The sequence below is a fragment of the Coregonus clupeaformis genome, chromosome 17 (genome assembly GCF_020615455.1).
Source record: "Coregonus clupeaformis isolate EN_2021a chromosome 17, ASM2061545v1, whole genome shotgun sequence".
Taxonomy (NCBI): domain Eukaryota; kingdom Metazoa; phylum Chordata; class Actinopteri; order Salmoniformes; family Salmonidae; genus Coregonus; species Coregonus clupeaformis.
The window spans coordinates 34346598-34570605 of record NC_059208.1 but is presented as its reverse complement, the minus strand read 5'-3'; the positions used below and the strand labels follow the sequence as shown (position 1 = coordinate 34570605).

Here is a 224008-nt window from a genome sequence, read left to right as displayed (position 1 = left end):
GTGACTGTGCTGGCCACTCCATTATAGACAGAATACCAGCTGACTGCTTCTTCCGTAAATAGTTATTGCATAGTTTGGAGCTGTGCTTTGGGTCATTGTCCTGTTGTAGGAGGAAATTGGCTCCAATCAAGCGCCGTCCACAGGGTATGGCGTTGCAAAATGGAGTGATAGCCTTCCTTCTTCAATATCCCTTTTACCCTGTACAAATCTCCCACTTTACCACCACCAAAGCACCCCCAGACCATCACATTGCCTCCACCATGCTTGACAGATGGCATCAAGCACTCCTCCAGCATCTTTTCATTTGGTCTGCGTCTCACAAATGTTCTTCTTTGTGATCCGAACACCTCAAACTTCGATTCGTCTGGCCATAACACTTTTTTCCAATCTTCCTCTGTCCAGTGTCTGTGTTCTTTTGCCCATCTTAATCTTTTATTTTTATTGGCCAGTCTGAGATATGGCTTTATCTTTGCAGCTCTGCCTAGAAGGTCAGTATCCCAGAGTCGCCTCTTCACTGTTGACGTTGAGACTGGTGTTTTGCGGGTACTATTTAATGAAGCTGCCAGTTGAGGACCTGTGAGGCGTCTGTTTCTCAAACTAGACATTCTAATGTATTTGTCCTCTTGCTCAGTTGTGCACCGGGGCCTCCCACTCTTTCTATTCTGGTTAGAGCCAGTTTGCGCTGTTCTGTGAAGGGAGAAGTACACAGAGTTGTACGAGATCTTCAGTTTCTTGGCAATTTCTCACATGGAATAGCCTTCATTTCTCAGAACAAGAATAGACTGACAAGTTTCAGAAGACAATTCTTTGTTTCTGGCCATTTTGAGCCTGTAATCGAACCCACAATTGCTGATGCTCCAGATACTCAACTAGTCTCAAGATGGTCAGTTTTATTGCTTCTTTAATCAACACAACAGTTTTCAGCTGTGCTAACATAATTGCAAAAGGGTTTTCTAATGTTCAATTAGCCTTTTTAAAACGATAAACTTGGATTAGCAAACACAACGTGCCATTGGAACATAGGACTGATTGTTGCTTATAATGGGCCTCTGTACGCCTATGTAGATATTCCATTTTAAAAAATCAGCTTTTTCCAGCTACAATAGCCATTTACAACATTAACAATGTCTACACTGTATTTCTGACCAATTTTATGTTATTTTAATGGACAAAAAAATTGCTTTTCTTTAGAAAACAAGGACATTTCTAAGTGACCCCAAACTTTTGAACGGTAGTGTATAGCCACCTCCTAGCGTTGATACCGATATCTGATACCGATATCTGTTGGTTCGTTGTGATTTGGTGCCTGACATACACTAGATAAACCCGATGGTAACAAAGCACTCTGGTTGCAGTGACAGTCCCAGTTCCATCATTACTTTATTGCTGGAGGCATAACCCCATTTGAGACTGTTTTATGTGTGCGTTATTATCTCTCTCAACTTTTCCCAAGCGGTATCTAGAATTGGGGATTTGGCCAATATATGGTATGACTTGATATAAGAAGGAGTGAGCTCATTTTCAAGTTGGCGCGCAAGTGGCACCTTTTAAAATAGTTGATGCCTGTATTTTCTAGTTCACCCTAGGAAGAGACAATGAAGACAAAGCAGGGCAGCTATGTTGTCACTCACACACACTGGGGGAGTTTTCAGCACCCAGTTCCATAGCCTGTTTAACCAGGATACCTCCGCTTCAGCGTCCATAGGTCACATTCCTGTGTTTGCAGTGCACCTTACACACAGAGGCATGCAGTTGGTTGTTAACATTAAGATGTCTCCGATTTAATCTACTTGTTTTTGTCTGAAATTAGATGGAGGTTGGGCCTTGATGGTATAATTTGTTATTTGTTCTGCTTTTTACGCCTTTTTCTCCCTAATTTCGTGATATCCAATTGGTAGTTAGTCTTGTCCCATTGCGGCAACTCCCGTACAGACTAGGGAGAGGCGAAAGTTGAGAGCCATCCGTCCTCCGAAACATGGCCCTGCCAAGCCGCCCTGCTTCTTGACACACTGCTCGCTTAACTCGGAAGCCAGCCACACCAATGTGTCAGAAGAAACACCGTACAACTGGTGACCGAAGTCAGCGTGCATGTGCCCGGCCCGCCACAGGAGTCGCTAGAGCGCAAACCCTCCCCTAACCCGGATGACGCTGGGCCAATTGTGCGCCGCCTCATGGGTCTCCCGGTGGTGGCTGGCTGCGACACAGCCTGGGATCAAACCCGGGTCTGTAGTGATGCCTCTACATTTTACATTTACATTTTAGTCATTTAGCAGACGCTCTTATCCAGAGCGACTTAGTTAGTGAGTGCATACATTTTTCATACTGGCCCCCCATGGGAAACGAACCCACAACCCTGGCGTTGCAAGCGCCATGCTCTACCAACTGAGCTACAGGGGGCTATGCAGTGCCTTAGACCGCCCCCATTGATGGTATAATTTTAAAGGAGCGTTTAAACGATCATTACACCCTGCATGCATATAACTACTGATGATTATGAGGTGTCCCCCAAATGGCACCCTATTCCCCCTTTGGGCCCTGGTCAAAAGTAGTGAACTATATAGGGAAGATGGTGCCATTTGGGACGCAACCATGTTGTGGTATTATCCTATACTGTTAAACCAGACAGCAAAATTGGTATTAAGAGCTCTTATTTTGTGAAACAATTGTTCTTTTTCTGTTACAGTTATGGGCCCTTTTACAAACCAAGCATATTTCATGTGAAAACTGTCCCTCTGTCTATTGTAGATATAAGTTGTGTAGTAGTTTTGTGCATGTAGTCCTTGCACTTTTATGTGTCTTTGTTTGTCAAAATAAAGCTTATTTAAAGTAGTTGAAAAAAAGTTGTTCCCTCTTTTTTTTCTGTCCCACATGTTAGATGAAGAGAGATCCAAAAATCATTATTATAATAAACACTTTTATGGAGGGTGATCAGTGCCAGTTCAAAAATGCTTAAATGCTCAATTGAAATGCAAAAATGATAAATGTGTTTATTTTCATATCAGTGCGCATGATTCATGCCACAATGAAATTGCAATGTTAAAATGAAAATCGAAAATGGCTATTTGAAAATTGGAAACAGTAAACAGAAATTCTAAATGAAAATGGTAAACAGAAAATGGCAAATGGTTAATAGTAAATTGTAAATGCAATGTGCAAAGTGAAATGGAGAGTAGCTGTTTTCATTTTCCAACTTAGCATTTTCTCTTCATTTTCAAAGTGTATGCAAATTCCTTCCTGGAGGTGTGAACCAGGAGAGCAACAAGATACCCCCATGCAGTGATACATCTTAGCCATGTGACACTCTCTGTGCATTGATTTTAGACTAGCGTAACTGACAGGGTTCGAACCTGGTGTCCTGTACACCAGAAGAACATCTTAGCCTGCTAAGCCAAAGCCTAAGCAATTTAGCTTGGGGAGCCAATGCAATTTTTCTGGTCTCAGGCAAAGTTACTTAACACTAGGCAAAGTTACTCATCACGTGTGTGGTCATTTTGCCATGGCTAATGCTGTTCTTTTCGCTAAAAGATAATAAAATCAATACTGCCAAATTAATTGTTTTTAGGAATTTTAAATTCTCCTTGACTGTCTAGCTTTTATTTTAGTGATTGTTGGTTCTCAAAGATTATATTATTATCATACCTACAGTGAGGGAAGAAAGTATTTGATCCCCTGCTGATTTTGTACGTTTGCCCACTGACAAAGAAATGATCAGTCTATAATTTTAATGGTAGGTTTATTTGAACAGTGAGAGACAGAATAACAACAAAAAAATCCAGAAAAACACATGTCAGAAATGTTATAAATTGATTTGCATTTTAATGACGGAAATAAGTGTTAGACCCCCTCTCAATCAGAAAGATTTCTGGCTCCCAGGTCTTTTATACAGATAACGAGCTGAGATTAGGAGCACACTCTTAAAGGGAGTGCTCCTAATCTCAGCTTGTTACCTGTATAAAAGACACCTGTCCACAGAAGCAATCAATCAATCAGATTCCAAACTCTCCACCATGGCCAAGACCAAAGAGCTCTCCAAGGATGTCAGGGACAAGATTGTAGACCTACACAAGGCTGGAATGGGCTACAAGACCATCGCCAAGCAGCTTGGTGAGAAGGTGACAACAGTTGGTGCGATTAGTTGCAAATGGAAGAAACACAAAAGAACTGTCAATCTCCCTCGGCCTGGGGCTCCATGCAAGATCTCACCTCGTGGAGTTGCAATGATCATGAGAATGGTGAGGAATCAGCCCAGAACTACACGGGAGGATCTTGTCAATGATCTCAAGGCAGCTGGGACCATAGTCACCAAGAAAACAATTGGTAACACACTACGCCCTTGAAGGACTGAAATCCTGCAGCCCCCGCAAGGGCCCCCCTGCTCAAGAAAGCACATATACAGGGCCGTCTGAAGTTTGCCAATGAACATCTGAATGATTCAGAGGAGAACTGGGTGAAAGTGTTGTGGTCAGATGAGACCAAAATCGAGCTCTTTGGCATCAACTCAACTCGCCGTGTTTGGAGGAGGAGGAATGCTGCCTATGACCCCAAAAACACCATCCCCACCGTCAAACATGGAGGTGGAAACATTATGCTTTGGGGGTGTTTTTCTGCTAAGGGGACAGGACAACTTCACCGCATCAAAGGGACAATGGACGGGGCCATGTACTGTCTAATCTTGGGTGAGAACCTCCTTCCCTCAGCCAGGGCATTGAAAATGGGTCGTGGATGGGTATTCCAGCATGACAATGACCCAAAACACACAGCCCAGGCAACAAAGGAGTGGCTCAAGAAGAAGCACATTAAGGTCCTGGAGTGGCCTAGTCAGTCTCCAGACCTTAATCCCATAGAAAATCTGTGGAGGGAGCTGAAGGTTCAAGTTGCCAAACGTCAGCCTCGAAACCTTAATGACTTGGAGAAGATCTGCAAAGAGGAGTGGAACAAAATCCCTCCTGAGATGTGTGCAAACCTGGTGGCCAACTACAAGAAACGTCTGACATCTGTGATTGCCAACAAGGGTTTTGCCACCAAGTACTAAGTCATGTTTTGCAGAGGGGTCAAATACTTATTTCCCTCATTAAAATGCAAATCAATTTATAACATTTTTGACATGCGTTTTTCTGGATTTTTTTGTTGTTATTCTGTCTCTCACTGTTCAAATAAACCTACCATTAAAATTATAGACTGATCATGTCTTTGTCAGTGGGCAAACGTACAAAATCAGCAGTGGATCAAATACTTTTTTCCCTCACTGTATAATATATACAGTTCGCACCCTTGCACTTTTCTTAAATAATTCCCTATTTTTTCTCAAATAATAACCAATTTTTTTTTGTCAACTTAAGTTTACAATTTTAATTTACACTCTTCAGCAGCAAACTGTTCTAATTCTTCAATGTTTGAGGCGTGCTGTCCACTATATATCTATTGCTTAATTTGGTCGTTGGTAAACATAGGAAGACCCCACTGCTGAAGGAGACTAGAAAACCTGAATGAACTTCTCAAAAACCCACCCAAACAAGCCTAAATCATGGGGGAAATGTTTTGTGGACCCATGTTAGAGCTCTTTGCCAATACAGATCAGTGCTGTGTTTACCGACAACTAAACGAAGCATTCAATGAAAAGAACACCATCCCTACAATAAAAAATGGGGGAGGTTTAAAAATGCTGTGGGGTTGCTTTGCTGCCTCTGGTACTGGTGGCCTTGAACATGTGCAGGGCATCATGAAATCAGCAGATTATCAGGTGTTTTGGAGTCCAATGTTCAACCCATGTTCCAAAAACTGGGTGTCCATCGAAAGGCTGTGGGTCTTCCATCAATACAACAACCCAAAACACACATAAAAAAGCACCCTGGAATGGTTCAAGAAGAAACACTGGACTGTTCTGGAGTGGCCAGCAAAGAGTCCAGGGCCCGTATCTCTAAAGAATTTTTGTGCAAAAAGTGGCTCCTAGCGGCCAAATTCTAAGAAAATTCTCAGAGGCATGACGTTTTCTTAGAATTTCCCCTAAAAGTGACACGAAAATCCCAGTTAATATAAAAGCTATTCCTCAAGAGTCCTAGCGCTTAAAAGGGCTCCTAAGGCGAGATCTGCTAAGAGCAGGGAAGAGGACTTTTAGTGGCTTAGGAGTTACCCTAAGCAGCTGCACAAAATGGCCAACAGAGGAGGCAGGAGAGATGTCCTGCAAACACTGGATGACAGGGGAATTATTGAGACGCTACAGATTGGATCGTGCAGGAATCATGTTTGTGGTGGATCTCCTTAGAGATGCAATTACTTCACCAACTCGACGCCACAACGCTATTACACCGGAGAAGAAAGTAATCACAACCCTGAGGTATTTGGCAACAGGGAAAATGCAACAATGCAGCAGTGATGACTTGGGTCTGTCCCAATCCTCCGTCAGCAGAGTCATCACCCAAACACTGACAGCTTTGTCACAACCTAATATTGTGACACAATTTGTTTCATTCCCGCTGGATGCCCGCACTTTACACACACATAAAAGGGCATTTATGGACATTGCAGGATTCCCTGGCGTTGTGGGTGTAATTGATGGAACACATGTGAGAATAATTGCGCCATCAGAGGACGAGGCTGTCTTTGTTAACAGGAAGAATTTCCACAGCATCAATGTGCAAATAGTGTTCAATGCGGCCTGGAAGATTTTGGACATTGTGGCTAAATGGCCAGGCTCCACACATGATGCGAGAATGCTCTCCGAGAGTGGCATCAGACAGCTTTTGAGAGACGCTATGTGCCAGCTAATTGCCACTTGTTAGGGGACAGTGGCTACCCATGCAAACCATGGCTCCTTACACCTTACCTCCAGCCACGCCAAGTGCCCCAACTAAACTATAACAGGTAAGCCAAACAATACAAAAATCATGGAAATGAAATGCAAGCAATATGTTAGAGCATCCAAGTAGTGCAATATTTCCATCAAATAATTAAAGGTCTGTATTCTATTGTAGGGCCCACAAGACAACAAGAGCGGTGGTGGAGCGTGGCATAGGCCAGCTTAAGAGGCGCTTTCATGTTCTCCACGGAGAGGTGCGGCTGAGGCCTGAAAAAGTCAGCAAACTCATCATAGCCTGTGCAATATTACACAATATTTGCAAGGTTAGACAGATTGCAGAACCTCTGGAGGATGGCGATGAGGATGAGGATGGAGACAACGATGAGGATGGTGGTGAAGAAGATATTCACATTCCACAGGGGAACCTAGCCCAGAGTGGACTGCCTTACAGGGCAAACTTCACAAATTTACATTTCAGGCAAGCTGTAGCCCCATGTCATTTGAGAACTTGTGATGGTATTAAGAACTACCACAGTTTTACTGCACATCACCTGCAACTGTTAAATGCAAGACACAGAACACAATCGCTAAATGGTTTATTTTTTAGGTGTTCAATTTTAAGGCGGTAGTACTCCTCCTGAAGGGAAAGGACTTTTTTTTGTTGTTCAAACACATCAATTGTGAGTTGCAATCTTCTCTCCTGCAGGGATGCTGACGGAGCAGGTGCTGCGGATGGGAATGGTGTTTGATCCGCCGGGCTATCCTGAGTAGCAGCTGCAGATGGTTCAGGCGGCAAACTTGATGGGCCCGGTTCTTGTGATGGCTCCATGCTACAGAAATACATAGGCCTAGTTTAATTATTGTTTTGATTAAATTAATTTAATACAATGAGCATGGATAACACATGAAATGGCTTCTGCAATGAATAAACACTGTTGATATGAATAACCCTGTGTCCTACCTTTGCTGCATTTCAAGGGCCTGCATCATTGACGTGTCAATGCCTGTTGGCAGCCCGGTGACACTGACCTCAGAGTGTCCCAGGACTTGAAAGACAGTGTCGGCCACCTGGGACAGCCGCTTTGCAGGTGGTCCACCCCTAGAAAGAAACAGTCAATGAACACAGTACTTAGGCATGTAAATTAACTTTGCCAGCAGGAGCAAATTGCCAGATTATGTGGTAGGCCATAGTATTTTGCTCACCTGTGAGTGAGGATTCCCGCTTGTGTGCTGCAATCTCATCTTTTGCCTTGGACTGCAGCACATACCACCTTTTCTCACAATCGTCGCCTGTCCGCACCACCAGTGGAAAAGAGGCATTGATTGTTTGGGATATTGTGTCCCAGGCGCGCCTCTTGCCTTGGCTAGTGACAGTTGGGCCAAATTTTCCTCGTAACATACCTTTATGTTCGTTCACCAACTGGGCCAGCAACAAACCTTGCTCCTCAGTCCAGTTCGGCTTGCGATTCCTTTTTTCTCCATTTTCTGTGTTTGTAGGATATTTGTTAACAAGCCTTCATAAATAGACCAGCCAGCAATCACAGACATTGTTAAAAGCTGAGCTGTGTTACCCTCGTTAAGTTCACACTGAGTTGTAACGTTGCAATTTCTACTTCATTAAGGACAGCCCCTTGAGATAGGCCATCTTGTTTTCAATGGGGTCCATATGGAAGTGAAAGTACAAAATATGCCAGCTAGGATATTAATATGAGCAAATGAGACACAAATCATTATTTGAACAGGGTGTAATGAGCTTAAGTTTTCACATATTTTAGATTCTAATGTTAGGCTATAACCCCTACAGCTTACTATTCATTTTCCAGATATTTTCTTGAATGTGAAATATTATTTACAATTATAGTCTGCATAAGATTAGAGTGTATAATTATGTTTATTGATTTGAGGGTACATCCTTTGCTCATTATCACCAAAAGTTCATTTTCATCAAACTTGTAGGATCAACCAATCACGGCTTTTGAAATGATGACTCATACCTAGCAACGGGGTCAACCACACCTCCTCACTAAGATAGGATTTTTCATCCATTCCTGGCTCAGAGTTCACTGAAAATGTTCTGGAATCACTTCTAAGCTAAAACTCCTGGCAAGGAATTTTTAGGTTAAGTTAGGAGCTCTCTGAGAGGATTCTCAGAATCTTTAAGGATACGGGCCCAGATCTGAATCACATCCATAACCTATGGCGAGAGATGAAAACAGCAATTGGTGGAGGGCACCACTCAAACAATGAAGAATTACAGAAGTTTGCTGCTGAAGAGTGGGCCAAATTCCCAGTAGAAAGGTGCAGCAACATGAAGCATTTGTTGGCAGTTATCTTGGCCAAAGGCTGTGCAACCAAGTAATAGCTCCAGGGTGCCTATAATTTTGTCCATGCCATTCGTCTTTCTTTTCTAAATAAAAATGGTGATCTTAAGTTTACAAAATAAAATTGGTTCTGCAATGTTGAAAATCCAATAACAATGTGTGGTGACCAATTTTATTTTTTATACTTCAACTTATTTTAGAAGAAATAGGGAATTATTTAAAGGAAAGGGTGACCATATAATTGGTCGGAACTGTAGGTACATTCTCTTTCCTACATACTTTATATCTGGTTTAGTTGTTTAAGTTTACACTTAACACCTTTTTCTATTCTGAAATTAATTTATACTTTTATTTTATTTATGCTTAGGTGGATTTCAATGGCAGAAAAATCCCTTGTCATATTTGTGCCGTGGCTCAGATGTGTCTCTGAGGAGGAAGAGGTCAAGGATGGTGAATTGGAACTCAGATGGTTTAGTTACCAGACATGCATGATGAGTAGGCCTAACCTTGCCTGAGATCTGAAGAGTTGCATTGGCTCCCTGAGTCAATGCCTAGGCTTCAGCTTACCAGGCCTATGCTTTTCTGGTGTGCAGGAGACCTGGGTACAGAGAGCCCACATGGGGGTGTGGTGTTGCTCTCCTGGTTCACGCCTCCAAGAAGCAATATGCATACACTTTGAAAAGAGAAAATGCTTAATTGGGTAGTTGGAAAATGAAAACAGCCACTTTCAATTTGCATTTACGATTTTCTGTTCAACATTTGGCTTTTTCTAGTAACCATTTTCGATTTATTTTAACTTTGGAATTTAATTGTGGCATGAATTATGCAATCTGATATGAACATAAAATGTTCATGTATCATTTTCACATTCCTATTTAGCATTTAAGCTTTGCATTTTCATACTGATCACCCTCCATACTTTGTAAGCACTGTTCCTTGAATAAATGCAGTGGACCAAGTTGCTCCCCAACTTGCTAATGCCATCTAGTGGAGAAATGAAAACACACCGATGGAGAGTTTAATTTGGCTCCATTCCATGTTTTAATCTCAACACACATCACATAACTACACAGTTCGGATTCTACATGTAAAAAAACAGTTGAAATAAATCATGAAATTCATATAAATATAATTTTCTTCATCTATACAAACAATCAATCAATACACATATATACACACACGTGAAGTTGACAATTCAAGTGTAGGGGAAATTAACAGTTTTAATGCATAACTGTTGTACAACAGTCTTTGTCACTAGTGTATGTGTCAGCACCAGTACATTGAAGTACCATAGACTCATAGTAGATTCCTGGGATAAAGACCCTGATATGACTTCATTCAAATGCTTTGTATTATGGGACAATTCTCCATATGTCCAATGGAAATAAAGTAAAACGTACATGCAATACGATCTTCCACAAGCTTTAGGGTATATACACTACATGCTTGCTCTGTTACTATGTTTTTGGTAGTCCCCATAGCAAAGCTGGGGTCAATTCCAATTATTGCTATCGAATACAGTTCCTATGGATTCAACAAGCAGGAATTGAAATGGAACTGACCCCAAAACTGCCCAACAGTCACCTCTCACATGGTGCTCTCCAGTGTGTTGTAGTTGTCTTTGAAGTTCTTGAGCTCTAGGAAGTGCTTTGGCCTCTTGCTGCGCTGGCTGGTGGAGGGCAGGTAGGTGACTTGGATGGTGGAGGGGGTGCTGCGGGCTGGGGAGCCCATCAGGTCCTTGGCTGCTGACTGGTGATGCTGGTCCAGACTGGTGGTGCTGGAGTAGGCTTTCACACTGTGGAGAGAAGAGAGAGGGTAGTGTCAAACTCAAATTAAATGGCATGATAGTGAAGATTTCTGTGACAGGAGTTGAGGACCAAAGGCATCTCTTCCTAATGATATATTTATTTGTTGAGCAAACACATTCATTTTTGTAATAATACCTACACATCAGCCAGTTCATTCAGAGCATCCTGGTATTTCATATATTCCGCTTCACCAAATACCTAAAACACAGAGAAAGTCACTTCCACTGACGAACACTGTCAACACGAAAACAGTCAATTCACAAAAACAAAAATCACACACACAAACACTTACCCCTGTGCCATGGCGTGCGCTGTCATATCCCTCCAACAGGTTGTCAATGAGGGTGCTACGGCTGCTCTTGATCAGGGAGTGGGAGTTACGCAGATCAAGCAGCCAGTTGCGGAAACTGCGTCCTGTGATGGCGTTCGGGTTGCGGCCCATCTCCTGCAGCGGGATCCCTGGGGTTGGAGAGAGAGGAGGGATAATTATAAGAAAGAGGAGAACATATGCCAATTGGAATGTACATCCATTCTTTAAACCATAGATTTTAAAATACCTCTCTACTATCGGCTCTTACCCGAGTCCCGAATGGCATCTAGAGCCTTCATCCTGTACAGGTAGTTGTAGCAACCTGAGAATATCATGGATGTCATTAATGCTACTATTACAGTACTATAAAAACACAACATCTCTTCCACTACAGAGAACACGTGTTGCATGTATGCATTTGAATGGTGACTTACTGAACTGTGTCCCGTGCCTCAGCCTATCATCCTCCTCAGAGAGGAGACGCGGCTCGAAGCGAATTTCCTGAACCTTGGACAGGCGCGCATCAATCTCTTCCCGCAAACCCTGCGGAAATACCAACAAGGCTCAAACCATCAACATACAAAGAGAACAAATACTATGGTATTAATTTCTGTTTGATTGATGGCAGCATAGAGTAGGATGATAGTAAATGAGAGAGATTATGGAGAGGATTGTCTCTATTGAAAGCTGAGGGTCTTGCCTTGGGTGCGTTGTGTCCAATAGGGGCATGGGGTCCTCTGCGGGACCTCATAGCGAAACGCATGATCTGCCTCTTGACGAAGATAAATAGCAATACAAACACCTGTGCAAAAAAACAGAGTCTGAATGTCAAGAATATTAATATAGGTTACATTTTTAAAGACACAATCCATACCAGTTTGTGCTAATTGTAAGTCATTTTAAGTAGTGAAATATACCCAGATTGTCTAAGGCAGGGCTCTCCAACCTTGTTCCTGGAGAGTTACCATCCTGTAGGTTTTCACTCCAACCCTAATGAATCTAATTTAGTACTAGCTAGTCGATAAATTGAACCAGGTTAGTTCCAACTGGGGTGGAGCGAAAACCTACAGGCGGGTAGCTCTCCAGGAACAGGGTTGGTCTAAGGCAGGACTGCCCAACCCTGTTCCTGGAGAGCTACCGTCCTGTAGGTTTTTGCTCCAACCCTAATCTAGCACATCTGATTCTAATAATTAGCAGGTTGATAAAATGAATCAGGTTAGTTACACCTGGGGTTGGAGCGAAAACCTACTGGAAGGTAGCGCTCCAGGAACAAGGTTGTGGCAACCCTGGTCTAAGGCATGTGACATGAAACAATATCTCCCAAAGAAGCTGTAACATTAACGTTAGATAGATAGCTAACTGTTAGCCTATTCATCAGGGGATATTTGTATGCATAGTTTAGCTGGCTAGCTAACGTTACATCTCTCACGGATTGCACCCAATGATGTGTATATATAGCTAAGTAATTGATTGCACCTAGTAATGCATTTAAAATATCACTTACCAGGCTGCCATATGCCATAACTAGTACTACATTCACACCCGACAAAGGTGACTCGGCCATTCTGGACTGCCGCTTGATGAAACGTTCTTCAGAGGTTTCTTGGGTTAGCTACATTAGCCAGAGATACTTTTGAGGAGATGGGGAAACTCCACAGGAATCGTATTACAGCTCATTGTGAACGTTGCCCAGGCGTTGTCAATAGGCCGCGCAGTGCATACCGGGCGATTCTGGGACAAGGAGCGCTCTCTTGCAAGGCGTGAATTGGAGCGCTAGCTCCAAAAACCAACAATAGCATACATTTCGTGAGTACAACATTACAAATATTTTCCGAAATGTGAGATAATTAACGTTCTCTGTAATATCGTATAGCTTTGGAATCATGATATTACGTACTTTCGAGGAAAATAGCAGGCTTATCAACCCATACCCTGACTTTGAGAAGGGATTGAGCGACGCAGCATGACAACGTGAACGCGAGTGGTCCACAGTCTGCTGGGTGGGGCGTTATACGTAACTCGATCATTGCACATTTGGATTCCTATCTCCTCCTTTCTCTAATATCTCTGCGTTAGCTACTAGATCTTGCTAAAGTAAAGGTTGGCTGGCTAGATCCCAGGAGATAGTGAATCAAACATTGAGCCCATGTGTGAGTGATATTCCAACGAAACAGTGTATTGATTTTGAGTCCAGCTAGCAATACATTCAATCAAATAACAATTGTGAAGACACATAGCTAGCTAACATTGTGTAAAAATAATGTTCTTCTTCGATGAGGTTTAATGGTGGTTGGCATCCAATAAATGTTGCATTACCGCCACCAACTAGACTGGAGTGTAACTCCCTCATACTTTGCTTGAAAATAATAAAATAAAAACCTACCATCTAACCCTACACTCATTAAAAACCCACCACCCTACTCCACTAAATCTAACTAGTCGTACCTCAGGCCAACAGCCTGAAAGGACGGGACAGTGGTCCTCTGTAGCTCAGCTGGTAGAGCACGGCGCTTGTAACGCCAAGGTAGTGGGTTCGATCCCCGGGACCACCCATACACAAAAATGTATGCACGCATGACTGTAAGTCGCTTTGGATAAAAGCGTCTGCTAAATGGCTTATTATTATACCACCACTCAACACACCCTGTAACACCTCTGACGTCAAATCTCATACACCGAAATAGTTATCTGCAGCTGCCACCACAACCTCAATTTTCTGCGACTTACGTTCCATCCCTGTAGTACAGTTTATAACCATTGCTATAAACGCAAAAAATGCAATCTTACTGAAGCATACAGTATATCACTTGTTGGCCCTCTGTACTGGTAAAGATCTACTACTCACACCACTCCTCTCAGGATCCCTCCCCCTTGACCCATCTTCCTCTACTTTCTTCACTGCCTCAGCATACGACATCTTCTGCACTACTTTAACCTGGATAACCTCAACCTGCCTCTCTCTCACCGGACATTTCGGATCCCCAGCCCCATGGGCACCCCTACAACTAACACATACCGCTTCTACCGGTACAAAAGCTTGTACGGGATAACTGATATATCCTACCATCACTTTGTCGGGCAAAGACTCAACATCAAAACTCTGTTTCTCCACTCACACCACACTGTCTGTGTCACACCAAACGACGAGCATCACAAACACTGGGAATCTTCCCCTTCAGTTGGTCCTCTTTCACATTTATTGCTACCCCAGAAATCACTCCTTTCAATGGCCCCCTTTTCTTGAGCACAAAACAATTCACATCTCTTGTCCCCAGTCGTTTAACACGGAGCGCCTGCTCCCTCTGACCAACAGAAACACAAACAATTATCACAAGACCACTTCGGGTCATAGCTGTGGGAAAGTAGTTTGGGGGTGGGGTGCTGCGAAATTTTTTTGTTCTACGCAGGGAGTTTTTGCTATATTCGTCCGCTAATACAGGACTATTAAAGGCCCAAAATACATACTTTTCTTTTATTCCGATTTTTCAGGGGGGTGCTGCAGCATCCTCCGCACCCCTACTTCCCACGGCTATGCTTCAGGTTACCATCACCGATTCCACAGCACCTAACTCCATTTTCACCCACCCTGAAACCACAAATGAATCAGCCAAAAGGCAAGGGTCCACTTCTTCCAAAAATGTCACTACCGTCACAGACTCATCTTTATCCTGACCCTCGGTGCAAGCCTCGGGCTCCGAGAACTTCACCACACCTACCACCTCTGATACTCGCCCTCATTCACTTCCATTTCTCCTCCTGTCTTCGATCCGGTGTACAGGTCACTCTGCTTACACTTTCTACCATTCTTCTTCAACAAACCATCTCCCTTTTTCCCTCCATTTTTAACCAATTCAAGCTCACCCTCTTCCTCCCTCTCTCTCTCTTCAACCTCCTCTGCCTCTCTTTTCCCCTTCATTCCTCTTCCGTAATAGAAGTATACGTCTCCTGATGATAATACAGCCCCTCCTCAGCGGCGCCACTTTGGTTTTAGAAGAGGAGAGGACATAACCTGGCGGGGGGTCTGGGTGTCCTCCCCCAGAATGTTTTGGGCCATCTAAAGCTCATTTCCTGCATTTTTACACAATCCAATATGCCATCTCTATTTAGAACAAAAAGTAAGCAAAATGCCCACAGTCATCAAGCTAGGTAAGAGATCATTATTAAATATGTTTAAGTGATTCATAAGACTGAACTATTTCAAAGGTAATTCAATAATAAATATTGTGTTGCACCTTTAACCAATAGCCTAACAAATTAACAACTCTTGAAAAAATACAAAACTTTTGATTGTCTTTTCTAAGACATCCTCTATATCAAATTTCAGCCAGACCGACCAGCCAGCCCGAGCTGCCTGCATGCCCAACCCCCACCAGTCTAGTCAATAACTAAACTCTCTCCCAACACATTTTCCTTCCCAGTTCACACCTTTAATTTGTTTTATTCCCAAGGGATAGATTTGGAAACTAAAAACCCCATTAAATATACATTAACACACAGAAACAGCTAATCCTCCATATAATTAATCTCATAGGACTAATAGTACTGTAGAGCTCTTTTTACTTGCACACAATATAGCTGGGTCTCCCCGTCCTGTCCCTAGGGGTCCACCACCCTTTAGTGCCCCAACCCAACACACCCCACTCAGCTTTAGGATCTTAGTGAAACATTCATTTATTGGTTTTGGGTGTGTTAGGCCAAGGCCAGAGAGACAACCCACAGGACAGCAGCCCCACAGGACCAGGACTGAGCAGCCCAGCAGCTAGGGATTGCCTAAATAGGTATCTCCCCTGACGTGGGCATGTTTTCAATACAGACTCCTTTAGTCGTACTGTATTCCATATAAGGCATCCAGACCTTATGAAAGTTGCCCAGTATACCCTTAATCTTGTAATAAATCAAATCTAGTGATACATAACTTGACATTGTGGGAGGATAACCAACCTTCCAATTAATGGCAATGCATTTCTTAGCCGCTATAAATGCTTGGTTACACAGTTTCTTAAAATAAGTCTCCAGTATCAACATTTCCAAGCAAACAAAAACAGGGAGAAGGGAGAATCTGTAGACATGCTGAGATAAAATAACATAATCTTTGCCAGAATTCAGCCATAATTCAGCCAGCCTTCACAAGACCATAACATATGCAAATATGTCCCCTTTTGTGTTTTACACCTCCAGCAGAGGAATGACATTTCTGAATGCATGTAATTCAGTTTTGCTGGCATATAGTACGTTCTATGGATGGTCTTAATCTGCAGTAATTTATGTCTGAAATTATATGAACATGACTGGGCATTCAAACATATCTGTATCCATTCATCATCATCAATAGCTTCTACCAGGTCTTCCTCACATTTTTGTTTTATGTGTTTTGTGTCATCGGGAAAAGCCTCTATCAACCCTTGATACAGTTTGGAAATCAACTTTGGAGGTTTGTCAGACTGCCTTAAAATAGCATCTGGCTTGTCCAGTGTTTGCTGCACAGAGGGAATAAAGTGTTGTATTTGCAGAAATTCACCTCAGCCCCGTCACAGACTAGTCTTCCCTGGCTGCCTGACCCTGCTGAGACCCCTGTCACCATCTGATCCTCCTAAGATGAGGCATGACAAAGAATTACCTTGGTGTACATTTATACATTATATTATCCAATAATAGAATCAATGGTTCAATAATTGAAATTACCATTATTTCCAGATCCCAGACTGTAGCTTTAAGCTTAAGCTGCTGTCCAGTAGCTACTGTAGGTCTACCCATCAATTCAAGATGGAACTTTGTATCATTCACTGATATTATTAATATACTGCAAAATTCCCCTGAGCTCCGTAGACTGGTCTTCCCTGGCTGTCTGACCCTGCTGGGACCCCTGTCACCAGCTGATCCTACTAAGAAATTATGATCATAGTGTTGTGTACTGACTGCACTAGAGGGCTGCATTCCCGCGGGATGCCTGCGGGACCTGCAGATCCCGACAGAGATCATTGCGGTGCGATCAGCATTTTTCATGCTGCGGGTGGTCAGACAGACGACTTTGAGATGAAAATATTTTTGTTGTCCCACAGATTATTTGGAAACTTTCTGCTTTGTATGCATTAGCCTTGTGACGTCCCTCCCACTCTGTCTGCTGGGATCTCCTGTTTGGTAGTCTGCTTTTTGCAGGAGGCCAGTGGGCAGAGCTGGGAGGATCGTCAGCTGATGTGGCGCACTTGGGCAGGCTTGGCCTGCAGGCTCTCTTCCCTGACTGGCAGGCTGGCTTCCACCACCTTTTGGTTTTTTGGTTTGTTTTCACCATACATCATCTCCACACACTGCATACACAACTGATCCTACAGACGTCCACGGCTTATGTCACATTTTTGTATTTATTATTATTTAGTATTTATTAATAAATGTATTCCTTTTTACATTTAAGTCCCTTTGTTGTTACGAACTATGAGTCAGGTCGTAACACTGTGGGCTTGTCCAATTGGAGACCGGTTATATGGTAGTTTTGTTAGTATGTTATTTGTACATTTGGCAAATTTTTTTGGGGTTGACATTTGGTTTGGACTCCCTGTTTTGAGCATGGTCAGTTTGGAGCACTGTGTAGGGATAGTAATTGGGGCCAAATTGGGTTCAGCTGTGTTACTGCAGTTCTTAGAATGCAATATGGTACTATTTGTTTGGCAGTCTTTGTTAAAACCTGCATTTTTTCTCTCAGGGTTTTTCCTTGATTGTGTAAGCTTTAGGGGGTTTGTTTTGGTGGATACTGGCAGGGAAGCAGCTTTTGTCCCCTGTGTGTTGGTCTACAAAGCCATTTGTTTGTGCCTATTTCCTAATCATTGGGGTTTTAGGTGCTGGTACGTGTTACATTGACTTGGTAAGGATAGCCACTTCAGTTGGTAGGAACCACATATCCCCTTGTAGGTTTCAGTGACTGATCTCCTTTTGAGATCAAGTCATTTTGTTTTCTCTTTAGTGTGGTGGAGACCGCGGGTAGAGCCTATTTGTAATAAATTGCCTATGGAGCACTTCCTTGGATTCAGATCAGTCACTGGATTTTCTGTTTCTGATGGAACCAGTGCGTAAATACCAACTGCCAGTATAGAAGTCTATGGTTGAGATTAGATAGTCAGTTAGATAGATTTATTAGTTAGAATAGGGCTGGGGAGGTTTCATTTTTGTGTTGGTTGTCCTTCACATTATCAGTGTACACTTTGTACCAACACTACTTGTGTAGGCTTTTGTCAGTCTAAATTGTTAATTTAGTTGAGTTTATCATGGCTAGTAATGTAGACAAGTTTATTGAGTGCCCGTCTGACGCACTTTTGGAGTAGTGCACTAAAGAGCAGATTGCACTACAATATTGAATTGGATCGTAAGCAATTTAAAAGACATGAAGGCCAGTCTAAAAGCCAAAGTAGTTTAGGAAGGAATCCTAACTGTTCAAGTGCCACAGTTTGTTACTCCAGTTGCGTCACCAGGTGTCTCTGGTTTTAAATTTTGAGCAACAGAAAGAGTTAATGCTACAACTAGAAAAATAGCAGATTAAAACTAACTCAGTTGGCAAAATTACAGATGGAACAGTATAAACTAGACCTAATCAGAGAGGGTTAGCTTAGACAAGTCACCAGTTTAGCCAGTAACAAACATCCAACTGAGGACATTGTAAGAAATGTGCGTTTACTTCTTAAGTTTAATGAAAAGGACCCAGAAACTATTTTCTTTGATTGAGTAGCAGAATCTAGAGATTGGTCTCATGCAGGTTGTACTTTACTGCTACAGTGTGTTAACTGGTAAAGCTCAAGAGGCCTAGTCAGCGTTAAGTTTAGCTGAGCGTCATGTCTATAAAACGGTGAAAACGGCAGTGTTAAAAGCCTACGAATTGGTCCCAGAGCCTTATAGGCAGCGTTTTCGCAATTGGAAAAGAGGTGACAAGCAAACCTATGTAAACTTTGCATGTAATTTAGTGTTTCAGTTTAATTGTTGGTGCTCTGCCTCAGAGGTAGATACATTTGAGGAATTGTCTGATCTGGTGGAAATGAGGGATTTAAGAATTCAGTACCAGTGTGATGAAAGCAACTCCTAGTGAGGCAGCAGTTCTATCAGATGTGTCTTGATCCGTAAAAGCTTTTTTATTATCCTAGTAGTCATACTGAAACTGCCCGTAAAGAGTACTTCTCCCCTTGCCAAAAGTTTAAGGTTGGGAGCAGATCAATGTTTTCCTAAGGTTGATCGTGGTGTACGAGGTAGAAGTGACCTAAACAGAGTTTGTAACTACTGTCAAGGTAAGGGACACTGGAAAAATGAATGTCCTGTCTTTAATGCAAAAGCTACAAATTCTGGTGGCAACTCAAAAGTACAGTTTTCTGGCCTAGCTATGTCACTTAGTCCAAGTACTGTATCTCCGCTTGAGAAGCATGCAGAACCTTTTGAAAAGGCCAGTGCTTCTGACTATGCGGCATACATTTCTGAGGGTTATATATCCCTGGTAGGACGTGATGAGAAAGTGCCAGTCAAAATATTGCGAGACACAGGCTCTGTGGAATAATTTGTTTGTGAATCCATATTGCCATTCTCTTCTGAGTCAGATAAAGGAGATTCTATACTAATTCATGGGATCGGGTGGCTTGTTTTTCCTGTTCCTGTGCATACATTGCAACCTGACTCAGATCTTGTGAAAGGTTTGTGTTGGTGTGCGTCCTCATCTACCAGTTGAGGGTATTGATCTTATTCTGGGTAACCAGTTAGCCGGTGTACAGGTCTGGGCTGGGGTGCCACTACCTTGTGGTTACACAGCAAACCCCTGTTCTCCCTGCTCCTGAGGAGTTAGAGAACTCTCCAGATAGTCCAGTTATCTATCCAGCTTGTGCAGTGACACATGCCATGAGCCGTGAGGTGTCAGTAACTGAACAAAATTCTGTGTAGGTTATAGAACCATTTGACTTGCCTTTGCCTGAGCATCTCGTCTGTTTCTCGTGATGATTTGGTGAAGGAACAGCAGGATGACCCCTCATTGAAGGAGCTGTTTTACTGTGTTGCCAGCTGATGGGATAGGAAGTTCTGCCTCATGTGGAAAACTTTTTAGGTGATCCTACCATTTAGATTGTAGTGACCTCTAGGTTTCACCAGACAGTGCTTCAAACCTCCCATGATAATGTTGCTGGACATTTGGGAGGAAAATGTATGACTGTATTTTGCGTTACTTTTTCTGGCCAAGGTTTAAACGTGACCTCTGCTTACATTAAAACATGTCACACATGCCAGTTGACTGGTAAGCCAAATCAGTCAATTAAACCTGCTCCTTTGTATTGTATTCCTGCCGTTGGTCAGCCTTTTGAACATTTGATAATTGACTGTGTTGGTCCTTTGCCCCGCTCTAAGTCTGGCAGTAGCTATTTGCTTAGTGATGTGTCAAGCAACCAGGTACCCTGCTGCTTATCCGCTACGCACAATAACTACTAAGGCTTTATCTCAGTTCATCTCTGTATTTTGCATTCCTAGGGTCATTCAGAGTGACAAAGGCTCTAATTTTACCTCTCACATGTTTGCACAAGTGCTACAGCAGCTTCGTGTCAAGCATAACCAGTCCTCTGCCTATCATGCACAGTCTCAGGGTGCGTTAGAGCATTTTCATTAAACCCTGAAGTCTCTCCTGCGTGCATACTGTACAGAGCTAGATGGTGATTGGGAAGAAGGTTTGCCAGGGTTACTGTTGGCAACTAGAGAAGTTGTCCAGGAGAGTATAGGATTTAGTCAGAATTATCTGGTGTTTGGACATGCAGTGCGTGGCCCTCTGGCTGTGTTGCAGGACAACTTTTTCATGTGAATTTGTTGAAACCTTACTACTCTCGTTCATCGGCATCGACTCCTGTTAAGTCAGGTGATTAGTTCACTTAGTTAGTTCTGCCCTTTCTGCATTCTCAGTTGCCCTAGACTCCTTTTCGCCTCATACGTTGTATGAGGAGAGTTCAGCTCCTGATGGTGTTATGCAAGGCCGTTGGGGAATTTGCATGCTCTGAGGCATTTGGATGACGGTAAACGTACTGAGTTGGTTGAACTCATTGAAAGTTATCCTGCACTGTTTTCTGATACGCCCTCTCATACTCTTTGACCATGATGTTGGAGATGCTCAGCCAATAAGGCAGCGCTTCTACCCTGTTTCTCCTGACAATCGCAAGCACTTAAACGCAGAAGTCATGTACATGTTGGATAACGATATTACTGAACATTCTTGTTCCAGTTGGGCTTCACCTTGTCTGATAGTCTGTGCATGGCCTAAAAGATGCATCAGGCTTCTTGACTATCGTAAAATGAACAACATTCCGAAGCCTGATTCCTTTCCTCGTATGGAGGATTGTGTTGATCAAGTTCGATCTTCTAAAAGGGTACTGGCAGGTCCCCTTGTCTCCTAGAGCAAGGGAGATGTATGCTTTCATCACAACCTCTGGACTGTATTCTTATACACTTATGCCTTTTGGTTTGCATAATGCAACTGCGACATTTCAGCGCCTCATGAACCGTGTTGTCTCTCGTCTGGACGGATGTGCGGTGTACTTGGATGATATGGTCATTTATAATGACATCTGGTCTAACGTATACAAGCACTGTTTGATAGTTAATCTGGCCAAATGTGTCACTTGTATGGGCAAAGTGGTCTGTCAGAATGTGGTTTGCCCAGTGCATGCCAAAGTTGAAGCTGTTGAGCAGTGTACCATCCCATGACTAAGAAGGAGCTTATGCGCTTTCTCTGTATGGTTGGTTATTATCAAAGCTTCTGTAAGAACTTCTCAATGGTAGCACCCCTGACCGACTTTCTTAAGGCTCAGGTGAAGTATATTTGGTTGGACAGATGTCAAGCTGCATTCGAGAATGTAGAGACACTTGTGTTCTGCCCCAGTGCTTGTTGCCCCTCGTTTGAATGATCCGTTCATACTCCATGTAGATGCTAGTAATGTAGGTGTTGGCGCTGTGCTGTTGCAGGCAGATGTCCAGGGGGTGGACCATCCAATTAGTTACTTCTCTAAGAAGTTTAACTCGTACCAGCTCAATTATTCTGTGGTAGAAGGAAGTGCTGGCGCTTATTTGGTCTCCAACATTTTGATGTGTACGTTGGTTCAGGTGGCACTTCTCGTGGTGTACCCAGAACATAATCCCCTGACGTTTCTGTGGTCCTTGCAGAACCCAAATCCGAGGCTAATGAGGTGGCCGCTGTTTATGCAGCCGTACAATTTGGACATTCGCCATATTAAGGGCAAAGAAAAGGTCCTTGCTGATGCCTTGTCCTGCGCCCCCATGATGTCGTTTTTTTGTAATTGTTTTGGAAACGTACATGTCCTCTCCTGTCTCCCTCTTGCTTCCCGGGTTCTGTCTCTTTCTCTCCCTCTTAAAGTGCTCCTTAGGATCTGAGGTTGCTGAGGTGGGAGAGGGAGGGGCAGCCTGGAGGGCAGATGTGGGTCAGGGGGTATAGGTGGATGTTTTTGTTTTGTGTTTAGTTTTTTTGTTTCAGGTTTGTGGTGGAACCCCATTCTTAGGGTGGGGGGGTTACGTCCCTCCCCTCCCACTCATTCTGCTGGGATCTCCTGTTTGGTAGTCTGGTTGTTGCAGGAGGCCAGTGGGCAGAGCTGGGAGGATCGTCAGCTGATGTGGCACACCTGGGCAGGCTTGGCCTGCAGGCTTTAAGAGGTGGCCACATCAGCCAACACTCTCTCTCTTCCCTGACTGGCAGGCTGGCTTCCACCACCTTTTGGTTTTTTGGTTTGTTTTCACCATACAACACCCTCTCCACTCATCCACACACTGCATACACTACTGATCCTACAGATGTCAAAGCTTGTTACATTTTTTTATTATTTAGTTTAATACATTTATTCCTTTTACATTTAAGTCATGCATGGTCTCCCTTTGTTACGAACTATGAGTCAGGTTTTAACCGCCTACCTATTGCATTAAAAGTGCATATTTTTTAGCATTTACACACTCAAATTTTGTTGCTTCAACTATAGCCTACTTCACCTAGTTAGGCGTGAGAGTTTCACTACACCCGCTATAACATCTGCTAAACACGTGTATGTGACAAATAAAATTTGATTTGAGTTCAAGTGCGCCTAGAATGTGTGGTCTCAATGAAATAGTGTAGGCTGCCTGGGAGGAGAATCACGTCGCAGTTAACTTGAATGTGAAATTAACTTAAATATGATTACACTAGTTTACTACAGTGTCTGTAAATAAATATTGATAATGGAAAAAAGTGGAGGGCGCTCAACCAATGTGAGGTTAGGCTACTATGGTGATCGAGCGTTGCTCCTTTTCAATAAGTATTGTCTCTGCCTGCAAATCGTCCTCATAAAAGGTAGGCTATATCCGATAGGCTTACGCAAACGTAGCAAGTGTCGCTGTCATCATTCTTGCTGCTTCCAGTTCAGTAGCCATACCTGCGAGATCAGGTGCGCGTGTGGTCTCAATTAAATAAAGTAGGCTATAGCCTATGCATGGGCGGTGAATCACGGCAGTTATCTTTCCAAGGAAATGTACTTCCTAAATAGGCCAATGATTAGGCTATAATTCACTATATTGCCTAGAAATAGGCCGAAATATGGATAACCCATATTTCTGTCTGTAAATCTTCCCACTCCTAAAAGGTAGGCTATAAAAATAGTCTCTCCAACTCTGCTCTCTTCAAACTGCATATTGGCTGATATAGCCCAATAATACAATATAAGGGCCATGTAAGAATCTCTGGTAATTTAACCTATTTCTCAAGTTATTTTTGCACACGCGAAATTGCTGGGACCATGGCTGGCAAGTGAGCTGCGTCACATACTCCTAAAATAACATTGTGGGGGTAGGGTTTGGGACTAGTTATTGCGAAAGCCAGTGGGTGGGAGCGGGATGAAGAAATCGCTCCCCGCAGACCTCTACTCTGCACCATGACAGTGACACCTGTAACGTTAGAGCTGTTTATTACTGTGTCAGTGTGAAAAGTATGGAATTAGCTAGGGAAACTGACAGATCAATAACGTTACATTGCCATACTGACTAAACTCACATTGCACTGATAAAACGTCAGAATATCAATCTTCAATCGTTTGGCCGATGGTTCTATCATTTGATTCAGGTCTAGAGCGATTGAGGTAAAAATAATAGCTAAAGTTAGCCAACCTTTGCCCAGCTCTCTTTAAATGGTACATCAACTGGCGAAAGCTAGCCAAGTTAATTTACTTCTGAAACGGGACAAAACAAAGGCTACAAAACATTTCCATACAAACAACAGCTGTTAGACGTAATAGCCACCTAATGTCGCTATCTGACGTAACTAGAGGCTAGAGCTGACCTGGCTGTGGTAGCTACTAGCTAGCGTAGCTTATTCATTGGTCGAGAGGGGATGAAACATTACATGTCAGTTACAATACTAGCTCAGCACTGCGAATAAACACTAATTTAGTTTTTTTTCTAGTAAGTTAAACAGCAGTTACCTTGCCAGTTACATCAGTCAACTAAAGAGTAGCCAGTTTCTGCTCTGCTTGCTTTTACAACTCGGTGAAAGATCGCAACACATGCAGTGAGGGAAAAAAGTATTTGATCCCCTGCTGATTTTGTACGTTTGCCCACTGACAAAGACATGATCAGTCTATAATTTTAATGGTAGGTTTATTTGAACAGTGAGAGACAGAATAACAACAACAAAATCCAGAAAAACGCATGTCAAAAATGTTATAAATTGATTTGCATTTGAATGAGGGAAATAAGTATTTGAACCCTCTGCAAAACATGACTTAGTACTTGGTGGCAAAACCCTTGTTGGCAATCACAGAGGTCAGACGTTTCTTGTAGTTGGCCACCAGGTTTGCACACATCTCAGGAGGGATTTTGTCCCACTCCTCTTTGCAGATCTTCTCCAAGTCATTAAGGTTTCAAGCCTGACGTTTGGCAACTCGAACCTTCAGCTCCCTCCACAGATTTTCTATGGGATTAAGGTCTGGAGACTGACTAGGCCACTCCAGGACCTTAATGTGCTTCTTCTTGAGCCACTCCTTTGTTGCCTTGGCCATGTGTTTTGGGTCATTGTCATGCTGGAATACCCATCCACGACCCATTTTCAATGCCCTGGCTGAGGGAAGGAGGTTCTCACCCAAGATTTGACGGTACAAGGCCCAGTCCATTGTCCTTTAGATGCAGTGAAGTTGTCCTGTCCCCTTAGCAGAAAAACACCCCCAAAGCATAATGTTTCCACCTCCATGTTTGACGGTGGGGATGGTGTTCTTGGGGTCATAGGCAGCATTCCTCCTCCTCCAAACACGGCGAGTTGAGTTGATGCCAAAGAGCTCGATTTTGGTCTCATCTGACCACAACACTTTCACCCCGTTCTCCTCTGAATCATTCAGATGTTCATTGGCAAACTTCAGATGGGCCTGTATATGTGCTTTCTTGAGCAGGGGGACCTTGCGGGCGCTGCAGGATTTCAGTTCTTCACGGCGTAGTGTGTTACCAATTGTTTTCTTGGCGACTATGGTCCCAGCTGCCTTGAGATCATTGACAAGATCCTCCCGTGTAGTTCTGGGCTGATTCCTCACCGTTCTCATGATCATTGCAACTCCACAAGGTGAGATCTTGCATGGAGCCCCAGGCCGAGGGAGACTGACAGTTATTTTGTGTTTCTTCCATTTGCGAATAATCGCACCAACTGTTGTCACCTTCTCACCAAGCTGCTTGGCGATGGTCTTGTAGCCCATTCCAGCCTTGTGTAGGTCTACAATCATGTCCCTGACATCCTTGGAGAGCTCTTTGGTCATGGCCATGGTGGAGAGTTTGGAATCTGATTGATTGATTGCTTCTGTGGACAGGTGTATTTTATACAGGTAACAAGCTGAGATTAGGAGCACTCCCTTTAAGAGTGTGCTCCTAATCTCAGCTCGTTACCTGTATAAAAGACAACTGGGAGCCAGAAATCTTTCTGATTGAGAGGGGGTCAAATACTTATTTCCCTCATTAAAATGCAAATCAATTCATAACACTTTTGACATGTGTTTTTCTGGATTTTTTTGTTATTATTCTGTCTCTCACTGTTCAAATAAACCTACCATTAAAATTATAGACTGATCATTTCTTTGTCAGTGGGCAAACGTACAAAATCTGCAAGGGATCAAATACTTTTTTCCCTCACTGTACACACTGAACTATGCTCAACTCTCCTGTGCTGGTCCAGCCAGACTTCCAGAAGCTTTGCCTTCACACAGCCTGTCAGCCCGCTCTGTGGTGTACGTGGTCCTAAATCCAACTAGCTGAACACTCCAAACAGCCTACCCGACCGTCGGAGGCGTCCACTTGGTCCTAAAGCACACAGTTGCAACTTTTTCTATCACATTTCAATGATAAAACTGGGGGGCACAAATGCAATTTAACCATGTGTTGGGGTCGGGGGCGACATAACCCACCCCAGTTCCCAGTGAAAGTTGCGCCCCTAATTCTCCAAACATACATCTCGTTCTTGCTCTCTCAAGGGATGCCATTCCCCGCTCGCTCCCACCACAACACTGCACTGTTCGCCTTCCAGCACTGCTTTTTCTCACTCGATCTTCACATTCTCTTGGTCGAGCTACCAAATGGCGAACTCTGCTGCTGGAAGTTCTTATTATACCCAGAGATACTTTCGGGGCTAAAAGAGATGTTGAGATGTTGTCTAAGACAGTATAATGAAGATGGGCAGAAACTTCCAATAGAAATCCCTGATCACACTTGTAGGAGATGTCATGGCGACGTTGGCTAGCTTACTAATGCTGCGTTCAAAACAACTGGGAACTCGGAAAGAAACAAGCTCCGACTGTGGGAAAATTGTTTTGGACGGTCTTTCAGCTCGGAATTCCAAGTCGGACATTTTTAGCAACGTTCCCGAAAGTTGCGCCTCTGGGTAATGGTGCTTTCAAGACAGCAGGGAATTTGGAAAAATACGAGGTCAAATCATGACATCAGTGATCTTCAGGTAGGAAAGTCAGAGCTCTACAAAGAGGCCCGAGTTCCCGAGTTGGATGACCTTTCAAAACTATTTTTCCCAGTCAGTGCTCATTTTTTCCCCAAGTTCCCAGATATCTTGAACGCACTGGTCGGAAGTCTGAGATTTCTGAGTTCCCAGCTGTTCTGAACAAGGCATTAGAAACTCTGATGTTGCCATGTTGTTTGCGACGCAGCTGTGGGCGTCTGCGAGTACAGTAAAGTAAACTACCGTAATAACTAATATGGGGACATCACTAGTTGCAAGTTGTAGCGACGTGTTAAGCGTGGGTCGAGGCAAGCAAATATTAAATGATAATATCCTAAAGTTTCAAAGGGGCCATGATCCAAGGCAGTGCTTGACTTGGACTGAAATAGGTGCCGGTACTGTTTTATATTTAGGTGCAGCAGCTCCACATTACTTCTGAGCTAACATTTTATAAGAGGAACATGACCTCAAGCACTAGAACATTTGAGGTGCTGGTACTCCGCTCCAATGAGCTCCTGCCCAAGTCAAGCACTGATCCAAGGGCATACACATTTCACCACAACTAGGCCAAACTAAGAGCCCATTTATGCTTGATCTGAAAATGTAATCGGAGACTCGCTATGGAGGGTGTGATGCAATTGCAGAGCCTCCGGAGGCACGCAGATGCCAAATTGAACTCCATACCGCATCACTTTGCGCCTCCCAAATGTTGTAATAATGCGGAGGGCTCCATATAGGTCCACATTGACATGATTGGTTGATGGTAGGTGGGGGCGGGAGGTCTTGTATAAACACACTCACTTCCTTGACAACTTCCTTCACAGAAGCTCTGCGCTTCTTCCACATAGCGCAAGAAGTATGAATGCCCTGACTTCTGAAAAGGCCGCATCACCGTAAATGCTGCACAGCCAAAGCAAATGTCACACTGACCATGTAGCGCCTTTAAGGATCCGTTGTAAATGTTTGAGAATATGCGCATTAAATCAAATTTTATTGGTCACATACAAATATTTAGCAGATGTTATTGCAGGTGTAGCAAAATACTTGTGTTCCTAGCTCCAACACTGCAGAAGTATCTAACAATTCACAACAATACACACACCTAAAAGTAAAAGAATGGAATTAAGAAATATATCAATATTAGGACGAGCAATGTCGGCGTGGTATTCACTAAAATACAGTAGAATAGAATACAGTATATACATATGAGATGAGTAAAGCAGTATTTAAACATTATTAAAGTGACTAGTGTTTCATTATTAAAGTGGCCAGTGATTCCATGTCTATGTATATAGGGCAGCAACCTCTAAGGTGCAGGGTTGAGTAACCAGGTGGTAGCCGGCTAGTGATGGCTATTTAACAGTCTGATGGCCTTGCGATAGAAGCTGTTTTTCAGTTTCTCGGTCCCAGCTTTGATGCACCTGTACTGACCCCGCCTTCTGGATGATAGCGGGGTGAACAGGCCGTGGCTCGGGTGGTTGATGTCCTAGATGATCTTTTTGGCCTTCCTGTGACATCAGGTGCTGTAGGTGTCCTGGAGGGCAGGCAGTGTGCCCCTGGTGATGCGTTGGGCAGACCGCACCACCCTCTGGAGAGCCCTGCGGTTGCGGGTGGTGCAGTTGCCGTACCAGGCGGTGATACAGCCCAACAGGATGCTCTCAATTGTGCATCTGTAAAACTTTGTGAGGGTGTTAGGGGCCAAGCCGAATTTCTTCAGCCTCCTGAGGTTGAAGAGGCGCTGTTGCGCATTTTTCACCACACTGTCTGTGTGGGTGGACCATTTCAGATTGTCAGTGATGTGTATGCCGAGGAACTTGAAGCATTTGACCTTCTCCACTGCGGTCCCGTTGATGTGGATAGGGGCGTGCTCCCTCTGCTGTTTCCTGAAGTCCACGATCAGCTCCTTCTCTTTGTTGAGGGAGAGGTTATTTTCCTGGCACCACTCTGCCAGGGCCCTCACCCCCTCCTGTAGGCTGTCTCGTCATTGTTGGTAATCAGGCCTTTCGTCTGCAAACTTGATGATTTGAGTTGGAGGCATGCGTGGCCATGCAGTCATGGGTGAACAGGGAGTACAGGAGGGGGCTGAGCACGTACCTTTGTGGGGCCCCTGTGTTGAGGATCAGCGAAGTGGAGGTGTTGTTTCCTACCTTCACCACCTGGGGGTGGCCCGTCAGGAAGTCCAGGACCCAGTTGCACAGGGCGGGGTTCAGACACAGGGCCCTATTGTGTTGAAGGCTGAGCTGTAGTCAATGAACAGCATTCTTACGTAGGTATTCCTCTTGTCCAGATGAGATAGGGCAGTGTGCAATGCGAAGGCGATTGCATTGTCTGTGGATCTATTGGGGCGGTAAGCATATTGAAGTGGGTCTAGGGTGTAAGGTAAGGTAGAGGTGATATGATCCTTAACTAGCCTCTCAAAGCACTTCATGATGACAGAAGTGAGTGCTACGGGGCGATAGTCATTTAGTTCAGTTACCTTTGCTTTCCTGGGTACAGGAACAATGGTGGACATCTTGAAGCAAGTGGGGACAGCAGACTGGGATAGGGAGAGATTGAATATGTCCGTAAACACTCCAGCGAGCTGGTCTGCGCGTGCTCTGAGGCCGCGGCTAGGGGTGCTGTCTGGGCCGGCAGCTTTGCGAGGGTTAACAGGCTTAAATGTCTTACCCATGTCGGCCATGGAGAACGAAAGCCCACAGTCCTTGTGAGCGGGCCACGTCGGTGGCATTGTGTTATCCTCAAAGCGGGCGAAGAAGGTGTTTAGCTTGTCCGGGAGCAAGACGTCGGTGTCCCCGACGTGGCTGGTTTTCCCTTTGTAATACGTGATTGTCTGTAGACCCTGCCACATACGTCTCGTGTCTGAGCCATTGAATTGCGACTCCACTTTGTCTCTCTACTGACGTTTTGCCTGTTTGATTGCCTTACGGAGGGAATAACTACACTGTTTTTATTCGACCATATTTCCAGTCACCTTGCCATGGTTAAATGCGATGGTTCCCGCTTTCAGTTTTGCGTGAATGCTGCCATCTATCCATGGTTTCTGGTTTGGGCAGGTTTTAATAGTCACAGTGGGAACAACATCCCCTATACACTTCCTGATGAACTCAGTCACCGTGCCCGTGTATACCTCAATGTTATTCTCAGAGGCTACCCGGAACATATCCTAGTCTGTGTGATCAAAACAATCTTGAAGCATGGATTGGTCAGACCAGCGGTGAATAGACCTTAGCACGGGTACTTCCTGTTTGAGTTTCTGCCTATAGGAATGGAGGAGCAAAATGGAGTCGTGATCTGATTTGCAGAAGGGAGGGCGGGGGAGGGCCTTGTAGGCATCTCGAAAGGGGGAGTAGCAGTGTTCGAGTGTTTTTACCAGAGCGAGTACTACAGTCAATGTGTTGATAGAACTTCGGTAGCGTTTTCCTCAAATTTGCTTTGTTAAAATCCCCAGCTACAATAAATGAGGCCTCAGGATATGTGGTATATGCACGGCTGTGACTATAACCGAAGATAATTCTCTTGGGAGGTAATACGGTCTGCATTTGATTTTGAGGTATTCTAGGTCAGATGAACAAAAGGACTTAAGTTTCTGTATGTTATCACAATCACACCATGAGTAGTTAATCACGAAACGTACACCACCGCCCTTCTTCTTCCTGGAGAGTTATTTATTCCTGTCTGCGCGATGTACTGAGAACCCAGCTGGCTGTACGGATGGGACAGTATATCCCGAGAGAGCCAAGCTTCCGTGAAACAGAATATGTTACTGTCCCTGATGTCTCTCTCGAAGGAGATCCTCGCCCTCAGCTCGTCTACTTTATTGTCCAGAGACTGAACATTAGCTAGTAATAAACTCGGAAGCGGTAGATGGTGTGCACGCCTCCTGAGTCGGACTAGAAATCCACTCCGAATACCTCTTCTCCGCCGGCGGTGTCTTGGAGCAGCCTCTGGGATAAGTTCAATTGCCCTGGGGGTATGAACAAAGGATCCAATTCGGGAAAGTCGTATTCCTGGTCGTAATGCTGGTGAGTTACTGCCGCTCTGATATCCAAAAGTTATTTCCGGCTGTATGTAATAACACATACTGTATGTAATAACACATCTAGCTCTTGAATGCTTATCAGAATTAGCATCTTCATTACCTTGCACAACATTCAAAGCATTAACACAACTCATCACATATTGTGAATTGGACAGTGGTCCCTTTTCAATGCAATAGGTTTTCAAGAGAATTGCCATCTAGTCTTAATAGCATTCAGGGCGACTGTTATGACAATAATGACTTTTTGATTAGATTATTTTAGGTCACCTGGCACCAGTGGCGGTCAGTGCCGTTTTAAGGGAGGACACTTTATTTTCATGAGCATGGCCTTATTTCTATTACAGCATATTGGATGACTCTCATTCATATTCCATTCACCCAGTTCAATGTAACAGCGATAGGTTTAGGCTACTACATGATACTCAAATTTTCCAAATACTCATTATGAGGTTTCTACAACCTAGCCTATGAATGAAAGTGTACAACATAGGTGCACACAGGTCGAGAGACAAATTTGAGGTGACAGACAGTGACACATGGACAGACAGTGACATTCAGTACCGCCTTGCACACTCTTGCCTGCATCTAGCTGAAATAGGGTGTAATCATTAGTCCAACAGTTGCAAACGAGAGTTTCTATTGGTCAAATTCAGGTATGTTTCCGTTTAAGAAACTTTTTCAACAGTATCAGTGGAATGAATACACCCCTGATCATGAATAAACAGTTCACTTTCATAGCAGCCACGTTGTATTCCTTCTCGCATTCATGCTCTCTCCTCCTCTCACCTCTTCCCTTCGCTTGTGGACTTCAATGCACAACACATCAGTTGTACAGTTGAAGTCGGAAGTTTACGTACACTTAGGTTGGAGTCATTAAAACTTGTTTTTCAACCACTCCACAAATTTCTTGTTAACTAACTAGTTTTGGCAAGTCGGTTAGGACATCTACTTTGTGCATGACACAAGTAATTTTTCCAACAATTGTTTATAGACATATTATTTCACTTATAATTCACTATCACAATTCCAGTGGGTCAGAAGTTTACATGCACTAAGTTGACTGTGCCTTTAAACAGCTTGGAAAATTCCAGAAAATGATGTCATGGCTTTAGAAGCTTCTGATAGGCTAATTGACATCATTTGATTCAATTGGAGGTGTGGATGTATTTCAAGGCCTACCTTCAAACTCAGTGCCTATTTGCTTGACATCATGGGAAAATCAAAATAAATCAGCCAAAAAAGATTGTAGACCTCCACAAGTCTGGTTCATCCTTGGGAGCAATTTCCAAATGCCTGAAGTTACCACATTCATCTGTACAAACAATAGTACGCAAGTATAAACACCATGGGACCACGCAGCTGTCATACTGCTCAGGAAGGAGACGCGTTCTGTCTCCTAGAGATTAACGTAGTTTGGTGCGCAAATCAATCCCAGAACAACAGCAAAGGACCTTGTGAAGATGCTGGAGGAAACGGGTACAAAAGTATCTATATCCACAGTAAAACAAGTCCTATATCGACATAACCTGAAAGGCCGCTCAGCAAGGAAGAAGCCACTGCTCCAAAACCGCCATAAAAAAGCCAGACTACGGTTTGCAACTGCACATGGGGACAAAGATTGTACTTTTTGGAGAAATGCCCTCTGGTCTGATGAAACAAAAATAGAACTGTTTGGCCATAATGACCATCGTTATGTTTGGAGGAAAAAGGGGAATGCTTGCAAGCCGAAGAACACCATCCCAACCGTGAAGCACGGGGGTGGCAGCATCATGCTGTGGGGGTGCTTTGCTGCAGGAGGGAATGGTGCACTTCACAAAATAGATGGCATCATGAGGAAGGAAAATTATGTGGATATATTGAAGCAACATCTCAAGACATCAGTCAGGAATTTAAAGCTTGGTCGCAAATGGGTCTTCCAAATGGACAATGACCCCAAGCATACTTTCAAAATTGTGGCAAAATGGCTTAAGGACAACAAAGTCAATGAATTGGAGTGGCCATCACAAAGCTCTGACCTCAATCCTATAGAACATTTGTGGGCAGAACTGAAAAAGCGTGTGCAAGCAAGGAGGCCTACAAACCTGACATAGTTACACCAGCTCTGTCAGGAGGAATGGTACAACATTCACCCAACTTATTGTGGGAAGCTTGTGGAAGGCTACCCAAAACGTTTGACCCAAGTTAAACAATTTAAAGGCAATGCTACCAAATACTAATTGAGTGTATGTAAACTTCTGACCCACTGGGAATGTGATGAAAGAAATAGAAGCTGAAATAAATCATTCTCTCTACTATTATTCTGACATTTCACATTCTTAAAATAAAGTGGTGATCCTAACTGACCTAAGACAGTGAAGTTTTACTAGGATTAAATGTCAGGAATTATGAAAAACTGAGTTTAAATGTATTTGGCTAAGGTGTATGTAAACTTCCGACTTCAACTGTATGTGACCAGGCGAAATAACCTTTCCAAACCAAACCGCTACACACAGCCTACATCGTTGTCACCATATTAGCTCAGCCTACATCGTTGTCACCATATTAGCTAAAGTAACGTCATAGTCAGCATAGCTAATAGAACTAACACGTTAGTAAACCCACTACAATCATGCAGTAACGTTAGTGTACAGTCAGTAAGCAGTTACACCGGCGGGCTCCTGTGGCAATAAATGAGTAATACCAAAATCTTACCTTTACTTGGAAGAGTTCCAGTGTTGTGTTGGAAAGTCATAGCCAGCTAGCTAACATAGCATACCTCTGTTTGAGCAGGGTGTTTCAGTAGGCTAAACTAGCTGGCTGCATTTGCTAGCTACGTAAGTGAAACTGAAAGTGATTTATTTTTTTGGAAATCTCTCTCTATTCCTCACTTGGTTCTCCTTCATTTTGGAAGAAATTAGTTTGTTCAAAACTGTTCAACTATTGTCTTTCTCTAGCTTTGAGTCAACTACTCACCACATTGTATTCACTGCAGTGCTAGGTAGCTGTAGTTTATGCTTTTAGTACTAGATTAATTATCTGATCATTTGATTGGGTGGACAACATGTCAGTTCATGCTGCAAGTTCTCTGATAGGCTGGAGGACATCCTATGGAAGTTGTCATGATTACTGTGTAAGTCTATGGAATGGGGTGAGAACCATGAGCCTCCTAGGTTTTGTATTGAAGTCAATGTACCCAGAAGAGAACGGAAGCTAGCTGTCCTCTGGCTACACCATGGTGCTACCCTACAGAGTGCTGTTGATGCTACTGTAGACCTTATTTGCATAATAGTGTGTTTTAATCAGTTATTTGGTGACGTGATTATATTTAGTATATTTTTATCTAAAAAGGATAACTTCTAAATGTTTTATAATTTAAATTTTTATGAAATTCACTGTAGAGGATGGTCCTCCCCTTCCTCCACTGCCTGGTACACTCCGGAGACACACCATTACTGTCACTGTAGTGCACCTTATAGCTAGGAACATGTATTCCTACCGTTATAGTGGTCCTGCTAAACACGCAGTCAATCAGACAAATCATACAATCTAGGATAGGAAATCACTAAATATTTAAAGTTTGTTTATTTATTTTATTGCAGTTTTTAGAGGTGGGTGATCACGTGTCGAGGGTCTAGTTTCCTTTAAGCGCCCTGTCAACCACATGACGGAGCTATATGTAGCGTCAGAGTGGAAAAGAAACAGGTAAATTCAAAGTCCCTCACTTATTGTCTGCGCGAGTCGGTTCGGCATAATTCCGCATATAGCTAACTATTATTCTAGGGTTTTCATATCGTCGAAATCCGACTTGGAGGTCGACAGAGAGACCGCTTGGTTGGTTGTGTTGCAGAATATCAGACATTCAATTGGGTTTCTGGTCAGTATATCGTTTATTTATTTTCATTATTTTGGGCCTACGGGCCTACCTAGAGCCTCGGTGTCGTGTGTGTGTATATACGAGAACACATCGGTAGCGTTTCCAAATGTGTGCGTTGGTTATGCATAGTGCAATTTGTAATGTGATTTGTGCGTTAGTTACCACGTGAATGTGCGGCCTATACGTTTGTGGGCTCAGTAACATGCGGTACGATGGAACATGTTGACCAGTTAGGCTAACGGTGATGATTTGAGTGGTTGAGAACAACAATTTAGTCAGCTAGCTGCAGTGCTGGCTGTTAGTAAGTCTTATCTTCGCCATGAGGTTGAGAACGGAATCTCATCGACAAAGCTAGCTGGATGTCTCCTAAAAATGACCTACCATCTTAGCTAGCTAAATGTTAGTAAATAATGTTTACTTAACAAATTATATTTATTGAAAGATCTGACGTTGGCTAGCTAGTGAAATCATATTCATGGAGTTTATGTAACGTTAGCTAGCATAGTGAAGCCAAAGACACTAATAGTTAGCTAGCTCGCTAACGTCAGCTAAATTAAAATGTTGAGAATGTCAAATCGAGTTGTATCGTTTGTGTGTGTTGTCGTTCGCTAGTAGACACCATTCAAATCTATGCTAAGTTAGCTAGCAAGGTACCTAGTAGTTATCTTGTTAGTTAGCTAGAATCCCAGCAAATGTGTGACAAACGTAATTTGCCTGATCTCAATTAGCTAGCGAACGTTAGCGAACTCCCATTTCATCAGACCATTATTTGCATATACTAAAGCTAGGTATTATTTAACGTTACCCAAGTAAAGTTAACTAGTTAGCAACCTAGCTAGGTAGATGCCGTTAATTGGTCAATTAGCTAACTTGGCTACAACCAAATTGTTTAAAATGAGTTAATGTTAGCTAGTTAACCATCTCTTTGGATGGGTCGTTACCACAGCCACAAAGTCATAAACCCCGTGAATTTCACTGATGAAAATTAGGGCTGGGAATTGCCAGGGACCTCATGATACATTATCACGATACTTAGGTGCCGATACGATATGTATTACTTTTCTCACGATTCTATACTGAACAAAAATATAAACGCAACATTCAACAATTTCAAAGATTTTACTGAGTTAGTTCATAGAAGGAAATCAGTCAATTGAAATAAATTCATTAGGCCCTAATTTATGGTTTTCACATGACTGGGCAGGGGCGCAGCCATGGGTGACCTGGGAAGGCATAGGCCCAGCCACTGGGGAGCCAGGCCCAGCCAATCAGAATGAGTTTTTCCCCACAAAAGGGCATTATACAGACATAAATACTCCTCATCACCCCACTCAGACTATCCCGCAGGTGAAGAAGCAGGATGTGGAGGTCCTGGGGTGGCGTGGTTACACGTGGTAGCACTTGTGTGGCTGGTTGGACATACTGCCAAAGTCTCTAAAATTACATTGTAGGCAGCTTATGGTAGAGAAATGAACATTCAATTTGCTGGCAAAAGCTCTGTTGGACATTCCTGCAGTCCACATGCCAATTGCACACTCCCTCAACTTGAGACATCTGTGGCGTTGTGTGACACAACTGCACATTTTAGAGAGGCCTTTTATTATCCCCAGCACAAGGTGCACCTGTGTAATGATCATGCCGTTTAATCAGTTTGTGGATATGCCACACCTGTCAGGTGGATGGATTATCTTGGCAAAGAAGAAATGCTCACTAAAAGAGTTGTAAACATTTGTGTACAACATTTGAGAGATACGCTTTTTGTGCATAGGAAACATTGGACCAACACTTTACATGTTGCATTTTATATTTTTGTTCAGTGTATATTTATGGCTGTTTGATGTCCTAAACATATTGCTCACCATATGCAGCAGAGGGACAAGAGAGCCATGAGAGTGGCGCAGTGGTCTAAGGCACTGCATCGCAGTGCTAACTGTGCCACTAGAGATCCTGGTTCGAATCCAGGCTCTGTCGCCGCCGGCCGCGACCGGGAGACTCATGGGCGGCGCACAATTGGCCCAGCGTCGTCCAGGGTAGGGGAGGGAATGGCCGGCAGGGATGTAGCTCAGTTGATAGAGCATGGCGTTTGCAACGCCAGGGTTGTGGGTTCGTTTCCCACGGGGGGCCAGTATAAAAAAATATGTATTCACTAACTGTAAGTCGCTCTGGATAAGAGCGTCTGCCAAATGACTAAAATGTAAATGTAAAATGAGAATGAGTTTTGATTTGTCATGAAAATAAAACTACGTCACAGCCACTGACAATGCACATGCCTGTAATCCTTACATCGTAGCACAGCAGGAGAGAGTGGTTTCATCACTATAGCACATTCAGAGATCGATTTTTATAGTCATTAATCCAAAATCATTCAAAGATTTTAAACAAAACACTTTCTGTTTGTCATAGATGGACAAGATTAATTGGAGATGAAAGTTGAGTTCCTAACGAGTTCAGGAAGCCAAGCTAGAGCTCTGTGTGAAGTTCACAGTGGTGGGGGCAGATGTTTTGATCGAGTTACATTTGAACGTAGTTACATTTAAAAGGTTAAATTAAGACCAAAAAGCAACAACAAAAAAATCTGAACTTTTTACAATTATAGCTAATTCTGACTTTGTGGCTGCCACCCTTTGGATGGGGTTTCTAGCTGCCACCTAAACATCTGTCAACTTCGACAATAAATGGTCGACATATCCAGGGCCTGGTTTCCCCATAGTGATGGATTTTAGGTTTATGAGTGTTTTAACAGTGCATCTTTCCTACAACGGCCGCAGATGTAATGTGTTTCCTAAAACACCACGCAGAGAGAATGGTCACTAAGTGCATCGTTGGAGCATGGCGATACTGATAGGATCGAAAGAAAGGGAGCGTTGCTCAGATCAGCTTTCTCCATTCAAATATTTTCTTTAACTTTATAATTATTTCATGATATTGACGACGGGTCAGCGCCTAGAGAGATTACCACCTACAGCTGCAAATATTGAGGCGGCTTATTCTAATGCTTACCCAATAAAAATGCACTAAATCACCAATTTGGCACATTGTGCATGTTAGGCTACACATCATTAAATATATTTTGACAAATTATAGATGGTAGCCTACATTTAGCAAATTGAATGTTAAATGTGTTTCAATGTGATTGAGAACACCTATCCTACTGTTTATTTTATTGCAGTCATCTTGGTTTTCGTTTGAAGCATTTTTATACGTCGCTTGTTTGTATCAATTACAAAGACAATGGCAACTTCGTATCTGTAGTCAACTTTTGTTCTGAAGTTATCGGCGGTCACAGAGAGACGACTCAACCATGTGTTTAGCGGACATCTGTGTCTTAAGTGACACGGGAGGGCAGAAAAGCATCTGACGATCCACTTAGCTGTTCTACGAGTGGTCTGAGGCAGGAGTTAGATTCAGTGTTTTCAAGTGCAACGTTAATAACGTTGGTTTTGGGAAAACGCTCAGATATTTAATGATGCTCCTACGAAGGTTTTAACGAGGAACTTAGCCTTAAGACATTTTTGGGAAACTAGGTCCAGGGCCTTTACTAAATTATTAGCTATGCATTATCCTAGTTCCCGGGTTAAATCCTGTGTTTTTTTTTGGATACTGATTAGCTAGCTAGCTAGCTAGCTAGTCTATTTGCTCCCCAACCATCGTGTAAAAGATGAGCATTAACAATTGCTATTGAAAATCAGAATTGTTATTTCAAGATTAGTACCAGGGCACATTAATTTATATGTTAATTAAGCCACTGATTCTCAAGAACTGCAATACTGCCATAAGCAGTCTTACCAAAGATTTTCATAAGTAACCCTGGTCTTACAAGTGTTTACGCTGCAGTCATTTAAGTGTGGCTCTGCGCCACAGAAAAATCATAGCCGCCACGCCAAAGAAATATAAAATATTTTGGTTAAGGCGCACTGAAGATGCTAGAACAGTCCACATTTACTTTTTCTCTACAAACAAAACGAGTTATGAACAGAAAAATCAGACAACCCCATAGTCAAATAGTTAATCTATTTACCTAATCTGCTTGTGTGTTCAGTGCGAGATAAATATTCCTCTCGAGGCGCATATGAGTGCCAAAGGGAGGGAAACCTGCATTCTGACAAGCAGTCAATGCACAACAATTCTTGCTAGCGCGGGGAAACGACAGTTTTAATGGCCTTTGTTAAAAAGAGGGCAATCCTAGTTTTATTTTCCTACTTTATTTATTTCTCAACTCCTAAATATGCGTAAACTGCACAATTTTAAAACCGGAGTTTTAAGCACCTTACCACTCTGCAAGTAGCTGTGAGTGCATAGGGGAGAGTGGGGCTAAATGCAACACGGGTAAATTGTAGGGTTACCCTACCTGAAAGGTGACTTAAATTGAGTGTGGAGTGACTTATTGTGATGAGACTAATTACATTTTTAGTGGCAACCAGGGAACGTTTTTTTTTGTTTTGTTTGTTTTTTTTGGGGGGGGTTGACATTAAGTGGTTTCTGTGAGAAGTATAGGCAGGATGTGTGTTACCCTGTGTGGTTGATTACCCCAAGTTACCCTAAGAGTTAGGCTTACATTATATTCACTGTTTATGCAAGTTTTTTGGGACATACAATTAATCAATAGGATGCTGACTAGTTAAAATATGTACTTTTGGGATCTAGCTAATGATTAGCCCAATGGGGTAAATGCAGATAGGCAACCCCATGCTTCAGCCTATTTATTTATAGCCACTATGCTGCATCATTTTGACTACATGTGATAATGTTTATTGCTAATGGCATACCTGATAATATAAGCTACAGTGGGGAGAACAAGTATTTGATACACTGCCGATTTTGCAGGTTTTCCTACTTACAAAGCATGTAGAGGTCTGTAATTTTTATCATAGGTACACTTCAACTGTGAGAGACGGAATCTAAAACAAAAATCCAGAAAATCACATTGTATGATTTTTAAGTAATTAATTTGCATTTTATTGCATGACATAAGTATTTGATACATCAGAAAAGCAGAACTTAATATTTGGTACAGAAACCTTTGTTTGCAATTACAGAGATCATACGTTTCCTGTAGGTCTTGACCAGGTTTGCACACACTGCAGCAGGGATTTTGGCCCACTCCTCCATACAGACCTTCTCCAGATCCTTCAGGTTTCGGGGCTGTCGCTGGGCAATACGGACTTTCAGCTCCCTCCAAAGATTTTCTATTGGGTTCAGGTCTGGAGACTGGCTAGGCCACTCCAGGACCTTGAGATGCTTCTTACGGAGCCACTCCTTAGTTGCCCTGGCTGTGTGTTTCCGGGTCGTTGTCATGCTGGAAGACCCAGCCACGACCCATCTTCAATGCTCTTACTGAGGGAAGGAGGTTGTTGGCCAAGATCTTGCGATACCTGGCCCCATCCATCCTCCCCTCAATACGGTGCAGTCGTCCTGTCCCCTTGGCAGAAAAGCATCCCCAAAGAATGATGTTTCCACCTCCATGCTTCACGGTTGGGATGGTGTTCTTGGGGTTGTACTCATCCTTCTTCTTCCTCCAAACACGGCGAGTGGAGTTTAGACCAAAAAGCTCTATTTTTGTCTCATCAGACCACATGACCTTCTCCCATTCCTCCTCTGGATCATCCAGATGGTCATTGGCAAACTTCAGACGGGCCTGGACATGCGCTGGCTTGAGCAGGGGGACCTTGCGTGCGCTGCAGGATTTTAATCCATGACGGCGTAGTGTGTTACTAATGGTTTTCTTTGAGACTGTGGTCCCAGCTCTCTTCAGGTCATTGACCAGGTCCTGCAGTGTAGTTCTGGGCTGATCCCTCACCTTCCTCATGATCATTGATGCCCCACGAGGTGAGATCTTGCATGGAGCCCCAGACAGAGGGTGATTGACCGTCATCTTGAACTTCTTCCATTTTCTAATAATTGCGCCAACAGTTGTTGCCTTCTCACCAAGCTGCTTGCCTATTGTCCTGTAGCCCATCCCAGCCTTGTGCAGGTCTACAATTTTATCCCTGATGTCCTTACACGGCTCTCTGGTCTTGGCCATTGTGGAGAGGTTGGAGTCTGTTTGATTGAGTGTGTGGACAGGTGTCTTTTATACAGGTAACGAGTTCAAACAGGTGCAGTTAATACAGGTAATGACTCGAGAACAGGAGGGCTTCTTAAAGAAAAACTAACAGGTCTGTGAGAGCTGGAATTCTTACTGGTTGGTAGGTGATCAAATACTTATGTCATGCAATAAAATGCAAATTAATTACTTAAAAATCATACAATGTGATTTTCTGGATTTTTGATTTAGATTCCGTCTCTCACAGTTGAAGTGTACCTATGATAAAAATTACAGACCTCTACATGCTTTGTAAGTAGGAAAACCTGCAAAATCGGCAGTGTATCAAATACTTGTTCTCCCCACTGTATATGCATGGTCCAATATATTAAGATAATTTTACCAATCTTATTGGGCTCATTTCTGGAGATGGAAATCATGTTTTAGATGGCGTCAGCATCATTTTATTTTAATTCATTTTGGAGTAGAATGTCTTTTTAAAAAGTCACCAGAACTGAGCTTCTTAGTCCTACATATATGTTAACTGGGGGGACCATGGACCCCCTTCTATTGCCACAGAACCTCACTCTCGCACTTTTCTTTTGCAGGTGTTATTCCTTTGTAAATACTGTTATTTGTATATACTGTAAATGATGACGTCGGTGGGCGGAAACCGAGCCCGAGGTAGCTGGGAGCAGCAGACGCAGACAGGCCAGACACAGAGCCAGACACAGCACAAGCAGAGGCCTCAGGTTGGTGCCCTGCTGCTCACACAGGATGTCATGCACTTAGTCACCACACACACTGACTCAACAGCTGATGCATTGGTTTTCATGGTGAAACAACTTGGAAGTGGTTCTGGAAGGTTTTACATTTGGGTGTGTCCCACATGGCACCCTATTTCCTGTAGTGCACTACTTTTGACCAGAGCCCTGTGGTCAAAAGTAGGGCCGGGACGAAACCAGTATTGCGATACGCATTAGTATCATGCAAGGAAACACAACACGAAGCAGATTTAACTTCTTTAGGAAAACAGCCCTAAAGTTGGAAACAAACATGTTGTCATCCAATCAATAGCACACAATATTTTACATACAGCATGTTTTTAAAGGACCAAAGAGACTGGTCTGCTTCGTGTTTTCATTTTTGCCATGGAAAAAACATTGCAATACAGCCCTAGTCAAAAGTAGTGCACCATTTTAGGGAATAGGGTGCCATTTCGGGTGCACCCACTGACCCAACAGCAGATGCTTTAATTTTCATGGTGCAACGCCTTAGTTGGAAGTAGTTCTCAGTGTTTTCCACAGGTACCTGGAGTAGCCAGCCAAATAGAAAAAGTAGCCAGCCAGGCCTCCCCTCGGTTAAACATTTATTTTGCCGCCCGACCTATATTTTGGTGGCCTCTGGTACATTCTAATGCCTTGGTTCCATCTGAAATACACAGCAAAATTATTGAATACTTTTTTAAATCTGGGAGGTAAATTTGATAAATGTGTTGTGATATTGTGTGTAGAAGGACATGACTTTACACTTTTTTATTACTGAAAATGTATGAATTCATTGTTTTGTTAGTAGTTTTGGATATCGCCTAGGCCTATATGATCAGTATACTGAACAAAAACGAAAAACACAACATGTAAAGTGTTGGTCCCATGTTTCATGAGCTAAAATAAAATATCCCAGAAATGTTCCATACTCACAAAAAGCTTATTTCTCTAATTTGTTTATATACCTGTTAGTGAGCATTTTTCCTTTGTCAAAATAATCCATCCACATGACAGCTTCATATCAAGAAGCTGAATAAACCGCATGATCATTACACAGGTGCTGGGGACAATAAAAGGCCACTCTAAAATGTGCAGTTTTGTCACACAACACAATGCCACAGCTGTCTCAAGTTTTGAGGGAGTGTGCAATTGGCATGCTGACCGCAGGAATGTCCACCAGAGTTGTTGCCAGAGAATGTAATGTTAATTTCTCTACCATAAGCCGCCTAGAACGTCGTTTAAGAGAATTTGGCAGTACATCCAACCGGCCTCACAACCGCAGACCACATATATACCCACGCCAGCCCAGGACCTTTACATCTGGCTTCTTCACCTGCGGGATCGTCTGAGACCAGCCAGCTGGACAGATGATGAAACTGTAGGTTTGCACAAGATGATAATTTCTGCACAAACTGTCAGAAACCGTCTCGGGGAAGCTTATCTGCGTGCTCATCGTTCTCATCAGGGTCTTGACCTGACTGCAGTTCGGCGTCGTAACCTTTTTCAGTGGGCAAATGCTCACCTTCGATGGCCACTGGCACACTGGAGAAGTGTGCTCTTCATGGATTAATCCCGGTTTCAACTGTACTGGGCAGATGGCACACAGCGTGTATGGCGTTGTGTGGGTGAGCGGTTTCCTGATGTCAACGTTGTGAACAGAGTGCCCCATGGTGGTGGCGGGGTTATGGTATGGGCAGGCATAAGCTACGGACAACGAACACAATTGCATTTAATCTATGGCAATTTGAATGCATAGAGATACCGTGACGAGATCCTGAGGCCCATTGTTGTGTCATTCATCCGCCGCCATCACCTCATGTTTCAGCATGATAATGCACGGCCCATGTCGCAAGGATCTGTACAAAATTCCTGGAAGCTGAAAATGTCAAAGTTCTTACATGGACTGCATACTCACCAGACGCGTCACCCATTGAGCATGTTTGGGAGGCTCTGGATTGACGTGTACGACAGCGTGTTCCAGTTCCAGCCTATATCCAGCAACTTCGCACAACCATTGAAGAGGAGTGGGGCAATATTCCACAGGCCACAATCAACAGCCAGATCAACTTTATGCAATGGAGATGTTGCGCTGCATGATGGTCACACCAGATACTGACCGGTTTTCTGATCCATGCCCCTACCTTTTATTTTAAGGTATCTGTGACCAACATATGCGTATCTTCATTCCCAGTCATGTGAAATCAATAGATTAAGGCCTAATTGATTTATTTCAATTGACTGATTTCCTTATATGAACTGTAACGCAGTAAAACCTTTGAAATTGTAGCATGTTGCGTTTTATTTTTGTTCAGTGTAAAATAACATTTTATTGACCCATATTTTACCAGGTAAGATGACTGAGAACATGTTCTCTTTTACAACAATGACCTGGGGAATAGTTAAAGTGGGAGGAGAGGGGATGAATGAGCCAATTGGAAGCTGGGATATATGCTCCTAAAAACCAATGACGAGATGGGAGAGGCGGAACTTGCAGCGCAACAAGTGTCAAAAATAGAACAGAGTTCTATTTTAGATCCTGGCTACGCAGACGCTCAAGAGCAGTTTGGATGAAATTATTGAATAACATGTATGTGTACATTTTATTTTGCAACGCTCATGAACGTAACGCGAGCGGTGGGGTCAGCATCTCAGTGGATTTTTGACTCATTGTTACCACTAAGGCTACATTACATGGGACATGCAAATTCGGGGCTATCCGCTGACCTTTTTTAATTTTTTTACAACGAGCACATTTAGGAGCAGACTTTTTTAAAAATATATATTAAGAAATTACAAAGTTAAAATTTTTTGGGGGGTGTTCAATAAAGTGCAATGTACCCTCATATTTGACTGCCTTGAGTGAGACACATGTTAAATTAAATTGTATTGGTCACATACACATATTTAGCAGATGTTATTGCGGGTGTAGGGAAATGCTTGTGTCCCTAGCTCCAACAGTGCAGTAATATCTAACAATTCCCAACAATGCACACCTCAAAGTAAAAGACTGGAATTAAGAAATATATAAATATTAGGACGAGCAATGTCGGAGTGGCTTTGACTAGAATACTGTGTGTGTGTGTGTGAGAGAGATATATATATATATATATATATATATATACATACATACATACATACATACATACAGCTCTGGAAAAAAATTAAGTGACCACTGCACAATTATCAGTTTCTCTGATTTTACTATTTATAGGTACAGTGGGGGAAAAAAGTATTTAGTTAGCCACCAATTGTGCTAGTTCTCCCACTTAAAAAGATGAGAGGCCTGTAATTTTCATCATAGGTACACGTCAACTTTGACAGACAAAATGAAAGAAATACTTTGTTATATACCCTTTGTTGGCAATGACACAAGTCATCACACACTGTTTCTGGTATTTTGGCCCATTCCTCCATGCAGATCTCCTCTAGAGCAGTGATGTTTTGGGGCTGTCGCTGGGCAACATGGACTTTCAACTCCCTCCAAAGATTTTCTATGGGGTTGAGATCTGGAGACTGGCTAGGCCACTCCAGGACCTTGAAATGCTTCTTACGAAGCCACTCCTTCGTTGCCCGGGCGGTGTGTTTGGGATCATTGTCATGCTGAAAGACCCAGCCACGTTTCATCTTCAATGCCCTTGCTGATGGAAGGAGGTTTTCACTCAAAATCTCACGATACATGGACCCATTCATTCTTTCCTTTACACGGATCAGTCGTCCTGGTCCCTTTGCAGAAAAACAGCCCCAAAGCATGATGTTTCCACCCCCATGCTTCACAGTAGGTATGGTGTTCTTTGGATGCAACTCAGCATTCTTTGTCCTCCAAACACAACGAGTTGAGTTTTTACCAAAAAGTTATATGTTGGTTTCATCTGACCATATGACATTCTCCCAATCCTCTTCTGGATCATCCAAATGCACTCTAGCAAACTTCAGACGGGCCTGGACATGTATTGGCTTAAGCAGGGGGAGACGTCTGGCACTGCAGGATTTGAGTCCCTGGCGGCGTAGTGTGTTACTGATGGTAGGCTTTGTTACTTTGGTCCCAGCTCTCTGCAGGTCATTCACTAGGTCCCCCCGTGTGGTTCTGGGATTTTTGCTCACCGTTCTTGTGACCATTTTGACCCCATGGGGTGAGAACTTGCGTGGAGCCCCAGATCGAGGGAGATTATCAGTGGTCTTGTATGTCTTCCATTTCCTAATAATTGCTCCCACAGTTGATTTCTTCAAACCAAGCTGCTTACCTATTGCAGATTCAGTCTTCCCAGCCTGGTGCAGGTCTACAATTTTGTTTCTGGTGTCCTTTGACAGCTCTTTGGTCTTGGCCATAGTGGAGTTTGGAGTGTGACTGTTTGAGGTTGTGGACAGGTGTCTTTTATACTGATAACAAGTTCAAACAGGTGCCATTAATACAGGTAACGAGTGGAGGACAGAGGAACCTCTTAAAGAAGAAGTTACAGGTCTGTGAGAGCCAGAAATCTTGCTTGTTTGTAGGTGACCAAATACTTATTTTCCACCATAATTTGCAAATAAATTCATAAAAAATCCTACAATGTGATTTTCAGGATTTTTTTTCTCAATTTGTCTGTCATAGTTGACGTATACCTATGATGAAAATTACAGGCCTCTCATCTTTTTAAGTGGGAGAACTTGCACAATTGGTGGCTGACTAAATACTTTTTTTTCCCCACTGTATGTGTTTGGGTAAAATTGTACTTTTTTTTTTTTATTCTAGAAACTACTGACAACAATTCTCCCAAATTCCAAATAAAGAATATTGTCGTTTAAATAAGTTACAAATAACGCTAAGAAACACACATGATAGCACAATTGGTTAGGAGCCCGTAAAACGGCAGCCATCTCCTACGGCGCCATTATAGATGTCTCTCTGGAAGGAGATTCTCACCCTGAGCTCATCTACTTTATTGTCCAGGGGCTGAACATTTAGTGAGTAATATACACTGCTCAAAAAAAATAAAGGGAACACTAAAATAACACATCCTAGATCTGAATGGATGAAATAATCTTATGAAATACTTTCTTCTTTACATAGTTGAATGTGCTGACAACAAAATCACACATGAATCAATGGAAATAAAATTTATCAACCCATGGAGGTCTGGATTTGGAGTCACCCTCAAAATTAAAGTGGAAAACCACACTACAGGCTGATCCAACTTTGATGTAATGTCCTTAAAACAAGTCAAAATGAGGCTCAGTAGTGTGTGTGGCCTCCACGTGCCTGTATGACCTCACTACAACGCCTGGGCAAGCTCCTGATGAGGTGACGGATGGTCTCCTGAGGGATCTCCTCCCAGACCTGGACTAAAGCGTCCGCCGACTCCTGGACAGTCTGTGGTGCAACGTGGCGTTGGTGGATGGAGCGAGACATGATGTCCCAGATGTGCTCAATTGGATTCAGGTCTGGAGAACGGGCGGGCCAGTCCATAGCATCAATGCCTTCCTCTTGCAGGAACTGCTGACACACTCCAGCCACATGAGGTCTAGCATTGTCTTGCATTAGGAGGAACCCAGGGCCAACCGCACCAGCATATGGTCTCACAAGGGGTCTGAGGATCTCATCTCGGTACCTAATGGCAGTCAGGCTACCTCTGGCGAGCACATGGAGGGCTGTGCGGCCCCCCAAAGAAATGCCACCCCACACCATGACTGACCCACCGCCAAACCGGTCATGCTGGAGGATGTTGCAGGCAGCAGAACGTTCTCCACGGCGTCTCCAGACTGTCACGTCTGTCACATGTGCTCAGTGTGAACCTGCTTTCATCTGTGAAGAGCACAGGGCGCCAGTGGCGAATTTGCCAATCTTGGTGTTCTCTGGCAAATGCCAAACGTCCTGCACGGTGTTGGGCTGTAAGCACAACCCCCCACCTGTGGACGTCGGGCCCTCATACCACCCTCATGGAGTCTGTTTCTGACCGTTTGAGCAGACACATGCACATTTGTGGCCTGCTGGAGGTCATTTTGCAGGGCTCTGGCAGTGCTCCTCCTGCTCCTCCTTGCACAAAGGCGGAGGTAGCGGTCCTGCTGCTGGGTTGTTGCCCTCCTACGGCCTCCTGATGTACTGGCCTGTCTCCTGGTAGCGCCTCCATGCTCTGGACACTACGCTGACAGACACAGCAAACCTTCTTGCCACAGCTCGCATTGATGTGCCATCCTGGATGAGCTGCACTACCTGAGCCACTTGTGTGGGTTGTAGACTCCGTCTCATGCTACCGCTAGAGTGAAAGCACCGCCAGCATTCAAAAGTGACCAAAACATCAGCCAGGAAGCATAGGAACTGAGAAGTGGTCTGTGGTCACCACCTGCAAAACCAGTCCTTTATTGGGGGTGTCTTGCTAATTGCCTATATTTTCCACCTGTTGTCTATTCCATTTGCACAACAGCATGTGAAATGTATTGTCAATCAGTGTTGCTTCCTAAGTGGACAGTTTGATTTCACAGAAGTGTGATTGACTTGGAGTTACATTGTGTTTAAGTGTTCCCTTCATTTTTTTTGAGCAGTGTACTTTGAAGCGGTGGATGGTGTGCACTCCTCCAGATTCGGACTAGAAGTCCACTCCGAATACCTCTGGGATAAGTTAAATTACCTTGGGGTGTATGAACAAAGGATCCAATTCTGGAAAGTAGTATTTCTGGTCTGAATGCTGGCGATTTACCGGCTCTCTGATATCCAGTAGTTATTTCATGCTGTATGTAATGACACAAACGTTCTGGGTTAATAATGTAAGAAATAACACAAAAAATACTGCGAAGTTGCTTAGGAGCTAGAACCAGAGCTGACATGTCATGTCTTTTGGCACCGTCTTAGACATGTCTGACAGAGATGAGTCTCTTACATCCCTTTTGCTAGTAGCGGTTGAGCAAGCTCAAACTAACAAGGACAGTCACACTTTAGTAGACTTTCGGGTAAATTCGACCAACTTCTATGCCTGTGCACTTCTAAAAATGAATCTTTCAGCACTTCACTGTTGCTGCATGCGAGTTGGTGTGTGTGTATATATAGGACTATAGTTCTTTGCACAGAAATAAATGGTTCTTTGTGTGATTAGCTACCAGCTATGAAAAAAAACGGCACAAATATTCTAAATAGCTACGGCAGAAATTTGTTTTGGCTAGAAATCATAACACTCATACTTGCTCATACTTTTTCAGTTCGCACACATTTTAAGGCATTCGGAAAGTATTCAGACCCCTTGACCTTTTCCACATTTTGTTACGTTACAGCCTTATTTAAAAATGGACTAAATAGTTGTTTTTTCAAATCAATCTACACACAATAGCCCATTATGACAAGGCAAAAACTGGGTTTTAAAAATGTTTGCAAATATATTAAAAATAAAAAAACTGACATTTACATAATTATTCAGACCCTTTACTCAGTACTTTGTTGAAGCACCTTTGGCAGCGATTACAGCCTGTAGTCTTCTTGGGTATGACGCTACAAGAGTGAGAGTCCTTTAGGTGCCTTTTGGCAAACTCCAAGCGGGCTGTCATGCCTTTTACTGAGGAGTGGCTTCCGTCTGGCTACTACCTTGATTGGTGGAGTGCTGCAGAGATGGTTGTCCTTCTGGAAGGTTCTCCCATCTCCACAGAGGAACTCTGTCAGAGTATCCATCGGGTTCTTGGTCACCTTCCTGACCAAGGCCCTTCTCCCCGGATTGGCCAGGTGGCAAGCTCTAGGAAGAGTCTTGGTGGTTTCAAACTGCTTCCATTTAAGAATGATGGAGGCCACGTTGTTCTTGGGGACCTTCAATGCTGCAGAATTTTTTTTGGTACCCTTCCCCAGATCTGTGCCTCGACACAATCCTGTCTTGGAGTTCTACAGACAATTCCTTCAACCTCATGGCATGGTTTTTGCTCTGACATGCTCTGTCAACTGTGGGACCTTATAGACAGGTGTGTGCCTTTCCAAATCATGTCCAATCAATTGAATATACCACAGGTGGACTCCAAGTTGTAGAAACATCTCAAGAATTATCAATGGAAACAGGATGCACATGAGCTCAATTTCGAGTCTCATAGCAAAGGGTCTGAGTACTTATGCAAGTATTTCTGTTTTTTATTTAGAATACATTTGTAAACCAGCAGTGTTTTGCTGTCATCACTAGGTTTGTGACTGACAGGGCGGCAGAGTTCTGGACGATTTTATGTTGTCAGGATCACCCACTTGTGGAATTGTATGACTTGGGGCTCTATCCAATCTGTGTCGCTGAACGTTAGATTGTGCGTTAGAAATGTAAAGGTCATTTCTGATTAAGCAGTCATGCAGCGTTTACCGTGAATGCGGTCTCCGCTAACGCAGGAATATTGCCTTTAAATTTCACTCACACGGTAACTCTAAACTACCGTGATACGGATTGAATAGAACCGTTATTGTTTGTTTGATAGTGAAAAGCTAAAGGTGGTACCGAATCAATACTTAATGGGTGGATAAGACTGTCATTGAGATTTACAGAAGAGCCACTTTTAAACGACTTTGGTGACTCAGAAGTTGATGTTCCACCCTTTTTCCACACAGGCCACTGCTGAGCAGATCCGACTCGCGCAGATGATTTCGGACCACAATGATGCTGACTTTGAGGAGAAAGTCAAGCAGGTGAGAACATGGCTCGCCCTTCATCACATGTAGCATCCCACTGCACTTTTAGACCTTTTTTGCTGCCTGAAGGGAGGTCCGTTACATTGGTGTACATTTCAAAGAGATCTAGTATTGTCTGAGGGTTTCCATTTGAGGAAAATGTGGCGCCAGACAACGTGTCCGGGAAGATTTTAATTTACCAACCATTTGAGAAATGTACTTGACCCATATGCATTTGGTGCATACCCATTAAGGCGTCCGCCCACTGTGCTCAGAATGATAAATCACATTTAGATTATGGTAATGCATCTTAACAGAACATGCAAGTCCAATTTGCGGTAGAGAAGAGCGCACCTGGGAAAACACCATTCTAAACAGCGCACCTGATAGCGGTTCCATATGTGACAGATGAAAATCTCTGTTAGAAACTTAGAGGGGGAATCTAAAGATGCAACAGCTAGGATGGGTTGCTAATATGACTAGGCTTGTGCCTTTGGCTTCTAGACAATGAAAAAAGTTGATAAGAACCAGTAGAACATGAGAGATGGCATAGTTATGGGTCCAATAGGGAACTAAATAGAAATACATTTGCCAATGTTATATAATTACTCCTGTCTATACAGAAATAAGTCATTCAGAATACTTCACCAGAAAGTATGTCTTAGCCAAAGAGGAATCGAGTATCATTAGCTTCTTTAAAAAAATAGCTGTGGATTGTTTAAAGTCACAAGCTCGTGGGCCTATGCCTGTTTGAGAAGCCCTCAATTTGGGCAGCGCACGTGGCAATAGGCCTAGCTCATTGAGTTGCGAATGTCAGTAAAAAGCATCTAAAACATGTGTGAAGATAATCTCTTGAGTATAATTTTAAAATGTTGAGACAAGAAGGGGAGTGGTGTGTGGCAGAATTGCTCAGCTCCCGCCAATTCTTGCGCTTTCATTGTTTCATTGTGCGAATTGTTTGCCCTTGATTTTTGTTTTGATCAATTCCCCATTACATATGTCACCAGGAGTAAATGTACCGTTAATCCCCGTAATTTGGTTACATTAATTTCTCGTAATGCATGTTAGCCAATTACCGTTCTCATTCTGAGGGGAAACGTTGTTTGCAGTATTCACAACCTGCTACACTTGTGATAAACCAGTTTTGGTTTATTTCAGAACCCTCATCTACGAGATTTGTAAAAAAAGAAAAATGCGCCTGAACACGCATAGAAGTACCTGGCCTGCTGCACGGAAATGTAGGGAATGTTTTATTATTTTTATTTTTATACATGCATTGCGAATGATATATTAAAACTATAGTTCCTCACAGTAAGCTATTTGAATAATCTTTACAGCAATCTCCCTCTCGATAATCACCAATCGGTGTGAAAGAGCAATGGAAGCCTACTGCTGCATTTCCATTCTCTCTTATCTTTAGCCGCCAATGGATCACAGGGACTCAATGTGTCCATATGGCAGAAGCTGGTGATCTCGCATTAGTTGACTTTTAGATTTGTATCATTTTGATTCAGATTTTTATGATTAACCACATGACAATACTTTTGAGAAACAAAAACAATATTATTGAAATGAAAATGTACATATGAAAATCATAACTGGCAATTGTGAGCTTCCCCAAACTTGAAACTCACGCGCGCCTATGAAGTCTTTATAAAAGAATTGCCTCCACATTTCCATGGTTGGATTTTACCTATAGGGTACTTTGAAGCAAGGGAAGACATACCTCATAATATGAAATAAAACATTCAGGTTTCAAACAATTTAAAGTGTTTTCAAAATGCATACTGCCTCCAGCTCACATTGTAAAGTGGTGGGTGATGAGCTGATAGCCTGTTGCCTGCACTTGAATTGTCAATATGCTTATAAAAGCACATGTTTTACGCTAGCAGCAACCAGCTGAAGAAATCCTGCTCAAAATAGGCTCTGTGTGCGTATGATAGTTGTTGGATAAATAAGATGCATGATGACTAACGAAATTACACAGGACAATTTTTAATTCCACTAAATTATGCAAATGAACCTATAGACCTATAAGCATGATGGTCAAATGTATTTCCATCGACTGGTATTTCCATCAATGAATAAAGCATTGCGATTTATTTTTTCTCGCAGACATTTTGGCCGCCAACTGTTTTATTTATCGACCTTTAATTTATTGGCCAAAAGCAGCCAAATGCCAGCTAACGGAAACCCTGTAGTGTCCTCACTTGTAGCGTCAAACCACCTTTAGCCTCTTTTGCTCTGGTCTGCTAACTAGAGCTTAGCTTTACTTCACTGCTTGAAGTATAAATGCATAAAAGAAGCGTTCCTTAACACTCTGGGGAATTGGCCTATGTGGATGTTGAAACGGAACAATTAGGAGATTATGGGAAATTATTAGACAAGTTGAGGACACAACAGGTTCACCTGACACAAGACTGAATCCAAACGTTGTATTTACATTTTTAGTCATTTAGCAGACGCTCTTATCCAGAGCGACTTACAGTTAGTAAATACATATTATTTTTTTATACTGGCCCCCCGTGGGAATCGAACCCACAACCCTGGCGTTGCAAACACCATGCTCTATCAACTGAGCTACATCCCTGCCGGCCATTCCCGGCAGGGTAATTTCAATGTACTTTTATTACTCAAAGAAGAGTCTTCAACTGTAAGGTGCTTTTTTTGAGCTGTCCTAGCTGTGCGGGTGAGGAACTAGAGCAAGCACACTTGTAGTTTTGTTTGGAACACAACCCTACATCCCTGGAATCACACCTATTACTTTTTACTCAATCCAAAAACGGACGATTTTAAATCGGGTCAGGTGGGCATGTTCTGTTGAAAGCTTGTTCTGTTGCCAATATGACTAAGTTATAAAATACAGTCTTACAGTGTTAGGCTTTCACAAAGCAATTCAGAGATACTGATTGTAATTTTGGTGCGCATAGGAGTCATGAGTGCATTCAGGTGTGCGTTCCGTGGCATTTTTTTCTTCACAATAGACAAACAGGCTCATTCTATTCAGAACAACCCAGGGTATGATGCCATGTCATCTTGTAACTGTACATCAGACATAGTAATGATAAATGTTGACAATGTGTATGGCATGAGTTTAATGATATGGAAATGTGAAGTGCACATTTGGACGGGTGTTTGGCTTGTTTGTATTACATCAAAGTGGTATTTGTTATAATAGTATTGTCTCTCAAAATACATAGAGTCCTCTTAATTTACAGCACTTCCCTCATTCGGACAACAAAAAAGTGCAAATGTTACCCAATTAGCAGGAGGGATGTGGGCAACTTCTTGTCGCATGTGTTGTTCAAGTTCAGAACTTCTGTCAGTCAAAATCCATATAGCACTGTGAAGCATAGAGCCTGAGCTCTGACGTAATTTATAGCATGTTACTGTACAGCCACTGCGTTCCAATTTAGGTGCTTATCAGTGCCCAAATCTGCCATTTTCAACCCGTATATCGGTACGAGTGTAAAGGGTTACATTGCAATATACTCACTGAAGATTTTCATCCGTTTCCCCCGTCCAGCTGATTGACATCACAGGCAAGGACCAGGATGAGTCCATGATCGCGCTGCACGACTGCAACGGAGATGTCAACAGAGCCATCAACGTGTTGCTGGAGGGTAGCCCAGATACTGTGAGTTTTTCCTGTGTCAAGGCTTAGTAGTTGGGCCAAAGGGAGAGAGTAAACACGGTTACCCATCTAGCTCACTACAGGGCGAATCCTAACTTCCACTTAAGTCTAATTTTAATTTAGTCATGCATTCATGTCAGTGGGAGACTAAGTAAAAATTTGACTTAAGTGGAAGTTAGGATTCGCCCCTAACATAATCAAACTGAACCCTCTCGGTCACCTCACCTGTCTTCTCAGGATTCTTGGGAGATGGTGGGGAAGAAGAAAGGAGTGTCTGGTCAGAAGGAGCCTGGCCAGGCCGAGACCGGAGAGGAAGGAAAGGAGAACAGGGAGAGGGGAACAGAGAGGGACGTGGCACGTCGTCGAGGTGGGGCCCCACGCAGGGGCCGAGGGGCCAGCAGGGGACGAGAGTGTGAGTAGAGATCACATGCCTTTGCATTAGGGTCATGGGAAGTGACACTGGCACACCAGTGTAGACCCTTTGTAGCTCCTGCCCTTGTCAAACCTAATTTCTTGGCCTACATTTCTTGACTCCACATGCATCTGTTTTCCCTCACTACCTCTAATGCACGTTCCCTCCTCTCAGTCCGTGGACAGGAGAATGGTCTGGATGGAGGAAAGGCTGCTGGGATAGCAGGCAGGGGCACAGAGCGAGGCCACAGGGGGAGAGGCAGAGGAAGAGGTAAGTCTCTCCACTATATACAGTGCATTCGGAAAGTATTCAGACCCCTTGACATTTTCCGCATTATGTTACAGCCTAATTCAAAAATTGATTAAATCGTTTTTTCCCCTCATCAATCTACACACAATACCCCATAATGCCAAAGCAAAAACAGGTTTTTATCAATTTTAGCAAATATTACATTTACATAAGTATTCAGACCCTTTACTCAGTACTTTGTTGAAGCACCTTTGGCAGCGATTACAGCCTCGAGTCTTCTTGGGTATGACGCTACAAGCTTGGCACACCTTTATTTGGGGAGTTTCTCCCATTCTTCTCTGCAGATCCTCTCAAGCTCTGTCAGGTTGGATGGGGAGCGTCGCTGCACAGCTATTTTCAGGTCTTTCCAGAGATGTTCAATCGGGTTCAGGTCCGGGTTCTGGCTGGGCCACTCCAGGACATTCAGAGACTTGTCCTGAAGCCACTCCTGCGATGTTTTGCCTGTGTCCTTAGGGTTGTTGTCCTGTTGGAAGGTGAACTGTCGCCCCAGTCTGAGGTCCTGAGCACTCTGGAGCAGGTTTTCATCGAGGATCTCTCTGTACTTCGCTCCATTCATCTTTCCCTCGATCCTGACTAGTCTCCCAGTCCCTGCCGCTGAAAAACATCCCCACAGCATGATACTGCCACCACCATCCTTCACCGTGCCAGGTTTCCTCCAGACGTGACGCTTGGCATTCAGGCCAAAGAGTTCAATCTTGGTTTCATCAGACCAGAGAATCTTGTTTCTCATGGTCTAAGAGTCCTTTAGGTGCCTTTTGGCAAACTCCATGTGGGCTGTCATGTGCCTTTTACAGTGGAGAGGCTTCCGTCTGGCCACTCTACCATAATGGCCTGATTGGTGGAGTGCTGCAGAGGAACTCTGGAGCTCTGTCAGAGTGACCATTGGGTTCTTGGTCACCTCCCTGACCAAAGCCCTTCTCCCCAGATTGCTCAGTTTGGCCGGGCGGCCAGCTCTAAGAGTCTTGGTGGTTCCAAACTTCTTCTATTTAAGAATGATGGAGGCCACCGTGTTCTTGGGGACCTTCAATGCTGCAGATATTTTTTGGGACCCTTCCCCAGATCTGTGCCTCGACACAATCCTGTCTCGGAGCTCTACGGACAATTCCTTCGACCTCATGGCTTGGTTTTTCCTCTCACATACACGGACAACTGAAGGACCTTATATAGACAGGTGTGTGCCTTTCCAAATCATGTCCAATCAATTGAATTTACCACAGTTGGACTCCAATCAAGTTGTAGAAACATCTCTCAAGGATGATCAATGGAAACAGGATGCACCTGAGCTCAATTCCGAGTCTCATATCAAAGGGTCTGAATACTTATGTAAATAAAGTATTTTTGTCTTATTTTTAATACATTTGTAAAAAATTCTTACCCTGTTTTTGTGGGGTATTGTGTGTAGATTGAGGATTTGTATTTATTTAATCCAGTTTAGAATAAGGCTATAACGTAACAATGTGGAAAAAGGGACGGGGTCTGAATACTTTCCACTGTAATATGGCCTGTTGAAAGAATAGTAGTTTCCATGGGTTTCGGTGTGAAGAGCTGTTGGTTGGACTCCTGAAACAAGGTCTCAACATAAACTAAGGCTAATGCCCCCTCGAGTGTCAAAACAAAGATGTCATAGCATTTCAGGGCTCCAGACTAACCTTTTACCCTGGTGGCACTGGTGCCACTAACTTTTTCAGTTGGTGGCACCAGCCCATGATTTTTGTCGCATCAAAAAAAAAAAAATTCGTCACACAATATAAATAATTGGTTCTTACAAAGTCACTCCCAGTTTTGTATTAAGTGTAAATACACTACTGAGATGGTATTCAATATATTTTTATGTGCACCCTAATCTCGTGATTGTCATTACATTTTGGGTTGACAATTAGGCTGTTATATTTTAATATCAAAATAGGGCTCCAAAATGTTCTTATTTTTTGTTGTTGATTAATTTGCCTACATCTTTATGTGCACTAATATCACAGGCTGATTTAAATTTGGGGCTAATTCAACACCTGAGAAAGTGAACTCAAAACACATTAGCTAGATATAACTCTAAATATAATACCTACTGGTAGTAGCAATGTATTAATCTAACGGTACATTTGAGGCATGTTATATTTAAGCAATGAGGCTTATATGCACTCGCGATGTCCTGTGCGCATTTTGCATGCTCCGTAGCTCAACGACATATCAGATATCTTGATTGTAAAACCATGTGCTATTTGCTCAATATTGATGTATTACAATAATGTACTTTACGGTTTCACCAAATCATGGTTTTAGCTGCCAAAAAAATAAGACTTTGGAATGAGGTGACCAGGTAGAATGTGCAGCTTGCACCAATTCCACCAAATAAACATTTTACTCTCACAGCCAAATAAATGGTTGCAGTCTGGAGCCCTGCATTCTATTTCAGTTGTAGGGCGCGCGATAACATGCTTAATGTGCATTCAAGCCGGCAAATGTTCCACAAGGGACAATGCATTGTATTTTCTGTAGTTATGTTTTTGTCAATAGTGTAACTTGTCTCTCTCTCTCTAGGGGGAGAGCGGGAGCGAGGCAGGCGAGGGGGCAGGTTTTCAGCGCAGGGCATGGGGTAAGTGAACACCTGTGCTGCTCACAGAGAGGGATTTATGTTCCCTCTTACCTGTTGCCATGGTCACCAGAGAGCAGGACCTCAGCCTATTGTTGAGGCTTAATACATTGGCCAAATCATGTTGAAATGCGAGGGCTGTACATAAACCCTTACGTAACTCCACTGAGCTCTTTTGTCTCTGAATAACAGTCAAATATAGATAGACCCACACCATATCTGTAACTCAATGGGTGGGCATTGAGATTGTTGCACATAGGGTTCTGCTCTGTGTCTCTGGCATATGGTGTGTTCTAGTTCCTTGTCCTTCCGTTTGGGTTAAATGGGGCACAGGTTTGTGTGCGTGAGTTGTATGTTTTGTCTGTCAGAATGCATTGTCTCACCTAACCCTGGTCATTGAGTGCCCTAGATGTCATCACATAGGAAGTGGTTAGGCCTATATACTATATAATTGCTTTGACGATGCTCACAGTGACAAGATTGTAAACAGCCCTTTAAACCAGCTTTGATATTGAGTAGTATCAAATTCACTCTACATAAGACATATTAGTGTATCTTGTATATCACTTTGTATTTCATTATAATGAACACTTAGTTGGCAATATAATTCCTCCTAGGTGTTAGGACTAGCATTAAGCCCCAGTGAGATGACACAGCCTACTATTTCTAGGGTTGTCAAAGACCAGGCTTTGTGGGGTTTAGATGAGTGGGCGCTGCTAGTGTGGGCTCTTTCCAAGGGGGTGCAAAAACGATTTCTCAAAGTAGGGCTGGACGATATGGCCTAAAAATCATATCTACATTTTTTCCAAACTTATGGGCGATTTCTGTATATACACTGCTCAAAAAAATAAAGGGAACACTTAAACAACACAATGTAACTCCAAGTCAATCACACTTCTGTGAAATCAAACTGTCCACTTAGGAAGCAACACTGATTGACAATACATTTCACATGCTGTTGTGCAAATGGAATAGACAACAGGTAGAAATTATAGGCAATTAGCAAGACACCCCCAATAAAGGACTGGTTTTGCAGGTGGTGACCACAGACCACTTCTCAGTTCCTATGCTTCCTGGCTGATGTTTTGGTCACTTTTGAATGCTGGCGGTGGTTTCACTCTAGTGGTAGCATGAGACGGAGTCTACAACCCACACAAGTGGCTCAGGTAGTGCAGCTCATCCAGAATGGCACATCAATGCGAGCTGTGGCAAGAAGGTTTGCTGTGTCTGTCAGCGTAGTGTCCAGAGCATGGAGGCGCTACCAGGAGACAGGCCAGTACATCAGGAGACGTGGAGGAGGGCGTAGCAGGGCAACAACCCAGCAGCAGGACCGCTACCTCCGCCTTTGTGCAAGGAGGAGCAGGAGGAGCACTGCCAGAGCCCTGCAAAATGACCTCCAGCAGGCCACAAATGTGCATGTGTCTGCTCAAACGGTCAGAAACAGACTCCATGAGGGTGGTATGAGGGCCCGACGTCCACAGGTGGGGGTTGTGCTTACAGCCCAACACCGTGCAGGACCGAGATGAGATCCTCAGACCCCTTGTGAGACCATATGCTGGTGCGGTTGGCTCTGGGTTCCTCCTAATGCAAGACAATGCTAGACCTCATGTGGCTGGAGTGTGTCAGCAGTTCCTGCAAGAGGAAGGCATTGATGCTATGGACCGCCCGTTCCCCAGACCTGAATCCAATTGAGCACATCTGGGACATCATGTCTCGCTCCATCCACCAACGCCATGTTGCACCACAGACTGTCCAGGAGTTGGCGGATGCTTTAGTCCAGGTCTGGGAGGAGATCCCTCAGGAGACCATCCGCCACCTCATCAGGAGCATGCCCAGGCTTTGTAGGGAGGTCATACAGGCACGTGGAGGCCACACACACTACTGAGCCTCATTTTGACTTGTTTTAAGGACATTACATCAAAGTTGGATCAGCCTGTAGTGTGGTTTTCCACTTTAATTTTGAGGGTGACTCCAAATCCAGACCTCCATGGGTTGATAAATTTGATTTCCATTGATAATTTTTGTGATTTTGTTGTCAGCACATTCAACTATGTAAAGAAAAAAAGTATTTAATAAGATTATTTCATTCATTCAGATCTAGGATGTGTTGTTTAAGTGTTCCCTTTATTTTTTTGAGCAGTGTAGATAGAGTATATGTGTGTGTACACCCCTTCAAATGTGTGGATTCGGCCATATCAGCAACACCCGTTGCTGACAGGTGTATAAAATCAAGCACACCGCCATGCAATCTCCATAGACAAACAATGGCCTTACTGAAGAGCTCAGTGACTTTCGACGTGGCACCGTCGTAGGATGCCACCTTTCCAACAGGTACATTCGTAACATTTCTGCCCTGCTAGAGCTGCCCCGGCCAACTAAGTGCTGTTATTGTGAAGTGGAAACGTCTAGGAGCAACAACTGTTCAGCCACGAAGTGGTAGGCCACACAAGCTCACGGAACGGGACCACTGAGTGCTGAAGCGCGTAGTGCGTGAAATCTTCTGTCCTCGGTTGCAACACTCACTACCTTGGTCCAAACTGCCTCTGGAAGCAACGTCAGCACAATAACTGTTAGTCGGGAGCTTCATGAAATGGGTTTCCATGGCCGAGCAGCTGCACACAAGCCTAAGATCACCATGCGCAATGCCAAGCGTCGGCTGGAGTGGTGTAAAGCTCGCTGCCATTGGACTCTGGAGCAGTGGAAACGCATTCTCTGGAGTGCTGAATCACGCTTCACCATCTGGCAGTCCGATGGACGACTCTGGGTTTGGTGAATGCCAGGAGAACGCTACCTGCCCCAATGCATAGTGCCAACTGTCAAGTTTGGTGGAGGAGGAATAATGGTCTTGGGCTGTTTTTTTTTCACGGTTAGGGCTAGGCCCCTTAGTTCCAGTGAAGGGAAATCTTAAAGCTACAGCATACAATGACATTCTAGACGATTCTGTGCTTCCAACTTTGTGGCAACAGTTTGGGGAAGGCCCTTTCCTGTTTCAGCATGACAATGCCCCTGTGCACAAAGCGAGGTCCATACTGAAATGGTTTGTCATTCGGTGTGGAAGAACTTGACTGGCCTGCACAGAGCCCTGACCTCAAACCCATTGAACACCTTTGGGATTAATTGGAACGCCGACTGCGAGCCGGGACTAATCGCCCAACATCAGTGCCCGACCTCACTAATGGTCTTGTGGCTGAATGGACACAAGTCCCCGCAGCAATGTTCCAACATCTGGTGGACAGCCTTCCCAGAAGAGTGGAGACTGTTTATAGGAGCAAAGGGGGGACCAACTCTTAGACAGCTAGCACCCGAGCTGGCGCAGCGGTCTAAGGCACTGCATCTCAGTGCTTGAGGCGTCACTACAGACCCCCTGGTTCGATTCCAGGCTGTATCACAACCGGCCGTGATTGGGAGTCTCATAGGGCGGCGCACAATTGGCCCAGCATCGTCCGGGTTTGGCCGGTGTAGGCCGTCATTGTAAATAAGAATATGTTCTTAACTGACTTGCCTAGTTAAATAACGGTTAAATAAATAAAAAATTAATTAAAAAGTCTGTAGCTAAAATGTTGCTAGCGTACATGGTACTGCAATGCTGCGCGTGACAAACTGAGCATTAATTTTCAAAATGTTCATTGATACACTCATCTTAGTACGGTCTGTTCTAAAATGTGGGAGTTGAGACCTAAAAAGGGTGTCGTTACAAAGGTTTCGTTTCCTCTAGAGTAAAATGTCTAATGGTTTTTTGGTGTCCATATGACCGATTTTTAAAATATATATTTTTTTACCAAACCTCAAATGCAAATAGCGTGTTGAAACTGCTTGTCAGAGAGGAAGAAGTGATCTTTAGTTTCTTTGTTGTTGTGGGTGGCAGGGGGAGGAGCTTGGAGTCTGTGTGCGAGTGGGAAGGTGCACAGAAGGAGCGAAGGAGATATCTTTTTTTTTTCGTGTTACTTGCGATACCGGCATTTGAAACATTGCGCTAAAACATACATTCAAATTAATAATATATATCGCCCAGCCCTACCTCAGACAAACCTGCATGTTAATTTCATCCCTTTGAAATAATTAAGTCATTTATCTCCGACGCACCTGGTTTGTTGGACATGAAAGAAAGATGAGCTGATCATAGAATACTAAATAAAGAAGAAAAAAATACTTAAGTCCTTAACTTGTTTCAACTTGTAAATATTATCTTAATGTTCTACGGTTTAATAGGGAGACGTTAGAGGAGAGGGGGCAATGCCTTTGCGGTGGCAGAACGGCTTGTGTATGTGTGCGCAAGTTTGGCTTTGTCCGGATAGCCTCTAACCTGGAGCGTGAGTGAGCCAGCGCCATAGGCTTGCATAGATGGACAGCCAGGCAGTTTGTTGCGTTGTCCCCAACATGTCTCTCTCTTAGGGTGTGTCGCTTCCGCTGCTGCTCTTGTGTGGCCTTTGGGAGCCTGTGTTTGCAGTTTGCATGAGTGTGTTCTGTTGGTTCTAACTGTGCATCCTGTCCTGATCATAATGCAATTATTGTTACTTATGGAACACAGTTTTCAGTTTGAGTGTTTGTTTGGCAGCCCTGTTTCCCCTTTGTTAGTGTACCAGCTACACCTATAGAAAGTGACTGCCCCAACAATGTAGTGCTCAGATAATGTGTGTTGCAGAAGTGTGAGTGTAGTAACTTGTCCATGCATGTGATTTCCTTACATTCCTCTGTAAAATAATGAATAGTCTAAAACCACACACTGCATCCCCCACTGTCCCCGTTGTGCTGCTTGTAATCGTTGCTGTTGTTTTTCCTCTAAAGCCAGATTGATAAGGGGCCCAGATATGATTTTTCAGGAGAAGAGAGGTGAGTGCACCACCACTGGTGTGTCAATCTTGCTATCTGTTGGGGGGGAACATTCTGCCAAATGCCACAAGAGAGAGGAGGATGGAGATAGACACACAGGAAGCAGGGTATCAGGGCAGACTAAACCGAAATGACATGCACCCTGGTAACACGATATGGAATTAAATGACAGCTGTCTTTTGAACGTCGAGGGTAAACCTGTTCACACAAGCCCCATTAGAAATCATATCAAGTGTATTGGTTGTGTACACAGTTGAGGGGGGAAAAACTATTTCATCCATTTTAGAATAAGGCTGTAACGTAACAATGTGGAAAAAGTCAAGGGGTCTGAATACTTTCCGAATGCACTGTAAATAAATATGCAGTGTATAAACACTAACTAAAATGCAATGTACAGTAGTGCAAATATTAGAATAAGCTATGTTGGGTGACCAGTGGCTCACTCAACAGTCCCTCCCTGCCAATTTACAGCACCCCTGTTATTGTTGGTTCTCATCGGGAGCTAGTCAAACGTGAATAGTCTGAATTCCAGTCAGATCCTGGAAACTTCTGAAGTCAGTCTAAACTGCACTAGGTTGTAGTGCACTGTACAACTTGTAGCGCCGCACCGTCTCTAGCTGAGCCTGAAAGAAGCAAGAGAACAGTTATTTTAAGGATATGCTTTTTTCTTTTGCTCTATAATTCTCTGAAGCCATGACGTGATATGATGCGTTGAAAGATTTGTGGAAGACGTTAAGTTTTTTTGCCACCGCCCACAGTGCCAGAGAAAGAGTTGAGGAAAAATGAAGCACTGCCTGGATTATTTCCCATTCCTTGGTTTTCCTCCAGTCTTTTTGAATCTGTTCGCCTGACATTGCTCAGATGAACATTGTCTAACTGCGACACATCAGATCTCCTCAAACACTTCCTCTCCTATCTCGCTGCTTGCTTACTTCCTCCTTTACTGTATATCCCCCCCAGTCAAATGTTCCCGTTGGTAGACCCATAAGAAGTGGTTGTGCTCAAAACCACAGCTTCTTCTCTCTTGCAGAACGTTCAACCCGGCGGACTACGCTGAGCCGACCCAGACAGAGGAGAGCTACGGCAGGGGAAGCACCTGGAACAACACAGGCAACCTGGAGCCAGAGGAAGGAGCCAGTAAGGAACCCAACTACTGCTCAGCCCCAGTCCAAAACCACCCCAACCTAGGCCTAAACACTTCCTGTAGATCTGCAAGATGGTGTGTTAGAAAGAGAGTGTTAGCAAGATGGTGGAATGTCCATCTAGTTTATCTAGAGCCAGAGGAAGGAGCCATTAAGAAACCAAGGTACTGCTTAATCAAAAACACTCACTAGACACTTTCTGTAGACCTGACAGAATCAGACAGATGGGTGGTCTAGTTGTGTTAATAATTAGTAACTCTCCATGGGGTCTGATGGGGCTTAATCTGCTTGTCTTGGGAATGATCTGAGGTATACTACGATGCATGCTAGATCTATTCAGTGTTTTTTTTAAAGCTGGCCAGCTTCAGTTAGCTTCACATTCCAGCTCAGGTTTCATCCGTACTACAACGGTGGATATTGCTTGTCCGCCTGCTGCTAACTCTAGCAGGCTTGTAATTGCGTGTGCATGTCGCATGTGGCTTGTTGAACGCCAAACTCTTCATTGAGACAATGCTGAAACATCAATCCATGGGCGACTCAATGCCACATTTTCATTTGGGCCAAAATCTAAATGAAATATAAGTTGTCTTGCAAATTCAGCAAGCTATGGTGTGAAATAGGCTTTTAGAATTGCCGTCTTTATTTTATTACTTATTGTTAATGCCGTCTTTGGTGTGCTTATCAATGCACGAGCACCTTTTCCCCACTCCTATCGATTTTTAAGTAATTGTATTAAGTCATACAAAAGTTTTACTGTGTGAAGTTTCAAATGCATTCTTTCATCAATAAATGTGTAATGTGATAAGTATTTTAATAGGGGTGTAACGGTTCGGTACGTATTGCGGTTTTGGGGTCATGTTTCGGTACAGCGGGAGAATTAAATGCCATTCACAATGTTCCTTGCATTGTCTGTTGTGACCGGATCATTATGTTGGGCCTCACGTTTCCACGCTGATGCTGCGTTTGTAATCATGTGGGAGTAAATACCAGTTGGATGCATTCATGTGATTTGAACTCATTGAGAAACCATATGGTGTCAACCATAAACTAAAGCAGGGCCTAACATTTTACTTTTTGGTCCACCATCCACTGTGGCAGGTAGATACAAAAAAATAATATCAGCCACTCATATATTTTTACCAGCCAAAATATTTTAGCGCCATAATTAAATAAAAAAAGACAAACAGATTACCATGCTTTGTAATGTTTCTAAAACAATAAATGTATTAGTAAGAAGTAATGTGGTATATTGCTCAATTTCATAAAATTTTTTGTGATCCGAGTCTTTTAATCTAAATATCAGAGACAAAATGTTCAGATGCCCCTTTTTAAAGGCGGGAGGTTACCGTGGTAACGGGGCTACTGAAGTCCTGTCGTGTGTGTGTAAGAGAGATGTGTGATCTTTATCAGTTGAAGCAGCAGACTAAGACTAATGTTGAAAGAAAAAAAAACAGTTTAAGAACAAAACAATGTAAATGGCCAAGAAACAGGAGGACAAAGTCTCACTTTGTAGACTTTTGAGTAAATTAGACCGTCTTTTTTATGCCTGTGCGCAGCGCCTCCAAATATGTATCTATCAGCACTTCACTCATTGCGCACAGCTTTCCTGCCAGGCAGTGTTTCTGCGCGAGGTGGGATATAGGATTTCTATTTCTTTGTGCAATTAGCAGCTCTGAAACAAAAGCAGAAATACTACTGCAGCATTTTTCTAACTTGCACATGTGCTTATACTTGACTTTTTACTTTTTATTTGCTAATGTAATGCTCTCACTGTAGAGCCCTGCAAGTTGACCACATGCCAACGTGGCTGGTGAAATATGCAGTACATTCTTACCTGCCAATATCTAAATCTAAACAAATTCAAAGTTTGTTTAGATTTAGATATTGGCAACGACATTGCTTTTTATAAATGTTTTGTTGCATTTAACTGACAAATGCTGTTATAGAGACCATTTCCTTAGTAGGTGACGTCAAAGGTCACCATGTGGGTGCTCAGGATGATAGTTTACCATTTAGTAATTAGCAGTTTTAGGGCTGTAAAATGTGGATTTTTTTTTCACTCTAGTGGTAGCATGAGACGGAGTCTACAACCCACACAAGTGGCTCAGGTAGTGCAGCTCATCCAGGATGGCACATCAATGCGAGCTGTGGCAAGAAGGTTTGCTGTGTCTGTCAGCGTAGTGTCCAGAGCATGGAGGTGCTACCAGGAGACAGGCCAGTACATCAGGAGACGTGGAGGAGGCCGTAGGAGGGCAACAACCCAGCAGCAGGACTGCTACCTCCGCCTTTGTGCAAGGAGGAGCAGGAGGAGCACTGCCAGAGCCCTGCAAAATGACCTCCAGCAGGCCACAAATGTGCATGTGTCTGCTCAAACGGTCAGAAACAGACTCCAGGAGGGTGGTATGAGGGCCCGACGTCCACAGGTGGGGGTTGTGCTTACAGCCCAACACCGTGCAGGACATTTGGCATTTGCCAGAGAACACCAAGATTGGCAAATTCGCCACTGGCGCCCTGTGCTCTTCACAGATGAAAGCAGGTTCACACTGAGCACACGTGAGAGTCTGGAGACGCCGTGGAGAACGTTCTGCTGCCTGCAACATCCTCCAGCATGACCGGTTTGGCGGTGGGTCAGTCATGGTGTGGGGTGGCATTTCTTTGGGGGGCCGCACAGCCCTCCATGTGCTCGCCAGAGGTAGCCTGACTGCCATTAGGTACCGAGATGAGATCCTCAGACCCCTTGAGACCATATGCTGGTGCGGTTGGCTCTGGGTTCCTCCTAATACAAGACAATGCTAGACCTCATGTGGCTGGAGTGTGTCAGCAGTTCCTGCAAGAGGAAGGCATTGATGCTATGGACTGGCCCGCCCGTTCCCCAGACCTGAATCCAATTGAGCACATCTGGGACATCATGTCTCGCTCCATCCACCAACGCCACGTTGAACCACAAACTGTCCAGGAGTTGGCGAATGCTTTAGTCCAGGTCTGGGAGGAGATCCCTCAGGAGACCATCCGTCACCTCATCAGGAGCATGCCCAGGCGTTGTAGGGAGGTCATACAGGCACGTGGAGGCCACACACACTACTGAGCCTCATTTTGACTTGTTTTAAGGACATTACATCAAAGTTGGATCAGCCTGTAGTGTGGTTTTCCACTTTAATTTTGAGGGTGACTCCAAATCCAGACCTCCATGGGTTGATAAATTTGATTTCCATTGATTAATTTGTGATTTTGTTGTCAGCACATTCAACTATGTAAAGCAAAGTATTTAATAAGATTATTTCATTCATTCAGATCTAGGGTGTGTTTTAGTGTTCCCTTTATTTTTTTGAGCAGTGTATGTAAACATGGCCTACCTATCGCTATTGTATTTATTTGGTACGGTCAGAATCGGCTTCAAAGGTCTGCTTGAATGCAGAGGGGAGACTGTTTGTCTTGCTCCGGTATACTGGGGTGACATCGGCGTAAATGTGTCAACATATTTGAGGTTTTGGCAGCAGCATAGGCTATTCTCGTTGAGCGTGGCGACATACTGTTAACGTTTTATCCACAACTTTCTGTCTGTTGCCGTTGTAATCTACTGGGAAGCCAAAATGTTCCCAAACTGGAGATTCAAACGATGTTGGAGGATCCTCCAATTCTGATTTATCGACCCCGCAACTCGCCATTGTACAGAACTAGTTCCCGGGCTGCTCCTCACAAAAGGAGAGTTTTGAAATGCACCAATTAAGAATATAATTTTCATTACAATGTTCACATAGGCTCTAGTTTTAACGGAATAGCCTGAAAAAAATGTTTCAGCTCAGATTTACTCGATGCATAGCCTATAGGCTTAGTGTTTTTTATTTTGTAAAAACATTTGTATATATTCATTTGTGTTCAGTGCGACCCGAGGTCCCTGTACCGAACGGGACCGACTGGTACCAATACGTGTACAGTTACACCTTTATACAAATAAATAAAAAAAATGAACACAAAAATCAGTAATGAAATATTTCATTAGTCGTTTTCCTCAAATTAAAGGGAAGATGACTCAATCTTTGCAAGAGGGAGGGAATCTAATTTCATTGCTCCTCAACTCATGGCTCAGACACTACATTCAGCATAAATGTAGTTCAGGTTAGTTCTCAAGGATTTGTTGCTATAGAAATTTGCCTGCCTAAAAGGTGAGCTACTTTTGTGGTACCGGTTATCCCGAGTTGAACTGAGAGATGACCCAAGTTCTCGCTAACTCCTCAAACCCGGTACGTAGTATACCCGTCTGTAGACTAGCCACAGGTCTCACCTCTCACTTCTCCTTTCTTGTAGGGATTGAGTACTCGGCAGGAGGAGAGGGAACAAATTACCAACCAAAGTTTGACTCTGCCCATAGTAAGATTGAACCTCCATCTCCTGAGGCCCTAAACATCACATCTCCTTTTCTGTTTGATGCCTGGTTGGTTTGAAACCTAATACAGTTTGTTTGTTTCTTTACATTCCTATAGTTGCCTGGAGGAGCGCGACAGAAGAGTGGGGTACTGAGGACTGGAATGAGGACGTAAGTACCTTTTTACTATGCCTATATATTGATTTGGTGGTATGCCTATTTGTTGTATGACTATATACGATATACTGTCCAAATTTTGGCAGATCCTCTTTTGACCAGTCTTTATTATTTATGACATCAAAATCACATTTTATGTATGTTCTGCATATGTACCCAGATGTTCAAATAAGCCTGAAAACTGAACTTGGTGTTGCTTCTTCCCAAATAGCTACATATCTAAGAGGCTCTCTGGCATATATATATATATATGGGAACACTCCTATTGAAATACTCCAGCCGCCTTCTTTATTCTTCTGTTTGTAGTTTTAGGCTAATGCATTTAGTTATGGCTTGATCCCTTTAATGCTGATGTACTGATCTTAATCAATTTGTCCTTTCTTTCTCTCTAGCTGTCAGAGACCAAGATCTTCACAGCCTCTAGTGTGGCCTCCATGCCACTCCCCCAGGAGAATGTCACCATCACTGCAGGACAGCGGTGGGCAGGCCTGACGCGGCATGCAGACACCCACAGACAGTCACTCTACAGTCATGCTATCACACACATACAGTGGGGGAAAAAAGTATTTAGTCAGCCACCAATTGTGCAAGTTCTCCCACTTAAAAAGATGAGAGAGGCCTGTAATTTTCATCATAGGTGCACGTCAACTATGACAGACAAAATGAGGAAAAAAAATCCAGAAAATCACATTGTAGGATTTTTTATGAATTTATTTGCAAATTATGGTGGAAAATAAGTATTTGGTCAATAACAAAAGTTTCTCAATACTTTGTTATATACCCTTTGTTGGCAATGACACAGGTCAAACGTTTTCTGTAAGTCTTCACAAGGTTTTCACACACTGTTGCTGGTATTTTGGCCCATTCCTCCATGTAGATCTCCTCTAGAGCAGTGATGTTTTGGGGCTGTCGCTGGGCAACACGGACTTTCAACTCCCTCCAAAGATTTTCTATGGGGTTGAGATCTGGAGACTGGCTAGGCCACTCCAGGACCTTGAAATGCTTCTTACGAAGCCACTCCTTCGTTGCCCGGGCGGTGTGTTTGGGATCATTTTCATGCTGAAAGACCCAGCCACGTTTCATCTTCATTGCCCTTGCTGATGGAAGGAGGTTTTCACTCAAAATCTCACGATACATGGCCCCATTCATTCTTTGCTTTACACGGATCAGTCGTCCTGGTCCCTTTGCAGAAAAAACAGCCCCAAAGCATGATGTTTCCACCCCCATGCTTCACAGTAGGTATGGTGTTCTTTGGATGCAACTCAGCATTCTTTGTCCTCCAAACACGATCGAGTTGAGTTTTTACCAAAAAGTTATATTTTGGTTTCATCTGACCATATGACATTCTCCCAATCCTCTTCTGGATCATCCAAATGCACTCTAGCAAACTTCAGACGGGCCTGGACATGTACTGGCTTAAGCAGGGGGGACACGTCTGGCACTGCAGGATTTGAGTCCCTGGCGGCGTAGTGTGTTACTGATGGTAGGCTTTGTTACTTTGGTCCCAGCTCTCTGCAGGTCATTCACTAGGTCCCCCGTGTGGTTCTGGGATTTTTGCTCACCGTTCTTGTGATCATTTTGACCCCACGGGCTGAGATCTTGCGTGGAGCCCCAGATCGAGGGAGATTATCAGTGGTCTTGTATGTCTTCCATTTCCTAATAATTGCTCCCACAGTTGATTTCTTCAAACCAAGCTGCTTACCTATTGCAGATTCAGTCTTCCCAGCCTGGTGCAGGTCTACAATTTTGTTTCTGGTGTCCTTTGACAGCTCTTTGGTCTTGGCCATAGTGGAGTTTGGAGTGTGACTGTTTGAGGTTGTGGACAGGTGTCTTTTATACTGATAACAAGTTCAAACAGGTGCCATTAATACAGGTAACGAGTGGAGGACAGAGGAGCCTCTTAAAGAAGAAGTTACAGGTCTGTGAGAGCCAGAAATCTTGCTTGTTTGTAGGTGACCAAATACTTATTTTCCACCATAATTTGCAAATAAATTCATTAAAAATCCTACAATGTGATTTTCTGGATTTTCTTTTCTCAATTTGTCTGTCATAGTTGACATGTACCTATGCTGAAAATTACAGGCCCCTCTCATCTTTTTAAGTGGGAGAACTTGCACAATTGGTGGCTGACTAAATACTTTTTTCCCCCACTGTACAGTGGGGAGAACAAGTATTTGATACACTGCCGATTTTGCAGTTTTTCCTACATACAAAGCATGTAGAGGTCTGTCATTTTTATCATAGGTACACTTCAACTGTGAGAGACGGAATCTAAAACAAAAATCCAGAAAATCACATTGTATGATTTTTAAGTAATTAATTTGCATTTTATTGCATGACATAAGTATTTGATACATCAGAAAAGCAGAACTTAATATTTGGTACAGAAACCTTTGTTTGCAATTACAGAGATCATACGTTTCCTGTAGGTCTTGACCAGGTTTGCACACACTGCAGCAGGGATTTTGGCCCACTCCTCCATACAGACCTTCTCCAGATCCTTCAGGTTTCGGGGCTGTCGCTGGGCAATACGGTCTTTCAGCTCCCTCCAAAGATTTTCTATTGGGTTCAGGTCTGGAGACTGGCTAGGCCACTCCAGGACCTTGAGATGGTTTTTACGGAGCCACTCCTTAGTTGCCCTGGCTGTGTGTTTCGGGTCGTTGTCATGCTGGAAGACCCAGCCACGACCCATCTTCAATGCTCTTACTGAGGGAAGGAGGTTGTTGGCCAAGATCTCGCGATACATGGCCCCTTCCATCCTCCCATCAATACGGTGCAGTCGTCCTGTCCCCTTTGCAGAAAAGCATCCCCAAAGAATGATTTTTCCACCTCCATGCTTCACGGTTGGGATGGTGTTCTTGGGGTTGTACTCATCCTTCTTCTTCCTCCAAACACGGCGAGTGGAGTTTAGACCAAAAAGCTCTATTTTTGTCTCATCAGACCACATGACCTTCTCCCATTCCTCCTCTGGATCAAACTTCAGACGGGCCTGGACATGCGCTGGCTTGGGCAGGGGGACCTTGCGTGCGCTGCAGGATTTTAATCCATGACGGCGTAGTGTGTTACTAATGGTTTTCTTTGAGACTGTGGTCCCAGCTCTCTTCAGGTCATTGACCAGGTCCTGCAGTGTAGTTCTGGGCTGATCCCTCACCTTCCTCATGATCATTGATGCCCCACGAGGTGAGATCTTGCATGGAGCCCCAGACCGAGGGTGATTGACCGTCATCTTGAACTTCTTCCATTTTCTAATAATTGCGCCAACAGTTGTTGCCTTCTCACCAAGCTGCTTGCCTATTGTCCTGTAGCCCATCCCAGCCTTGTGCAGGTCTACAATTTTAACCCTGATGTCCTTACACAACTCTCTGGTCTTGGCCATTGTGGAGAGGTTGGAGTCTGTTTGATTGAGTGTGTGGACAGGTGTCTTTTATACAGGTAACGAGTTCAAACAGGTGCAGTTAATACAGGTAATGAGTGGAGAACAGGAGGGCTTCTTAAAGAAAAACTAACAAGTCTGTGAGAGCTGGAATTCTTACTGGTTGGTAGGTGATCAAATACTTATGTCATGCAATAAAATGCAAATTAATTACTTAAAAATCATACAATGTGATTTTCTGGATTTTTGTTTTAGATTCCGTCTCTCACAGTTGAAGTGTACCTATGATAAAAATGACAGACCTCTACATGCTTTGTAAGTAGGAAAACCTGCAAAATCGGCAGTGTATCAAATACTTGTTCTCCCCACTGTACATGCAACCACAACTCCTCACCCACTCAAAGCCATGCATTTTTTATCAGGTTGTGTATCTTCACTCAAGTTCATGTAAAACACTTATCTTCAACATCACCAAACTGCAGTCTAGTCAAATGGCCAAAGTTTTCCCCCTTTACTGTGAGATTCCATGTGTAGAAAATTCAAATGTGTAATTCAAGCACTTCTGGTGTTATGGCTCTGATTTTCAGCTCTGAATCAGGTTTCATCCACCCCAAAACGAACTAACATACATACAATCGGTTTGCTAACATGAGTCAGAACAACATCTGTTGCTTAGACCCTGTGATAAGCTAAAATCCTGTCAAGGGGGTGTACTTGTACATCAAGCTGACACGCTACAGAGGTAGTGGTGGGCTACTGCCCTATGGGCCGTTCTGGCTTGGACAATGCTAATTACTTACCATCTCTGACCTCTGCAGGATTGACCTGGCAGTGCTGCTGGGGAAGACTCCCCCATCCTCCTCAGAGGCAGAGGCCCTGGGCCCCATGAAGGCCAGCCAGCCCCCCTCCCTCCCCCAGTCACTGGTCTTCAGCAACTCCAAGCAGGGTGTGCCGCTGTCACAACCCCCCTCCAGCAGCACCCCCTACACCCAGCACAGCATGGTGAGCCCACAGGACACGCACAACGGCCTCCGCTCTATTCTACAGTTTTATTGACTACTTAAAGTGGAACTGACAGCGTTTTAACTACTTTGTAGATATGAAACAATCATATCAATAAAAAATATAAAATTCCAAGTTTATTCTACAAAACAAACTTTATGTTTTAAAAATAGCTTCTATTTGACTCAACATTCCATGATGTACACAGTAAGGCATTGTTGGCAGAATAGATGGCTGCAGTTCAATGCATGATTTAATATAATTCACCAATACATTTTTTGGTAGTCCAAAGAATATTGCCATCAGGTTGTAAATCACAGCTGGCCTGGTACATTGTTTGCTGCCTTCATTCGGGATGCACTGTTTCAGTTTCAAAGACTCAATATTCTGGACAAAAACGGACGAATGTAACTAAGCCTGGGAATGTCAATTAGGGCTGGGCGGTATACCGTGTATGTGTGTGTGTGTGTGTGTGTGTGTATATATATATATATATATATATATATATACTGCAAAAAAAAATAAAGGGAACACTTAAACAACACAATGTAACTCCAAGTCAATCACACTACTGTGAAATCAAACTTAATCCACTTAGGAAGCAACACTGATTGACAATAAATTTCACATGCTGTTGTGCACATGGAATAGACAACAGGTGGAAATTATAGGCAATTAGCAAGACACCCCCAATAAAGGACTGGTTTTGCAGGTGGTGACCAGAGACCACTTCTCAGTTCCTATGCTTCCTGGCTGATGTTTTGGTCACTTTTGAATGCTGGCGGTGCTTTCACTCTAGTGGTAGCATGAGACGGAGTCTACAACCCACACAAGTGGCTCAGGTAGTGCAGCTCATCCAGGATGGCACATCAATGCGAGCTGTGGCAAGAAGGTTTGCTGTGTCTGTCAGCGTAGTGTCCAGAGCATGGAGGCGCTACCAGGAGACAGGCCAGTACATCAGGAGACGTGGAGGAGGGCGTAGGAGGGCAACAACCCAGCAGCAGGACCGCTACCTCCGCCTTTGTGCAAGCACTGCCAGAGCCCTGCAAAATGACCTCCAGCAGGCCACAAATGTGCATGTGTCTGCTCAAACGGTCAGAAACAGACTTCATGAGGGTGGTATGAGGGCGTTGTAGGGAGGTCATACAGGCACGTGGAGGCCACACACACTACTGAGCCTCATTTTGACTTGTTTTAAGGACATTACATCAAAGTTGGATCAGCCTGTAGTGTGGTTTTCCACTTTAATTTTGAGGGTGACTCCAAATCCAGACCTCCATGGGTTGATACATTTGATTTCCATTGATAATTTGTGTGATTTTGTTGTCAGCACATTCAACTATGTAAAGAAAAAAGTATTTAAGATTATTTCATTCATTCAGATCTAGGATGTGTTATTTTAGTGTTCCCTTTATTTTTTTGAGCTGTATATGTGTGTATATATACACACACACACACACACACACACACACACACACACACACACACAGTGGGGAGAACAAGTATTTGATACACTGCCGATTTTGCAGGTTTTCCTACTTACAAAGCATATAGAGGTCTGTCATTTTTATCATAGGTACACTTCAACTGTGAGAGACGCAATCTAAAACAAAAATCCAGAAAATCACATTGTATGACTTAAGTAATTAATTTGCATTTTATTGCATGACATAAGTATTTGATCACCTACCAACCAGTAAGAATTCCGGCTCTCACAGACCTGTTCGTTTTTCTTTAAGAAGCCCTCCTGTTCTCCACTCATTACCTGTATTAACTGCACCTGTTTGAACTCGTTACCTGTATAAAAGAAACCTGTCCACACACTCAATCACAGACTCCAACCTCTCCACAATGGCCAAGACCAGAGAGCTGTGTAAGGACATCAGGGATAAAATTGTAGACCTGCACAAGGCTGGGATGGGCTACAGTACAATAGGCAAGCAGCCTGGTGAGAAGGCAACAACTGTTGGCGCAATTATTAGAAAATGGAAGAAGTTCAAGATGACGGTCAATCACCCTCGGTCTGGGGCTCCATGCAAGATCTCACCTCGTGGGGCATCAATGATCATGAGGAAGGTGAGGGATCAGCCCAGAACTACACGGTAGGACCTGGTCAATGACCTGAAGAGAGCTGGGACCACAGTCTCAAAGAAAACCATTAGTAACACACTACGCCGTCATGGATTAAAATCCTGCAGCGCACGCAAGGTCCCCCTGCTAAAGCCAGCGCATGTCCAGGCCCGTCTGAAGTTTGCCAATGACCATCTGGATGATCCAGAGGAGGAATGGGAGAAGGTCATGTGGTCTGATGAGACAAAAATAGAGCTTTTTGGTCTAAACTCCACTCGCTGTGTTTGGAGGAAGAAGGATGAGTACAACCCCAAGAACACCATCCCAACTGTGAAGCATGGAGGTGGAAACATCATACTTTGGGGATGCTTTTCTGCAAAGGGGACAGGACGACTGCACCGTATTGAGGGGAGGATGGATGGGGCCATGCATCGCGAGATCTTGGCCAACAACCTCCTTCCCTCAGTAAGAGCATTGAAGATGGGTCGTGGCTGGGTCTTCCAGCATGACAACGACCTGAAACACACAGCCAGGGCAACTAAGGAGTGGCTCCGTAAAAACCATCTCAAGGTCCTGGAGTGGCCTAGCCAGTCTCCAGACCTGAACCTAATAGAACATCTTTGGAGGGAGCTAAAAGTCCGTATTGCCCAGCGACAGCCCCGAAACCTGAAGGATCTGGAGAAGGTCTGTATGGAGGAGTGGGCCAAAATCCCTGCTGCAGTGTGTGCAAACCTGGTCAAGACCTACAGGAAACGTATGATCTCTGTAATTGCAAACAAAGGTTTCTGTACCAAATATTAAGTTCTGCTTTTCTGATGTATCAAATACTTATGTCATGCAATAAAATGCAAATTAATTACTTAAAAATCATACAATGTGATTTTCTGGAGAGAAAAAAATTAGATTCCGTCTCTCACAGTTGAAGTGTACCTATGATAAAAATTACAGACCTCTACATGCTTTGTAAGTAGGAAAATCTGCAAAATCGGCAGTGTATCAAATACTTGTTCTCCCCACTGTGTGTGTGTGTGTGTATATATATATATATATATATTAGTGAGGGAAAAAAGTATTTGATCCCCTGCTGATTTTGTACGTTTGCTGTAGAAAAGACACCTGTCCACAGAAGCAATCAATCAATCAGATTCCAAACTCTCCACCATGGCCAAGACCAAAGAGCTCTCCAAGGATGTCAGGGACAAGATTGTAGACCTACACAAGGCTGGAATGGGCTACAAGACCATCGCCAAGCAGCTTGGTGAGAAGGTGACAACAGTTGGTGCGATTATTCGCAAATGGAAGAAACACAAAATAACTGTCAATCTCCCTCGGCCTGGGGCAGGGGGACCTGGCGGGCGCTGCAGGATTTCAGTCCTTCACGGCGTAGTGTGTTACCAATTGTTTTCTTGGTGACTATGGTCCCAGCTGCCTTGAGATCATTGACAAGATCCTCCCGTGTAGTTCTGGGCTGATTCCTCACCGTTCTCATGATCATTGCAACTCCACGAGATGAGATCTTGCATGGAGCCCCAGGCCGAGGGAGATTGACAGTGCTTTTGTGTTTCCATTTGCGAATAATCGCACCAACTGTTGTCACCTTCTCACCAAGCTGCTTGGCGATGGTCTTGTAGCCCATTCCAGCCTTGTGTAGGTCTACAATCTTGTCCCTGACATCCTTGGAGAGCTCTTTGGTCTTGGCCATGGTGGAGAGTTTGGAATCTGATTGATTGCTTCTGTGGACAGGTGTCTTTTATACAGGTAACAAGCTGAGATTAGGAGATCTCCCTTTAAGAGTGTGTTCCTAATCTCAGCTTGTTACCTGTATAAAAGACACCTGGGAGCCAGAAATCTTTCTGATTGAGAGGGGGTCAAATACTTATTTCCCTCATTAAAATGCAAATCAATTTATAACATTTTTGCCATGTGTTTTTCTGGATTTTACACTGTTCAAATAAACTTACCATTCAAATTATAGACTGATCATTTCTTTGTCAGTGGGCAAATGTACAAAAATCAGCAGGGGATCAAATACTTTTTTCCCTCACTGTACATACATACATACATGCATACATGTGTGTACAGTCGTGGTCAAAGGTTTTGAGAATGACACAAGTATTGGTCTTCACAAAGTTCGCTGCTTCAGTGTTATGAGATATTTTTGTCAGATGTTACTATGTTATACTGAAGTATTATTACAAGCATTCCATAAGTGTCAAAGGCTTTTATTGACAATTACATTAAGTTTATGCAAAGAGTCAATATTTGCAGTGTTGACCCTTCTTTTTCAAGACCACTGCAATCTGCCCTGGTATGCTGTCTGGGCCACATACTGACTGATGGCAGCCCATTCTTGCATAATCAATGCTTGGCGTTTGTCAGAATTTGTGGGTTTTTGTTTGTCCACCCACCTCTTGAGGATCGAGCACAAGTTCTCAATGTGATTAAGGTCTGGGGAGTTTCCTGGCCATGGACCCAAAATGTCGACGTTTTGTTCCCCGAGCCACTTAGTTATCACTTTTGCCTTATGACAAGGTGCTCCATCATGCTGGAAAATGCATTGGTCGTAACCAAACTGTTCTTGGATGGTTGGGAGAAGTTGCTCTCGGAGGATGTGTTGGTACCATTCTTTATTCATGGCTGTGTTCTTAGGCAAAATTGTGAGTGAGCCCACTCCCTTGGCTGAGAAGCAACCCCACACATGAATGGTCTCAGGATGCTTTACTGTTGGCATGACACAGGACTAATGGTAGCGCTCTCCTTGTCTTCTTCAGAAAAAATTAAGAGACCACTGCAATCTTTTCTTAAATCAGCATCTCTACATGTATGACAGCCATTCCATTCCAGTGTCTGTTGAATTCCAACACAGGCACACCTCATTCTACTGAATTAGGTACTGATTAGGTGATCACATGAACCAAATGTTATTTAACGAGGAAAAGTAAAAACCACTGCTGTGGTCATCACTATCCTCTTGCAATAGGACCAGCTGGATGGCAAAAACAGTGCTAATAGTACCTCAAAAGTAATATTAATAAAAAAATAACTATTGACCATGCCAAAAGAGTTGAAAAGGAAAGTTTTGAGTGAGGAAAAGGGTTCAATTCTGGCTTAGGGATACAGTGAGCGTCAGGTTGCTTCCATCCTTAAAATGTCAAAGATGTCGGTTCATAAGAACAAGGTCAAGCAGCAGACATTGGGGACAACAAAGCTACAGACCGGCAGAGGGCAAAAACGACTCTCTACTGACCGGGATGACCGCCAACTCATTCGAATGTCACTCAACAATCGTAGGATGACATCAAGTGACCTACAAAAAGAATGGCAAACGGCAGCTGGGGTGAAGTGCACGGCGAGGACGGTTCTAAACAGGCTCCTAGGGGCAGGGCTGAAGTTGTGCAAGGCTAGAAAAAAGCCCTTCATCAATGAGAAGCAAAGAAGAGCCAGGCTGAGGTTTGCAAAAGACCATAAGGATTGGACCGTAGAGGACTGGAGTAAGGTCATCTTCTCTGATGAGTCCAATTTTCAGCTTTTCCCAACACCAGGTTGTCTAATGGTTAGACTGAGACCTGGAGAGGCCTACAAGGGATCGGTGATGATCTGGGGGTGCTTCAGCAAGGCTGGAATCGGGCAGATTTGTCTTTGTGAAGGACGCATGAGTCAAGCCACGTACAAGGTTGTCCTGGAAGAGAACTTGCTTCCTTTTGCTCTGACATTGTTCCCCAACTCTGAGGATTTGTTTTTCCAGCAGGACAATGCGCCATGCCACACAGCCAGGTCAATCAAGGTGTGGATGGAGGACCACCAGATCAAGACCCTGTCATGGCCAGCCCAATCTCCTGACCTGAACCCCATTGAAAACATCTGGAATGTGATCAAGAGGAAGATGGATGGTCATAAGCCATCAAACAGGTCACCCAACATCAATGTGAAAGACTGGTGGAGAGCATGCCAAGACGCATGAAAGCTGTGATTTGAAAATCAGGGTTATTCCACCAAATATTAATTTCTGAAATCTTCCTTAGTTAAAACATTAGTGTTGTGTTGTTTAAAAATGAACATGAACTTATTTTCTTTGCATTATTTGAGGTAGTGTTGTCAGACATCTTTTTTGTTATTTTGACCAGTTGTCATTTTCTGCAAATAAATGCTCTAAATGACAATATTTTTATTTGGAATTTGGGAGAAATTGACGTTATTTGTCGTCTTTCAGCCACGACTCGGTGAAACATAAGATATTAGTTTTTAATGTTACATTGGTAGGATATACGTGCTTGTAGTTCGTCCACTTTATTATCAAGCGATTGTACGTTGGCCAATAGTACCGATGGCAAATGCAGATTAGCCACTCATCGCCGGCTCCTTAGCAGGCACCCCGATCTCCTTCCGCGATATCTGACTTTTCTACTGCAAATGACGGGGATGAGGGCCCTGTCGGGTGTCTGGAGCAAATCCCTCTCGTCGACTCATTAAATAAAAAGTATTATTATTATCAAGGTGAGTAATCGCTTTTCTGATGTCCAGAAGCTCTTTTCTGTCATAAGAGACGATAGCAGCAACATTATGTTCAAAATAAGTTACAAACAATGTGAAAAAACAAACAAAATAGCACTGTTGGTTAACGGCAGCCATCCCCTCCGGCACCATCCTCCTCTGGCTAGCATTAGTTGTTGATCTTGTTGTTGATGTGCGTATATAGGGAAAGATGGCCTACCTTTCTATGGTTGTTTGATCAATAGGACTGTAAAGTTCCCAAATGTAAGAGGACTCGCGTGGTATTTACATATTTGCAGAAATCCATTCGGGTGTATTTTGTGGCTTTTGCCGAAAGCGTTCTAATCTAAGGTTGTACTGTTGCAAGTGCCTGTAAACACACAGTCCCGTTCAAAGTAAATGATGACAGGACCGTGTGGCAATTGGCTTGTTGCATAAAGGTCTACTGTAGCTCTGATTTGGCTATGGCGCACCGGTCTGCATAGACTTCGGTCCTGGACAAGACAGATGTTTTTATTAGGTTTTATTTGCTGCAGTGTCTATTAATTGTCCAAACGCACGGCTGCTTTCCCACTCTATATTGCTATAGAATGTTCACAAATGCTTTACTATACGTAATTCCTAAACATTAGAAGAATTTATGAAAACATGAAAATGACTCGCTTGTCAAAATGTTTTTTTTCTTTATGTCATTCTTCCTGGTGGTATATACAGTTCTTTCGGAAAGTATTCGGACCCCTTGACTTTGTCCACATTTTGTTATGTTAGCCTTATTCTAAAATGGCGTAAATTGTGTTTTTCCTCATCAATCTACACACAATACCCCATAATGACAAAGCGAAAACAGGTTTTTAGAAATGTTAGCAAATGTATTACAAATAAAAAAACTGATACCTTACTTGCATAAGTATTCAAACCCTTTGCTATGAGACTCGAAATTGAGGTCAGGGGCATCCTGTTTCCATTGATCATCCTTGGTGTTTCTACAACTTGATTGGAGTCCAACTGTGGTAAATTCAATTGATTGGACATGATTTGGAAAGGCACACACCAGTCTATATAAGGTCCCACATTTCTGCAGGATTGAAGGTCCCCAAGAACACAGTGGCCTCCATTCTTAAATGGAAGCAGTTTCAAACCACCAAGACTCTTCCTAGAGCTGGTCGCACGGCCAAACTGAGCAATTGGGGGAGAAGGGCCTTGGTCAGGGAGGTGACCAAGAACCCGATGGGCATTCTGACAGAGCTCCAGAGTTCCTCTGTGGAGATGGGAGAACCTTCCAGAAGGACCACCATCTCTGTAGCACTCCACCAATCAGGCCTTTATGGTAGTGGCCAGACGGAAGCCACTCCTCAGTAAAAGGCATATCATAGCACGCTTGGGATTTGCCAAAAGGCACTTAAAGTACTCTGTCCTTGAGAAACAAGATTCCCTGTCTGATGAAACCAAGATTTAACTCTTTGGCCTTCCCTACGGTGAAGCATTGTGGTGGCAGCATCATGCTGCAGGGATGTTTTTCAGCGGCAGGGACTGGGAGACTAGTCAGGATCAAGGGAAAGATGAACGGAGCAAAGTACAGAGATCTTTGATGAAAACCTACTCCAGAGCGCTCAGGACCTCCGACTGGGGCGAAGGTTCACTTTCCAATAGGACAACGACCCTAAGCACACAGCCAAGACAACACAGGAGTGGCTTCGGGATAAGTCTCTGAATGTCCTAGAGTGGCCCAGCCAGAGCCCGGACTTGAACCCAATTGAACATCTCTGGAGAGACCTGAAAATAGCTGTGCAGCGACGCTCCCCATCCAACCTCATAGAGCTTGACAGGATCTGCAGAGAAGAATGGGAGACACTCCCCAAATACAGGTGTGCCAAGCTTGTAATGTCATACCCAAGAAGACTCGAGGCTGTAATCGCTGCCAAAGGTGCTTCAACAAAGTACTGAGTAAAGGGTCTGAATACTTATGTAAATGTGATATTTCTGTTTCTTTTCTTTTATACTTTTACAAACAAAACATTTTTGGAGGGCTTTGTCATGTGGTTTTGTGTGTAGATTGAGAGGAAAAAAACGATTTCATCTATTTTAGAATAAGGCTGTAACGTAACAAAATGTGTGGTCTGAATACTTTCCGAATTCACTGAATGAACAGATTTTAATAAGATTTAATGTTGCTAATATGCTGTCAGTTCCACTTTAAGTGTTCTAGCAATAAACCAGCACAGCTGTTATATTCTGCTCCACACTCATTCCTAAAACGTGCAGAATTTCAGTTCCTCCTCTTTTGTTCCCATTGCAGGTGAGCATGCTAAGCAAGGGCTTCGGGGAAGTGGGGGACCCTAAAGGAGGCAGTACAGGGACGACCAGCGGCTCCCAGTTCTTGGAGCAGTTTAAGACTGCCCAGGCCTTGGCCCAGCTGGCCACCCAGCACTCCAAGACAGGACAGCCCACCCCCTCCTCTTGGGACACCAGCTCTGCAGCGCTGGGCCAGTATGGTAAGAGGACACTCAGGGAGATACTGGGACCATAGGGACAGTTTGGATGGTTGTCAAGTAAAGCAGGGGGTGTACATAGAGGCTAGGCTAACTTGGGTTTGCAGAGAGTTAGAAATGCCTACATGACTGGTATTTCTGGTTACGAAGAGGACACGTCTTATTTGCCCTATGCAAGGTTCAGAATCAGATATTAGTTTTTAGACGTTTATATCCATCAGGTGAAGCCCCTACCTTCCTTTCTCTAATCACCCCCCCCACAGACATGAACGCCCAGCCGGAGCCTGCGGCCAATAGCCCCTTCACAAAGCGCCAGCCCTACCAACCCACCTCCGTGTTGGACGCCTTCCTCCCCCCTTCCGTCTCCTCCTCCCTGCCCCCACAGAGCACCCCCTCGTCCCACATGGCGCCCGCCGTGACCGCCCTCCCCAAGATGGTGGTGCCCCCCCTTGGGCAGCAGGTGTCCCCTGGCTCGCCGGACGCCCAGGGCTCCAGCCCCCTGCCATTGCAGCAGCACAAGCTCAAGCAGCAGAAGAAGAGGACCTCCATCACCACCAAGGTAACAGCTCAACACTGATACAAAGTTCAAGTCAAATTTGATTTGCCACATGCGCCGAATACAACACCTTAAAGTGAAATGCTTACTTACAAGCCCTTAACCAACAATGCAGTTTTAAGAAAATTTTAAAAAGTAAAAAATAGCCAGTCATGCTGTGCCCAACTTCTAATTATTTTCTTCAGGTAACACTTGCTCACTCGCAGCAAACAGTGAGCACACATTCATTTACTTTCAGCACTCTGTTTGCCTAACCCCTATGTATCCCTACATCTCTCTACTTTTTCATAACTTAATTTCCTTGCTTTCTCAGACATCAACCATATCTTTATTATATTTTATTCCAGATCCCAGCGATGCCGGTGGAGATGCCTGGCTCGGCAGACATTTCTGGGCTCAACCTGCAGTTTGGAGCGCTGCAGTTTGGCTCTGAACCTGTGCTCCAGGAGTATGACAGCATCCCCGCCACCACCACACCAGGCAGCCAGGTTCAGAACAGCCTCTACATAAGCCCCAGCAGGTGAGCATTCATACCAGACACAGCTAAATGAGTGTAAGATGGGGTCTTGTACAACTGTAACACCACACACAGACCCATGTGTAGCATCGATCACTTGGCCCCACTTGAGCTTTGAGACTGGACCCCTTCTCCTTTCTCAAAGTAGGCCATGGCTTTATGTAATCTCCCTGCTTCTCCTCCTCCAGTGAGGCGACTCCCTCCCTGTCCAACCCCAGTCAGATGGACATATACGACCAGAGGGCTCCCCAGGCCCGGCGCTACCCCACAGTCTCCTTCCCGCAGAAAGACATGCAGAATAAGGTGAGCCTCCATTCATTCATTGCGCCGTTCATATCGCTATGCCTCCTAGAGATTCATTCCTCCAGTCATATTTCATTGATTCCTAGATAAATGCGAAATAAATTGCTCTGTTCACTTTTCTTTGAACGGCTCCCTCTGTTACTGAATGGACTGTTGCTATGGAAACGTCTCCCCTATGTTAGTGTACCCTAACAAGCCCACCTGAACTTGTTTTTTCAGAATGGATTCAGTTCAATACAGACGCAATCTGTTGAAGGTGAGTCATTTTGGTAGTTGTGTGGGTTTGTAGTGAAGGAAGTCTGAATGTTGAAGTGGGACTCAGCTCATTTCCTGGATGTAGGTTAAGTACTCTGGAGCCATGCCTGTTATTTTGTGGTCCTCTATTAGTATTTTATGGCTATTCATTCAAAGTAACCCTTAAAGGGGGATACAGCTTGGAATGGCAATCTATGGACCATCTCCCCAATCAGACAGTATGTGTATTGTAGAGCTGTCGTCCATCTGGGTTGGCACTAATTCCAGAATTCTCCCGCTCCCTCTCTCCATCTCGTCTCTGTTCAGTCTGCCCAGCTGTAGTGTCTGTGAAGTCAGCCTCAGATTCGGCCGCACCCGCGTCAGTCTCCATGGCTACATTGACGGACAGTGGCTCAGGGCCCGCCTCCTTGTCGACCACATCCAATCAGTCATTGCTCAGCACTCTGGGGCACAATGAAGACCTGCCCCCGAATACCATGCCTCAGCACAGCAAGTAAGATGGTACCCTGAATGGTTTGAACGAAGGGCTTGAGTGATATTTTTTTCAGCTTTCATATTTCAGAAATATTTTGTATACATTTCATGGCTTACAATATCAGATTACTTCATACAGTCAGATATTTTAGATGGGTCATGTACATTCAAGGATATTTATACATTGTTAGAAGGAAGTGCTTCACAGCTCCTAGTCCCGGGGACCCAAAGGGGTGCACCACCCTCATACACCCAACCCCAATGAGAGGTTTGATGGGTCCCGAGGGCCAGCACCAGCTGAGGTGTACGGACAGATATGGTAGCAGATTCTCAGCGGGACCAAGCCATCCACACAATGGGTGCAAATAACAACAAAAGCAACATTAGTCAGTCAAGCAATTTACAAGTCGAAAGGAGGGCCTTTGTAGAAGGTGTATGAAGGGGCCCCTAGCTGGAATTAAAGTGTAATGTATTTTTTATAATTTTAAAAAGTGAATTAAGTCCTGCACGTTTTTCCACTCAATAACTTGTCTCTTGCAAGGATAGTAGAGAAAGCAATTGCAGCCTGCACCAGCCTGGAAACCATTAACCAATTTTTTTCAATTTTCGCCTAAAATGAAGGATATGCATATTCTTGATACCATTTGAAAGGAAACACTTTGAAGTTTGTGGTAATGTGAAATTAATGTAGGAGAATATAACACATTAGATCTGGTAAAATGTAATACAAACAAAAAAACATGTGTTGTCTTATTTTTTATTTTATTTCCATCTTTGAAACGCAAGAGAAAGGCCACAATATAATATTGCAGTTTAGGCGCAGTTTAGATTTTGGCCACTAGATGGCAGCAGTGTGTGTGCAAAGTTCCAGATTGATCCAGTGAAGCATTGCAATACAAGTCTGCCCAAATGTGCCGAATTGGTCAATTGATACATTTCCAAGTACATAACTATAGAGAAGATACAAAAATGATATGGTAATACAAAATGTAAGTTTACACACTCCCAGGAATGTCATACATGATGGATCATTAGCTTATACACTAAGTTTCACGCATCTAGATGGCGGGGTGGGTGTGGAGCCAGAGACAGCAGGGGTTCAAACTGTAGAACCCAGTTCCTACTTTTTGAATATAAAAAATGATTTTATCAAACAAAACGATGCTACCTTTTATCTCTGGGACCCTTAGGATGACAAATCAGAGCAAGATTACTTAATGTAAGTACATTATATACCTTCAGAGGTGAATGTATCAAACCAGTTGCCGTGATACGTTTCTTGTTGTGCACTCTCCTCAAACAATAGCATGGTCTTTTTTCCTTGTAATAGCTACTGAAAATTGGACAGTGCAGTTAGATTAACAAGAATTTAAGCTTTCTGCCCATATAAGACATGTCGTATGTCCTGGAAAGTTTGCTGTTACTTACAACAGTCAGGCTAATCACATTAGCGCACGTTAGCTCAACCGTCCCATATACGGGACACCAATCCCATAGAGGTTAAACCAGTAGGTACTAGACCAAAAGGTGCCATCAAATCAAAGGTTATTTGTCACATGCGCCGAATACAACCAGTGTAGACCTTACTGTGAAATGCTTACTTACAAGCCCTTAACCAAAAATGCAGTATTAAGAAAATGGAGTTAAGAAAATATTTACTACATCAACTAAAGAAAAAATAAGAGCAACAATATTAGAACAATAACGAGGCTATATAAAGGGGGTACCGGTACCTAGTCAATGTGTGGGGGTACAGGTTAGTTGAGGTAATTGAGGTAATATGTACAGGACCAGTCAAAAGTTTGGACACCTACTCATTCAAGGGTTTGTCATTATTTGTACTATTTTGTACATTGTAGAATAATAGTGAAGACATCAAAACTATGAAATAACACATATGGAATCATGTAGTAACCAAAAAAGTGTTAAACAAATCAAAATATTATAAATTTGAGATTCTTCAAAGTAGCCACCCTTTGCCTTGATGACAGCTTTGCACACTCTTGGCATTCTCTCAACCAGCTTCATGAGGAATGCTTTTCCAACCGTCTTGAAGGAGTTCCCACATATGCTGAGCACTTATTGGCTGCTTTTCCTTCACACTGCGGTCCAATTAATCCCAAACCATCTCAATTGGGTTGAGGTCAGGTGATTGTGGAGGCCAGGTCATGTGATGCAGCACTCCATTACATTTACATTTACACTCCATCACTCTCCTTCTTGATCAAATAGCCCTTACACAGCCTGGAGGTGAAAAACAAATGATAGTCTCACTAAGCGCAAACCTGATGGGATGGCGTATGCTGTGGTAGCTATGCTGGTTAAGTGTGCCTTGAATTCTGGCTTTCGCAGATTCTGCCATTACTCTCCTGAAGTTGCCGGTAATAGGCTACACGAGGAGTCGGCAACCTTTCTCATGAATGCCAATTTATCTTACCACTTCTACCGATCTGCGTGCCAGTTATGGTTTTCATATGCACATTTTCGTGAAACAATTTCGTTTAATTTATAGGCATATATCAATCATTGTCATCTGGTTTAATCAAAATTCTATAAAGATCTAAATGAAAATTATACAAACCTAATGAAGTAACTTCTATTGCCATCTATATAAAATTAGTCTACATAAAGCCAATAAATAAAACATTGCAGCCTGCAAGTAGAAAATATCCTGATTTTAAAATAAATATCTTATAAATCACATTGGCAACACATGGCCTGTCTGCAACGAGCTGTCATCAAGGCAAAGGGTGGCTACTTTGAAGAATCTCAAATATAAAATATATTTTGATTTGTTTAACACTTTTTTGGTTACTACATGATTACATGTGTTATTTCATAGTTTTGATGTCTTCACTATTATTCTGAGGCATGAGGACTGCAGATGTGGCCAGGGCAATAAATTGGAATGTCCGTACTGTGAGACGCCTAAGACAGCGCTACAGGGAGACAGGACGGACAGCTGATCGTCCTCGCAGTGGCAGACCACGTGTAACAACACCTACACAGGATCGGTACAACCGAACATCACACCTGCGGGACAGGTACAGGATGGCAACAACAACTGCCCGAGTTACACCAGGAACGCACAATCCCTCCATCAGTGCTCAGACTCTCCGCAATAGGCTGAGAGAGGCTGGACTGAGGGCTTGTAGGCCTCACCAGACATCACCGGCAACAACGTCGCCTATGGGCACAAACCCACCGTCGCTGGACCAGACAGGACTGGCAAAAAGTGCTCTTCACTGATGAGTCGCGGTTTTGTCTCACCAGGGGTGATGGTCGGATTCGCGTTTATCGTCAAAGGAATGAGCGTTACACCGAGGCCTGTACTCTGGAGCAGGATTGATTTGGAGGTGGAGGGTCCGTCATGGTCTCGGGCGGTGTGTCACAGCATCATTGGACTGAGCTTCTTGTCATTGCAGGCAATCTCAATGCTGTGCATTAAAGGGAAGACATCCTCCTCCCTCATGTGGTACCCTTCCTGCAGGCTCATCCTGACTTGACCCTCCAGCATGACAATGCCACCAGCCATACTGCTCTTTCTGTGTGTGATTTCCTGCAAGACAGGAATGTCAGTGTTCTGCCATGGCAAGCGAAGAGCCCTGATCTCAATCCCATTGAGCACGTCTGGGACCTGTTGGATTGGAGGGTGAGGGCTAGGGCCATTCCCCCCAGAAATGTCTGGGAACTAATGGGGTGTCTTTGTGGAAGAGTGAGGTAACATCTCAAAGCAAGAACTGGCAAATCTGGTGCAGTCCATGAGGAGGAGATGCATTGCAGTACATTGTGGTCCTCTGTAGCTGAATTGGTAGAGCATGGCGCTTGTAACGCCAGGGTTGTGGGTTCGATCCCCGGGACCACCCATACGTAAAAATGTATGCGCACATGACTAAGTCGCTTTGGATAAAAGCGTCTGCTAAATGGCATATTTATTATTATTTTTAATGCAGCTGGTGGCCACACCAGATACTGACTGTTACTTTTGATTTTGACTCCCCCTTTGTTCAGGGACACATTATTCATTTCTGTTAGTCACGTCTGTGGAACTTGTTCAGTTTGTCTCAGTTGTTTAATCTTATGTTCATACAAATATGTTAAGTTTGCTGAAAATAAATGCAGTTGACAGTGAGAGGACATTTCTTTTTTTGCAGTGTGTATATCAGTGCTTTCGGAAAGTATTCAGTCCCCTTGACTTTTTCCACATATTGTTACGTTACAGAATTATTCGAAAATTGATTCAATTCATCAATCTACACAAAATACTATTTTCAGGTCTCTCCAGAGTTGTTCAATCGGGTTCAGGTCCGGGCTCTGGCTAGGCTACTCCTGCATTGTCTTGGCTGTGTGCTTACGGTCGTTGTCCTGTTGGAAGGTGAACCTTCGCCCCAGTCTGAGGTCCTGAGCGCTCTGGAGCAGAGTTTCATCAAGGATATCTCTCTACTTTGCTCCGTTCGTCTTTGCCTCGATCCTGACTAGTCTCCCAGTCCCTGCCGCTGAAAAATATCCCCACAGCATGCTGCCACCACCATGCTTCACCGTAGGGATGGTGCCAGGTTTCCTCCAGACATGATGCTTGGCATTCAGGCCAATCTTAGTTTCATCAGACCAGAGAATCTTGTTTCTCACGGTCAGAGTCTTTAGGATGTCTTTTGTCAAACTCCAAGCGGGCTGTCATGTGCATTTTTAGAGAGGAGTGGCTTCCGTCTGGCCACTCTACCATAAAGGCCTGATTGGTTGAGTGCTGTAGAGATGGTTATCCTTCTGGAAGTTTCTCCCATCTCCACATAGGAACTCTGGAGCTCTGTCAGTGACCATCGGGTTCTTGGTTACCTCCCTGACCAAGGCCCTTCTCCCTCGATTGCTCAGTTTGGCCGGGCGGCCAGCTCTAGGAAGAGCCTTGGTGGTTCAAAACTTCTTCCATTTAAGGATGATGGAGGCCACTGTGTTCTTGAGGACCTTCAATGCTGCAGACATTTTTTCGTACCCTTCCCCAGATCTGTGCCTTGACACGATCCTGTTTCCGAGCTCTAGGGACAATTCCTTTGACCTCATGGCTTGGTTTTTGCTCTGACATGCACTGTCAACTGTGGGACCTTATATAGACATGCCAAAATCATGTCCAATCAATTGAATTTACCACAGGTGTACTCCAATCAAGTTGTAGAAGCATCTCAAGGATGATCAATGGAAACAGGATGCACCTGAGCTCAATTTTGAGTCTCATGGCAAAGGGTCTGAATACTTACGTAAATAAGGTATTTCTGTTTTTAAGTTGCAAAAATTTCTAAAAACTGTTTTTGCTTCGTCATTATGGGGTATTTTGTGTAGATTCCTGAGGACTTTATCAAATATAATCCATTTTAGAATAAGACTGTAACGTAACAAAGTGGAAAAAGTCAAGGGGTCTGAATACTTTCCGAAGGCACTGTATATGTTAATGCTCGACTAAAACAATCTTGGTCGACCAACAGCCTAACGACCAAACAATCGACCAGTCGACTATTTGGGGTCAGCCCTAAGGAAAAATGTACCCATATACATGTTGCTTTTCCCCTGACCTTGTCTGACCCACCTGAAATACTGAACAATTGTAACCACCCCCCCCCCCCCCCCAATGCCTGAACCCACCATAGGCTCAGGCCCAACCCTGGACACCTCATTGGCTCTGGGTCTGAGGTGCACATTATGCTCCCCTAGTCTCCCGACACTAACTTCATTTATGAGTCCATCTTAGGTAAAAATTAAAAGTTACAATAACTTTTTTTTTAACGGGGATCATCGATGATATATTACAATTAGAAGACAGCGGAAAAAATATGTACATAATTCATCCATTGAAAGCTTTTGGAGTCGGGCTCCCAGACACAAACCAGGACCCAGGACTGGGTCCAGCGCGCTTCGTATACCAAAATAACATATAGCCGTAGCTTGTCTGTTAGCCACACATATCGCATTGCTATAAGATTGTGTATTCCCTTATATAAAAATTATCATAAAAATAAAGACCAATGGAAGAAATAGACCAGAAAATGTACAAGTTGAGTAATTATCTACTTACGCCTTCATAATACAACGAAAATAGGCATGATAGTTTCAATAAATAGGGCATGGCCCGGTAGTATTACCTTGCACCGGTGTCTTTTTTGGTAAGGTTATTCTCTGCTAGGAAGGCAGCGGCTTCAGCCTTGGATACGAAGGACAACACGTTCTTTATGTCCATGAAGGCGCTTCTCTGCTTCTGAATCTCCACAGAGTATTCGGGATCCGTGCATTTTTAATGCTCAGATGGCCCTTCCCTCGAGAGTCGTATGTGTAGTTTGTCTTGGAATCGCATAAATCTTACCTAGACATTGCACGATGGGTGACCTGGTGCAGGGGGGCCACTTGGAGACCTGTGCACAATTTCTAGGTCAATTCGTAAAGGGATACTGGAGCCGAACAGGTTGAAGAATGCTGTAGGATCCTGATTTTGAGTGACATTTGAAGAGTTTGGATTGAACAGTCGTGGTCAAAGGTTTTGAGAATGACACAAGTATTGGTCTTCACAAAGTTTGCTGCTTCAGTGTTTTTAGATACTTTTGTCAGATGTTACTATGGTATACTAAAGTATAATTACAAGCGTTCCATAAGTGTCAATGGCTTTTATTGACAATTACATTAAGTTTATGCGAAGAGTCAATATTGGCAGTGTTGACCCTTCTTTTTCAAGACCACTGCAATCCGCCCTGGCATGCTGTCAATTAACTTCTGGGCCACATCCTGACTGATGGCAGCCCATTCTTGCATAATCAATGCTTGGAGTTTGTCAGAATTTGTGGGGTTTTGTTTGTCCACCCGCCTCTTGAGGATTGACCACAAGTTCTCAATGGGATTAAGGTCTGGGGAGTTTCCTGGCCATGGACCCAAAATGTTGATGTTTTGTTCCCCGAGCCACTTAGTTATCACTTTTGCCTTATGGCAAGGTGCTCCATCATGCTGGAAAAGGCATCGTTCGTCACCAAACTGTTCTTGGATGGTTGGGAGAAGTTTCTCTCGGAGGATGTGTTGGTACCATTCCTCATTCATGGCTGTGTTCTTAGGCAAAATTGTGAGTGAGCCCACTCCCTTGGCTGAGAAGCAATCCCACACATGAATGCTTTACTGTTGGCATGACACAGGACTGATGGTAGCGCTCACCTTGTCTTCTCCAGACAAGCTTTTTTCCGGATGCCCCAAACAATCGGAAAGGGGATTCATCAGAGAAAATGACTTTACCCCAGTCCTCAGCAGTCCAATCCCTGTACCTTTGCAGAATATCAGTCTGTCCCTGATGTTTTTCCTGAGAGAAGTGGCTTCCTTGCTGCCCTTGACACCAGGCCATCCTCCAAAAGTCTTCGCCTCACTGTGCGTGCAGATGCACTCACACCTGCCTGCTGCCATTCCTGAGCAAGCTCTGCACTGGTGGTGCCCCGATCCCGCAGCTGAATCAACTTTAGGAGACGGTCCTGGCGCTTGCTGGACTTTCTTGGGCGCCCTGAAGCCTTCTTCACAACAATTTAACCTCTCTCCTTGAAGTTCTTGATGATCCGATAAATGGGTGATTTAGGTGCAATCTTACTAGCAGCAATATCCTTGCCTGTGAAGCCCTTTTTGTGCAAAGCAATGATGACGGCACGTATTTCCTTGCAAGTAACCATGGTTAACAGAGGAAGAACAATGATTTCAAGCACCTCCCTCCTTTTTAAAGCTTCCAGTCTGTTATTCTAACTCAATCAGCATGACAGAGTGATCTCCAGCCTTGTCCTCGTCAACACTCTCACCTGTGTTAACGAGAGAATCACTGACATGTCAGCTGGTCCTTTTGTGGCCGGGCTGAAATGCCCGGCCACAAAAGTTTTTTGGGGGGGATTAAGTTAATTTTCATGGCAAAGAGGGACTTTGCAATTAATTGCAATTCATCTGATCACTCTTCATAACATTCTGGAGTATATGCAAATTGCCATCATAAAAACTGAGGCAGCAGACTTTGAAAATTAATATTTGTCATTCTCAAAACTTTTGACCACGACTGTAGTAGTGCCAGTAGATAATGGTTCTTTATTCAACTAAATTGATGGATGATTGTTTGTTCTCTCTCCAGTTCCCTTTCTACACAACAGAACAGTCTTGCTCTAGCACAAGTCTGCATATCCAGCGCCAGTCAAATGGTGAGTGTGTGTGTGAGCGAGAAGAGAAAGCATTTCCTGTGATAGAGGATTAATCAATTACTACTTAATCTAACCTAGTGGGGATTTAATCCTATTTATCATAACAATCTCCTCTTCTCTCCATCCATCCCTCCTTCATCCATCCTTACAGCTCCAGAGCGTAGACAACTCCAGCTTGCACACCTCCTTCCCCTCTGTCTCGGCGGTGTCCTCTTCCTCGGTCCCCTCTTCCTCGTCGGTGGATGCAGCAGCTCATCAGGTCTCCATGGGGGCCCCTCAGCCCTCTTCAGTGAACACAGTGTCTCAGTCGGTCCCCTCGGGCATGGGCCCCGTCAGCAGCCTAGCGGGCATGGGCCCCGTCAGCAGCCTAGCGGGCATGGGCCCCGTCAGCAGCCTAGCGGGCATGGGCCCCGTCAGCAGCCTAGCGGGCATGGGCCCCGTCAGCAGCCTAGCGGGCATGGGCCTCCACACAACAGCCTCCATGGGACCTCCAGCCGTAGCCTCTGCAGCCCAAGCCCAGGCAATCGCTTCCTCCGCCTCCTCACGCAGCTCTGTAGTCTCCTCAGGTTAGACATGGGTTGTTGGTTAAGGGGAGTGCGTCCCAAATGGCACCCTATTCCCTATATGTAGTGCACTACTTTTGACGGGAGCCTTCAGAAAGTATTCATACCCCTTGACTTATTCCTCATTTTGTTGTTACAGCCTGAATTCAAAATGGATTTTAAAAAATAATCTCATCCATCTACACACAATACACCATAAAAACCTCCCTGGTCACACCCCTGAGTCAATACTTTGTAGAATAACCTTTGGCAGCGAGTACAGCTGTGAGTCTTTCTGGGTAAGTCTAAGAGCTTTCCACACATGGATTGTGCAACATTTGCCCATTATTCTATTCAAAATTCTTCAAGCTCTGTCAAATTGGTTGTTGATCATTGCTAGACTACCATTTTCAGGTCTTGCCATATATTTTAGTCAAAACTGTAACTCTGCTACTCAGGAACATTCACTGTCTTGGTAAGAAACTCGTGTAGATTTGGCCTTGTGTTTAGGTTATTGTCCTGCTGAAAGGCGAATTAATCTCCCAGTGTCTGGTGGAAAGCAGAATGACCAGGTTTTCCTCTAGGATTTTGCCAGTGCTTAGCTCATTCCATTTATTTTTTTAACCTGAAAAACTCTCCAGTCCTTAACGATTACAAGCAGCATACCCATAACATGATGCAGCCACCACTATGCTTGGAAATATGGATGGTGGTGCTCAGTAATGTGTTGAATTGGATTTGCTCCAAACATAACACTTTGTATTCAGGACAAAAAGTTAATTGCTTTGCCACATTCTTTGCAGTATTACTTTAGTGCATTGTTGCAAACAGGATGCATGTTTTGCAATATTTTTCTTCTGTACAGGCTTCCGTTTCACTCTGTCAATTAGGTTAGTATTGTGATGTAACTACAGTGTTGGATCAGTTTCTCATCACAGCCATTAAACTCTGTAACTGTTTTAAAGTCGCCATTGGCCTCATGGTGAAATCCCTGAGCAGTTTAGTTCCTCTCCTTTGCGAGGCACTGAAAAACCTCCCTGGTCTTTGTGGTTGAATCTGTTTGAAATTCACTACTCGACTGAGGGACCTTACAGATAATTGTATTTGTGGGGTACAGAGATGTAGACATTCAAAAAATAATGTAAATAATATGAAATTGTAATGGTCACATACACATATTTAGCAGATGTTATTGCGGGTGTAGCGAAATGCTTGTGTTCCTAGCTCCAACAGTGCAGTAGTATCTAACAACAATACACAAATCTAAAAGTAAAAGAATGGAATTAAGAAATATATAAATATTAGGACGAGCAATGTCGGAGGGGCATTGACTAAAATACAGTAGAATAGAATACAGTATATACGTGAGATGAGTAAAGCAGTATGTAAACATTATGAAAGTGACTGTTCCATTATTAAAGTGAACAGTGATTGCATGTCTATGTACGTAGGGCAGCAGCCTCTAAGGTGCAGGGTTGAGTAACCGGGTGGTAGCAGGCTAGTGATGGCTATTTAACAGTCTGATGGCCTTTGATAGAAGCTTTTTTTCAGTCTCTAGTTCCCAGCTTTGATGCACCTGTACTGACCCCGCCTTCTGGATGATAGCGGGGTGAACAGACGGTGGCTCGGGTGGTTGTTGATCTTTTTGGCCTTCCTGTGACATCGGGTGCTGTAGGTGTCCTGGAGGGCAGGCAGTTTGCCCCCAGTGATGCGTTGGGCAGACCGCACCACCCTCTGGAGAGCCCTGCGGTTGCGGGCGGTGCAGTTGCCGTACCAGGCGGTGATACAGCCCGACAGGATGCTCTCAATTGTGCATCTGTAAAAGTTTGTAAGGGTCTTCGAGGCCAAGCCACATTTCTTCAGCCTCCTGAAGAATCTCAATTGAATCCATTTTAAATTCAGGCTGTAACTCAACAAAATGTGGAAAAAGTCCAGGGGCACTGTATAGGGAAAAGGCTGCCATTTAGGATGCAGACAGGGGTCTCCGGTTTAGATGTGGAATGTAAGCGTGTTGTAAACTTGAAGTGTGTTTTTTTTCTTTTTCTAATACTATAATTTCCATCCTATTATTTCATACGTTTTGTATTTTGTTTCTGCTGGTCTCTTTACAGGGAAAGCACCTCCTAACCTTCCTCCTGGAGTGCCTCCTCTGCTGCCCAACCCGTACATCATGGCCCCCGGGCTACTGCACGCCTACCCTGTAAGTGGGTCTTTCTATAAATAATGGGGCCAATGTGTGACATTGGGATCAACATTTTTTAAATGTTTTGAAACCAAAATAAAAATGATTTATGCAGTTTCATATGTGTGCTTAGAGGAATATATGCAAATTACCCCATGACTCCACCTATACAACAACATAGGCCTAGGACTATACATCCTTTAAGCAGGGTTCATACAGACATTGGCAAGCCAAATTCAAAGAATTTCAGGGACTATTTCAAGCACTTAATTGTACTTTTCAAGGATCTCAATGTAATATCTCCAGAGTGGCGCAGTGGTCTAAGGGATCCTGGTTCGAATCCAGGCTCTGTCGTAGCCGGCCGCGACCGGGAGACCCATGGGGCGGCGCACATGGATGTAGCTCAGTTGGTAGAGCATGGCGTTTGCAATGCCAGGGTTGTGGGTTCGATTCCCACGGGGGACCAGTATGAAATTATGTATGCTCTCTCTAACTGTAAGTCGCTCTGGATAAGAACGTCTGCTAAATGACTAACATTTAAATGTAAAAATGTATAATTTACAGCGCTTTCGGAAAGTATTCAGACCCCTTGACTTTTTCCACTTTTTTTACATTACAGCCTTATTCTAAAATGGATTAAAGAAATAAAATCCTCATCAATCTACACACAATACCCCATAATGACAAAGCGAAAACTGGTTTTTAGAAATTTTAGCTAAATAAACAATATAAATACTTTATTTATAAGTATTCAGACCCTTTGCTTTGAAACAAGAAATTGAGCTCAGGTGCATCCTTTTTCCATTGTTCATCCTTGAGATGTTTCTACAATTTGATTGGAGTCCACCTGTGGTAAATTCAATTGATTGGACATGATTTGGAAAGGCACACACGTCTATATAAGGTCCCACAGTTGACAGTCCATGTCAGAACAAAAACCAAGCCATGAGGTCGAAGGAATTGTCCGTAGAGATCCGAGACAGGATTGTGCTTCAACAAAGTACTGAGTAAATGCTCTGAATACAGCTCAGTGTTCAACACCTTAGTGCCCACAAAGCTCAGCACTAAGCTAAGGACCCTGGGACTAAAAACCTCCCTCTACAACTGGATCCTGGACTTCCTGATGGGCCGCCCCAAGGTGGTAAGGGTAGGCAACAACACATCTGCCACGCTGATCCTCAACACGGGGTTCCCGTAGGGGTGTGTGCTTAGTCCCCTCCTGTACTCCTTGTTCACCCACGACTGCGAGGCCAAGCATGACTCAAACGCCATCATTAAGTTTGCTGACGACACAACGGTGGTAGGCCTGATCACCGACAACGATGAGACAGCCTATAGGGCGGAGGTCAGACCTGGCAGTGTGGTGCCAGGACAAAAACCTATCCTTCAATGTGAGCAAGACAAAGGAGATTATCATGGACTACAGGAAAAGGGGGGCCGAACACGCCCCCATTCACATCGACGGGGCTGTAGTGGTGCGGGTCGAGAGTTTCAAGTTCCTTGGTGTCCACATCACCAAAAACTATCATGGTCCAAACACACCAAGAAAATCATGAAGCGGGCACGACAACGCCTTTTTCCCCTCAGGAGACTGAAAAGATTTGGCATGAGTCCCCAGATCCTCAAAGTTCTACAGCTGCACCATCGAGAGCATCCTGACCAGTAGCATCACCGCCTGGTATGGCAACTGCTCGGCGTCTGACCGTAAGGCGCTACAGAGGGTAGTTCGTATGGCCCAGTACATCACTGGGGCCAAGCTTCCTGCCATCCAGCACCTATATACTAGGCGGTGTCAGAGGAAGGCCCAAAATATTGTCACTCTCGTCACCCAAGTCATAGATTGTTCTCTCTATTACCGCACGGCAAGCGATATTGGAACACCAAGTCTAGGTCCAAAACGCTCCTTAACGGCTTAAAAGGTTCCTTAACAGCTTCTACCCCCAAGCCATAAGACTGCTGAACAATTAATCAAATGGCCACCCGGATTTTACACTGTTGCTACTCACTGTTTATTATCTATGCATAGTCATTTTACCACTACATTTACATTTTAGTCATTTAGTAGACGCTCTTATCCAGAGCGACTTACAGGAGCAATTAGGGTTAAGTGCCTTGCTCAAGGACACGTCGACAGATTTTTCACCTATTCGGCTCGAGGATTAGAACCAGCGACCTTTCGGTTACTGGCACTACGCTCTTAACCACTAAGCTAACTATCGCACTACCTACATGTACAAATTACATTGACTAACCTCTACCCCCGCACATTGACTTGGTACCGGTACCCCCTGTATATAGCCTCATTATTGTTATGTTATTGTTACTTTTTTTTATTTTGTACTTTTTATTTAGTAAATATTTTCTTAACTGCATTGTTGGTTAAGGGCTTGTAAGTAAGCATTTCACGGTATTTGGCGCATGTGACAAATACAGTTTGATTTGACTTACACTACCGGTCAAAAGTTTTAGAACACCTACTCCTTCAAGGGTTTCTCTTTATTTTGACTATTTTCTACATTGTAGAATAATAGTGAAGATATCAAAACTATGAAATAACACATATGGAATTATGTAGTAAGTGTTAAACAGATCAAAATATGTTTTATATTTGAGATTCTTCAAATAGCCACCCTTTGCATTGATGACAGCTTTGCACACTCTTGGCATTCTCTCAACCAGCTTCATGAGGAATGCTTTTCCAACAGTCTTGAAGGAGTTCCCACATATGCTGAGCACTTGTTGGCTGCTTTTCCTTCACTCTGTGGTCCGACTCATCCCAAACCATCTCAATTTGGTTGAGGTCGGGGGATTGTGGAGGCCAGGTCATCTGATGCAGCACTCCATCACTCTCCTTCTTGGTCAAATAGCCCTTACACAGCCTGGAGGTGTGTTGGGTCATTGTCCTGTTGAAAAACAAATGATAGTCCCACTAAGCCCAAACCAGATGGGATGGCGTATCGCTGTGGTAGCCATGCTGGTTAAGTGTGCCTTGAATTCTAAATAAATCAGTGTCACCAGCAAAGCACCCCCACACCATAACACCACCACCTCCATGCTTTACGGTGGGAAATACACATGCGGAGATCATCCGTTCACCCACACCGCGTCTCACAAAGACAGTGGTTGGAACCAAAAATCTCAAATTTGGACTCCAGACCAAAGGACAAATTTCCACCGGTCTAATGTCCATTGCTTGTGTTTCTTGGCCCAAGTAAGTCTCTTTTTCTTATTGGTGTCCGTTAGTGGTGGTTTCTTTGCAGCAATTCGTCCACGAAGGCCTAATTTCACACAGTCTCCTCTGAACAGTTGATGTTGATGTGTCTGTTTGGGCTGCAATTTCTGAGACTGGTAACTCTAATGAACTTATCCTCTGCAGCAGAGGTAACTCTGGGTCTTCCATTCCTGTGGCGGTCCTCATGAGAGCCAGTTTCATCATAGCGCTTGATGGTTTTTGCGACTGCACTTGAAGAAACTTTCAAAGTTCTTGAAATGTTCCGTATTGACTGACCTCCACGTCTTAAAGTAATGATGAACTGTCGTTTGTCTTTGCTTATTGGAGCTGTTCTTGCCATAATATGGACTTGGTCTTTTCCCAAATAGGGCTATCTTCTTTTGCATTTCAAAGATGATGGAACAAAACAAAAAAGAAAACGCATGTTTTTTTGTTATTTTTTACCAGATCTAATGTGTTATATTCTCCAACATTAATTTCACATTTCCACAAACTTCAAAATGTTTCCTTTCAAGTGGTATCAAGAATATGCACATCCTTGCTTCAGGTCTTGAGCTACAGGCAGTTAGATTTTGGTATGTCATTTTAGGTAAAAATTGAAAAAAGGGGTCCGATCCTTAAGAGGTTAAGAAGGAAAGAAATTCCACAAATTAACTTAACAAGGCACACCTGTTAATTTAAATGCATTCCAGGTGACTACCTCATGAAGCTGGTTGAGAGAATGCCAAGTGTGCAAAATTGTCAAGGCAAAGGGTGGCTACTTTGAAGAATCTCAAATATAAAATATATTTTGATTTGTTTAACACTTTTTTGGGTTACTACATGATTCCATGTGTTATTTCATAGTTTTGATGTCTTCACAGGTTGAAGCCTGCATTAGATGTTGTCGTCCTCATAATAGCCACACATGGTTTTACACTTCAATTGAAGCAGCGCGAAACAAGCGGAAGTGGCCACAACTCTCTCAAACTGATCAAAAATGAAATCACTGATAATTGTAAGGGAGCAGGAGAACTTATAAATTGGCTACAATAGGACTTTTAAAGCACCAAATTGAGGAAATGTCTGATTTTCAATGTAGGTCTATTCCAGTACTTCTGAGCTCCAAATTCAAGTAGGCTACTTCAAGCCCTTTGTATTGTTTAAAATTGCAGGTTTAACATGGAAACAAATGAATTTGTCATGTTATTTCATTACCAGATCATATTGTGAAGAAGCCCACTAGGCTATGTAATTTGGTGTCATTATATCCATAATAATTAAAAAGTATAGCGTTGGGTGTTGCGCCATAGTCTATCCTATAGAATTGCACACAGTAGACTGTGTCCAATCCGAGAAACAAAAACATATTAAAACATGAACTCATTACATTGATGCTTTCTTTCTCTGTTAAATTTCACGAGACCCTGCTGTAAACCAAGCAGACAACAGATGATCAACATCAATTCACTAGGGATATTAGATCCAACGTGGATCCAGGCACAACTGTCTTCACCGGTGTAACGAATGAGAGTCCAATACTCTGGACATTACTTGCGAACACCTTTTTCTCAGCTGTTGCATCGCATGTGCCATCACAACATCTGTTCGTCACTTGACTGTCATTCATCTGATCCAGGAAGGAATTTTCTGATGTCTGAAAATATCATGGCATAATTAAACAGCTCGACACCAAATGTTCATCCAACAAGTATTATGCATAATTATTGAAGAACCACATTAAGGACAGTATCGATTTAGGTTTTAAGTATCAAGGTGACTCTTTCGGTTAGAAGCATTCGATTTTGCAATCGCATACATTTTGGGGGATTTGTGTGCCCTTAACTGTTTTCACCCCGTAACATAAGGAGACACGAAATGTTACGTAGTTACACTGCATTTCTGAAATCTATACAAAAAACTGTCAGATGGCTAGATCCAGGATTCTTACATGGTTCAATTTCTAATTTAACTGATTAATGCTTAATATACAATATAATGACAACTTACACTGCCATGAATGCAATGATAGAAAAGTAATGTTTTATGTCATACGATTTTGGACAAATCCGTCAAGAACCCAACCATGAAAGAGTTAAACAGGTTTTAAATAAACTTGTGAATTTTATTGAATATACAGTGAGGGAAAAAAGTATTTGATCCCCTGCTGATTTTGTACATTTGCCCACTGACAAAGAAATGATCAGTCTATAATTTTAATTGTAGGTTTATTTGAACAGTGAGAGACAGAATTACAAAAAAGAAATCCAGAAAAATGCATGTAAAAAATGTTATGAATTGATTTGCATTTTAATGAGTGAAATAAGTATTTGACCCCCTCTCAATCAGAAAGATGTCTGGCTCCCAGGTGTCTTTTATACAGTTAACGAGCTGAGATTAGGAGCACACTCTTAAAGGGCGTGCTCGTAATCTCAGCTTGTTATCTGTATAAAAGACACCTGTCCACAGAAGCAATCAATCAATCAGATTCCAAACTCTCCACCATGGCCAAGACCAAAGAGCTCTCCAAGGATGTCAGGGACAAGATTGTAGACCTACACAAGGCTGGAATGGGCTACAAGACCATCGCCAAGCAGCTTGGTGAGAAGGTGACAACAGTTGGTGCGATTATTCGCAAATGGAAGAAACACAAAATAACTGTCAATCTCCCTCGGCCTGGGGCTCCATGCAAGATCTCACCTCGCAGAGTTGCAATGATCATGAGAACGGTGAGGAATCAGCCCAGAACTACACGGGAAGATCTTGCCAATGATCTCAAGGCAGCTGGGACCATAGTCACCAAGAAAACAATTGGTAACACACTACGCCGTGAAGGACTGAAATCCTGCAGCGCCCGCAAGGTCCCCCTGCTCAAGAAAGCACATATACAGGGCCGTCTGAAGTTTGGCATCAACTCAACTCGCCGTGTTTGGAGGAGGAGGAATGCTGCCTATGACCCCAAGAACACCATCCCCACCGTCAAACATGGAGGTGGAAACATTATGCTTTGGGGGTGTTTTTCTGCTAAGGGGACAGGACAACTTCACCACATCAAAGGGACGATGGACGGGGCCATGTACCATCAAATCTTGGGTGAGAACCTCATTCCCTCAGCCAGGGCATTGAAAATGGGTCATGGATGGGTATTCCAGCATGACAATGACCCAAAACACACGGCCAAGGCAACAAAGGAGTGGCTCAAGAAGAAGCACATTAAGGTCCTGGAGTGGCCTAGCCAGTCTCCAGACCTTAATCCCATAGAACATCTGTGGAGGGATCTGAATGTTCGAGTTGCCAAACGTCAGCCTCGAAACCTTAATGACTTGGAGAAGATCTGCAAAGAGGAGTGGGACAAAATCCCTCCTGAGATGTATGCAAACCTGGTGGCCAACTACAAGAAACGTCTGACCTCTGATTGCCAACCATGGTTTTGCCACCAAGTACTAAGTAATGTTTTGCAGAGGGGTCAAATACTTCCCTCATTAAAATGCTAATCAATTTATAACATTTTTGACATGCGTTTTTCTGGATTTTTTTGTTGTTATTCTGTCTTTCACTGTTCAAATAAACCTACCATTAAAATTATAGACTGATCATGTCTTTGTCAGTGGGCAAACGTACAAAATCAGCAGGGGATCCAATACTTTTTTCGCTCACTGGAGCTATGTTCCCCTTATATCTTAATTTAATGACATGACACAAATTGGCAGATTATTATCAATGATTTATCAACAGCTGTAATAAACAGCATAGGAAATCCTCACTGGAACTCTAGTTTATAGGAAGACCTAAGTACTCCTCACTGTCTCTGTCAACTAAACCTGCCTTTAGGTCATGGAAATCATGAAGTCTTATCTGTATGTGACTGACTGCCTATATCTGGGCATATCGTTCAATATTCCGATTTTTACAGTTTATAAAAGATGCGATTTAGTGCTTCATAATTGTATACTGCAATTAGAGAAAAATTGCGAAAGTTTTTTTAATTCTTTGTCTTGTCTCACCGCCTTGTGCCCCTCAGCCTCAGGTGTACGGCTATGATGACCTACAGATGCTCCAGACAAGAATACCACTGGTGAGTAAGTTATCTGGATCTAACCCATCCATGTGTGGACTGGCCAAATATGACTTCTGGTATTTACTATTAACTCTAGCAACAGTTGCAAACTGTTTTTTAAAGAAGGGAACAACTGGCTGTCTTGCCAAACTGTTCTTGGAACCCTCATTTCTTTCCAGGAACTTTGCTATGTAGCGATTGAATGAAACGGGATATAGTCTGATAGTCCTTTCGTACTAGTTAAAACTAAGCCTCTTCTGTCTTCTCAGGATTACTACAGCATCCCGTTTGCCACCCCCAACACAGCACTGACTGGCAGAGATGGCAGCTTGAGCAACAACCCTTACTCTGGTAAGCGCCATTCTAACCCCCATCTATGGTGTACAACTAACTCTACTTTCCTAATCTATGGACTGTGTACTGAGTGCTAACACAGTGAAGGGAGGGGTTTGGTGTTAGGAACGAACACAACAGTTGATCCTGTCCTGCGTCTCCATGGCGAAACAGGGGGACAGTGGTGTGCTAGAACAATGTGCAGCTACCACCAGATAGTCAGACCTTCATCGCTGTGACTGACTGGAACTGATACGCTGCTACAACGTTATTGTACTGGTGTACTAACTGATCTGAGAATCACCCGCCTGTTGCTTGAACACAACGGAAGTTATTCTGTAACTTTTTCCTCTCTCGTCTCTCTCCCACTCATCCCCCTTTCACACATTTCCCTTTGCCTTTAATCTCTCTCCCCCGTTCCCCGCAGGTGACTTATCAAAGTTTGGTCGAGGTGACGCGTCATCCCCGGCGCCGGCCACCACATTGGCCCAGCAGTCGCAGCAGAACCAGAGCCAGACGCACCACACCACGCAGCAGCCCTTCCTGAACCCCGCACTGCCCCCTGGCTACAGCTACACCAGCCTGCCCTACTACACCGGCGTGCCGGGCCTGCCCAACACCTTCCAGTACGGCCCCGCCATGTTCCCGGTGAGGTTTCTCATGATTTGTCTGGGTATTGTCAATTTTGGATGTTTTTATGAAGTTAACAAGGGTATGTTCTCGTGATGCATGTACAAATGCATTTTGTAATATGACATGCAAACTGTAATTTATAACTGGACACATGTATTACAAACAGTTTTTTGGCAAAATGTCCTCTAATGCAGCTTCAATTGAGAGAATCCAGTATGCTGTAAAAGGAATTGAAATGACGTGTTAGCAGCTGATATTTTATATACTTTAGACAACTAAGTATGTTAGTTTCACCTCTAACCTGTCTGTGTTTCCAGGTGGCTCCTACCTCGTCGAAGCAGCACGGTGTGAATGTTGGAGTCAACGCCTCGGCAACAGCCTTCCAGCAGGCCAGCGGCTACGGTTCCCATGGTTACAACACTGGTAAGACTAAACACACACCCTGAGGACACAACCTGTGAACCAGCATCTGTTCAGGGGTCATTCAGTTCAACTCTGTACATACTGGTAGAATGGCTATAAACACTGCATGCAACTGAAAGTCAGTTTAGTCGACACTGCCTGCATTCACTTTTATATTTAATAAGCCTCTCACGTTCAAAGGTTTGTTGGGTTTGAATGCAACTCATTTCAGTTACACCAAGTTGGAGACATTAACATTTGCCTGTGCCTAAGCCTGCTAAGGCTGACATTGCCCACATTACCGGTCTACATCAACCGCTCTTCAACATGGTTAGTGAATGAAACGGCACAAACTCCAACCATTCTAATCAGGCATGCATAGCCACAGCCACTGATGTTGTTGACCAGCTGTTATGGAGCGGTTTCTGTTGCTTGGAGACAAACTGCCTGCTGCCGTTGTTACCAACAAACCATTCTAACCAACCAACCCTGTGCGCTGTCTGATTATGGGCCAGCTATTCATGGGTTGCACCTCCGCCACTCGGTCGCGTTGTTGCCAACGTTCCACAGATGCTGCAGCCATATTGATGGTCAAATGTAGAACTGGGGCTAATGACTTGGAACCGGGGCTAATGACTGTCATCTAAATTACACTATAGGGGCTTGGAAATAAAATGACATTGCTAAAGTTGGCACATATTTAGTAGGAAACAACTTTGCCATGTCAAATTTACTTTAGACAGATGGCAATGTTATTAGCTAGCAATGCTAATGTTAGCTAGCTGAAATCTGGAGGTCTCCCCTCAATCTTAAATAGCTAGCTTTTTTTATATTTTTATTTAACCTTTATTTAACCAGGTAAGCCAGTTGAGAACAAGTTCTCATTTACAACTGCGACCTGGCCAAGATAAAGCATAGCAGTGCGATTAAAAACAACAACACAGAGTTACATATGGGGTAAAAAAACATAAAGTAAAATAATACAACAGAAAATATATATACAGTGTGTGCAAATGTAGCAAGTTATGGAGGTAAGGCAATAAATAGGCTATAGTGCAAAATAATTACAATTAGTATTAACACTGGAATGCTAGATGTGCAAGAGATTATGTGCAAATAGAGATACTGGGGTGCAAAAGAGCAAAATAAATAACAATATAGGGATGAGGTAGTTGGGTGGGCTAATTTCAGATGGGCTGTGTACAGGTGCAGTGATCGGTAAGGTGCTCTGACAACTGATGCTTAAAGTTAGTGAGGGAGATAAGTGTCTCCAGCTTCAGAGATTTTTGCAATTCGTTCCAGTCATTGGCAGCAGAGAACTGGAAGGAATGGCGGCCAAAGGAGGTGTTGGCTTTGGGAATGACCAGTGAGATATACCTGCTGGAGCGCAGACTACGGGTGGGTGCTGCTATGGTGACCAATGAGCTAAGATAACGTTATACTGCATCTAATGTCAATCTGGCGACTTCAAAATGATACGATTTGTGCACTATTTATTTGCCTTTAGAAATGTCATCGTGTTTTCAAGCCACAGTAATGCACTTTAGACAATCTTCATCAGCGCCCAATGAGGATGCATTGAGTAGAATGCTCCGATCAAATCAAATGTATTGGTCACTTACACATGGTTAGCAGATGTTATTGCGAGTGTAGCAAAATGCTTGTGCTTCTAGTTCCGACAGTGCAGTAATATCTAGCAAGTAATATCTAACAGTTTCACAACAAATATCTAATACACTTAAATCTAAGTAAAGGAATGGAATAAGAATATATAAATATAAGGATGAGCAATGTCATTGTCAGAGCAGCATAGGCTAAGACGCAATAGATAGTATAGAATACAGTATATACAGTCGTGGTCAAATGTTTTGAGAATGACACAAGTATTGGTCTTCACAAAGTTCGCTGCTTCAGTGTTTTTAGATACTTTTGTCAGATGTTACTATGGTACACTGAAGTATAATTACAAGCATTCCATACAGTGAGGGGGAAAAAGTATTTGATCCTCTGCTGATTTTGTACGTTTGCCCACTGACAAAGAAATGATCAGTCTATAATTGTAATGGTAGGTTTATTTGAACAGTGAGAGACAGAATAACAACAAAAAAATCCAGAAAAACGCATGTCAAAAATGTTATAAATTGATTTGCATTTTAATGACGGAAATAAGTATTTGACCCCCTCTCAATCAGAAAGATTTCTGTCTCCCAGGTGTCTTTTATACAGGTAATGAGCTGAGATTAGGAGCACACTCTTAAAGGGAGTGCTCCTAATCTCAGCTTGTTACCTATATAAAAGACACCTGTCCACAGAAGCAATCAGATTCCAAACTCTCCACCATGGCCAAGACCAAAGAGCTCTCCAAGGATGTCGGGACAAGATTGTAGACCTACACAAGGCTTGAATGGGCTACAAGACCATCGCCAAGCAGCTTGGTGAGAAGGTGACAACAGTTGGTGCGATTATTCGCAAATGGAAGAAACACAAAATAACTGTCAATCTCCCTCGGCCTGGGGCTCCATGCAAGATCTCACCTCGTGGAGTTGCAATAATCATGAGAACGGTGAGGAATCAGCCCAGAACTACACGGGAGGATCTTGTCAATGATCTCAAGGCAGCTGGGACCATAGTCACCAAGAAAACAATTGGTAACACACTACGCTGTGAAGGATTGAAATCCTGCAGCGCCCGCAAGGTCCCCCTGCTCAAGAAAGCACATATACAGGCCCGTCTGAAGTTTTCCAATGAACATCTGAATGATTCAGAGGAGAACTGGGTGAAAGTGTTGTGGTCAGATGAGACCAAAATCGAGCTCTTTGGCATCAACTCAACTCGCCGTGTTTGGAGGCGGAGGAATGCTGCCTATGACCCCAAGAACACCATCCCCACCGTCAAACATGGAGGTGGAAACATGCTTTGGGGGTGTTTTTCTGCTAAGGGGACAGAACAACTTCACCGCATCAAAGGGACGATGGACAGGGCCATGTACCGTCAAATCTTGGGTGAGAACCTCCTTCCCTCAGCCAGGGCATTGAAAATGGGTCATGGATGGGTATTCCAGCATGACAATGACCCAAAACACACGGCCAAGGCAACAAAGGAGTGGCTCAAGAAGAAGCACATTAAGGTCCTGGAGTGGCCTAGCCAGTCCAGACCTTAATCCCATAGAACATCTGTGGAGGGAGCTGAAGGTTCGAGTTGCCAAACGTCAGCCTCGAAACCTTAATGACTTGGAGAGGATCTGCAAAGAGGAGTGGGATAAAATCCCTCCTGAGATGTTGGCCACCAGGTTTGCACACTGCAAGAAACGTCTGACATCTGTGATTGCCAACAAGGGTTTTGCCACCAAGTACTAACATGTCATGTTTTGCAGAGGAGTCAAATACTAATTTCCCTCATTAAAATGCAAATCAATTTATAACATTTTTGACATGCGTTTTTCTGGATTGTGTTGTTATTCTGTCTCTCACTGTTCAAATAAACCTACCATTAAAATTATAGACTGATCATGACTTTGTCAGTGGGCGAACATCAAACATCAAATACTTTTTTCCCTCACTGTAAGTGTCAAAGGCTTTTATTGACAATTACATGAAGTTTATGCAAAGAGTCAATATTTGCATTGTTGACCCTTCTTTTTCAAGACCTCTGCAATCCACCCTGGCATGCTGTCAATTAACTTATTGGCCACATCCTGACTGATGGCAGCCCATTCTTGCATAATCAATGCTTGGAGTTTTGTCCGAATTTGTGGGTTTTTGTTTGTCCACCCGCCTCTTGAGGATCGGCCACAAGTTCTCAATGGGATTAAGGTCTGGGGAGTTTCCTGGCCATGGACCCAAAATGGTGTCTTGTTCCCCGAGCCACTTAGTTATCACTTTTGCCTTATGGCAAGGTGCTCCATCATGCTGGAAAAGGCATTTGTCGTCACCAAACTGTTCTTGGATGGTTGGGAGAAGTTGCTCTCAGAGGATGTGTTGGTACCATTCTTCGTTCATGGCTGTGTTCTTAGGCAAAATTGTGAGTGAGCCCACTCCCTTGGCTGAGAAGCAACCCCACACATGAATGGTCTCAGGATGCTTTACTCTTGGCAGCGCTCACCTTGTCTTCTCCGGACAAGGTGTTTTCCGGATGCCCCAAACAATCGGAAAGGGGATTCATCAGAGAAAATGACTTTACCCCAGTCCTCAGCAGTCCAATCCCTGTACCTTTTGGAGAATATCAGTCTGTCCCTGATGTCAAAGTGGCTTCTTTGCTGCCCTTCTTGACACCAGGTCATCCTCCAAAAGTCTTCGCCTCACTGTGCGTGCAGATGCACTCACACCTGCCTGCTGCCATTCCTGAGCAAGCTCTGCGCTGGTGGTGCCCCGATCCCGCAGCTGAATTAACTTTAGGAGATGGTCCTGGTGCTTGCTGGACTTTCTTGGGCGCCCTGACGCCTTCTTCACAACAATTGAACTTCTCTCCTTGAAGTTCTTGATGATCCGATAAATGGTTGATTTAGGTGCAATCTTACTAGCAGCAATATCCTTGCCTGTGAAGCCCTTTTTTGTGCAAAGCAATGATGACTGCACGTATTTCCTTGCAGGTAACCATGGTTAACAGAGGAAGAACAATGATTTATAAATAATTAAATAATTAGTCATTTAGCAGACGCTCTTATCCAGAGCGACTTACAGGAGCAATTAGGGTTAAGTGCCCTGCTCAAGGGCACATCGACAGATTTTTCACCTAGTTGGCTCGGGGATTAGAACCAGCGACCTTTCGGTTACTGGCACAACGCTCTTAACCACTAAGCTACCCACCTCTAAGCTACAAGCACCACCCTCCTTTTAAAACTTCCAGTCTGTTATTCTAACTCAATCAGCATGACAGTGCTCTCTAGCCCTGTCCTCATCAACACTCTCACCTGTGTTAACGAGAGAATCACTGACATGATGGCAGCTGGTCCTTTTGTGGCAGGGCTGAAATGCATTGGAAATGTTTTTTTGGGATGAAGTTCATGTTCATGGCAAAGAGGGACTTTGCAATTAATTGCAATTCAACTGATCACTCTTCATGACATTCTGGAGTATATGCAAATTGCAATCATCATAACTGAGGCAGCAGAGTTTGTGAAAATTAGTATTTGTGTCATTCTCAAAACTTGACCACGATATGAGATGGGTAATGCAAGATATGTAAACATTATTAAAGTGACTAGTGTTCCATTTATTAAAGTGGCCAGTGATGTTCAAGTCTGTATGTAAGCAGCAGCGCCTCTGTGCTTGTGATGGCTGTTTAACAGTCTGATGGCCTTGAGATAGAAGCTGTTTTTCAGTCTCTCGGTCCCAGCTTTGATGCACCTGTACTGACCTCGCCTTCTGGATGATAGCGGGGTGAACAGGCAGTGGCTTGGTTGGTAGTTGTCCTTGATTATCTTTTTGGCCTTCCTGTGACGTCGGGTGCTGTAGGTGTCCTGGAGGGCAGGTAGTTTGCCCTCGGTGATGCGTTGTGCAGACCGCACCACCCTCTGGAGAGCCCTGCGGTTCTGGGCGGTGCAGTTGCTGTACCAGGCGGTGATACAGCCCAACAGGATGCTCTCAATTGTGTATCTGTAAAAGTTTGAGGGTTTTAGATGACAGGCCAAATTTCTTCAGCCTCCTGAGGTTGAGGAGACGCTGTTGCGCCTTCTTCACCACACTGTCTGTGTGGGTGGACCATTTCAGTTTGTCAGTGATATGTACCCCAAGGAACTTAACTTTCCACCTTCTCCACTGCTGTCCCATCGATGTGGATAGGAGGGTACTCCCTCTGCTGTTTCCAGAAGTCCACGATCATCTCCTATGTTTTGTTGACGTTGAGTGAGATGTTATTTTCCTGACGCCACACTCCGACAGCCCTCACCTCCTCCCTGTAGACTGTCTCATCGTTGTTGGTAATCAAGCCCATTACTGTTGTCGTCTGCAAACTTGATGATTTGAGTTGGAGGCGTGCATGGCTATGCAGTCATGGGTGAACAGGGAGTACAGGAGGGGGCTGAGCACACATCCTTGTGGGGCCCCAGTGTAGAGGATCAGTGAAGTGGAGATGTTGTTTCCTACCTTCACCACCTGGGGGCGGCCCGTCAGGAAGTCCAGGACCCAATTGCACAGGGCGGGGTTGAAACCCAGGGCCTCAAGCTTAATGATGAGCATGGAGGGTACTATGGTGTTGAATGCTGAGCTATAGTCAATGAACAGCATTCTTACATAGGTATTCCTCTTGTCCAGATGGGATAGAGCAGTGTGCAGTGTGATGGCGATTGCATCGTCTGTGGACCTATTGGGGCGGTAAGCAAATTGAAGTGGGTCTAGGATGACAGGTAAGGTGGAGGTGATATGATCCTTGACTAGTCTCTCAAAGCACTTCATGATGACAGAAGTGAGTGCTATGGGGCGATAGTCATTTAGTTCAGTTACTTTTGCATTCTAGGGTACAGGAACAATGGTGGCCATCTTGAAGCATGTGGGGACAGCAGACTGGGATAGGTAGAGATGGAATATGTCCTTAAACACACCAGCCAGCTGGTCTGCGCGTGCTCTGAGGACGCTGCTATGAATGCAGTCTGGGTCAGTAGCCTTGCGAGGGTTAACACGTTTAAATGTCTTACGTCGGCCACAGAGAAGGAGAGCCCACTGTTCATGGTAGCTTGCCGCGTCGGTGGCACTGTGTTATCCTCAAAGCGGGCAAAGAACTTGTTTAGCTTGTCTGGCAGCAAGACGTCGGTGTCCGCGACGTGGCTGGTTTTCCTATTGTAGTCCGTGATTGTCTGTAAACCCTGCCACATACGTCTCGTGTCTTAGCCGTTGAATTGCGACTCCACTTTGTCTCGATATTGACGTTTTGCCTGTTTGATTGCCTTGCGGAGGGAACGACCACTTTGTTTGTATTCTGCCATATTCCCCGTCACCTTGCCATGGTTAAATGCTGTGGTTCGTGATTTCAGTTTTTCACGAATGTTGCCATCTATCCACGGTTTCTGTTTATGTTAGGTTTTAATAGTCAGTGGGTACGACATCTCCTCTACACTTCCTTATAAACCCACTCACTGAATCAGCGTATACGTCTATATTATTCTTAGAGGCTACCCGGAACATATCCCAGTCCGCGTGATCAAAACAATCTTGAAGCGTGGATTCCGATTGGTCAGACCAGCGTTGAATAGTCCTTAGCATGGGTGCTTCCTGTTTGAGTTTCTGCCTAATAGGAAGGGAGGAGCAAAATGGAGTCGTGGTCAGGTTTGCCGAAAGGAGGTCAGGGGAGGGCCTTGTATGCATAGCAGAAATTAGTGTAGCAGTGATCCAGTGTTTTTCCAGCGCGAGCGCTACAGTCAAAATGCTAATAGAATTTAGGTAGCCTTTTTCTCAAATTTGCTTCGTTAAAATCCCCAGCTACAATAAATGCAGCCTCAAGATACAGTGGGGAAAAAAAGTATTTAGTCAGCCACCAATTGTGCAAGTTCTCCCACTTAAAAAGATGAGAGAGGCCTGTAATTTTCATCATAGGTACACGTCAACTATGACAGACAAAATGAGAAAAGAAATTCCAGAAAATCACATTGTAGGATTTTTAATGAATTTATTTGCAAATTATGGTGGAAAATAAGTATTTGGTCAATAACAAAAAAGTTTCTCAATACTTTGTTATATACCCTTTGTTGGCAATGACACAGGTCAAACGTTTTCTGTAAGTCTTCACAAGGTTTTCACACACTGTTGCTGGTATTTTGGCCCATTCCTCCATGCAGATCTCCTCTAGAGCAGTGATGTTTTGGGGCTGTCGCTGGGCAACACGGATTTTCATCTCCCTCCAAAGATTTTCTATGGGGTTGAGATCTGGAGACCGGCTAGGCCACTCCAGGACCTTGAAATGCTTCTTACGAAGCCACTCCTTCGTTGCCCGGGCGGTGTGTTTGGGATCATTGTCATGCTGAAAGACCCAGCCACGTTTCATCTTCAATGCCCTTGCTGATGGAAGGAGGTTTTCACTCAAAATCTCACGATACATGGCCCCATTCATTCTTTCCTTTACACGGATCAGTCGTCCTGGTCCCTTTGCAGAAAAACAGCCCCAAAGCATGATGTTTCCACCCCCCATGCTTCACAGTAGGTATGGTGTTCTTTGGATGCAACTCAGCATTCTTTGTACTCCAAACACGACGAGTTGAGTTTTTACCAAAAAGTTATATTTTGGTTTCATCTGACCATATGACATTCTCCCAATCCTCTTCTGGATCATCCAAATGCACTCTAGCAAACTTCAGACGGGCCTGGACATGTACTGGCTTAAGCAGGGGGACACAGCAGGATTTGAGTCCCTGGCGGCGTAGTGTGTTACTGATGGTAGGCTTTGTTACTTTGGTCCCAGCTCTCTGCAGGTCATTCACTAGGTCCCCCCGTGTGGTTCTGGGATTTTTGCTCACCGTTCTTGTGATCATTTTGACCCCACGGGGTGAGATCTTGCGTGGAGCCCCAGATCGAGGGAGATTATCAGTGGTGTTGTATGTCTTCCATTTCCTAATAATTGCTCCCACAGTTGATTTCTTCAAACCAAGCTGCTTACCTATTGCAGATTCAGTCTTCCCAGCCTGGTGCAGGTCTACAATTTTGTTTCTGGTGTCCTTTGACAGCTCTTTGGTCTTGGCCATAGTGGAGTTTGGAGTGTGACTGTTTGAGGTTGTGGACAGGTGTATTTTATACTGATAACAAGTTCAAACAGGTGCCATTAATACAGGAAACGAGGGGAGGACAGAGGAGCCTCTTAAAGAAGAAGTTACAGGTCTGTGAGAGCCAGAAATCTTGCTTGTTTGTAGGTGACCAAATACTTATTTTCCACCATAATTTGCATATAAATTCATTAAAAATCATACAATGTGATTTTCTGGAATTTTTTTTCTCAATTTGTCTGTCATAGTTGACGTGTACCTATGATGAAAATTACAGGCATCTCTCATCTTTTTAAGTGGGAGAACTTGCACAATTGGTGGCTGACTAAATACTTTTTTCCCCCACTGTATATGGTTTCCTGTTTGCATAAAGTCCAGTGAAGTTCCTTGAGGGCTGTCGTGGTATCAGCTTGAGGGGGGATATACATGGCTGTAACGATAACCAAAGAGAATTCTCTTGCGAGATAATACAGTCGGCATTTGATTGTGAGGAATTCTAGGTCAGGTGAACAAAATGACTTGAGTTCCTGTATGTTGTTACAATTACACCATGAGTCATTAATCATGAAACAAACCCCTCCTTCTTCCCGGAGAGATGTTTATTCCTGTCGGCGCAATGTACTGAGAACCCAGATGGCTGTATGGGACGGGGACAGTATATCCCGAGAGAGCCATGTTTCCGTGAAACAGAGTATGTTACAATCCCTGATGTCTCTCTGGAAAGCAACCCTTGCCCTGATCTCGTCCATTTTGTTATCTAGGGACTGGACATTAGCGAGTAATATACTTGGAAGTGATGGGCGGTGTGCGCGCCTCTTAAGTCTGAGTAGAAGACTTAGGAGGCATCAGTCTTAAAACAAACGTTTAAAACAATATTGTAGCGCAACGTGCAACCCATGAATAGAGTGATCTGGGCCCAATATAGATTATTCGTTTGAGGTTTGTGATTTTACTTTTATAAAAAATGTTTACACGGTTTGTGTGTTTGAAGACTTGTCTGAAATGGGAGTGGAAATGGTAGTTGTATTATTCTGCAACTTTCACCATTCTTTTGAATGGGGAAGGATATCTATTTCACCCTTTGTACCTTTTGTTAGTCCAGTAATTTGTTCTATTTTAGTTGTTTTGGACTGGAAAAGTGGTCTGTATCGATGTCCCATGGCCCTCCTACTACATGTATTACAGGGGAGTAAGGTGGTGGGTGTTCTGTTGCTATTGCCTATCATTGCTGGCTTCTGCTCATTCAACAAGTGGAGTTGGGCTTCCGGTTACACCCTCCACCCCATCCCACATGAGGTCATCTTAAAACCTGTTTCTCTCCCTTGCTCTGTGTCTCCACCTCTGTCCTTCAGTTTTCTTTCTTTCTTTCTCTCTCTCTCTATCCACCTGGTCACACAGCACCTCTTATCTACACCACCTACTGCTTCCTGCCTCCACCGCCCACCCCTCCCTCCCTCCCCCTGCCTGACACCCTGCTTGGTGTGTCTAACGCTGTGGGCTGCGGCTGTGTGTCTGACTGTTGCAGGCTATGAGGATATGGGCCAGGCTTCGGGGAGTGGGGATTTCTGTAAGGGTGGATATGGCACTGCCGTGGCCACCGCCGCTTCTGCTCAAAACAAGCAAGCCAGCTCTGTCAGCGGGCCTGGAGTCGGTGAGTGCCGCCACACGCCAACCCTCCCTTCCTCCCTCGCGCCGTCATCACCTCCATCCTCCTCTCCCTCATCGCTGCTTACCGTCTGCACCACAGAGGAGCCCCTGACACCCATTATGCAGTCAACCGCCACTCTCTGCCTGCATCCATTCTCCTGTTACTCCTCTGCTCTGTCCCCCAGGACTACTCATCATTAGTCACCAAGGTGCTGTAGGAAGGGTCAAATGTTCTCAGAATTAACACTGTCAATCTTATACCTTAGCCATAGGACAGCGTTGCCCAAACACTGTCCTGGGGACCCCAAGGGGTGCACATTTTGGTTTTTGCTCTAGCACTTTAGATTAAAATATTAAAAGCTTGATGATGAGTTGATTATTTGAATCCGCTGTGTAGTGATAGGGCAAAAAATGGGGTCCCCAGGACCGAGTTTGGGAAATGCTACCATAGAGGCTAACTAATTGTTTATGTTCAATTCTTACATTTCTAAAGTAGTGCGGGGAAGCTAAAGGAGGGCTAACTAGCAAGCTGCTAACCACTTAACAGTTGATGAGTAGCCCTGGTCCATGCTCCCCTCACACGCTGTGCTGCTAGCTTTCCACCCATGGTGTGCTTGCTTAAGTGTGTGTCAGAAGTACCTCGCTGCCCGCTGGCCTGTGTGGTTGATACAGGATATACACACACCTCAAGGGTCTGCTAAATGGCATATTATTATTATAAGGGTGGGGAACGAGTGACAAAATGGAGGTCCTGCCTGTTGAACTGCCATGCTCTGAAATGGGGATACTAAGACTATGGGGTATGACGGTAGCATGTTTGCAAAGTGATGCTCTCCCTCAAACTCAATGTATTCTCTCATGTATAGCAGATGAAAAGGAATTGATTTTTTATGTAGATGAACAGTGAATTTCCTGAGTGTGGTTGACATTTAGTACTGGAATACCTAAAATCAAATTTTCTCAACTTGGTACTTGTAAAGTACTTGAATTAAAATGAGAACAGAAAATGATCAAATGTGTTCATTTGAAAAATATTAGAAAATGTATTGGTCTTGCGAATTAATTTCCAGGCAGACTACAGAATTGTATTTCCTCACGTGTTTTGCGCTCTGGTTGCCAGGCGAGCTCACGCATTCCACCCACACTGCCACTCAGCCAGGCAGGTACAGAAGTGACTGCTTAGGCGCTGCCAAACGTCACATCGATAGCTAAAATGCCGGGCAAATGTAGATTAAATCCTGCCTGGCAGGATATTGTTTATCAATGGGTTTTGCCAGACCCAACCAGGGATGTAGTGGAGGGTATTTGTGAAATAGCGTTTACTCACCTTTTTATTTAGTTAATTATTGTTTACCCACTTGCATTCCCAGCGTTAATCAACGCACAGAAGGCTTCTTGATCGGAGTTCTAATCGCGCCTACCTCTGCGAACTAGTGGAATCATGAATGAGTCATGTATGCTCGCTATTTGCCTTGTTAGCACTGCATTCATTCACCACTGTTTCCACGACATAGGCCGAGAGGTGAAACAAACTACCTTAACCCAGACCTACAGTAGCAGAGACGGTGCTGGCAGTGAGATTTTTTTTTACATCCCTAGACTCCTGCCGTGTCAACAGACATACCCCAAACAGAAGAAAATGCCTCTCAGAATGAGTGTTCAGTTGCAGATATTTCAGTCAGGTGTCTAGCTAGCTAGGTAGCTCAAGGGCTCTGGCTATTAGCCAGGTAGCTAGCTATAACTAGCTGGCTAGAAGGATGAAGTTAGAAGCTAACGTTGAACGGAGCCTGACCTCAGCAGGAGCATTTGACTGAAATTAGGCTAGCAATAATCAAAAGATTATAACAAAATACATTTTCTTTATAGAGAGTAGTGAGACCGACAGTGGTGAGTCAGGCTGCAAAGGAGATAGAGAGAGGAAGCATTGAAGCAAGCAGGGAGAGAGGTTAGTAGTACAGTGGTTCCCAAACTTGGGGTCCGGTATAATAGGGTCAGCTCAGAGAATCTTTAATCTTATCAAACACAATAACTTGTTTATTTCCAAATGAATATAGAATACAACATTTTAGAGTCAATTAAGGGCATTTTACACTGTCAGAATTCACTTTCATGTTAGGACAGCCTGTGGGACCAAATGTAATATAATGTACGCTGAACAAAAATATAAGCGCAACAATTTAAAAGATTTTACTGAGTTACAGTTCATATAAGGAGATCAGTCCACATCATCAGTACTGACTTACCACTCATGTATGTAGTAAATAAGTAATGAAACGTATTATTGAGTAGAACTTGTAAGGTAGTGATTAATAGCAAGTTGTTGTTTTCATGAGGTTGTGGCGATATACTGCCATCTGGTGGCGAATAGAAACAATTGCAAAATAGGAACTATTACAAATTGATGGTCCTTGAAAATTAAATATTAGTGCTTGAAAAAGTACTTAAGTCCTTGAATTTGACTTGCCACTGTCTGTACGAACCCTGGGTTGATACTAATGTTAGGTGTCAGTAAACTGGAGTTGTCGTGTGAGTCACGGTTAGGGTCTCAGGGTTTTGTGTTTCTGTTCTGTGCTGCACATCTGTTGACCCTGTCTTGCGTCTCCATGGCGATACAGGGGGACTAACCTAATAAAATAACACCTTACTGCACAAAGGGAACTGTGAAGAGACAGCCATTTTAAATATATTGTATTGTAATTTGCACTGTACTATGTATTAGACCTAGATATTGTGTGTATGTACTGATAGGTAGGCTGTGACGTTTAAAATGTATGTATTTCAATTCTTGACTAATAATGTTCTGTACTATGCATCATGTCATGTTTCATGTGGATCCCAGGAAGAGTAGATTATGCTTTTGCAGCGGCTAATGGGGATCCTAATAAATACCAAACGTAGCAGGTGTAAAGGAAATGCCTGAGCAGGGTCGAAAGAGAACTGGAAAGCTTCTGATTTTCAGGCTTCGCCTCCTCTCTGCTTTTCCCCTGAACGAGATGCTTTCGGTTCCTACTGACCCGCTGAGGGTGCAGGGGGACAGTCGTGTGCTAGAACAATATGTAGCGACCACCAGATGCAGTCAGACCTTTTTTGCCGTGGCTGACTGGAACTGATGTGCTGCTACATCTTTCTTTTGATCATTTTTGTTTTCCTCTCCTCCATCTCATCCTGTCAATCCTTCACTGCTCTTTTTGCTGTCCTTCCCCTACATTGATGCATCTAATACTTTAGATTAGCATCTAGTGACTATCTTCTAGAAAGTGCTATATTGCTCCTATACAGCCTTGTACTGAGAATGTTTCGATTTCAAGTTGTATATAATTGATTTGGATTTATAATGGTGCTCAAAATGCATTGCATAGTAAGGGGGGGCAACTCCTCTTCCACCACCAAAGTGTAGCACACACTTGGCACCGCCACCATTTCGTACCAGAATGTTCACCACACATCAGCTATAATGGTGGAGTGGTGAGGAGTGATGTATGTCATGATTGATTAAAGGTGGTGTAGGAGCAATAATGGTATAGGAGCAAATCATGTACAAGGCATTATAGCAATAGGAATGGTTTAGGAGCAAATCATGTACAAGCCTTTTTATTTCTCTGTGTGGAGTTTCTCACCCAGCACCTAATTAGAATGTGATGTATGTTTGACAGCATTATTTTCCATCTAGAAACTGCTGCCTTACTCTTGGACCATTCTGTGGATCTGACTCCCAGGGGTTTCTCTGCCTCTCCTGCAGGGGTTGTGACCTGTAGACATGGTGAAGTAAATGTGTCCGAACCCCTTTGTTTCCTCTGCAGGAGTCTCAGTCACGTCAAGCAACACAGGGGTCCCAGACATTTCAGGGTCTGTTTACACAAAGACACAGCAGGTGAGAATGATGATACAGTGGTACAAACACTGGAATAAATGATTATGTTCTGAGAAATACGGAACGGTTATGACAACCAGTGTCTGTATAAAAGCTTGTATGTACGCAAACAAGTGTAAAAACCGCACACTAGTAAAGACAGGTGACCGATGTTATGTTTATCCCTCCAGCAGCAGTCTTTTGAGAAGCAGCAGGGTTTCCACGGAGCCACACCGGCAACTTCCTTCAGCCTGCCCTCGGCCCTGGGCAGTGGTGGTCCCATCAACCCCCCAGCCGCGGCTGGTTATGCTCCGGCACCCTTCATGCACATCCTGGCACCGCACCAGCAGCCCCACTCTCAGATCCTGCACCACCACCTGCAGCAGGACGGACAGGTACGGTGTGTGTCACGGTGCGTGTGTGTGGTGTGACCGCGCGTGTCACACTGTATCTTGGAGAGAAATAGCTAGCACAGGATACCTTGCCTATGATATTTTCCTATCTTCTCTCCTCCTAACAGAGTGGCACTGGACAGCGCAGCCAGAATGCTTCCCTTCAACAGAAAACCCAGATCAACAAGTCTGCATACAACAGCTACAACTGGGGGGCCAACTAACACCTGCCCATCCGGCCCCATGTGTTCCAAAGTCTGACAGAAATGGGGGCATCCTTCCCCACAAATGGTCTCCATGTAACCCCTGCTCTCCTACAGAGATCCCCTCCCCACTCTCTCTGCTCAGCACACCGGCAGTACTCACCCCTGCCACGGGTGTCGCTGAGCTGAGGGCAAGCAAGGGTAGCGGGGCAGTCTTATAAGAGGGGGATGGCGTTAAATGGTTATAGTAACAGACCATTAAGAGCGGAGTATTGAGTGTCTGGAATTTGTATGATGTCCAACCCCCCTCCCTTTCTCTCTGTTGTATGTAACATAGAGCTGTTTTCTAATATAATTGTTTTTGTTGTTTTTTTACTGATGGGAGGAAAGTTGAAAAATTTGAAGGGGACAGGCTGGTTTTCTATTTCTCACCCTCTCCCCTTTATACTTGGGCGAAATGTACCCTTCCTACCATAAACCCAAACACAGATTAACTTTTTCCTTTGTTTCCCATTGAGTTTGTACAACATTTTAGTTTTAAGAATGAATTGTGAAGTTAATTTTTTACCATTATGTATGCAAATGCACAGGTGTGGAATATGTGCGGAGTGTTTTTGTGTGTACACTGGTGGGCCTTGGGTGTGTACCGGTCCTTGTTACTCCCAAACACAGTGAGGTACACAACCCTTACACCATGTAAAATGATTTCCCATTATTCTATGTTGTAAAATAGCTTTACCCCTGATTTAAAAGTGTAACATTTGTAGATTGTTGCTTATTCTGCAAGACATCTGGAGTACAAAATGACGTTGTACGAGAGGCCAGGGCACACCCTTACCTACCTATGTGTTGAATCAGTTATTTTTCTAATCCCTCTACACGTTCCCGCCACCTGTCTCCCCAATATATTAGGAAAGCTGCAGCAATGATTACTGATGGACAAAATTGTACTATGGTTTTGTCAGTGATTTTTGTACTGTGCATAAAAAAAGGTATTTAAATGGATAAACTTGTACATATAAAAAATAAAAAAAGTACTCTAGTCCTTATTTGTTCAATGGCTTCCACCCTCCCCCTTTGTAAATCCTCACTTGTTAGCTTTTTTGTTCTGTTTCTTTTGTGTAAAAAATATATAAATATTAAGTAAATAAACAGGAAAAATACATTTTCATCATTTTGGATGTGAATGTCTTTTTTTTATTTTTTATTTAAAGAAACTTATTTTTGTATCATGTGGCTTGTAAGTCTTAGTCAGCTAAACACGGTGGTGGCCAACTTTGGTCTTGGGGCTGTTATTCTGCAAGTTTCCCTTTATCTCCTTTCTATATAAAACAATTTTGATATAATTTGGTTAAATACAGTACTTCATTCAAAAGACCTGGATTGAAGGGAAACCTCAAGGACAGCCTTATGTTAACAGGATTGGACATCACTGCTCTGTAGTCATCCAAGGGAGGTGTGTGGGGTAGGCAGGGCTGTGTTCTTACACAGTTGGTTTGTAGGATCTGCAGTATCAAATAAAACTAAACTCAGTGGTTGTTTCCCCGTAGAACTCTGCATGGTGCATCCTTGTCTTTTTTTTTGGCTGAAAAAATAGCATTTTGGTTAGCTAAAAGGTAACATTTCAAGTAATTTCATTGAGTCATTTGTGCATTGATGTTTCCTTGAGAATAGACTAGCCTGTTGCACTTAAAATACAAAGCACATCTCATTTGTTAAATAAATCCATTGTATTGACCTGAAAGAAATTAACTTGCTACACAATTATTTTGAGGGGACTACTAATCACTCACACCAGTGCTGCTGCTGGTCCTCTTGAAGTGAAGATGTAGTACAACAAAAGATCTGCGCAGCATGCCAATGCATAGAGCTCGCCAGCTTGTAGTCCTAAAACACGTTAATGAGTTCGTTGAGATTTACATTTTAGTCATTTAGCAGACGCTCTTATCCAGAGCGATTTACAGGAGCAATTAGGGTTAAGTGCCTTGCTCAAGGGTACATCGACAGATTTCACCTAGTCGGCTCGGGGATTAGAACCAGCGACCTTTCGGTTACTGGCACAACGCTCTTAACCACTAAGCTACCTGCCGCCCTATGGGGGCGGGGAAATAATAGGGTTTTGTAATAAACGCCGAAAATAAGATCCGATGTTTACACCGGTTTAGAAGATTTTAGTTTACGTTTTGTTCTGAGATAATAGAAGTCGGTTAACGTGACCATTATGAAGTCTTTGTGCTTTATTTATTTATTGCATAGCTAAGTGACGTTAGCTAATAGAGATTATCGCAGAACAAAACGTATCAAATCTCCTAAACCTGTGATTACGACATACCTCATTTAAGGCGTTTATCCCAAAACGACATTAATTTTCCCGATAGGCTTTGTCCAAACGAACCATAGTGGAGTTAGTGCCTACAAAAATTCGCCATTACTATTTCTCCGGTAAATTGGTCTGTGTGTTCCAAAGCCGTCGATTGCGTCATTCTTCAGGGACGTCTAGCGCTTTACGGCAATGTTGACTTCGTCTTTTGACTGTCGTTCAGCATGAAGTAGCTAAGTTTACATCAAATGTTTGATTCAAATGAGCGTTTTTGATCTATTTCGTGGATTTTTTGGGGTACCTGGAGGCCATTATCGTGGGGAGGGCCGAAGGTGAGATGCCTAAAGCCAGCTAGCTTTCAGGCTGGTCTGCAAAAACAAGAACAGCTGTCGGTTACTAGCAAACGTTAGCCACTTGGCTAGCTAACTAGATAGCATAAATGGTCTTGCATAACCTGCTTCATAATCAGTGTCTTGAAGCAAATTAAACCACCGCCGTAACTAGTAGAGCTGACTAGCTATATGTTTAGCTAGCTATTTAATGTTAAGTATTTTATTTGCTTGTCTTCTATCACGATAGAAGTCTTGGATTTGACATAACTTGTAACGTGTTATTTGCTCAAGAGACCAGAAGGTGGGGCTAAAGTGTAGGTTAAATGGTACTTTCTTGTACAAGCACTGCTGCTTACATGAACAGTGACGTCTTTAAAGTTTCTGCTGGCTCACTGTTCCTAATCTTGCTCAGGGACCCCTTCTTCGAAGGCATGACCCATGACGACGACGATGAAGAGGAGGATGGAATCTACTTTGATGATTCCCAGGGTGGTGGTGGCCAGCAGGACCCGTTTGATGATCAGTGGAGGTTTGGGTTCAGCATGGGCCCAAACGGAGTGAGGATCCAGGAGCCTGAGGTGTTTGGCCAGGTCTTCAGAGAGATGGAGGAGATATTCTCACAGCTAGGCCGATTCGATGGTCAGTTTGGAGCAGGACAGTTTGGTAGGAGCAGTCAGTGATCCTTGGCCTGGTCTCAGATCCTTTTTTTTGCATTGACAATGAGTGACAAGGAGTTAATATGACACAAAACCAAGACAACCCTCAGACATACCTCTACCAAGTTGATATTGACAGGGGAATGCTGATTCTGTGTAGTGTGAATGAAATTCCCAGGTTAAAAAATATATGGTTATGGATGAGCCATGTCGTTGCTACTGGTTTAGTTATTTAACTAAGAACTATCTGTGTTCACTAATGCTTGCCAATTGCCATAACCAACTGAGCATCATCTCTGTAATAGACTGGTCTAATAACACTACGGTAATTATTATTTAATACTCAACACTATCAATCTCTGTGACCTCTCCCTCATGCCAGGTGTTCCCAGTATTGAGGCGCCCACTCCCCAGGACAGGCCGGAGAGAGGTGGGGGAGGATCCAGTGGAAATTCCTTGAGGGACTTCATGTTGAAAGGCCCGAATGACTGCCCACGCGGGCCGACTGGGCTGCCCTCAGGACCATCAGGAGGCCCCGGGGTCGATAAGAGCCCTCCATCTGGTGGCCCATTTTCCCCCAACACACCCTTTGATCGCTGGACACCCTTTTCTAAGGTATAGGAGAGATCTATCCCAGTCATCATTCTCACAGTATAGTACATTCTGAATAATAATTCATATGAGCTACACATGATCCTGCGGGTGGTTACTTTTTGTGTACAGTTTACTCTCTTCATTAATCATGTCCTTTTTATTATCTTTTATTTTCTCCAGTTCAATGATATTTGGAGAGGAAGGCTACAAAGGGGTCAAGAGCAGGAGCCGAAAGCAGACAGAGGTATGGGCATGTTATTGTCAAACGGCCAAGTTATTTGAATTTAGACGCAAGGTCCTGTCACATGCGCCGAATACAACAGGTGTAGACGTTACCGTGAAATGCTTACTTACAAGCCCTTAACCAACAACGCAGTTTTGAGAAAATAGAGTTAAGAAAATATTTACTAAATAAAATAAAGTTTAAAAAATAATAACACAGTAAAATAACAATAATGAGGCTATATACAGGGGGTACCGGTACAGAGTCAATGTGCGGGGGTAGAGGTTAGTTGAGGTAATTTGTACATGTATGTAGGGGTAAAGTGACTGCATAGATAATAAACAGCGAGTAGCAGCAGTGTAAAAACAAAGGGGGTGGGTGTCAATGCAGATAGTCCGGGTGGCCATTTGATTAATTGTTCAGCATTCTTATGGCTTGGGGGTAGAAGATGTTAAGGAGCCTTTTGGACCTAGACTTGGCGCTCCGGTACCGCTTGCCGTGCGGTAGCAGAGAGAACATTCTATGACTTGGGTGACTGGAGTCTATGACACTGCCTAGTATATAGGTCCTGGATGTAAGGAAGCTTGGCCCCAGTGATATACTGGGCCGTACGCACTACCCTCTGTAGAGTCTTATGGTCGGATGCCGAGCAGTTGCCATACCAGGTGGTGATGCAACCGATCAGGATGCTCTCGATGGTGCAGCTGTATAACTTTTTGAGGATCTGGGGACCCATGACAAATCTTTTCAGTCTCCTGAGGGGAAAAAGGCGTTGTCGTGCCCTCTTCACAACTTTCGTGGGTGTTTGGACCATGATAGTTTGTTGGTGATGTGGACACCAAGGAACTTGAAACTCTCGACCCGCTCCACTACAGTCCCGTCGATGTGAATGGGGGCGTGTTCGACCCTCCTTTTCCTGTAGTCCACGATCATCTCCTTTGTCTTGCTGATGTTGAGGGAGAGGTTGTTGTCCTGGCACCACATTGCCAGGTCTCTGACCTCCTCCCTATAGGCTGTCTCATCGTTGTCGGTAATCAGGCCTACCACCGTTGTGTCGTCAGCAGACTTAATGATGGTATTGGAGTCGTGCTAAGGTCCCGTGTAGCTCAGTTGGTAATTACGATTCCCACGGGGGGCCAGTATGAAAATGTATGCACTCACTAACTGTAAGTCACTCTGGATAAGAGCGTCTGCTTAATGACTAAAATGTAAAAAATGTAAAATGTGCTTGGCCATGCAGTCGTGGGTGAACAGGGATTACAGGAGGGGACAAAGCACGCACCCCTGAGGGGCCCCTGTGTTGAGGATCAGCGTGGCAGATTTTTTTATTTTTATTTTTTTTATTTCACCTTTATTTAACCAGGTAAGCCAGTTGAGAACAGGTTCTCATTTACAACTGCGACCTGGCCAAGACAAAGCAAAGTAGTGCAACAAAAACAACACAGAGTTACATATGGGGTAAAAAAAAAAACATAAAGTCAGAAATACAACAGAAAATATATATACAGTGTGTGCAAATGTAGCAAGTTATGGAGGTAAGGCAATAAATAGGCTATAGTGCAGAATAATTACAATAGTATTAACACTGGAATGCTAGATGTGCAATAGATTATGTGCAAATAGAGATACTGGGGTGCAAAAGAGCAAATTAAATAGCAATATAGGGATGAGGTAGTTGGGTGGGCTAATTTCAGATGGGCTGTGTACAGGTGCAGTGATCGGTAAGGTGCTCTGACAACTGATGCTTAAAGTTATTGAGGGAGATAAGAGTCTCCAGCTTCAGAGATTTTTGCAATTCGTTCCAGTCATTGGCAGCAGAGAACTGGAAGGAATGGCGGCCAAAGGAGGTGTTGGCTTTGGGAATGACCAGTGAGATATACCTGCTGGAGCGCAGACTACGGGTGGGTGCTGCTATGGTGACCAATGAGCTAAGATAAGGCGGGGATTTGCCTAGCAGTGATTTATAGATGGCCTGGAGCCAGTGGGTTTGACGACGAACATGTAGTGAGGACCAGCCAACAAGAGCGTACAGGTCACAGTGGTGGGTAGTGTATGGGGCTTTGGAGACAAAACGGATGGCACTGTGATAGACTACATCCAATTTGCTGAGTAGAGTGTTGGAGGCTATTTTATAAATGACATCGCCGAAAGTCAAGGATCGGTAGGATAGTCAGTTTTACGAGGGCATGTTTGGCAGCATGAGTGAAGGAGGCTTTGTTGCGAAATAGGAAGCCGATTCTAGATTTAACTTTGGATTGAGATTCTTTATGTGAGTCTGGAAGTTGAGTTTACAGTCTAACCAGACACCTAGATATTTGTAGTTGTCCACATACTCTAGGTCAGACCCGTCGAGAGTGGTGATTCTAGTCGGGTGGGCGGGTGCTAGCAGCGTTCGATTGAAAAGCATGCATTTAGTTTTACTAGTGTTTAAGAGCAGTTGAAGGCTACTGAAGGATTGTTGTATGGCATTGAAGCTCGTTTGGAGGTTTGTTAACACAGGTCCAATGAAGGGCCAGATGTATACAAAATGGTGTCGTCTGCGTAGAGGTGGATCTGAGAGTCACCAGCAGCAAGAGCTAAATGCCTTTTATGTGTTAACAGATGTGTTGTTGCCTACCCTTACCACCTGGGGGCGCAGGAAGTCCAGGATCCAGTTGCAGAGGGAGGTGTTTAGTCCCAGGGTCCTTAGCTTAGTGATGAGCTTTGTGGGCACTATGGTGTTGAATGCTGAGCTGTAGTCAATCAACAGCATTCTCACATAGGTGTTCCTTTTGTCCAGGTGGGAAAGGGCAGTGTGGAGTGTGATTGAGATTGCGTAATCTGTGGATCTGTTGGGGTGGTATGCGAATTGGAGTGGGTCTAGGGTTTCTGGGATGATGGTGTTGTGAGCCATGACCAGCCTTTCAAAGCACTTCATGGCTACCGACTTGAGTGCTATGGGGCAGTAGTCATTTAGGCAGGTTACCTTCGCTTTCTTGGGCACAGGGACTATGGTGGTCTGCTTGAAACATGTAGGTATTACAGACTCGGTCAGGGAGAGGTTGAAAATGTCAGTGAAGTCACTTGCCAGTTGGTCAGCGCATGCTCTGAGTACATGTCCTGGTAATCCATCTGGCCCCGCGGCCTTGTGAATGTTGAACTGTTTAAAGGTCTTGCTCACATCGGCTACGGAGAGCGTGATCACACAGTCGTCCGGATCAGCTGGTGCTCTCATGCATGCTTCAGCGTTGCTTGCCTCGAAGCGAGCATAAAAGGCATTTAGCTCGTCTGGTAGGCTTGTGTCACTGGGTAGCTCGCGGCTGGGTTTCCCTTTGTAGTCCTTAATAGTTTGCAAGCGCTGCCACATCCAACGAGCGTCGGAGCCGGTATAGTGGGATTCAATCTTAGTCCTGTGTTGACGCTTTGCCTGTTTGATGGTTCGTCTGAGGGCATAGCGGGATTTCTTATAAGCGTCCGGATTAGTGTCCCGCTCCTTGAAAGTGCTTTAGGGTTGGGTTCTGGTATAACACTCATCATATTAGCAAATAGCGAACTTTGCAACACTGCAGTTTGATAAAGACGCTGTAACAAAGGTAGATGATGAAAATATCAGACTTCTGCAGCCTTCTCTACAGTTACCTGTCTTGTTCTTTGTTGGATTTCCATAATAATTTCAATTTCCCAAACACCATCTCCTCAGATCTGGACTCGCAAGTCTCCTCTGGAGGGCTGGATCAGGTTCTAGCGCCACCGGCTTGGTCTCCCACTCAGCCAAAGAAGCGCTCTTTCTTCCAGTCGGTCACTGTCACCAAAGTGGTGAAGCCTGATGGGGTAAGAGATACAGTTCACCTCGAGATGGTAGACAGAAGTTAGTGTACTTCATTTTGAATGTTGTATCTTGGTCTACAATAAAGTGCTCCCTGTTTTTTCCAAGATGGTCAACATGGAGACACTCAATATCTGTGTCCCTATGGGCCCTGGTCAAAAGTAGTGCACTACAAAGGGAATAGGGTGCCATTTGGGATGCACAACATGTTCACTCCACTTTTCAGAACCATGCAGAGTTACCAAACCCTTATAGAGTTTGTATGACAGTCTTGGATGTTCTGTTTGTATGTGTTTTGTTTAGAGTGTTGAGGAGAGGCGCACCGTCCAAGATTGCCAGGGGAACGAGGAAACCACAGTGACTTATATAGGGGGGTGCGAGGGGGTACAGGATCAAGCCGGACCCCTCTTACCACCAGGTCAGTGTCCTCCAGTAGGGTTTATGTTTCTAGTCACCAAAATGATGCCCCATTAACTGTATCATATTATAATATATGCCATTTAACAGATGCAGAAATGGAACCATGAAATGGCAGATCATATTCAATACAGCAATCCTATTCATTCACATAGACCGATGATTTGACACAATTGTATGTGAAAAAACCTTGACACTGAGAACCTTGCATGGTCAAGGTTGGCAGCCATGTATTTATCACTGAGTATGGGGGAAAACTGTATTTTGTGAAGATACGTAAAAATGCCTTATCAACCTCCAACGGACTTAACAGTATATTAAACAATTTTCCCCCCCAGGTGGCACACACCCCTTTTCGGACATGCACGATGATCTTTCCTTGTTTTCCAAATTCTTTGGAGGCAGGAGGTGAACCTATCGATCGGGAGCACGGAAGAAGAATAAATGTCAAATCATTTGTAGACATTATTTCACTGTATGGCATTGTGGTAAAGTCATGTTTAGGGTTGGTTATATATATTCAGTAAGGATTTAATGAAGACTGTTGGTTATATTGCCTCTCTCTTAAGTATGGGCAGGCTGGATCAACTAAGCCTGGTCCCAGATCTGTTTGTGCTCTTGCCAACTCCATTGCTCATTGTCAAGCCAAACATGACTTGGCACACAATGAGTGACAAGGAGTTGGCATGATGGTACAACAGACTGGCACTCAGGCTAGAATCAACTGATTGCCAAAAAACCTGAGTATTTCTGTACAGTAAAACGTGTAGCATGGCAGTGTGATTCTTAATTGACCAATGACCACTAAGTGAGCTAGGCAGACGATATTATGGACAGAATTGAAGAGTCAAATAACCCTTTTGTGAATAGTTTGCAGAAAGAGCTCAACCTAAATCAGGCATAAGAAAATTCTCACTTCTCAATATGCGTATTTTATTTTTGTGAAGTCCTTTTCAAATTCTGCAATGTGAATTTTTGACTGAACAATAAAGAGGCATAATATATTTACACTGAGTGTTTTTTATAAAATTGCGAAGCTTGTTTAAATCTGTTGAAAAACAACCTGTTGAGGGCCCTGGTCAAAATAAATGCACAATTTAGGGAATAGGGTTCCATTTGGGATGCAGTCACACTCACACGAGGACCTTTTTAACCCTTTTGCCTCAATAAGCCTCACACTACTCAGAAGCGATATCATTTTTTTGTAGGTCACACACAAAATAATGTGTGTGATGCCATTTCTATGAACAGATTAAAAAGAACTAGGCTTCTCGCAACAATTAAATGGTCTTTCCAGAAAACAAGCGTAACTTGTACCTTTTTGTTGTTGCATGAGGACAAACTGAAGTAATTTTGAAGGTTGTTGACCTGCCTTCAATGAAAGCATTGCTACATGTACTCTAAAATATGGGTTAACTTTAATGTGATCTTCATGATGACATAAGCTACCACATTTTTGCTTTGCAATAGACACACAATCTGATGTATGTTTTTGCCAGATACTTCTGTAGGTGTGGGGTTAATGGCCTGTTAAACAACAGTCCAAGGCTTCTGATTTTAAAATGTATTTGATGTCATACACTTATTTATTGAGAAGCAATAGAGCTAGTAAAGGGGTATGTCTGTTAAGAAAAGCAACATGACCATCAATAAGATGGTAATCTTATTGATGATGGATGATATCATCATTTAGCTAAATGCTCACCTCTGACCTAATCTGTTCCATTATATGGTCAGAGACTAAACTGGTTTAATAAAAAAAAAATGTAATCTGCAGTTTGTTTTTGACCTTGTGCTTGGCTACAGTAGCGCAAGCAGCTTATCTAGTATAGTTGCAGACTTTAGTTGCTAGGTTCTCCTACTCAGTAACCTACTTATTGTGTTCATAGAGGGGACATATTGGACGGACAAGCTGAGATACCTGGACAGAGCCTCTGCAGACAGACGGAGGCTTAAGCAGGGGATGACAACAGGCATACTCAGCCAGTTTAACCACAGATGACCAGTCTACAGTTTAGAGTTAGTTGTAAGTATTTTTGGTTTAACACAGGACTACCAGGACAGGAGACAATCGGAGACCTAAGAGGGTGATATGATAGAGAACAATTGGGGGACTTGATTTAGTTGGGACAGACGGCTACGAAGGATGGAGGTACTGAAGGGAAGGCTGAGGGTGAGGAATATGCTGTTTAGGGAGTTAATGGCTGAGACCTTGGCTACGTTCGTCCTTATGGTGAGTACTTATGGTAAATGTATCTTTTCCTATTGTTATCATCAATGATCAAGGGTTGTTACTGTTTTATGCATTCTTAAATCTCCTGGGAATTTGTTTATTCTATGTGTTTTAAAGTGCTTGGGAGCAAAAACTACCTCACCACCATTGAAGAACAATCAAAATGCTCTAGAGTAGCTGTTCCTCAAGAATCCATTGACCATTCAAATATATGTTTTGACACGGTCAAGACTTGAGTTGGAATCAGATCCAGAAACATGGAACTGAACACAGCAACCCTGGGTTAAAACGGAATGTTCTAGAAAGTACTTCACTCTTCTATCACCTCCACCATTGCAAGTCTCTACGTGCTGCTTTTAGTTCTCGCCAACCTTGTTGCAATGTCTCTTTTTCTCTTCCATCTTCATTCCTTAATCAGTGTGCTTTCTTTTGAAGATATTTGGCAAGCATGCATGGTGACTGTACTAAGTTGACCATGGAACATCTCTCTTCCCCATACCTCTCCCATCCGTCCACCCTTCCTCCACTCTCCCTACTCCGTCCCTCTCTCCTTCCTCAATCTCTCCCTCAGATGTTTGGCTGTGCGGCGATGGCCCAGGTGAAGTTGAGTCGAGGGACCAAGGGCGAGTACCTCTCTGTCAATATGGCCTTCTCAGTGGGTGTCATGAGTGCCATGTACCTTGCCAGGGGCGTCTCCGGTAAGTGGTAATTCAAGACAACTACCGGTAGCCTCATATATGCATAACCCTTCCAAGTACAAGACAGAGAATCCAAATTGTAGTGATAATCAAGTCAAAGCAGTGTGAATGTTTTCATTTAACTCTCTTGGAACCTTACTGTTTGTAACCTGACCCTTGTACTGTAGACTCACTACGTATACTGAATGTTATCAATATTGTACCATACATATCAAAAAGAAAAATATTTTTCGTCTTACCTCTTCTTCCTTCCCTCTTTTCTTTCCTTTTCCCTCTCTCAGGAGCCCACCTGAACCCAGCTGTCTCCCTCAGTTGCTGTGTGCTGGGGAGGCTGCCTTGGTCTAAACTGCTGCCCTACTGCCTGTCTCAGGTTCTGGGGGCCTATATAGCTGCTGCTGTGGTCTTCCTCATGTACTATGGTGGGTCTGATAACACTGCTGAAATGACAGTTGTCTTAGATATTTCTAACCGTCTTTCTTGGTTTTCCTCTCTCTGTCCCTCTATCCAGATGCTATTATGGACTACAGCGGTGGCGTCCTGACTGTATACGGCCCAAATGAAACAGCCTCCATCTTTGCTACCTACCCATCCGACTACCTTTCTCTAGGGGGCAGCTTCTTTGACCAGGTAGGAGAGAGGGAAAATAATCAGTGCATATAGTGATGCATTCTTGAGGATTGTGGGTATTGTACCTCCTTTAGAGGATATTGTACAGATGTAGGATCTGAATTTGACCAGTATTGTACCAAGAAAAAACATCCTGCAGCAACAGGATTTGAACGTTTAGTCCATGTTGCTTTATCGGTGGTTAGGCTATTAGCTGACCAAAATTAGGCAACATGAAAAGTGCAATACTGTTAATATAACCGTGTGTTATTGCGTGTTTTCAGTTAATTTATATAAATCCTGACGCTCATCTGCATTTCCTGTGGTTCAGGAAAATTCTCAGCAACAAGTGATCAAATTAAGATCCTACATCTGTACCTCTAACTTAATCTCTAATCCTTTACACTGTACATGTTTTTAGTTTACTATGTTGTGTCTTGTTGTATCTACCATTCCTTCCCCACACACAGTTAGTTCCCTCAGGAAATAAAACCTATTTGAAAGTGTAATTGGACTTGTAGTTCACAAAAGCTAATTCATACATTTCTGTTGTTTCCTTCAGATGGTGGGCACAGGCATGATCATGCTGTGCTTTCTACCCCTGGATGACTGGCGGAACAAGCCTGCATCCGCTGACCTGGTGCCCCCCCTCACTGCCGTGGTTCTCATGGGTATCTCCCAGTCCATGTCCTCAAACTGTGGGGGAGGGATCAACCCTGCCCGGGACCTGGGGCCACGCCTCTTCACCCTGACTGCAGGATGGGGTACAGAGGTCTTCACGTGAGTCATCTCGGCAACCCGGAACCAAAATCTCATGTCAGCTACTCAATTAAGTAACATATATTTATATACGTCTGTCCACAAGAGATTACACAAGAGTGTCTTTGGGGAGGGAGATGGAGGAGACGTAGTGAGACATTTTAATGACGTGCAATGAAGAGTACTCACTATTATACATTAATATTTAGATAATGCAACATTAGATCAAGGGACTCAAATGGAGGTTCAGCACCTCTTACGTGCAAATACATTTGACATAATATACATACTATGTGCAGTCTAGAGCTCAACAAAACAATGCAAAACCTCCCTAATCTACACTAACTAACCTCACTCTCTCTGACCCTACAGGTGCTATAACTACTGGTTTTGGGTCCCCATCGTGGCCCCAATGGTGGGGGCAGTGCTCGGCTCTGGGCTCTACCTGGTCTTCGTCCAATGGCACTTACCAGACTCTGAGATAAATGAAACCAATGACCTGCAGTTCAAGACAATGGATATAAAGACTGTGAAAAAGCTGGAAATCATCAAAAACAACAATGCTGTGGAGATGGCCCACAAGGTCTAGTTGGCATAACCTTGTCTCCAGGCTCAATTGCTACACAGAGAGAGCCGGCTGGGTGGATGAGATTATAGTTGGTGGTACAGATGGAAGGAAATACTAGTTTAATCTATTCTTATAGCCTTTTTATCAGAGCAAAGTAACCATCTGTATCTTGACAAAATAATTGATACATTATCAAATAGTGGTTGTACTGTTCTCTCAAAAGGTGCTCACCTGAACCATGCAGTGTCTCTCAGCCTCTGCTTTCTGGGCAGGCATCCTTGGACACGCCTACCTTTCTACGTCTTCTTCCAGATACTGGGGGCCTTTATGGCTGCTGCCACCGTAGGCCTGCATTACTATGGTAAGGGAATAAGGACAAAATGTAGTATCAAAATCTACAATACTAGAATCCAGTGGTGGAAAAAGTAAAGATTCCTTAATAGAAAATTACTCAAGTAAAAGTGAAAGTCACCCAGTAAAATAATCCTTGAGTAAAAGTATAAAAGATTTTGGTTTTAAATATACTTAAGCATCAAAAGTAAATTGTAATAGCTGAGTATCAAAAGTAAAAGTATAAATCATTTCACATTCCTTATTACGCAAACTAGACGGCACCATTTTCTTGTTTTTTTAAGGATAGCCAGGGGCACACTTGGACATAATTTACAAACGACGCATGTGTGTTTAGTGAGTCCGTCAGATCAGAGGCAGTAGGGATGACCAGGGATGTTCTCTTGAGAAGTGCGCCAAATTGGACAATTTTCCTGTCCTGCTAAGCATTCGAAATGTAACGTGTACTTTTGGGTGTCAGGGAAAATGTATGGGGTAAAAGTTGTCAAAAATATAAATAGTAAAGATACCCCAAAAAACTGCTTAAGTAGTACTACAGTGGCGCTGGAGGGGGTACATCCAGAAGAAAAAAAAACCCATCATGTGAAAGGGGAGAATCCAATATATCCCAAAGGACTGTAGTATAAGATTACTCCCTTTGCAATACACTGTCTGTGCCAAGATTATGAACAGAGGAATTATGTATAAAATTGTTGTACATAATGTAAACTTGCCTATCTCAAAACAGTTCTATAAAGCTTATTCAAAGACTGGACAGAAGTAAAGTTCTCCTTTACACATTTATTTTGAAACTGCACAAAAAGTGTATGGCAATTCAGCAAGCAGACCACAATCATAATGGAAAATAAAACGATGCTTGTGGAATCATTTCTCTATATAAATAAAAACAAAACAATATAATAGGCTTTCTTCACGTGACAAGAGGTTATTGAAACAGATACACAAGAAAGTGGGGTACAGCAAGCACCGATTCTGCAGTTAGAAAACAATCATACCAAAGAGAAACGTTTGTACACATTAAAACACAATACAACCCCTCGCACTTTCCCTCTGCTTATTTGTGAGTGACAATATATAGCTAGCTACCTCCCATAAAAATCCAATTTGTTTTTGTTTCAAATTGGTTAAAAAAACACACATACATATATATACATACAGTTACAAGTATAAATACTATACTTAAATTAACATTTTCAAAAGAAATAACAAGACCCGAAAGCTTTCTTTTAGTGTATAATATGTATTTACAGTGCGACATACACCCATGTGCACCACAGGTGAAATCTCTCTTGTCCTAGCTACAATTTTGACGACACAATGTACCACTCAAAACAAGACCGGTTACAATAATCTATGTAACCTTGTCTCCTACAGAAATGTGTATCGAACACAGATATAAATCTCACCTGTCTGTGGCATCCATTTCAAACTACTTTTACCATTTCATCTTGGTTTAAGATTGGTGGCAAATGACTCACACAAACAACAATAATGTGTTTCATATAAATAGAACAATGTCATTAATATTTAGAATCAGTGTTTAAAACTCTTCAAATACTCCCTTTTTTGTTTCAGATACCTATTTTTAAAGTTACTGATTTCATCCAGCCCTCACTAAAGAGATGGACCCATAGAAACTGATCTAGGACCAACAAGAGTGCTTTCTTTGTACAGTGGATGTGAGTTTGACAATGCAAGACAGAATACCTTTCAAGACACATGGCTTAGACAAGGAAATTAGTAAGAAAGACATGGACAAATGTGAAAAAATACAAGAATATCAGTACAAATGATAGAAAGACAATACAGAAGGAAATGTAGAAAATATAGTATAGTTCACATGAAGACAGACAAACAATAATATTAAAGGCAGAAAAATGTACACAGTTATGGAAAAGTTGATGGACACATATGGCTGATGTAAATGCTATGATCAGGTGGTCTTGACCATCAGAACTCCCATCCCCATGCGTGTCCAGTCCACTGCTCAGCATGCGAGTATGACTGCACAGTTAGTGACAAAGAAACACAGAGCTCAGGTGGCTCAAAACAGCACAGAAGTAGATCTGGGTCGGCTCTTATCCAAATTCAGCTCCCCAAGAATGATTCCAAGTCAAAACCCCTCATCTCCCAGGCCTGTCCGTCACGCTGAGACCTCACCCCTCCTCTCCATACTGGGGCTTGTACGGCTCTGGGCTGAAGTTTCCCTGAGTTACAGATCTAGGATCAGCTTTCTCTCCCCCAATCCTAACCTTAACCATTAGTGGGGGAAATGCATCTAGGGGCAACTTCACCCTACTGGGTCTTGTCCGTCTTGTGGGCGGTGATGAAGGCCATGCCGTGGGTCCTCAAGTGGGTGTTAAGGTCGGAGGCACTGTTGAAGTGCCGCCTGCACACCCTGCAGCTCATACTCCCCTTCCCGTCCTCTCCCTCCTGGGGGGAGGAGGGTGAGCCATCCGGGGAGGAGGGAATGCGGGGCGCCCTGCGGTCGGACTCCCCCTGGGGGTCTCTTACGTGGTGGGTGATGAAACGGTGGCGTCCCAGGGAGCCGGCCGAGGCAAAGCACACGCCACACTGCAGGCACTGGAAGGAGGCGGCGTCGGCGCGATGCTGCGGGATGTGGCGCTGGAACTCGGCGCCATCCTCCGTGGCGAAGCCGCATGGCATGCAGTGGAACACGTTGTCGTCCTCCTCGGGCTCTGGAGGCGCCGATGCTCGAGTTCTCTTCACAGGACTGCAGCCCTCCTCGCACCCCTCTGTGGCCTCTCCGCTGTCCGTGCCGCCCCCTTCCTCATCCCCTGGTTGACACCCCTCCCCGTCAGGTTCAGACGAGCTGCCTGGCCCCTTACCCGGTGCTGAACGCTTCCTGGTCTGAGGGCCCTGCAGGGGGACAGAGCGGTGATGGGGAAAAAGAGAGACCATCAAAACGTATTATCTTGATTTTTGGTTTAACATATTCAGATCCAAGTCACCACACGATGGGTAACATTACAGACCAAAGTTGCAGAGAGCACACAGGAAACGAGTACAGTTGTCCAGTTATGACAAACTGAAATGTACCCCCACCATGTGATGGAAAGAAGAATGGATTCTAACTGACCTGTCCGTCAGTGGCTCTGACCCCGTGATGATGGACCCGGATATGCTTCTCCAGTATGAGCCGACTACTGAAGGTCCGCTTGCCCTCTGTGCAATATCTGCAAACACACAAGTACACACACACGCTCTGAGGATGCTATACACTTCCTAGGTAGGCTGATATTAGACTGAACATAACATTCTAAAATGTCCCTGCTAATTGTCTTGTCCCATCCACTCTTACAGACGTTTTCAAATATAATATATGCCATTTACCCAAAGCGACTTAGTCATGCGTGCATCTTCTTTTTTCAATGTATGGGTGGTCCCGGGAATCGAACCCACTATCCATGCCCTACCATCTGAGCTACAGGGAACCAAATATGGTGCTTTTGTGGATGTGTAGATGAGTATGGGGTTCACTCACTGGCAGTGGAAAAGTCTCTTGTTGCCCTCGTGGATGACACGTACATGGCGCCGCAGGCTGGAAGAGGTGCAGAAGGAAGTCTCACACACACGACACGGGAACTTCTTCATAGCCTACAGAGGCAGATTCACACACACAAGGAAATTAGAGAGGGTGAGTCCTTTTGTAATCTCCCTGTGTGTGTGTACACAGACACCGACATTACACTTCGGCCATACAAATTTGATTTACTGCATAACAGATTTTTTCTCCGGAAAAGTGACGCAAGCGAGCGAAAAAAACAAACATCAACAAGTTGTACAAATACTAAGCAACCTTGGTACAACACCTAGTGACCTCAGCAAGAGATTTTAGCCTTTTGGTATAATGGTTATGGAACGACAGTCACAAGGACCAGGGTTTGAGTCCCAGTCAGGGTACCCTCCTAATTAACTACATTGGTGTCAGGTGTTGGATAGCATCATTGAAAGCATATCCCAGCCGAATTAGTCACAGTTAATTTTTCAGAGGCATTTTTCATAATTGATCATTTACACTGAGTGTACAAAACATTTGGAACACCTTCCTAATATTGAGTTGCACCCCCTTTTGCCCTCTGAACAGCCTCAATTTGTCAGGGCATGGACTCAAGGTGTTGAAAGCATTCCACAGGGATGCTGGTTCATGTTGAGTCCAATGCTTCCCACAGTTGTGTCAAGTTGGCTGGATGTCCTTTGGGTGGTGCACCATTCTTGATACACACGGAAATTACCCAGCAGCGTTGCTGTTCTTGACACGCACAAATCGGTGCGCCTGGCACCTAATACCATACCCCATTCAAAGGCACTTAACTTTTGTTTTGCTCATTCACCCTCTGAATGGCACACATACAGTACACAATCCATGTCTCAAGGCTTAAAAATGATTATTTAACCTCTCTCTCCTCCCCTTCATCTACACTGATTTAACAGGTGACATCAATAAGGGATCATAGCTTTCACCTGGTCAGTCTATGTAATGGAAAGTACATGTGCTCCTAATGTTTTGTACACTCAGTGTATAGCATTCTACTAAAGTAATCAGACATATTTTTACTATATTGAACTGCTTCAGCTACTATTTAGCTTGAATTCTACATTTAACATATCTCCCACTACCGTAATCATACAACTATTTTCAGACAGCTGAAGCAAGCACACACTGTCTTCAGGAAATGTACCTATTCTAGTTCAGTCAGATTTATCTTACCTTAGAAGTGTTTACTGCAGTCTGACTAGCATCTATTGAGTTGCAATGCCCAAATCAACTTAAAGTATCTACAAAACAAGTTTAACAGCGAAATAATCCAAAAGGAGGGCTACTAAAGAAATCCCTTTTAATTTTTGCGATTCACAAATTATTTTGATTCCCATGATTCAATTCACTGAGCTCTTACCGAATCCCAACTACTACAATAGTGAAGCGAATCATTCAATTTGTCAAAAATAATCGTTTAAAAAAATTGATTCACATGAATCAAATGAATATTTTTTTCATTTTTTTCCTCTGAAGTGGGGCATCCGTTATGCAATTAATTACATTTGTATGGCCTTACCTTTCCATGCTCTGTTTTCATGTGAGAGATGTAGTCGTCGCTCTGTGTGAAGCTCTTCTGACATTGCTGACAGCTCCATTCTGAGGGGGTCCCACGATGACTGCCTACCTCAATAGAACTAGACTGATTCTCAGGTTCCTCATAGTCCTCATCCCCCTCTTCCTCTCCTTCCTCCTCTTCTTCTTCTTCTTCTTGGTCTCGGCCCCAGTCCTCCCCATCTGAGTTGTCTGTTTTTGCAGAGGGCTTAGATTTGGGGAGGGAGGGGGTGGTGGGGGCTGTGGCAGGGGCGGAGGCATCGGATTGTCCCTCCTGTTTGACTGACAGCCCTCTGTGAGCAGTCTGGACAAGAGTATAAGAGGAAGTGAGAGAGGAATGACAAATCAGACAAGAGAGAAGTGAGAATGGAAGACAACACTGACAAATGAGCAAATAGAAGTGACTATTTACCATCAGGGGATTGAACAACTAACATATCACTATCCTTTACTGCAAACATATGTTTCCCTGTGAGTTATAATGTAACTAAACAAACCTTTATGTGTTCCATCATGGAACCTTTCTGCGCGTAGAGTTTGGTGCAGTCAGGACACTTGAACACATGCACTTTCTGCTTGGCTAGGTGGTTGTCGAAATGCATGTACAGTAACGGTTTCTGGGTAAAAACTGTATCGCACATCACACACTTGTAGATCATTCTGGAAATACAGAGAAAGAGGGAAATAGTGGCGTGAATGTTGCGTTTTTATCAGCACTCAAATTTGGACAAAACCTGAGACAAGAGACGTGCTTTAAAATACACTAAACCAGTGTTTCCCAATCCTGGTCCTGGGGACCCAAAATATGCAAATTTTTGTTTTAATACACATGAACACAGTTGTATTAAGTGTGTTAGTACTAGAGCACTAGGGCAAAAATGTGCACCCCTCTGGTTCCTCAGGGTTGGAAAACACTGCTCTAAACACAGTGGAGCAGGCTGTAGTGGAGCAGGTTGAGAGCTTCAAGTTCCTTGGTGTCCACGTCACTGACAGACGTGAAGAGGGCGCGACAAAGCCTCTTCCCCCACAGGAGATTGAAAAGATTTTAGCATGGGTCCTCAGAGCCTCAAAAAGTTCTACAGCTGCACCATCGAGAGCATCCTGACTGGTTGCATCACTGCCTGGTATGGCAACTGCTCGGCCTCCGACCGAAAGGCACTACAGAGGGTAGTGAGTACAGCCCAGTACTGGGGCCAAGCTTCCTGCTATCCAGGACCTCTATACCAGGCGGTGTCAGAAGAAGGCCCTAAAAATTGTCAAAGACTCCAGCCACCCTAGTCATAGACTGTTCTCTCTGCTACCGCACGGCAAGCGGTACCGGAGAGCCAAGTCTATGTCCAAAAGGCTTCTTAACAGCTTCTACCCCCAAGCCATAAGACTCCTGAACAGCTAATCAAATGGCTACCCGGACTATTTGCATTGTCAGCTTCTACAATTGTTTAGACAGATTATTTCACTTATAATTCACTGTATCACAATTCCAGTGGGTCAGAAGTTTACATACACTAAGTTGACTGTGCCTTTAAACAGTTTGGAAAATTGCAGAAAATGATGTCATGGCTTTAGAAGCTTCTGATTGACATCATTTGAGTCAATTGGAGGTGTACCTGTGGATGTATATCAAGGCCTACCTTCAAACTCAGTGCCTCTTTGCTTGACATCATGGGAAAATCCAAAGACATCGGCCAAGACCTCAGAAAAAAATGTGTAGACCTCCACAAGTCTGGTTCATCCTTGGGAGCAATTTCCAAACGCCTGAAGGTACCCCGTTCATCTGTACAAACAATAGTGCGCAAGTATAAACACCATGGGACCACGCAGCCGTCATACCGCTCAGGAAGGAGACGCGTTCTGTCTCCTAGAGATGAACGTAGTTTCGTGCGCAAATCAATCCCAGAACAACAGCAAAGGACCTTGTGAAGATGCTGGAGGAAACCGGTACAAAAGTATCTATATCCACAGTAAAACGAGTCCTATATCGACATAACCTGAATGGCCGCTCAGCAAGGAAGAAGCCACTGCTCCAAAACCGCCATAAAAAAGCCAGACTACGGTTTGCAACTGCACATGGGGACAAAGATCGTACCTTTTGGAGAAATGTCCTCTGGTCTGATGAAACAAAAATAGAACTGTTTGGCCATAATGACCATCGTTATGTTTGGAGGAAAAAGGGGGTAGGCTTGCAAGCCGAAGAACACCATCCCAACCGTGAAGCACAGGGGTGGCAGCATCATGCTGTGAGGGTGCTTTGCTGCAGGAGGGACTGGTGCGCTTCACAAAATAGATTGCATCATGAGGAAGGAAAATGATGTGGATATATTGAAGCAACATCTCAAGACATCAGTCAGGAAGTTAAAGCTTGGTACCAAATGGGTCTTACAAATGGATAATGACCCCAAGCATACTTCCAAAGTTGTGGCAAAATGGCTTAAGGACAACAAAGTCAAGGTTTTGGAGTGGCCATAAAGCCCTGACCTCAATCCTATAGAAAATTTGTGGGCAGAACTGAAAAAGCATGTGTGAGCAAGGAGGCCTACAAACCTGACTCAGTTAAACCAGCTCTGTCAGGAGGAATGGGCCAAAATTCACCCAACTTATTGTGGGAAGCTTGTGGAAGGCTACCCAAAACGTTTGACCCAAGTTAAACAATTTAAAGGCAATGCTACCAAATACTAATTGAATGTATGTAAACTTTTGACCCACTGGGAATGTGATGAAATAAATAAAAGCTGAAATAAATAATTCTCTCTACTATTATTCTGACATTTCACATTCTTAAAATAAAGTGGTGATCCTAACTGACCTAAGAGGGAATTCTTACTTGGATTAAATGTCAGGAATTGTGAAAAACAGAGTTTAAATGTATTTGGCTAATGTAAACTTCCGACTTCAACTGTACATATTACCTCAATTACCTTGACTAACCGGTGCCCCCGCACATTGACTCTGTACCGGTACCCCCTGTATATAGCCTCACTGCTGTTATTCTTATTGTTATTTTACTGCTTTTATTTTTTACTTATCCATTGTTTACTTAACACTTATTTTTCTTAAAACTGCATTGTTGGTTAAGGGCTTGTAAGTAAGCATTTCACTGTAAGGTCTACACCTGTTGTATTCAGCGCATGTGACAAATACAATTTGATTTGACTTGAAAACTAAAGAGACATAACATGGTTCAGTGACTGTGGGGCACTTACTTGGCCTGTCCCCCGGTGAGGGTAGGGTGCTGGGTGCTGATGTGTCCTTGTGCACTGGGGGCAGACTTGAAGGCCATGGGGCAGCTGGGGCACTTGTGGAACACCTCGCAGTGGGCCGTCTGGATGTGGGACTTGATGGAGTTCAGACCCCCGAACACCACCTGGCAACTGGAGCACCTGGGGAACAGATATGAACAAAAACAAAATGTTAAACACATAGGTTTAGTCGCTGTTGTCAATTATGCTAATATAGTGTCCATTGACAATTGGGTGGCTTGATTGTCATGCAACTACGGCAAGAATCTTCAACCACCAAAGTGTCCTTTCACAAACAATGTTTTATATATGCGTGAGAGGCATATTTGCATTTGACGACTGTAGGCATCGCTCTCCCTCTCATACATCCACCTGACAATGCTGCATTTAAGCAGTAATTTGTGGTATGTAGACTTGCATGTATTTGTGGCACGTTTGCCTATTAGTGCAGAGTACCTACACACTGAAAAAGGCTGCTAAGCCGAAACATCTGAATAAGCTAGTGAAAATACTTTTTGCGACATCTTTTTGTGTGCAGACCTATTACATTTGTTACTGACTTATCAGTGCAGACACTATCTCTTCACCTATATCCGATGCGGCGGGCGAAGTGTAGACAGGCCTCCTCCAGGTGGGTCTGGAAGCTGGCCTGCCGGGCGATGCCCCCACACTCTGGACAGACGTGGGGCGCCCGGTGCTTATGAATCCTCTGGTGAGCCGACACACTGCACCAGTTAGGCAGCATCATTGGAGGGGAGCACAGGGTACAGGTCTGGGAAGGAAGATGAGGGAACAGGTTAAACAATTGACATATAGTACACACAGAGGCATTAATCATAACTAGTTTTCATAGTAAACATTAGCAGCATCATGGGAGTGGAGCACAGCATACATGTTTGGGTAGGGAGGGGAGAGGGAGAAAGGCTTTAAAAGTTGACTACGGCATAACACTATGAATACACTACTACTTCTAATACTGCAAAACTTCTACTAATACTAAAACTAGTATTGTGTAATAAGACAGTCATCACCCACAGGTCTTAGAAGTGGGAGGGAGAGTTAATAAAGCATATTGAGGCATTACAAATGGCTTGTTTTCATAGTAAACACTAGTATTATGTAATAGTATTGACTAATACATAAAGTAAAGCAGGCCATTAAACATATTGAGGTTTCCCAGACACGATTAAGCCTAATCCTGGACTAAAAGGCATGTTCAATGGAGAACCTCTAAGTGTTTCTTAGTCCAGGACAAGGCTTAAATTGGTGTCTGGGAAACTGCCTTATTCAGTCATTATGCATGACTAAGCTTGACACTAGTAGTTCGATACTAGCCTGTAAGTAATGCACACCCATACTTCAGGCTCTGTATCAAAGGACTCACTGAGTTGGGGGTAGCTCTGATCTGCTGGAAGTGGGCGACCAGCTCGGCCTTGCCAGAGAACTGGGCCTGGCACTCGGAACACTTGAAGTTGTGGTACTGCAGCACCTCGCCCTTCTTGCAGGGGAGGGGCATCAGTGCCTGGGGGCTCTGGAGCGCGCGGCGGACCGGTCTCGGCTGGGCTGCGGAGGGAGACGGTGTGTCCTTCAGTGGGCTGGAGCTGGACGACACGACGGGGACTCCGGACATAGTGGAGGGGGAGCAGACTGGAGGAGGAGATGAGATTGAAGAAGGGGAGAGCATGCCTTGTCAACCAAGCAAGAAAGCGAAGCAAGAACACAAAGAAGATGGAGGTGAATTGAACTTATTTACAGGTGCATGATGGTATCTCTCACCTCTCTTGTATTTCACGCAATAACATTGACCACATCCTGACAGAAATAAAGCATTGTTTATGAAGCCACATTGTATGCGTCCTAAATGGCTTTAACTTTTTTGCACTACCTTTGGCCAGAGCCCTATGGGACGCAGCCATTGTCACTAAAAACTCTTCTGAAAGACCCGCCTTACCGATGGGTGTGGTGTCCTGCTGGCCAATCATCTGCTCCACGGTGACGGGCCTCATGACGAGGTGAGAGCACTGCATGACCAGCCCGCGTTCCTTGTGCTCCCTGGCATGGAGCAGCAGGCTGCACTTGTTAAAGAAGGCCAGCCGCTTGGCACAGTGGTTGCAGGTCACCTCGATGCGCAGCGAGCGCCTGTCGTAGTGGCGGGCCAGGCTGCGCTCCAGGGCGAAGGCATCGCCACATTCCAGACAGCGGTAGCCCGTGGCAGGCAGAGGAAGCCCCCACTCTGGGGGCGGAGGAGCCGAGAGGTCGGGTTTATAACTGGGCAGCAGGTTCTTGCTGTTGAGGATCTTGTTGAAGGCCTCCACCAGGCTAGACTGGCTGCGGGAGATGACGGCGCCCGTACTGTTCACGATGGAGGCAGGCTTGTTTGGCTGTTGAGTGCCGGTTAGGACGCTGGTGCTGCCTCCGTTAGCCGTTTTAGCACCGACAGGACGTATGCACATCCCACCAGTGGCTACTGAGAATTTAGGAGAGGAGGCGACAGAGGGAGTGGCAGGCAGGGTGGCAGATTTAGTGAAGCTAACAGCAGTGGCAGATACCTTGGCCTTGTCCGAGGAGGCAGCCATCTTGTTCTGAGCCTTGGTTGCAGCGACTAGCATAGCGCTACTGGCTGCTAGTGTAGACACGGGTAGTGTGTTGAGGCTCTTTACTTTCTGCGGCTGGGAGGCTACCATACGACCAGAGGGAGTGTCAGGTTTCTGAGCCCTGTTGGCTGGGGCCTTGTGCCCCCCTGGATGAGCTTTGCTGGGGTCCAAACCCTTGGCTCCGGCAGCACCTGCTTTGGGTGCGACCCTGGTAACGGTTCTGGTGATTCCACCAGTGGAGGTTTTGATGGTCTTTATCCGCACTTTGAGGGGCCGGGCAGGAGCTGCAGGCCCTCCTGGAGTAGAGGTGCCACCTTCAGTGGTTGGAGGTTTAGACTTGCCATCATCCACCTCCATTTTCTCCTCTCCTGTTCTTGCACCCTCTTCCTTTCCAAAATCTGCCTTGCCATCCATAGCCTTCTCTATTCCATTCCCCTCCATCTCCTCCTTAGGCTCCTGAAGGTCTGAGGGGGGCGGTGTGGAGGCTACTGCAGGGCTGGAGCACCTCTTTGCAGTTACTGGTGCTGCCGATTTGGGCATCTCTGGCTCAGGACTTTCAGGAGAGTCCCGCTCTTCTATAACATGCTCTGGGTGTTTGTCTTCCTGTGGTGGACTCTTGGTGGAGCCTGACTGGGGGGTTGAGGAGGTCACGCTAGTGCCCGAGGGAGTGTCCCCTGGTTTGGGGTGAGCTGCCGATGAGGCCATGGGATGGGTGGAGTCAGAGCTGGCAGCAGGGGACCTAAAACGACGTGTCAGTTTGGGAGGGGTGCGGGAGGGGGAGTCAGGGGGTTCCTGGATCATCAGCGGGGGCCCTAGGTCCGGATCAGAATCATCCTCCTCTGAGTCTCGGGGACGGAATAATGCTGGGCCGGCTTTAGGTGCCCCATTAAACGGCTGAGATGAGTGCAGCGGGTGTGAGGAGAGGGCGGATGGCGGGAACGGGAGAGGCTTGGAAGGTGGGAAGAAAGGAGAGGACAGTCCAACTGACACTCCTGGGACAGAGGAGGAGGAGGATAATGAAGCTTTGCCCTCATCTCCTCCTTCTTGGCCTGTCTCTTGCTGTGTGTGCTGCTGCTGGTGGTGCTGCTGCTGTAGGAGCTGCATCTTCCTAGCCCTCCCTACAGGGTCTCCCGACCCCTGCGCCATAAGAGGCTTCAGTCTGTTGAATATATTGCCAACCTGTTTGGCAGATTTATTTGATCCAGCACTGCATCCTCTGCCCTCTGATGCTGTTTTGGGGGTACACACTGACCACGTCTGCCCATTAGATTGGGCATGAACCTGGGTTAGGGGCAGGGTCACACCAGAGGCCCCAAACCCATTGAGGTTGAGTGGTTCAGATTCCGCCATGCCTGGGGCACAGGCACCGAGCCGTGGACCCACAGCGACCCCAGCAATGCCGTCCATAGTGTCCTGGTCTGTGTCTCCATCCCCTCCATCGTTGGTGTCGGGTCGCACACGGTTCTTTACGATAACGCTGACAATAGGGGTGTCAGCCTGGGGGTCTGGGGGGCTAGGTGGTCTCAGAGACGGCCCTACACCAACCCCACCGTCCGGCTTTCCCAGAGGAGCACCGCCTGGCCCGTGTGAGCTCTCAGCCTCATCAGGAGCAGACTGGATGGCCTCTTTAGCGTCGATGTCGGGAATGTCAAACGCTGCCAACAGGTCATCAAAATCTGGGGTCTTCATGTCCCCCATGCCGGGACCTAATCCTGCAAGACAGGGTACACCAAGCGGACAGATAATGAGTGACATGATGGTAAGATAACAACACCCTGTGTTTCTCATTGTCTCAATTGTAGTTAAATTATGTATACACATTTTAAATAAAAAGGGAGATAAAAACAGCACGTTGCAGGACATCTTGGCTTACAAACCTGCAACAGTACTGAAATTGCTAAATTGATAGCCAGTTGGCTATCCTTAAATGTTCCTGTTCAGTAAATGTAACTAGCTAGCTAGTTAGTAGCTAAGCAAGCTAGCAACACAGATCCATGTCGATGGACAACAGAGCAGGATTTCTTTGACCGAGCAGTGGTAGCCCCGACTGTGCCGACACGAACATTACTAGCCAGCTTCTCAAAGTATTGTACAGTAAACATTGCGAGAGGGGGGCTATATTGCCTAGCTAGCTAACATGCACACAATACAGTTTCTGACACAGACCGATCGTCTTGGCTACGATTATGTCGACTAGCTAATGCTAGCTAGGTAAAAGCTACAACATAGCTAGCTTACTACAGCTAGCGAAGAAAGAAATGCAATTCTGTTCAATAGATTAATTCACTGTGTGGACATTAAATGCCGCTTTTGAGATGCCTTACATATGGATTAACTTGCAATGGTTTCACAATGATGAATAATTTAACACCACAAACGTCTTGCAGCTGTGAGTTTATTTTCGGCTTCCCCTTCATCATTTCAGCCAGGCTAGCTGGCTGCGTTGAGCCCAAGCAGTGCGAGGTTCCTTTAGCGGAGGCCATTGCATCCATTCATAACGGGTTACTGGCGAATAACCATGCACTATTGTCAATGAAAGGATCTTATGGGTTGATCATTGTCACTGCGGACAATTGGTGGGACTGGTATATTGCACATTGATTGTTTACCTGGATCTGTGATTCCCGACTATCGTTGCACACTCCAGACGAAGAGCCTTTACTTCCCGTCACATGATGAAGAGGTCCTATCGGATCATTGTATCGATGCAATTAATTTTTTTACTGCCGACGCTACAAATTAAATTGTCAAGGGAATGGTGCCACATACGAACAAATGTAATTTGTTCATTTCTAAATGGGGACACTAAACTGGTGTCCACAGTTTGTATACAATAAAACCAGATATGTTAGTTCTTGCCACAGATCACACACACACCTCTCTTATTAAACTTTCCTGTTCTAGCTATATGGGGTTGAGAGGGACATGGGGACCTGGCGAGCAATCAAAGAGCCAGGCATACCACCAAGCTTCATCCATCTTTTTTATTGCAATAGAAAAAACGAAGAAATGAAAGGAGGATACTGTTTAGTTTACAAGCTTGGGGACCTGTCATTAAATACCACTTAATGCCAGTCAGCGAGTCAGCCAGTTAAGATGGGGTAAATCAGTGAGAAACCGGAAAAGATGGATATTCCATTTTGAGATTCTATGCAGATATAAAGATCATATCCAATTTCATGACAGTAAAGACTGGTGGCATCCCCGTTTGGTTTGCTTGTGGGTTTCTTGTGGATGTTGTCGACAGTCCTTCATCAGTAAGTCATGTCATGCATTAGCGTCAGTCCTGTATGTAATCTTGCGTTAGTCTGTCAGTGTCAACTACCCTATATGTGTCATGTCTTTGTCTGGTTGTCCATGGTTTCATCTGAAATGGCACCCTATTCCCTATATAGCGCACTACTTTAGACCAGAGCCCTGTCAAAAGTAGTGCACCATTTAGGGAAAAGGGTGCCATTTCGGACGCAACCCATGTGTATCGTCAATCTGTCTGTCCCCATGCCTCATTTCTTCTTCTCCTCGTCCTTCTTGCTGTCAGGCTTGGGTGGGCCTGTCTGGGAGGCCAGGGAGCCCATGGCGTTTCGGATGGCCTCGTTGTTAGGGTCGACGCCTGGCAAGTTCTCCAGAACGCTCTGGAGGAACTCTGGGTCCTGAATCACATCATAGTCATCGTCCTCCTGAGGAAGAGCCACAAGGTACATCATTAATAAGGGCACTGATTGCATATTATGTTTATTGTTGTCAGCATTTCATCAGGTCAAATTCCTGGTACCTGTAAATGTACTTGGCAAATAAAGGTGATTCTGATTGGAAGGGAGATAGAGATCATACACAATCAAGAGAGAGCGTGTTATATATAAAATGCAACTGGGATTTTTTTGCTGAACGATACCACACATGACTGTATTGAACGACAAATTGTATGGTTCCTGATTTCATTGATCATGTGAGTTACCTACCTTGGCAGTTTCAGTGTCTATGGGGGCACCTATGTCCATTGCCATCACAGGGACAGGTTGGTAGGGAGTGGAGGGAGAGAGTCAAAATCAAATAAAACATATATCATACAGTGATCCCCTGCTGATTTTGTACGTTTGCCCACTGACAAAGAAATGATCAGTCTATAATTTTAATGGCAGGTTTATTTGAACAGTGAGAGACAGAATAACAACAACAAAATCCAGAAAAAAAGCATGTCAAAAATGTTATAAATTGATTTGCATTTTAATGAGGAAAATAAGTATTTGACCCCCTCTCAATCAGAAAGATTTCTGGCTCCCAGGTGTCTTTTATACAGGTAACGAGCTGAGATTAGGAGCACACTCTTAAAGGGAGTGCTCCTAATCTCAGCTTGTTACCTGTATAAAAGACACCTGTCCACAGAAGCAATCAATCAATCAGATTCCAAACACTCCACCATGGCCAAGACCAAAGAGCTCTCCAAGGATGTCAGGGACAAGATTGTAGACCTACACAAGGCTGGAATGGACTACAAGACCATCGCCAAGCAGCTTGGTGAGAAGGTGACAACAGTTGGTGCGATTATTCGCAAATGGAAGAAACACAAAATAACTGTCAATCTCCCTCGGCCTGGGGCTCCATGCAAGATCTCACCTCGTGGAGTTGCAATGATCATGAGAACAGTGAGGAATCAGCCCAGAACTACACGGAAGGATCTTGTCAATGATCTCAAGGCAGCTCGGACCATAGTCACCAAGAAAACAATTGGTAACACACTACGCCGTGAAGGACTGAAATCCTGCAGCGCCCGCAAGGTCCCCCTGCTCAAGAAAGCACATATACAGGCCCGTCTGAAGTTTGCCAATGAACATCTGAGTGATTCAGAGGAGAACTGGGTGAAAGTGTTGTGGTCAGATGAGACCAAAATCGAGCTCTTTGGCATCAACTCAAATCGCTGTGTTTGGAGGAGGAGGAATGCTGCCTATGACCCCAAAAACACCATCCCCACCGTCAAACATGGAGGTGGAAACATTATGCTTACCCTCCCTCTCCTTACCGTCCGCTGTGGTGACATCGGCTGCAGAAGCAACAGCCACCCGGCGAGCCTCCTCCTCCCCCTTGGAGGAGGAGGAATGCTGCCTATGACCCCAAGAATACCATTCCCACCGTCAAACATGGAGGTGGAAACATTATGCTTTGGGGGTGTTTTTCTGCTATGGGGACAGGACAACTTCACCGCATCAAAGGGACGATGGACGGCCATGTACCGTCAAATCTTGGGTGAGAACCTCCTTCCCTCAGCCAGGGCATTGAAAATGGGTCGTGGATGGGTATTCCAGCATGACAATGACCCAAAACACACAGCCAAGGCAACAAAGGAGTGGCTCAAGAAGAAGCACATTAAGGTCCTGGAGTGGCCTAGCCAGTCTCCAGACCTTAATCCCATAGAAAATCTGTGGAGGGAGCTGAAGGTTCGAGTTGCCAAACGTCAGCCTCGAAACCTTAATGACTTGGAGAAGATCTGCAAAGAGGAGTGGGACAAAATCCCTCCTGAGATGTGTGCAAACCTAGTGGCCAACTACAAGAAACGTCTGACCTCTGTGATTGCCAACAAGGGTTTTGCCACCAAGTACTAAGTCATGTTTTGCAGAGGGGTCATACTTATTTCCGTCATTAAAATGCAAATCAATTTATAACATTTTTGTCATGCGTTTTTCTGGATTTTTGTTGTTGTTATTCTGTCTCTCACTGTTCAAATAAAACTACCATTAAAATTATAGACTGATCATGTCTTTGTCAGTGGGCAAATGTACAAAATCAGCTGGGGATCAAATACTTTTTTCCCTCACTGTATGGAAACTCTATGTATCTGGCAATGGCAAGTGGCCGCATCCGTCCCTTAGTTTTGGTTTACGGTGCGTCAGTGGAACTAGGGGCGACAGGTAGCTTAGTGGTTAAGAGCGTTGTGCCAGTAACCGAAAGGTCGCTGGTTCTAATCCCCGAGCCGACTAGGTGAATAAATCTGTCGATGTGCCCTTGAGCAAGGCATTTAACCCTAATTGCTCCTGTAAGTCGCTCTGGATAAGAGCGTCTGCTAAATGACTAAAATGTAAATGTAAAATGTAACTACGGCAGTCCGGGTCATTGGTAGGTCCCAAGCTTTGAACCAAAACGGTCAAAAAAAGACTTATGGTCACTTTTTAAATCACCCACACAGCTAACAAGTGTGTGTGTGTCAGTGGGTGCTATTCAGAAGGCATGAGTGTGGATGGTGATTCTAACCCACCTTCTCTGGCCAGGGAAATCTGCTCCTCCTCAGTCATATTGCTGCAGTCAGGCAGCACTGCAGCGGCACCAGTCTCAGGGTGAGACACCGACACCTTTAGCAGGGCCTCCTCGGATTCTGAGAGAGAGAGCAAGCGAGTAGGTCAATTAAACCATCATACCGTACAAACATCAGTATTCTCTTCTTTTATACCCTACATACTTTAGAAATGAGAATAGTTAGGCATAAAAAAATACATCAGACAAAGGGATACAAAACCTACTCACTATAGAGACATCTATCCCTACCCTCCCTCTCCTTACCGTCCGCTGTGGTGACATCGGCTGCAGAAGCAACAGCCACCCGGCGAGCCTCCTCCTCCCCCTCCTGCCTCGGTCTCTGCTCCTTCATGGACACACACAGAGCCTGAGTAGAGGGGCACACAGAGTTTGAGGCCAAGGAAACAATAATACAGCTGGTAACTCTGGTTCATTTGACTAAGTCACTCTGGATAAGAGCATCTGCTAAATGACCAAAATGTAAACAACAACTATTGCCTTCTTACCAGAGCAAGCTCGGGGTCAGCGCTGGGGTCCACGCCAAACTCAATCGCTGGCGCCCAGACCCATCATGGAGCCTCAGAAGACCTGGCCTCCACAATCCCCCGACCTCAACCCAATTGAGATGGTTTGGGATGAGTCGGACGGCAGTGAAGGAAAAGCAGCCCCGTCTTGCTGAGGTTCAGCTTGAGGTGGTGAGCCGTCATCCACATTGATATGTCTGCCAGACATGCAGAGATGCGATTCGCCACCTGGTTATCAGAAGAGGGTAAGGAGAAGATTAGTTGTGTGTCGTCTGCGTAGCAATGATAGGAGAGGCCATGTGAGGATAATTGACCAATTGAGATGGTTTGGGATGTGTCGGACCGCAGAATGAAGGAAAGCAGCCAACAAGTGCTCAGCATATGTGGGAACTCCTTCAAGACTGTTGGAAAAGCATTCCTTGTGAAGCTGGTTGAGAGAATGCCAAGACATTTACATTTTAGTAATTTAGCAGACGCTCTTATCCAGAGCGACTTACAGTTAGTGAGTGCATACATTTTTCATACTGGTACACACACAAACATATACAGTTGAAGTTTACATGCACTGAGCTAGGGTCTCTCTAGGAGTGGCGCCGGAGAAGATGGCTGCCATTTTACAGCCCTCTAACCAATTGTACAATTATGTGTTTTTTCGCGTTATTTGTAATTTATTCTGCAAATAATGTTTCTGCCGTCGTCTCTTATAACCAAAAAGAGCTTCTGGATATCAGGACAGTGATTACTCACCTCGTATTGGACGAAGATTTTTTCTTCAACGAGTCGGACGCGAAGGATATCCTACAGATACCCGACAAGGCCCAAATCCCAGTCATTCGCAGGAGAAAGAGACAGAGATATTGTGGATGTAGGTCGGGGTGCCTCGTAAGGATCCGACGGCGAGGAAATAAACTGCCTCTTCCATCAATCATATTAGCCAATCTTCAATCATTGGAAAATAATTTAAATGACCTAAGAGTACGGTTATCCTACCAACGGGACATTAAAAACTGTAATAACTTATGTTTCACCGAGTCGTGGCTGAACGACGACATGGACAACATACAGCTAGCAGGCTATACGCTACATCGGCAGGATAGAACGGCTGACTCCGGTAAGACAAGGGGTGGCGGTCTGTGTATATTTGTAAACAACAGCTGGGGCACAAAATCAAATACTAAGGAAGTCTCAAGGTTTTGCTCGTCTGAGGTAGAGTATCTTATGATAAGCTGTAGACCACACTATTTACCAAGAGAGTTTATCTATATTTTTCATAGCTGTCTATTTACCAGCACAAACCAATGCTGGCATTAAGATTGCACTCAATGAGCTGTATAAGGCCATAACTAAACAGGAAAACGCTCATCCAGAGGCAGCTCTCCTAGTGGCCGGGGACTTTAATGCGGGGAAACTCAAATCCGTTCTACCTAATTTCTACCAGCATGTTAAATGTGCAACCAGAGGAAATTAAACTCTAGACCACCTTTACTCCACACACAGAGATTTACATTTACATTTACGTCATTTAGCATACAAAGCTCTCCCTCGCCCTCCATTTGGCAAATCTGACCATAACTCTATCCTCCTGATTCCTGCATATAAGCAAAAACTAAAGCAGGAAGCACCAGTGACTCGGTTAATAAAAAAGTGGTCAGATGACGCAGATGCTAAGCTACAGGAATGTTTTGCTAGCACAGACTGGAACATGTTCCGGGGTTCTTCAGATAGCATTGAGGAGTACACCACATCAGTCACTGGCTTCATCAAGAAGTACATCGATGACGTCGTCCCCACAGTGACCGTACGTACATACCCCAACCAGAAGCCATCGATTACAGGTAACATCCACACTGAGCTAAAGGGTAGAGCTGCCGCTTTCAAGGAGCGGGACTCTAACCCGGACGCTTATAAGAAATCCCGCTATGCCCTCCGACGAACCATCAAACAGGCAAAGAGTCAATACAGGACTAAGATTAAATCGTACTACACCGGCTCTGATGCTCGTCAGATGTGGCAGGGCTTGAAAACTATTACAGACTACAAAGGAAGCACAGCCGTGAGCTGCCCAGTGACACAAGCCTACCAGACGAGCTAAACCACTTCTATGCTCGCTTCGAGGCAAGCAACACTGAAACATGCATGAGAGCACCAGCTGTCCCAGATGACTATGTGATCACGCTCGCCGTAGCCGATGTAAGACTTTTAAGCAGGTCAACATTCACAAGGCCGCAGGGCCAGACGGATTACCAGGACGTGTACTCCGAGCATGTTACCCCACTCTTCCACCAAGGCACCTGCAAGTTCCAGGACATTTCTGGGGGGAATGGCCCTAGCCCTCACCCTCCGATCCAACAGGTCCCAGACGTGCTCAATGGGATTGAGATCCAGGCTCTTCGCTGGCTATGGCAGAACACTGACATTCCTGTCTTGCAGGAAATCACGCACAGAACGAGCAGTATGGCTGGTGGCATTGTCATGCTGGAGGGTCATGTCAGGATGAGCCTGCAGGAAGGGTACTACATGAGGGAGGAGGATGTCTTCCCTGTAATGCACAGCGTTGAGATTGCCTGCAATGACAAGCTCAGTCCGATGATGCTGTGACACACCGCCCTAGACCATGAAGGACCCTCCACCTCCAAATCGATCCCGCTCCAGAGTACAGGCCTCGGTGTAACGCTCATTCCTTTGACGATAAACGCGAATCCGACCATCACCCCTGGTGAGACAAAAATGCGACTCGTCAGTGAAGAGCACTTTTTGCCAGTCCTGTCTGGTCCAGCAACGGTGGGTTTGTGCCCATAGGCGACGTTGTTGCCGGTGATGTCTGGTGAGGACCTGCCTTACAACATGCCTACAAGCCCTCAGTCCAGCCTCTCTCAGCCTATTGCGGACAGTCTGAGCACTGATGGAGGGATTGTGCGTTCCTGGTGTAACTCGGGCAGTTGTTGTTGCCATCCTGTACCTGTCCCGCAGGTGTGATGTTCAGATGTACCGATCCTGTGCAGGTGTTGTTACACGTGGTCTGCCACTGCGAGGACAATCAGCTGTCCGTCCTGTCTCCCTGTAGCGCTGTCTTAGGCGTCTCACAGTACGGACATTGCAATTTATTGCCCTGGCCACATCTGCAGTCCTCATGCCTCCTTGCAGCATGCCTAAGGCACGTTCACGCAGATGAGCATGGACCCTGGGCATCTTTCTTTTGGTGTTTTTTAGAGTCAGTAGAAAGGCCTCTTTAGTGTCCTAAGTTTTCATAACTGTGACCTTAATTGCCTACTGTCTGTAAGCTGTTAGTGTCCGATCCACCGGTGCATGTTCATTAATTGTTTATGGTTCATTGAACAAGCATGGGAAACAGTGTTTAAACCCTTTACAATGAAGATCTGTGAAGTTATTTGGATTATAATCTTTGAAAGACAGGGTCCTGAAAAATGGACGTTTCTTTTTTTGCTGAGTTTATCTGCATATGGTTCGGCAGCCCGGACCTCATTGGAAAGGCTAGATATCATACAGGGGCAAGGACTCAGAATATGTAGTGGGGCGTTTCGGACGTCCCCAGTGGCTGCCTTACAGGTGGAGATGGGGGATATGCTATTGCAGATTAGGAGACAGCAGCTGGCAATGAATTATTGGGTCAACCTACAAGGACATGGGGTGTCTCATCCTATGAAAGGGATTTTACAGGCATGCTGGGAACATGAGCGAAGACAGAACACGAGCTTTGGGTGGGTGGGTAATACCCAGGCGAAGGAGATGGGACTGTATGGAAGGGAGTTGAGTCCAACGGTAGCTATTCCTGTAAATCCACCATGGCTACTCCCACCTCCAGTATCAACTCAATCAATCAAATGTTATTTATAAAGCCCTTTTTACATCATCAGATGTCACAAAATGCTATACAGGAACCCAGCCTAAAACCCCAAACAGCAAGCAATGCAGATGTAGAAGCACATAGTTGATCTAGAAGTGTTGGAGAGACTACAGAAAGATAGGGAGAGTGTTGATCCATCTGATTGGTTTAAGAGATGTCTGGATACTGTGTATCAGGATTTGGTGGCCATTTACACAGATGGTTAAAAAGATCCAAGGACAGGACGTACTGGGTCAGCATTTGTTGTGCAGGAATGTGGGGTGGAAGTCAGGAAACGTATTACATATCTGGCTGTATATACGGCAGAGCTGATGGCCATACTGTTGGCCTTGCCGTGGGTGGAAGAAGTCAAACCAGACACAGTAGTTATTTGCTCTGATTCATGTGCAGTGTTAATGAGTCTCCAGTCCTTTAGCTCACGTAGCAGACAAGACCTGCTTTATGAGGTGCTACAAACCCATGGCAGGATTAGACAGATGGGTATACAGATAAGATTTACTTGGGTACCAGCCCATGTGGGGGTGGAGGGGAATGAGGCAGTTGATGTACTGGCTAAACAAGCACTTAGTAGTGGGGATGTTGATGTTGTAGTTTCAATGAGCAAGGCAGAGGCAAAAAGCCTGATATATACAGTGATGGTGCAGGGATGGCAGGAGCAGTGGAATAGAGATAATAAGGGCAGGCATTTATTTCAAGTACAGAGGAAAGTCAGGGAGGGGAGGATGGCAGGAAGGGACAGAAGAGAGGAGGCTATTTTTACAAGATTAAGTTGAATAAGACATTAAATGTGATTGGAAAGCATCCAACAGGAAAGTGTGATTATTGCCAGGAAACAGAGATCGTGGAGCATGTATTGCTACAGTGTGGGCAGTATCAGAGGGAAAGAGAGAGGATGAGATCTAGTATGAGGGAGAAGGGGATACAGGAAAATAGTTTAAAGAGTATATTGATTAAAACGTTATTAGATATAGTCTAAAATATTTTGTTATCTTTTTAAGAGCAACAGGGCTGGCAGGTAGGATTTAGTTTATCCCAGTCTCTGGCCCACACTCCAGTACAGTAGGTGGCGGTAATGCACCATACCGTTGGATGCCAATCGCCGATAAACCCTATTGAAGAAGAACATAGGATTGTTGATGCTGCTATGTAGAGCTGGGACGATAAACTGAAAATTATCGACACCGACCACTTAACGCACGCATTTTGCTGATAACGTTCATTATGATAAAGTAGCCTATACTAGAGAAATGAAATAAGTGTGCTAATATGGGTTATTGTTAAAGGTGCAATATGCAGAAATCGCGCCGCCATTTCAAGGTCGGTAAAATTCTAATAATTCGCCTAATTTCAGTTTGTGAGAGAAAACAAGAGTAGAGAATCATTGTACTGCTGTGAAATATATTTTCAATAACCAAAAATATTGCATTTTCAGCTGGTGTACAAAACCGAAAGTAAAAGCCGCAAAACTAAATTTAAGAATGCGAAGCATAGAAATAACGCACATAGAACATATCTACCACTTAGACTTGCTTTCAATGAGAATGAAAGATCTATAATTCACATTTCTTGAATTTGGTCAGGGGGGTCGCCCAAAAAGTTACATATTGCAGCTTTAATGGGACAACTGATGGCTACTACAACCAGCAAACTACCCGTAGTAGTAGTAGTTTAAAGGATAATAAAAAACGGATGCACATTAATGTTATAAACTTATCGTTCAATTTATCAATTCAGACACTATCACGATATGGATTTTTGTCCATATCGCCCAACTATTGCTAAGCACCTATTTTCACAATGGTGACAGTGCAAAAAAAGCGTAGCTAATGAAAGTTAGATAAATCAACAAATGCCATTCTTATGCTAATCTGGACTCTAGAGACATGAATAGTTTGGATGGCAGTTGAAATATTCAAGATAAATTGGTCATGTGTACATGTAGGATAACAAGAAGTGGGAGGTCTAGGGAAATTCATCAAATTTAGAGACCGGGGTGATAAATATTCACAGGGCCAGGGGACTGACAGGGGACTCTAGCCAAGTAGCTTGAGCACCCAGAAATATGAAATATGTAAAAAGGGACCAAGTAATGTATACACGGAAAAAAGAACAATGAGGAATAAATTGCAATCCAAGACTGAAACTGTTAGCTACAGCTAATGTCAGTCTAGCCAGCTAGCAGCTAACGAAGTTTGTAACGTTAGGCAAACTCTGTTGTGATTAGCATAAAAGCTGAACTAATGTTTAGCTAATGGCAGGCAAAGCTAGTTAATAACATATACTAACAGGCAAACGGGCACCACTGGTTTGTTATCCATTTGTAAAGTGACAAGTATGTAATAATGAAAAACGTTGAGGAATTTTGCCGGTCACGGATACTATCCTAGTGTGATAACTATTAGCTAGTGATAACTAATGACAGGACAGTGAGACTGAGCCCCGACAGCCAGTCCAGTATAATCCCGCTATTTCACAGGATTAGCTGGTATCAACAATTTTATCCCAATAAATATACAATTGCATCGACGTTTCCTGCCATTCTTTTGTATAACAAAATTCTTTATGAAACCAATATAAATCAAACAAGATGTTTGTTGTTCTTACCAGACCATAGTACTTTCGAGACCCATTTAGAAAACGTTCTGGTCTCTCTGACGACAATGTAAGAACGTTACTGGTCTATTGGACAGAAGAGGTTAACAGGAAATGTGATTGGCTGATGGCACCTCATTTCAAAGATATAAAAGAAACAGAGCCCGCACACTCGTAACATTTTCACTCCCATCGTGAGACTACCGTGAACGCTTGTGAAACAGACCAAACAGGCACTTTTATTAAACACAAAAATTATTAGTCAGTTGTTAATTTTCTCAAAATCTAAATAGATTCGAGCCAATGTCTTAAGTAGTTTAACATGTTATTACTCCAACCTCGTGAAAGTGACACGTTTTCATTATTTATATTGAAGGAGTGCCTTTGATTTGACGGCTGCACATGCGCAGTTTGCCGCGATACCACCGTTAGACTGGATGACGCGAGTTTAAGCGTCGCGATGACATCGCCTACATGTGTGATCGGGGATTTCTATAGACCAAATCAGAATGTTTGTAAACAAAGCGGTTCTAGTAGTTCCGGGTTGCGAGTGTCGGAACGCTGGACTCGAGAACGCGTAGGAAACCATATGCAGACCGCCGGATTAGCTAATGAATAATATACTTAACTAGTCTTCTAATATTTCTATAAATCATCAACACTACTCTTGTTATCGAGACTCCATGCTTCTTTAAGTTGGTAGCTAGTTTGCTTTGTTCATGGGGGAAACGCTAACTAGCTACAAAGCTAGTGGTTGCAGCTGACGGATGCTAGTTAGAGCCATGTATTTGTATGTGTATTTTTTTTCTACAATACATAGGCAGACAGCTCTAATTGTAATATTGGATAGATAGCCAATCTATTCCATTTATGAAAATAGCGACAATTCAAACGGTATTTTAACTTACCCAATTTTTCACCCACCGGCACTGTGCATTGTAGGCAAAAACAGTATAGTTAGCGTTAACTAGCTTTAACGTTAGTAAGCCAATCTGTTGCCCACCTAACTGGCTAATTTAGTTATAGTTATTTTCACGGAATGACCACAAATTGCCTGCCAGTGGGTGGTAGCTATCTAAACAAAAATATAAAACCCAACAATTAACGATTTTACTGAGTTACAGTTCCTATAAGGAAATCAGTCAATTGAAATACATTCATTAGGCCCTAATCTATGGATTTCACATGACTGGGAATACAGATATGCATCTCTTTGTCACAGATACCGTTAAAAAAAGTACAGGTGTGGATCAGAAATCCAGTCAGTCAGTATCTGGTGTGACCACCATTTGCCTCATGCAGCGCAATATCTCCTTCGCATAGAGTTGGTCAGGCTGTTGATTGTGGCCTGTGGAATGTTGTCCCTAGATCCTTGCGACATGGTGCCGTGCATTATGCTGAAACATGAGGTGATGGCGGATGAATGGCACAACAATGGGCCTCAGGATCTCGTCACAGTATTTGTGTATTCAAATTGCCATTGATAAAATGCAAGTGTCCGTAGCTTATGCCTGCCCATACCATAACACCACCATGGGACACTATGTTCACAACGTTGACATCAGCAACCGCTCGCCCACACAACCCCATACATGCAGTCTGCCCGCTACAGTTGAAACCGGGATTCATCCATGAAGAGCACACTTCTCCAGCATGCCTGTGGCCATCGAAGGTGAGCATCTGCCCACTGAAGTCGGTTACGACGCCAAACTGCAGTAAGGTCAAGACGCTGGTGAGGATGACGAGTACGCAGATGAGCTTCCCTGAGACGGTCTGACAGTTAGCAGAGAAATGATTTGTTTGTGCAAACCCACAGTTTCATCAGCTGTCCGGGTGGCTGGTCTCAGACGATCCCGCAGGTGAAGAAGCCGGATCTAGAGGTCCTGGGCTGGCGTGGATACACGTGGTCTGCGGTTGTGAGGACGGTTGGAAATATCCAAATTCTCTAAAACGACATTGGTAGACAAATGAACATTACATTCTCTGGCAACAGCTCTGGTGGACATTTGCCAGCTGCATACCACTGCTGGTTTGCCTCTGAAGCTAAGAGTAGGGGCGTTAAACCAGGTGTCCTGGCTTAATCACCAATCTGGCCCCTCATACCATCATGGCCACCTAATCATCCCCAGCTTCCAATTGGCTCATTCATCCCCCCTCCTCTCCCCTGTAACTTCCCCAGGTCATTGTTGTAAAAAAGAATGTGTTCTCAGTCAATTTACCTGATAAAATAAGGGTTAAATAAAATAAAAAAAAACGTTCCTGCAGTCAGCATTCCAATTGCCAGCTCCCTCAAATCTTGAGACATCTGTGGTACTGTGTTGTGATTAAACTAAACATTTTAGAGTGGCCTTTTATTTTCCCCAGTACAAGGTGCACCTGTGTAATGATTATGCTGTTTAATCAGCTTCTTGATATGCCACACCTGTCAGGTGGATGGATTATCTTGACAAAGGAGAAATGCTCATTGACAGGGATGTGAACAAATTTGTGCACAAAATTGGAGAGAAATAAGCTTTGTGCATAAAGGACATTTCTGGGATCTTTTATTTCAGCTCATGAAACCAACACTTTACATGTTGCGTTTTATATTTTTGTTCAGTGTAGTTAGATATCCCTGCCTCAGCCATTGCATTGGCTATCTTGCCAGCATGCATGGATGAATGTAGATGTCAGTCATGTAACGTTAACAAGCAAAGACGAGTAGTTTTCAATTAATAAACTGGTTTGGTAGCTGTCTACATCAGCACACACACATTTCCTTAACTAATGCCGACGATGTTTCCATAGCCTGCCATATGTGAGTTGCTGAGCTGGGGCTACGAGGTCATCAGAAAGTGTACTAGGTAGCTACTTGTCTGGCATAAGCCATAGCCTACATGTCGACATGTAGCTAGCTAATTGCAATATTTATTTGATAATGGTTTTCCTAATCTAGCTCCCAGGTTTGGACTAGTTGCCTGCTTGCTTTTTGTAGCTAGTGTTACACAGAAAATAACCTTTTAAAAATATAATATAATAGAGCCCCACAGTGGAGGTGTCTTAATACCCATAAAACCTAGCAGTCAAACAGAGAAATGGTTCCAATTGTTTTTCCACCATTCATTTTTCCAATAGGGAATTTTAGAAACACTTAATATAAGGGCTGTGTTTCCTGTAGGCTTACCCTGGCGTGACGTTTTGATAACTGTGTAAATCTCTCGGACAAGGTGACTTAACATATTTGGCTCTATTTACTGATTCAAAAATGCTAATTATAATCAAAGTAGACATCATGCAAGACTACAAATCCCTGCAAGCTCCTGCACGTCGTCTCTAGCTGACACCTTTGCTAACAGGTATTGTCAATTTAAAACTTGCACAAGACAGTACATAGAATTGTAAATGTAAATACATTTTGCCAATTTATTCACTACAATATATTGCTAACAGTAGATAGTTAATCCAGAGATTCTTACCCTTGCCTCGATTTGGCAGTCTCATCCAGATCATCATGGCATTTGTAGTTTATGATAGCCACATTTTGGGGGTCGAATACATTGATAAGTCACCTTGTCCTAGAGAGATTTGCATGGTTATCAAAACGTCACGCCAGGGTAAGCCTACACGAAACACAGACCTTATTAAGTGTTTCAAAAATCCTGTATGGGAAAAAGTAGTTTCGTTCCCCTAGTGCTAGGGCAAAAACCGAAACGTGCACCCCTTGGGGTCCCGAGGACCGAGTTTGGGAAACCCGGGGCTATCATATTGTTTGTGCCTTATCAGGTGGATGGATTAGGGTCACATAGCCAGGTCATGGATGTAGTGGCTCACTATCACCATCTGCCAGATCATTTCGAGATTACACCATAATAGCACTGCAACATTTACTATGGTTCATGTTTTAAAGTTTTTTTTTTTTTTTGGCTCCATATCATACTGTCAACTACATTATGCGATTACCGATTTGTAAATACAGAGTACAACCATGCACAGAATGCAATTTTCTCCACCTGGAACTAGGGGTGTGTTTGTAAATTCATTAGTTATTCTGCACTCTGGCATACTCAGAAGAGTTGTTTTGAAATCGGAGTGAATATATGAACGCACCCTAGATTTGCTTGCTATTGTGACATTTTGATCTTTCATATTGGGGAAGCAGTTTTGGCCCTTAGCATACTGTAATGTATTTGCTCAAGCTCCACCACATACCTTTATTAATAAACACACAACATGAAGGATCGAAAAGTAGGTACGTAAAGGGGCTTGAATGTGCAGGCTCCATTTCTTTTATACCTACTTTTTTCGCCCCTGCACCCCACTAAAGGATGTACGTTTCATCACACTTTACAACCCCATAAAGACCCTTGATTTTTTCTGATTCCCAAATGTGTAATTATCATTGCACAAAGCATATTCATCATAAAAATGTTGACTATAAACCGCACATAATAAAATTCTGCAAAAGTATTTTCCACTTACAAGCAATTACTTAATTCTTTATCTTTAATGAATTCAGGTAGGAATACAGTATGAAAACATGCCAGTCCCCAAAGAACATGGAAAGAAAAATAGGCAATTGACAGCACATTAAAAAGCATTTATGTGATTCCTCTACACATACACACACGTACAGTTTATACAAAAGTAAAAAGAAAAGCAGTAATACCAGGTTGTTGAATTTGACATTAAGCATTTTAACAAAAAAAAACAGGAATATGTTAGTTGTAATAGTCTGTACAAAAATACAGCACAGGAAGAAAAAAAAAGCGGAAAGTTTGCGGTACATAATACATTTTTGGAGTAGGCATTTTAAGACCGAGGAGACATAATAAATAATTAGAAAATACTAATAAATATAACTATTTACAAACTTGGTTCATAGGCTGTGCTGTGTGTCATAGTTGCTCTAGAGGTTTAAAATGTGATGCAGATGTACAGTGGGGAAAAAAACTATTTAGTCAGCCACCAATTGTGCAAGTTCTCCCGCTTAAAAAGATGAGAGAGGCCTGTAATTTTCATCATAGGTACACGTCAACTATGACAGACAAATTGAGCATTTTTTTTCCAGAAAATCACATTGTAGGATTTTTTATGAATTTATTTGCAAATTATGGTGGAAAATAAGTATTTGGTCACCTACAAACAAGCAAGATTTCTGGCTCTCACAGACCTGTAACTTATTCTTTAAGAGGCTCCTCTGTCCTCCACTCGTTACCTGTATTAATGGCACCTGTTTGAACTTGTTATCAGCATAAAAGACACCTGTCCACAACCTCAAACAGTCACACTCCAAACTCCACTATGGCCAAGATCAAAGAGCTGTCAAAGGACACCAGAAACAAAATTGTAGACCTGCACCAGGCTGGGAAGACTGAATCTGCAATAGGTAAGCAGCTTGGTTTAAAGAAATCAACTGTGGGAGCAATTATTAGGAAATGGAAGACATACGAGACCACTGGTAGTCTCCCTCGATCTGGGGCTCCACGCAAAATCTCACCCCGTGGGGTCAAAATGATCACAAGAACGGTGAGCAAAAATCCCAGAACCACACGGGGGGACCTAGTGAATGACCTGCAGAGAGCTGGGACCAAAGTAACAAAGCCTACCATCAGTAACACACTACGCCGCCAGGGACTCAAATCCTGCAGTGCCAGACGTGTCCCCCTGCTTAAGCCAGTACATGTCCAGGCCTGTCTGAAGTTTGCTAGAGTGCATTTGGATGATGTAGAATAGGATTGGGAGAATGTCATATGGTCAGATGAAACCAAAATATAACTTTTTGGTAAAAACTTAACTCGTCGTGTTTGGAGGACAAAGAATGCTGAGTTGCATCCAAAGAACACCATACCTACTGTGAAGCATGGGGGTGGAAACATCATGCTTTGGGGCTGTTTTTCTGCAAAGGGACCAGGACGACTGATCCGTGTAAAGGAAAGAATGAATGGGGCCATGTATTGTGAGATTTTGAGTGAAAACCTCCTTCCATCAGCAAGGGCATTGAAGATGAAACGTGGCTGGGTCTTTCAGCATGACAATGATCCCAAACACACCGCCCGGGCAATGAAGGAGTGGCTTCGTAAGAAGCATTTCAAGGTCCTGGAGTGGCCTAGCCAGTCTCCAGATCTCAACCCCATAGAAAATCTTTGGAGGGAGTTGAAAGTCTGTGTTGCCCAGCGACAGCCCCAAAACATCACTTCTCTAGAGGAGATCTGCATGGAGGAATGGGCCAAAATACCAGCAACAGTGTGTGAAAACCTTGTGAAGACTTACAGAAAACGTTTGACCTGTGTCATTGCCAACAAAGGGTATATAACAAAGTATTGAGAAACTTTTGTTATTGACCAAATACTTATTTTCCACCATAATTTGCAAATAAATTCATAAAAAATCCTACAATGTGATTTTTTGGATTTTCTTTTCTCATTTTGTCTGTCATAGTTGACGTGTACCTATGATGAAAATTACAGGCCTCTCTCATCTTTTTAAGTGGGAGAACTTGCACAATTGGTGGCTGACTAAATACTTTTTTCCCCCACTGTACACTAAAATAGCTCGCTCATTTCTTTAATATAGGGACAATGCAATGTCTGGCAGAATGATAATGAATATAGTAGTTCGCCAATAAAAAAACACTACCCTTTACTGAAAGTATTTGAGTTGCCTTGATCCAGTTGTTTGGACCATTAATGTAAAAAAAACGGACTCCTACTTGTTCAAGAGTCTTGAAGCTGATGATATTTAAATCCCAAAAATTTGAGTACAAGGCCCATTTCATAGAGCCTGGTGTGCAGTGTCTAACCCCGACAGTGTCAAATCACTGCAATTCGGATCCCTGGTCTAGTCCAGGAATCTACTACCTTATTAAACAAAGCAGGGTAAGGCTCAGACAGCACATGGGACACTGTTGGAATAGGTATACTTCAATACAATAATATAAATCACTGCATCTCTGTTGGAGGGGTACAACCAAGTATTGCATGGCATGTTCCGCAACCCAAACCCATACCTCATGAATCTCAACGTAATGTCGGCAAGGTGGAAAAAATCTACCGTTCTGCCCTTGAGCAAGGCTGTTAACTCCCAACTGCTCCCCGGGATCCGATGATGTGGACGTTGATTAAAGCAGCCCCCCACACCTCTCTGATTTAGAGGGGTTGGGTTAAATGCGGTAGACACATTTCAGTTGAATTCATTCAGTTGTGCAACTGACTAGGTATCCCCTTTCCCTTTCCTCCATCTTTATACATCAAACAACCCTTCAACATTTTAACTGATTTTGAAGCCCGAAAGGCCAACTCTTCATTACAAGGGGAAAATGGCCTGCAGATCAGGCAGTCTTTAACCATTCTAGGGCTTCTCTAGAGGTGTGTGTGTATATACACTGAACAAAAATATAAATGCAACAATTTCAAAGATTTTACTGAGCTACAGTTCATATAAGAAAATCAGTCAATTAAAACATTCATTAGGCCCTAATCTATGGATTTTACATGACTGGGAATACAGATACAGTGCATTCGGAAAGTATTCAGACCCATTTACCTTTTCCACATTTTGTTACATTACAGCCTTATTCTAAAATTGATTAAATTAAAAATGTTCCTCAATAATGGCAAAGCGAAAACAGTTAAATTTTTTTTGCTAATGTATTGAACATAAACAGATACATTATTTACATGAGGAAAAAAACGATTTAATCAATTTTAGAATAAGGCTGTAACATAACAAAATGTGGAAAAAGTCAAGGGGTCTGAATACTTACCAAATGCACTGTATGCATCTGTTGGTCACAGATACCTTAAAAAAAAGGTAGGGGTGTGGATCAGAAAACCAGTCAGTATCTGGTGTGACCACCATTTGCCTCATGCAGCGCAACACATCTCCGTCGTATAGAGTTGATCAGGCTGTTGACTGTGGCCTGTGAAATGTTGTCCCACTCCTCTTCAATGGCTGTGCAAAGTTGCTGGATATTGGTGGGAACTGGAACATGCTGTCGTACACGTCAATCCAGAGCATCCCAAACATGCTCAATGGGTGACATGTCTGGTGAGTATGCAGGCCATGGAAGAACTGGGACATTTTCAGCTTCCAGGAATTGTGTACAGCTCCTTACAACATGGGGCTGTGCATTATCATGCTGAAACATTAAATGATGGCGGCGGATGAATGGCACGACAATGGGCCTCAGGATCTCGTCACGGTATCTCTGTGCATTGAAATTGCCATAGATAAAATTCAATTGTGTCCGTAGCTTATGCCTGCCCATAACATAACCCCACCGTGGGGCACTCTGTTCACAACATTGATATCAGCAAATCACTCACCCACACAACGCAATACACATGGTCTGTGGTTGTGAGGCCGGTTGGACGTAGTGCTAAATTCTCTAAAATGACATTGAAGGCTGCTTATGGTAGAGAAATTAACATTAAATTATCTGGCAACAGCTCTGGTGGACATTCCTGCAGTCAGCATGCCAATTGCACGCTCCCTCAAAACTTGAGACATCTGTGGCATTGTGTTGTGTGACAAAACTGCACCTTTTAGAGTGGCCTTTTATTGTACCCAGCACAAGGTGCACCTGTGTAATGATCATGCTGTTTAATCAGCTTGTTGATATGCCACACCTGTCAGGTGTATGGATTATCTTGGCAAAGGAGAAATGCTCACTAACAGGGATGTAAACAAATATTAGCACAATTTGAGATAAGCTTTTTGTGCATATGGAACATTTCGGGGATCTTTTATTCCAGCTCATGAAACATGGGACCAACACTTTACATGTTGCGTTTATATTTGTGTTCAGTATACCTCTATGGCTGAACCTGTCATATTGTTTAAAATGACACCTTTCTCATTGGGGGATCAATGGAAATATCAAAAGGGGACAACATTCCACACCTGAACCCTCAAGTATCACCTACAGGAGTGCTATGGCTGCTTCCTGTTATAGAAGGGTATACATTTAGGGATTATAACGGTGTACAATCATTCTATATTGATTTTGGTTGAGGAATGAGTTATATATGTGTTTTATAGGGGATCAATAATATTATTCATTCATACGCTAAAAATAATCCTGTTGAGAGAAACTATTTGTTGATCCTTGTTTATGTGCTTATCCATAGTAAATTATTGTTCTATAAGGGGACACTGTGTTTCCTGACTGAGTCCCTCTCTGGCCCCAACTGTCTAATGCCACGAAGTGCTAGCTAAGACCCATCTTTACACACTAGAAACTATAGGCCCTGCTGGCTTCATGCCCTAAAATACTGTCTTAATGGGTTTACCAAACACTGTACATTCTAGCCATTCCAGCATACATGGTGTGTAACATTCACAATGAGCTTGTGGAGCAAGGCCAAACATCTAAATATGTCACAGGGAAAAAAAAAAAAAAAAAAACGTTTCTTCAAACAGTACTTCTGAACACCAATAGCGGCATTCTGTCATAGCACCACAGTTTGGAATAAAATCATGTATACCAATATAATGTAATGATAGTATAGTACTGGCAAGCTCAATATGGAAGATCTCCAGCAATCCAATTCACCTGCAGGATGAATGAATCACAAAAGGGAGAAACAGTCTTGGCGCCATTTGGTTACTGTTGTGAAGGCTTGTTTGGCCTGCTCTTCTCACATAAGGCAAATTGTTAATGTTGCATGTCTACCATTCCCTTGAATATAACAATACTAGGAGTCTCTTAGTTTCAGAGATGTGCAGGTCCTGACAGAGGCACCCGTTCGGAGTTGCAATGCACAATGTACCACAACTACAACTTAGATGTACTTGTCTAATACACAACCAACTGTCGTCTAATGACAAAGGCACCCATGCACTCTCAGATACAGTACTACCTAGTCCCATGCACTCTCAGATACAGTACTACCTAGTCCCATGCACTCTCAGATACAGTACTACCTAGTCCCATGCACTCTCAGATACAGTACTACCTAGTCCCGTGCAGGGTTTGATACAGTACTACCTAGTCCCATGCACTCTCAGATACAGTACTACCTAGTCCCATGCACTCTCAGATACAGTACTACCTAGTCCCATGCACTCTCAGATACAGTACTACCTAGTCCCATGCACTCTCAGATACAGTACTACCTAGTCCCGTGCAGGGTTTGATACAGTACTACCTAGTCCCGTGCAGGGTTTGATACAGTACTACCTAGTCCCGTGCAGGGTTTGATACAGTACTACCTAGTCCCGTGCAGGGTTTGATACAGTACTACCTAGTCCCGTGCAGGGTTTGATACAGTACTACCTAGTCCCGTGCAGGGTTTGGAAAGTTCAAACGAGAGGGATCACATCAATGGAATTTGGAAGTATGGTCCCCATAACAGCCTCAACTGTCATCCCAAATGTACTCCCCTCTTAGTCTTTATTTTCTGTTTCCCTTCTTTACCTCGTCGCTTTATCCTTCCATAGTTTCTTTTTCATAAGGCCTTCAAAAAGTTTCTGCTTTCATCTTATACTCATCCCATCTATCGACTTACTTTTACCTCATTTTCATCACATTACAGTCCATTTCGGTCTTTCACAGTAAGTTGTTCACTGCAAAAGAAAAGAGGTTGATCAGATAAGTTTCAATCCGCAACAAAAAAAGTACAACTCCAGTTTGGCCTTTTCCCTGTCAATCACATTTGAAACTAACCTTCAGAAGAGAACACCTGTGTGCCATCTATGATTAGTATTTTCATTGTTCGGTACTGAGAGATTGAGGTATTGAGAGGTTGAGGCTAGGGCTGGGCGATGTGGCCTAAAAACCATATTGAGTTTCTTAAACTTATGGGCGATTCACAATTATATTGTTACTCCCGAGTGGCGCAGTGGTCTAAGGCACTGCATCGCAGTGCTAACTGTGCCACTAGAGATCCTGGTTCGAATCCAGGCTCTGTCGTAGCCGGCCGCGACCGGGAGACCTCATGGGGCGGCGCACAATTGGCAGAGCGTCGTCCAGGGTAGGGGAGGGAATGGCCGGCAGGGGATATAGCTCAGTTGGTAGAGCATGGCGTTTGCAACGCCAGGGTTGTGGGTTTGATAAAATAATGTATGCACTAACTGTAAGTCGCTCTGGATAAGAGCGTCTGCTAAATGACTAAAATGTAAAAATGTAAATGTAATACATCTCGATTCTTTAAATGTTTTCTCTAAATAGCTTTGTTGTACAATTAAAAGGTCAAATACACTGCATTTCAAACAGTGAGCAATAATCAAATGAATTCAGGGTGTGTGAAATTAGGCTAAATAAGCCCCACTAATAATTGTATTATTTTATCAAACTAGTTTAACCTCATTTTTTGTAATAAATCACTGATCTGGCTTTCAAGTCTGTCTATGAAAATGCCCTTTTTGTTACAAATTTAACCAGAACCATGCATAATGTACATTCACTAATAATGACTAACTTCTTCTAGCAGGTATTGAGGCAGGGGGAGGGGCTTGGTGTGTGTGTGTGTGTATCTGTGTGAGAAAACAGAGGAAGAGGCGAAGCAAGAGGTTTCACTCGCCAAAATCTGTCCAAAATAAGCCCAATGCATTTCTATGGGCTTCTTTTGGACCTAAGCTTGTCGCCTGCCTTCCTGCCTTTGGGACAACGACTCCCATTGTTAGGGCAGAGACATGAGTATCTCATCATTAAGAAGGAAAGACAAGGCCAAAAAGACAACATGAGAACAAGCGGACATAAACGCTCATAAAAACAAAACAGAAAACTTGATTCTTGCGATACAGGCATTTGGAATATTGCGCAAAAACATACATTTGAATAAATCAAATTAATTTGATGTCACCCAGCCCTAGTTGAGGTTTTGAGGGAGTGTTACAGAATATATGTTATGTAGGATAGGTCTTAGGTGCATGATTAGACACTACCACTTCCACACTCCATTCCCAGGGGGCAGCAGCAACTGGGTCCATGTGCTCTGTCAAGCCTTGATAAAGACCACAGGTGCAGGCAATCATGAGGATCACTACTTGAGAGAGAGGTGGCCATAGCGCCTCTCGGCCTGACAGTGTTTTGTTTTAGTTAGTTTTGGACCGGCCTTTTGGAGTTTTTTTGTAAATATGCATTTTGGTCGCCCTTTTGAACAACAAACAATTATCTGCTTGGGCTAGCCAAGCCATGTGAGTCAGGATGGAGCTGGTCCTGGATCCAGGTAAGTTTGCTGTCTCCTGAGCACATGTACATTAGTGTTGCAAGGTATACCGTAACGTATGTACTTTTTTCGACACTAGAACATGAAAAACTGTTTGGTACTAGAATTTCGGTACTTCTGTCATGTGTCTCATGTTGTCTACTGATTGAGAGAGGATCAAGGTCTATCAGCGCAGCCGATGTCCCCTTACATTGCGAGAGCACCGTGCCTGCTCAACTTACTCATAGTTAGCTCTAGCCTGCCATGAGGAACCACTGAACTCACTGGGAGTCTGGGCTGCAGAACCAATCAGTTGGACAGGCCTTTGATTTCCATAGGGGGCCATGTTATTTTTCACGGGACCTCCTATGTGTGCACGCGCTTGCGCATTCACAATTTGTTTAATGGCTGTAATAGTGAAGACCATAGGCAGCTCGTGAGTTTCAAGTTTAAGGAAGCTTACTAGTTAGCCTACCATTTCTACTGATCTGCGTGCCAGTTATGATTATTTTTATGTGCATTTTCTTGGAACAGTTTCATTTCAATAATAACGTTTTTGTTTCTCAAAATCTTTGGCACGTGGTTAATCATAAAACTCTTAAGTAAAATTATAAAAATCTAAAAGTTAAAATTCAACTATGCCGAGAGCACTAGCCTCTGCCATATGGACACATTGATACACTGTGATCCATTGGTGGCTAAATAAACGAGAGCATAGAACTTAGAGATGCAGCAGTAGGCCTATCACTTCCATTGTCAACTAAGTAAAATACATAGGCCTAAAGCCGACAAATAAAAACAGTAGAAAATATCCTGATAAATTCCGGTTCTTTCAATTACATTTGACATTTTATATATTTATATATATATTTATATTTTAGTCATTTAGCAGACGCTCTTATCCAGAGCGACTTACAGGAGCAATTAGGGTTAAGTGCCTTGCTCAAGGGCACATTGGCAGATTTTTCACTTAGTTGGCTCGGGGATTAGAACCAGCGACCTTTCGGTTACTGGCACAACGCTCTTAACCACTAAGCTACCTGCCGCCCAATCACATTCATCTACTCCGCCTGTCTGCCTCCCTTTCTATCCGTCTTGAGTCATTGCTAGTGAAGTGCAACATTGTATCAAATCATCACTTGGTCCAGCCAGAAGCTGTTGCTCGCGAACTTGCAACCTTGCAACCTTGTACCAACTAGCCTTTTCTGGGCCCTCAGTTTTCTGCACCTGTGAGCTCGGGACATAAAGCTGTTTTCTTGAAATGACGTTTCCATTGCATATATGGGATCATCAGATCATGATATTTTGCTCTTTCACACGGCTTGGTGATTATCGAGGCTGGGAGTGTTGGAAAGATTTTTCAAATAATGAGGAATTATCATTCGCAATAGATTTTAATAAACAGACTTCGTTGACTTGTGTGAGGCGAGGAAAAAATGAGTGGCATATGGTGAGTTAAAACAATCAGACATTGCCAAATAGGCACTTTCATATATATATACACACACACACATATATATATATATTCTGGAGAGATGCACCATATCTTCGCCCCACCCCCTCCCCTTCTTGATGCAACATTTTAAATTATACTCAAGACACATTATCTTCACACATATTTTAGACGCTTTTCACTGACAGCCTCAACTCAATCAGCTAGACCTATTGCCACGTGCGCTGCCCAAATCGCTGCCTTCCCAAACACTGGTGATTTGAAACAATCCACAGCAAAAAAAAAAAAAGAAGCTAATGATCCTCTGTGGCTAAGTCATGCTCCCTGGTGAAATATTTTTAATTATTTTATTTAGACAGGAGTAATTATATAATTTTGGCGAAACATCAATTTACTTTAGGGCAATCCAGCATCCTAACAGTGCACTGTGCACCCGCCAACTTTCCTTTTCAATTCCTAAGAGATCTGTATATAATGACGAGATGCTCATGTCTCCACCCTAACAATGGGAGTTGTTGTCCCAAAGGCGGGAAGGCAGGCGACAAGCTTAAGTCTGCATATTACTCCCATAGAAACACATTGGGCTTGTACTGGACAGAATTTAGCGAGAGTGAGACCTCTTACTTCGCCTCTTCCTGTCTGCTGAAACTATATCACCGGAGAAAGCATCCTGGCGAGCCAAACAGCATCCCTCTATATGTAGCCCATGTATCTGATACTGTCTGGACAGAAATAGTATGACATGCCATACTCTTTTGGTCCAGACAGCATCAGATACATGGTCTACACATAATGAGACAGAGGGGCGCTGTTTCGCTCGCTTATGGTCCTCATAAGCCGATTTCTCTGACGCACATCTTAAATTAGGTTAGACTTAACTAGGCCTACACATTTTGAAAGATTTAATTTCATGACTTCTCCATGACTTATGACCAATAATTGGTGGCGTCTCTAGTATGTACGTATAAAAAAGTACGCGTAAATGTGGTATCAACACGGAGGCTGCTCCCGGATCCCATGTACCATCTCCTGTCGTTGTAAAAGGCACTTAACCTCCCACAAAATATACTCAACACAAATATAAAAATGCAACATGCAACAATTTCAAAGATTTTAGTGAGTTACAGTTCATATAAGAAAATCTGTCAATTTAAATAAATTCATTAGGCCCTAATCTATGAATTTCACATAACTGGGAATACAGATATGCATCTGTTGGTCACAGATACCTTAAACAAAATGGGCCTCAGGATCTCGTCACGGTATCCCTGTGCGTTCAAAATGGCCATTGATAAAATGCAATTCTGTTAGTTGTCCGTAGCTTATGCCTGTCCATACCCGTACCCCACCACCACGGGGCACTATGTTCACAACGTTGACATCAGCAAACACTCGCCCACACAAAGCCAATCACGTGGTCTGTGATTGTGAGGCCGGTTGGATGTACTGTCAAATTCTCTAAAACAACGTTGGAGGCGGCTTATGGTAGAGAAATTAACATTAAAATCTCTGGCAACAGCTCTGGTGGACATTCCTGCATTCAGCATGCCCATTGCACACTCCCGCAACACTTAAGACATCTGTGGCACTGTGTTGTGACTAAACTGCACATTTTAGTGGCCTTTTATTGTCCCCAGCACAAGGTGCACCTGTGTAATGATGATGCTGTTTAATCAGCTTCTTAATACACCTGTCAGGTGGATGTATTATATTGGCAACGAAGAAATGCTCACAAACAGGGATGTAAACAAATGTATTATATTTTTTTATGATGGAAAAAAAGCTTTTTGTGCATATGGAACATTTCTGGGATCTTTTATTTCAGCTCATGAAACATGGGACCAACAGTGGGGAGAACAAGTATTTGATACACTGCCGATTTTGCAGGTTTTCCTACTTACAAAGCATTTAGAGGTCTGTAATTTTTATCATAGGTACACTTCAACTGTGAGAGATGGAATCTAAAACAAAAATCCAGAAAAATTTTAAGTTATTAATTTGCATTTTATTGCATGACATAAGATTTGATACATCAGAAAAGGAGAACTTAATATTTGGTACAGAAACCTTTGTTTGCAATTACAGAGATCATACGTTTCCTGTAGGTCTTGACCAGGTTTGCACACACTGCAGCAGGGATTTTGGCCCACTCCTCCATACAGACCTTCTCCAGATCCTTCAGGTTTCGGGGCTGTCGCTGGGCAATACGGACTCCCTCCAAAGATTTTCTATTGGGTTCAGGTCTGGAGACTGGCTAGGCCACTCCAGGACCTTGAGATGCTTCTTACGGAGCCATTCCTTAGTTGCCCTGGCTGTGTGTTTCGGGTCGTTGTCATGCTGGAAGACCCAGCCACGACCCATCTTCAATGCTCTTACTGAGAGAAGGAGGTTGTTGGCCAAGATCTCGCGATACATGGCCCCATCCATCCTCCCCTCAATACGGTGCAGTCGTCCTGTCCCCTTTGCAGAAAAGCATCCCCAAAGAATGATGTTTCCACCTCCATGCTTCATGGTTGGGATGGTGTTCTTGGGGTTGTACTCATCCTTCTTCTTCCTCCAAACACGGCGAGTGGAGTTTAGACCAAAAGCTCTATTTTTGTCTCATCAGACCACATGACCTTCTCCCATTCCTCCTCTGGATCATCCAGATGGTCATTGGCAAACTTCAGACGGGCCTGGATATGCGCTGGCTTGAGCAGGGGGACCTTGCGTGCGCTGCAGGATTTTAATCCATGACGGCGTAGTGTGTTACTAATGGTTTTCTTTGAGACTGTGGTCCCAGCTCTCTTCAGGTCATTGACCAGGTCCTGCCGTGTAGTTCTGGGCTGATCCCTCACCTTCCTCATGATCATTGATGCCCCACGAGGTGAGATCTTGCATGGAGCACCAGACTGAGGGTGATTGACCGTCATCTTGAACTTCTTCCATTTTCTAATAATTGCGCCAACAGTTGTTGCCTTCTCACCAAGCTGCTTGCCTATTGTCCTGTAGCCCATCCCAGCCTTGTGCAGGTCTACAATTTTATCCCTGATGTCCTTACACAGCTCTCTGGTCTTGGCCATTGTGGAGAGGTTGAAGTCTGTTTGATTGATTGTGTGGACAGGTGTCTTTTATACAGGTAACGAGTTCAAACAGGTGCAGTTAATACAGGTAATGAGTGGAGAACAGGAGGGCTTCTTAAAGAAAAACTAAGAGGTATGTGAGAGCCGGAATTCTTACTGGTTGATAGGTGATCAAATACTTATGTCATGCAATAAAATGCAAATTAATTACTTTAAAATCATACAATGTGATTTTCTGGAATTGAAGTGTACCTATGATAAAAATGACAGACCTGTACATGCTTTGTAAGTAGGAAAACCTGCAAAATCGGCAGTGTATCAAATACTTGTTCTCCCCACTGTATATGTTTTGTTCAGTGTAGAATACATGTTAGTAGGGCTGGGCGATATGGCCTAAAAATAATAGGTAGATTTTTTTCAAACATACTGTATACCGATTTTAATGTTTTCTCTAAATAAGCTTTGTTGTACAATTTAAAAGGTCAAATACACTGCATTTCAAAGAGTCAGCAATAATCTAATGAACTCAGGGCTTGTGAATTTATACCTAGGCTAAATATAAGCCTTCCACAACCATAAGCCCCACAATTCTTTATCAAAATAGTTTAACCTGCTTTTTTGCAATAATCACAGATCTGGCTTTCAAGTCTATGAAAATTACCTTTTTTGTTACAAATTTAACCAGTACCATGGCATAATGCACAGTCATTATTAGTGAATAACTTCTTGTAGCAGGCATTATAGAAAATTAACACAGGTATCATAAACAATCTCTCAAGCACAAGCACACGTGCTAGTGAGTAGCCAGCTAATCTTTATACTTCAAGTTTAGCCAATTTGGATCTATTTGCTAGCTAACAAGGTCAAACAGCCCACATACCTTCTTCAAGAAATGTACCTTTGAGTTTAGTCATATTTATCTTCGCTACCTTAGAAGTGTTTACTTTGCAGGCTGACTAGCATCTATTGAGTTGCTCCATACAGTGCATTCGGAAAGAATTCAGACCCCTTCACTTTTTCCACATTTTGTTACGTTACAGCCTTATTCTAAAATTGATTAAATGATTTTTTTGTGTCAATCTACACACAATACCCGATAATGACAAAGCAAAAACAGGTTTAGAAAAAAACATACCTTATTTACATAAGTATTCAGACCCTTTGCTATGAGACTCGAAATTGAGCTCGGGTGCATCCTGTTTCCATTGATCATCCTTGAGATGTTTCTACAACTTGATTGGAGTCCACCTGTGGATAATTCAATTGATTGGACATGATTTGGAAAGGCACACACCTGTCTATATAAGGTCCCACAGTTGACAGTGCATGTCAGAGCAAAAACCAAGCCATGAGGTAGAAGGAATTGTCTGTAGCTCTCCAAGACATGATTGTGTCGAGGCACAGATCTGGGGAAGGGTACAAAAAACATCTGAAGCATTGAAGGTCCCCAAGAACACAGTGGCCTCCATCATTCTTAAATGGAAAAAGTTTGGAACCACCAAGACTTTTCCTAGAGCTAGCCACCCAGCCAAACTGAGCAATCTGGGGAGAAGGGCCTTGGTCAGGGAGGTGACCAAGAACCCGATGGTCACTCTGATAGAGCTCCTCTGTGGAGATGGGAGAGCCTTCCAGAAGGACAACCATCTCTGCAGCACTCCACCAATCAGGCCTTTATGGTAGAGTGGCCAGACGGAAGCCACTCCTCAGTAAAAGGCACATGACAGCCCGCTTCGGACTCTAAAGGACTCTCAGACCATGAGAAGGCTGTCCTGTAGCTCAGTTGGTAGAGCATGGCGCTTGCAACGCCAGGGTTGTGGGTTCGTGTCCCACGGGGGGCCAGTATGAAAAATGTATGCACTCACTAACTGTAAGTCGCTCTGGATAAGAGCGTCTGCTAAATGACTAAAATGTAAAATGTAAATGAGAAACAAGGTTCTCTGGTCTGATGAAACCAAGATTGAACTCTTTGGCCTGAATGCCAAGTGTCACGTCTTGAGGAAACCAGGCACCGCTCATCACCTGGACAATAGCATCCCTACGGTGAAGCATGGTGGTGGCAGCATCATGCTGTGGGGATGTTTTTCAGCGGCAGGGACTGGGAGACTAGTCAGGATCGAGGGAAAGATGAACAGAGCAAAGTACAGAGAGATCCTTGATGAAAACCTTCTCCAGAGTGCTCAGGACCACAGACTGGGCTGAAGGTTCACCTTCCAACAGGAAAACGACCCTAAGCACACAGCCAAAACAACGCAGGAGTGGCTTCCGGACAAGTCTCTGAATGTCCTTGAGTGGCCCAGCGAGAACCCGGACTTGAACCCGATCGAACATCTCTGGAGAGACCTGAAAATAGCTACCAAAGGTGCTTCAACAAAGTACTGAGTAAAGGGTCTGAATACTTAAGTAAATGTGATACGTTTTTTATTTTTAATACATTTGCAAACATTTCTAAAAACCTGTTTGTCATTATGGGTTATTGTGTGTAAATTGATGAGAAAAAAAAAAACAATTTCATCCATTTTAGAATAAGGCTGTAACGTAACAAAATGTGGAAAAAGTGAAGGGGTCTGAATACTTTCCGAATGCACTGTATGTACGTGTATATATTACTGAACAGAAAATAAACGTAAACACGTAAAGTGTTGGTCCCATGTTTCATGAGATGTAATAAAATATCTCAGAATTTTTTTTGGCACACATTTCTTTACATCCCTGTTAGTGAGCATTTCTCCTTTGCCAAGAAATCCATCCACCTGACAGGTGTGGCATATCAAGAAGCTGATTCAAAAGCATGATCATTACACAGGTGCACCTTGTGCTGGGGACAATAAAAGGCTACTTTAAAATGTGCAGTTGTGTCACAAAACAGATGTCTCAAGTTTTGAGAGAGTGTGCAATTGGCATGCTGACTGCAGGAATGTCCACCAGAGTTGTTGCCAGAGAATGTAATGTTACTTTCTCTACCATAAGCCGTCTCCAACGTCGTTTAAGAGAATTTGGCAGTACGTCCAACCGGAATAAAAACAGACCATGTGTAACCACGCCAGACCAGGACTTCACCTGCAGGATCGTCTGAGACCAGCCACCCGGACAGCTGATGAAACAGAGTATTTCTGTCTGTAATAAAGCCCTTTTGTGGGGAAAAACTCATTCTGATTGGCTGGGCCTGGCTCCCCAGTGGGGACTGCGCCCCTGCCCAGTCATGTGAAATCCAGAGAGTATGGCCTAATTAATGTATTTCCTTATATGAACTGTAACTGTCTTCTTGAAATTGTTGCATGTTGCGTTTTCTTTTTTTGTTCAGTATAATAGTGTAAATATAGAAGACTTGTAGAAAGCAGCATGGTTGTCACCAACATCTTTCTGCATCTGACTATGCAGACCGCAGAGTGAATAGCAAGAATGTGCTCGTAACTCCATGGTCGAGCAACTGCTCTCTCTGAGGGACAGGTTGCGGGGCTTGGTGTGGGAAGCGGCATGCAGCAGGAGGCAAGGGAGAAAGACTCCTCAAGTAGCAAACGGAGTAAACTATAAAAACTGACATTACACGCGCCAGAGTTGCGTATCCCATTTAACAAACCAAACATTGAAATACCGTTATATAAGGTAAAGTAAAGACCCAAACCGGTCTGTGCATCAATACTGGTATATAGTAAAATAAAGTATACCGCCCATCCCTACATGGTTGTCTAGGGCTTAATTGAAAGGAAAAACCAGCAGACACTAGGCCAACCATGGAATGAGTTTGACACCCCTGGGTTACGGTATTGAATACTTTCATTGTTAGGCATTGACCAGTTGAGATATTGACCGGTTGAGGTATTGACCGGTTGAGGTATCGCGTACTTACATAACAGCTGCTTGTCTGAGGAACTATGTCACTGAGTGAGATTACGTCATCTCCACCGATACACTCGTCAACTGACGACACTGATGTCACTGCTTCAAAACTGAGGACAAGATAGAATTTGTTTGTGTGTGTGTAGAGCATATACCTTATAGTGGAAAGGTCTGGGAGAATGCATTTCCCTTCCTTACCTTTTGGGGGTGCTAGCGTCCTGCTCTGTGCTGGCTGCCTCATGCACCTCCTCTCCCACAGACCTTTGAGAACAGATTAATAAAAGCATGATTCAACCATATAAACATGACACAGAAGTGATGTAGTGATGAGACCATGGGAAATTACTCAATACAACAGCATAACAGGACAGCTTGGCGAAAGACACACACACCTGATGGAGGGAGCTGTGGTAGAGAGTGCCAAGCTTCCCAACAAGGAGTTGAAGAGGGTTGTTTCACCAGAGTTACTGGTGACAACATCGTGTGTGGGGGTCTTTGGGAGTATGTCAGGGCGTCCTGACTGCACTACTGGGGGGGGACATAAATCATTAGTAAAAGGCGTCAAGCCCTGGGATGTGCTCTTAACTGTAACTTCCAATGACAACTATATCCTTAATAACAAATCAATCACCAATGTCATCCACATTACATTTCTTCCAAAATTCCCCTCCCTTTCCTAAACCCTCCCTCCCTTCCTCCTCCCATTGCTCACTGCTGACTCCCTCAGTCTCGGTACTTTGGGAGTGTGGGACTCCTAGGCTGCGGCTACTGCTGGGCTGGGGGAATGGAGAGGGTCTGGAGCCTGCAGTGTTGGCCCTCCGTAAGACTCCCTGGGTCCCCACGCGGCTCTTCTTTAATGGGGATGTCTTCACTGGAGGAGAGGAAGGGGTGGTGAGAGGACTGCTACTCTGGCTGCGTTCCGATTTCTACCCTTCTCAAGAAGTGTGCACTCGTTCACGCCCCATTATGCATTTAAAAGCATTGTATTGGTGCAAGCATGGCTGGAAGGAGTTTCCACCGTATTCCTCACAATAGTCCATTCCTTTTCAATACATGACGGGGAGTGCACACTTCTGGAGAAGGGTAGAGAATCGGAACGCGGCCATAGTGTGGAGAGAGAGGTTTTGTAGAGTAACACTCAAGCGCTTACATGGAATCTTCTTGAAGACTGTATTGCACATGAATTTCTGAAAGCGGTCTGCGTAGAAACCTGGTCTGTGCACTGACACTGTATCCTAGAAGAAAGAGGGGTTAAAATAGTAGCACTAATACCAGACAGCTTATGAAAAAGGTCACCACAGAGGATAGTCTGTCTGAACTCTTACCCCGTCATGGACCAGAGCTTTCCAGGAATGCTCTATCTTCTTCACAAACCTGACCACAAACACAAGACTTCGGTTGCTTACAACAGACCAGGGTTGGAGTCACTTACATTTTAATTCCAGTCAATTCAGGAAGTGAAACCAAATTCCAATTCTTCCTAATTGAAAAACATTGAAGAGAACTGGAAATGGAATTTCAGTTTACTTCCTGAATTGACCCCAACCATGCTACAGACCTAATCAGTTCATCCAGGATTCTACAGCGTGTTTTGGTGATAGTTGTGGGCCAAAATTCTTCATTTTGCAGAGGCAATTCTGATATTTAGCTTGGCAATTTGCAATGATTGTCCAATTTGTCACAAATGGGCTGACGGGGGAAAACATTTGTGTCGTTTGATTGAAACATTTTATGCTGTAAAAGTGTGGCTATTGGTTAACTGCGAGTCCTCTTTGTAGTGTGGTGATCAGACAGTTATATGATTTGATGGTTTTATTCGGTAATAGTGCAGTGTTGTCAAATTTGCAAGTCCTTGCATCAAATGCGGAGAATTGTAGATTTTGCTAAAAATCTTGCGATCGCAGAATTGCAAAATCCTGGAGGGACTGCCTAATGTATTCATAGTTTCACACATACTTCAGACAGACACACAAATACAGACAAAACTATTTATATACCACTACGTATAATGAGAGCAGTAGTTACCTGTAGGACTGCAGAATGTCGATTATGCCAATGTACACCAGCATCCTCTTGCCCTTGGAGTTGCATGCCGGAATACCTCCCATGCTGCAAGGACATTGAGAATACATCATGCACTAACACACAAGTCCTTTCAGTCTAAATTTGAACTTACCAGCAGCCTACAATACATATCCTATTACTTCAGATATGCAGACGTAACGTGTCTAATGATCAAATCGAGATGTGTAGCGGACATACAAGGTAACCAATCATTGGCCCTGTAAGCTCCTGAAACAAAAGAGTATGCATAATACTCACTTGTCCTCAGTGTCCAGTGCTCCCTTGCCATGTGCCTCTCCTTGGATGGCCTCTATGGCGGTGCAGTAGAGGGACTTCTGGCCCTGTGATGGTGGGGGCCTCTGGTCGGCCGCCCCCGCTGCCGCCTCTCCAGCCCGCTCCCGGGCCGCCTGCTCCAGGTCGTGGATCCCCACCAGCATGCTGTAGTCCATGATCTTAAAGCTCTGTAGCAGCTACATGGGATAAAGGAGTCATTACTAGGTCTGTTTCAGTGACCGTATTACCGCCACACCGGCAGTCATGAGTCATGACCGCAGTCAAATTCCATGTGACTTGAGTCACGGTAATCTCCTCTTATGCACTCTGGACATGCGTTGGTAGTACCCAAATCGCTAACTACAGTGGGGAGAACAAGTATATGATACACTGCCGATTTTGCAGGTTTTCCTACTTACAAAGCATGTACAGGTCTGTCATTTTTATCATAGGTACACTTCAACCGTGAGAGACGGAATCTAAAACAAAAAACCAGAAAATCACATTGTATGATTTTTAAGTAATTAATTTGCATTTTATTGCATGACATAAGTATTTGATCACCTACCAACCAGTAAGAATTCCGGCTCACAGACCTCTTAGTTTTTCTTTAAGAAGCCCTCCTGTTCTCCACTCATTACCTGTATTAACTGCACCTGTTTGAACTCGTTACCTGTATAAAAGACACCTGTCCACACACTCAATCAAACAGACTCCAACCTCTCCACAATGGCCAAGACCAGAGAGCTGTGTAAGGACATCAGGGATAAAATTGTAGACCCGCACAAGGCTTGGATGGGCTACAGGACAATAGGCAAGCAGCTTGGTGAGAAGGCAACAACTGTTGGCGCAATTATTAGAAAATGGAAGAAGTTCAAGATGACGGTCAATCACCCTCAGTCTGGTGCTCCATGCAAGATCTCACCTCGTGGGGCATCAATGATCATGAGGAAGGTGAGGGATCAGCCCAGAACTACACGGCAGGACCTGGTCAATGACCTGAAGAGAGCTGGGACCACAGTCTCAAAGAAAACCATTAGTAACACACTACGCCGTTATGGATTAAAATCCTGCAGCGCACGCAGGGTCCCCCACCTCAAGCCAGCGCATGTCCAGGCCCGTCTGAAGTTTGCCAATGACCATCTGGGTGATCCAGAGGAGGAATGGGAGAAGGTCATGTGTTCTGATGAGACAAAAATTGAGCTTTTTGGTCTAAACTCCACTCGCCGTGTTTGGAGGAAGAAGGATGAGTACAATCCCAAGAACACCATCCCAACCGTGAAGCATGGAGGTGGAAACATCATTCTTTGGGGATGCTTTTCTGCAAAGGGGACTGGACGACTGCACCGTATTGAGGGGAGGATGGATGGGGCCATGTATCGCGAGATCTTGGCCAACAACCTCCTTCCCTCAGTAAGAGCATTGAAGATGGGTCGTGGCTGGGTCTTCCAGCATGACAACGACCCGAAACACACAGCCAGGGCAACTAAGGAGTGGCTCCGTAAGAAGCATCTCAAGGTCCTGGAGTGGCCTAGCCAGTCTCCAGACCTGAACCCAATAGAAAATCTTTGGAGGGAGCTGAAAGTCCGTATTGCCCAGCGACAGCCCCGAAACCTGAAGGATCTTGAGAAGGTCTGTATGGAGACTCATACAATGTGATCTCTCACAGTTGAAGTGTACCTATGATAAAAATTACAGACCTCTACATGCTTTGTAAGTAGGAAAACCTGCAAAATCGGCAGTGTATCAAATACTTGTTCTCCCCACTGTACCAACAGGCCGCTTGTACTCAGTGCTCTATAGTTCCTCTAACCACTGACATCAATGCAAATGAAATCAAAAATCACCTCAAAACAGTATCATGCTTTTAAACTCACTGTTAGGCTACATTTCTTTACCTCACCGTGATGATCAATTTGAAAAAAGAAGTTCAACAACAGGTTTAAACTGAGTGGAAAACATGGTCGTTGTGGATGTTGTTTCAGAGCCAAACAACCAAATGGACAGTGCTTTCTAAGGTGATGATTAATTGAAAGCATTTAAGACATTGCATGTAGAACACCCATACTCATATTAGAGCTTATACAGTGCATTCGGAAAGTAAATCAGACCCCTTCCCTTTTCCACATTTTGTTACGTTACGGACTTATCCTAAAATGGATTAAATAATTTTTTCCCCCTTCATCAATCTACACACAATACCCCATAATGACAAAGCGAAAACAGGTTTAGACATTTTGCAAATGTATTAAAAATAAAAACAGAAATACCTTATTTACATAAGTATTAATACCCTTTGCTACGAGACTCGAAAAAATTGAGCTCCGGTGCATCACGTTTCCATTGATCATCCTTGAGCTGTTTCTACAACTTGATTGGAGTCCACCTGTGGTACATTCAATTGATTGGACATGATTTGGAAAGGCACACACACACACACACACACCTGTCTATATGAAGTCCCACAGTTGACAGTGCATGTCAGAGCAAAAACCAAGCCATGAGGTCGAAGGAATTGTCCATAGAGCTCAGAGTCAGGATTGTGTCGGGGCACAGATCTGGGGAAGGGCACCAAAACATTTCTGCAGCATTGAAGGTCCCCAAGAACACAGTGGCCTCCATTATTCTTAAATGAAATAAGTTTGGAACCACCAAGACTCGTCCTAGAGCTGGCCGCACGGCCAAACTGAGCAATCTGGGGAGAAGGGCCTTGGTCAGGGAGGTGACCAAGAACCCAATGGTCACTCTGACAGAACTCCAGAGTTCCTCTGTGGAGATGGGAAAACCTTCCAGAAGGACAACCATCTCTGCAGCACTCCACCAATCAGGCAGTTACGGTAGTGGCCAGATGGAAGCCACTCCTCAGTAAAAGGCACATCACAGCCTGCTTGGAATTTGCCAAAAGGCACCTAAAGGACTCTCAGACCATGAGAAACAAGATTATCTGGTCTGATGTAACCAAGATTGAACTCTTTGGCCTGAATGCCAAGCGTCACATCTTGATGAAACCAGGCACCATCCCTACTGTGAAGCATGGTGGTGGCAGCATCATGCTGTGGGGATGTTTTTCAGCGGCAGGGACTGGGAGACTAGTCAGGATCGAGGGAAAGATGAACGGAGCAAAGTACAGAGAGATCCTTGATGAAAACCTGCTCGAGCGCTCAGGACCTCAGACAGGGCCGAAGGTTCACCTTCCAACAGGACAACGACCCTAAGCACACAGCCAAGACAATGCAGGAGTGGCTTTGGGACAAGTCTCTGAATGTCCTTGAGTGGCCCAGCCAGAGCCCGGACTTGAACCTTATCGAACATCTCTGGAGAGACCTGAAAATAGCTGTGCAGCTACGCTCCTCATCCATCCTGACAGAGCTTGAGAGGATCTGCAGAGAAGAATGGGAGAAACTCCCCAAATACAGATGTGCCAAGCTTGTAGCGTCATACCAAGAACACTTGAGGCTGTAATCGCTGCCAAAGGGTCTGAATTTTCTAAAAACCAGTTTTTGCTTTGTCATTATGGGGTATTGTGTGTAGATCATTTTTAGAATAAGGCTGTAACGTAACAAAATGTGCAAAAAGTCAAGGGGTCCATACATTGACGCAATGTACATACGCATCAAATCAAAATGTATTTGCCACATGCGCCGAATATAACAGGTGTACAGTGAAATGCTTACTTACAGCCCTTAACCAACAATGCAGTTTTAAGAAATTTTAAAAAAGATAAGTGTAAAAAGAAAAGAAAAAATAGCAAATAACAGGAAGGAGGCTATATACAGGGGGTACCGGTACAGTCAATGTGCGGGGGGTTAACGGTTAGTCGAGGTAATTTAGGGTAGAGTTAAAGTGACTATGCATAGATAAAACAGAGTAGCAGCTGCGTAAAAGCGGGGGTGGGGTGTGGGGGCAATGCAAATAGTCTGGGTAGCCATGATTAGTTGTTCAGGAGTCTTATGGCTTGGGGGTAGAAGCTGTTAAGCCTTTTGGACCTAGACTTGGCGCTCCGGTACCACTTGCCGTGCGGTAGCAGAGAGAACAGTCTATGACTAGGGTGGCTGGAGTCTTTGACAATTTTTAGGGCCTTCCTCTGACACCGCCTGGTATAGAGGTCCTGGATGGCAGGAAGCTTGGCCCCAGTGATGTACTGGGCCGTACGCACTACCCTCTGTAGTGCCTTGCGGTCGGAGGCCGAGCAGTTGCCATACCAGGCGGTGATGCAACCAGTCAGGATGCTCTGGATGGTGCAGCTATATAACTTTTTGAGGATCTGAGGACCCATGCCAAATCTTTTCAGTCTCCTGGCGTTGTCATGCCCTCTTCACGACTGTCTTGGTGTGTTTGGACCATGATAGTTTGTTGGTGATGTGGACACCAAGGAACTTGAAGCTCTCAACCTGTTCCACTATATAAGCATATGCCTATATATGAGCCCAAGGCCGAAAAAAAATTACTGAATAAAAAAATGGATTGTGCAGTTATACAACACATAGCCTAATAGTCTACCGCATATTACCCACGGCAGAAAAATAATACAAACTGATTTAAGATGTCTTTGGTACATTGGTCTAGCCTACAGGGCCTTCAGAAAGTATTCATACCCCTTGACTTATTCCACATGTTGTTGTGTTACAGCCTGAATTCAAAATGGGTTAAATATTTTCTCTCACCCATCTACACACAATACCCCATAATGACAAAGTGATAACATGTTTTTAGAAATGTTAGCACCTTTCTTAAATGAAATACACAAATCTTATTTACATAAGTATTCACACCCAATACTTTGTAGAAGCATCTGTCAAAACATAAGTAAAAACTGTAACTCGGACACTCAGGAACATTCACCGTCTTCTTGGTAAGCAACTGCAGTGTAGATTTGGCCTTGTTTTAGGTTATTGTCCTGCTGAAAGGTGAATTCATCTCAGTATCTTGTGGAAAGCAGACTGAACCAGGTTTTCCTCTACGATTTTGCCTGTGCTTAGCTCCATTCCATTTATTTTCTATCCTGAAAAACTCCCCAGTGTGTATACTTGTGTTACAAGTATACACATAACATGATACAGCCACCACTACGCTTGAAAATATGGAGAGTGGTACTCTGTAATATGTTGTATTGTATTTGCCCCAAACTTAACAATTTGTATTCAGGACAAAACATTAGTTGCTTTGCCACATTTCTTGCAATTACTTTAGTGCCTTGTTGCAAACAGCATGCATGTTTTGGAAACATTTTTATTCTGTACAGGCTTCTTCCTTTTTACTCTACAATATTGTTGATCCATCCTCAGTTTTCTCCCATCACAGCCATAAACTCTAACTGTTTTAAAGTCACCATTGGCCTCATGGTGAAATCCCTGAGCGGTTTCCTTCCTCTCCGGCAACTGAGTTAGGAAGGACCCTGTATCTTTTTAGTGACCGGGTGTATTGATACACCATCCAAAGTGTAATTAATAACTTCAGCATGCTCAAAGGGATATTCAATGTAAGTATTTTTTAAATCAACCAATAGGTTCCCTTCTTTGCGAGGCATTGGAAAACCTCCCTGGCTTTGTGGATGAATCTGTTTGAATTTCACTGCTCGACTGAGGGACCTTACAGATAATTGTATGAGTGGGGTACAGAGATGAGGTAGTCATTAAAAAAAAGTATGTTAAACACTATTATTGCACACAGAATCCACGTAACTTATTATGACTTGTTAAGCAAATGTTTACTCCTGAACTTATTTAGGCTTGCCATAACAAATGGGTTGAATACTTATTGACTCAAGACATTTCAGCTTTACATTTGTTATTAATTGTTAAAAAAATATTGAAAAACAATTCCACTTTGACATTTGTCTTTTATAGTAGGCCATCTTTTGGATTTGGAAAAAGTAAAGGGGTATGAATACTTTCTGACGGCACTGTAGGCTGGACCAATTATGTACCAAAGACATCTTAAATAATGTTTTTGTGGTTTTTCTGCCGTGTGTAATATGCGGTAGGCTATTATGCTATGTATTGTATAACTGCACAATCATTATTTTAATTCAGGGCTTGGGCTCATATATAGACATATGCATATTTATAAGCTCTAATATGGGTGTTCTACATGCAAAGTCTTAAATGCTTTAAATTAAGCATCACCTTAGAAAGCACTGTCCATTTCGTTGTTTGGCTCTGAAACACCATCCACAACAACCATGTTTTCTACTCAGTTTCAAGGCACTGTTGACTCCAAAATTAAACAAATTATAGTAATCGCCTTTGAGTGTAGACTTGTAGACTGTATTATTATGCATACTGGATGGACTGGTTACCTTTTGCTACGCTCCAAACGCTCTAGCCATGAGTCAGAGAGAACGTATAGAACTAGGCGATGCTATGCAGGGCGGCTTACAGAGTTAGCCTACAATTATAGTGAATTTGTATTTGATTTTGAATAATAGGGCTTTTATATTTTCATAACTAATAGCCTGACATTACCTTTAGCTACAGAATATCTCACCACCGTGCGTTTCCATCTCCATCTCCTTCATTATTTTCTTGAGCATGCAGCGATAGGGGCTGTCAACAGTTTAATTAAATATGTTTCATTGTGAAAACATGTCGTCACGATCGATGTTCCCAAACAGATTTCACCATTAAGCAATTGGTAGCTGCAGGAATATGGTTGGAGAGCCCATGGCATACAGAGTTTGGGCAGAATATCACCTGTCGCGAGTAGCCTACCCAGCATGGAAAGCGGCCTCCATTTGGTATTCGAGTGCATACAGATGACATGTCTTTTTTCCCCCTGCCCTTGTTTTTACCCATTTGATAATGGGCCATTCTAAATCGAAACAACAAATTTTACATATTAGTAAAGACAAGATTAAATTGAGAATAGTCTGAGTGAAAATATGATCACTTGATGAGAGAACAGGTGCAGCCTGCAGCAAGGAACAGAGCGCAAGCTTTTTTTTGTTACTTTTTCAAATAGTCAGCCTATAGTCGCATCATGCAGCCCATATCTGTTTTGATCTCTAAGACATTCTAAGGTTTGTATCATTCACAAATAAATTTGCCAAATAACTAAATCTAGCGTATAGTGGGGAAAAAAGTATTTAGTCAGCCACCAATTGTGCAAGTTCTCCCACTTAAAAAGATGAGAGGCCTGTAATTTTCATCATAGGTACACGTCAACTATGACAGACAAATTGAGGGGAAAAAAATCCAGAAAATCACATTGTAGGATTTTTAATGAATTGATTTGCAAATTATGGTGGAAAATAAGTATTTGGTCACCTACAAACAAGCAAGATTTCTGGCTCTCACAGACCTGTAACTTCTTCTTTAAGAGGCTCCTCTGTCCTCCACTCGTTACCTGTATTAATGGCACCTGTTTGAACTTGTTATCAGTATAAAAGACACTTGTCCACAACCTCAAACAGTCACACTCCAAACTCCACTATGGCCAAGACCAAAGAGCTGTCAAAGGACACCAGAAACAAAATTGTAGACCTGCACCAGGCTGGGAAGACTGAATCTGCAATAGGTAAGCAGCTTGGTTTGAAGAAATCAACTGTGGGAGCAATTATTAGGAAATGGAAGACATACAAGACCACTGATAATCTCCCTCGATCTGGGGCTCCACGCAAGATCTCACCCCGTGGGGTCAAAATGATCACAAGAACGGTGAGCAAAAATCCCAGAACCACACGGGGGGACCTAGTGAATGACCTGCAGAGAGCTGGGACCAAAGTAACAAAGCCTACCATCAGTAACACACTACGCCGCCAGGGACTCAAATCCTGCAGTGCCAGACGTGTCCCCCTGCTTAAGCCAGTACATGTCCAGGCCCGTCTGAAGTTTGCTAGAGTGCATTTGGATGATCCAGAAGAGGATTGGGAGAATGTCATATGGTCAGATGAAACCAAAATAGAACTTTTTGGTAAAAACTCAACTCAGTCGTGTTTGGAGGACAAAGAATGCTGAGTTGCATCCAAAGAACACCATACCTACTGTGAAGCATGGGGGTGGAAACATCATGCTTTGGGGCTGTTTTTCTGCAAAGGGACCAGGACGACTGATCCGTGTAAAGGAAAGAATGAATGGGGCCATGTATCGTGAGATTTTGAGTGAAAACCTCCTTCCATCAGCAAGGGCATTGAAGATGAAACGTGGCTGGGTCTTTCAGCATGACAAAGATCCCAAACACACCGCCCGGGCAACGAAGGAGTGGCTTCGTAAGAAGCATTTCAAGGTCCTGGAGTGGCCTAGACAGTCTCCAGATCTCAACCCCATAGAACATCTTTGGAGGGAGTTGAAAGTCTGTGTTGCCCAGCAACAGCCCCAAAACATCACTGCTCTAGAGGAGATCTGCATGGAGGAATGGGCCAAAATACCAACAACAGTGTGTGAAAACCTTGTGAAGACTTACAGAAAACATTTGACCTGTGTCATTGCCAACAAAGGGTATATAACAAAGTATTGAGAAACTTTTGTTATTGACCAAATACTTATTTTCCACCATAATTTGCAAATAAATTCATTAAAAATCCTACAATGTGATTTTCTGGATTTTGTTTTCTCATTTTGTCTGTCATAGTTGACATGTACCTATGATGAAAATTACAGGCCTCTCTCATCTTTTTAAGTGGGAGAACTTGCACAATTGGTGGCTGACTAAATACTTTTTTCCCCCACTGCATGACCTATTTCAAATTATCACTTTTACGCTCAACATAGCCACTTCATATGCGCACTCACTCTGGAATGGGAAAAATATAATTTATATTTTATTCAGCAAAGTTCAATTATTCTTACAATAAAATCATATAAAATAATGACACAGGACTTAAGCATATCTTGTCTGCTAAATGGACTAGCCTACAGCCTATGGCATGGCACACAGCCTGATAACATACAGTAGGCTGACTCATATTTGGTTCTTCTGAAATTCATTTTCTTCATATGATGTTTCTTTAGACCTGCCTAAAGTAAATGTGATGGTGTATATGGATTTATTAGACTTAAATGTAGATGTTCCAAAAGCGTGCATCAGCGGTTTGTATGCCGGGAGCCCTGGAGATGATAAACATGTTTATGTTTAATAATGGTCAATTACCGTGAGACCGGCAGTCATTTGCATGACAGTAACCGTCTGACAATGTCATGACCGCCACAGCTCTAGTCAGGACTCAGAGAAACGGTGAATACCAATTTAGGATCAGTTTAGCATTTTAGATTACAAGGAATAACATTACATGGACAGGGGGGACCTGATTCTAGATCTTCAACCAGAAAAAAAATAACTAGACCACCTTTACTCCACACACAGAGACGCGTACAAAGCTCTCCCTCGTTCTCCGTTTGGCAAATCTGACCATAATTACAGTGGGGGAAAAAAGTATTTAGTCAGCCACCAATTGTGCAAGTTCTCCCACTTAAAAAGATGAGAGGCCTGTAATTTTCATCATAGGTACACGTCAACTATGACAGACAAAATGAGAAAAAAAAATCCAGAAAATCACATTGTAGGATTTTTAATGAATTTATTTTCAAATTATGGTGGAAAATTCTGGCTCTCACAGACCTGTAACTTCTTCTTTAAGAGAAGTGGGAGAACTTGCACAATTGGTGGCTGACTAAATACTTTTTTCCCCCACAGTATATCCTCCTGCTTAAAAGCAAAAACTAAAGTAGGAAGTACCAGTGACTCGCACAATATAGAAGTGGTCAGATGACGCGGAGGCTAAGAAACAGGACTGTTTTGCTAGCACAGCCTGGAAGATGTTCCGGGATTCATCCGATGGCATTAAGTATATCACATCAGACACCGGCTTCATCAATAAGTGCATCGACGACGTTGTCCCCACAGTGACCGTACGTACATACAGTGCCTTGCAAAAGTATTCACCCCCCCTTGGCATTTTTCCTATTTTGTTGCATTACAACCTGTAATTTAAATGGATTTTTATTTGGATTTCATGTAATGGACATACACAAAATAATCCAAATTGGTGAGGTGAAATGAAAAAAATAACTTATTTTAAAAAAATTATACAAAATCAATAACAGAAAAGTGGTGCGTGCACACAGTTGAAGTTGGAAGTTTACATACACCTTAGCCAAATACATTTAAACTCAGTTTTTCACAATTCCTGACATTTAATCCTAGTAAGAATTCCCTGTCTTAGGTCAGTTAGGATCACCACTTTATGTTAAGAATGTGAAATGTCAGAATAATAGTAGAGAGAATTATTTCTTTCAGCTTTTATTTCTTTCATCACATTCCCAGTGGTCAGAAGTTTACATACAGTCAATTAGTATTCGGTAGCATTGCCTTTAAATTGTTTAACTTGGGTCAAACGTTTCAGGTAGCCTTCCACAAGCTTCCCACAATAAGTTGGGTGAATTTTGGCCCATTCCTCCTGACAGAGCTGGTGTAACTGAGTCAGGTTTGTAGGCCTCCTTGCTCGCACACACTTTTTCAGTTCTGCCCACAAATGTTCTATAGGATTGAAGTCAGGGCTTTGTGATGGCCACTCCAATACCTTGACTTTGTTGTCCTTAAGCCATTTTGCCACAACTTTGGAAGTATGCTTGGGGTCATTGTCCATTTGGAAGACCTATTTGCAACCAAGCTTTAACTTCCTGACTGATGTCTTGAGATGTTGCTTCAATATATCCACACAATTTTCCTTCTTCATGATGCCATCTATTTTGTGAAGTGCACCAGTCCCTCCTGCAGCAAAGCACCCCCACAGCATGCTGCCACCCCTGTGCTTCACGGTTGGGATGGTGTTCTTTGGCTTGCAAGCTGCCCCTTTTTCCTCCAAACATAACAATGGTCATTATGGCCAAACAGTTCTATTTTTGTTTCATCAGACCAGAGGATATTTCTCCAAAAAGTACGATCTTTGTCCCCATGTGCAGTTGCAAACCGTAGTCTGCCTTTTTTATGGCGGTTTTGGAGCAGTGGATTCTTCCTTGCTGAGCGGCCTTTCAGGTTATGTCGATACAGGTCACGTTTTACTGTGGATATAGATAGATACTTTTGTACCCGTTTCCTCCAGCATCTTCACAAGGTCCTTTGCTAGGATTGATTTGCACTTTTCACACCAAAGTACGTTAATCTCTAGGAGACAGAACGCTTCTCCTTCCTGAGCGGTATGACGGCTGCGTGGTCCCATGGTGTTTATACTTGCGTACGATTGTTTGTACAGATGAACGTGGTACCTTCAGGCGTTTGGAAATTGCTCCCAAGGATGAACAAGACTTGTGGAGGTCTATAATTTTTTTTCTGAGGCCTTGGCTGATTTCTTTTTATTTTCCCACTGAGTTTGAAGGTAGGCCTTGAAATACATCCACAGGTACACCTCCAATTGACTCAAATGATGTCAATTAGCCTATCAGAAGCTTCTAAAGCCAGGACATCATTTTCTGGAATTTTCCAAGCTGTTTAAAGGCACAGTCAACTTAGTGTATGTAAACTTCTGACCCACTAGAATTGTGATAGTGAATTATAACTTAAATAATCTGTCTAAACAATTGTTGGAAAAATTACTTGTGTCATGCACAAAGTAGATGTCCTACCCAACTTGCCAAAACTACAGTTTGTTAACAAGAAATATATGAAGTGGTTGAAAAACGAGTTTTAATGACTTCAACCTAAGTATATGTAAACTTTCGACTTCAACTGTATGTATTCACCCCCTTTGCTATGAAGCCCCTAAATAACATCTGGTGCAACCAATTACCTTCAGAAGTCACATAATTTGTTAAATAAAGTCCACCTGTGTGCAATCTAAGTGTCAAATGATCTGTCACAGGATCTCAGTATGTATATGTATATATATATATATATATATATATATATATATATATATATATATATATATACACACACACACCTGTTCTGAAAGGCCCCTGAGTCTGCAACACCACTAAGCACGGGGCACCACCAAGCAAGCGGCACCATGAAGACCAAGGACTTGCAAACAGGTCAGGGACAAAGTTATGGAGAAGTACAGATCAGGGTGGGTTATAAAAAAATATCAAACTTTGAACATCCCACAGAGCACCATTAAATCCAATATAAAAAAATTGAAAGAATATGGCACCACAACAAACCTGCCAAGAGAGGGCCGCCCACCAAAACTCACGGACCAGGCAAGGAGGGCATTAATCAGAGAGGCAACAAAGAGACCAAAGATAACACTGCAAAGCTCCACAGCAGAGATTGGAGTATCTGTCCATAGGACCACTTTAAGCCGCACACTCCACAGAGCTGGGCTTTACGGAAGAGTGGCCAGAAAAAAAGCCATTGCTTAAAGAAAAAAATAAGCAAACACGTTTGGTGTTTGCCAAAAGGCATGTGGGAGACTCCCTAAACATATGGAAGAAGGTACTCTGGTCAGATGAGACTAAAATTGAGCTTTTTGGCCTTCAAGGAAAACTCTATGTCTGGCGCAAACCAAACACCTCTCATCACCTCGAGAACACCATCCCCACAGTGAAGCGTGGTGGCAGCATCATGCTGTGGGGATGTTTTTCATCGGCAGGGACTGGGAAACTGGTCAGAATTGAAGGAATGATGGATGGTGTTGAATACAGGGAAATTCTTGAGGGAAACCTGTTTCAGTCTTTTAGAGATTTGAGACTGGGACGGAGGTTCACCTTCCAGCAGGACAATGACCCTAAGAATACTGCTAAAGCAACACTTGAGTGGTTTAAGGGGAAACATTTAAATGTCTTGGAATGGCCTAGTCAAAACCCAGACCTATATCCAATTGAGAATCTGTGGTATGACTTAAAAATTGCTGTACACAAGCGGAACCCATCCAACTTGAAGGAGCTGGAGCAGTTTAGCCTTGAAGAATGAGCAAAAATCCCAGTGGCTAGATGTACCAAGCTTATAGAGACATATCCCAAGAGACTTGCAGCTGTAATTGCTGCAAAAGGTGGCTCTACAAAGTATTTACTTTGGGGGAGTGAATAATTATGCACGCTCAAGTTCTGTTTTTATGCCTTATTTCCTGTTTGTTTCACAAAAAAATTACACTGCTCAAAAAAATTAAGGGAACACTTAAACAACACAATGTAACTCCAAGTCAATCACACTTCTGTGAAATCAAACTGTCCACTTAGGAAGCAACACTGATTGACAATACATTTCACATGCTGTTGTGCAAATGGAATAGACAACAGGTGGAAATTATAGGCAATTAGCAAGACACCCCCAATAAAGGACTGGTTTTGCAGGTGGTGACCACAGACCACTTCTCAGTTCCTATGCTTCCTGGCTGATGTTTTGGTCACTTTTGAATGCTGGCGGTGCTTTCACTCTAGTGGTAGCATGAGACGGAGTCTGCAACCCACACAAGTGGCTCAGGTAGTGCAGCTCATCCAGGATGGCACATCAATGCGAGCTGTGGCAAGAAGGTTTGCTGTGTCTGTCAGCGTAGTGTCCAGAGCATGGAGGCGCTACCAGGAGACAGGCCAGTACATCAGGAGACGTGGAGGAGGCCGTAGGAGGGCAACAACCCAGCAGCAGGACTGCTACCTCCGCCTTTGTGCAAGGAGGAGCAGGAGGAGCACTGCCAGAGCCCTGCAAACTGACCTCCAGCAGGCCACAAATGTGCATGTGTCTGCTCAAACGGTCAGAAACAGACTCCAGGAGGGTGGTATGAGGGCCCGACGTCCACAGGTGGGGGTTATGCTTACAGCCCAACACCGTGCAGGACGTTTGGCATTTGCCAGAGAACGCCAAGATTGGCAAATTCACCACTGGCGCCCTGTGCTCTTCACAGATGAAAGCAGGTTCACACTGAGCACGTGACAGACGTGACAGAGTCTGGAGATGCCGTAGAGAACGTTCTGCTGCCTGCAACATCCTCCAGCATGACCGGTTTGGCGGTGGGTCAGTCATGGTGTGGGGTGGCATTTCTTTGGGGGGCCGCACAGCCCTCCATGTGCTCGCCAGAGGCAGCCTGACTGCCATTAGGTACCGAGATGAGATCCTCAGACCCCTTGTGAGACCATATGCTGGTGCGGTTGGCCCTGGGTTCCTCCTAATGCAAGACAATGCTAGACCTCATGTGGCTGGAGTGTGTCAGCAGTTCCTGCAAGAGGAAGGCATTGATGCTATGGACTGGCCCGCCCGTTCCCCAGACCTGAATCCAATTGAGCACATCTGGGACATCATGTCTCGCTCCATCCACCAACGCCACGTTGCACCACAGACTGTCCAGGAGTTGGCGGATGCTTTAGTCCAGGTCTGGGAGGAGATCCCTCAGGAGACCATCCACCACCTCATCAGGAGCATGCCCAGGTGTTGTAGGGAGGTCATACAGGCACGTGGAGGCCACACACACTACTGAGCCTCATTTTGACTTGTTTTAAGGACATTACATCAAAGTTGGATCAGCCTGTAGTGTGGTTTTCCACTTTAATTTTGAGGGTGACTCCAAATCCAGACCTCCATGGGTTGATAATTTTGATTTCCATTGATAATTTGTGTGATTTTGTTGTCAGCACATTCAACTATGTAAAGAAAAAAGTATTTAATAAGATTATTTCATTCATTCAGATCTAGGATGTGTTATTTTAGTGTTCCCTTTATTTTTTTGAGCAGTGTATTTTGCATCTTCAAAGTGGTAGGCATGTTGTGTAAATCAAATGACACAAACCCCCCCAAAAAATCAATTTTAATTCCAGGTTGTAAGGCAACAAAATAGGAAAAATGCCAAGGGGGGGTGAATACTTTCGCAAGCCACTGTATCCCAACCAGAAACTATGGATTACAGGCAACATCCGCACTGAGCTAAAGGCTAGAGCTGCCGCTTTCAAGGAGCAGGACACTAATCCGGACGCTTATAAGAAATCCCGCTATGCCCGCCGACGAATCATCAAACAGGCAAAGCGTCAATACAGGACTAAAATTAAATCCTACTACACCAGCTCTGACGCTCGTCAGATGTGGCAGGGCTTGCAAACTATTAGATTACAAAGGGAAACCCAGCCGCAAGCTGCCCAGTGACGTAAGCCTACCAGACGAGCTAAATACCTATGTTCGCTTCAAGGCAAGCAACACTGAACCATGCATGAGAGCACCAGCTGTTCCAGACGACTGATCACGCTCTCCGTAACCGATGTGAGTAAGACCTTTAAACAGGTCAACATTCACAAGGCCGCAGGGATTACCAGGACGCGTACTCAGAGCATACGCTGACCAACTGGCAAATGTCTTCACTGACATTTTCAACCTTTCCCTGACCGAGTCTGTAATACCAACATGTTTCAAGCAGACCACCATAGTCCCTGTGCCCAAGGACACTAAGATAACCTGCCTAAATGACTACCGCCCCGTAGCACTCATGTCTGTACCATGAAGTGCTTTGAAAGGCTGGTCATGGCTCATATCAACACCATCATCCCAGAAACCCTAGACTAACTACAATTTGCATACCACCCCAACAGATCCACAGATGATGCAATCTCTATTGCACTCCACACTGCCCTTTCTCACCTGGACAAAAGGAACACCTACGTGAGAATGCTGATTCTTGACTACACCTCAGCGTTCAACACCATGGTGCCCTTAAAGCTCATCACTAAGCTAAGGACTCTGGGACTGAACACCTTCCTCTGCAACTGGATCCTGGACTTCCTGACGGGCCACCCCTAGGTGGTAAGGGTACACAACAACATCTGTCACGCTGATCTTCAACCTGGGGGCCCTTCGGGGGTGCGTGCTTAGTCCCCTCCTGTACTCCCTGTTCACCCACGACTGCGTGGCCAGGCACGACTCCAACACCATTATGTTTGCAAACGACAACGGTAGTAGGCCTGATCATCAACAACGATGAGACAGCTTATAGGGAGGTCAGAGACCTGGCAGTGTGGTGCCAGGACAACAACTTCTCCCTCAATGTGAGAAAGACAAATGAACTGATCATGGACTACAGGAAAAGGAGGGCTGAGCAAGCCCCCTATTCACATCGACGGGGCTGTAGTGGAGCCGGTCGAGCGATTTCAAGTTCCTTGGTGTCCACATCACTAACAAACTATCATGGTCCAAACACACCAAGACAGTCGTGAAGAGGGCATGACAACGCCAGGAGACTGAAAAGATTTGGCATGGGTCCTCAGATCCTCAAAGTTCTACAACTGCACCATCGAGAGCATCCTGACTGGTTGCATCACCGCTTGGTATGGCAACTGCTCACCATCCGACCGCAAGGGCCTACAGAGGGTAGTGTGTACGGCCCAGTACATCACTGGGGCCAAGCTTCCGGCCATCCAGGACCCTAAGAATTGTCAGACTCCAGCCACCCAAGTCATAGACTGTTCTCTCTGCTACCGCACGGCAAGCTGTACCGGAGCTCCAAGTCTAGGTCCAAAAGGCTCCTACCCCCAAGCCATAAGACTGCTAAACAGTTAATCAAATGGCTACCCGGACTATTTGCATTGACCCCCCCGCTGTTTATTATCTATGCATAGTCACTTTACCCCTACCTACACTACCAGTCAAAAGTTTGGACACACCTACTCATTCAAGGGTTTTTCTTTATTTTTACATTGTAGAATAATAGTGAAGACATCAAAACTATGAAAAAAAAAAAGTGCTAAACAAATCAAAATATATTATATATTTGAGATTCTTCAAATAGCCACCCTTTGCATTGATGACCGCTTTGCACACTTGGCATTCTCTCAACCAGCATCACCTGGAATGCTTTTCCAACAGTCTTGAAGGAGTTCCCACATACGCTGAGCACTTGTTGGCTGCTTTCCTTCATTCTGCAGTCCAACACATCCCAAACCATCTCAATTGGTCAATTATCCTCACATGGCCTCTCCTATCATTGCTACGCAGACGACACACAACTAATCTTCTCCTTACCCCCTTCTGATAACCAGGTGGCGAATCGCATCTCTGCATGTCTGGCAGACATATCAATGTGGATGACGGCTCACACCTCAAGCTGAACCTCAGCAAGACGGAGCTGCTCTTCCTCCCGGGGAAGGACTGCCCGTTCCATGATCTCGCCATCACGGTTGAAAACTCCGTTGTGTTTTCCTCCCAGAGTGCAAAGAGCCTTGGCGTGACCCTGGACAACACCCTGTCGTTCTCCGCTAACATCAAGGCGGTTACCCGATCCTGTAGGTTCATGCTCTACAACATTCGGAGAGTACGACCCTGCCTTACACAGGAAGCGGCACAGGTCCTAATCCAGGCACTTGTCATCTCCCGTCTGGATTACTGCAACTCGCTGTTGGCTGGGCTCCCTGCCTGTGCCATTAAACCCCTACAACTCATCCAGAATGCCGCAGCCCGTCTGGTGTTCAACCTTCCCAAGTTCTCTCACGTCACCCCGCTCCTCCGCACACTCCACTGGCTTCCAGTTGAAGCTTGCATCTGCTACAAGACCATGGTGCTTGCCTACGGAGCTGTGAAGGGAACGGCACATCCGTACCTTCAGGCTCTGATCAGTCCCTACACCCAAACGAGGGCATTGCGTTCATCCACCTCTGGCCTGCTGGCCCCCCTACCTCTGCGGAAACCCCACCTCTTTAAGGAATACCTGGGATATGATAAAGTAATCCTTCTACCCCCCCTTACCCCACCCCAAAAAAATACAAATAATAATAACATATTGTAAAGTGGTTATCCCACTGGCTATAAGGTGAATGCACCAATTTGTAAGTTGCTCTGGATAAGAGTGTCTGCTAAATGACGTAAATGTAATTGGGTTGAGGTCGGGGGATTGTGGAGGCCAGGTCATCTGATGCAGCAGTCCATCACTCTCCTTCTTGGCAAAATAGCCCTTACACAGCCTGGAGGTGTGTTTGGTCATTGTCCTGTTGAAAAACAAATGATAGTCCCACTAAGCCCAAACTATGCTGGTTAAGTGTGCCTTGAATTCTAAATAAATCACAGACAGTGTCACCAGCAAAGCAACCCCACACCATAACACCTCCTCAATGCTTTATGGTGGGAAATACACAAGCGGAAATTATCTGTTCACCCACACTTAGTCTCATAAAGACACGGCGGTTGGAACCAAAAATCTCCAATTTGGACTCCAGAACAAAGGACACATTTCTACCGGTCTAATGTCCATTGATCGAGTTTCTTGGCCCAAGCAGGTCTCTTCTTCTTATTGGTGTCCTTTAGTAGTGGTTTCTTTGCAGCAATTCGACCATGAAGGCCTGATTCACACAGTCCCCTCTGAACAGTTGATGTTGAGATGTGGTCCTCTGTAGCTCAATTGGTAGAGCACGGCGCTTGTAACGCCAGGGTAGTGGGTTCGATCCCCGGGACCACCCATACGTAAAAATGTATGTAACTGTATGTAACTCTGGGTCTTCCATTCCTGTGGCGGTCCTCATGAGAGCCAGTTTCATCATAGCGCTTGATGGTTTTTGCAATTTTCCGGATTGACTGACCTTCATGTCTTAAAGTAATGATGGACTGTTGTTTCTCTTTGCTTATTTGAGCTGTTCTTGCCATAATATGGACTTGGTCTTTTACCAAATAGGGCTATCGTCTGTTATTTCATAGTTGATGTCTTCACTATTATTCTACAATGTAGAAAATAGTAAAAAATAAAGAAACCCTTGAATGAGCAGGTGTGTCCAGTTTTTGACTGCTACTGTACATGTATATATTACCTTGACTAACCTGTACCCCCACACATTGACTCGGTACCGGTACCACCTGTATGTAGTCACGTTATTGTTATTTTGTGTTACTTTTTTTTGTTACGTTTATTTTATAGCAAATATTTTCTTACTTAAAAAAAAAAAATAACTCTGCACTGTTGTATTCGGCGCATGTGAGAAATAAATTTGGATTTGTTTTCTTAAATTAGTTAACCCGTTAAACTCTGAGTGGTTAAACACAGTTGTTTAGCCTGTTAACTCCCCCCATGAAAGCTACAGGCCCCCAATCTAGTGGACGAACTGGAAATCAGACAGGGGATATATTTACAAAATCAAATCATATGTCACATGCTTCGTAAACAACAGGTGTAGACTAACAGTGAAATGCTTACTTACGGGCCCTTCCCAACAATACCTATCCACCTATCAATGGATAGGAAGTGACTTCAGCTTTCTCCTCATGTACATCATTCCTGTAAGACGTAAAATTAAGGAATGGTACGTTGCACAAGCCCTGCAATTTTTAAATGACTGTGTTCCTATTGGAATTTACGCATGGTTAGAGTGCCACCATTAGGTAAAAGACCTGACCATTATAAAATGTTTTATACTTTGACATTCTATTCCCCAACATGGGGACAATTGGAGGGGCTCCTCCCCCACCCCGCCCTAAAAACAGTACATTTCAGTTTTTTGGGCCTGTTGCATCCCGGGCTATGTAGTAATCACACTGTTTCCTGTCACCTTTTTCAGAATCCCACAGTTCTTACAGTGAGGGAAAAAAGTATTTAATCCCCTGCTGATTTTGTACATTTGCCCACTGACAAAGACATGATCAGTCTATAATTGCCAAACATCAGCCTCGAAACCTTAATGACTTGGAGAAGATCTGCAAAGAGGAGTGGAACAAAATCCCTCCTGAGATGTGTGCAAACCTGGTGGCCAACTACAAGAAACATCTGACCTCTGTGATTGCCAACAAGTGTTTTGCCACCAAGTACGAAGTCATGTTTTGCAGATGGGTCAAATACTTATTTCCCTCATTAAAATGCATATCAATTTATAACATTTTTGACATGCGTTTTTCTGGATTTTGTTGTTGTTATTCTGTCTCTCACTGTTCAAATAAACCTACCATTAAAACTATAGACTGATCATTTCTTTGTCAGTGGGCAAATGTACAAAATCAGCAGGGGATCAAATACTTTTTTCCCCTCACTGTACCTTTCCAACAGTACTAAGCATGTGTTTGTAGGACTTATAGTTTTGAAACCAAAATGTACTTAGGGTAGTATATAATATTATGCGTCGTTTAGAAAATGCCACCAGAGGGCATCAGAGTTTAAGAGGTTAAATCCGCTTTGTGTTTTGTTTCCTTGCCACGATACTAACAAGTATCACAATACTGGTATCGTCCCGGCCCTAAAATATACACTACTACCCACGAACACCTCTACAGACCCATTCTCCCTCCCTCTCACCAGGCAGTCTCTCTGGATGGTCTTGCTGAGGGCGTTGTAGTTGTCCAGCTCCAGCAGCAGACCGTCGGGAAAGTCCAGAATGAAGTCCAGGTCCTTGAATGTGGGCACAGCCTTTTCTCGCTCCTTGGTCGAGGCTCGTCTCTTATAGGTGGAGCCCTTCATGTCGTACTTGAGGTGCATGCGCACGGCGCGCGGGAGCAGGTTGTTCATGACAGCGATGCGGATGTTCTTTCCCCCCGCCTGGACACAGTAGAGACCGTAGAACTTTGGCAGCAAGGTTCGCTTGTTCTGGTTCAGGTTCTAGAGAGCGAGTGGAGGGGAAAGGATTGGGGTCCACGTATATCAATCAAATCCACTTTGGTACCGTTTTATTAGCATAGAATGCAACACACAGAGTAAATCAGGAAACACTCAGGACAAATCTTGAATTGTGTAGCAATTACTAGGTCAACTTGGTAACTCAAAGGACAAAACATAGGGTACACAATGGATTACCACACAGACACGCACACTCTTGCATGCACATGCGTACCCACACTCACTCTCTTACCATGAAGTAGCCAGGCAATAGTTTCTGTAAGAACTCGGCCTCTTTGTGCTGCACAGTCTTAATGATGAACTCATCATCGCTGGAGACGTAGAACAGAGATCCACTGGCTCCAGAGTTGGACAGCTCAATCAGTTCCTCATTACACAGCGAGTACTGCAACAAAAACAGTGATTCATTATTTGTTACCGTAAAACTTCAATTAATAGCCTGGGCATTTATTTGCTTAAATCACTGGACACAACAGGCACTTATTAGAGACAGGCTTCTATTTGAGCCAGACATCTATTTCCTTAATGCACACAGCTCATGTGCATAGTTAATTGTTAAATTCCAGCATTTTAATACATTTATTCATTTCCTGCTGTTGGGTTCTATTTTTCTCATAATTGGATCTGTATGTGATGAATAGCTTGGAAGGAATGCATTAATGAACTGTACTGATATAAATTGTTTCACATAACAGGCTGTTATTCATGTAAGGAACGTTAGGGATAGGACAGATAAGACTTGTATTTCTTACAGATACGAACACTCTCTCTTTGTTGTCTGTCAAACTGTCCTTGAACATGGGTACATGGAGTACAGTGGAATGGTGTCTTTTGGGTGCTGACTCCGCAGGTTATTATCATAGCAACTTATGCCTGGCAACAGTGCAACAAATGGAGTGCCGAGGAGTTGGGACCAACCCCTGCGCCAACGGATTGGCTGAATGGAGTCTGGACCACACTCAGTCCTTTGCTCTGGTTGGCCAACAGAAGAGGTGGAGGCTTTCTGTCAGAGTATTTGAGAAAGAATCTGTAAACAATACTTCTAGTTCTCTGTCTGCCCTGCGTGGTTTTTCCAGTGAGCCCGTATACGAACCTTCATACTTATCATACATACATTTTGCATATAATAAATTTAGCTTGGATTGAATATCTCTTGATTATGTTTTCTCTTATTCCAATACCAGATTTGAATTACGCAATTTCTAACACTGCACTAATGTGTTATCATTTACACACAGTGTCACATTTCTTTTGTATTTAGTATGCCTCTATTTCGAGAAAAAAATAATGATTATCCTCTGACTGCATTTTCGGCAGTTCTTACTTTCGCCACTAGAGAGCGATCAGCCGATTTCTGGGGGTCTGTACTCCCGAAGTTGTTGACTGTTTTTGTGCTTGCCAGTTAGCTAGCAGCTGTTAGCAGCCAATAGCTAACAGTTTTTTTTACTGGCAATAAAAACAAATGATTGTCATCATTTTTTAGAGTCATTAGTGAATTATGTAATGTAACAAATCAACCATTAAACCTTGTAAACAATTAATAGTAACCTCTTAAACAATTCATTTAGACTGGCCTTTTATTTGAAAAAGGGCGTTTATTTGAAATGTGTGCCGTTGCCCAGCGGCTATTTGAGACTGGGCTTTCAATTGAAGTTTATACGGTAGTTAAATAGACCATTCCACTTCCAGTATTGCCTTTACCATCTATGATTTCCCTGTTGATCTCCTTTATAATCTGTTGTTTTACTATACTACGTTCAGTCTTCTCTCTCCTTATTTTCTCCTGCTCTCATTTAGCTTCCAGTAACAGAAGAAGGACAGCAAGGTGGGTTGAGAGAGTGTTGTACCAGGTAATCGTCTGGTCGGATACCAAACATCTCCCTGAAGTAGCGAAAGGCGATGGGAGCGTAGGTCTTGAACCTGAAGTCACTGTAGTGGTGGGCTGGGGTCAGGTTACTGCCCTCACTAAGGACGAATATAGGAGTGTGATTAATACATCAATAAGTGACAGCAGACAGAGAACATGAGCCTACTTACGTAAACACAATTCTACTTGTTAAGAATGCAATATTGAAGCAGAGGAGAACATTAAGGGATAATCAATCAGAGGCTATGCGTTCTTTGGAAAATAATGAACGACGTGAAACGTATGTTCCACAACCCACTAGCAGAGTGGAACTAACCTTCCACAGAGTTGCATTATTTTCCAGAGAACACATAGAGCCACGAGTTGATTATCCCTTTTATATCATAGCTATAATTTAACACATTTGCTGCTAGAAATGTGTTCAACATCCACTGAAGTAGCTAGCAAGTTTACTACATTTACGTTTACATTTACGTCATTTAGCAGACGCTCTTATCCAGAGCGACTTACAAATTTCACAGGCTACTGTTGGTTTGTATTTCTCCACAGGGTCACCAGAAGAAAAAGTATTTTTCATTTGAGCCCAGTGAAGATCCAGAAACTTAAAAAACAGCATTCATTCTAAGTAAACAATCTATTGTATTCATTTGTTTAAAAAACATTTTGTTGAATAGGCCTCTTAAAATGAGACCGTAATTAAAATGCTCAACATAGGCATCTTTAAAAACACTAAAGATATATAGAAAAGGCCTACTCTACTTCAATACTCTTCTCAGGTATGTGAAATCTGGCACTAGGAAATATTCTCAACAACCTCTTGAACGGTATAACGTTTATCAGCAAAAATAGCTGGGAGCACTGGAGAGCAAGGTCGATGTGAAAGTCAGTGTTCAGGCTACAGAGGCAACTTTGTCACAGTTGCTGGTGTACTGAATGTCGGGCCTGTCGATGTCAGCCTTCTTTTTGTCCCACCAGGGCAGAGCACAGAGAAAGATACTATAAATAACTGAGACATTTAGAAACCAGCAGATGTATCTTCACAATTACTAGATAGCTATAGTAGTTGCCTTGGTAAACAAACAAACCTGCTAGTTTAGCTAGCCGAACCATCAGTCCTAGCTTGCTATTATGAAAATCAACAATGCAAACGTTTTCAATTCGACATTTGCTTTCAAAAGCAGCTCAAACAGAGCATGTAAGAATGAACTATAGCCATTGAATTCTACCGTGCAAATATACAGTGCGTTATAGGGAAATAATGCAAGCTCTAGAATGTCCTTCAAGCCAATCAGAAACTAGTATTCAACAATGCCATGGTAAATTTGGGGAGAACATTAATTAACCTATTTGTTTGTCACAATTCCAAACTTGCAATATTGACATAAAAATCCCATCCTTGCTTCCTACTCCCGCTATACTTTCCTCTCTATAAACCACACACACCTGGGGAAAAATATGCTCTCCACCACTTCAAAGTCCTGCATGAGTACATCTCTCTCAGGCTTCTGACTCAGGCTGCCCACTGTGTGTGTGATGCCCAACTGGATGGCACCTTTCAGGGCAGATGAGGTAGTCTGGAGGAGGGCAGAGCAGAGATCGAGATTGAATAGAAGGTAAGATAACGTATTTCCCAGGTTGAACATATGCACATGTTAAACTCAGCAGAGGAGTGCTCTTTGAGTTTGAAGTGCATGCCTGGGGTGCAGACCGTAGCAAATATATATATATATATATATATATAAAATTGTTTTTTTTTAATGAAAACTAGTGTTCCTATTAGACAAATTCAGATATGTCCATCCCCATTTCGTCCTGTTTAGTTCCTAGTGAATACACCCCAAATTACATAAACATTCCTGACAGTGCTCACTGCTTTCTAATCAGCTGCGACAACCATACACACATTGTCAGTTATCTCAGGACTATGACCTCTTCAAATGGGGAAATATAAATAACTGAGACATTTAGAAACCAGCAGATGTATCTTCACAATTATGTTATGTAATTAACTGACAACAGGGACTGAATATGTTCATTCATAAGACATGAGAAAAACATTCAAGTAGGAAAGATGAGGTATGTTACAGTGTGTGAATGGGAGTTGACCAAGAACTCTGACCTTCTTGTAGGTGGTCTCCCCAGTGGGGTCAAGCCCACGGTGGCCAATAGTCTTCTTTATAGTTTGAGATGAGCTTGAGGACCCTGGACCCTGCGAGTGGAAGAAGAGGTGAGTCACAGGGAGAGACAAAGAACATAACACAACCTTTGGGTGAGCCTACTTTATATATATTAGTGTGATTACTGAAGGCATAAAATATTGGCGTGGAAACCACACTGTACATCTTCATCTTTTCACCTCTAAAGAAGCCATCTTCCGAGTCCCAGTTGAGCCTACAGAAATAAATTAAAAGTGAGGGACAGAAAGAATGAAAGACAGAACAAGCAAAAAGATTTGAGAGCCGTTGGTTACTGCACACACTGTACTGTGCAATAGACCGTAGAGCTGCCGTTGTCAATTGTTGCCATTGGTCATGCCAATCCCAACCAGTCTAAAAACACACAAAAACCTACTTAGACCCAGTTTATACAAAAGGTGTTTTTTGGCCACGGATACATTCAAAGGTGTCAAGACACCACATTCTGTAGCCTAAGACTGAATATGAATACAAAATATAAAAAAAAGAACTAGCTAGGCTACTAATGACGATGTATTGCTTGTTTGTTGCTTGCTTTTTAAGTGCTTTGAGATTGTTACTGAAAGCGCTATAGAAATGTAATACTATTATTATTCTTATTATTAAAATGACATAGCCCAAGGAGTAAGATGCGTACATGGGATGTCATCAGTTACCAGTTGTCCCAGCTTTGGGCAGCTGAATCAGTTTCCAAGACAACGAGGCATGCAAACATTCACAGGCCTAAATTGACAGAACCTGAATAGTTCATGTCAACCAGTGCATTTATCTGTGGTTTGCAAGCTCTCACACACACACTACTATTTTGTAATTTCCTGTTGACAGTAACAAAAGACATGATGTAAATAAAAATACAAAGTACATGTGTTTGCCTGTGTGGCAGTGTCTTGTCAACCAAAAACATAATCACACACTACTGCATGCATCATGAACACCCAAGTTTCAGTTATTTGTTACCTCTGAAAAACTCACTGAAAAGACAGGGTTTCATACACCACCACAAACATGGGAGCAGACAGTGTAGTTGTGTTTTCACACAGATACACTGGTACCTCTGAGGATAGTCTCCTCCAGAACTGAGTCTGCACATCTGTGGGATCGCATGGGGGGGGGTTAAACGGTTATTGTCACTTTTTCCTGTTAGTAGCTATGTTGTGCACTACTGAACAGTGCCAACCCTAGGACATGGAGTTGTGTACTTGGCAAAGGTGGGTTCTGTCACACGGCTGTATTTAAAGCGCAATCCACATTCTACAGGAAAGAGTCTCAGACATATGATCTCCAAAACGAGTAGCTATTAGGTGTAGAGATATCAGAGAATGTGCACTTACCAGTGGAACTCGCTGGACCTGAAGAAACGGTTCCGGCTGTGGCCATTAATGAAACGTGCACTGTTCTTGCTAAGCGTCAACAAGCTAGCTGCCTAGATTGCAAGGTATAACGTTATTTTCGTCTAAGCGATTGTTCTGGTGCGTTTCCACACAGCTCTGATCCAGGGTCGTCAAGCCAAATAAACTGGACCGAGTGACTAGGCGAAATTCTGGCTACCCCACACTGGCAAAACTCGGCTTGTTTTGCTGGGGTAAGCTGAGGTGTTGGGTCCTCCTTACTCCCCTGAAAAGAAAACATAGTTAGCTAACGTTAGCTAGCAAACAAGATAGCGCCCCTGACATTGACAAACTGACGTGTTGCTAGATTCACCGGTCCTGGCTGGTCATTGCTAGCTAACGTTTACATTATACATCATTAGCTGACGCGCTTATCCAGAAACACGTAGCTAGCTAAAGCTACTTTAACTTAAATAACGTTAGTTGGTTAAAATCGCAAGCCACGTTGGCTTCCTGAGTCCTAGCAATGAAAATGGCTATTTCTGATATTTCACATGGCTAACTAGCTAAAATGGGACATGGTGTCGGTAGGAGCAACTAGCTAATAATTAATTTTTTAAAATAACATGTTGACTAAGTATTGTTAAAATATATAGATATATATACTAGATAGTTGCTCTTACCGACACCATCTCACCTTTTTTTTTGGTATCGTTTTCAAACAGCAACGCTAACCTAGCCTAGTTTGCTAGCTAATGTCAGCGGAGATTCACCGCTGTAGATTTGTTTTCAGTTTGGATATTGGTTAGATATTCGGAGCTTGCTCGTTAATACATCTTCCACTGAAGGTCCTAGGATGATGAGTGATATGTAAAATCAGATGGTAGAGAGCAAGGTACCCTTTTTTTCTCCGTTCCGTTTTCAAAATGTGACTTTGCGTTGGCTTTCAATGAGGGAATAGTATGCACTGTCTATGGGACCGTCTTAAAAGTGCAATCAGCAGAACCAGGGGTCTCATTTATCAACCTTGTCCAGGCACAAATCTGTGAGTAAACCATGCGTGGGATCGTTTCCACACAAAGTGTGAGATTTATCAATATGAACATTTCCTTGAGAGTGAGTAAATGTATGCACAGCCATGACCATGGGTAAGCACAGTGCCACGTGGCGCTGCTTATTGTGAGTAATATGTTTGTTGTATTTACATTGAGAATTCATGCAACAGATCTTGACAGGCTATATATAATTTGACCACATCAGTGCATTTGTTATGATAAATCCATATAAAGTACAGTAATTTGTTAAATTAGAAGCACGTGTTAAAAACCATTGTAGAAATACTATAAAAGACTGCGATAATGGAAATCAAATGAGAGATGGCTGATCTTGCTCAGTTAGAAAATATGGCACATGTTGCATTTCGCAGAGCGTGTTTTTAGAGGCCGGTGGGACTTTTTTCCAGAAAGTACAGATTGGCTCATCAGATTTTCCCCAAAACCAATGGTATAGGATCTTTGACGATGTAAGACCTACTTAAAGGCAAACACATGCCATTCCGGAGCACATGAAAGTGCCATCCAGCCTCAGGTTTTTGGCAACGTGCACTTTTCAGCGGGAGCTTGCCGAGCGGCATCTCACATCCCTCGATGAGCCAATGTTTTGGATGCAATCATCAGCAAAGCGAACTGTAACATACAATTTGCATACACCGTCACACAACATGTTGAAATCAAGAGGGGCTCCCAAATACGAAAAAGACGGCACCAACATCACCATAAAAGCACAATTGTGGAGGCTAGGTCATCTGACGCAGCACTCCATCACTCTCCTTCCTGGTAAAATAGCCCTTACACAGCCTGGAGGTGTGTTGGGTCATTGTCCTGTTGAAAAACAAATTATAGTCCCACTAAGTACAATCCAGATGGGATGGCGTATCGCTGCAGAATGCTGTGGTAGCCATGCTGGTTAAGTGTGCCTTGAATTCTAAATAAAATCACAGACAGTGTCACCAGCAAATTACACCATAACACCACCTCCTCCATGCTTTACGGTGGGAAATAAACATGCAGAGTTCATCCGTTCACCCACACCACGTCTCAAAGACAGGTTGGAACCAAACATCTCAAATTTGGACTCCAGACCAAAGGACAAATTACCACCGGTCTAATGTCTATTGCTCGTGTTTCTTGGCCCCAGCAAGGCTCTTCTTATTATTGGTGTCCTTTAGTAGTGGTTTCTTTGCAGCAATTCGACCACGAAGGCCTGATTCACACAGTCTCTTCTGAACAGTTGATGTTGAGATGTTACTTGAACTCTGTGAAGCATTTATTTGGGCTGCAATTTCTGAGGCTGGTAAATCTAATGAACTTATCCTCTGCAGCAGAGGTAACTCTGGGTCTTCCATTCCTGTGGCGGTCCTCATGAGAGCCTGTTTCATCATAGCGCTTGATGGTTTTTGTGACTGCACTTGAAGAAACTTCTTGAAATTTTCCGTATTGACTGACCTTCATGTCTTAAAATAATGATGGACTGTCGTTTCTCTTCGCTTATTTGAGCTGTTCTTGCCATAATATGGACTTGGTCTTTTACCACATAGTGCTATCTTCTGTATACCACCCCTACCTTGTCACAACACAACTGATTGGCTCAAACGCATTAAGAAGGAACGAAATTCCACAAATTAACTTTTAAGAAGGCACACCTGTTAATTGAAATGCATTCCAGGTGACTACTTCATGAAGCTGGTTGAGAGAATCCCAAGAGTGTGCAAAGCTGTCATCAAGGCAAAGGGTGGCTATTTGAAGAATCTCAAATATAAAATATATTTTGATTTGTTTAACACTTTTTTGGTTTCTACATGATTCCATATGTGTTATTTAATAGTTTTGATGTCTTCACTATTATTCTACAATGTAGAAAATAGTAAAAATAAAACCCATGAATGAGTAGGTGTTCTAAAACTTTTGACCGGTAGTGTATGTGGACACCCCTTCAAATTAGTGGATTCAACTAATTCAGCCACACCCATTGCTGACAGGTGTATAAAATCGAGCACACAGCCATGCACTCTCCATAGACAAACATTGGCAGTAGAATAGCCTTACTGAAGAGCTCAGTGACTTTCAACGTGGCACTGTCATAGGATGCCACCTTTCCAACAAGTCAGTTCGTCAAATTTCTGCCCTGCTAGAGCTAGCCCGGTCAACTGCAAGTGCTGTTATTGTGAAGTGAAAACATCTAGGAGCAACAATGGTTCAACTGCGAAGTGGTAGGCCAAACAAGCTCACAGAACGGGACCGCTGATGTGCGTAGTGCGTAAAAATCGTCTGTCGTCGGTTGCAACACTCACTACCGAGTTCCAAACTGCCTCCGGAAGCAACGTCAGCACAATAACTGTTTGTCGGGAGCTTCATGAAATGGGTTTCCATTGCCGAGCAGCCGCACACAAGCCTAAGGTCACCATGCGCAATGCCAAGCGTCGGCTGGAGTGGTGTAAAGCTTGTCGCCATTGGACTCTGGAGCAGTGGAAACGCGTTCTCTGGAGTAATTAATCACGTTTCCCCATCTGGCTGTCCGACGGACAAATCAGGGTTTGGCGGATGCCAGGAGAACGCTACCTGCCCAAATGCATTGTGCCAAATGTAAAGTTTGGTGGAGGAGGAATAATGGTCTGGGGCTGTTTTTCATGGTTCGGGCTAGGTCCCTTAGTTCTAGTGAAGGGAAATCTTAACGCTACAGCATACAATGACATTCTAGACGATTCTGTGCTTCCAACTTTGTGGCAACAGTTTGAGAAGGCCCTTTCCTGTTTCAGCATGACTATGCCCCCCTGCACAAAGAGAGATCCATACAAAAATGGTTTGTCGAGATCGATGTGGAAGAATTTGACTGGCCTGCACAGAGCCCTGACCTCAACCCCATCGAACACCTTTGGGATGAATTGGAACGCCAACTGCGAGGCAGGCCTAATCACCCAACATCAGTGCCCTACCTCACTAATGCTTGTGGCTGAAAGGAAGCAGCAAAGGGGGGACCAACTCCATATTAATGCCCATGATTTTGGAATGAGATGTTCGACGAGCAGGTGTCCACATACTTTTGGTCAATTTGTGTATGTGAACAGAAAAGGCTTCCACTCTTAATGTGCAGGTGATAGGTTGGCAATATGTACATTGTTACATCATGCCAATAAAAGAAATTTAATTGATAGGTTATGTGATGCGCAAAAAACACTGCTGAATGTGGTGGCAAGGTGGCCAGGTGGAACACACGACTTGTTCATTCTGCAGAACATCATGTTGGCCTACAGTGGGGAAAAAAAGTATTTAGTCAGCCACCAATTGTGCAAGTTCTCCCACTTAAAAAGATGAGAGAGGCCTGTAATTTTCATTATAGGTACACGTCAACTATGACAGACAAAATGAGATTTTTTTTTCCAGAAAATCACATTGTAGGATTTTTAATGAATTTATTTGCAAATTATGGTGGAAAATAAGTATTTGGTCACCTACAAACAAGCAAGATTTCTGGCTCTCACAGACCTGTAACTTCTTCTTTAAGAGTCTCCTCTGTCCTCCACTCGTTACCTGTATTAATGGCACCTGTTTGAACTTGTTATCAGTATAAAAGACACCTGTCCACAACCTCAAACAGTCACACTCCAAACTCCACTATGGCCAAGACCAAAGAGCTGTCAAAGGACACCAGAAACAAAATTGTAGACCTGCACCAGGCTGGGAAGACTGAATCTGCAATAGGTAAGCAGCTTGGTTTGAAGAAATCAACTGTGGGAGCAATTATTAGGAAATGGAAGACATACAAGACCACTGATAATCTCCCTCGATCTGGGGCTCCACGCAAGATCTCACCCCGTGGGGTCAAAATGATCACAAGAACGGTGAGCAAAAATCCCAGAACCACACGGGGGGACCTAGTGAATGACCTGCAGAGAGCTGGGACCAAAGTAACAAAGCCTACCATCAGTAACACACTACGCCGCCAGGGACTCAAATACTGCAGTGCAAGACGTGTCCCCCTGCTTAAGCCAGTACATGTCCAGGCCCGTCTGAAGTTTGCTAGAGTGCATTTGGATAATCCAGAAGAGGATTGGGAGAATGTGATATGGTCAGATGAAACCAAAATATAACTTTTTGGTAAAAACTCAACTCGTCGTGTTTGGAGGACAAAGAATGCTGAGTTGCATCCAAAGAACACCATACCTACTGTGAAGCATGGGGGTAGAAACATCATGCTTTGGGGCTGTTTTTCTGCAAAGGGACCAGGACGACTGATCCGTGTAAAGGAAAGAATGAATGGGGCCATGTATCGTGAGATTTTGAGTGAAAACCTCCTTCCATCAGCAAGGGCATTGAAGATGAAACGTGGCTGGGTCTTTTAGCATGACAATGATCCCAAACACACCACCCGGGCAACGAAGGAGTGGCTTCGTAAGAAGCATTTCAAGGTCCTGGAGTGGCCTAGCCAGTCTCCAGATCTCAACCCCATAGAAAATCTTTGGAGGGAGTTGAAAGTCCGTGTTGCCCAGCGACAGCCCCAAAACATCACTGCTCTAGAGGAGCTCTGCATGGAGGAATGGGCCAAAATACCAGCAACAGTGTGTGAAAACCTTGTGAAGACTTACAGAAAACGTTTGACCTGTGTCATTGCCAACAAAGGGAATATAACAAAGTATTGAGAAACTTTTGTTATTGACCAAATACTTATTTTCCACCATAATTTGCAAATAAATTCATTAAAAATCCTACAATGTGATTTTCTGCATTTTTTTTCTCATTTTGTCTGTCATAGTTGACGTGTACCTATGATGAAAATTACAGGCCTCTCTCATCTTTTTAAGTGGGAGAACTTGCACAATTGGTGGCTGACTAAATACTTTTTTTCCCCACTGTATATCCCTACAGGAGGGAGCTGTTGAGGATGGATGGCTTATTGGTGAGTGTTGCCTACTCATTTGAAGTGAATTTGCCATCCCTAAAGCAACCTCAATTGTCCTAATGGTCCTCTCTTTTAGCTGTTTTTACTGGTCAAACTACAACTGAGCGAGCCAAATAAAACCTTTTGGTTGTGCTCAATCTCTGACACCAGCACCTCTATTGCGGTCTCAAAAAAACAATTGTAAGGTTTTTTTGGTTGCTCCATTGTAGAGAACAATTAGTATTTATCAACGGTTATCTCCTACCGGTGTGTGTATGACGCTCGTAGGATTAATTGGGGGAAGTATTGAACGACTGTCACTTCTGGTGACTTTTAAAAAATACATTCTACTCCAATGCATGAAAATTTAATTATGTTGACATCATCTGAAATTTAACTGATGCGTGCCACTGCACTGTAGGGAGATGATGAGGAGCAAGCAGTGGCTGTACGCTCATGGCTCTCATTTGTGCCACTGCTCGGTCTGTTTGCTACAACTATACGTTGTAACTTGCCATTAATTTATTAAGTTAGACCTAACTTTCAATATCGTCCAATCAATATGAGCTACAGATCTACAAACAAGTGCAGTGGATTCCTTTAACGCTCTATCCAAAGGTACACCTTTTTTTTCTTCAAATTCCTCCCCTTTGATATTCTACAAATATGTATCTTATTACAGCTGTGGTTATTTGTTCACGTACAGATACAATTTTCAATAGTTTCTTATCCAAATTACATATAAAACCACTTGATGTTAGGCCACCTCCCTCCTCCATAGTACACCCATTACAAAAACAAATGTCTTCCATTGCACTGATCTTATATGATCAGTTATGGGTCTTATTTTTAATACCTTACTGTCCATATGAGCTACAGTTCCTTTACCTCTCTTATGAAAAGATACAGCTTTACATTCTCTCTAAATTCTTCCCCTTTGATTCTCTATAAATATTTTTCCAATTACTGTCACGTACAGATGTCATTTTCTGTAGCTACACTACCGGTCAAAAGTTTTAGAACACCTACTTATTCAAGGGTTTCTCTTTATTTTGACTATTTTCTACATTGTAGAATAGTAGTGAAGATATCAAAACTATGAAATAACACATATGGAATTATGTAGTAAGTGTTAAACAAATCAAAATATATTTTATATTTGAGATTCTTCAAATAGCCACCCTTTGCCTTGACAGCTTTTCACACTCTTGGCATTTTCTCAACCAGCTTCACCTGGAATGCTTTTCCAACAGTCTTGAAGGAGTTCCCACATATGTTGAGCACTTGTTGGCTGCGTTTCCTTCATTCTGCGGTCCGACTCATCCCAAAACATCTCAATTTGGTTGAGGTCGGGGGATTGTGGAGGCCAGGTCATCTGATGCAGCACTTTTATTAGTTGTTTAAATAAAATACATATTTTTTTAATGGCTATTTTTAGTGGCCAACAAGTTGCTTGGGCAGAGTGGATTACATGAACATTGTTGTAGTGTCCAAATTGGGAATTTAGCCAGGACACTGGGGTAAGAACCTATTCTCTTACGAGAAGTAGGCCTACCATGTTAAGCTATTCAATAACCATAGTCAAGACACCCGTTTAATGCCCCTTCCGAAAGACTGCATCCTCCACAGGGCAATGTCATAGGCACAATACCCAATCAACCCCTTGCACTTGTGGAGATCAAACCTTGTGGAGATTGGTATAAGCAGTATGGTGAAACTTCCACCTAATGCTATAAGAGGGCAAGTTGGAGCTATTGCCATATTGCTTACACCTGTCAAATCCACTTAGATCTCCACAAGTGCATAGGGATCTATTTGGGATTGGGCCATACACCACTTACAGGACCATCTGGTGTGTAATGCCACATTTCTAACCAGATAGGATAGGCGACCCAGTTCCCTTCATGCAGAGGCAACCCAGCATTTGGGGTGAAGGGATTTAATGTTGCAGTGGTAATAAAGTGACCTTAAATGAAGTGTTAAAGTTCTCAAATTTGGAAAGAAGTGGAAGGCGCTCAACCAATATGAGTAGAGGTGCAAATAAATCATTTGATCATCATTGAAAAGGAAAGGCGCAAAAAAACTATTAAGGGTGTTTTCACACGTCGTCCCTTTCAGGCAATTTTTGTGTGCTGTGTGAACACCCCAAAGGAACTCAGACCCCTCAAAAGAGCCCCCGAAGCGAACTGAACTGAGACATCTCGAAAGACTCAGCCCTCCTTGGAATGAGTTTGACACATGCACTAGACTACTGCAACACCGTTTCACCTGTCATACACCCTCACTCACATTGGTGCCACAAAAGAGAGATGATGATGTGCAGGTTCGCGGAAAAAACGTGTGCTGTTTTTGGATATTGATTAACGATGGTCAAGGATGCACAGAAATTCCAAAATATGTGGAGTTTTTAGTTCAGATTATTTGTTTGCAATATGTGATCTATAGGCTAAGAGAGCTTCATACGCTGTTTATTCCATTATGGGGTTTGAATAGTGTGAGAAGACAACATATTTGGTGAGAATCACATCATAGGGCAGGGTTTCCCAAACTCGGTCCTGGGGCCTCCCCTGGTGCACGTTTTGGTTTTTGCCATAGCACTACACAGCTGATTCAAATGATCAAAGCTTGATGATGAGTTGGTTATTTGAATCAACTGTGTAATGCTAGGGCAAAAAACCCAGGACCAAGTTTGGGGAAACCCTGACATAGGGTACAAAGTCAATTCTAGCTCTTAAAGGGGCAGCCTACATTGTGTGTACAATTTACAATTACAGCATTATTTAATCTGCAATTATTCTTCTATTTATTTGGTTACCAATAATATTTGCATGTTAATAGTATCTTCTGATTACAATTATGTCTCATCTTTTAACTAAATGCAATCTATTAGCTTCCAAAATGTAAGTAGGTATATCTAGCTGTCCGATAACACATTCTGATGGAATGTCTTGCACTTTGTAAAAACCCAGAGTGCATTGAGTGAACATTGGGAAAATATCTTGGTTCCTTTCTAAACATAGCAATGTGAATGCAAAGAGGACTTGGACCAAGTGAAGTGAACTGGCAAAAGAGTTGAGTCCTCATTCAAAGGCACGGGTAGTGTGAATACAAAGACAACGGAGTTATTTTGCTCTTTACATTTTATTTTACCCCTGAGTTCACTTTAAAAGAGGACTATATATGAAAACACCCTAAGCTTGACGTTTCGGGCTTCGTCAATGGCCTTCAGTTCGGTTCCACGTTGAAAGTCACTGAGCTCTTCAGTAAGGCCATTCTACTGCCAATGTTTGTCTATGGAGACTGCATGGCTGTTTGCTCGATTGTATACACCTGTCAGCAATGGGCGTGGCTGAAATAGCCAAATCCACTAATTTGAAGGAGTGTCCACATACACTACCGGTCAAAAGTTTTAGAACACCTACTCATTCATGGGTTTTATTTTTTTACTATTTTCTACATTGTAGAATAATAGTGAAGACGTCAAAACTATAAAATAACACATATGGAATCATGTAGTAACCAAAACAGTGTTAAACAAATCAAAATATATTTTATATTTCAGATTCTTCAAATAGCCACCCTTTGCCTTGATGACCGCTTTGCACACTCTTGGCATTCTCTCAACCAGCTTCATCTGGAATGCTTTTCCAACAGTCTTGAAGGAGTTCCCACATATGCTGAGCACTTGTTGGCTGCTTTTCCTTCACTCTGCGGTCCGACTCATCCCAAACCATCTCAATTTGGTTGAGGTCGGGGGATTGTGGAGGCCAGGTCATCTGATGCAGCACTCCACCACTCTCCTTCTTGGTAAAATAGCCCTTACACAGCCTGGAGGTGTGTTGGGTCATTGTCCTGTTGAAAAACAAATGATAGTCCCACTAAGCCCAAACCAGATGGGATGGCGTATCGCTGCAGAATGCTGTGGTAGCCATGCTGGTTAAGTGTGCCTTGAATTCTAAATAAATCACAGACAGTGTCACCAGCAAAGCACCCCCACACCATAACACCACCTCCTCCATGCTTTACGGTGGGAAATACACATGCAGAGATCATCCGTTCACCCACACCGCGTCTCACAAAGACACGGCGGTTGGAACCAAAAATCTCAAATTTTGACTCCAGACCAAAGGACAAATTTCCACCGGTCTAATGTCCATTGCTCGTGTTTCTTGGCCCGAGCAAGTCTCTTCTTCTTATATGTGTCCTTTAGTAGTGGTTCCTTTGCAGCAATTCGACCATGAAAGCCTGATTCACACAGTCTCCTCTGAACAGTTGAGATGTGTCTGTTACTTGAACTCTGTGAAGCATTTATTTGGGCTGCAATTTCTGAGGCTGGTAACTCTAATGAACTTATCCTCTGCAGCAGAGGTAACTCTGGGTCTCCCATTCCTGTGGCGGTCCTCATGAGAGCCAGTTTCATCATAGAGATTGATGTTTTTTGTGACTGCACTTGAAGAAACTTTCAAAGTTCTTGACATTTTCTGGATTGACTGACCTTCATGTCTTAAAGTAATGATGGACTGTCGTTTCTCTTTGCTTATTTGAGCTGTTCTTGCCATAATATGGACTTGGTCTTTTACCAAATAGGACTATCTTCTGTATACCCCCCACCTTGTCACAACTATAATAATAATAATTATAATAATAATAATATGCCATTTAGCAGACACAACTGATTGGCTCAAACGCATTAAGAAGGAAAGAAATTCCACAAATTAACTTTTAAGAAGGCACACCTGTTAATTAAAATGCATTCCAGGTGACTACCTCATGAAGCTGGTTGAGAGAATGCCAAGAGTGTGCAAAGCTGTCATCAAGGCAAAGGGTGGCTATTTGAAGAATCTCAAATATAAAATATATTCTGATTTGTTAAACACTTTTTGGTTACTACATGATTCCATGTGTTATTTCATAGTTTTGATGTCTGAGTGGAGAACTGGAGGGCTTCTTAAAGAAAAACTAACATGTCTGTGAGAGCCGGAATTCTTACTGGTTGGTAGGTGATCAAATACTTATGTCATGCAATAAAATGCAAATTAATTACTTAAAAATCATACAATGTGATTTTCTGGATTTTTGTTTTAGATTCCGTCTCTCACAGTTGAAGTGTACCTATGATAAAAATGACAGACCTCTACATGCTTTGTAAGTAGGAAAACCTGCAAAATCGGCAGTGTATCAAATACTTGTTCTCCCCACTGTACCTTTGCCTCGATTCGGCATTCTCAGATCATCATGGCATTTGTAGTTCTTTATGATAGCCACATTAGCAGCTAATTAGCATTTCATTTTGGTGGGGGTAAATACAGGTGAATTTATGGATATTATGACTCATACTGTGGTACTCTATTAGCAAGGAAACTATTCAGCTGGTGGTGCCAATGAGAGGTGTAGCTGTCAATAAAAGTAGGTCCACAGTGTAAGAGATACTGTGGTCAATGTCTCCACTTAGTGGAATAATGTTACATATCTGCAATATTGAAAATCATTTTCAGTGTTCATTTCATAACCATCTGGATATAGAGCTACAGAAAATTAGATCTGTATGTGAACAAATAACCACAGCTGTAATAGGATAAATATTTGTAAAAAATAAAAGGGGAGGAATTTTGAACAAAATAAAAGGTATACCTTTCATAAGAGATGAGAGAACCCAACGCACTGGTTTGTAGATCTGTAGCGCATATGGACAGTGAAATATTGAAAAAAGGACCCACAACTGGAAATATTAATATAAAATCAGTGCAATTGAAAATATAATTTCTGATGGGTGTACTATGGAGAAGGGTGGTCTGTGACCTAACATCAAGTGGTTTTACAGATACAGTGCCTTCAGAAAGTATTTATACCCCTTGACTTATTCCCCATTTTGTTGTGTTACTTATTGACTCAAGACAGTTCAGCTTTTCATTTTTATTAAATTTGTACAAATTATGTCTAGGCCAGTGACAAAATCTCAATTTAATCCATTTTAAATGCAGGCTGTAATACAATACAATTTGGAAAAAGTCAAGGGGTGTGAATACTTTAAAGGCACTGTATATGTCATTTGGATAACAAACTATTGAAAATTAGATCTGTACGTAAAAAAAAAAAAGAGTTTTTTTTTTTTTTAAGGGGAGGAATTTGAAAAATAAATGGTGTACCTTTCACACGAGAGGTAAAGGGAGATGTCAATCTATCGTCAATATGCACGCCCCTATGATATGACGTTATAGTAAGACTGGAGGAGTTGGAGATGGAATTTAGAAAAAGTTGGTGAAGCAACAGCTGTGCTGAAATGCGAACAATATGGTTGTCAGTTCTGATGGTATGGAGCGGGAGGATGAGGGTCAAGGACCAGAATGGTCGGTAGTGGAAAGACATAGGAAGAAGAGAGATCATGATAGAGAAATCAGTGAAGCGTCTATTAAAGAAAGCATAAAGAGGGCCAAGGTAGGAAGCAAGAGTAATGTGTTGGAGTGGAAAGTGGTGATAGTGTTTGAAGAGACCATAGGGCCTCACTTACACCCTATCTGACTAACTAATACCATAGAGAGAAAAGGTAGGTGAAGTGAAATTAGCTCGGTTAATTGGAAATGGTAGATTGTTAATATTTTGTGGTAGCCAGGCTCAACAAGAGAATATTCTTAAAATTGAAAAACTTAATGGGAAGAAGATTAAAAGCGATGTCCCTGGTGCTTATGCTAGATTGAGGGGAGTCATCACTGGGGTCCCAATATCTATGTCCATAGATAATATTAAAGAAAATGTGAAGGGAAGAAGAGTGATTGAGGCCAAAAGGTTGATCAGTAGGAAAGAAGGTCAAAGAAGTGAAAGTGCTGCTGAGGTTTGAGAAGGTTATGCCTGGGAAAGTACAGATAGGATTCCTTTGTTTCAATGTCAGAGAATTTGTCCCATCCCCATTGCGGTGTTTTAAATGCCAAAGAATGGGACATATAGCTGTTCAATGTAAAGGAAGGAAAAGACGTGCCAAGTGTGGAGGGGAACATGATTATGGTGAATGTGGGAGCAATGTGAAGGTTAAGTGTTGTAATTGTGTGTGTGGGGGGGGGCATAGTGCAGCATTTGGTGGATGCCAGGCACAGATAGAGGCTAGAGAGGCTCGGAGATATAGAATTAGTCATGATGTATCGTTTGCAGAGGCTCTAAGACAGATTGATGGAACTACAGTGTGGAATGATGGACTTCCGTGGCTGCTCCTGTAGTAAGTTCACCTAATGTCGGGGCTGGTGTTTCTGCTGGTCCTGGCATGGTTTGGAGGCCCGTTCAGAAATCTTGCACTCATGAATGTGCGGTGTCAAAGGACACTTTGATAATGAATAAAGTTGACTTCATAGCTTTTATTGGTAAGGTTATCAATACGACTTGGGTTGTGGAAAGCAGAAATGCCAGGTTGAAGATTATTGTGGAGACAGCAAAAGAGATATTGGCGGTAACAGATGTTGTTGACATGTTGAACAATCCTAAGGGTGTAGTGTCTCAGCATGATATAGATCAGGTTTTATGGGGGAGGGGTGGGTGTGGTAGAAGTTAGTAGGGATTTATTTGTTTTTTATTTTATTTTCATTGTAGTATAGAATTGGGCAGATCATATGATTGATTGTACATTCCAGCACAGTAGGTGGCAGCATGCACTTAAACGATTGTTTGCGGACCGCCATGATATCATAGAAGAGGGAAAAATAAGAATAGAGGTAAAGGAAACCACTGCAATTGTCTGTCGATCTGTAGCTCATATTGATAGAAAGGTATTGAAATTTAGACCAATCACAAGAAATATCCATATAGAATCAGGAAAGTGGTGAACTATAAATATTATTAATATAGCATGGATGAGGGGGGTCAGTGACTTCACATTGTGGTTTAACATCTGGATAGGAAGCTTCCTTGTAAATGGGTCAAATATTGCACCCTTAGTAGCTAGAGGTAACTGATAAAAATGCTGGGTCCTTCAGCAACTGGAGGCCCTACACAGTGTGTGTAATAGTCATTTACAGTCTCCTGAGTGGCGCAGTGGTCTAAGGCCCTGCATCGCAGTGCTAACTGTGCCACTAGAGATCCTGGTTCGAATCCAGGCTCTGTCGCAGCCGGCCGCGACCGGGAGACTCATGGGCGGCGCACAATTGGCCCAGCGTCGTCCAGGGTAGGGGAGGGAATGGCCGGCAGGGATGTAGCTCAGTTGACAGAGCATGGCGTTTGCAACGCCAGGGTTGTGGGTTCGATTCCCACGGGGGCCAGTATAAAAAAAATATATATGTATTCACTAACTGTAAGTCGCTCTGGATAAGAGCGTCTGCTAAATGACTAAAATGTAAATGTAAATGTATTTAGGTCTAAACCTCCTGAATGTGAATGCTTACACTTAATCACCGGTATTGCACTTTTAAGATGGTCCCTAAACCACCAGAGCGCAAGAAAATTGCATATTTTTGGCTTTGTTAAGGTAAGAGTTCGACTATCGATAAAAACCTTGCTCTCTAACATCATCTGATTCTAGATACAGTATATCACTCTCATCATCCTAGGACCTAACGTCTGAGAGCTATTGACGAGCAAACTTAGAATATCGAACACATTTACTGTGGGGAGTAACGTTAGTCTGGTGGTGCTAGCAACTAATCTTGATAACAATGGATTTCTCTGCTTACCAAATTAACACTATGGTCAATTGAAGTACGTAGTAATTAGTGGATGCTTATCTGGGCATCTCAGATTTGTTCCGGTGGTGTCCTCTTGTTGCTGTTAGTTTCCCCGCAGATTGTACAGCTAACTAGTACTTCCTAACCCCGATTCGAGAAACAAACTGCCCCGACATGCACTGCCAGCTGTGGAGTTTTATTACCATTACCACACCATCCGGGAAAAGGCCAAGGAAACAGTGCAAGGTTTGACAGGCAGCAATCCAAACTGGTCCCTCCCCCGCCTCCTTTCACCTTAGTAGAAAAGTGCAAGTAAATGACACTATGAAAACATGTCTGAAAGTAGACTATAAATTCCTTAAGAACCAAATTATCACTGAATAACTTACCCCGCGCCGTATGTCAAAAATAAAAAATACACAGAAAAGATAACATTGAATTTGGACAGACCAACTATTCAACTACACTTACTATCCCTAAAAAAAAACGTTTATTTTGGACGCAGTTTTTGCAGCATACTGCAGTTATACTGCACTCTTAAGTGCAGAAAGGGTAAATGCAGAGAGTCCAGGTTTAACTATTTAACTAACTACACTGAACAAAAATATAAACTCAACATGTAAAGTGTTGGTCCCATGTTTCATGAGCTGATATAAAAGATCCCAGAAATTGTCCATATGCACAAAAGGCTTATTTCTCTCAAATGTTGTGCACATATTTGTTTACATCAATGTTAGTGAGCATTTCTTCTTTGCGAAGATAATCCATCCCCCTGACAGGTGTGGCATATCAAAAAGCTGATTAAACAGCATGATCATTACACAGGTGCACCTTGAGCTGGGGACAATAAAAGGCCACTCTAAAATGTGCAGTTTTGTCACAACACAATGCCACAAATGTCTCAAGTTTTGAGGGAGTGTGCAATTGGCATGCTGACTGCAGGAATATCCACCAGAGCTGTTGCCAAATAATTGTATGTTAATGTATCTACCATAAGCCGCCTCCAACGTCGTTTTAGAGAATTTGGCAGTACGTCCAACCGACCTCACAACCGCAGATCACGTGTATGGCGCCGTGTGGGTGAGCGGTTTGCTGATGTCAACGTTGTGAACAGAGTGCCCCATGGTGGCGGTGGGGTTATGGTATGGGCAGGCATAAGCTACGGACAACGAACACAATTGCATTTTATCGATGGCAATTTGAATGCACAGAGATACAGTGCCTTGCAAAAGTATTCACCCTCCTTGGCGTTTTTCCTATTTTGTTGTATTACAACCTGTAATTTAAATTGATTTTTATTTGGATTTCATGTAATGGACATACACAAAATAGTCCAAATTGGTGAAGTGAAATGAAAAAAATAACTTGTTTCAAAACAATTCTACAAAATAAATAACGGAAAAGTGGTGCGTACATACAGTTGCAGTCAGAAGTTTACATACAGTGGGGAAAAAAAGTATTTAGTCAGCCACCAATTGTGCAAGTTCTCACACTTAAAAAGATGAGAGGCCTGTAATTTTCATCATAGGTACACGTCAACTGTGACAGACAAAATGAGAAAAAAAAATCCAGAAAATCACATTGTAGGATTTTTAATGAATTTATATATATACCCTTTGTTGGCAATGATACAGGTCAAACGTTTTCTGTAAGTCTTCACAAGGTTTTCACACACTGTTGCTGGTATTTTGGCCCATTCCTCCATGCAGATCTCCTCTAGAGCAGTGATGTTTTGGGGCTGTCGCTGGGCAACACGGACTTTCAACTCCCTCCAAAGATTTTCTATGGGGTTGAGATCTGGAGACTGGCTAGGCCACTCCAGGACCTTGAAATGCTTCTTACGAAGCCACTCCTTCGTTGCCCGGGCGGTGTGTTTGGGATCATTGTCATGCTGAAAGACCCAGCCACGTTTCATCTTCAATGCCCTTGCTGATGGAAGGAGGTTTTCACTCAAAATCTCACGATATATGGCCCCATTCATTCTTTCCTTTACACGGATCAGTCGTCCTGGTCCCTTTGCAGAAAAACAGCCCCAAAGCATGATGTTTCCACCCCCCATGCTTCACAGTAGGTATGGTGTTCTTTGGATGCAACTCAGCATTCTTTGTCCTCCAAACACGACGAGTTGAGTTTTTACCAAAAAGTTCTATTTTGGTTTCATCTGACCATATGACATTCTCCCAATCCTCTTCTGGATCATCCAAATGCACTCTAGCAAACTTCAGATGGGCCTGGACATGTACTGGCTTAAGCAGGGGGACACGTCTGGCACTGCAGGATTTGAGTCCCTGGCGGCGTAGTGTGTTACTGATGGTAGGCTTTGTTACTTTGGTCCCAGCTCTCTGCAGGTCATTCACTAGGTCCCCCTGTGTGGTTCTGGGATTTTTGCTCACCGTTCTTGTGATCATTTTGACCCTACGGGGTGAGATCTTGCGTGGAGCCCCAGATCGAGGGAGATTATCAGTGGTCTTGTATGTCTTCCATTTCCTAATAATTGCTCCCACAGTTGATTTCTTCAAACCAAGCTGCTTACATTTTACATTTACATTTTAGTCATTTAGCAGACGCTCTTATCCAGAGCGACTTACAGGAGCAATTAGGGTTAAGTGCCTTGCTCAAGGGCACATTTACGTCATTTAGCAGACGCTCTTATCCAGAGCGACTTACCTATTGCAGATTCAGTCTTCCCAGCCTGGTGCAGGTCTACAATTTTGTTTCTGTTGTCCTTTGACAGCTCTTTGGTCTTGGCCATAGTGGAGTTTGGAGTGTGACTGTTTGAGGTTGTGGACAGGTGTCTTTTATACTGATAACAAGTTCAAACAGGTGCCATTAATACAGGTAACGAGTGGAGGACAGAGGAGCCTCTTAAAGAAGAAGTTACAGGTCTGTGAGAGCCAGAAATCTTGCTTGTTTGTAGGTGACCAAATACTTTTTTCCACCATAATATGCAAATAAATTCATAAAAAAACCTACAATGTGATTTTCTGGAGATTTTTTTCTTCTCAATTTGTCTGTCATAGTTGACGTGTACCTATGATGAAAATTACAGGCCTCTCTCGTCTTTTTAAGTGGGAGAACTTGCACAATTGGTGGCTGACTAAATACTTTTTTCCCCCACTGTACACCTTAGCCAAATACATTTAAACTCAGTTTTTCACAATTCCTGACATTTAATCCTAGTAAAAGATCCCTGTCTTAGGTCAGTTAGGATCACCACTTTATTTTAAGAATGTGAAATGTCAGAATAATAGTAGAGAGAATGATTTATTTCAGCTTTTATTTATTTCATCACATTCCCAGTGGGTCAAAAGTTTACATACTCTCAATTAGTTTATGGTAGCATTGCCTTTAAATTGTTTAACTTGGGTCACACGTTTCGGGTAGCCTTCCACAAGCTTCCCACAATAAGTTGGGTGAATTTTGGCCCATTCCTCCTGACAGAGCTGGTGTAACTGAGTCAGGTTTGTAGGCCTCCTTGCTCGCACACACTTTTTCAGTTCTGCCCACACATTTTCTATAGGATTGAGGTCAGGGCTTTGTGATGGCCACTCCAATTCATTGACTTTGTTGTCCTTAAGCCATTTTGCCACAACTGTCATGCACAAAGTAGATGTCCTAACCGACTTGCCAAAACTATAGTTTGTTAACAAGAAATTTGTGGAGTGGTTGAAAAACAAGTTTTAATGACTCCAACCTAAGTGTATGTAAACTTCCGACTTCAACTTTGCTATGAAGCCCCTAAATAAGATCTGGTGCAACCAATTACCTTCAGAAGACACATAATTAGTTAAATAAAGTCCACCTGTGTGCAATCTAAGTGCCACATGATCTCAGTATACAGTGAGGGAAAAAAGTATTTGATCCCCTGCTGATTTTGTACGTTTGCCCACTGACAAAGACATGATCAGTCTATAATTTTAATGGTAGGTTTATTTGAACAGTGAGAGACAGAATAACAACAAAAAAATCCAGAAAAACGCATGTCAAAAATGTTATGAATTGATTTGCATTTTAATGAGGGAAATAAGTATTTGACCCCTCTGCAAAACATGACTTAGTACTTGGTGGCAAAACCCTTGTTGGCAATCACAGAGGTCAGACGTTTCTTGTAGTTGGCCACCAGGTTTGCACACATCTCAGGAGGGATTTTGTCCCACTCCTCTTTGCAGATCTTCTCCAAGTCATTAAGGTTTCGAGGCTGACGTTTGGCAACTCGAACATTCAGATCCCTCCACAGATGTTCTATGGGATTAAGGTCTGGAGACTGGCTAGGCCACTCCAGGACCTTAATGTGCTTCTTCTTGAGCCACTCCTTTGTTGCCTTGGCCGTGTGTTTTGGGTCATTGTCATGCTAGAATACCTATCCACGACCCATTTTCAATGCCCTGGCTGAGGGAAGGAGGTTCTCACCCAAGATTTGACGGTACATGGCCCCGTCCATCGTTCCTTTGATGCCGTGAAGTTGTCCTGTCCCCTTAGCAGAAAAACACCCCCAAAGCATAATGTTTCCACCTCCATGTTTGACGGTGGGGATGGTGTTCTTGGGGTCATAGGCAGCATTCCTCCTCCTCCAAACACGGCGAGTTGAGTTGATGCCAAAGAGCTCCATTTTGGTCTCATCTGACCACAACACTTTCACCCAGTTCTCCTCTGAATCATTCAGATGTTCATTGGAAAACTTCAGACGGGCCTGTATATGTGCTTTCTTGAGCAAGGGGACCCTGCGGGCGCTGCAGGATTTCAGTCCTTCACGGCGTAGTGTGTTACCAATTGTTTTCTTGGTGACTATGGTCCCAGCTGCCTTGAGATCATTGACAAGATCCTCCTGTGTAGTTCTGGGCTGATTCCTCACCGTTCTCATGATCATTGCAACTCCACGAGGTGAGATCTTGCATGTAGCCCCAGGCCGAGGGAGATTGACAGTTATTTTGTGTTTCTTCCATTTGCGAATAATCGCACCAACTGTTGTCACCTTCTCACCAAGCTGCTTGGCGATGGTCTTGTAGCCCATTCCAGCCTTGTGTAGGTCTACAATCTTGTCCCTGACATCCTTGGAGAGCTCTTTGGTCTTGGCCATGGTGGAGAGTTTGGAATCTGATTGATTGATTGCTTCTGTGGACAGGTGTCTTTTATACAGGTGACAAATTGAGATTAGGAGCACTCCCTTTAAGAGTGTGCTCCTATTCTCAGCTCGTTACCTGTATAAAAGACACCTGGGAGCCAGAAATCTTTCTGATTGAGAGGGGGT

The 224008-nt window shown here is 43.5% G+C and overlaps 7 protein-coding genes and 2 long non-coding RNA genes across 23 annotated transcripts; 4 read left to right on the top strand and 5 right to left on the bottom strand.

Moving 5' to 3' along the window:
• The first annotated feature begins 6744 nt into the window (after positions 1-6744).
• On the top strand, positions 6745-7741 carry LOC121585746. The gene is made up of 2 exons (XR_006661933.1): positions 6745-6861; positions 6972-7741. It is a non-coding gene; the product is annotated as an uncharacterized LOC121585746 (long non-coding RNA).
• A 2403-nt stretch (positions 7742-10144) lies between these two features.
• c17h1orf43 (chromosome 17 C1orf43 homolog) lies at positions 10145-12969 on the bottom strand. 2 transcript variants are annotated; one of them, XM_041901859.1, is made up of 7 exons: positions 12740-12956; positions 11936-12037; positions 11670-11778; positions 11504-11557; positions 11218-11384; positions 11065-11123; positions 10145-10912 (listed from the first exon to the last, which is right to left on the bottom strand). In XM_041901859.1, the coding sequence occupies exons 1-7, from the start codon at positions 12797-12799 to the stop codon at positions 10705-10707; spliced, it is 759 nt and encodes a 252-aa protein (XP_041757793.1). In that variant the 5' UTR covers positions 12800-12956; the 3' UTR covers positions 10145-10704. The 2 variants fall into 2 exon arrangements, with proteins under 2 accessions (XP_041757793.1, XP_041757794.1); XM_041901860.2 differs by having other exon boundaries at positions 10828-10912; positions 11061-11123; positions 12740-12969.
• Positions 12970-34677: 21708 nt separating this feature from the next.
• On the top strand, positions 34678-118833 carry ubap2l (ubiquitin associated protein 2-like). 10 transcript variants are annotated; one of them, XM_045226288.1, is made up of 30 exons: positions 34678-34907; positions 41710-41853; positions 50405-50482; positions 53991-54101; positions 54336-54510; positions 54685-54780; positions 57355-57409; positions 62192-62236; positions 63267-63373; positions 67684-67746; positions 67860-67912; positions 68311-68396; positions 72110-72293; positions 81151-81346; positions 81607-81902; positions 82247-82419; positions 82605-82719; positions 82939-82975; positions 83281-83467; positions 91571-91637; positions 91789-92203; positions 94279-94379; positions 101594-101647; positions 101899-101980; positions 102390-102610; positions 102913-103018; positions 113209-113334; positions 117131-117201; positions 117372-117575; positions 117701-118833. In XM_045226288.1, the coding sequence occupies exons 2-30, from the start codon at positions 41752-41754 to the stop codon at positions 117794-117796; spliced, it is 3702 nt and encodes a 1233-aa protein (XP_045082223.1). In that variant the 5' UTR covers positions 34678-34907; positions 41710-41751; the 3' UTR covers positions 117797-118833. The 10 variants fall into 10 exon arrangements, with proteins under 10 accessions (XP_045082223.1, XP_045082225.1, XP_045082224.1 ...); XM_045226290.1 differs by having other exon boundaries at positions 34678-35079; positions 94291-94379; XM_045226289.1 differs by having other exon boundaries at positions 34678-35079; positions 117375-117575.
• Positions 118415-120195, bottom strand: LOC121586296. The gene is made up of 3 exons (XR_006003926.1): positions 120108-120195; positions 119569-119662; positions 118415-119360 (listed from the first exon to the last, which is right to left on the bottom strand). It is a non-coding gene; the product is annotated as an uncharacterized LOC121586296 (long non-coding RNA).
• A 55-nt stretch (positions 120196-120250) lies between these two features.
• On the top strand, positions 120251-127130 carry hax1 (HCLS1 associated protein X-1). 2 transcript variants are annotated; one of them, XM_041902882.2, is made up of 7 exons: positions 120251-120427; positions 120840-121066; positions 121466-121698; positions 121858-121921; positions 125580-125710; positions 126009-126123; positions 126461-127130. In XM_041902882.2, exons 1-7 carry the CDS (start codon positions 120357-120359, stop codon positions 126532-126534), a joined length of 915 nt encoding a protein of 304 aa, XP_041758816.1. In that variant the 5' UTR covers positions 120251-120356; the 3' UTR covers positions 126535-127130. The 2 variants fall into 2 exon arrangements, with proteins under 2 accessions (XP_041758816.1, XP_041758815.1); XM_041902881.2 differs by having other exon boundaries at positions 120253-120427; positions 120840-121090.
• Positions 127131-127205: 75 nt separating this feature from the next.
• On the top strand, positions 127206-131611 carry LOC121586295 (aquaporin-10-like). 2 transcript variants are annotated; one of them, XM_041902884.2, is made up of 6 exons: positions 127206-128148; positions 128927-129053; positions 129335-129472; positions 129562-129680; positions 130222-130439; positions 130791-131611. In XM_041902884.2, the coding sequence occupies exons 2-6, from the start codon at positions 128927-128929 to the stop codon at positions 131005-131007; spliced, it is 819 nt and encodes a 272-aa protein (XP_041758818.1). In that variant the 5' UTR covers positions 127206-128148; the 3' UTR covers positions 131008-131611. The 2 variants fall into 2 exon arrangements, with proteins under 2 accessions (XP_041758818.1, XP_041758817.1); XM_041902883.2 differs by having other exon boundaries at positions 127206-128355.
• A 491-nt stretch (positions 131612-132102) lies between these two features.
• znf687b (zinc finger protein 687b) lies at positions 132103-144966 on the bottom strand. Of its 3 annotated transcripts, none has more exons than XM_041902877.2 (10): positions 144890-144966; positions 141638-143992; positions 141071-141372; positions 140274-140458; positions 139651-139827; positions 136948-137110; positions 136416-136754; positions 134843-134955; positions 134438-134534; positions 132103-134217 (listed from the first exon to the last, which is right to left on the bottom strand). In XM_041902877.2, the coding sequence occupies exons 2-10, from the start codon at positions 143976-143978 to the stop codon at positions 133633-133635; spliced, it is 4302 nt and encodes a 1433-aa protein (XP_041758811.2). In that variant the 5' UTR covers positions 143979-143992; positions 144890-144966; the 3' UTR covers positions 132103-133632. The 3 variants fall into 3 exon arrangements, with proteins under 3 accessions (XP_041758811.2, XP_041758813.2, XP_041758812.2); XM_041902879.2 differs by having other exon boundaries at positions 141071-141333; XM_041902878.2 differs by lacking the exon at positions 144890-144966 and adding an exon at positions 144605-144684.
• Positions 144967-145258: 292 nt separating this feature from the next.
• On the bottom strand, positions 145259-149220 carry LOC121586290 (26S proteasome non-ATPase regulatory subunit 4-like). The gene is made up of 5 exons (XM_041902876.1): positions 149072-149220; positions 148830-148932; positions 148528-148644; positions 146240-146268; positions 145259-145957 (listed from the first exon to the last, which is right to left on the bottom strand). Exons 2-5 carry the CDS (start codon positions 148915-148917, stop codon positions 145784-145786), a joined length of 408 nt encoding a protein of 135 aa, XP_041758810.1. The 5' UTR covers positions 148918-148932; positions 149072-149220; the 3' UTR covers positions 145259-145783.
• A 16621-nt stretch (positions 149221-165841) lies between these two features.
• On the bottom strand, positions 165842-205160 carry LOC121586289 (phosphatidylinositol 4-phosphate 5-kinase type-1 alpha). The gene is made up of 17 exons (XM_041902875.2): positions 205084-205160; positions 204188-204470; positions 203018-203052; positions 202781-202870; positions 202105-202235; positions 200642-200759; positions 199027-199179; positions 198477-198776; positions 178349-178560; positions 178052-178135; positions 177352-177400; positions 177177-177261; positions 176739-176897; positions 176419-176554; positions 176225-176287; positions 176037-176136; positions 165842-166091 (listed from the first exon to the last, which is right to left on the bottom strand). Exons 2-17 carry the CDS (start codon positions 204231-204233, stop codon positions 166089-166091), a joined length of 1764 nt encoding a protein of 587 aa, XP_041758809.1. The 5' UTR covers positions 204234-204470; positions 205084-205160; the 3' UTR covers positions 165842-166088.
• Between the last annotated feature and the right edge of the window lie 18848 nt (positions 205161-224008).

What these genes read in the sequence shown, in the direction of transcription:
- znf687b (XM_041902877.2), bottom strand. Translation starts at nt 143,978, where the DNA reads ATGGGGGACATGAAGACCCCAGATTTTGATGACCTGTTGGCAGCGTTT. An exon ending in GCCCGCCGCATCGGATATAG is followed by an intron (nt 139,828 to 140,273) that starts GTGAAGAGATAG and finishes TCTGTTCCCCAG; the next exon opens with GTGCTCCAGTTGCCAGGTGG. An exon ending in CTCACCGGGGGACAGGCCAA is followed by an intron (nt 137,111 to 139,650) that starts GTAAGTGCCCCA and finishes CTGTATTTCCAG; the next exon opens with AATGATCTACAAGTGTGTGA.
- c17h1orf43 (XM_041901859.1), bottom strand. Translation starts at nt 12,799, where the DNA reads ATGGCCGAGTCACCTTTGTCGGGTGTGAATGTAGTACTAGTTATGGCA. An exon ending in AGATGCCATTCGGGACTCGG is followed by an intron (nt 11,385 to 11,503) that starts GTAAGAGCCGAT and finishes CTCCAACCCCAG; the next exon opens with GGATCCCGCTGCAGGAGATG. An exon ending in GCGCACGCCATGGCACAGGG is followed by an intron (nt 11,124 to 11,217) that starts GTAAGTGTTTGT and finishes TCTGTGTTTTAG; the next exon opens with GTATTTGGTGAAGCGGAATA.
- LOC121586295 (XM_041902883.2), top strand. Translation starts at nt 128,269, where the DNA reads ATGGAGGTACTGAAGGGAAGGCTGAGGGTGAGGAATATGCTGTTTAGG. An exon ending in TGGCTACGTTCGTCCTTATG is followed by an intron (nt 128,356 to 128,926) that starts GTGAGTACTTAT and finishes TCTCTCCCTCAG; the next exon opens with ATGTTTGGCTGTGCGGCGAT. An exon ending in CCTTGCCAGGGGCGTCTCCG is followed by an intron (nt 129,054 to 129,334) that starts GTAAGTGGTAAT and finishes TCCCTCTCTCAG; the next exon opens with GAGCCCACCTGAACCCAGCT.
- ubap2l (XM_045226288.1), top strand. Translation starts at nt 41,752, where the DNA reads ATGATGACGTCGGTGGGCGGAAACCGAGCCCGAGGTAGCTGGGAGCAG. An exon ending in GGAGCCAGAGGAAGGAGCCA is followed by an intron (nt 63,374 to 67,683) that starts GTAAGGAACCCA and finishes CCTTTCTTGTAG; the next exon opens with GGATTGAGTACTCGGCAGGA. An exon ending in AAAGTTTGACTCTGCCCATA is followed by an intron (nt 67,747 to 67,859) that starts GTAAGATTGAAC and finishes ACATTCCTATAG; the next exon opens with TTGCCTGGAGGAGCGCGACA.
- LOC121586290 (XM_041902876.1), bottom strand. Translation starts at nt 148,917, where the DNA reads ATGAAGGAGCAGAGACCGAGGCAGGAGGGGGAGGAGGAGGCTCGCCGG. An exon ending in CGATGTCACCACAGCGGACG is followed by an intron (nt 148,645 to 148,829) that starts GTAAGGAGAGGG and finishes TCTCTCTCTCAG; the next exon opens with AATCCGAGGAGGCCCTGCTA. An exon ending in TAGACACTGAAACTGCCAAG is followed by an intron (nt 145,958 to 146,239) that starts GTAGGTAACTCA and finishes GCTCTTCCTCAG; the next exon opens with GAGGACGATGACTATGATGT.
- hax1 (XM_041902881.2), top strand. Translation starts at nt 120,357, where the DNA reads ATGAGCGTTTTTGATCTATTTCGTGGATTTTTTGGGGTACCTGGAGGC. An exon ending in GGAGCCGAAAGCAGACAGAG is followed by an intron (nt 121,922 to 125,579) that starts GTATGGGCATGT and finishes CCATCTCCTCAG; the next exon opens with ATCTGGACTCGCAAGTCTCC. An exon ending in AAGTGGTGAAGCCTGATGGG is followed by an intron (nt 125,711 to 126,008) that starts GTAAGAGATACA and finishes TGTTTTGTTTAG; the next exon opens with AGTGTTGAGGAGAGGCGCAC.
- LOC121586289 (XM_041902875.2), bottom strand. Translation starts at nt 204,233, where the DNA reads ATGGCCACAGCCGGAACCGTTTCTTCAGGTCCAGCGAGTTCCACTG. An exon ending in GAGAGCATATTTTTCCCCAG is followed by an intron (nt 200,760 to 202,104) that starts GTGTGTGTGGTT and finishes ATTCGTCCTTAG; the next exon opens with TGAGGGCAGTAACCTGACCC. An exon ending in TCCGACCAGACGATTACCTG is followed by an intron (nt 199,180 to 200,641) that starts GTACAACACTCT and finishes TTTTTGTTGCAG; the next exon opens with TACTCGCTGTGTAATGAGGA.